The 288,358-nt window shown below is 40.9% G+C and overlaps 2 protein-coding genes across 2 annotated transcripts in view; both read right to left on the bottom strand.

The window, feature by feature from the left end:
- The window catches only part of FAM46C (family with sequence similarity 46 member C), a 24,256-nt gene extending 4,888 nt beyond the window's left edge, over positions 1-19,368 (bottom strand). The window contains exons 1-2 of the mRNA XM_018045973.1: positions 19,277-19,368; positions 1-625 (exon numbers count right to left, since the gene is read on the bottom strand). The exon at positions 1-625 is cut by the window's left edge and continues 4,888 nt beyond it. Coding sequence (XP_017901462.1) covers positions 1-599 — 599 coding nt within the window. The 5' untranslated portion in view covers positions 600-625; positions 19,277-19,368. The remainder of the gene's footprint in view (positions 626-19,276) is intronic.
- Positions 105,381-263,841, bottom strand: MAN1A2 (mannosidase alpha class 1A member 2). The gene is made up of 13 exons (XM_005677802.3): positions 263,019-263,841; positions 221,686-221,941; positions 208,365-208,461; positions 195,538-195,656; positions 186,852-186,932; positions 169,618-169,712; positions 162,213-162,336; positions 157,199-157,292; positions 146,035-146,150; positions 141,739-141,958; positions 135,857-136,029; positions 132,765-132,880; positions 105,381-111,247 (listed from the first exon to the last, which is right to left on the bottom strand). The coding sequence occupies exons 1-13, from the start codon at positions 263,318-263,320 to the stop codon at positions 111,115-111,117; spliced, it is 1,926 nt and encodes a 641-aa protein (XP_005677859.1). The 5' UTR covers positions 263,321-263,841; the 3' UTR covers positions 105,381-111,114.

Raw genomic sequence — 288,358 nt, 5'->3', positions numbered from 1 at the left:
TGGCCGGAGCAGTCGTAGAAGAAAAGCAGGGAGTCCAGAATGATCTGGAACGAGTCCACGCTGAACTCGAACTGGCGCCGGATGGAGTCAACGAACTTGAGCTCCACGTTGCGCCCGTTCTTGTTGGAGAGGGAGATGAGGCTCCAGCGGTCAGCGTCTGTGCACACCTTCACCAGCTTCTGGACGTAGGCCTCCTTCAGGGTCGTGGGGCTGATCTTGAGCTTGTTCACACCCTCCGGCAGGAAGTTCAGGAGAGAGCACAGCACCACATCCCTGACCAGCTGAAACTCGGCCTCTGTGGGAAGAGCCACGTGAAAGATGAGGTCCAGGTCTTTGCAACCCAACCCATTGTCTTTGACCAGGACATGGCCAGCCGCAGAGCCATTCAGCCGGACATCCTGCACTTTGATGCCTGCCTCCTCCAGCTGGCCACGGACAGTCTGCACGATGTCCTTGAGTGTGATCTCCAAGGTGGGGAAGTTGCCTCGGCCATGGATGGGCACCACCTCAGTCAGGACCTCGTGCAGACGGCTCACCTGGTCCCAGGTGAGCACGCTGAAGGACACGCAGTCCCTGGTACTGCTGCTCTCCTCTGCCATCTTGGGGGATGTTGTTGCCAGGGAAACTGAAAGGGAGGGGGAGAAACAAGAGTTAGGGTTCACTTCTCTGTGGCAAAGCAGCTCCGTGGACTCAGAAATTAGGCTGGTTTCTCTCTGAACATCTTCCTTACTGCCAAGTGGTAAAGTGTACCTACTGCCGGGTGCTGGGGTGAGGATTAAATGAGTTAAACACGTCTAGAACGGTGCCCGCGTGGAGTGAGGTCAAAATACACATCAGCTTACCCTGTACCAATCCGACAACTTGAGCATTTTGTTCTCCACGCGGTGTGTTTGTTTTGCCCGTTCTGTCTTCACGAAGGTAGGGTGGGGGTAGAATTTGTGTGTGAGGGCAAGCAGACAAACTTACTAAACCAAGTAACCAAAACACAGCATTATTCAACAGAGGGTCTATAGGTTTTGCTAATTTCGCCTCTCCTGCTTTTGGCTCCCTATCTACATCCTGGGCTGGCTGACACCCAGGCCACAATGCCAACACAGAACCCAGGACCCACAAAAGGAGATTTCTTCCTTCCATGAATAGATGGCTTCTCAACTTCAGGCTTAGTCCTGCTAGAACCAAGTATGTTGGTACCTTCTTCACTTTCAGGACCCGTCAGCCCTGTAACAAACACTCCTGTCATCCAGGGTTGGGTCAAGGAATTTATGAATGACAAAATTCCTGAGTAACAAAGGGTTAGGTCAGCTAAGTACTGGAACTGCTGACCCAGCAAGGAGGCCCCACCCGGGATGTGGAAAACCTCCTCAGGGAAGTGTGATTTTTCAACTCTATTTTGAAAAAGAATCCCTTCAACCTACCCAAGGAAAACAAAGTTAGCACTCAATATTAGGAGAAAAAGTTTTCCCAGGTGCCTCAGTGGTAAAGAATCCATCCACCCGCCAATGCAGGAGCCACAGGAGATGCAGGTTCAATCCCTGGGTGGGGAAGATGCCCTGGAGAAAGAAATGGCAACACACTCCAGGATTCTTGCCTAGGCAATCGCATGGACAGAAGAGCCTGGCAAGCTTCAGTCCACGGGGCTGCAGAGTTGGACACGACAGAGCACGTATGGACTAGGAGAAAAGCATGCTTCTCCAACATCGCCTGCTAGCCACAGAGTTACCCCGGCAACGTTCAACTAAGTTATACTGTTCAGAAAACAGAACAACAGATCCCTGGAAATTCTGATGTGGAAGGACAAAACCAGATACATTAGAAAGTCCAGGTACCGTGGCTCCACATGGGTCACGCATTAGCTAGATGGATGGAAGAGACTGAGGTGCTGTCCTCAGACTTCGCAGCAAACAGAGGTTTGCCCCCTGCTTCGCTTTTCTGACTTGCTAGACACACAAAAGCCATCCAAGGACCTGCAGCTTCACTGACTGGAAGCTGCTGCCTTTGCAAGCACACCCAGCATGCGTAGTCCTGGGCTTCCAACTTGGGTTTTCGGTCCTGTGCTGGTGGTGGCTTGGGCCCTTGCCTTATCTACAGAGCTCAGATTGATGGGATGGCTGTCGGTCTGTGTTGGGGGCACTAATGGACACACCAAGACAAACAGCTTTCCAGGAGCTGGCCAGCAAGGAGAATGAGAACGTGACATCTCAGTATGAGAAAGAAAATGCAATATGAAGGCAGAAGAAAGAAGTGCCAGTTGACTGGGGCAAACAGGAAGGTCACAGAAAAGCTCCTTATGGGGCAGGGATACAAGCCAGCAGAAAGGCCACAAGAGCGCTCCGCTGCGTTAGAAGGCAGCAGGCAGCTGAGAACCTGGTGACTTGTCCAATCTGGCCATCATGCGCCTCTCTCCTCAAGTCAGATCACAGGCTCCCTTTAGCAGGGAGGTCAGGGAACTGAATTTGCTGGCTGGCAATGGGAAGGTGGATGATCATGTGATCAAAGCAGACTCCGGGAAGACCGGTGGGGGATGGGTGCCCTGCTGCTTGTTGCTGACGCATACTTGCCCAGGGGAAGACGAAACTTTCCCTGCAAACCTGTTTGGACAGCGTTAGAAAGCCCTAGGCTATCTAGATTATCCTCTCAATGCCAACCGAAATTTGTGACGAAATACTTGACGTTTACTGTGGCTGGCCTTTGGCGTCAAGTCAAATTCGGGACAGTAGAGATCTCTCTGTAATGTGCTTATATACACTTGGCTCTTTGTGGCCCCTTTAATGATGACGGGCAGAGCATGAAGTACACTTGTGCCAACTGTGCAGGACACCGCACAATTAAGTCCGAATGATTAGAGAAAAGCAGGGCTCCAACTCTGCTTTGACACCCTGCTAAATTATGATTTGGTAACAGATTTCTGCCAGGTACGCTGACATACCTATAAAAATACAACTTGCTTTACACTGTGTATTAGATCTTAGTGTGTTTCCAAGGTTGGTGTTTAAGAAGACACAGCAACACAGGAGCTGCGATTCAATCAGTACTTGGAAAAGGAGGAACAATTAATTTTAAGAAAATCTCCAGGAAGAAACTCAAAAATGCTGTAAGGAATCACTTTTGTCCTCACTTTTAAGGACTTGTTTAAAAAAAAAAAAAAAGTCATCTAGAGTTAAAGTCAGGACTGTTCCCACCTCTAGAACAGTGACTCTTAACATTAGAAATAGGACATCTTAGACCTGGGAGAATATGAGGAAAGCTATCACTTGTTCTTGGTGGGGGGAGGGGCGGTGGGAAGGTGGGTGAGTACATATGCATGAAAATTTTCATATGTTTTTAAATCTCTGAACTTGCCATAGATTCAAAGTTAGAATCTATTTTAGACTGAAAATTTGTAAGGTTCTAATGGGAGGAGGGGCAGGAACAGTCAAAAAAGTTATGAAAAAATGGAAAGAGGTCTACTAGCCTGGTAGGAGATATTATGAAGCCACAAAAATTGAAACAGCATAGTACTGACACAAAAAGATGGACAAATTTAAAAGTCAGAAGGGAAATCTAGTACATAGGGGATTTACCGTAAAATAAAGAAGGCATTCAAAATAGAAAAGGGAAAATTGAGACATCTGGATAGTTATTTGGATTTTAAAAATAAGATGGCTCTTAGCTTGTGTCAATCTAAGATCCAGAAGATGAATCAAAGATTTCATCTTCTAGTGTAAAAAGATGAAGCTCTAAGAGTACTAGAAAAAACATGAAATTTGTTAATTTACACAGAATAGGTATTCCTTTCTAAATCACACAGCAGTCACAAAAATTGATGCATTTGCCTATATAAAAATTAAAATATCTATACGGTAAAAACACTATAAAGAAGTGAGAAGACAAAAGTAGGAAAATACTCATAATATTAGACAAAGTACTCACTTCCTTAACAAATAAGTAGCTCTCATGCATCAGAAATACTAGAACCCCAAGATAAAAGAAAGGGCAGAGGATATAACAGTGGCTCAGACATCTATAACATATTCAACCTTACCTTAAGGGATGGGCAAATTTAGACTTCATGTATCAGTTTTATCTATCAGACTAGCAAAGACCAATAAGCAGACACTTTTGGTACACTGCCCATGGGTTGTGAGGGAACAATGTGGGACTCTCAGTTTTAAGTGGACCTATTCTTCGGCATAGCAGTTCTACTTCTGGGAAGTCTACCCTGGATTTTATTCTATGAGTACACTTGCAAGTATGCACAAGGATATTCATTGAAGTATTATTTATAAAGCTACAAATGCTCATCAGTAAAGAAGGTTAAATGACTTGATGCATCTATACAACAGGATACAATGCATGCAGTTGTCCCTAAGAATGGTGGCAGCTCTATCTGTATGAATATGAAATGCTTATCAAGATTTAAAAAAAAAAAAAAAAAGCAAGTCTGAAACTGTGTGTGTAAAGGCACAAGTCTATGCTTATACAATCAAAAATCCCTGAAAGGATACATAAGCTCAGCTTACATCAAATACCACTTCCAGGCTAGGGTACAAAGAAAACTTGTTTTATTTCTTTTGAATTTGGAACTTACAAATATATTAATTGAAAAAAGTTAAAATCTTATCAGCCATGTTCCAAAATCTCTCCCCTATGAAACTTCTAATCTGCTATCTTATTTGCTCTCTTTAATTCCTTTCCTTGAAGCCCATCCCACCACCCCCATGCCCATTTATCAACATCAAATGCACTTAGAAGCTTCCCCCACTTTCAGCCTAAAAACTGATCTCTAGAGGGGCAGGATGAGGAGGGACAGTTCTGATCTGGAAGGGCTTTTATGCACTTTTCTACTTACGTGTTGTCTAAAAGAAGACATCCATTGCGGGTCTTTTACAAAAAAAAAAAAACTTTCAATGGGTAAGCCATCTCATTTAGTGTCATTCTATTTAGCATACAAAAATGTTTTCTGTAGTTTCACAAGAATTACTGTTTCCCATTTCAGATGTACTATAGCTATGTCTATATACATAGCTGTATGTCTATAGCTATATGTGAGAGTTGGACCATAAAGAAGGCTGAATGCTAAAGAATTGATGCTTTCAAACTGTGGTGCTGGAGAAGACTCGAGAATCTTTCGGACTGCAAGGAGATCAAGCCAGTCAATTTCTTAAAGAAAATCAACCTTAAATGCTGAAGCTAAAGCTCCAACACTTTGGCCACCTGGTGCAAAGAGCCGACTCATTGGAAAAGACCCTGACACTGGGAAAGATTGAGAGCAAGAGGAGAAGAGGGCGACAGAGGATGAGATCATTAGATAGCATCACCGACTCGGTGGACATGAATTTGAGCAAACTCCAGGAGAGAGTGAAGGACAGGGAAGCCTGGCATGCTGCAGTCTACAGGGTCGCAAAGAGCTGGACACAACTGACCGAGTGAACACCACCAACAGCTGTCCTCATGGTGCTGCTGATTATTGGCTGCAGTTGCAAGAACCTTAATAAATGCAATAAACACTTTTTCAGGAACCCAAGATGCCTATGGTTGGCATCTTCCATGTCAACAACTTCTGACACATATAGGAATAATGGAGTCAATCCTCAGAAAAAAACCAGTCTATATAAAAGCACAGTGTGGGACATATGCTAAATCCATGGTACAGTTTCATTGTTTTTTTGCTAACCTTGGTCTATACACATTTATCCATTTAGTTACTCTTTAGATTCAGTCGTGAAGCCTGAGGTTTCCCTGTTTGTTGAAAATAGACACACCATTTTTAAAAGAGCTTTAATTTATTTAATTATTTGGCCACGCTACCTGTTATGCAGGATCTCAGTTCCCCCACCAGGGATTGAATCCATGCCCCTTGCAGTGAAGCAGAGTCTTCACTACTGAAACGGTAGGAAAGTCCCCATGGTACAGTTTTTAATTCTCTCGATTTACCATGACTTAGATCTGGAGGAGCTCTTGAAGCTATTGAAAGTTTAAATTTAGGTTGTGTTTGTATTTGTGGTTTAGCTTATGAGAAGTGTCCCAAATAAGTTAACGATGCCTATTAGAAATAAACCCTTTGTTTTCCCTCATCCAGCCAAACAATTTCAAATACCAAAGTACATTTACAAGTTAGACAAATATGGGATTATTAGAATAAATCTAAGTCATAGGCCCCAGTGCTTAGATTACACACCAGAATTTGAGATCAACACTGATATAATCCCCATATAAGAGAATTACTTGAAACAGTCTCAACTCATGAAAGGCCCTGGTTAAAGGCAAATTCTAATTAGCAGAATTAACAAAATAGTAAACAGAACACAAAATAATTTGAAGCCTGGTAAATTCAAACTAAAGTACTTCTTACTGTTTTTTTTACTGTCTTTACTGTCTTTTTACTGCCCGAGGAGCAGGTTCATTGAATTTGCTCAACAGAAATTGGGAAAGGTGGGAACCATGATTTCTCATTGATTTGAAATTTTAGGCACCTTTTCAGGCACAAATGAGGATGAACAGTTGCCAGCTCAGTTTAAGCTACTTAATCTTCTAAAGTTTGGCTCATGATGAACAACTATTTTAGGCACCCTTAAATTCCCCTTTCTTTTAGCATCTGGCTGCAGCAGCAGGATAAAATACACACGAGTGGAAAACAGCTTTGCAGAGATAGCAGCACAAGGTAAGAGGAAAAGATGAACTAAAGCCCAAAGATGAGACCAAGCTCCCTGAGGACAAGAGGATGTCTAACTTATCTTTGTTTCCCACTGTCTGGCACACTCAAGGCAGTTGGATCTGAAAACCAGTCTGAGCCTTCATTGAAAAGAAGATAAAAAAGGCTATTTCCAGTCCTGGTGGTTCAGAGGGTAAAGCGTTTGTCTGCAATGCGGGAAACCCAGATTCGATCCCTGGGTCGAGAACATCCCCTGGAGAAGGAAATGGCAACCCACTCAGGTATTCTTGCCTGGAGAATCCAATGGACGGAGGAGCCTGGTGGGCTGCAGTCCACGGGGTCGCCAAGAGTCGGACACGACTGAGCGACTTCCCTTTCACTTTCAGTCCTGCTCCCTAGTTTATCTAGACCCCAGGAGTGACAGAGACTATGAAAGCATGAAGGGACTTCAGGCGAGCAAAAGGACAGGCAGGTGGACAGGTCGGAGGCAAGTGCTAAGAGCACTCGCAATGCTTTCAAGCCTTAGGGTCAAGGGCCAGTGTCGAATCAGCACTGACTCCTCTGTGTAGAGGTGCCCAGAGTCCTGGCACGTGTGGAGAGGTACATCCGTGAAGTTACGGAATGGTGTATATTTAAATCTAGGTCCCGACATTTGTCATGAAGTCCCAGAAGGTTCTATGGAAAAACTGCAGCGTGGAACAGAGTGCTCTCGGCTGTGGCAGCCTCTCCATCCAGCCCACAAGGCAACTAAGCGGCGCCTCTGCCCAGACCCTGCTGTGGGCTCAGGACACAAAGAAACTCGAACACAGGTCAGCATTCCTTTGACGACAACATGCCCTCGTACTGTTACCCGGGTGTTACCTCAACGGTCTGGATCTTCCTAGTGACCCTTTCCAGCTCAGGGTCAGAGACCCGGCTGTGGACACTGGACTAAGCCTGGTGTCAGGGTCCAAGGGAGGTGTGTGCAGATGGAACAAAGACCCTCACCACCCCTGATTCCTGGACCTGGGGGGACCCATGTATCCATGGCTGCCACGTTCCACATGAACTCTTCTCCTCCGTGGACAACCGAGGGCACTTTAAGCAAAAAGGAACTCAGTCAGTCAGTCAGTTCGGTCGCTCAGTCGTGTCCAACTCTTTGCCACCCCATGAACTGCAGCACACCAGGCCTCCCTGTCCATCACCAACTCCCGGAGTTCACTCAGACTCACGTCCATCGAGTCAGTGATGCCATCCAGCCATCTCATCCTCTGCCGTCCCCTTCTCCTCCTGCCCCCAATCCCTCCCAGCATCAGAGTCTTTTCCAATGAGTCAACTCTTCACATGAGGTGGCCAAAGTACTGGCGTTTCAGCGTTAGCATCATTCCTTCCAAGGAAATCCCAGGGCTGATCTCTAGAATGGACTGGTTGGATCTCCTTGAAGTCCAAGGGACTCTCAAGAATCTTCTCCAACACAGTTCAAAAGCATCAATTCTTTAGCACTCAGCTTTCATCACAGTCCAACTCTCACATCCATACATGACTACTGGAAAAACCATAGCCTTGACTAGACAGACCTTTGTTGACAAAGTAATGTCTCTGCTTTTCAATATGCTGTCTAGGTTGGTCATAACTTTCCTTCCAAGGAGGAAGTGTCTTTTAATTTCATGGCTGCAGTCACCATCTGCAGTGATTTTGGAGCCCAAAAAAATAAAGTCTGACACTGTTTCCACTATTTCCCCATCTATTTGCCATGAAGTGATGGGACCAGATGCCATGATCTTCGTTTTTTTGAATGTTGAGCTTTAAGCCAACTTTTTCACTCTCCTCTTTCACTTTCATCAAGAGGCTTTTTAGTTCCTCTTCACTTTCTGCCAAAGGGTGGTGTCATCTGCATATCTGAGGTTACTGATATTTCTCCGGGCAATCTTGATTCCATCTTGTGCTTCTTCCAGCCCAGCGTTTCTCATGATGTCAAAAGGAACTACCTCCTTGCTTATAAAATCCTAGCGAATTTAAACAGAAGTGAAAGTAGATCCCACCTCTTCCCTCATCTAGCTGAGTGAATGGAAACCATAGCTCTGGGCCTATTTCTTTTTTCCTATAAAATGAAGGAGTAGAGGTGTGCGGACAAGCAGACAGAAGAGCACTTAGTACAAGCCACTCCACGTCCAAACCCATTAATCCTTACAAGCACTCTACCTAACTGTGAAAGTCGTTCAGTTGTGTCTGACTCTTTGCATGGACCCCATGGACTGTAGCCCACCAGGCTCCTCTGTCCATGGAATTCTCCAGACAAAAATACAGGAGTGGGCTGTCATTTCCTCTTCCAGGGGATCTTCCTGACACAGGGATCCAACCCCAGTCTCCTGCATTGCAGGCAGGCAGATTCTTTACCATCTGAGCCACCAGGGAAGCCCACACAAAGAATAAGGATCAGGAAAGATTAAGTGAACTGACGCCAGGTCCTCAACTCTGGAGCTAATGTTCTGACTCTCAGAACTGGTGGCAAATTCCACCCGGGTCAAGTTCTGCCAGTAGTGAGTGGCAGGTGGGGAGAGGGCAGTAAGCTCATGCTACATACCCACATGTACACTGGGATGACCAGTTCTTGCTGCTACCAAAGTGATCCTTTCTGAAACAGAAATTTTATTGGTCTTATCCAAGTAAGCAAGAAAGCTGCCTTCTGCTAACTATGTAACCGTGACACCTTGTCTTCCCATCACCACCATATACCCTAAAGACAGCAAAGCTTCAGTCAACCAGCCTTCACTGCCAGGTTGAGTGCAGACTCCAGCTGAGCAAAAGATGTGAGTCAGGATTCGGTGGCTTAGAGGTGCCCCTCAGAGAGGCACCAGTGAACCGAAGCCCTTGCCAGGGTGCAGGAACCCAGCTCTCAAGGGGGGTGCCTGTACATCAGCTGTTTCAAAACAGAAACATTTAAGTAATTCTCAACCACATCCTTTCCTCACTGGGTTAATTTTACCATGTGCTCAGATGCTCTGGCCAGTACTAAGAGGTGCAGAGCCTTCCAGGGGCTCTTCCTATAGTGACGGCCACAGGCAGGTGCCCTGCTGCTGCTGCTGCTGCTGCTGCTGCTAAGTCACTTCAGTCGTGTCCGACTCTGTGCGACCCCGTAGACGGCAGCCCACCGGGCTCCCCCATCCCTGGGATTCTCTAGGCAAGAATACTGGCCTATGAGCCACTAGACCAAATATCTGACAATGTCCCAAACAGATGGCACCGTCTACTCAATAGACATGAGTTCAAACAAACTCTGCAAGACAGTGAAGGATAGGGAAGCCTGGCAAGCTGCAGCCCATGGGGTCACAAACAGTCAGACACAACTGAGCGACTGAAGAACAAACAGGCAGCGAAACAGTGCTCGGATCCCATCATCTGGGTCGACCTGTTTGATTCCTCAAACAGTCCTGCAAGGGAGATACTATTTCCTTACTTTTAAAGGTGCGGAAGCTAGGGAACAGAGAGACTACAGTGTTAACTGTCCAAGGACATACCACTCAGAAGAGACAGAAATGGGACTTAGGAGGCTTCCTGGGAGGCAGGTAGCTTTGGTGTACATGCTGGGGTCGCAGCACGGCTTTGAAGGTAAGCTGGTTGCTCAGGAAGTTGTAGGAAAAAGATGGCAATAAGAAGAAAAGAGAGAAGAAAGGTATAAAGCTTTGTTATAAGATGGTGGGAAAGAAGTTGGCCAGAAGTGCTAAGGCCCCCTAGGTGGAGTAACACCAGACAGCAACTGGCAAAGCAAGGCCTTTAGGACCAAAGTATCTAACAATTGTCAGCACAGAACTCTCGCCCTCAAAAGCATCACGGATGTGAGGGTGTATCCAGCCTGGTGGGAGCCACAAGAATTGAACGTAACTCAGTACAGACATGCTAAATAGTCATGAGAATGCGTGCTGTAAAGGAACAAAGGCTGAGAGGTGAAGGCCTGGGATCCTCCCTTCTGAGGAAGCGCCAGGATGCTGGCCAGGTCAGGAGTGGTGGTGATTTCAGAGAAAGCAAGTCAGGAAGGGAGAAGGAAGCCAAGAATGGAAGGAGCTGGGGCAGTCAGCTTGCTGAGCATTAAGAGAAAACAGTAATAGCGCAGGAGGGAGCTTTTAGGAATGAGCTGATCCAGGTCTGGATCTGCAGCTAAGGTGCATGCCCCGTGCACAGAATAAAGGAACAGCCTTTGGGAGTCACTCTGGTGGCTGGAAGATCAGGACCGTGAATCTGCTGATGAAGCAACAGAACAGGATTCTCCCTGCAGACAAGAGGGCGATTTGATGGGATCCGAGAACAGATAACCCCACTGGAGCTTCAGAGAGGAGGTAGACAAATTGGCAACAAGTGACCAGGACCCCAAGGGCTGACGCAGGGAGGAGAGCTGGAACACACCTGAAAACAGAAACAGCCTGGAATAGACTGACAAACGCCTGCACGGTGAACCTAGGGCTGCACACCTGCCTCTTTTCCCACCAGCATGTGGTCTGACCCCTGACAACCTTTTATCCTCGAAAGAGTCAGGCGCTTGGAATGACCATGGACTTGATATATGCTGCAGCAGATAAGTGGGCAGAAAGCAGAAAAACCAGGGTCAACAGGGATTCAGTCTTCTGCAATGAAATCCTCCTTCACTCCTTGAATTCCTAGGGTGGTGAAGGCTGAAGTTATCTAGGACCGGGGGCAGACTGAGGAAGCCTTCTGTCTGCCAGCTCCTTGGCAGGGGTCCGGGTGAGCCCAGCACCTGCAAGGCAGCCACATTCTGGAAGCTCTCCCACCACCCCAAAACACACTACAAAGTCACAGATAACCAAGACGCACACCTGTGGTTTATGTACGTGGAATACGAGTTTACATTAGTTGACAGCCCAGAGCAACAGAACCAGATACAATAATGCCCTGTTTATTGAAAGAATAAGAAAATACATTCTTTGTTGATTTTTTCCAAGAAATTATGTTTACAGCTGAAGTTATGATGTTGAAGCTGAAGCTCCAATACTTTGGCCACCTGATGTGAAGAGCCGACTCACTGGAAAAGACCCTGATGCTGGGAAAGAATGAGGGCAGGAGGAAAAGGGGAAAACAGAGGACGAGATGGCTGGATGGCATCACTGACTCGATGGACATGAGTTTGAGCAAACTGCGGAAGATGGTAAAGGACAGGGAAGCCTGGCATGCTGCAGTCCACGGGGTCGCAAAGAGTTGGACACAACTGAACTACAACAATAATGTTTACAGTTGCTTACTCAACCACCCGCAGACACACTCCCCCTCAGTCAGAAGAAACAATCGCCCCTTGCCTCAAAGCCATGCCCAGTTCTCAGGGCAGTGAGACAACAACTCAGCAGGTGGTCTTTTCTCATTCAGCTCTGGCACACTCAGCCAGAAGCCTCAATCTCTTTTCTCAGAGCTATCAGCCTCCTCCTGGCCATTTAGCTCTGATGTCTACTAGAGTCAAAAAATTTGGTTCAGTTCCCACAGTGACTGCAGTGCTGCCCGAGCCAAAGGCAAAGAGTGTCCCAGGTGGAAGCGGAGCAGGCACAGAAGCAAGTGTCCCCTCGCTCTGCCCAGGTTTTTCCAGAGAGAGGCACCTACAAGCCGCCCCTCCCCACTGATGCCAACATATAGTTCTCCCAGCTATCAGTGCCTGGGCCCCACCCACAGACACCCACCCTAAGATGACTCCAAACAGAAAGCTCGCTCCTGTCTTTCAAAATAGGACGCTTAAGCAAGTGTGGCTGGAGAGATAACGCTGGAAGAAGTCATGCTGTGGCAGCAAAACAGCAGGAGACAGAGTCAAAACACTGGCCCAGATGCTATAGCAGGAGCGCCACAGGAGTTCAAGTGCTCAAAGGAATACCCTGAATCGTGGCAGATGCAAATATTAACAAGATCAGAGCAGAGGTATCTTTGGAAGGGAGAGAGGCATAGAAGCCTTGATGTTTCCAAGGTGTCACCATGATTGAGAGCTACATACACAACTGGAACTGGAAATAATCCTTGCTGCTACTGGGTACCTCCCTCCCTCCTACCAAATGCCTCTTTCTGAAGCAGAGACGTTGCTGGTCTGAACTCATTTAAAGAGATCCCCAGAGCCAGTCCCACAGTTTCAGACATTGACTAGGCTGAGAAAATAGGACGATTCCCAGGAGACCTTACAGTAAAGATGAACAAGTTTACACACAATCCATAGGGTTTAAGGGCTGAGAGCTTCCAGGTTTTATCAAGGGTTATGTCCACAAGCTACTTTACCATCTAACTTTCTGGTTCAGAGCTTTGAACAGTTGTCAGTTGTCTAAAAGGACAACTCAGTCAGCTAAAAGCCCCATCTCATCACAAGCAGCGTACTTGGGCCTTATCAGCAAAGGGACAATCAACTCTCAGTTGTTCAAATGCAGCACAGCATTTCTCCGACTCTGAACATATACAACCCCCTTCACTGATACCTAGCAGGAGCTGCCTTCATTTCCATGAGGATGCTCATTACATATACAGTTCCATGCCAGATTTAGTTTTGCACAGATCCTTCCCTGCAGAGTTAACTCACATAGCAGGGATCTGACCTCCAGGTATTGAGCATGGCGGCAGCAAGAGTGAGGATCACCAGGCTCAGTGGTCCCTCTGATATCCCTCTGATACTGCTAAGAACAGAAATTTATTAGGTAGGAGGATGGGGAGGCGGGGAGGGAGTGAAGGTATAGGATTAAAGTGAAGGAATGAGACCACAGAGTGATGTCTATTTCTTGTCTTTGGTGTCCCCCATTGTGTGAGCCCGAACATGCATATGGCTCACTGGGATGCTTGTCATCAAATTAGCATTTACCAAGTAGCATCAAACAGCATTATGTGTTGCTGTTATCAGGCATCTTGCAGACACCTTTTACATAACAGCTATTTCTTCTCCCATTTTCAAGTTTTAATTGTTGACTAATTAAATTTTGGATTCCTGCCCCCCAGCCCACTCCAGTGTTCTTGCCTGGAGAATCCCAGGGACAGGGGAGCCTGGTGGGCTGCCGTCTATGGGGTTGCACAGAGTCGGGCACGACTGAAGCAACTTAGCAGCAGCAGCAGCTCCCCAGCCAGTTGAAATTCTATGTTATGATTATTCTCTAGGAAACTATAGAAAAACAAGAGAATGAGCACAGGACTAGGATTCAAACATCCTGTATTTCAGTGTCAGGTCTGACACACACAGCGAATGATCACCAGTAAACAGGCCACAATGACTGAGCTTCCCTTCGTTCTTTCGGATAGCAGAGTGCCTACAGCATTCCAAGCACTGCTCTAGGAGCTTACAATCCATGAGGAAGCAAGAGACCAAGATATCTGCCTTCACAGAGCTTAGATTCTAGCTCATACTCCTTCTCTAAAGCCTCCTGTTATTAACTCCTGACTCCTACACACAGAGAATCAGGATTTGAGAATGAAACAGTTTTTGCAGATGGCCTGGATATGTGCCACCTGATAATGCACCACAAGCTGTCGGGCACCTGAGATGGGACAAGTCCAAACTGAGATGTGCTGTCTACATAAAATATACACTGGATTTCAAGCACTGCGTACAAGGGGGAAAAGTAAAGTAACCCATTCATATTTTTATATTGATTACACAATGAAAAGATAATATTTGACATGATGGGTTAAATACGCATTTTTTTCACCTGTTTACTGTGACCACTAGGAATGTAATCGTGATTCATCTCTCTATTGTCCTTCTTACAATGAAGAAACTAAAGAGGTCAAATCTAAAGAGATACTGGTGCTTCCAGGCCCAGAACCCAGGTGTCCTCACAACTAAGGCCGCTTCAGAGGTGGGGGAGGGGTGGGGGGTGGAGGAGGATGAAGGTAACAAAGAGGCTGGGCAAGGGAGACAGCAGAAGTGCCCACGCCTCATCCAACACCCACAGGCTAGCACCTGGTCACACAGCAGGTGCCCAGTCAGCACCCATTTCATCTCTGTGTCTGGATCAGCACCCTTCCCAGGGCTGGCCAAGCCCACGCAGAGTCAGTTGGCTGCAGTGGTCCTGACACCCTTAACCATCACGAGCATGGGTCAGGGACAAACAGGGTATGTCTGGGGGAATGGGGTAGCATTCCAGGCAAGGATCACCCCTGCTCCCATTCTAGTAAGGACTACGCAGGGTGAGAAACACTTACGATGCCAATATGAGATGGCGGGAGCAGTTAGATCAAGGTTCATGGATAATTTTCTTCTCAAAATGCATTTACAGGAAGTGAATATAGAGACAGATGTGGAATTTTCTGTGCTCATCCAATGTTAAGATCAGGTTTGAAAAAAAAAAAACAAAACAGAAAATAAGCTACAAGGTAGAACTGTAAAGAAGTACTGATGAGGAGGGGATGGCGTATGGGCAAGCCCAGGTGGGGTAAGGACAGACGCTTCTGAGAAGGGTCCAGAACTAGGTCAAAAGAGAATATGGAGAAGGAGGAGGAGCATTAGCTTGTTCAAATATTTGTGTGTTCCATGAGGTAAGGGAGGGCAGTTAGGAAGGGGGGTCAGGAACGAATGGAAGGTGGGAAAGGTCCAGGTTCCAGAAGGAGCCAGTCTTCTAGAGGGAGGGGTGGTTCGTATGAGCTTGTGAAGGTGCTGGAGGTGCTGGGTGGAGAGCTGGCCGGAGGCAGGGAGAGGCTCTGGGCTGTCGCTCTCATGAAGCAGCTGTCTGCAGACCGAAACCAGGTCAGCAATGGCAGCGGGAAACAAAAAGTTCAAAAAGAGAAAGACTCAGCAGATCAAGCAGCTGAGTGAACATGGAGAGAGAAAGGCTGAGTGAGCACTGTGAGGCTGTGCTGGGTGGATGGGCAGAGGGGAAGAGCTTGAAGGGAGTGGGTTCTGGAGCTCGGCCTGAGGACTTCCAGCTGTCGGCCAATTAGTCGTCACTGCCCATGGGCTCCAAACCTACACCCTGGAAGCCTCTGTTTTTAAAGAGGCCCCGAAGCCACCCAGTTTTGGGCCTGCAGCTTTCTATCCAAAAATGTGTTCCAGCACCGTGGCCCACCAGGACACCATCCCCTGAAAGGTGCCTCCCTCTCTGGGAGGAATGGCAGTGGATCTAGTTAACAGGCGCACAGGCCCGGCATCTGGCATTCAGCAATGAGCACAGACTCCTGCCTTCCTGGGGCTCACATTCGAGTGGCTGCAGCAAATCAGCAAAATCCGAGTGCCCCGAGGACATTCTGAGGCTGACCCAGCTCCATTTGCATCCAGAGCATTTCCAAGGGCCTTTTCACATACCATTCCCTTGGCCTCCTTGGCACCTGGCACAAACGCCTGCCTCGGAAGCACTTAACCACTTACGAACTCAGTCACTGTTATCCAAGAAATAAACACTTTATACAGTTGGGTGACCAAGACTCCCAAAGGCTCCGAGACTAAAAAACATCCTACAGGGAGAGTTGCTTAACGTCAGCAATTATTTCTTCACATTTGTTTTCCCCTATTGTTCCAAGAGGTTCTGCAAACAGTTCTAGAACAGGCTACAGGGCCCAGCTGCACAAAACCTATGAATTCTAAACAGTTCATAAGGCTTCCTTACAAGTGGGCTATACAAAGATGCCATCCTCATTTAGAATTCCTCTAAACAATTTAAACTCCAAAACTGACTTCCTCATTAATCATGTAGTGAAAGGATAAAAAAGTTGGAGACCAGAAGCTCTGGAAGCATCACAGATCAGCACTACTGCTGTACCCAAATGGCTTTCAACACAGAAACGTTTCTTGAAACACAGAGGTGTTGGCTTCATTACAACACTGCTTATGCCAATTTATTTAACATGTTACAGTCAAAACACCAAGATGGCAGAAAGCATTTTTCTATGTTTCCTTGTTTACCTCAGTGACAACACACAAAAGCAATGGACCTTATCTAACCGGAGTAATGTTTTATCCCAAGAAGCACCTCAGATTCTGCGTTGCTTCCCTTTAAGCCCCACCCCCATCCCATAACAACAAGATGCAGCCCAGAGTCTGCGAAACCCAAACACAACATCACAGGTTTCACTTAACTCATGAAACTAGTCCTGGGGATCTACAAGATGTTTTCTTGGTAACACTGAAAGGGTTTACCACATCCGTTCACTGTTCTTGGCTTGTCATTCTTTAGGGACTGACACCATACACTAACATATCAAAGAGGAAATGCAGACAAGGGTGCTACATAATTGAGCAGCTGAAAAAATCATGTCATTTTCTAATTTTGTATCGAATGTGCCAAGTTTCTGGCACTGGGAGAACAAGGACAGCACAGTCCACAGGGAGTTATCTTTACTGCCGGGCAGTTTCTCAGACTCTCCTAAGTGTGAGGACTTCTCTGTTCTGATGGGCAGTGCTTAATGTGTACAAGCTGGCCTGGCCTTGAACAAGGCGACACAGGTTCAGTGGGGCACTGCTGGGGGTGGGGGTGGGGCCCTGCTGGGGGTGGGGGTGGGGCCGGCGAGCGGCTGCAACTCAAGATGTGATTCGGGTGGCTACTTGCACTCTCAGGAGAGCTGAGGATGCTAAGCAGGCAGAGCTGGGTGCTCGAGTAAATCATCGTCATTCTGACAAACAGGCCAAGTGCCAGCTAATCCTTTCCTTCAATTGCCCCAGCTTAATCTCTGGATACAAGGTAGGTATGGTGGAAGAAACTCAAAGAGTGCTGCTGCTTATTCCCTGCACATACAGTAACTTGGGAAATTTGGGACTGTTGTTTGGGTAACAATTTAGAGGCAGAAAAAAAAGTTGTTGTTGTTGTTGTTGCTTGATGTTAAAGTTATCCACAGCTACCTGAACAATTATATATAATATACCCAAATCTGCTTTTCAAAAACTTGAGAATAAGTGGACTCTAAAGGTGTGGGTATACCTTAAGACACAAGCTTCAAGTTATCTCAAGTAAAAGCTTGACTCCAGAGATACTAAATTTTCTATCTTCACAAACAAGAATGTCAAAGGGCAGAACTCCTGCTGGCTCACCTCCAAGCTTCCCTGAAAGGGAGAGAGTCAGCGTTTTCCAGTGTCCACCCCACCCCCTTGGATAGCAGGGTCTCAGGGTCTCCAGTTCGGGACTCAGTCCCTCCATAACACCACTACGGATTTAAGAAGGCGCAATTCCTGGTAAGCACTCCTACCACCCTGACGGCTCTGGCTCACTTGCCAGCTGGCTTCCCTGCCAAGTTACTCACGTTGAAAGGTTAGTGTAGCCAACAATGGCCACTCACATCCCACCCCCACCATCACCACCCGCTGCAGGCAGCTGGGCCAGGCCAGGAGGCTACTTCAGGAGGATTTAATAATCTTCACTTTACTTCCTGGGGAGCTTCAGGTTCCCAACCCACCTACCAAATCTCCTGAATACCAACTGTCACAATACAAATGATTACACAGGCTTTATAAAGGCTTCCTATAATAAGTGCCCTGCAACACTCCACGGTGTGCATGTTATAACTCCATTACAAACAAATGGACATTTAAATGACAGCAGGTCCCTACTTAAGGCAAAGATTTAGTCAACCCTTCAGAAGCCACCCTTCGGACCAAAAAGAAAAAAAAAAGGGGGGGGGTAGGGGGGCAAGGCAACTGAGTGGATCCTTCGCGCGGGGTCCAGCCCTAACAGTCGGTTCCAGTGAGCCCGGGTCATCTCGCATTCTCCAGAGAAACTCGCCAGGCATTTCCCCGGAAATCTTCCCTTTCCTTCAAGGTAGCTCCGTTCTGTTTTCTCCAGCAAGCGTTCTGCCTCTAGGTGTGCAGGTTACCAACCTGTATCTCTTCAGGTTCGTCCCCCTCGTCCGACTCCCTCCCACCGCCTCGATCTGGACTGCGACACCTCCCGGGCACCGTGCCTCTAAGCCGCCCGCGGCTCCGCTAGCCGAGTCCACTGACGGCAGTGGCTTTCAGTAGACAGGCTAAGCAAGTTTCACTCCTACAAGGGGAGGAACCAGATCACCGACGCAGTATTCCCGAGGAGTTTCCGAGAGAGGAGCAGCGCACCAGTCACTCGCTTGGATCGCTTTGCGGCTCTCGGTGTCCCCAGTCTAGTGAAAACCCAGGAAAAGTTAGGGATCTCCGCCCTCTCCTTCAAAACCTGGCTCGGGCTCCCAGGCCAGATACAGCCACCGACCGCTGCGTCCCTAACTGAGCCTTCCGAAACCGCCGCATTTGAATTCGCTCTTGGCCGGCTGGCCGTGGTATGCATGCCCGCCGGAGCGCCAGGGCGAGCTCGAATGACCGCAAGGGAGGCAGGGGTGGCGCGGGCGCCGTCGGACCTGGGGAAGGAGCCGAAGGCCCCCATTACACACTCTTCGGCCGTCAGGCCCGCGCCCGGCCACTGCGCAGTCAGCGGGACGCGCGCAGCAGGAACTCGCTGAAGTTTGCCAGCCCCAGCCGAAGTCTCTGGAAAGTTGTAGCTCCCTCTCGGAGCGTCTCGCCTGGCCCACGGGGTTGGTCCGTCTAGGGGGCGGGGGTGACGTCGCGGGAGCGGGAGGGAAAGGGAGCGTAGGGGCCCGGCACCTGTCCGCACCTCCCCCTTCGGCCCCCGCGCCCCCACCAGGCTCGGCGAAGACTAGGGCTCTGCTGGGCCGGGGTAGACCCCCGCGAAGGCAGAGCGCGCGGCTCTCCGGGACTGCGCATCCTCGCACCTTTAGAGGAGGGGGCCGTGGACTCACCTGGGCGGCGGCGGAGACCACAGAGGCAGGTCCTTGGCGTGGGCAGCCCCCCAGCAGGAGCGGCGCGGTCACTACAGCCCCCGGGCAGCGGCACTGAGTGAGCCGTCTTGCCGCCGCCCCCTCCGTTCTTATACGGCCTAACCACGCCCCCGCCCTCCGCCACCGCCCCCACCCCCGCCCCTTAGCCTGCCCTCCCGGGGGAGCAAGGGGCGGGGCGGGGCGGAGCCGGCGCCCACAGGATCCTTCCGCCTGGGAGCTGACGGCGAGGGCAGGGCAAAAGGTGCCCTCTGATTGGCTCCTCGAGTGAATGGTTGCTGAGAGACGAGTAAATCTTCGGCGGCGGGAAGGGGCCGGGGTGCCCAAGGAGGTAGCAGTGCGCAGGCGCAATAGACAGGGGCTGCGTCGACAACCCCATAACTTTGGTGTTAATGGGTCTCTTTTCTTTCTGCTTTTCGCTACCGTCTTTTCCTCCATTCCTATCATAACTTCTCACCCGTTTTTCCCATCTATATTCCGCTCCCTCGTGGGCCTGTTTTCCTTTTGCTTCTCTGTGGATTTTCGCTTTAGGTCTCTCTCCAGGAATGGGGAGTGAAACCCCTAAACCTACCTCCGACGTGTGTTTTGAAGTCGGAAAAAACTTCTGATTGCTGAGCAGGGCGAGCCTTCCTGATTCCCCACGCAAATTGCCTGGAGGTCGTTGGGGAAAGGACCGGCACAGTTGGTTCTCTGGCGCAGTTATCACCTGTGTGCAGTTAGAGGGACTCAGGCCCTGGAGGAATCCATCGCCAAGGCTGGCAACTGCGACAGCGTCAGTCCAACTCGGAATGTCACAGGGCTCAGCCGTGTATGTTATACAACATGCAGGCGGGGCTTGGACGCCGTCCAGGCGCTCCATAGCAAGTGGTTTCGAGTCCAGATTCTAAATTCAGATTAACTGACTCTCCATTCACCACCTAACTATCTGTAAGGCCCTGGGCAAGTAACTTAACCAACCCTCCATAAATCTCCGTTTCTTCACCTGTACGGTGGAACTAAAAATGAAACAGCTTTGTAGGGTTATATAAGTATTAAATAAGAAAATGGAAAGCTAGCAGTGCAGTGCCTGATATAAAGTGTTTGGTAAATGTTATTTATATCAAGTAGTAGCTGTTGTTATTTATCAATAAACATTTTTGGAGCTTGTACTAATCTGCTAGGTTGTGGGGAAAAGATTACTTCTACACGCAGTATTTCTCTACCTTGCCCCTTCCGTCCCTGCCTGATACAAGTGTGGTTCTCACAGTCTACCAGGATAGAGCTCTCAAATATATGCCTTCCCTGGGGAGTGGAAGGTCCCCTGGAACACTAAGGAAATAGGATATCAGTATGAATGCTTGTAGGGGAAGCCACAGTGACTATTATTGTACATGAAATCAGGATGGATGATCTAATTCTTTTTTCTTTTACTTTTTGTTTTTGAGGGTATAAATTTGGTTAAGTGCTTATGTGTACTGATAATGAATTTCTACGTATGTGTACCTCCTAATAACTGCCACCTAGATCAAGATATAGAGCATCTCCAGCTTCCTCGTGCCCCTTCCCATTCAGTGGCCCACAAAGGTAACCACTCTCTGATCTCTGTCACCAATATTTGAACTTGATTTGGGTGAATTACATAATATGTGCACTTTTGTGTCTAGCTTCTTTCACTCAACAGTGTCTGTGAAACTCATCTATGTTGTTGCATGTAACAATGGTTCATTCTTTCCCATTCCTGTGTATTGTTTTATTATGTAAATATTCAATAGTTTATGTACATATTCCACTGGTGGATGTTTGAGTTCCATCAAAGTTTTTAACCTATCATGAATGAAGCTGCTGCAACCCTTTTTTTCCCCAGCTTTAATGACGTATACAAAAATTGTATATATTTAAAGTATACTACACGTTATTTTGGACTTCCCTGGTGGCTCAGACAGTAAAGCGTCTGCCTACAATGCAGGAGACCCAGGTTCGATCCCTGGGTTGGGAAGATCCCCTGGAGAAGGAAATGGCAATCCACTCCAGTATTGCCTGGAAAATCCCACGGACAAAAGAGCCTGGTAGGCTACAGTCCGTGGGGTCGCAAAGAGTCGGACACGACTGAGCGACTTCACTTCACTTCACATGTTATTTTGGTATACACGTACATTGTGAAGCTAGTTAACAGCCAAAGTAATTAACTTATCCATCATTTCACATAGTTTGTGTGTGTGTGTGTGTGTGTGTGTGTGTGTGTGTGTGTGTTTAAACATAGGAAGAGGTGAGAATGATTAAGATCAAATTTCAAGTATATAGTACAGGATTATTAACTATAGTTGCCATGGTGTTCATTAGTTCCCCAAAACTTGTTTTGAACCTCTTTACCCTCTCAGCTACAAACATTCTTACATATGTCTTTTAGTGGACATAACATCCATTTATGTCGGGTTTACACTCAATGATTAGAACTGCAGGATCATATGAGGCTTTAAGTATATTGCCAAACATTTTTCCAACATGACTTAACAATTTATATATTTACATTTAGACCTATGATTCATCTTGAATTAATGTTTTATGTAGTCTGGAATCAAGATTTATTTTTCCCATATGGATATCCAATTAGTCCAACACTGCTGTCCAGTAGTTGTGTTGAATGGTTGAATGAGTGGATAGTTATTGAATGAAAAATTCAATTAAAAAAACAAAGTGACCAGTTACTTAAAGTTTAGAATGCCCAGAAAAATCCAGGATACATGATCACAATAAGGTGAATGCCAATTGTTATATTACATTGGCCCTAGAACGATTTCTACTTTTTTGATATGTCATGAATACCATTAGCACAAGTAACCTCAGAAATTGTAACCTAGAATTTGATCTAGCCTGATTTGGTTATACCTTTGCTTAGATCAAATTTTGTTCAACTCCCGGACCTTTAGTCAATTTTGTGGTAGGAAGGAGGGAAGAGCCAGAAGGGAAATTCCTTATTTGTATGTGTGCATGTATTTTTCTTTGAGCCCCCTTTTTTTCCTGGGGCATTTCTTGACTTTTATAGAATTTTATTTCCTTTTTAAAATTTGTTTGTTTTGTTTTTGAAAATATATACTATTCTTTCTACCCCATGCAGCATCCTGGAGCTGAAGGAGTCTTAAGAAGTCACCAGGTACCACCCGTTGGACACAGAACCAGGTATTGAAACTGTCGTTCCAAGACTCCTTCTTGCCAAATCAGAATGGTTTAAACATCTTTGCTTTCTGAGCAGCTCACTGATCTGTACCTAGAAAAGTTGAGAAGAGGAAAGAAAAAGGAGGAAATAGATTTTAAAATGCAGGCGTGACTCAACTGTGGCCATGACATTGGAAAAGTTGCATGTCCCAATAGGATTTAATTTAAATACTTAAGGAAACAAAGAGATTCTTTCATTAATCCTCTTTTTTAAGGCAAGAAGAACCTTTTGTATAGTGCCCAGTTATTCTCACTTAGCAGTTTTCTGAATTCTTGTGTATTTGTATTACTTTATCCCCAGATGGATCACCTCAATAAGCATTTAGTAAAATGCCCTTGTCTAAATATCTTATCTTAAAAGGATTCTTAAGTAAAGTTTTTGTTGATGTAAAGGGAAGCGCATAGAGAAGCACACAGATCGTAAGAGCACAGCTCAATAAGTTTTCACAAGCTGAACAAGCCTGTCACTAGCACACAGATCAAGAAACTCAGGAGCACCACAGCACTAACAGACCTGTTTTAAAACCACTAGAGGGAGAGGGAAAGGGTGGGAGGGAGAGGGAGAGGGTCAGGGTCGGATGATTTGGGAGAATGGCATTCTAACATGTATACTATCATGTAAGAATCGAATTGCCAGTCTATGTCTGACGCAGGATACAGCATGCTTGGGGCTGGTGCATGGTGATGACCCAGAGAGATGTTATGGGGAGGGAGGTGGGAGGGGGGTTCATGTTTGGGAACGCATGTAAGAATTAAAGATTTTAAAATTAAAAAAAAATTAAAAATAAAAAAAATAAAAATAAAAAAAAATAAAAATAAAACCACTAGAATGGCACTGTCTACATCCTTGCAAGTCTCTGGCGGAGCCAAGGCATGACTTAACTTTCCTCTTCCCACCTGGAACTCTCACCAGTAAACCCCCATTTCTTCTCAGGTTTCTTTAGGCCAATATTTTTCTTGGGTACTGCAGAATGAGTGCTAGGTTAGATTAGAAGGTGTGAGTTTTATTGGGAGCAAAGCACAGGAGGAAAGGACCTAGAATGTCAGATCTCATGGGGCAGGGAGGAGAGGATGGCTGCGTCTTTGGGCGCGGCTATGACAGCAGCCTGAAGTACGCATGGCAGGGGAAAGGCCGAGGCACAGAGGCAGCATGAAGCAAGAGAGGGGACCAGAAAGGGGAATGGAGTGATGGTGGCACTGCCAGAGAAATGAGCGTGCCCAGTATGAGCAGAGCTGACCTCATCTCTCTGAGCTGGTGTCTCTAGACACCCTTCCTGCTCAACACCCGAAAGGGATCACTGGGGAAAGGATGTAAGATGTATCCAGAGGGCTAGTATCTCTTTCAAATGGCTTAACCCCCCTGAGTCTCAGCTCCCTAATCCAAAAATGGGAAAGGTAACAAGCTTCCCAGCTTCGTGGAGCTCTCTGTGTGTGCTGATCCAGTGAGGTAGTGAATGCACGTGGCAGCGGTTGTCGTGTTCACAAAATCGATCTCTTTGCCAGCCTTGGACTCTTTTCTCCCTTTATTTAGAAGAGCTTGGCAAGCAAGTTGGATGAGAGCAGAGGGGGGTAAATTCTCAATGCCTTCCTGTGACTGCCCTTACTTCTAGGGCTCCAGATCTCTATCTAAGGATTAATGTTTTCAAATCTCCCTTCAAGGAAAAGGGATTCCATCAAAGTGTAAATTGTTAACTGACCATTTCATATCTGTTCTGAACCTGCCTTACATTTAGGCCCCAGATATCTGTCTCGCCAGCTGCCATAATGCCTGAACCTCCCAGGGCAGGAGTCTGTGTCTCTTGAAGAAGAGGCTCTTGCCATTCTGGTGCAGCTTGCCAGAGGAAGGTGATGCCCACTTGCTAATAATGTCTGCCTCACCTTCCAGGGGATCACAAATGTTGTCCTCCAGCCTACATATGAGTCTAGATTCTTAGCTGCAAGCAATCGCAAGTGACTCTGAATGATTTAAGAAAAATCAAATTTATTTTTAAGATTTGGGGGACCCCACAGAATCAACAGGATGGCTAGAGAACTTGACTGATTGGCTGTGCTACCAGGAACAAGGCTTAAAAATCATGCTGCAGGGAAGTAAAAATCATATTGTAGGTCCAGGGAAGATGCCATGATGCCACCATAGACGTATTCAATGCATGTTGCTGCTGGTGCCTCTGGAGATGATGTAACTGTCACTCTGAACATTGCTGCCACCCGCTGATGGATGGAATCTTTGTGTCCCATAGCTAGGTTCTGATGCCAAATCTGGGTGAGGGCAGCTGATCAGCAAAGCCAAGATCATGCGCCCAAGGCCTAGTCACAAAGAAGGCTCAAAACCTTCTGATTACTTGATATTTTCAGCTTTAGCTCTGAGAAGTGGGCTCTCCCTCTTCAGGCAGGGAATTCTCCAGACAGAGGAAGGAGGTCCAGATGCTGGATGGCCAGAACATGCGCCTCTTCCTCCCAGCCCTTACATCCATCTCTTGTGAGCATGTCTTGAATGAGTAAGCATCCTCTGATCCATCTAGCTCTGGGACACAGATCCAGACAAATTCGTGAAGTTCACAAGTTGGAGGACCAGGAAATGGATGAGTGGGAAGTTTTTGGGATGGAGGTCATCCAGCTGGCGCCACCTTGCTAATACTCTCTGCTCTTGGTCCAGTGATACTTTTCCTCTTCAAATTCCTTAAAATAGACCCTGAGTGGATGATGTTCATTAAAAGAAAGACAGAAGAAAGGAGGGAAGGGAGGAAAGAGAAAGAAGGAAAGAAAGAAAATAGGCAGGGAGGAAAGGAAGGAAGGAGCCTTGAACATATCACCCACCCTTCCCCAAGTCTCAGATTTCTTCCCTAGCTCTGCCTTGCTTTAACCACTGCTCTGGGCCTCAGTTTCCCCATATGGTAACAACAACAACAACAAAAAGGAACCCAGTTTGGCTCACGCCCAGCACCTCCAGCTCCAGCCTAATCATGAAGGAGGTGAACAGTGTGTGGCGTGGCTGCCCAGCACACCATGGGGTTGGCTGTGTATAATGACAGTGTCCCAGAGTTGGTGCTTGTGTAACAGGCGGATTTACCGAGAGGGTACGACTGTTTGCTCAGCAGCTGAGAAGTCTATAATTAGACTGTCACAACATCAGCAAAAGTACAGGATCAATGTAATCAGAGAAGAAATGGAAAAGAACACGGCATCAGTCAAAGTCTCCAGTGGGTCCCCGTGGTTTCCGGAGCACTAATCGCCCAGGCGGTTCAGTGTCCCACTTGTGGGTTTCCTTCTGGTGATGACCAGGTTGGTTTGGGCATGACTGCCTCTCACCACCACAAAGCTCTCCTCCTCTTCTTCCCCTTCTCCCTTCCTCTGCTCACTGAGTCTTAGGGATGAGAGTTCGAAGGAGGCAGAAACTGTGCCCCAAACTCAGTGGCTGGGGCACTTTTATTCCTTGTGATGTGTATGTGTGTGGGAGTGCAGGACAGCCAACTGTAGAATGCAGATGCCTCAACCCCATCTTGGCTCTACTGGGTAAGTGCCTTAGAATCTGCATTTAGCACATCCTCAGATGGTTCTATGGCCTTCCCCGGTGGCTCAGATGGTAAAGAATCTGCCTGCAATGCAGGAGACCCCAGTTCAATCCCTGGATCAGGAAGATCCCCTGGAGAAGGGAATGGCTACCCACTCTAGTGTACTTGCCTGGAGAATTCCATGTACAGAGGAGCCTGAAGAGCTACAGTCCCTGAGGTCGCAAAGAGTCAGACGTGACTGAGCATGCGTGCGCGCGTGCGCACGCACGCACACACACAAGCACACACACACAGTTCTCTGTGTGCTGAATCTTGTAGGCTACCAGGCTGAGCCATCCCCGCTGCCCCATGACAGGTCTGCCCTCTTCCTTCTACTCTGCACCTGGCTTGGTTATAACACCATCAGGATGGCAGCAAGATTCAGGGCAGCCAAGATTGAAGGGCCCTTCCAAAGCCAAAGAATGATAATGGGACTCTTATTTTTTTTTTAATCACATTAAGAATTCCAAGCTGCAGACATGTTTATCTCATTAATCCTCACGGCATCTGATCTACGGGGCAATGGCCAGTGTCTTTAGTTTCTTTCCATCAGAGTGGATCAGGGCTCAGCTCTGTCCCTGAAGGATCTGGACCTGATGGCTTCTGGTCTCCCCTGACTGAGCCCAGTCCTCCTAGATAGAAACCACTGGATCTCATAAATCTGTGAATCTTCATTTTTCATGCAAATTTTTAAAATATAAATAATGCATGTTGCCTTGTATAAAAATCAGCAAATGCAGAGAAGCAAAAGAAAGAAAGAAATCATGGCTAGTCCCACAGCAACAATTCTGTGAATATTCATGTGTTTATCTTTTCACACTAGTGTGTGTATGTACACACTCTCACACATGTATGCTGTCTCTGCTTTAGTCAGGTTCCCAGAGAAAACAGATGGCACACTCGATCATGGTTCTTGAGGAGAGCTTGATGAAGGGACCATTTACCTGGTCTTGGTCGAGGTCCAGGGAAATCTTAACAAGGGGTGGGGGGCCCTGAAGGACTAGCAATGAGCCATTTCCACACTACGCCTGAAGGGATGGGTAGAGGGAGGTAACCAGAACCCGGGGCAGCGAGTAGAGAGACACCTAACAGGAGCTGTACCCACTGGGTGAACAGCAGTCTGCTCCCAGGAGAGAGGGAGCCAGAGGAAAACCGCCTGACTGCTCTTTCCTCACACCCTCCACCCTCCTGCCTGAGCCTCCCTGTGTCCCGGCTCAACCAGAAGGCAGCACCCCCTCTACCCCGTGATGCAGAGTGGAGAGTTATTGATAGAAGAGTGGCCGGAGGGTCTGGATGGGCAAAAGGAGACTGTCCAACACACTCATAAGTGCACTTATGAGTGTGACGATTGGTCTTGAATTTCTACAATTCCAGATCTAGGAAATGCAGTGTTCTGAGTTAATTCTCTCTTTGACCATAGCCAAAGAGTGAACTGTTGGGCTTTTCCTGATGGTCCAGGGGTTAGGACCCCACGCTTTCACTGCAGTGGGCACAGGTTTGATCCCTGGTCAGGGAACTAAGATCCCACATGCCATACAGCCGAAAAAAAAGAAAAAAAAAGAAAATTTCTTAAACAGAATAAAAATACAATATATCAACTTAAAATTATATGGGAAAAGTGACAAATTTTTTTTAAAAAGTGAACTGTTGCTTTGTGGTATCTCTCTCAATACAGTGAGTTAGGAGCCTGGCAGCTGGCTCTGACTCCTCTATTTCTCATTTGAAGCAGAGTCAGTTATTGGCTTCTGCAGCAAGTGCGGCCTCCTCCATGATGTAAGACCCAGTACTGGAGACTAAGGTGGACTTTGAGCAGACTGGCCCCCATGAACCCACATGCTCACAGGGAGCTTAGGGTCCCAATAGCAGTATCATAAGCGAGGCAGAGGGACAAGTCCCATGGGGACAGCACAACCGTCTACACTAACAATAGCGAGATGGTGATAAAAGCTAATGTTTTCAACCAATAGCAACTAATATTTATTAATAATAGATAATGTTCACTATATACTAGTCTGTTCTAAAGTGCTTTATAGGTATTTGTATTATTTCATTTTCCCAGCAGCCCAAAAAGGCAGGTCATATTATTAGCCCAATTATTGAGCTGAAGAAACAAGTATGGAAAGGTTAACGAACTTACAGAGAAATTGAGGCATGCACAGCTTAAAGGGTGAAGCCAGAGGGTGAACGGATGTAGTCTGATTCAAAAAACCCACCCTCTCAAAATTGATATTCTATGTCAGTGAGTCTGGCACCAAAATGATGTTGACGATGATACTAAGTCATCATTTGCCTTTTGAACTCCCATCCTCTCATGAATGCCTAAGGAAAGCTTCCAGAAGCTGCATGATGTGATGACATTGGGATCATTGGGATGCTATTGGGATGTTCTTTGTTTTAAAACTTTCTCCATTTGAATTTCTGACACAGTCGATACCCATAGACAGAACTCACATAACCAAGCTCCTCCATGTCTTCAGGTGGGTCCTGCAGGGTCTTTCAAGGAGTCTTGAGACCAAAAAGCTTGAGAACTACTGCAGTACTATTTACCTGTGGGGTTCAGAGGAGGACATCCCGTTGCATTATGAGATCAAATTTATTATCACTAGTTTCCTTGCCTAGCTCACAGGACAGTATAAGATAGATTCTACGCTAGAAAATGATCGAACCTGAAAGGTCCCAGAGAGGTCAACAGTCCATTTTCTTGGTTTGGGAAGATGGCTCCAGCTGGGCTATGAGTTTCTCTGCCCCTGGTTGCCTTGGGGGCTTGCTGATAACAGAGAGTGCCTTGCTGGTATTAACCAGGAGCACTGGGCCAAGTCCAGATCATGTCAGGATTTGAAATTCTCCAGGAGAATTGAGAGCATCTGGTTTTAAGACCACACAAGTAGTATTTGTCATCTCATTTGTGAACAAAAGTGGAAGCTTAAGGCTTTGTGATTTTTCAGTTCAGTTCAGTTCAGTTACTCAGTCGTGTCCAACTCTTTGTAACCCCATGGACTGCAGCACACCAGGCTTCCCTGTCCATCACCCACTCCCAGAGCTTGCTCAAACTCATGTCCTTCGAGTCAGTGATGCCATCCAACCATCTCCTTCTCAGTCATCCCCTTCTTCTCCTGCCTTCAATCTTTCCCAGCATCGGGGCCTTTTCCAATGAGTCTTCAGTAGAAGAGTATAATTCTAATTATCTGTCAAAATGTATAAAACATGACTGCAAGCTACCCTATTTTTTTCAGTCTATGAAATGGGAGTACATAATAATAATAATTGCTTTTTAATTCGTTGTTTTTTTTGTTTAGTCATGAAGTTGTGTCCGACTCTTCTGTAACCCCACCAGGTTCCTCTGTCAATGGGATTTCCCAGGCAAGAACACTGGAGAGGGTTGTCACTTCCCTCTTCAGTGGATCTTCCCCACCCAGGGATTGAACCTGCGTTTCCTGCATTTGCAGGTGGGTTCTTTACCAATGAGCCACCAAGGAAGCCCTTTTAATTAGTAGATAATAAAAATTACAGCAAATGAAGTTTAACCAATCATGGGGAAAGACTAGAATCTAACACTCGGGATGGCATAAAGTAATTGATGTTCCTTACTTAAAAGTGAAGAGATAATACAAAAATGTGTATAGTAGGAATTCTACACTGGTGCCAAGCATCCATTTCTCCTTTCTCAGCTGGGAAGCTACTGTGTTGTTTGGGTTGAATTGATGTGGACATCCCAATGTCCTAATGATGGACCTATGGCCATCAGCATAATCCTACCCCTTGCCCTTGATGAGTCAGGGATGAGAAGTTATCTCAAGCTCATGTTCACCAAGCCACAAATTCTCATCTCTTTTTGGACAGGATGATGTGCAGATGAGTCCTAGAATTTTTTGCCATTTAGTTGCCATGAGGGAAGCCAATGTATGAGGAAGTTTATATGCCAGAAAGAGCAGAGCCAAAGAAAGACCCAAGGACTAGCAGCCAGAAGACCACACTGCCACTGAGCTCTTCGCTTCCAGAAGCCCATGATTCCCTGTGTTTTACCCAATTTAATTATTTTCTGATAGCAAACAAAGCATCTGATATAATTAAATACATTTTTTTCCAACTTAAATACTGTCAGAGAGAAAAAGTAGGACTATCATGTTGACCAGTGTCAGATCTGACAATTTAAGGACAATCAATCCTGATTTTTCTATCACCTTCACTCGAGACCACCTTCTAAACCTTCCACTGTCCCAAAGTGGCCTGGCCCCATCTTCCACATAAGCATTTCCTATTTCAGTCTTTCTTTCCAAATAAAACACTCCTCCCCTCTTTTACTGTGTAGTGACCAAGTATCAGATACTTAAGTCTCAACATTCAAAGCTTATCAAGTGCAATGGAACACGGGGGCCTAGAAGGACGGCACCGCATGTGTCACGAGCATCGTTTGAGCTGAATTCTCTGCAACAGGATCAATGTGGCAGGGCAAGGGGCAGACTCATCGGACAGTTGAAAGGCAGGGGGCAGGTGGTGGGGAGGCGGTTCCTGGATCAGACTTGCTGGCTTCAAGCTCTGCCTTCTGTCCTTCTGGGAGAATATTTGACCTTCAGACGGTAAAGCGTCTGCCTGCAATGCAGGAGACCTGGGTTCAATCCCTGGGTCAGGAAGATCCCCTGGAGAAGGAAATGGCAACCCACTCCAGTACTCTTGCCTGGAAAATTCCATGGATGGAGGAGCCTGGTAGGCTACAGTCCATGGGGTCGCAAAGGGTCGGACACAACTGAGCGACTTCACTCACTTAAGTAGTCTCAGCTTCCTTATCTCAGGATAACAAAGTTGGTAATAAAAAGAGGACCTCTCACCTCTAGATGTATCATGGATTAAATGAGATAATGGATGTACTATGCCTTTATGTGGCAACCAGGAATTTTTCCCAAAATGTCAGACACAATCCAAGAGACTTCCCCTCCCTGGGACTCAGGCTTGTCTCCTAGTGAAGGAAGAGGGATGTCCAGGGTCCCCTCCAGCTCAACGTGCTGCCCTTGGTAGAGACAAGAGCCAAGGGTTTTCTGGTTGGGCAGCAGGGGGCCTGAAGCAGATGGCTCTCCTGCAGGGAAGTACCCCTTTTGCCCTCAGAAATGACGCATGGGCCACCCGTCAGGTGACCTCCTGGGCCTCTGGAAAGACACTGATGTTTGTTTGGCTTTGGTTTTAAGTGTAGAGGCTGCAGCAGAAAAAACAGGGTCATCCATGCTGATCCTCATGTCCTTAGCACATCAACAGCAGGAGCAAGCATGCAGACAGCATGGGTTCAAAGGTCTAAAATACCCTCTCACGTCGTTCACCCATGTCTAAGGACACCCTTTCCGTCACTCAGAGGCACTGTGTGCATTACAGAAGATAAGCCACGCGATATGGGAAAAAGCCTGTCGCACTTTGGTGCTTTGGTGTCAACGCTCTCCCTCCCTCTCTCTGGAGCCCAAGGCCACCAGCTGCCACTTCAGAGGGGAAGAGAGCTGGAAAGTGCTCCCACTGGGGGTTCTGCTGAATAAGCCCTCTAAGCTTCAGGTGGAGAGTTGCTGGGATCCTGTGGAGGCAGGCATCTCACTGAGACCCCCACCAGGGAAGAGCTGAGTCTGAGTCCTCATGGCACCCAGGATCCAGTGTGGAGTCACACATGAAGGGGACATCTGGGACTCACATTCCTCATCACCCTCTCAGCAGTAGATTAATGATTCTGCTAGCTCGTGAGACTGGCGACCTTCTTTTGGCTAAGCTGGTAAAGAATCCGCCTGCAACACAGGAGACCTGAGTTCAATCCCTGCATTTGGACGATGCCCTGGAGAAGGGAAAGGCTACCCACTCCAGTATTCTGGCCTAGAGAATTCCATGGACTGTATATGGTCCATAGGGTCGCAAAGAGTTGGACACAACTGAGTGACTTTCACTCTCCCTCCATAAATCCCCAACTCCTATGCTATTTAAAATTCAAACTACCATAGACGGACATGTACACACTGCTATATCTAAAACAGATAACCAACAAGGACCTGCTCTATAGCACAGGGAACTCTGCTCAATGTTATGTGGCAGCCTAGATGGGAGGGGAATTTGGGGGAGAATTAGGTACATGTAAATGTATGACTGCAGATGGTGACTGCAGCCATGAAATTAAAAGATGCCTACTCCTTGGAAGGAAAGTTATGACCAACCTAGATAGCATATTCAAAAGCAGAGGCATTACTTTGCCAACAAAGGTCCGTCTAGTCAAGGCTATGGTTTTTCCAGTGGTCATGTATGGATGAGAGATTTGGACTGTGAAGAAAGCTGAGTGCCGAAGAATTGATGCTTTTGAACTGTGGTGTTGGAGAAGACTCTTGAGAGTCCCTTGGACTGCAAGGAGGTCCAACCAGTCTATTCTGGGGGAGATCAGTCCTAGGTGTTCATTGGAAGGACTGATGTTGAAGCTGAAACTCCAATACTTTGGCCACTTCATGCAAAGACTTGACTCATTGGAAAAGACCTTGATGCTGGGAGGGATTGAGGGCAGGAGGAGAAAGGGACGACAGAGGATGAGATGGCTGGATGGCATCACCGACTTGATGCACATGAGTTTGGGTGAACTCCGGGAGCTGGTGATGGACAGGGAGGCCTGGCGTGCTGCGATTCATGGGGTGGCAAAGAGTCGGACACGACTGAGCGATTGAACTGACCTGAACTGAACTGATAGGCATGACTGAGTCCCTTTGCTGTTCACCTGAAACTATCACAACACTGTTGATCAGCTATACCTCAATACAAGATCAAAAGTTTAAAAAAAAATAAAATTCAAACTCCCAGAGGGAGAACCTGAGGGGGAGGTCGGCATCAGCCATCACCACATGAGCGCCTTCCCTCTGGGGGCCTTCCTGGACCAGGCGCTCTCAGTCGAGGTCACAGGGGTGGGATCATAGGCACAGGTGATCAAGGGACAGCAGAGGGGGGCCAAGAGCCTGAGGCTGCACAGCTGAATGGGGCTGCAGGGATGGCAGAGTGACACAGCTGTCACCAGCGTGGGTGCCTTCCCAGGGCTGCTTCCTCCCTCCTTCCTCCTTGTCTTGTTTTGGGACAACTTCACTCCCGACCAAAGAGCCTTTCCTGTCAAGGTGGTGCCATAACCAGAGCTAAAGGGATCATGCTGCGAGAGCCTGGAAGCCGTCATAGCCTGTCTCCCAAAGGGCTTGTTTCTGTTTGAGTAATCACAGCCCTGGTGCTTGCAGACTGTGATGGTGATGATTTAGTCGCTAAGTTATGTCCGACTCTTCGCAACCTTTTGGGCTGTAGCCCACCAGGCTCCTCTGTCCACGGAATTCTCCAGGCAAGAATACTGGAGTGGGTTGCCATTCCCTTCTCCAGGGGGTCTTGCCAACTCAGGGAGTGAACCTGGGTCTCCTGCACTGCAGGCAGATTCTTTATCAACTGAGTCACCAGGGAAATCCGTTTGCAAATTATACCAATCTGTTGGCCCTGATCTGCACACAGTGGTAAATCGGAAGCTGAGATGCTGCTGTGGCCTGGCCTGTGGGGTGCAGGTTCCCTGCCCCAGGGTTTAGGAGTCTGTTTCTGAGCTGTTCGCAGTCATGCGCACAGGGTGAGGTGACCCCTCTCCCTTGTTCTTGCAGGTGGGGCTGGGGCAGCCTAGATAACGGAGCGGCACAGCACTAAGGGATGACCCCCCATAACCATACGGCAGAGAATGCTGTGGTCATTCTACTGAGCCAGCATGCAGAACCTACGACTGGGGACAAGCCTGCGCCCGGGAGGAGGGGTTGGCCACATAGCAGGGCGGGATAAGGAAGAGCTGTGTCTCTCAGGCTGGAAACAGCTGAGCTTCAGGGAGATAGCTCATCCCTGGCATCCGGACCTCAGTGCCTAGAGAGGGCATCCCATCTGTGGGCATCAACTTTGCTCCTTCAATTAGGAAACTGTTCATCAAACTTCGAGACCTACTGTTAGAACCCCTCAGGGTATCGTTAAAAAGGCACATTCCCGTGTTCCAATCCCGAGGCTCCTATACTATATAGCTCTGAGATGGGACCCAGAGGTCTTCAGTCTTGACAGACACCCCAGGAGGTCTGATCCAGATGACCATGGACCACAACTAAAAACACCTGGTCTAGGCACTTTCCTGGTGATCCAGTGGTTAAAAGCAATCTGCCTTCCAATGCAGGGGACATGTGTTCAGTCCCTGGTCAGGGAACTAAGACCCCACATGCTGCAGGGCAGCTAAGTCTCTACACCACAACTACTGAGCCCACTCGCTTCGTGAGCTGCGATGAAGAGCCCATGCCCAGTCAAAAATAAATATTTAAAAAGAAAGAAAGAAAGCTGGTCTAAGAGAAAGGTTTGGGTGTCAGGTGGGCTTGGATTCATAGTTTGGCTCTGCTGCTTGCTTACTGTGTGGCCTTTGGTGAGCTCTTTAATCTCTGTGCCTCACTTTCCTCTTCTGAGAAATGGGAACAATCATGTCAACCTCACTGAGGCAGTAGGGAGAATAAATAAAGTGAGGTGCTGCTCTCAGATTCTGGGGAAGGTGGGCAAGGATGATAGAGCCTGACTGCAAGCTCACTTGCAGAGCTGTACTTGTCAAGGGACACGGCGCAGGAATGAATGGTAATTCTAATGCCCTGAAGAAATGCCAGCCTGGAAATGCCAGTCTTCATTGATAAACAGGCAATCCTAACACACTCTCACCCCAGGCACAGTCACAGCCTCCTCTTTTCTCTCTCAGTTGGCCAAGCCCTCTCTCTAGAAGGCCAGTGCTCCACCGCCTAGTCCATGGTCTACTTTGTGACCCCCAAACAGACCACCTCTCAGCAGGGAGCCTGTCCTCTGTGCTGACCTCCCAACTGTACAGCCACCTTGCGTGCTCAAGTCTTGGACTTCTGGTTTTTTAGATAGTATTCCAGGAACGGGTATCCAGCTTTTGGATAAATAGGATATTCTGTGGTCAAATACCTGGGCACCTTGAAAGATGGTACAAGTCAGTTTTGGGGCTGATTCTATATACATTAATGTGTGAGAATAGACACTTTATACACACTTTGCTGACAAAGGTCCATACGGTCAAAGCTATAGTGCTTCCAGTGGTCATGTACAGATGTGACAGCTGGACCATAAAGAAGGCTGAGCATGGAAGAACCGATGCTTTCAAACTGTGGTGCTGGAGAAGACTCTTGAGAGTCCCTTGGACTGCAAGGAGATTAAGCCAGTTAAACTTAAAGGAAATCAACCTTGAATATTCACTGGAAGGATAGTCGCTGAAGCTTAAGCTCCAGTACTTTGGCCGCTTGATGCAGAGAGCCGACTCATTGGAAAAGACCCTAATGCTGGGAAAGATTGAAGGCAGGAGGAGCAAGGGGTGACAGCGGGTGAGACGTTTAGATAGCATCACCGACTCAATGGACATGAATTTGAGCTAACTCTGGGAGACAGTGGAGGACAGAGAAGCCTGGTGTGCTGCAGTCCATGGGGTCACAAAGAATCAGACATGACTTAGCGACTCAACAACAACAAAAACAACTATATATAGAGTATCTGGCAACTCCCAAACTCCTCTAAACAAATTGAATGTTCAAGTTAGAAAGTTAGATTAGAAAGTTACATTAAAATCTTCCAAAGTTCTGTTGTTCTTATTAGGAATATGATTATCATTGTATCAGAGAATCCTGAAATGGCATTTCTAATCATTAGAATTCAGGGAAAGCCAGCTTCTACCTCATTTGGCCTAAAGCCCTGGCAGACATCCAAGAATTGTATCAACCCCAGACAAACCAGCTAAGGACCTGGGTGGGGAGGTTTCAGAGACCTGGGTCCCCATTCTTGGCTCGCACCTTGCTGTGTGACCTTGGGCAAGTGTCTCTGAGCTTTGGGGGCTCCCATCCACACACTGAGGGGGTATCCCTCAGTCTCATGCCTTCTGACCTAGAGTCTGTGTGTCTGAATGAGCTGACCTTTGTGTTACTGTAGAATGACGCTTGGTCTTGGTTCTAGTTTAACAGGCCAGAGGGCAGTTAGACTCCATCCTTGCTGCCAATGATCCAATACAAAATGCATTTCTATTTGTTTTGCACTGAACCAATTCCCCAGGGCAGCCATCCAGGCGGAGCGGAGTTGGTGGTAATGGAGAAGGCCCAAGATGAGGACGTAGTTTCCAGCACTAAGGCCATTAGCCAAGTCTTCCTGACGCCAGGATGGTGAGAGGAAGGGTGGACCACTCCTCCAGGCACCCACTCTTTCAGCCTGACCTGTGCCTTTGGCACCTGTGCCGACAGTCCTGTGTCTCTGGCATTGTGCAGCAGGGACACAGCTCTGAGGGGGTGGCTGAGCAACCACAGGTCCATGCCACCCACCACGCTCCTGTCCTGCAGTGCATGTCCAGGAGAGCAAGGCCAGCTTCTTAATGACCATCATTTCCAAGATGGCACTTGGCAATGTCAGTCAGCGGGTGAGGGCTCAGTGTGGCCTGTCCCTTCATCTGGCCATCATTCCATGGGCCCTTGGTCACATGGATGACAGGGGAGGCTCTGTAGACTGCAGGGAGGACGCAAGGCAGATTACAGAGCGTTGGAGCAAAGCTGGCCCACCCCTTCTGCTGAATTTGCCTCTTCTCCACACTCATCCTTGCGCCGGTTTATTCCTGGCTGGGCCTGGCCGTGAGCTGTAAAGCGGTTGCAGCTGAGCAGGAGGAGAGGCTGCTGGGGTCGGTGGTAGCGATATTCTGAACAGTAGCTCACAGTTATTTAGCGCACCGGGAGCCGTACCAAGGGCTGTTTCCTAGAGGTAGGATCTTTTGTTTCACATGGAAAAACTGATGTGGGAGATTAAATGACATGTCAAACCCACAGGGCTAGTCAGCCGGGAAAAAAAGATTTGAATTCAGGCATCCAGCTCCAGCTCTGGCCTCTACTGAAGAGCAGTACCTTTCTCGAGTTTTCGAGGGCGGGACGGCCTCCAGACACCTCCTGGGCAGCTCTGGGCACACTCCTTCAGTCCCTTTTCTTGGAGCTTGATGCCATAGACAAGGGGAAAGCACACCTCTCCTTGGGAAGTTCTCACCATTTGCTCCTTCGTTCCCCTGTCAGAAGCTGCCAGCAGGGGGCACAACCTCTGCCGTCCTAGTCCCAGCTCTATAAATGCTCCCCAGGCCACCATCTGGGGGAACTCTTAGAGATTAACACCTCACAGCCACCTCACAGCTCTGAACCTTAAGCAGGCAGAGCGCCTCACTGGGGAGCAGCGCACCAGCTTCAAGGTGGAAAGACCTGGGCTTATGCGCCATCCAGCCGGCTCCAAAACCCTCTGAACCTTTGTTGCCTCTGAAAATATGGATAGTGATGACTGCAGCATGCCTACTGCAGCTTTATTTTAAGGGTGAAATGGGATGTGACAGCTTCTTCATGAACTTTGATAACCAGCTCACCTTGACTGAACTTTCAAACTAAGGACTCGACCATGAGTGCTGTGTTCATTTCGTTTAGACGCACAGAAGGAAACACAGAGACATTCAGGGATGGCCAGGAACCTGATGCTTAGAAGCCGTAGGCCCAGGCTTGCTCTTGGCTCTGAGTCAGAGCTGTCGCCTCCCTCCCCAAGCTCCAGTGTCCCACACATGCAACCTAATGGTGATTTGGGACCCACTGGGAAGTGAGCCTGGTGTTCCAGAAAACAGGGTGGAGTGGAGACGCTGTGTAGAAGTGTGAGAGCCATTCCAATCAAAAGCAAGCCTGAAAAACGTCTCCTGCTGATAGAATCTGCCACTTCAGTCACTGGGTGTGGCTGCGTCACTGCTCTGCCTGCAGACAGAGACAGCTGGCGACTAGCGCCTTCGGCCAACCCCAAGTCTACGCTCTGGGCAGTGCTTCACCCACTGCCTCCATCACCCCTTTTGTCGGAAGCACTGCCAAAGAGCAGGGGGACACTGAGTCAGAAGGGCATCCCCTCTGTCACCTCTGCCACCCAGCTCCTCATTGCTGAGTCCAATTCACCTCCAGCAGGCTTCTGCACCCCAGTCTTCCAGCCTCACTGGCCTGAGCTGCAGCCTTCATTGCCTCCGCCCCCACTGAGGAGCTTAGCAACCTTCCCGAGAACCCAGACACAGGTGTCTGTACTCTCTTGGGAAGCCCGGTCTGTAGCTGAGCTCTTGTGCCTGAATCTGCAAGCACCAGTCCTTCTAGGTCCCAGTGTGTGCAACGAACAAGTTATTATTTTATGATAATGTTGGTTACAAAGGAATTGTTGCTGTTTTCCAGAGGACTAAGGCCAGGTGGGCACTGTGCTATGCCCTTCGCTTGCATTTTCTTAGGGAATCGTCCCAACTAGGACACTCTTATTCCCATGGGATGGATCGGGAAACTGAGGTGCAGAGATCAGAAGTGATTAGTCAAGTTCAGCAAGCTAGTAAGTGATGGAGACAGGGAGCAAGCCAGGCTGATGGGCACCCAGGCCACACTGGCAGGGCCACCGTTCTTGCTCCTGGTCTGATCATCTGCCCGTATCCAGCCTCTGTCGCTCCTCTGCCCTCCTAGAGATTGGAGTATGGGACCCATGCAGAGACCCCCAGGGCTCGCAGGTCCCATCTTCTCGGACTTGGCTCCTTCTCTAGTCTCCCAGGCCTCCACACCATCCATTTGCCCAGGCTCTAGCTCTTAGCCAAGCCCAGCATCTTTCCAGAGCCTCCCATCCTGTCTTCAGGCTTCCAGGATTCTTATGCTTCAATCCATTCTCCAGTGGCTGCCAAAGGCCTCCTCCTGAATTACACATACCCCTTCCTCTGTGTGATGAACCTAGATGGCATATTAAAAAGCAGAAACATTACTTTGCAGACAAAGGTCCATATAGTCAAAGCTATGGCTTTGCCAGTAGTCATGTGTAGATGTGAGAGTTGGACCATAAAGAAGGCTGAGCACAGAAGAATTGATACTTTTGAACTGTGGTGTTGGAAAAGACTCTTGAGAGTCCCTTGGACAGCAAAGAGATCAAACCAGCCAATCCTAAAGAAAATCAGTCCTGAATATTCATTGGAAGGACTGATGCTGAAGCTGAAAATTGAATACTTTGGCCACCTAATGTGAACAGCCGAGTCATTAGAAAAGACCCTGATGCTAGGAAAGACTGAAGGCAGGAGGAGAAGGGGATGACAGAGGACGAGATGGTTGGATGGCATCACCGACTCAATGGACAACATGAGTCTGAGCAAGCTGAGGGAGACGGTGAAAGACAGGGAAGCGTGGTGTGCTGCAGTCCATGGGGTTGCAAAGAGTTGGACACGGCTGTGTGAACAACAACAACAACTTCCTCAGCGTGATGCTTCAGCCTCAGGCGCAGGTGACAGAGTCAGGTCCAGACTTTGGGCCCGGCATCTGAGGCCTCACGGTTTGACCTGAACTCCCTTCAGCCTGTCTCCCTCCCCGCCCCTGCTGCCTTCAGTCCGACCACGCCTGCCTTCCCCTGCTCCTCACTGGGTACCTACGATTTCTCCCTCCAGTCACATCAAGGCACAAGATCACTCACTTAGCCACTCAGGAATACTCATTGAGCATCTACACATGCTAGCATCATTTGGGCACTGTGGGGACCAGAATCCCAGCTCCTGTTGCCTGGAGCTAATAGATTTGCCAAGGAGACAGAGTTCGGTGTCTTTGAGGAGATGAGAAGCCAGGGTTGTGGTGCAAGGTGGGCTGGGGGGCCTCTTGGCAAGCTTGATGGCAGCCACACTGAGGTGGCTCCAGTCAGTAGAGTGCAGCAGAGCTGAGAGATACCGCAAGGCATGGCAGTGAGTGGAAGCCACAAAGCACTAGACAGCATGAGTGATCAGAAGCACAGGAGACAGAGAGGAGAGAAAGCTGGAGGGCAGGAGCCATGGAAGAAGCAGCAGCTGAGAAAGGCCGCGTTGCAAGGATGCTGAAGACACAGGAGCAGGGAAGAGATGCTGCAGCGTCTGAGGGACCAGAAGCCGCAGGGCTGAGTGCGGAGGAGCCCAGAGGCAGTACTCCACAAGCCCTGCCAAGCCAGCCAGAGCTTCATTCCTGCTCACAGACTCTGCCAGCGATGCAGGAGGTTGCCCAAGCATGCGTCTGGTCCTTGCGCCCCAAGAGCACCAAACACAGGCCAGAGCTGCCAGGAGCTAGCTACGGAGGCGGTTTCTTCAAGGCCTTCTGTGACAATTACCCGGACTGACCACAGTAGACCAAGATTCTGCCCGGAAAGTCTTCAGTGCAAGGAGCATTGGGTGGTAAATTGCAGGATTGGAGAGCACAGAAAGCCACAGGAAAATTCCCGTCAGGGCCAGGAGCAGACGCAAGGGGAGAGAGGCCATGAATGGCTCCCTGGCTGGGAGGGGATAGAAGCAGCCTGAGCCCAGCTAGATGGTATGGAGGAAAATAAGGAACTGATGGAACAAATGCCTGGAATCCCTGAGTGGAAAGGCTGGCAGGGAGGAAGGGAACTATGTGACCAGATGTTTGCTTTGCCTCCCGGATGGCAAGCACTCGAGATGGAAAGTTTTCCCGGACCAGTGAGGTCAGAATCTCTGAGCAGTCCCTCTTCCAAAAAGCAAGATGGCAGTGTGGTCCAGACCCTTGGGGCCCCTCAGGAAGGACGCAGGGGCCGGAGGGCAGGCAGCTCGGTTGAGACGTCAGCCCTCCCTGTCTTTGGTCCCCTCTGAGAAAAACCACTTCTGGACCGGAGGGAATGTAGCAACACACCATTTGCTCCCCAAGTTTACAGACCTGGCTCTGGAAGGAAGACCCACGGGAAGGGAATGGCATCCAACCGGAGGCCGGGAAATGTTTCCGTTGGTCTGCGGCGGGGGCTGGAGTTGGCGTGCCGCCTGCTCGTCCACAGCAGGATGGCATCAGTGAGGGCAAACAAAACGGGAGCCAGTGCAGACAGCTTCTTGGGCTTTCTAATGAGAATGACCCAGAAACCAAGGCCAGGAGCAAGGGAGGAGCCCCCAGGGCGGGGTGGGCGCGAGGAGACCCTGTGGGAAAGCTGGCCAACTCCAGGGACCTGCTGAGCAGTGCAGGGTCTTATGGAAATAGAGGGCAGACTCTGCTGAGGGTTTCCTTGTGTTTCGTGTGTGTGTGTGTGTGTGTGTGTACATGCATGCGTGGGCACACACCTGCATGTGTGTGTGTTTTGTCTACTTCAATCCCCTCCTTGACTTCAGCCTCCAAGAGCTGGCACCTCTCTTCTCAGTAGGTGGTGGGACATCTCCTTAGAGACCCTTCCCTCCTTCCCCTCCTCCACTTCCTCCTCCTTGTTCTTCTCCGCCTTCTTTCTTTTCCCCCAGCTTTAGTGAGATATAATTGACATCCAGCACAGTATAGGCTTCCCTGAAGTCTCAAACAGTAAAGAATCTGCCTGCAATGTGGGAGACCTGGGTTCGATCCCTGGGTAGGGAAGATCCCTTGGAGAAGGAAATGGCAACCCACTTCAATATTCTTGCCTTGGAGAATCCCATGGACAGAGGAGATTGTGGTCTACAGTCCATGGGGTCTCAGAGTCAGACACGACTGCGCGACTAACACAGCACTGTATAAGTTTAAGGGGTGTAACAATGATTCGACTTATAAGGATCATGAGACCATTACTACAATAGGTATAGTAAACATCCATCATCTCATACAAGACAGCACTTGAAATAGAAAAAAAATGTAGTTGTTCCTTGTGATAACTCGTCGAATGTATTCTCTAACAACTTTCATTTAAAACATACAGCAGTGTTAATTATCCTTATTGTGTTATGCTTCACATCCCTAGTATTTATTTACCTTATAACTGGAAGTTTGCACCGTTGACCACCTTCATTTTATTCCCCTTCCCCTGTCCCTCCTACCTCTGCCTTTGGTAGCCACAAATCTCATCTTTTTTTCTGTGAGTTTGTTTCAGGAGTATATTGACCTACAACACTATGTTAATTCCAGGTGTACAACATAATGATTTGATATTACTATACATTTCAAAATGATCACCACCATAAGTCTAGTTACAATACATCACCATACAAAGACATTACAGAATAATTGAGTATATTCCCCACACAGTGCATTTCATCCCTGTGACTCACTTATTTTGTAACTGAAAGTCTTTACCTCTTAATCTCCTCACCTTTCTCTCCTTTTCCCACACCTCTCTCCCCTCTCACAACCACCTGTTTTTCTCGGTATCTATGAGTCTGTTTCTGTTTGGTTATGTTTATTTAAGAAAGCTGAGAGCCAAAGAATTGATGCTTTTGAACTGTGGTATTGGAGAAGACTTGAGAGTCCCTTGGACTGCAGGGAGATCCAATCAGTCCATCCTAAAGGAAATCAGTCCTGGGTGTTCATTGGAAGGACTGATGTTGAAGCTGAAACTCCAATACTTTGGACACCTGATGTGAAGAGCTGACTCATTTGAAAAGACCCTGATGCTGGGAAAGATTGAGGGCAGGAGGAGAAGGGGACGACAGAAGATGAGATGGTTGGATGGCCTCACTGACTCAATGGACATGGATTTGGATGGACTCCAGGAGTTGGCGATGGACAGGGAGGCCTGGCGTGCTGCGGATCATGGGGTCACAGAGTCGAACACGACTGAGCGACTGAACTGAACTGATTTGTTCATTTTGCTTAGATTTCACATACAAGTGAAATCATAACAATATTTGTTTTTCTCTGTTTGACTTATTTCACTTGGCATAATACCCTCTAGGTCCATCCATGTTGTTGCAAATGGCAAGACTTCACTCCTTTTAAAGGCTGAGTAATATTCCAACCCTTCTTCTCCCTAACAAATGTGTCAGCTTGGCTGCAGTAATAAGCAACCACAGCATCTCAGGGCCTCACAATCATACACATTTCTTTTTCCCGCACATCACCTGCAGCAGCCTGTTGGCTCCTGTGGCTTGGCCCCAGGCCTCCTCACCCCAGGGCCCTGGCTGTAGGAGCTGCCCCAGGGTCAGCTCACTTTTCTGACACACTTCTGAAGCAAGTGCAATGATGAAACGCTCTTTAAACTTCTGCTGAGATGTGGAACACCTCATCACATGTATTCACAATCCATGTGCCGAATTGTGTTACATAGTCAAGCCCAAAGTCAGTGGGATAAGAATGTACATTTCTCTCACAAGGAAGGAGGGTGTTAATAAGTGCAAACTACTATGTTATGACAAACTGAATGTTAATACAGTCTCCCTCGCTTCCAGCAGATCTTTCCACAACTCAGCAGTCTCCTTTGAGCAAGCCTGTTCTGTTCCCCTAACAAGCTTACAAAATAATAGCAATGGCAAAAGCACACTTTCTTTGTGTCATTCTAAGTGCTTTATAGCATTCTTTGAGTTAAAACTCACCAGTCCCATGAGGTCAAGACCAGTGTTATCCCCGTTTCACATGGAAGAAAACTGAGGCTGAGAGGTTAAGTGACTGACCCAAAGTCACACAGCTGCTGAGGATCAGGTCTGGGATTCACTCTAAGGGCACCAAAGACTGGACTTTCAACCCCAACACTATACAGCTTCTTCCTATGAGGCTGTACTGGGGTAGCAGCCCCATATGACAGATGTGAAAACTGAGGCTCAGAAAGGTGGCTTGACCTGATCAAAGATACACACTGTAAACAGAACTAAAATAGAAATGACCTGGTGTCTTCTCTTCCTCAGCAACCCCTCCCCTATACCAGGATGGGGGCATTGTTGTCCAGCAATTTGGGGAGGCCAACTCCCTTCCTGACCTAGAGCCCTGCAGAGGGAGGGCCTGGTGATGGTGCCTGCCCAGTCGGTTGGCTTTTTCGCACCAGTCAACCCAGAGGCCATGTACTGATTTGACTGCTGAGGGCCTTGGCAGGTTCCTCAACCTCTTTGAGCTTCACCATCCTTGTCTACGACATGAGAGCCACAGAGTTCAGAGTGTGATGCCCACCTCTAGCGACTGGCCTCACTTTCACTTGTCAGCTCCTCCACGCTATGGTGGTGGTGGTTTAGTCGCTAAGTCTTATCCAACTCTTGCAACCCCATGGACTGTAGCCCACCAGGCTCCTCTGTCTGTGGAATTCTTCAGGCAAGAATACTGGAGTGGGTTGCCATTTCCTTCTCCAGGGGATCTTTCTGACACAAAGATTGAACCTGGGTTTCTTACATTGCAAGCAGATTTTTACCAACTGAGCCCCCAGGGAAGCCCCCTTCACTCTAAATCCTGCTGAACTTCTTTGGTTTAAACACTCTTGGCCCCTGCCTTCAGTTTCTAACCCACACTCAATCCCTTCTCTTTAGGTTCATGTCACCTCCACTGTCTGCTCAGATGGTTTTGAGAGGAGGTGTGTGACGAGGTTGGGACCACAGTTCCACTTGGGCTTCAAAGAAGGACGTAATGGGCTAGCTCTCTGCACTCTCCACCCGGATACACATATAGACGTCTGCACACACATGCACACATGCACACATCACATGCACAGGTATAAAATACACAAAATACATATATACCTGCACACAAACTTGCATGCACACATGTCTCTATATGCACACATGTGTCCACACATACTCATACATATACGCACACACAAAACACATGTATACATATACATAGACACAGGTACACATATACGGAGACACACAGAGGCACATGCACACAGATCTCCACACAAACACCACATACATGTACACATCGACACAAGACATTGGTGTATTTGTGTGCACACGTATCCACAAACACACACGTGCACATATCCATTAATAGACACAGGTACACACAAATATCACAGATATACTTACTCCACGCATGCACAGCCACTGGTGGGGTGTGGTTTGTGGAGTATATAATGCTGTCTGCCAGCTGCTCCTCCCTTGGAGGGCAAGTGCTCTTCTGGGGGTGAGCCCCTTTCATAGCCAGGGAACTGGACAGGACAGGAGGGCTTTTGGTGGTCAAGACCCTCCCACAGCTGCATCTTGCAGGTGAGGAAACTGAGACGCAGAGAATAATTACAGCTAGGACACAGTGCTTCAATGTGCCAGGCTTGGAAATGTCCCCGCTCTTCATAACCATTAAACCACTGAACACTCACAGTCCCCCATTATCTTGTTTTTCCAAACTGGGACACTCAGACCTAGAGAATTACAAGTTAGTGGCCTCCCAGTGCGCAGTGGAGTTGGGCTCAGGCCCTAGCCTCGGCACCCCTGCTCAGCTGAGCTGCCTCTCTGCCACCAGCTACCACTGAGTGAGCCCGCGCAGCAGAACTGTGACGCCGAGTCAGGAGTCAGGGTAGACCCTGCTTCTGACCCCTGCTGCCTCAGCCAGCCTTCCCGAGAGGCACCGTTTACCACGAGGTAATTTACCGGGACACAAGGACACACGCCAGACAGGCGGGGCTGAGGAGGGAGGTGCCCGGGCTGCGGGCGGTGCGTGCGCTATGTCTCTGCCCCTCCTGCTCTCGGGGCCTGGACGCCCCACCTCCCTGCCCTGAGAAGGAAGCCCAGTGTCCGAGCAGGCCACGTCTGGTTTCTTTGGCGACTCAGCTCACATTCTCCTGGCTGTGCTTCCTGGGGCTTGATTTAAATTTAATTCCAGCCGGAATGACTGGAAATACCAAGTATTTCACTAGGATTAGTGCTTGGCTGGAAGAGCGAACTGCCTCCACCGCAACCAGGTACCATGGACCTCAGAGGAGCGTTAATCCTGAGGAAATCTCTGTGACTCAGCCCCGGTGGCTTCTCAGCCCCAGGAGGGCCAACCCAATTTACAGACGCCCAGACTGGGGCTCTGCTGAGCCAGGGAAGGGCAGAGGCCGACAGGATCGCTTGCTGAGTTCAGAGCAGCCCAGCTCTCCCCCGCTCCCACCACAGGGACCCATCCTGGCCAGCCTCCACAGCACAGGCTGCGGGGAGAGTGGGGAGCAGCGGGCACGGGTCAGGCACACAGGATGGGCACTGGGGTTCCCAGTGCCCTGTTCCCTGAGGACGAGAAGGCACCATGCAGGGGTCTGGGGCACAGCTCCCAGTCTCACCAGCACTTACAGCTTCTCGACCTTGGCCACCGCATCTAACTGCCCTGAGCTGTGGTTTCTCATCTCTATGAGAGATGATAACAGCTCCTCCCACACAGAGCAGAGCGGATGAAGATTAAGTGAGGCAATGTTTTCAAAATGCATAGCACAGTGCCTGGCACACGGAAAGCCCCAGATAAACACTAGGCATTGGCGTGAAACCTTTAGTTGTCACATCTGCCAAGCCTTCAGCATTCTGTAAAGGAAACAGTCCAAAATGTGAAACACACCCCTTCTCAAAGGAATGGAGCTAGTTTTCCTTCCTACTTATCAGCTCCAGCCTGACGAAGTTCTCAGAGGAAGGTCTTCTAGCTGTGGACTCAGCCCCACCTGGCAGCTCCTGGCTCCCATGTAGCACTCGGAGCCTCCCTGTCACTGCCCAGGGCAAGGCATCCTTAACTGATTCCTCTGCCCTACCCCATTGACTTGGCTCCATCTTCTCTGCCCTGGTTCCCATGCCTGGCTCTGAGCAGACCCCTGCTGGTACCCCAGATGCCCTCCAAGGTGGAGCCCTGCTCTGAGCCCCATTTGGTGATCAGTGATCAGCTGGGAGGATTGACCTTCCTTCCATATGCTTAGCTTCACAGCTGGGGTCCTGTCACCCACAGATAGATCTCCACTAGTTCACTGGGCATTAGCTGCCCCCTGGAATCCTTGCTCTGCACCTGTTCTCTCCACAAGATGCTGGAGCACTTCCAGATCCTGCTGTGTGGCTGGGGGAGTCCTGCAGTGCCTTGCACCCAGGCCCAGACTATCATAGAAGGGGCAAACCCAGAAAGAGGCAGGCGCATTAGAGGGAGGAGAAGAGAAGGCCTTGGGAAAAGGATGGCAGATGCAGAATGCCAAGGAATGCTAATTAGGAATCTGAGGCTGAAAGCAGCCAGTGAATGATTGGCCACACTGCTCTCCAAGATGAATGTCTCCTTTCTCAGAATTTTCTGGTCACCCCAGTAACCCAGCAAGGACTTGATCAAAGATCATAGCTTTGTACCCATCATGGACCTTCAGTCCTCCAGGCCCTCCAAAACCTATTTTTCCTGCTGGCACCATGTGCAAACTCCTGTTTATCCTTCAAAATCCAGCTCAAATGTCACCTCCTCCAGGAGGCTTTCCCTGAATACTCCCTCCCGTGTTCAATCACACCCTCTTGAGGTGTCCCACAGTATGCTCTTTATCTACGTATCTCTCTGTGTTGTGGTTTATTAGTTCATATGTCATCTTCTCTGTTTATCTCAGGACAATGAGTGTGTCTTATCCATCTCCACGCCCTCAGCTCCTGTCACAAAGCTTAGCACTGACTGAAGGCTCAACTAAAATTTGCTGACAAGGAGGGCAACAAGAACAACATCCTTCACACACACACACACACACACACACACACACACACACACACACACATCCCAGCAAAGCAAATCTACAGATCCAGCTGAAAGCCTCTGAGGGGCTGGATGAACATCAAGACAAGTTCCAGACATCACACAGCCTCACAGAAGTATCAGGATGTGCCTGCCATCTGGAAGGGTGAGTCAGAAGGAAGCTTCCAGAATGGCTCAGAAGTCACCCACGGGTGTCCAGCAGTGAGAAAGCCATCCTGGCAGGTGGAGATCTGAAGCACAGGAAGAATGAAGAATAAAAAGGCGGGAGTTCCCTGGTGGTCCAGTGGATAAGACTCCACCTGCCAGTGCGGTGGACGTGGGTTTGATCCCTGGTCTGGGAAGATTCCACGTGCTGCGGGGCGACTCAGCCCATGCACCACAACTCGAGTCCACGCTCTGGAGCCTGTGCTCTGCAGCAAGAGACGCCAGCGCGATGGGAAACCTGCGCACCGCAGCGAGAGAGTACCCCGCTCGGTGGAGCTAGAGAGCCTGCACGCAGCAGCAGAGGCGAATTAGTTAATTAAAAGCAAAACAGTGAATTTGCTGTGTGACTCAGGGAACTCAAACCGGGGCTTCGCATCAGCCTTTCTAGGTGCGATGGGGAGGGAGATGGGAGGGAGGTTCAAGAGGGAGGGGACATATGTACACCCATGGCATGTTGAGGGTTGACAGAAAACAACAAAATTCTGTAAAGCAATTATCCTTCAATTAAAAAATTAATTAATCAATACAAAAATAAATAAAAGAATGAAAAGGCAGAGTGTGGCCAGAGCTGAGAGGCTGTACTTGCAGGTAAGAGCAGAGGAGGAGCCCTGCAGGAAAAACTGAGCAAGGTGTGACCTCTAGCCCAGGGGGCTCCAGGCAGAAGGACAGCCTGGTAATGTCAGTCAAGCCAGGCAACTTGTGGGGACTGAAACTGTCTCCTGAGAGCACTTTGCGATGCCAGCTCCAGGCCTGACTCCATCAAGACTATCCTGCCGAGGCCACGACCGGTAGGGGTTGGCGGCTCCAAGTCTGCCTCTTGGCCCCTAGAACATGCTGCTGCCATCTTATGGGGTCCTTTCCTCTCCCACCCACTGCCCAAATCCAATCTCAGTCACCATCGCCTCCCAGCTCCTAGCAGCCAGCCTCTGGGTCTGTCTCTCTTCCAGGCTTGCCCCCCATGATGCAGCCAGATAGTCCCTGTTAACATGTGGATCAGAGCCTATTTAAAGTTCTCCCATGTGGCCCCTCCTCTGGAGGAGGCTGCTTTGGGGAAAAAGGCAGGGGGTCTGATGCATGAGAAACTCCCTGCCCAGCAGACCTGATGCCCTCTGCTCACCTGTCCAACCACTTCTCATCAGCCCCACCAAATGACCTCTGAGGCTCAGATGACAAAGCTCCTTCCTCCTTTTTCCACCTGCTGCCCTCCAGGTCTATCCCCCCAACTAAAGAGACCCCCCAGTATTCCCCACCCCTCCACCCCTTGTCTGTTATCTGTCTCTCTGGACTGGGAATTCTGAGCTCCAATTCCTGAGCACCACCAGGAATACGACAGCAAACCAAACAGAAAAGTCGCGTACTGGATGGAGCCTACTTAAGATGCATATGTGAGTGTACATATGTACACAAGATATTTGGTGCTGGGCAGAAAATATAAGCAGGACGAAAGGGAGTAAATGCTGGTGGTGATTTAAACAGGATCTGAGGAGGGGAGGCACCAGTTGTTGGGAATCTCAGGGAACTTCGTGCTGTGGGGAAATGTTCTGTATCTTGACTGTAGCAGTGATTACACAGTTACATACATTTGTCCAAGTTCATCGAACTCTACACTTTAAAGCAATGAAACCTGCCTATGTAAATTTTATTCCTCAATGAGCCTGACATGGTAAAAGAGTGCCCCAGACAACAGAAACCCAGAGGCAGGAGTGTGCCCAGCAGATCGGCACAGGATTGGAGGAGCCACGAGCAGGCGCTGTGTCCAGTGTGGGTATGTATGTGGTGTGTATGTGTGTGTTTGGTGCTCTGGGTGGACCCGGGCATCAGTCTCCTTCCAGCTGTCTGCCCAGGGAGCACCACCCATGTAGGTGGTGCTTGTCAGCATCTATGCTGGCAGCCCCTGGAGGGCAGGGATTGTGCTCCGCTCATCTCTGCATCTCCAGGAGGAACCAAGGAGGTGCTCGGTACATGGTGGGTAGAGATTAAACGGTGCTGATTCCCACCAAACCACGCTGCAGGAATCCGAGGCTATCTGTGGCAGTGGATGCCACCTGCCCCCATCCCACCCCCTGCCTCCAAGCTGGAGGGGCAGGGCCCAGCAAAGTTCATTGTGGATTTGGCCTGGGACAACCCTGTCTCTGAGGCTCACCTGTCTCAAGAAGATGTGTAAGGAGGGGCCGGTCAAGTCGTGCTGTTTGTCAAGTGGATGCCAAGCTTGCTTCCCCTCTACCTGAGCCCGAAGGCTCCAGGTGGGGTGTGGGCTGGCAGCCCTAAACCTGGACTCTCTCATCCTCCTCTGTCTTCAGGGGAAAGAAGTAAAAGTGTTAATCTCTTAGTCGTGTCCTACTCTTTGCAACCCGTTGGACTGTAGACTGCCAGGCTCCTCTGTCCATGGGATTTCCCAGGCAAGAATACTGGAGTAGGTTGCCATGCCCTCCTCCAGGGAATCTTCTCGACCCAGGTATGAAACCTGGGTCTCTTGCATTGCAGGCGGATTCTTTACCATCTGAGCCATCAGGGAAGCCTAGAGGGTAGAAAAAGGCTGACAAGCAATTCAGACACCTCTCCTCCTCAGCTAGTCTCACATGAATGAGGTTGATGGCAGTGGCTTGTCTGTGTGCACACTTGAGGGGTAGGGGACTTCGCTTTGAAGACTGAGAGCTTACACTGGGAGAGGAGAGGAAATCCCACGTTTCTTGAGCAAATGCCATGTTTCAGGTACTGAGCCAGCACATCACACATGTCATTGCTTTCTCTACACTGCAACCTGCAGGGCGCTGGGGTCCTCACTTACAGACACAGGAAATGGGTCAGAGTGGTTGAGTCATTGTCCACAGTGAGCATGAAAGATGGAGGTCTTTCTTTTCCTAAGGTATGAGCCCCCTCTGAGGAGAAGGGAGGAAGGGGCTGCTGGGAGGAAGGCCACTTGCCAGGAGGAGCTGGGAGGGGTTGCGCTAAGGGGTCGGGGGCGGCAGTGGCAGCACATAGGCTGCTTTGGCCAGAAACCAAGGGATGTTCCTGGGTTCTGAACAGAGAGGCTCTGTTTTCCCCAGACTAATCGTGGTAAGTCTGGTAGTAGCCTGGGGTGGGAGTAGGGTCAGCTCGAGGCAAGGACAGTGGCCACAGCAGGGGTCTGAGCCAAGGGTGACTGGAGTACAAAACGGAGAGGAGTCTGGGAGACCTCACGTCCAGCCTGAGGACCACGAAACCTGATTCACTGGCTACATAACCGGAGTCACGGTTCCTGAGGTCTGCAAGGCATGTGGCACTTTCCACGAACCTTCCAAGTGTCCACATGTGACCACGTTCCATCTTGCTAGCAGCCTCCCAAGGGTGTCAGGGAGGTGAAGCAACAAGGGATGGAGGGGTTAAGTGGCTGCCAAGATCACACAGCAGTAAGTGGCAAATCAGGGCTAGAGCAGCCCCCTCAAAGGGCAGCATCCATCTCCCATCCATCCATCTGTATAATCATCTGTGTGCTTCTGGAAGGCCTGGATAACCAGACTGGATTGCCCTGGATAGAACTGGAAGAGTGCTATCCCCGAGTATGACCCCCGCCCCGCCCACCCAGATTCATATGTTAAAGCCTAACCCCCATTGTGGGTTTCCCTGGTGCCTCAGACAGTAAAGAATCTGCCTGCAATGCAGGAGACCCAAGTTCAGTCCCTGCGTTGGGAAGATCCCCTGGAGAAGGGAATGGCTACCCACTCCAGCATTCTTGCCAGGAGAATCCCATGTACAAAACATCCTAGCAGGCTACAGTCCATGGAATCTCAAAGAGTCAGACACAGCTGAGTGACTAACACACACACACAGCCCCCAACGTGATGGCATTTGGAGCTGGGGCCTTGGGGAGGAGACTGGTTCCTGAGGGAAGAGCCCTCAGCAGCAAGATTAGCGCTCTTGCAGAAGAAACCCCGGAGAGCTCCTTGCCCCTTGCATCACGTGAAGCCATGGCGAGAAGACAGCTGACTGTGAATAAGGAAGTGGGCCCCATTAGGCGGAGTCGGCCAGCACTTTGCTGTTGAACTTCCCCGCCTCCAGAACCATGAGAAGTGAATGTTTGTTGTTTAAGCCACCCAGTCTATAATGTTTTTGTTACAGCGGCCTGAACAGAGTTCAGTCAGGCCAAGGGTACCAGGACCTCAGAGTTTGGAGGAATAATGTCAGTCTCCCTGTCTGTGCTCCCTGGGACTCAGAGCTGAGCTGGCCAAAGCAAGTTGAGTCAGTGGTCATTTGGTTTGGGAGCTGCCAAGGAAACATCTATTTCCACACTGGGGCTGGCAGACACGCTGAGACTGAAAACCATCCATCCTTCCCTCTAGCCAGCCAACAGCCGACAACCAGAACTCCGGTGTTTGCATGTGTGTATGCTCCTGCTCCTGCTGCTAAGTCGCTTCAGTCGTGTCCGACTCTGTGCGACCCCATAGACGGCAGCCCACCAGGCTCCTCTGTCCCCGGGATTCTCCAAGCAAGAACACTGGAGTGGGTTGCCATTTTCTTCTCCAATGCATGAAAGTGAAAAGTGAAAGTGAAGTTGCTCAGTCGTGTCCGACTCTTCGTGACCTCGTGGACTGTGGCCTACCGGGCTCCTCCCTCCCTGGGAGTTTCCAGCCAAGAGTACTGGAGTGGGGTGCCATTGCATATGTATATGAGGAGACCTCTAACCCTGGGTCATCAGTTATTCATGACTTCTCATCAGTTACCCCTTTGGGAGTGGGGGGTGAGAGCCTGGAAGGAAAGGAAAGCCTGTCCTTCCCTGAACACAAATGCTAATGCCTCTGGAGCTCTGCTAGGAAATAAAAACTGCCTTCCACCCTCTCCCACCCCTCTAGGTGGTTACAGAGCCCCAGTTTGAGTTCCCTGAGTCATACAGCAAATTCCCATTGGCTGTCTATTGAACATGCGGTAGTGTATATGTTTCCATGCTACTCTCTCCTGGGAGGTAAGAGGAAGGTTCGAGAGGGAGGGGACACATGTACACCTCTGGTTAATTCATGTTGACATATGGCAGAAATCAAACCAATATTGTAAAGCAATTATCCTTCAGTTAAGATTAAATAAATTAAAAAAAACAAAAACTGCTTTCTGTCTGGTCCCCACATTTACCTTCTCCCAGGTTCCCAGACAGGTATCCAGCAGATGAACCTTGGGGCCAATAAGCTCAGGGTATGGTCGTCCAGGCCTGAGCGAGCTGCTCCCTGATCCAGGCTCAGAGACGCATCCTTTGTACAGGGACCAGCTGACACTTGGTCACTCTTGGGCTTCCCAAGCCTGTCATTTCCAGGTCACTGTTTTGGGTGTGCAGTACTCTTTAGCCTGGGACACCAGCTGCCACAGAACTCCCTGTATATCACCATGCCAGAAAAATTTCCTGCCTAAGGGCTTCCATTCCCCATTTTGGGTCAGCACTCGAGGGCTTTGCATGCACACCTGCAGGGCTCCCAGAATCAAAGTGCTTTTTTCATAAGAGGCATTTTTGAGTGTGCATCGCGGAGAGTAGCTTTTGTGTTCCCCTTTTCAACAAATATTTATTGAGCTCCTTTATTGCTTTTCCCTTTGTTAAACAATTGCTTCATATGTACTCTGCAGCTGGATCCACAGGAAGCAAGCATTTCTCACCAGGACTAACACATTCCTGAGCCCTAGGCCCTTCCCTTGCTGCTCTGTTCACAGGCTAGAGGAAAGCTCCAGATCAGGGGTCCTGGCCAAACACAGAACCAAGCCAGATCAAGCCTTCTGCCAGTGAGGTGTGTGGGAGAAGAGGGGAGGGCTGGGGTTTCAGAGATGCCAGAGAGCGGCCTTGCGGGGTGGGAGGTGATCATGGGGTGATCATGGAGACAGGCCCAGGGAGAAGCCAGAAAGCCTGGCAGAGCTGTGGCCTAACCAAAAGGCGAAGAAAGGGAGACTTCTTAGGCAGTCTAGTGGTTAAGGCTACACCTTCCAATGCGGAGGCTGCAGGTTCGACCCCTGGTCAGGGAGCTAAGATCCCACAGGCCTCGTGGTCAAAAAAATAAAACATGACAGAGAAGCAATATCGTAATAAATTCAATAAAGACTTTAAAAATAGTTCACATCAAAAACAGACCAAAAAAGGCAGAAAGAAAAGAATGCTTTCTCTCCAAGGGGCAAAAAGCCCCAGAACTCAGTCCAGAGTTTGGGGTCCCTTCCAGAGCTAAGGGCTAAGGAAGTAGAAGTGGTCTGGGGGAGGATGCAAAGGGCGGGGGTCCATGGGCCAGACCAGGACAGAAAACAGCAATGCCATGACAGTGGGGGCTAGGGGCCGGCACATTGAGCCACATAGCACTCACCAGCCAACACAGACTCTCGGAGCCTTTTACTGGTGACACCCAGGCTGAACCGTGCCAGATCTCAGCACTGTCTTAGGTGGAACTAGGAGAAGGCCTGGGATTCACATGGCAACCTGCTCCTGTATTCTTGCCTGGAAAATTCCATGGACAGAATTGCCTGGAGGGCTATAGTCCATGGGGTCGCAAAGAGTCAGATATGACTGATTGCACACACCCAGGAGAAGGCCTGGCAGAGATGAGCCTAACACAGGGGTTCTCAAAGTATGAATCACCCCAGAAATGGTTAGAAATGTAGACTCTCAGGCCCCACCCCAGACCCACTGAGTCAAAACCTCTGGGAGTGGGGCCTGTAGTCTGTTAACAACCCCTCCCCCACTGCCAGGTAGGTGCTTTTAAGTTTGAGAACCTCTGGTCTGAAGGAATCCCTGATTCTCTTTCCCTCCAGCATCCCAAGGCGAGGCTGCATCAGGGCAGACGGGGCCTGTAGACTCGAGTTCTTGAGAAACCCACACAAGAGCACAGGAAGCCTGTGGTTGGAGCGTGGTCGGAGTTCATGAGCCATGACCTCCCCTGGAGGGAAACCTGCCAGATCAAAGGCAGCATCTATCGTCCTGCTGCTCCACTGCTGGGTTTGCAGTCAGGCTCCCTGGGACTTGGGTCCATCTACCAACCTGCCACCCAGGAAGAGGCCTGGGCCAGATACCACATCCCATGCTGGGACTTCCCAGGCCCTGAACAAGACCAGTGAGGGCACCAAGAGTGCTCCACCTCCATTTCATCCCCTTTTCCCCTAACACCAACCCTATTGAATTGAATACTCTCGGTATCCTGGTTTTACAGATGCAGTTTCACAGTTTCAGAGAGTTCAGTACCACCTTAGTTGACACCGTTCACTCCTAAGCTGCAGGGGTGGGTCTTGAACCCCTTCTAGCTGCACACTGCTTCTCCTGATCTCAGCCCCCACTCCATAAGTCTTCACTCCAGCATTGCTTGCTGCCCATCCCCACAGCTTGGGGGTGCAGATCAGCATCTCAGTGACCCTCAGGTTCCCTCTTAGGGTGAGCATTTGACTTGGTTTTCTCATCCCAGAGCTTGTGAAAGTGTATTCTTTGTCCAGCATCTCTCAGGAGTTTGCTTATGGAAGGAGTCTATTTCCGAAGCTTCCTTTCCTGGCCCTTCTCCACCCAGCCCCCCACTGGCATCTGCAGCCATCTGCAGGCAGCATGGAGACCAGCAGAGGAAGCCCACCTTGTTTCTGGTGAGTCAGCCTGGTGGGGCCCCACTTTGACAGGACCCTGCTTTGTGGGGCTCTTGACATCTCATTTCCACTGTGTGCTCACACAAGGACCCTACTTGTGGAGGAAAACAGAGGTGACTGGTGGTACGTGGGCAGGACACCACAGGCCAGCCTCCCACCTCATCCGTCCCCATCACTGGAGGCAGCCCCTGTGCTACAGAGGGAAGCTCCCCGGTTTTGATGCTCCTGAGCTCCAGGCTCAGCCTGGGGGGCACGGTCAGGGTGTCCCAAGGCAGTGGGAAGGTGGATCTCAAAGCTGTGCAGCTGTCAGTCAGAATGGCTAGAAAGGCAGACTATTGGCCCAAACGCAGACCTACTGAAGCAGAGACTCCTTGGGTACAGCCGGGCAGCCTGTGATGAACCCTCCCGGCAACTGTGATGAACGCCGCAATGGGGGATTCTCAGACGGCCCCATCCGTGTTGCAACCTCTTCTCTCTCCACAGGCCCTCACCCTCACGCTGCCCTCTGGCTGTGCTCACGCTCCTCCTTCCACCAGCGGGTCCTCTTGGCTCTTCTCAGCAGGCCCGCTCTAGGTTACCGTTTGTCATCCCTGACCCCCACAGGCAGCATGTCACGTCACTTCCTTTCACAGCTGTTTCCTTCCACATCTGATGTTCCCTTCCTACGCTTTATGTCTATTTTTCTAACACCAAAAAATCAAAGCATTTGTTTGTAGCGCACCTGCCTCCGCCTAATGTTTGTCAACTATTTACCACTGTGGATGTAGCAGCAGGCAAGCTGTGGGACCCCAGCTCTCACAGAGCTGACAGTGCAGTGGGGACACCTGGAAAAGGTGGGCAAAGACCTTTGCTGAGCTGTCTGTTTACTCAAGAAGCAACAGTTAGAACCAGACATGGAACAACAGACTGGTTCAAAACTGGGAAAGGAGCATGACAACGCTGTGTTTTTCACCCTGTTTTTCTAACTTATATCAGAGTATATTGTGGCAAAATGCTGAGCTGGATGAAGCATAAGCTGGAATCAAGATTGCCAGGAGAAATGTCAACAACCTCAGATATGAGGATGATACCACTCTAGAGACAGAAAGTGAAGAGGAACTAAAGAGCCTCTTGAAAGTAAAAAGGAGAGTGAAAAAGCTGGCTTAAAACAACATCCAAAAAACTAAGATCATGACATCTGGTCCCATCACTTTATGGCAAATAGAAGGGGAAAAAGTGGAAGCAGTGACAGATTTTATTTTCTTGGACCCCAAAATCAGCCAAAATCATGGTGACTGCAGCCATGAAATTAGAAGATGCTTGCTCTTTGGAAGAAAAGCTATGACAAACCTAGAAAGTGTATTAAAAAGCGGAGGTATCACTTTGCCAACAAAGGTCAATAGAGTCAAAGCTATGGTTTTCCAGTAGTCATGTACGGATGTGAGAGCTGGGCTATAAGGAAGGTTGAGCACTGAAGAACTGATGCTTTCAAATTGTGGTGCTGGAGAAGACTCTTGAGAGTCCCTTGGACAGCAAGAAGATTAAACCGGGTCAGTCCTAAAGGAAATCAACACTAGATATTCATTGGAAGAACTGATTCCGAAGTTGAAGCTCCAATACTTTGGCCACTGGATGAAAGGAGCTGACTCGTTGGAAAGACCCTGATATTAGGAAAGACTGAAGGCCAAAGGAGAAGAGGGTGACAGAGGATGATATGGTTGGCATCACTGACTCAATGGACATGAATTTGAACAAACTCCACGAGATAGTGAAGAATAGGGGAGTCTGGCATGCTGTAGTCCATGGTTTCCCAAAGAGTCAGACACAACTTAGTGACTGAAGAAGAACAACTGGCCACTCTCAAGGCACCCATCAGGCCCTTTCTGGATATATCACCTCTGTGAGCACATGCTGCGCCCAACGTCACTCCAGGCCAACACAGTGCTTCCTCCCTAGGCCAGGCCCAGGGCTCAGTGCCACATCAGCAAACTACACACACCAACACAAGTGTGCCCACACACTCCTCACAGCCTTGCTGAGGAGGGGGCAGAATGCAGTGGGCATGGCTGGGCAGCAGCCCGGATACTCTTGGTGTCCACGTTCACCCTTAGTACTGATCACTGTTGGTACCGCAGGGAAGAGGTACGAGGAAACATCCCCCTTCACTGAACATAAAGGAAAATGGATAAAAGCCATTTTCCATCTATTTAAAAAAATTGTTTTTCTAAAATGCTTTTATTGTTTTTTAATTAAATTAATTAATTTTTAATTTTGGCTGCTCTGGGTCTTCGCTGCTGTGAGCAGGCTTTCTCTAGCTGCTGTGAGTAGGGGCTGCTCTTCATTGCAGTGCGTGGGTTTCTCCTTGCTGGGCTTCTCTTGATGGGATGCACCAGCTCTGGAGCTTCAGTTGTTGCAGCACGTAGGCAGCACCCAGGCTTATTCGCTCTACAGCAAGTGGAATCTTCCCAGACTAGGGACTGAACCCATGTCCCCTGCATTGGCAGGTGAATTCCTATCCACTGGACCACCAAAGAAGACTTCCATCTGTTTTTTATACCTTGCCTCCTCTGATGGAGGCCAACTCCTCATTAGGTTGTCGCAAGTGTTGCTGAATCTCCCTGTGAATGATATTCTCAAAGAGGCTGATCAGAGCTGGCCCCAGCCACGGGGTCTCAGGCTTTGCACCCCCCTGCCAATTCCAGATTGACTGACCAAGAGCACCTATTTCCCATTGCCAGACAGCACAGCAGCTGTAAAGTGTGGTAGGTGAGGGTGTGGCCCATAGAGTCAGATTATCTGGAATCAAATCCCTAATTCACCACCAACTTACTCACTGTGTGACCTTAGACGCAATTACTCAGCCTTCCTGTGTCTTCATTTCCTCATCATGCTGTTAAGATGGGCATAATAACAAAGTCAATGTCATGGGATTTTTATCAGGATTAGATTGATTCATGCACACAGTTTATTGAGTAAACATTCAATACATGTTAGGAATTGTGATGAATGGCTGGTTGGATGACTCAAAGTCTTGTATTTCTGAGGACTGGCATTTTCAAGCAGTGGATGTCACCTGAAATCTCAGCACAAATCTTCTGATAGGAGACTGTCTGCAGGATGGGTAACTCCCTCGTGATTGATTCTCTACCTTACCAATTAGGCTTCCACTGGAAGGTGCCCTGGGGGTTTTCACAAACCCATAGAAAAGATTCATGGAATTGAATATGTCCAGTTACTAGTTAAGATGAGCATTAACAAGTGGGAGGTAAGGTCAGTTTTCGGGGGATCATCCAAATCGACGAGCCAGACGGACGCCCAAGCTGGTTACTAATCTACCTCCACTGGCGTTGCCAGTACTGCTCACAGATGGGTTGATGTCTCAGCCTTTCTTTTCTGGAAGGGCGCTTGGCAACACACAAACAGTAAATGAGTTTCTACCTTTTCACCTAGTAATTCCTCTTCCAGGAATCCACCTCAGGGAAACAAGCAGAGAGGTACACAAAAATGTATGTGTAAGTTTTTCCATCATGGCATCATTTGCATTTTAAAATAAAATAGGAACAAATGTCAAGTACTAGAGAAGTTCACTCCATTCCCTGGTGCTCTAGTGGCCAGGATTCGGCACTTTCACCGCTGCGGCCCAGGTTTGAATCCCAGTCAGGGAAGGTGTGTTTGGGCTTCCCTAGTGGCTCAGAGGGTAAAGAGTCTCCCTGCAACGTGGGAGACAGGGGTTCAATCCCTGGATCGGGAAGATCCCCTGGAGAAGGACATGGCAACCCACTCCAGTATTCTTGGCTGGGGAATCCCCATGGACAGAGGAGCCTGGTGGGCAACAGTCCATAGGGTTGCGAAGAGTTGGACACGAAGGGAAATTAAAGGAGGTGCCTAGCCTTTAATAATCTCTTCACCCTGGAATAGGAAATGACAACCCACTTCAGTATCCTTGCCTGGAAAATTCCATGGACAAAGGAGCCTGGAGGGCTACAGTTCATGGGGTCGCAAAGAGTCGGACCTGACTGAGTGCACGCACTGAGTCTCTTGAAGGATGTTTAACAATGGCACACAGGCTGGTGGGCCTTCATTTGCTCTTCTGTGAAGGAGGGTGACCACACTCAATTCAAGGTCTCCCCCGAGCCTTCACCCAGCGAGGCCCTGAGCCCCATAGAGCACAGGCCACCTGTTAAGCGCTCAGTAGAGGGGCTGCCATGACTAGGAGCTCCCGGCAGCTCCTGGGAGGTAAGGGCCAGCCTTCCATTTCAAAAAGAAGGCGCACGAGAGGCTGCAGGCTGGGTAAGTGCCAGTCCAGGCTCAGAGGGAGTGGGTGCTGGTGCGACTCGGCCCAGCATGCCTTTCCCATCCTCTCTGGCTGGCGCCCCCGTCTGCGGAGCCCCTGTCGGCTCTCACAGCACACTCTGTGCCTTACTGCCTCAGATCAGTCTGCAACCCATGAGCCTGGCTGGAGCAACGTCACTCCAAATGCCCAGCCTGAGAAAACAGATTCAGATCCTGACACCAGGACTCAGTGGCTGTGTGAGCCTCGCAAGCCAGCCTCGCGGGGTCTCAGATTCTGTTTCTGTGGCTTCAGCCTGTTCTGTCACGGGGAGTAGATGGGAAGCATCTTTTCCTCTGGGAAGCACAGTGCCTTGCTCTGTGCCATGCTTTTCAAAGGAGGAAACTGAGGCTAGAAAAGGTTAAAAAAAATCCTGCTGGGGTTAGGTAGGGTTAGGTGGGGTTAGGTGGCCTGGGATTAGGTGGCCACACATTTGGGAAGCACCAGCTCTTCCACAGTCTTAACCTTTCTTTTCTTATTTTTTAAAGAGTTTTTTTTTTAATGTGGACTATTTTTAAAGTCTTCAGTTAATTTCTCACAACATCGCTTCTGTGTTGTGTTTTGGTTTTTTTGGCCACAAGGCATGTGGGGGTCTTAGCTCCCTGACCAGGGGTTAAACCAGCACCCTCTGCACTGGAAGGTGAAGTCTTAGCCACTGGACCATCAAGGAAATCCTTTATTTAAAAAAAAAATTCTTTTACAGTTTTATGAAACATATACCTATGCCATAAAACTTACTCCTCTAACCTGTACAGTGGTTTTTAGTGTATTCATAGTTGTATCCCCGTCAATACACTCTAACTTCAGAACATTCTTATCACTCCCCTCCAAACAAACTGTGTCCCCACCAGCAGTCATTACCCATTTCCCTCCAAGTCCCCCTGCGCAGGGCAACCAGTGATCTACTTCCTGTCTCTAGAGATTGTCCTAACCTGGATATTTTGTTTAACTGGAATTATGCTACATGGTCTTTCTGACTGGCTTCTTTCATTTGGCATAATGTTTTCAGGGTTTGTTTATGTTGAGCATGAATCAGCCCTTCATTCTTTTTTATGACTGAATAATATTCCATTGTGTGGATATGTTGGTTATTCATTCATCAGTTCCTGGACATAGGGTTGTATTCACTGCTTAATAATTATGAACAATCCCACGACGAACATTTGTGTACAAGTCCTGTGTGGACATGTTTTCAATTTTCCTGGGCATACACCCAGGAGAGTAACTGCTGGGTCACCCTCCTTTACTGTGCTGTTTCTCAGAACTTTTTGACATAATGGGCATTTTCCAAACTTACTTGTCCAGGAAATTTTTTTTTCCCAAAAAGGATCTCAGATGACTTTGGGTAAGTCTTATTTAGCTCAACCCCCTCATTTTGGGGAAACAGAAGCCCAGAAGGGTTCAGCACCCTATGAAGATCACACAGGAAGTGAGAGGTGCAGCCACTGCAGAAACAATAAGGACGCGTGACTATCTGAATAGGAAAGGCAAACCAGGAGGAACAAGAGTTACCCTTAAACGTGAAAGATACTGAAGAAATCAAAAAGGAAAAGAAAGATGAACGTGGTTCATACATTTAAGCTTCTGAACCTCAAGCTGTGCTGTGCGCTTAGTCATGGGCAACTCTTTGTGACCCCATAGACTGCAGCCCACCAGACTCCTCTGTCCATGGGATTTTCCAGACAAGAATACTGGAGTGGGTTGCCATATCTTTCTCCAGGGGGACCTTCCTGACCCAGGGATCGAACCTGCATTCTCTGCATCGGCAAGTGGATTCTTTACCACTGAGCAACTTGGGAATTGACTGAATCTCAACCTGCATGTAAACAAAATAAGCAAGCAGATGATGACATAAAAATAGACTACCAGTGTGGAGAAAAGGGAACCCTCTTACACTGTTGGTAAGCTACAGCTACTATGGAGAATAGTGTGGAGATTCCTTAAAAAACTGGAAATAGAACTGCCTTATGACCCAGCAATCCCACTGCTGGGCATACACACCGAGGAAACCAGAATTGAAAGAGACACGTGTACCCCAATGTTCATCACAGCACTGTTTACAATAGCTAGGATGTGGAAGCAACCTAGATGTCCATCAGCAGATGAATGGATAAGAAAGCTGTGGTACATATACACAAAGGAGTATTACTCAGCCATTAAAAAGAATACATTTGAATCAGTTCTAATCAGGTGGATGAAACTGGAGCCGATTATACAGAGTGAAATAAGCCAGAAAGGAAAACACCAATACAGTATACTAATGCATATATATGGAATTTAGAAAGATGGTAACGATAACCCTGTATGCGAGACAGCAAAAGAGACACAGATGTATAGCACAGTCTTTTGGATTCTGTGGGAGAGGGCAAGGGTGGGATGATTTGGGAGAATGGCATTGAAACATGTATAATATCATATATGAAATGAATCGCCAGTCCAGGTTCGATGCATGATACAGGATACTTGGGGCTGGTGCACTGGGATGACCCAGAGGGATGGTATGGGGAGGGAGGTGGGAGGGGAGTTCAGGATGGGGAACACATGTACACCCATGGTGGATTCATGTTGATGTATGGCAAAACCAATACAATATTGTAAAGTAATTAGCCTCCAATTAAAATAAATAAATTTAAATTAAAAAAAAATTGACTACCATAACCCAATCCTGGTTATATAGGCGAACGGCTCCAGGAAAGTGAACAATTCACAGGCCCAGAACCCACCCACAGAGAGGGATTTAAGTTTTAAAAGGTCATAGATTATGGGCATCTAGAATTAAATGTTAGAGGACCTAGTGTTCATGTAATTACAAGATCAGTAAGAAAAAGTCCTGTACTGCAGCAGAAATGTGGACTAATAGCAAACACATTATCTTCTCTTATCAGAGAAGAAAGATAAGAAATATGAAAATTCAACTCTACCTCTAGCCAAAGAAGTGGAGACAATATATTTATTCAGCATCTCCCATGTTCCATATAGCTTACATTAAGGTGTGTGTGAGTGTGTATTAGGTTCTCAGTCATGTCTGACTTTGAAATCCCCTCGACAGTAGCCTGCCAGGCTTCTCTCTCCATGGGCTTTTCCAAGCAAGAATACTGGAGTGGGTTGCCGTTTCCTACTCCAGGGGGTCTTCCTGATCCAGGGATTGAACCCAGGTCTCCTGCAATGCAGGCAGTTTCTTTGCCATCTGAGCCACCATGGAAGCCTCTCAGCAATTCCATGGTGTCGCCCCATCCTACAGATAAGGAAACCGAGAGCAGGGAGCATGGCCCGGCGGGAGCAGGCTTGTGCGGCACTGGAGGCAAAGCTGTGGCCGTGCCCACCAGTCTGCTCCTGGAACCTGAACTTAAACCAGCACAGCCTGGGGGATCGTGAGGCGCGGGGATGGCTTTACCCATCGCACTGAAAACATGCGGGAAAAGTCAACTTTCCTCGCTGAAGAGCACCCGGGCAAAGAAATGCTTTCATCCACTGCTGGTGGAATTTTCAACTCTGGATAATCTCTCTGGGTAACCATTTGGCAATACGTGGTGCCTGCCTTAACATGCAGATACTCTTTGATCCAGGACATCCACTGTTCTGAGGAATAAGTGCAGGTGAGGACGTAGGACATTCAAAACAAAGCGGAATCCTGACCCCATTTCACAAAATGAGGAAACAAGGGCTCAGGAAGATGAGGAATATGCCAAAGTGTCTTGGGTCATAGAAGACTAGGGGTTGCCATGTGGAGCCAGAGGCCCTGAGCCAAGTCTAGGGGTGCAGCTGGCACCTCTCGGAGTCCAGGACTGTGTAGCCATCCAGGGGCCATGTACGGTTCTTGCTGTAACAATCCAACCTTCCCAGAAGCAATGGACAGCCCTGGCTGAGCCAGGAGAGGGCTGGAGGCAGACATGACGGGGAGTAGGGTAGAGAGGGAGGGCCCACAAATGGAGTTTAACAAGTGTCTCCCTGTAAAACAGAGTGGAAACACTGTCAAGAGGAGAAGAGGGTGACAGAGGATGAGATTGTTGGATGGCATCACTGACTCAAGAGACGTGAGTTTGAGCAAATTGCAGGAGATAGTGAGGGACAGAGAAGCCTGGCATGCTGCAGTCCACAGGGTCTCAGAGTCACACACTACTGATCAGCTGGACAAAACCTCCTTGCATAATAGGGATAGGTATGCTTGATTATTCTTATTACCCAAGGCTTCCAGTGGAGCAATCCTGAGTCCATCTCTGCTCCAAAGTCCTGGAGGTCAGGGTCTGGGGCTTGCTCCTATCTTAATCCCAGCGCCTGGCCTGATGCTATCTGGATCACCAGAAGTCAGGGACAGAAAATGTTAAATATTTAATAATTGTTAGTTATCCTTCAGTGACCCTTGCCTGTCAGATCTGTTCTGCTGCAGGACAATGGCACCAAGGGCTGTTTGAAGCAGAAGTCCTCACAACAGAGGCTGGCTGGAAGGAGAGACCAGCCCTGTGCCTGGAGGTACCTGACCTGGATTCCAAACCATATGACCTTTGGAAGTCACTTAGCTTTACTTCTCAGGTTCCTTATCTATCAAATGGCTGCAATGGCAGACTGGGTAGCCCAAAGATATTAGGAAGAGGACCAGCGTCATTTTGATTCTGGCATCTCAGGCCCTGTCTCAGGCCGGAGGGTAGATGTATGGTTTTCCCAGGGCTTCCCAGTCCCCTAAGATCACACACTGCTTCCCCATGGACCCATGTTCTAAACTCAGATGGTGCTGCGTGTCTCTGAGCCAGGACTGGGAACTCGTCCTGAGCTGCCATGCCTCTGCCCCGTCTATGCGCTCTCCACGCAGCTTGACAGGGTCTCGTGAGGACAGCTGTGGTTGCTGTCCCACTCTGGCCCACCTGAAACCCACAGTCAGCACCTCTCAGGCTCCCCAGGCAGATGGCAGCTCTCCCTGACCCTTCCTTCCCCACACCTCCCCCGCCCATTCTCCATTCTATCACCAAGGTGATGCTGAGCGTGGTCTGTGAGCAGAAAGCAGGTGTCTTAGTTCTCCCAGATCCATTAGTCACTAAGCTGGAAGTGCCCTGGAGCCTGGAGCCTAAGGTGTAGGCAGACACTGCACCCCGGGGGCGGGGAGTAGGGCAGGTCTTGGAGGCCTGCATGTTTGCTGACCTCGTTCTAGCCCCACGTGCACTGGCTGCATCAGTTTGCTCAGAAGTGTCCAGTCAGCCCTGCAGGGGAGATCTGGCTGGGGAGACCCACCCTCAGCCCTGCAGGAGCTTCCAGAGGCAGGGAACATGGCCGTTGGTAAGGCAGTCCCATAGCCCACTGCCCTTCCCCAAACTTCTCCCCCGCTGTCGAGCCACAGGATCTAGAATTCATTTCTTCTTTTTTTTGTTTTTTTAGTTTTCTTCCTTTTTATTTAAAAAACAAATATTTTGTATTGGAGTAAAGCTAATTTACAATGTTGTGATCGTTTCAAGTGGACAGTGAAGGGACTCAGCAATACATATATGTGTATCCATTCTCCCCCACGGGCTTGCCTTGGGGCTCAGTGGTAAAGAATCTGCCTGGCAATGCAGGAAACCTGGGTTTGATCCCTGTGTGGGGAAGATCCCCTGGAGGAGGAAATGGCAACCCACTCCAGTATTCTTGCTGGGAAAACCTCATGGACAGAGGAGCCTGGTGGGCTATAGTCCGTGGGGTCACAAAGAGTCAGACACAACAGAAGTGACTGAGCATGCATGCATGTGCTCTTCCCCAAAACTTCCCTCCCATCCAGGCTGCCACACAGCACTGAGCAAGTTCCCTGTGCCATACGGTAGGCCCTTGTTGGTTTTCCATTTTATACATAGCATTGTGTACATGTCCATCCCAAACTCCCTAACTATCCCTTCCCTTCATCCTTCTCCCTTAACCCTAAGTTAGTTCTTTAAAGTCTGTGAGTCTCTTTCTGTTTTGTAAGTAATTTCATTTGCATCATTTCTTTTTAGATTCCACATATAAGGGACGTCATACAATATTCCTCCTTGTCTGTCTGATTTACTTCACTCAGTATGACAGTCTCTAGGACCATCCGTGTCGCTTGCTGTGCTGCGACATATGTCTGACCCTTTGCAACCCCACGGACTGTAGCCTGCCAGGGATTCACCGGGCAAGAACACTAGAGTGGGTTGCCATGCCTTCTTCCAGGGGCTTTTCCCCACCCAGGGATTGAACCTGTTTCTTTCCCATCTCCTGCATTACCAGGCAGATTCTTTAACACTAGCGCCACCTAGGAGGTCCATCCATGTTACTTAGAATTCATTTTTTAACAAATACAATGTTGCAGGTACTAGGCTAGCTGTTTGAGAGACCAATTTCAGCCCCTGCCTCATAGAACTCAAGTTTAATCCAGGCACCAACAGACAAAAAGAAAAATCACAACACAGTATAAGGAAAGCCTGCTTTGGGATTTTGGGGTGTGGGGTTGAAGCAGGAAGGCTTCCCCGAGGAGGGGACAGTATGCTGGATTGAATGGGGGCTGTGGAAGAGCTGCTTTGTGGAGCATGAGGCTGCATCCTGGCTTACGTAGGGAGCTTCTTGTTTGGTAGGTGATATCTGTTATGAAGAGAAGATAATGTCTTCTGCCAAATACTCACTGACTCTGTATTGGGCCTTAGCATGAACAAGGTCATCAGATTCGTTCTAAGGAACTGACAAGTGGAACTCAGATTGTCTTGATTATAGCAAACATTTATTGTTTCTTATATGTCAGGCATAACCCCAGATGATTTCGCAACAACCGTCTGAGGTAAGAACTATTTTTATTTCTATTTTCTAGATGAGGAAATTGAAACCTGGAGAGGTTAAATAACTTGCCCCAAACCACAGTCATCAAATATCAGTATTTAACCTCGGTGATCACTGGTTGAAACCCCTTCTTTTACAGAGGAGAAAAAGGAAGGTTGGAAGAGATGTGTTTTGCACCAGGTCATTCAGAACCAGATACGCAGATGACATCACTCTAATGGTGTCAAATCCATCCTGAATATTCATTGGAAGGACTGATGTTTATGCTGAAGTTCCAATACTTCGGCCACCTGATTCAAAGAGCTGACTTACTGGAAACGACCCTGATGTTGGGAAAGATTGAGGGCAGGAGAAGCGGGTGACAGAGGAAGAGATGGTTGGTTGTATCATCGACTCAATGGACATGAATCTGAGCAAACTCCAGGAGATAGTGAAGGACGAGGAAGCCTGGCCTGCTGCAGTCCATGGGGTCGCAAAGCATCCAAAAAGACTGAGCGACAGTGACAGATTCAGAGCTGGGAGGATGAGGAGTGGGACAGACCCAGCCAGCTCAGGGCTGGGCTGTGGGCCGCCAGGGCCTGTCGGGGCGTTGTTTAGAGCGGTACCCTGAGTGGATCACTAACTACCCCAAACATCTGTGTAACCGTGTAACCTCTTGTTATTCTTTTTTTGATGTGGACCATGTTAAAAGCTTTTTATTGAGTTTGTTACAATGCTGCTTCTGTTTTATGTTTTGTTTTTTTGGCCTCAAGTCACCTGGGATCTTGGGCTTCCCTTGTAGCTCAGCTGGCAAAGAATCTGCCCGCAATGCCGGAGACCTGGGTTCCATCCCTGGGTTGGGAAGATCCCTTGGAGAAGGGAAAGGCTACCCACTCCAGTATTCTGGCCTGGAGAATTCCATGGACTGTATAGTCCATGGGGTCTCTAAGAGTCGGACCCGACTGAGTGACTTTCACTTCACTTCACCTGGGATCTTAGCTCCCTGATGAGGCATCAAACCCACACCCCCGGCACTGGAAGGCGAAGTCTTAACCACTCAACCACCAGAGAGGTCCTGTGTCCCCTGCAGTCCACCCTGCTCCCACTGCCTCGTGCATTTTCCATTTGAATAATAAACCTTGCTTAGTTTTGGCTGGGGACAGGACTGCGGCAGTAGAAACAACTACATTTCCCAGGCACCTTTGTGGAATGCGTGGCCATGTGACAGTTTAGGCTGAGAGATGTCAACAAAAACAACTCAGGGTCACTTCCCTAAAGACCAGCTTCACACCCTTCTTGTCCCCTTCCGGCTGTCTAAAAAACAGTGACCTGAGGGGCACACCAGATGTGGAGGGTGGCAGGCTGCCCCAGCACTGCTCCCTGAATGGCCTCTGGGTCTCCTCAGGAGAAAACAGAGTCCTTGATGGTCTTGTACAGGTGATGTAATATGCATCCCAGCAGGAGTCAGTGTCACTTCAGCCCTAAACTAGCTCCACGCGTTCACCCAACCATAAGGCGCCTGGAAATCAAATCCTACCATGTGCCTGGAAGGTGGTGCGCCTGTGGTGAACAACAGCAGTGAGGACCACAGCTTACTGTACAGTTCTGCCTGGGCTGGCTCAGAGAAAGGCTGCCCTCGACTCCATGAAGTCCATACGCCACAGCCTCTAGAACCATGGCTCACAGACGGACTCCTAGATCAGTGTGGGAGAGTAAAGGCCTCCTGGGTTCCCTGGGCCACATACCCCGGAATGCCCAGAAGCGCCAGGTGAGGGCAGAGCTTGGTACCAGCCTCTTGGAGAGGACCCCCAGGACCCCCTTCCCCCAGCCCTCGCTCACTTTTGCCTTCTCAATACCCAATCAGGACCTGACAGAACAGATACTCAGCCCCAGGTGATGGGTGGGTGGATGAAGGGAAGGCTGAGTGGCATGGTGGCAAGTAAAGCTTAGGCCTCCCTCTTGCAGGGGCGCACGCCCAGGGCTTGTCTGCTTCCTTCTAGAGTCCAGACAGAGCTGCATTTGCTCCTCAGGTTTCTGAGTTGCATCTGAATCTTGGATTGATCTGATTCAATTCCACGGGCATGGATGGAGCCTCTGCCAGACGCCAGGCCCTTTCTGGGCCCTTTGGGGCCACAGGAATGGATCCTACACAACTCCTGCTCTTGGCCTGGAAGGGCTGAGAGACAGTGCCAAGGAAGTAGTCACCCAGGGTAAAACCGTCTGAGCAAGCAAGCGAGAGAGGATAGGACGCAAGCAAGGATCCGGGAGCACGGGGAAGAAGCAAACACATCTGCAGCCTGGAGGTGGGGGAGGGGGAGAGAGCTGGGAAGCTATCCTGAAGAGGTGACAGGTGAGCAAAGCCCTGCATGATGAGTGGTCCACTTGGGAAGGGAGGGGTGCAGGTCGAGGGAACTGCCTGAGTGAAGCAGGAGGGCAGGCTCCAGGTCACGCAGGCAGAGCCAGGAGGACAGAGGATGGCCTCTCCCTTCTAGCCTGGTGAAAGCTGACCCTCCTCACTGCTGTGAAGCGGAAGGCCTGGACAACCTTCACTGTTCTCTGGCTGTTTACCTTGGAGACCCATCTATCCCTCTGGGCCTCAGCTTCCTCCTGGTAAATGAGGGCCTTGAGCTGCATTAAGCTGCCACAGGAGGAAGCTCTGTGTTGGGAGGCATGTCCATTGTCCCTAGGGGCTCTGGTGCCAGGCTCTGCTCTGCCCCTGGGGACTCTGACACCTGTTGGGCTGGGCTGGTTGGCTGGTTCCCCAGGGTCCCGCCCTTGAGGCCTGGGACCTGGCGTTCTCTCTAAAGGTGAAGTGGTGACGTCAGCCAGGGCCCCACGCACCTTTCCCACTGGCTCTTCTTCCTCTTCGCAGGTGCTGATGACAGAAATGGATCCTAGCAGCGGCGGGGAGAAAGGGCCTTTGACGAAGCGGGGCTGGGAGGGGCTCAGCTTTATTTGTTGACTATAAAAATGTCAGCTCCTTTGGGCAGCTTCTTGAATCAATATTTGCTGTTCTGAGGCTGAATTCAAATGCTCAGTAATCCATCAGCCTGGCTTCTTCCTCCCTCACCTGGATGAGGACTCACCCACAAATATTTGGTAGGGCTCTTCACTGCCTGGAATGGGGAGCCTTCCCACCCCATCCCTCAGAGGGGGCTACCTTGAGAGCCCTGTGGGCCAAAGGTAGCTCCCAGAAAGGGTTCCAGGGAAAGGATTCCTGGGTGTCATTGGTTCATCTGAAAAATGGGTACAATAATAACTCCTCCTGCCCATGGTATTATAGGCTAAAAATCCAAGAAGGGCTGTGTGAGCCTTTCAGCAGCATAACAAGCATAATGACGATGCTGGTGATGCTGGTGATGGTGAAAGCCATCTGTCGAAGCTTTTCACATGTCGCTGTGGGGCCACGTTATCGTCTAATCCAGTCTCGTGGCAGTGATCTGAGAGCAGATTCTGGGACACTTTTCCTGGCGAACCTCCACACTAACTGGTAGTTCTCAGCCTCTAGAAGCTGCCCACCTCAGGCCTCTTTCTGATAAGGGGCCAGTGGAATGTTCGTGGTGAAACATGGGACTCTGAAGGTAGGTGGATCTTGATTCTCCACCGAGTGCTGTGTGCTTTTTGGCCGATTACTTAACCTCTCTGAACCTCAGATCCTCTCCTCCAAGATGGAACAGCAAGGCTAACCCTGAAGAGTTAAGGGGGCTTGGAGACAGTGCACATCCGACACCCAGCAGAGCACTGGGCATATAGTAGGTGCATCACAAGTATTCATGCTCCTGTTCCACCGTTGCTGGCTTGCAATCTAACATGACTCTCCCCCTCACAGACTGTCCTGGGCATCAGCCTGGACAACAGCCTCCTCAGAAACCATGAGGCTTCTTAGCTGGCACATGAGAGGCTATTACTGTAGAGACTGCTCCCAAGTTACTGTCCCCTGCCTTTGTTTAGCTTCTGAATTGGCTTGGCTGCCAGAGTTGGCAAGCAGTTTGCTACCTGCAAGGCACAGACATCCACTTGGGACAGGTCGAAGCCTGGAGTCTGATGCTAAGAGTAGCCTCGGAGGGAGGGGCATAGATTAGGTCTGACTCACATGGCACCAGCCTGGGGCTCATAGCATCGTTGCAGATGGACGCAGGGCCCCACAGACTTTCCCAACCCACTGCCATTTGCCACGAGGTTTCAATAAGAGGGCCATGCCTTTGCGGAGACAAGGGGAAGAATCTCATGAGCTGGAGGGAATTAAAAAATGATACAACTACTTCAACAAACAGGAAGCTTCTTTGAAAGCTAAACATACAGTTACTCTATTTTATGAGGAACCATAACAAAACTATACCCTTGCCTTTGGAATGTATTTAAAAATGTATCTGTTCAAATTGAAATTATAAAGGTAAATGGTTGAAGAGTCAAGTAACTCAGTAAGATAAAAATCTGAATCTATAGGGAGGAGGAAGGGGACACGTATGCCTATCGCTGATTCATGTTGGTGTATGGCAAAAACCATCACCGTATTGTAATTATGCTCCAATTAAAATAAATAAATAAATAAATAAAATATTTTTAAAAGAATTGTCAATTCCCCATTTCCTTTTCCCAAGAGGGTTATCATTTTCTCAATTCTATTTGTTGCTTCCTTTAGCTTTTTTTTTTTTCTTTTCATTTTTTCATATTTTTCATTCTAACTGACTTATCATGTTGGAAGATGAGAATTTAGGTCTCTCTAACCATCACTGCCACACATGGAGAAGGCAATGGCAACCCACTCCAGTATTCTTGCCTGGACAATCCCATGGACAGGGGAGCCTGGTGGGCTACTATCCACAGGGTCGCAAGAGTTGGGCATGACTTAGCGACTAAACTACTACTACTACTACCACACATACCAATATCTCTTCCCCTACCATCCTTCTGGGGCGGCTACATCTTGGTTTTTGTTGGATATTTAGTACTAATAATGCTATGAATAAATACCATTAATGGCTGAGCCGTGTACTGTGTACTAGTATTATTTTTCCTGTCTTGCACTGCTTTTAGTTTTTTGTTGAAGTTTCTCATTTAATCATTTGTTCAGCTTTAATCTCAGCCTAAGATCTTCCAAAAAGTAGAGTTGGAAGTAGGGATTTAAGTGCACAGACCTCCTTTGGGAGATGCAAATCCAGGTGTGTGAGGATGAGGAAGAAGGAAGGGAGACAAGGAAAGCGGGGGGCAATACAAAGTGGTGTGTTATCAGGCTTGGCAACACGAGAGCCACTAAGGGACAGAGTAGGTTGCTCAGCAGATATGTTCACCTGCACTTGCCATTTCTCTAGCTGAGCCATGCCCCGTGTCTTCTATTTAAAATAAGGGAGAATTTATCTGCCTGTCCCCTCCTCCTCTCTAGTTTCCCATTTGGGTAAAATTCACGCCATGTTAATTTAGTCCCTCATACTTCCAAATTCCTTAGTGGGCTGCCCACCTGGGGGATACTAGATCCCACACTCTGTGGTGTGGTGTTTCAACCAACACTGGAAGTGATGGGAGGAGACAAACTCTGGGGAGTGTCTAGCTGGCCCAGCTACAGGAATAGCCAGAAAAGGCTCACAGAGTTTGAGTCTGATACAGTTTTCCATATACTTATTACTAATGCAACCCCAGCTATTATCTGTCCACTTAGAACTCCCTTGATCATTCAAACCATCAGGTTTTCTGTAAGTTTCGACTTCCTGGACCTCTGTCTCTGGATGCTTTTGACCTGCTCTATTTGGGACTGCTGCTACTGCTGCTGCTAAGTCATTTCAGTCGTGTCCGACTCTGTGCGACCCCATAGACGTCAGCCCACCAGGCTCCCCCATCCCTGGGATTCTCCAAGCAAGAACACTGGAGTGGGTTGCCATTTCCTTCTCCATTGCATGAAGGTGAGAAGTGAAAGTGAAGTCGCTCAGTCATGTCCAACTCCCAGCAACCCCATGGACTGCAGCCCGCCAGGTTCCTCCATCCATGGGATTTTCCAGGCAAGAGTACTGGAGTGGGGAGCCATTGCCTTCTCCCTATTTGGGACTGATTGCTAGCTATACCTGTTGTACAATTACTGTCCTAAAATCTTTCACCATCATTTGGTGAATCTCTTCCTTCCTGTCTTAAGTTGGAACTCCTATTTCCTGAATCTCATTTTTCCTTCTTTCTTGGTTTACACCTCTGTTGTAGACAATCTCCTAAGAAACGGGGTATAGTAAGCAGAAGGTGCATACTAGTTCAATTTTGGCCTTGCTAAGAAGACTCAGCCTTAAAAAGACCAAAGAGCCAATTGCACACTTCAGCATAATTTCTTGCATTCATGAGTTTGTGATATCAATAATCACGTGACTTTGAGAGTAATTATGATATATAATTAGTGCAAAAATGTCAGTGATATGTCCTGGCATCCAAATTACTGGGTTTTTTTCTTGAGTCACAAGGCATGTGGGATCTTATTAACAGTTCCCCAACCAGAGAGTGAACCCAGGCCCCTTGAGTGGAAGCACGGAGTCCTCACCACTGGACTGCCAGGGAAGTCCCTAAGTTACTGCTAAAATTAAATTATTAATCTTCAGTTCAGTTCAGTTCAGTTGCTCAGTAGTGTCCGACTCTTTGCTATCCCACGAACCGCAGCACACCAGGCCTCCCTGTCCATCACCAGCTCCCAGAGTCCACCCAAACCCATGTCCATCGAGTCGTTGATGCCATCCAACCATCTCATCCTCTGTTGTCCCCTTCTCCTCCTGCCCTCAATCTTTCCCAACATCAGGATCTTTTCCCAGTGAGTCAGCTCTTTGCATCAAGTGGCCAAAGTATTGGAGTTTCAGCTTCAACATCAGTCCTACCAATGAACATCCAGGACTGATCTCCTTTAGGATGGACTGGTTGGATCTCCTTGTAGTCCAAGGGACTCTCAAGAGTCTTCTCCAACACCACAGTTCAAAAGCATCAATTGTTTGGCGCTCAGCTTTCTTTATAGTCCAACTCTCACATCCATACATGACCACTGGAAAAACCATAGCCTTGACTAGACAGACCTTTGTTGACAAAGTAATGTCTCTGCTTTTTAATATGCTGTCTATGTTGGTCATAACTTTCCTTCCAAGGAGTAAGCGTCTTTGAATTTCATGGCTACAATCACCATCAGCAGTGATTTTGGAGCCCAGAAAAATAAAGTCAGCTACTGTTTCCACAGTTTCCCCATCTATTTGCCATGAAGTGATGGGACAAGATGCCATGATCTTAGTTTTCTGAATGTTGAGCTTTAATCCAACTTTTTCACTCTCCTCTTTTACTTTCATCAAGAGGCTCTTTAGTTCTTCTTCGCTTTCTGCCATAAGGGTGGTGTCATCTGCATATCTGAAGTTATTTATATTTCTCCTGGCCATCTTGATTCCAGCTTGTGCTTCATCCACCCCAGCATTTCTCATGATGTACTCTGCATATAAGTTAAATAAGCAGGGTGACAATATACAGCCTTGACGTACTCCTTTTCCTATTTGGAACCAGTCTGTTGTTCCATGTCCAGTTCTAACTGTTGCTTCCTGACCTGCACACAGGTTTCTCAAGAGGCAGGTCAGGTGGTCTGGTATTCCCATCTCTTTCAGAATTTTCCACAGTTTATTGTGATCCACACAGTCAAAGGCTTTGGCATAGTCAATAAAGCAGAAACATTAATCTTCAGATATAAGCAATCCCTTGAGATGTATTTTGGAAAGAGAATCTCTTTCTGTTTTAATTCTAAAAATTATTTGAATATAAATATTATTCTAAAACTGAAATGCCACCATAATTAAAGAGTAATTTTGTGTATAGTAACAACAAGAGAAGCCCCTGCAGTGAGAAGCCCAGGTACCGCAACTAGAGAAAGCCCACATGCAGCAAAGAAGACCCAGCATAGCCAAAAATAAATAAGTAAATAAGAACTGAGTAAGCTGCCATTAATTTTCAGTAATTAGAGACGATGCATTTTTGAGACTTGGTCAAGCTATGAATTCCAGGTCAAAAAAAAAAAGCATATTATGATACTAGATCCTAATATCTGCTATTTAAAAAAGGACAATGTTAGTAATGCTTCTGATATTATATAATAACACAAACTTTCTTTTCATTACTATTTTCACAGTATACCTTTATCTATTTTATTGTTTATAACATTTATCATTGTATTTCAACTGAATTCCTTGACAGCATCATATAACTTAGCTTTTTTTTTTTTGGTTTTTGTTCCATTTTTTAATCCTGCTGCTGATAGCTGCTTTTAACTGCAGTATTTAGTTTGTTTATATTTAATGTTGAGGCATTTGGATTTAAATGTCACCTCACCGTTTGTGCTTTATTTGTCTTACCTTCTCTATGTAGCTTTTTCTCTCATAAATTTTTATTAATTATTTCTTCCTTCCATTCCATTAGCTTTTATTTTTCTTTTAATGATTACCCTTTGAACTTACAACAGGTGTCTTTGACTTATGAAAGTCTACCTATATTAACATATTTACTGCTTCCCAGATATGGTATAATATTGTGATATAATGAGAGATATAGTTTGATCTTCATCCTCAGTTCCTGGTTAGTGCTCCTAAAACTCTTTGTAATTTCCTAAGTAATAAAGGTGCTACGTACATCTTTGTCCCATCTATTACTTGGTCTTTGATTCTGGTTCCTGAAAGAGAGTTCCTAAACATCTTGGAATTTCCTGCAATAGGAGCATCTTTTGTTCCAATGAGATGATTCTTGGTGGGTTACTGGATAGCTTCAGGATAGGGGCTGGTCATCAGAAAGACCAACCAATGATTAGAAGGTTGGAACTTTCAGCCCCCAACTCCATCTGCTAGGGAGGAAAGAGGGACTGGAGACTGATTTTATAATCAATTATAGGAGAAGGCAATAGCACCCCACTCCAGTACTCTTGCCTGGAAAATCCCATGGATGGAGGAGCCTGGTAGGCTGCAGTCCATGGGGTCGCTACAAGTTGGACACGACTGAGCGACTTCACTTTCACTTTTCACTTTCATGCACTGGAGAAGGAAATGGCAACCCACTCCAGTGTTCTTGCCTGGAGAATCCCAGGGATGGGGGAGCCTGATGGGCTGCCGTCTCTGGGGTCGCACAGAGTCAGACACGACTGAAGCGACTTAGCAGCAGCAGCATGCTATATAGTCCATAGGGTCACAAAGAGTCAGACACAACTAAGCGACTTTCACTTTCACATGCCTACATGAAGTATCTATAGAAATCTCTGAACAACGTGGTTCAGAGGGCTTCCAGGTTGATGAAGACTTATTATGTGCTGAGATGGTGACACACTCCAACTCCACAGACAGAAGGTCCTGCTCTCAGGACCCTTCTGGATTTCTTCATGTATTTCTTCATTGGGCTGTTCATATGCTTCCTTTATTACATCCTTTATTATATAATAAACAGAATACACAAGTGTTCTCCTGAGTGCTATGAGCTCCTATAGCAAATTACTGAACCTGAGAAGGGGGTCATGGGAAATCCCCATTTGTGGCCAAGACAGAAATGTGGGTAAACAGGGGGACCCACAGTTGTGATTGGCGTATGCAATGGGGACAGTCTTGTGGGGCTGAGGCCTTAACCTGTGGGGTATGATGCTAACTCCAAGTAGATAGATTCAGAACAGAAACAAATTGTAGGATGCCCAGCTGGCACTGGAGAATTGGTTGGTGTCAAAGAAAATCCACACATTTGGTGATCAAGTATGTTGCGGGTTGTAGTGTTTTTCCTTTTCATCAGATAACATTTTAATTTCGTTTACCACCTCTTGCTTTCTGTGCCTTTAATTATGTATTTTAAACACATATACATATGTCTTTGACCCAGCCATAAATTATTGCTATTATTGTGTAATACAGTCAATATTCATTTAGATTTAGCTTCGTTGATATAGACTGATCATTAATCTCCATTCCTCTTGCATTCCCAGGTTTCCATATGAGATTTTTTTTTTCTTTTTCCTAAGGAAGTATTTGTTTTAGTGTAGCATCAAATTCTCCCAAGCTTTGTCCCCCATAAAATGTCTTTATTTCATCTTCATTTTTGAAGGATATTTTAAGTTTCCAGTTGTTTTCTCTTCAGCACTTTGCAAATATCATGCCAATATCTCCTATCCTCCATGGTCTCTATTGAAAAGAAAAGTCAGCTATGAGTATCTTTGTTGCTCCTTTGAAGATGTCTTTTTTTTTTTTTTTTTCCTCCTCTGACTGCTTTGGTCGCTGATTTTGGTCATTTTCATTCTGATGTGCCAAGATGTGACTTTCTTTATATCTCTGATATTTTGATTTCATAGAACTTTTAAATCTATTATCTGAATTTTAGAAAAATCTGACCAGTAACTCTTAAAATATTGCTTCTGTTCCATTCTCTTTTTTCTCTTCTTCTGTGACTCTAGTTGCATTTATATTAGACCTTCCAGTGTTTCACATATGTCTCATGTTCGTCTCTTGTTTTTCCTACTCTCTGTATTTCAGTATATATATTTTCTATTAGCCTGTCTTCCTAGTCATGGATTCTCTCATCTTCTATCTTAAGCTGCAGTTAATCTATGTAATGCTTGGTTTCAATTACTTTCTTTTTTCCATTTTGTAATTTCCATTTGACTCTTTCCATGGGTTCCAATTCGCTGGTGAAATTCTCCATCTTGTCACTTTTTCTTAAAAACGTTAAACAATTATTTTAAAAATCATGTCTGATAAACTCCAATACCTGGATCATCTGTGAGACTGTTTTCAAGGTTTTTTTTTTTTTCCTCTTGGATTTTAGTTATGTAGTTCTGTATCCTACCTAGCCTGGTATTGAATGGTAATTGGTAAGCATAAAAAATTGTAGAGAGAATTTGAGGCTCTGGATGATGTTATATTTCTCTGGAGGGGAGTTGTTAATACTTTTGCTTTCTGATAGAATTAGAGGGTGGACAGATTATATTAATCCAGTGGGAGAGGGTTGTACTTGGGTTTCAGTCATTTGTGAGCACCATCTATTTCTGGTTTACTCTTGTCCCAGAGTCAGGCTCTTGGGGGTCCTAACGGAAACCTAGGGTGTTTATTAGGGCCTATTCTTGGTGATCCCAGGACTTACTTTTTTCCCTCAGACTTTTTGGACTACAGAAAACTGTTTATCTCCCTAGCTTCCCAGCTCTGTGTGCTCCTAACTGGCGAACGGGCAAATGTTTCAAAGAAAAAGCACTGCAGAAGACTAGGTTCATCCCTCTGATGAACCTAGTCTTTGCATCTTTTTTCTCTCAGGGATCTGGCAACTCAAGTCCCAGTTACCTTCAGTCTAACTCTGTGATGCTGTCAAAAGGATGCATGTTTGCATTTTGTCTTGCTCTTATTTATTGATACTTTTTCTTGGTGGAAGAGTTGATATGCAATAAAACACCCCACCACTACTACTTAATGTAATTCAGTGTGCTCCTTCTGCGGCCTGTTCTTCAGTCATTTAGACAAGCAGAACCAAGAAGAAGATTTTTTTCTCAGTAATGGTCACCACGGTGGATTAATGATGAATGTTTGCCAAGGAGTGGGGGTAGGAAAAGGAAGACTCACCAAGAGAATGGTGAAACTGAGAGAAGACAGTCACTGAATAGAAAATCCGTCTTTAGAATGACACTGGGGAAACCATACAGAAGAAATTACAAGCAAAGAATTTTGTTCACATCCTTAAGTTGTGTATTTAGAGGTGTTAACACTATGTCTTAACAGAATTCCAAGCTGAGGCAAAAAGATAGTGGCCATTTTCACCATTTTCCTTTGTAAAGGAGAGTCTATCTGACTTTGAAATTGATCTGTCATTTACGGATATGAGATGGTCAACCAAGATGGAATTGCAGCTATTACATATTAAAAATGACTTGACTTTTTAAAATGACTTAATATTATATGTCAGGTAATAATAATACTAAGTTAGTGGGATTTGTTAACAACCCAAAAGTAAAAGTGTTAGTCATTCAGTCATGTCCTACTCTTTGCGACCCCGTGGACCATAGCCTATCACGCTCCTCTGTCTGTGGAATTTTCCAGGCAAGAATACTGGGGTGGATTGCCATTTCCTTTTACAGGGGATTTTCCCAACCCAAGGATTGAATACAGGTCTATCTGCATTGTGGGCAGATTCTTTACTGGCTGAGCCACCAGGGAACCCACTAACACTCAAAGGTTAGATGCAAAGAAATAATTCATTTGTTGGAATCTGCTGGAAAAAATAACCAAAATAATGAACCTCGACAAGGCAACCTTTTCTTAAATTGTACCTGTTGAAATTCCTTCATCTTTTTCTAGAGAAGATGCCAAAATTTGTAGGCATGCAATAAAATCTTAGACCCAGATGAAAAACAATTTTTTAACAACTTCAAAGCATCATGTTTATTTTTATTTTATTATTTTTAAATTTTTTGGCTGCACTGTGGGACGTTAGTTCTGTGACCATGGATTGAACCCAGGCCTCTGGCAATGAGAGTGTCAAGCTCTAACCACTGTACTACCAGGGAATTTCCCAGATGAAAATTTATAGAAGATTTTATTTATGAAAATTTATAGAAGAAACCCAGTTATGTTACTTCATTTCCACACTTGTTTATCCTCGGTTTAAAGAGATACAAATCTAAGTGAGAACAAAAATCTGAAGTTTTCTTATGAAAATGTAGCTACAATACAAAACTTCACTTTGCTTCAATCAGATGGCATCTTCATCAGCAACTAAATCTTCAAATAGGTCTTAAAATAAGCATTATCTTAGTTGCAACAGAGACAAGGAAAGATTAATATGTGGGGAGCATCATTACCATCAGAGGTACCTTGATGCTGGCAAGGAGACACCAAAAACAGCTGTTGTTCCACCCAACCTTAGTTGAAACTGAGCATCTGTTCACATGACATATATAATGATCATAGGAGTAATCGAGCATCTTGAGGAGCTGACAAATTTCATTTCTGCATTATAATGTCAAACTTTAAAAATTGACTTTTAATAATAAAATTATATTACTGGGACTTCCCTGGCAGTCCAGTGGTTAAGACTCCACATTTCCAATGCAGGGAGCCTGGGTTTGATATCTGGTCAGGGAACTAAGATCCCACATGCTGCATGCCGTGGCCAAAAAATAATAATAATTATTCAGTTCAGTTCAGTCACTCAGTCGTGTCCAACTCTTTGCGACCCCATGAATTGCAGCATGCCAGGCCTCCCTGTCCATCACCATTTCCTGGAGTTCACTCAAACTCATGCCCATCAAATCGGTGATGCCATCCAGCCATCTCATCCTCTGTTGCCCCTTTCTCCTCCTGCCCCCAATCCCTCCCAGCATCAGAGTCTTTTCCAATGAGTCAACCCTTCGCATGAGGTGGCCAAAGTACTGGAGTTTCAGCTTTAACATCAGTCCTTCCAAAGAACATCCAGGGTCTAAAAATAAAATTGCTGGTTTAGTCATGTGTCTCAGAAGTTCATTCAACAAATGGTGACTTATGGCTTCAGCCAATGGCCAATTTAGCTTGGCCATTCTTCAGCATCTCTTCTTAGGTGGTAAAATTTTAAGAGCTGGCTTGCCTGAAAAAATGTCTTTATTTTAGCCTCTTCCTTGATAGTTTGAGCAAATATAAAATTCTGGGTTGGAAATAATTTTCCCACCAGATACTTAAAGTAGTGCTCTAGATGTTCTTGTTTCTGGGGTTACTGTTGGGAAATCAAATCTATTCTGTTCCTGAACTTTTTATCTGACTTTTATACACTTGACCCTCTTCAGAAGCCCTTCAGATTTTCTTCTTTGTTCACACTGTTCAGAAATGTCAGTTTCACATATGTGGTCTATTTTCATCTCTTGTGATGGGCACTCAGAGTCCTCCCAATGTATTGATGCATGCTTTTTAGTTTGAGGCCTTTGTCTTTATCTCTTTGATGGCTTCCTCCTCTATTTTCTTTCACAGGAACCACTATTATTTGGATGTTGTCCTTCCCACGCCTCAGGAGCTGCCTTCCGCCTCTTAAATTGAGAAATCCGTTAAAGTCCAAATGAAAGGTTTTATATTTATCTAAAAATTTTCCTTATTTTGTTGGAAAAAAGCAAACCAAAGAAGAAAGACCAGTGGGTGGATGTGGATGGAAATATAGCTGGAGTTGGCCGGTTTCTCTTTCGCGGCTCCCTCCTGTCACCAAAACAAGCTCACACCTGACAACAGAAAGAGAAGCTGGCCCCCACACCAGACAACCTGGTTTCCATTCTCAGATTTACCACTTACTGGTGAGGCCAGCCACATCAATTTCTAGACTGGTGTCTCCTCATCAGTAAAAAGAAATGGGCAAAATAGCAACCCATCCAGCCTAGTAAAATAACATTGCCTCCCTTGGTGAAGGGTGAAGGACTTGTGACAGCTTAGTTTTGAAATCATCCAAGCTTTGTTCATGCGGGAGAAAAATTTATTGCAGTAGCATTAGAGCTGGTAGTTTCAGGATACTGTGTGTGTGTGTGTGTGTGTGTGTGTGTATGTGTGTGTGTGTGTGTTTCTCTCTCTCTGTTTTTCTAGTTAGTGAGAGAGCAGAGCCACAAATGACAATCCCAGAGACAGGGTTTCAACCTGACAATTTGACAACCATCTCCCTTGACAGCAGGCTTAGAAGGCCTGGACCGCTTAGAGTACTAATGATGTCAATTGTAAGGGAAAAAAGGTCAGCTTCTCGCAGTTCCAGAGGCCTTCACATGGAGCTCAGAATTCATGCCTGGTTTTGGTACAATGGCTTACATGTCCCTGCTTGAGATCACAGGCTTGAGGCTATCATTTTGACTTTATCTTAGGATAACCACTGGTGGCTCAGAAGGTAAAGAATCTGCCTGCAGCGCAGGAGACCTGGCTTGGATTCCTGAGCCAGGAAGAAGGAAATGGCAACCCACTCCAGTATTCTTGGCTGGGAAACCCTATGGACAGAGGAGCCTGGTGGGCTACAGTCCATGGGGTCGCACTGAGCAACCACCACTAGGATAACTGACGGTGTCTTTTACATCTCCACCCTGCCTGTCCCTGCTGTCCCTGCCACAGCCTCAGCTCAGACCTTCCTAGCCTAAACGATGGTGAAGCTTCCTAACAGTTATTCCTGCCCCCCATCTCATCCCTTAGTCCACACTCCACGGTACAGGCCCCTTCATCTTCCTAAAGCACAAGTCAGATGGGTCACACTCTCTTTATGTCAAACCCCTTCATCGGGGCGCTTAACTTCTCCCTGTCCTTATCCACTCACTCTTGCTTGTCATTAACAGCATATCACTGTTTGGTTTTTTTTTCAAGTGCAACAATTTCTGTCTTTCTCCATTTTTCCTTTTTTAAAACAATTTGTCAAGTTACTTTTTATATTTCTTTTTTTTCCCTTTCTTTACACATTTGAAATGTTCACATGCTGGTTTTGTTCTTTCAGTGGTTACCTTCAAAGTTTATCATACATCTTAATGACCCAAATAACCACAATAGTGTGATCACTTACCTAGAGCCAGACAGCCTGGAGTGTAAGGTCAAGTGGGCCTTAGGAAGCATCACTACGAACAAAGCTAGTGCAGGTGATGGAATTCCCGTGGAGCTATTTCAAATCCTAAAAGATGATGCTGTTAAAGTGCTGCAGTCAATATGCCAGCAAATTTGGAAAATTCCACAGTGGCCACAAGACTGGAAAATGTCAGTTTTCATTCCAGTCCCAGAGAAAGGCAATGCCAAAGAATGTTCAAACTACTGCACAATGCACCTCTGTCCATAGTGTCCATCTCACATGCTAGAAAAATGCTCAAAATTCTCCAAGAGAGGCTTCAACAATATGTGAACCATGAACTTCCAGATGTTCAAGCTGGATTTAGAAAAAGCAGAGGAATAAGAAGTCAAATTGCCAACATCCACTGGATCATAGACAAAGCAAGAGAATTACAGAAAAACATCTACTTCTGCCTCATTGACTACGCCAAAGCCTTTGACTGTGTGGATCACAACAAACTGTGGAAAATTCTGAAAGAGATGGGAATACCAGACCACCTGACCTGCCTCCTGAGCAACCTGTATGCAGGTCAGGAAGCAACAGTTAGAACTGGCCATGGAACAACAATTGGTTCCAAATTGGGAAAGGAGCACATCAAGGCTGTATACTGTCACTCTGCATATTTAATTTATATGCAAAGTACATCATGCAAAATGCCAAGATGGATGAAGCACAAGCTGGAATTAAGATTGCCGAGAGAAATATCAATAATCTCAGATATGCAGATGACACCACCCTTACGGCAGAAAGAGAAGAGAAACTAAAGAGCCTCTTGATGAAAGTGAAAGAGGAAAGTGAAAAAGCTGGCTTAAAACTCAGCATTCAAGAAACTAAGATCATGGTATCTGGTCCCATCACTTCATGGCAAATAGATGGGGAAACAATGGAAACATTGACAGACTTTATTTCCTTGGGTTCCAGAATCACTGTAGATGGTGACTGCAGCCATGAAATGAAAAAACACTTTTTCCTTGGAAGAAAAGCTATGACAAACCTAGAAAACATACTAAAAAGCAGAGACATTACTTTGCCAACAAAGGTCCATCTAGTCAAAGCTATGTGCAGTCATAGTCATGTGTGGATGTGAGAGTTGGACTATAAAGAAAGCTGAATGCTGATGCTTTTGAACTGTGGTGTTAGAGAAAATTCTTGAGAGTCCCTTGGACTGCAAGGAAGTCAAACCAGTCAATCCTAAAAGAAATCAGTCCTGAATATTTATTGGAAGGACAGATGCTGAAGCTGAAGCTCCAATACTTTGGCCACCTCATGCAAAGTACTGACTCATTTGAAAAGACCCTGATGCTGGGAAATATTGAAGGCAGGAGGAGAAGGGGGCAACAGAGGATGAGATGCTTGGATGGCATCACCAACTTAATGAACATGAGTTTGAGCAAACTCTGGGAGACAGTGGAGGACAGGGAAGCCTGGCATGCTGCAGTTCATGGGGTCACAGAGAGTCAGATATGACTGAGTGACTGAACTGAACTGAACTGATATTTTCCTTCTTCTAGAATTCAGGTCCCTTCCTTCCTCTCTGAACTCACATAGTGCTGTTTGAATATTTTTTAACTCAGCAAAGACATTTTTGAGTTTATTGATATTATTACCATTTATTTGCTTCCCATTTTCCTTTCCATTTTCTTCCTCAAAGTTTTTGTTAATGTTTATTTATCTTTATTCTTAGCTGTTCTCTAGCTGCGGTGAGCGGGGCCTGCTCTGTAGTTGTGGTGCATGAGCTTCTCACTGCCGTGGCTTCACCTGTTGTAAAGCACAGGTTCTAGGGTGCATGGGCTCAGTATTTGTGGTGCACAGGCTTAGTTGCTCTGCACAACTTTGGGATCTTCCCAGATCAGAGATCAAACCTGTGCCTCCTGCATTGGCAGGTGGATTCTTCACCACTGAGCCACGGGAGAAGCCCCTGAAATTTATTTTTTTTAAATAGTTCTCTTGGTGGTTAAATGTTCTCAATTTTGTTTGTTTCCTATAAATACTTGGCCCTATTCTTGAGCAATACTTTTGCAAAGTGTACAAGTCTAAGTTGACAGTTATTTTCACTCAGTCCTTCATGGTCCATCTTCTGGCTTCTATGGTTCTGCTGAGAAGTCTGATGAATCACTCTCATGTTAAATCCTTCCATGCTAGCATTATTCTGATTGTGCTTTTAAAGAGATCTGTCATCTCTTTCTGGCTGCTTTCAAGGTCTTCTCTCCATCTTTGATGTTTTCTCCTTTCTCTACAATGTGTCCAGACACAGACCTCTTTTTTATTTATCTTGTTCCCTGAAGTTCAGATGCAAGCATCCCAACTGCCTGCTCAGTATCTCCACTCGGCAATCTAATGGCATTTTACACATGCCACATTCAGACACGAGCCCCTGAAGTCCCCCGCCCCCAGCCTTGCTCCTGTTGCTATTTTCCTGTATCAGAAAGGTCAACTTATTTTTGTTTCTCAAATTGAAAATATTTCACAAGTCCTCCTTGCTTCACTTCTTGACCTTTTAAAGTTTATTCTAATCCACAGCCATAATCATCTCTGAAAAACACAAACTGGATCATCAGAGTCCCCGTCCAAATCCACCAGCGGCTTTCCATTCCCCTTAGGACATGACCCAAATTCCGAAGTTGGCTCTTCTAACCTGGCCTCTGCTTGCTTCCCAATTCCTTGTCCCCTCACCGCTCTTCTCCTCATTCATGACGCTCCTGCCACCTGGCCATCGAACATGTTTCCATCTCTGCCATTCTCTCTGCCTGGGGTACTCTTCCCCCAGAGCTCGCAAGTTCATCTGCCACTTCATTCAGGTCCTTGCTCAAAAGTCCTCACCTTAGAAAACCTTCTCTAACACTGTGTCTGATATGGAATACACATGCCGTCCCCACTGTGTCTGATATGGAATACACATGCCGTCCCCATCTGTACTATTGGTCTCCTCCACTTCTTTTAACTGACAGCACTCATCGCCACTGACATGGTGATATATTTATGCACTCATTTGTTGGCAGTTGCCACCCATCTCTTCCCTACTGGAATGTATGCAGACAGTTCGGCCTTTATCTGTGTTACTCACTGCTGCATTCCCGGTCTAGAACAGTGCCTGGGACATAAATATTTGGTGAATATCTGGATGAGTGATTCAGGGAATGAATAGACTTGGCTGGGAAAAGACAGAGAGGAGAGGAAACAGCAGAAGGTACAATATCGAGGAAGGCTGTTCTAACCCTCTAAGGCTACCTTCTTCAGAATGTCCAGCCATGTCGTTCTTATTCCCTGCCACCGCATGCCATGCTTTTTCATGGCATATAATCCACCTTGAGGTTTGGATATGTTTAGATGGTGATCTCCTTTAGAGCAAGGATTACATCTTATTCATTTCTACACCCCTGGTGCCTAGCCCAGTACCTGCCATATAACAGATGCTCACTCAATGCTGTTAAGTTGAATTAAAACCATATTGGCTAAACTTTAATTTAAAATGTCTTTATCCTAATTGTTAGCTGAGTCACTTTTGCCCAAAAAAAACCCAGATTTAAATTTTACTAACAAAAAGACTAGATGGAATGAAGCCCTTTCCGGGGCAATTTTCCTGATTCAAAGCATCCTGAGAACGAAGTTGAAATGACAATAGAGTCCTTGAGGCTAGATGCTAAATATAACTAATCTTTGTAAACACTCTAGCAGCTTGGTACTGATGATCACTGAATGTGCTTTGTAAATAAACAAAAGTTGCATGAATGAATTTTTAGAAAAGTCTCCTCTTTCTTTCACTTATTTTTTTTTTTTTCCTAATTTGCAAATTATCTCCAAGGGGAGTATCTAGGATCCCTTCAAGCTAGATTTTTAAAAAATTCTGACTTCTCTTTGACATGTATACACTATCATGTGTAAAATGCCAAATAAATAAAAATAAACATTAAAGAAATTCTAGATGGCACCCCACTCCAGTACTCTTGCCTGGAAAATCCCATGGACAGAGGAGCCTGGTAGGCTGCAGTCCATGGGGTCACAAAGAGTCGGACACGACTGAGTGACTTCACTTTCACTTTTCACTTCCATGCATTGGAGAAGGAAATGGCAACCCACTCCAGTGTTCTTGCCTGGAGAATCCCAGGGATGGCGGAGCCTGGTGGGCTGCCGTCTATGGGGTTACACAGAGTCGGACATGACTGAAGCGACTCAGCAGCAGCAGCAGCTTCTTCTAGGAGGAGGTTGATGGTTCTTAAGAAGGAGGAAGCTAAGGGAAGTTCAATGTGCGGGGGAGGTGCACTGGATTTGACCTTTGAATCCTCTTCTCTGCTAATGCTGCTGGGAAATCAGGAAACATGTTGACTGAGGTCCCTTCTGGCATCTCCTGGCTCCTGGAGAAGACAAGGAGGACTCTGCCTCCTTGCTCTTACTTTTTAAGAACCTTTGCTGGCCTAGGAGCTTATGATGCAAGCTCTGGGTGAATGTGGGGATTCTCCTCTCTGGTGGTCTCCCATGGTTTCCCCTTGCACCAAGGGGGCAAGGCCTTGTGAGCCAAGTGTGAACAGCCAATCTAAGCCCTCATCCTGAGCTGGGCTGACAGAGAGTGTGGGTGGAGGAAGAAGGAAAAGACTAGAGTGAGCGAGGTGTCACAGGGGCCTATAAATCACAGATGTTTGCCAAGTGGAAAAATACCCAACTCTCAGAATGTCTCATTTTGCATTTCTTAGAAACATTTCATGAAAGAGGTCAAATGAAACGCACCAACTCTGCTGGAGCCAGGTGTGAACTGCTTCCCTCTGTCCTCCACAAACAGGGCCCATTTCCCAGTATTTGGTCTGAAGCGTGCTGGGGCTGGAATGCCCAGAGGCAATGGCACGCACAGTGTCACTGCTCTTTTCAATAGAGTGTCTTCTCCATGCCCGGGAAGCTTCCTGCCGACTCTAGTCCTCTCTTCATTCCGGGGCTCTTCAGGGACTGCACCCTGGACAGCACAGCTCCCGTCAGCCACAGTCCAAGCAACGAGGAACCTCAGGGCTGCTCAGGCCACCCCTCGGAGCCCCTGAGGCTGGAGGCTGGCCAGGCTTCTGAGATCTCTTAGGTGCAGATCCCGGTGGGAAGCCCAGCACTCCAGCTAGACTCATCCAGGCCAAGCAACACGCCAGGACCACGATGTGGAAGAAGTGGCCACCTGGCTCTGACAGAGACTGCAGGGTCCCCGTACCTTTTCCAGGAGGACCTCAGGGAAGACTGGCTTCATGCTGTAAGCTAAGGTGGCCAGCACTGGGCCCGCAGGCGGACTCCATCTGTCCTCATCAGAGGCACTGCGGCTAGTGGTTAGGAGCATACTTGCTCGTTTCAAATGACCATGGGGAGGCTACTTAGTCTGTCTGAGGCTCCATTTCCTAATCTGTAAGTGGGAGTGATCATAGTCCCTACACTCCATGTTGCTAGGAAGATTATATGCGATAATATCTGGAGAAGGAAAGGGCAACTCACTCCAATATTCTTGTCTGGAAAATCCCATGGACAGAGGAGGCTGGGGGGGCTACAGTCCATGGGATCGCAAGAGTTGGTTTAGAGAGACTAAACCATCACCACCATGAGAGGATATCTGCAGTGTCCTAGCAAGTTACCTGGCATTTTAGAAGGACTTGGAATACAAGGACATGATTGCTAAGCTGAATGATGAGAGCCTGAATTATAGAGGGATTTACAGTCATTACAGGATGTACAGCAACCACCCTCTGCCCATAAAAGCCGTGTTAGTCTGAGTTGGTGAGCAAGGCTGAAGCCAAGCGGTGGGTCTGTGAGTGAAGCCCTGGCTCCTTGATCTGGGCTCCTGTCCAGAGCAGCTGTTCAGGAAGTAAGGCTGGTCTGAGCCTCAGCTGGTCTAGCCTGGTGGTGCCACATGGGACAAGCTATTTAATCCTCCCAACCACCCTGAGAGAGGTATATAATATCCCATTTTTCAGATGAGAAGATTGAGACCTAGAGATGTTGGATTTGTGGCTGGTGGTCACCAAGTGAATATGCCCCAGACCTGGGATTTGAACCTGTGATGTTTGACTTTATAGAATATCTGTCTTTTCTGTTGTTATTTCTTGCCAGTCCTAAGAACTTGAAAGTTTTGGGGAATCCCTTACTATGTGAGTTCAGTGGGAGGAAAGCTCCATGCCCTTGTCAGTGAGAGTGAGCAACTGGATCCAACTCCACTGTTCATCAGTCTTCCCTGGTGGCAATAGTGGTAAAGAACCCGCCTGCCAACGCAGGTAGATGTAAGAGACCCGGGTTCGATCCCTGGGTCGGGAAGATTCCCTGGAGGAGGGCATGGCAACCCACTCCAGTATTCTTGCCTGGAGAATACCATGGACAGGGGAGCCTGGTGGGCTACAGTCCATAGGGTTACACAGAGTCAGACACAACTGAAGCGACTTAGCACACATGCACCACTGTTCACCAAACACAAACTTCAAACCTTGCCCAAGGCTGCAAAGCAAGTGGCTACTAAGAATAGGTCTGTGACGGTTCCATGATGGAGGCTGTGTCTGACAGTGGCCTCCTGCCCAGGACTCTCTGTGTCCTGGCTTCCTGAGTCCCTGCCTCCCACCCCTTCTCTAAACCCATGCCTCAAGCTTTCTGCAGCTCTGCTTTCATAGGAATTGCAAAATTAGTGTGTTTAAGAACAAATTTCGAATTCAGCCTTCCTAAATCTTTAATCATTTCCATGCAGTAAATGGTAGCTTTATTCTGTTGGTTGTTCAGGTCAAGAACTCTGGAGTCAAACTTGCCTTCTCTCTCTCTCTCAGAGTCATATCCAACCCAGGGACAAATCATGTGAGGTTTAATCTTCAAATCATAGACCCAATCACTGTCATTGCCACTGATGTGAGTCACCACCTTTCTTCACCTGGATTATTTCAGCAGCCTCTAACTGGCCCTGAACAATCTGCTTTCCGCACAGAAGCCAGAGCGACCCTTTACAAGCACAGAGCAAACCACATTGCACCTCCCTTAGGCTTTCAGGGGCTTCTGTCTCAGTTATCATAAACGCCAGTGACTCCTCTTGGGTCCCCTCCCCTTCTGCGCAAACATGTCATGCAGCCCTGCTTGGAAGGACTGGTTGCTCTAAAGTATAATGTTCAACTTGCCCCCGCATCTTAAATATAATCATATTAAAGATCATATTTCTTTTCCTAGAATGACTAAGATTATCACTTATTGGTGGCATGTGTTCCCGGCTTCTTACTGCTGAATTGCTTCAAAATACTGTGCCCATGCTAATTCCTTTTGGAGTCATCCGAAGGTTGAATGAGTATTTTTAAAAGGTATTTTCAGGAGACTTCTTTAAACCTTTTCCTAAATAACATTCATTTTGTGTATCTCATGGGCTCTTTGGTATTAATAGATGACTAAACCCAGAATTTCAGAAGGGATAGCCACTCCTGGGATCTTGGTGAGTGCCCCTGCTTGCCTAGCCCAGACCATGGACAATGTGGTCTCAGGGCCTAAAAAGGTCTGCATGAGAGGACTGTTTTATGGGGCTCAGTGAAATGGGTGTCCTTTCTCAAGTTCAAGGCTAGTCTTCCTATTTGCGCTTTGGATCTCATATCCCCTCCTTTCTCAGGTACCCCTGCCTTATCAAATAGGCTCCTTTCCTCCTTACCTTCAACTTCTACTTCCTTGAAAAATTCAAATGTCAGGTTGTTAAAGAATCTTTCTTGATTATTTTCTCCCCTCCTAAACCTGTCCTAAGCTTGACTGAGATGCTCCTCCTACTCTCCCCTATAATATGAATGCATTCCCTCTATTAGAGCATTGGTCATAATATGAAGTGGGCCAATCCCTGTTTGGGAATAGAGATTTTATTTTGATTTCTACATACTTGAAGCTTATTAGAGCTTCTGGAAACAGAAGGTGAAAGTGCAATAAATGTCTGTGCAATATTATAACCATATTAACTATGTCATGAATCACATGCAAATTTTCTGGTCCAGGTTCCTCATTTTATAGAAAATACATGGAGAGCCAGAGAAGTTGAATAACTTGCATAAGATTTTACAATCATTCAGAGGAAGATAACAGACAACAATCTTGGACCCTTGACTAATCAGAGGTCTCTGCTTATCCCATTAGGCCTTCTGACATTCTTTGTACCATAGTGTCTTCCCCATATTTGCATAAAAAGGACACAATATATGACAAATCCCTTTTCTAATACCTAGACTTAGTGTATATGGTTTTGACAATGTTTTTATTGCTAGAAAAACTCCAAATCAAGATAAACTGACCCTAAACTGGGGCAGCCTGGCTTGATGGAGGGCAGTGAGGTCTAAGAGTTCAGTTCAGTCGCTCAGTTGTGTCCAACTCTTTGTGACCCCATGAATTGCAGCACGCCAGGCCTCCCTGTCCATCACCAACTCTCGGAGTTCACTCAGACTCACGTCCATCGCGTCAGTGATGTCATCTAGCCATCTCATCCTCTGTTGTCCCCTTCTCCTCCTGCCCCCAATCCCTCCCAGCATCAAAGTCTTTTCCAATGAGTCAACTCTTCTCATGAAGTGGCCAAATTACCGGAGTTTCAGCTTTAGCATCATTCCTTCCAAAGAAATCCCAGGGCTGATCTTCAGAATGGACTGGTTGGATCTCCTTGCAGTCCAAGGGACTCTCAAGAGTCTTCTCCAACACCACAGTTCAAACGCATCAATTCTTCAGCGCTCAGCCTTCTTTACAGTCCAACTCTCACATCCATACAACTGGGTATTTATTTGACAGATAAAGAAGTTGTTAAGTAGATTAAAAGATGATTACCATACTCTGTCCTTAAGTCTCTGTCAAGCTAGTTGGGGATTTAAAGGCATTTCCACAAATAAACATTAAGACAGAATATAATAAATCAAAAGAGAGTTAAGAATAAAAACAATGGATGTACAGTGTGGAAGAAATTACTCAGGAATGTCAGGGAAGATCCTGTAAAAGTTTCAGTGAGAACACAAAATGGGTAGAATTTTAATAGATGCGGATAAAGGCCTTTCAGCTGGGAAGAGTAAACTTCAAGGCTAAAATTTCTAGAGGAAGTTATAAAGAATATCAATAAAAACATCCATCCATCCTTTATTTATTTATTTCTGGAATAGCAGATGGCAGAGTGAGGGGCAACTCTTTTCTCACAAAAGGAATAAAATAGACAAACTTTTTAGAAATTGAGCAAGGGCATACAACAAATCAAGAAGCATTTATTCAAGAAAATATCACTGATCTTCAGGTAAGAACAGTGTGTCTGTAGTATTTCAGCCTAGGGCTTCACCCATCTCCTTAAACCTCCATCAGCATGGTAGGTCTCCCAGGCGGGACAAGCTGGGGTGGAGGGAGTGCATTAAAGCTCCATTCTTCTGGGCATTGTTAGAAATAGCAAGCTTAGTGGCAAAAGAACAGGAAAGATCAATGCAGCTAGCCTGAGATTTTGGTTCTGGTTGGGACAAGCAACAGATTGGGAGACTAGCCAGAAATTTAACAGGATGATAGATCCATGGAATGACACAACAATAGTGTACCTAGATATATCCCTGGTGGTTGGGAAGGCTGCAAGCAAGAGCAAGGCAGAATATATTCAGGGGAGACTAGAAAGAGCCTTGATGTTGTTCAGTTGCTAAGTTGTGTCTGACTCTTTGCGCCCCCATGGACTGCGGCACACCAGGCTTCCCTGTCCTTCACAGTCTCCTGGAGTTTGCTCAAACTCATGTCATGGAGTCAGTGATCCCATCCAAACATCTCATCCTCTGTGATCCCCTTCTCCTTCTGCCCTCAATCTTCCCCAGCATCAGGGTCTTTTCTGTTGAGTTGGCTCTTCACATCAGGTGGCCAAAGTATTGGAGCTTCAACTTCAGCATCCGTCCTTCCAGTGTTGACTTCCTTTAGGATTGACTGGTTTGATCTTCTTGCTATCCAAGGGGCTCTCAAGAATCTTCTCCAGAACCACAGTTCAAAAGAAAGAACCCTATCTATCTTACCTGGCATACATTCCTGGCTGAATGTGAGGCCTTGAACACAGGCAGCTCTCACCAATGAGGGCCCAAGGTAAAGTGAAAGAAACATGAGCTTGTAAGCTGCATGCAATTTGAATTGTTCCACAGCCTACACACTGATCCACTGGCAAAGGATGGGAGACCTTACTGGCTAAAGATATATTGGAGTAAAACTTCTGACAGATCACTGGCTGACCACTAAGCTATGCTGATGCAGGGATGACTCATAGGAAGTTCAAATTTAAAAATACAAATAAGTTTCAAAACATACAACACTGAGCAGAGACATCAGTGACCATGAAGCCCAGGAAAGATGGTCTCTGTAGAATTAGTCCAGACAAGACAAACGAAAGTCGCTCAGTCGGGTCTGGCTCTTTGTAACCCCATAGGCTATAGTCCATGGAATTCTCCAGGCCAGAATACTGGAGTGAGTAGCCTTTCCCTTCCCCAGGGGATCTTCCCAACCCAGGGATCAAACCCAGGTCTCCTGCATTGCAGGCAGATTCTTTACAAGCTGAGCCACAAAGGAAGCCCAAGAACACTGGAGTGGGTAGCCTATCCCTTCCCCAGTGGATCTTCCCAACCCAGAAGTCGAACAGGGGTCTCCTGCATTGCTGGCAGATTCTTTACCAACTGAGTTATAAGGGAATTAGTCCAGGGAAATCACTAAACAAACAGAAAAATGGCAGTAGCAGCAATCACCACCTTCCTGGTTGGAGGAGATCAGATCAGAATCCAGAGTTGGTATGATATTATCTAAAATGTCCAGTTTTCAATTAAAAAAATATATATAATATGCAAAGAAATAGGACAATGACTTAATTTCAGGAAAAAAAAAAGCAAATAAACATCCCTGGCTTTCACTCACTAGCTGTGGGTAGCACCGGCCCTCAATTTCCAGGTCATGACAATCAAAAATGTCTTCAGACATTGTCAAATGTGTCCTGGAGGCAGGGAAAAAATTACCCCTTTATTCAGAACCACTACTCTAAAACTATAAGTAATCAACATAATGTGGTATTGACATCAGTTTAGTCGCTCAGTCATGTCCGACTCTTTGAGACCCAATGGACGGCAGGATGCCAGGCCTCCCTGTCCATCACCAACTCCCAGAGTTTACTCAAACTCATGTCCATTGAGTGGTGACACCATCCAACCATCTCATCCTCTGTTGTCCCCTTCTCCTCCTGCCTTCAATCTTTCCCAGCATCAGGGTCTTTTCAAATGTGTCAGTTCTTCGCATCAGGTGCCCAGAGTACTGGAGTTTCAGCTTCAGCATCAGTCCTTCCAATGAATATTCAGGGCTGATCTCCATTGGGATGGACTGGTTGGATTTCCCTGCAGTCCAAGGGACTCTCAAGAGTCTTCTCCAACACCACAACAGTTCAAAAGCATCAGTTCTTTGGCACTCAGCTTTCTTTATAGTCCAACTCTCACATCCATACGTGACCACTGGAAAAACCATAGCTTTGTCTAGATGGACTTTTGTTGCCAAAGTAATGTCTCTGCTTTTAAAAATGCTGTCTAGGTTGGTCATAACTTTCTTCCAGGGAGCAAGTGTCTTTTAATTCCATGGCTGCAGTCAACATCTGCAGTGATTTGGGAGCCCACCATAATAAAGTCTATCGCTATTTCCACTGTTTCCCCATCTATTTGCCATAAAGTGATGGGACCAGATGCCATGATCTTTGTTTTCTGAATGATGGGTTTTAAGCCAACTTTTTCAGTCTCCTCTTTGACTTTCATCAAGAGGCTTCTTTACTTTCTGCCATAAGGTTGGTGTCATCTGCATATTTGAGATTGATATTTCTCTCAGCAATCTTGATTCCAGCTTGTGCTTCATCCACCCCAGCATTTCTCATGATGTACTCTGCATGTAAGTTAAATAAGCAGGGTGACAATATACAGCCTTGACGTACTCCTTTTCCTATTTGGAACCAGTCTGTTGTTCCATGTCCAGTTCTAACTGTTGCTTCCTGACCAGCATACAGGTTTCTCAAGAGGCAGGTCAGGTGGTCAGGTATTCCTATTCCTACCAGGCTTTGGCATGGTCAATAAAGCAGAAGTAGATGTTTTTCTGGAACTGTCTTGCTTTTTTGATGATCCACGGATGTTGATCCAACGGATGTTAGCAATTTGATCTCTGGTTTCTCTGCCTTTTCTAAATCCAGTATTGGCATAAGGAAAGACACAGATCAAGGGACAAACTTGAGAATCCAGAAATAAAACTTTACATTTATGATCAGTTAATATATTGCAAAGGAGCCAAAGCAATTTAATAGGGAAAGGATAGTATTTTCAATAAATACTACTGGGATAATTAGATACCAGCATGCACAAATGAGACCTTTATCATATATAAGGAATTAATTTGAAATAAATCATACACCTAAATTTAAGAGGTAAAACTATAAAACTTTTAGAAGAAAACACAGGTCTAAAGTCTTTGTGACCTTGGATTAGGCAAAAAAGGAAAATCCAGGAAAGAAAATATTGCTATATTATACTTTATCCAAATTAAAGTAGGTTGCATTCAAAATAGAGCATTAAAAAATAAAGACAAACCACAACCTTAGAGAAAATAGATACAGTATAAAGAACTCATACAACTCAATAAGAGACTCCAGTTTTCAAAATGGGAAAAATATTTGAATAGACATTTTACCAAAGACATCTGCACAGCTAATAGCACAGACTCAACATCATTAGTCATTAGGAAAATGCCAATGAATGCTGTAATCAGATACAACTTCACACCCACTAGAACTGCTGTAACAGACAATAACAAATGTTGGTGGGGATGTGGAGAAACTGGTACTCTTACCCTTATACATTGCTGGTGGGTATGTAAAAACAGTCACTTTGAAAGACTCTATGGTAATTTCTCTAAAAGTTATAGATAAATTTGCCATATTATCTAGCATTTCCAACCCCTAAGTACATACAGAAGAGAAACAAAAACAAATGTCCACACAAAAACTTGTATGCAAAGTTCATAACAGCACTGTTTATAATAGCCGAAAAGTGGAAACCAAAATGTCCATTAATTGATGAATGGATAAACAAAATATGGAATATCCATATAAATAAAATGTTTTCAGCTATAAAAAGGAACAAACTCTTGATACTTTGCTACAGTATAACTATAGCTTGAAAACCCTATGTTAGGTTAAAGAAGCCAACTGCAAAAGACAACACGAAATGCCCAGGAAAGGCAAATCTATAAAGACCAGGGCTTCCCTGGTGGCTCAGATGGTACAGAATCAGCCTGCGATGCAGGAGGACCCAGGTTCAATCCCCGGTTTGGGAAGATTCCCTGGAGAAGGAAATGGCAACCCATTCCAGTATTCTTGCTTGGAGAATTCCATGGACAGAGGAGCCTGGAAGGCTTGCAAAGAGTCTGACACAACTTAGAGACTTAGCAAGCAAACATAAAGACAAAAGGCAGATTAATGGTTCTCCAGGGCTGAGGTAGGAACAGAAACTGGCTGCAAATGGGCATGGAGTATCTTTGTGGCTTGTGGGAGGGTTGTACAATTCTATAAGCTTACTAAATATCACCAAACTTCCTATTTAAAATGGGAAAGCTTTATTTTGTGTAAATCATACCTCAATAAAGCTGTTAATTTTAAAAAGTTAAGAGGGTGGTCCTCAGATGGCAGAGGAATAGGACAGGGAGACCACTTTCTCCCCCACAAATTCATCGAAAGAACATTTGAACGCTGAGTAAATTCCACAAAACAACTTCTGAATGCTGGCAGAAGACATCAGGCGCCCAGAAAGGCAGCCCATTGTCTTCAAAAGGAGGTAGGAAAAAATATAAAAGATAAAAAGAGAGACAAAAGAGGTAGGGACGGAGATCTGTCCTGGGAAGGGAGTCTTAAAAAAGAAGTTTCCAAACACTAGGAAACACTCTCACTGGCGAGTCTGTTGTGAGCCTTGAAACCTCAGATGGCAATGTAACTGGGAGGAAAAATAAATAAATAATTAAAACCCACAGATTATGGGCCTAACGGCAACACCCAGCAGAAAAGCAGCAGATCTGGTTATCCACCACTAGCAAGCAGAGGCCGGACAGGGAGGCGCGGGCTACATTGCTTAGAGTGAGGACCGGGCCTGAATGCCCCAAGGGCAATCTGAGGGAACTAACTTGAGATAGCAAACCAGAAAAGCCCTAACCTAAGACACTGCCAGGCCCACTCACAGAACAAAGGACTGAGCAGAGCTAGCTGGCTGTGGACTGGCCCATCCCCTGCCAGAGACAGGCAGGCGGGGGGCAGCCAGAGCCAGAAGGGGTCAATTGCAGCCCTAGAGAGGCATCATCTACCAAACTGCAAGCAGGCTTCATTGCTAACCAAGACTTCTTGGGATTCTGGATGGTCGACATAGTCACAGCCAGAGATAGCTCCCCAGAAGAGACACACGGCACACCTGAGAAGGTGCGCCAGTTGTACACCCAGAAAACTGAGTGGCAGAGACGGGGAAGGCAATAAGTCACAGTGACCACACTCGCCAAGCACTTGGTCACCTGAGCTGCTCAGATCTGAGAAGGGCACAAAACACAGGCCCAACCAAGTCTGTGCCTCTGTGGAGTACCCAAGGACTTGAACCTGAGCAGCTTAGACCTGGGAAGCACATACAACTCAGGGCCTGCCTCAGACAGTTCCCAGCAGAGCAACCTAGAGCCTAAGCAGTGTAGACTGGGAAAGCACACACACCATGAGCGGGGGCAGGCCCAGTGTGGCCGAGACACTGCGAGCACACGCCTGTGATATTTGTTTGCAGCGTTCCTCCCTCCCCACAGCACGTCTGAACAAGTGAGCTTAAAAAAGTGTCCACCACCGCCCCCTTGTGTCAGGGCAGAAATTAGACACTGAAGAGACCAGCAAACAGAAAAAGCTAAAACAAAACAGAGGGAATGGTCTTGGAAGTGACAGGAGCAATAGATTAAAACCCTGTAGTTAGCACCAACTACATAGAAAGGGGCCTACAGATCCTGAGAAGTATAAGCCAGATGAAGGAACTATCTGAAAATGAACTAACCCCACACTGTCCACAACACCACCAGAGAAAGTCCTAGATATATTTTTACTATTATCATTTTTTTTAATTAAAAAATTATTTTGTTTAAAATTTTTAAGTCCTCTATTACTCCTTTAATTTTCACTTTTATAACCTATTACTTTGCAAAAAAAAGAGCCTATTTTTTAAAGCAAACTTCATATATATATTTTTTATAATTTTTGTGACTTTGTTTTTTTCTTTAATATTGTATTTTTGAGAATCCAACCTCTACCCTAGATTTTTAATCTTTGCTTTCTGGTATTTGTTATCAATTTTGTACCTTTAAGAACCCAATCTTCAGTACCCATTTTTACTTGGGAGGGAGATTACTGGCTTGACTACACTCCCTCTTTGGACTCTCCTTTCTCTCCACCAGGTCGCCTCTATCTCCTCCCTCCCCCTTCTCTTCTCTACCCAACTTTGTGAATTTGTGTGTTCCACGCTGTGGAGAACACTTAGGGAACTGATTACTGGCTGGATTTGTCTCTCTCCTTTTGATACCCTCCTTTATCCTCCTGGTCACCTCTGTCTCCTTCATCCCTCTTCTCTTCTCTATGTAACTTCATGAACATCTCTGAGGGGTCCAGACTGTGGAGAGCACATAAGGAAGTGATTACTGGCTAGCTTGCTCTCTCCCCTCTTGATTCCCCCTCTTCTCCTCCTGGTCACCTCTATCTCCCTCCTCCCTCTTCTCTTCTCCATGTAACTCTGTGAACCTCTCTGGGTGTCCCTCACTGTGGAGAAACTTTTCATCTTTAACCTAGATGTTTTATCAACGGTGCTGTATAGATGGAGAAGTCTTGAGGCTACTGTAAGAATAAGACTGAAAACCAGAGGCAGGAGGCTTAAATCCAAATCCTGAGAACACCGGAGAACTCCTAATCCAGAGAACATTAATAGACAGGAGCTCATCAAATGCCTCCATACCGACACTGAAACCAAGCACCACCCAAGGGCCAACAAGTTCCAGAGCAAGACATACCACACAAATTCTCCAGCAACACAGGAATATAGCCCTGAGCTTCAATTTACAGGCTACCCAAAGTCACACCAAACCCACTGACATCTCAAAACTCATTACTGGACACTTCATTGCACTCAAGAGAGAAATCCAGCTCCACCCACCAGAACACCGACACAAGCGTCCCTAACCAAGAGACCTTGACAAGCCACCTGTCCAACCCCACCCACAGTGAGGGAACTCCGCAATAAAGAGGAACCACAAACTGTCAGAATATGGAAAGACCACTCCAAACACAGCAATATAAACAAGATGAAAAGGCAGAGAAATATGCAGCAGGTAAAGGAACAGGATAAATGCCCACCAAACCAAAGAGGAAGAGATAGGGAATCTACCTGATAAAGAATTCCAAATAATGATAGTGAAAATGATCCAAAATCTTGAAAACAAAATGGAGTTACAGATATATAGCCTGGAGACAAGAATTGGGAAGATGCAAGAAAGGTTTAACAAGGACCTAGAAGAAACAAAAGAGTCAATAAATAATGAACAATGCAATAAATGAGATAAAAAACACTCTGGAGGGAACCAACAGTAGAAAATGGAGGCAGAAGATAGGATAAGTGAGGTGGAAGATAGAATGGTAGAAATAAATGAATCAGAGAAGAAAAAGGGAAAACGAATTAAAAGAAATGAGGACAACCTGAGAGACCTCTGGGACAAAGTTAAATGCCCCAACATTCGAATCATAGGCGTCCCAGAAGAAGACAAAAAGAAAGACCATGAGAAAATACTTAAGGAGATAATAGTTGAAAACTTCCCTAAAATGGGGAAGGAAATAATCACCCAAGTCCAAGAAACACAGAGAGTCCCAAACAGGATAAATGCAAGGCGAAACACCCTGAGACACATATTAATCAAACTAACAAAGGTCAAACACAAAGAACAAATATTAAAAGCAGCAAGGGAAAAACAACAAATAACAGACAAGGGAATTTCCATAACGATAACAGCTGATCTTTCAATAGAAACTCTTCAGGCCAGGAGAGAATGGCAGGACATACTTAAAGTGATGAAAGAAAATAACCTACAGCCCAGATTACTGTACCCAGCGAGGATCTCATTCAAATATGAAGGAGAAATCAAAAGCTTTACAGGCAAGCAAAAGCTGAGAGAATTCAGCATCACCAAATCAGCTCTCCAACAAATGCTAAAGGTTCTTCTCTAGACAGGAAACACAGAAAGGGTGTATAAACTCGAACCCAAAACAATAAAGTAAATGGCAAAGGGATCATACTTATTAATAATTACCTTAAATGTAAATGGGTTGAATACCCCAACCAAAAGAGAAAGGCTGGCTGAATGGATACAAAAACAAGATCCCTATATATGTTGTCTACAAGAGACCCACCTCAAAACAGGGGACACATACAGACTGAAAGTGAAGAGCTGGAAAAAGATGTTCCATGCAAACAGAGACCAAAAGAAAGCAGGAGTAGCAATACTCATATCAGATAAAACAGACCTTAAAACAAAGGCTGTGAAAAGAGACAAAGAAGGACACTACATAATGATCAAAGGATCAATCCAAGAAGATATAGCAATTATGAATATATATGTACCCAACATGGGAGCACCACAATATGTAAGACAAATGCTAACAAGTATGAAAGGGGAAATTAACAGTAACACAACAATAGTGAGAGACTTTAATACCCCACTCACACCTATGGACAAATCACCTAAACAGAAAATTAACAAGGAAACACAAACTTTAAGTGATACAATGGACCAGTTAGACCTAACTGATATCTATAGGACATTTCACCCCAAAACAATGAATTTCACCTTTTTCTCAAGCACACACAGAACCTTCTCCAGTATAGATCACATCCTGGGCCATAAATCTAGCCTTGGTAAATTCAAAAAAATTGAAATCATTCCAAGCATCTTTTCTGACCATATGCATTAAGATTAGATCTCAATTACAGGAGAAAAACTATTAATACTTCCACCATATGGAGGCTGAACAACACGCTGCTGAATAACCAACAGATCACAGAAGAAATCAAAAAAGAACCCAAAATATGCATAGAAACGAATGAAAATGAAAACACAACAACCCAAAACGTGTGGGACACTGTAAAAGCAGTGCTAGGGGGAAGGTTCATAGCAATACAGGCATACCTCAAGAAACAAGAAAAAAAAGTCAAATAAATAACCTAACTCTACACCTAAAGCAACTAGAAAAGGAAGAAATGGATAACCCCAGGGTCAGTAGAAGGAAAGAGATCTTAAAAATTAGGGCAGAAATAAATGCAAAAGAAACAAAAGAGACCATAGCAAAACTCAACAAAGCCAAAAGCTGGTTCTTTGAAAGGATAAATAAAACTGACAAACCATTAGCCAGACTCATCAAGAAACAAAGGGAGAAAAATCAAATCAATAAAATTAGAAATGAAAATGGAGACATCACAACAGACAACACAGAAATACAAAGGATCATAAGAGCCTACTATCAGCAACTATATGCCAGTAAAACGGACAACTTGGAAGAAATGGACAAATTCTTAGAAAAGTACAACTTTCCAAAACTGAACCAGGAAGAAATAGAAAATCTTAACAAACCCATCACAAGCACAGAATTGAAACTATAATCAGAAATCTTCCAGCAAACAAAAGCCCAGGACCAGACGGCTTCACAGCTGAATTCTACCAAAAATTTAGAGAAGAGCTAACACCTATTCTACTCAAACTCTTCCAGAAAATTGCAGAGGAAGGTAAACTTCCAAACTCATTCTATGAGGCCACCATTACCCTAATACCAAAACATGACAAAGATGCCACACACAAAAAGAAAACTACAGGCCAATATTACTGATGAACATAGATGCAAAAATCCTTCACAAAATTCTAGCAAACAGAATCCAACAACACATTAAAAAGATCATACACCATGACCAAGTGGGCTTTATCCCAGGGATGCAAGGATTCTTCAATATCTGCAAATCAATCAATGTAATATACCACATTAACAAATTAAAAAATAAAAGCCATATGATTATCTCAATAGATGCAGAGAAAGCCTTTGACAAAATTCAACATCCATTTATGATAAAAAACCCTCCAGAAAGCAGGAACAGAAGGAACATACCTCAACATAATAAAAGCTATATATGACAAACCCACAGCAAACATTACCCTCAATGGTGAAAAATTGAAAGCATTTCCCCTAAAGTCAGGAACAAGACAAGCGTGCCCACTCTCCCCACTACTATTCAACATAATTTTGGAAGTTTTGGCCACAGCAATCAGAGCAGAAAAAGAAATAAAAGGAATCCAAATAGGAAAAGAAGTAAAACTCTCACTGTTTGCAGATGACATGATCCTCTACATAGAAAACCCTAAAGACTCCACCAGAAAATTACTAGAGCTAATCAATGAATATAGCAAAGTTGCAGGATATAAAATCAACACACAGAAATCCCTTGCATTCCTATACACTAATGATGAGAAAATAGAGAAATTAAGGAATCAATTCCATTCACCATTGCCATGAAAAGAAGAAAATACTTAGGAATATATCTACCTAAAGAAACAAAAGACCTATATATAGAAAACTATAAAACACTGGTGAAAGAAATCAAAGAGGACACAAATAGGTGGAGAAATATACCACGTTCATGGATCAGAAGAATCAATATAGTGAAAGTGAGTATGCTACCCAAAGCAATCTACAGATTCAATGCAATCCCTATCAAGCTACCAATGGTATTTTTCACAGAGCTAGAACAAATAATTTCACAATTTGTTCAGAAATACAAAAAAACCTTGAATAGGCAAAGCAATCTTGAGGAAGAAGAATGGAACTGGAGGAATGAACCTGCTTGACTTCAGGCTCTACTACAACGCCACACTCATCAAGACAGTATAGTATGGTACTGGCACAAAGACAGAAATATAGATCAATGGAACAAAATAGAAAGCCCAGAGATAAATCCATGCACCTATAGACACCTTATCTTTGACAAAGGAGGCAAGAATATACAATGGAGAAAAGACAATCTCTTTAACTAGTAGTGCTGGGAAAACTGGTCAACCACTGGTAAAAGAATGAAACTAGAACACTTTCTAACACCATACACAAAAATAAACTCAAAATGGATTAAAGATCTAAACATAAGACCAGAAACTATAAAACTCCTAGAGGAGAACATAGGCAAAACACTCTCCAACATAAACCACAACAGGATCCTCTATGACCCACCTCCCAGAATATTGGAAATAAAAGCAAAAATAAACAAATGGGACCTAATTAAAATTAAACACTTCTGCACAACAAAGGAAACTATAAGCAAGGTGAAAAGACAGCCTTCAGAATGGGAGAAAATAACAGCAAACGAAGCAACTGACAAAGAATTAATCTGAAAAATATACAAGCAACTTATGCAGCTCAATTCCATAAAAATAAATGACCCAATCAAAAAATGGGCTAAAGAACTAAACAGACATTTCTCCAAAGAAGACATACGGATGGCTAACAAACACATGAAAAGATGCTCAACATCACTTATTATCAGTGAAATGCAAATCAAAACCACAATGAGGTACAATTTCACGCTAGTCAGAATGGCTGTGATCCAAAAGTCTACAAGCAATAAATGCTGGAGAGGGTGTGGAGAAAAGGGAACCCTCTTACACTGTTGATGGGAATGCAAACTAGTACCGCCACTGTGGAGAACAGTGTGGAGATTCCTTAAAAAACTGGAAAGAGAACTACCATATGACCCAGCAATCCCACTGCTGGGTATACACACTGAGGAAACCAGAATTGAAAGAGACACATGTACCCCGGTGTTCATCGCAGCATTGTTTATAATAGCCAGGACATGGAAGCAACCTAGATGTCCAGCAGCAGGTGAACGGATGAGAAAGCTGTGGTACATATACACAAAGGAGTATTACTCAGCCATTAAAAAGAATACATTTGAATCAGTTCTAATGAGGTGGATGAAACTGGAGCCAAGTATGGAGTGAAGTAAGCCAGAGTGAAGTAATACAGAGTGAAGTAAGCCAGAAAGAAAAACACCAATACAGTATAATAATGCATGTACATGGAATTTAGAAAGAGGGTAACGATAACTCTGTATGCGGGACAGCAAAAGAGACACAGATGTGTAGAACAGTCTTTAGGACTCTGTGGGAGAGGGTTCAGTTCAGTTTAGTTCAGTCGCTCAGTCATGTCCAACTCTTTGCGACCCCATGAATCAGAGCATGCCAGCATTGAAACTTGTATATTATCATATGTGAAACGAATCACCAGTCCAGGTTCAATGCATGATACAGGGTGCTCGGGGCTGGTGCACTGGGTTGACCCGGAGGGAGGGGATGGGGAGGGAGGTGGGAGGGGGGTTCAGGATGGGGAACACATGTACACCCATGGTGGATTCATGTCAAGGTATGGCAAAACCAATACAATATTGTAAAAATAAATAAAGTTAAACAAGCAAATGGCAAAGTAATTCTCTTATATCCTTGCCACAAAAAGATAACTGCTGTTAACTTTGTTTTTTTTTCCTCTGTGTTTTAACAAAATGTTCTACCATACAGTTTTAAAACTGATTGGTTCACATATATTAATATATTTGTGTGTCATTAATAACAAAACTGCATGGAACACTTCATGAAATGATACATGATGAAACTGAAAAACCACTTTGGGGATCATCCAATGCCTTAATTTTACCCCCTTTTGGTTTCATTTCCTTACATATAAAACAAGGAAGTTTTAGAACTAGTTTTCTTGGTTCTTTGCTGCCCTGAGCCTCTTTATTAAATTTTTTCTACTTCTTTTGGAATTATTACTCCAATCTGTTGCTAACATAATTTAAAAACAGCAACTAACATTGCAAACTTATTTCAGCCTGGATACATGGATTTTTCATATTTAATTCTCCTAAAAAATCTGTATTATCTTCCTTTTACAATAAAAAATTAAGATTTTCTTAGAGTTAAGAAATTCTCTTGAGGGAAGGAGAGAATGGGAAATTATTGCTCAATGATTACAGAGATTGGAGTGATGAAAAAATGTTGTAGATCGATACTGGTGATGGTTGAATAACACTGTCAATGTAATTATTAACACTACTGGGTTATACACAAATATGGCTAAAGTGGCAAACTTTATACTTAATTACAAAAAAACTTTTAAGACATTTGTTAAGTCAGCCAACAGGACGCTCTTTTTTTTTTAAACAGCCTTAATGAGGTACAATTGGCATAACATGCTGTGAATTGAAGCTGTATATGGTATGATATACGCATACACTGTGTAATGATTACAATAGTTAGTAACATATTCATCACCTCACATACATTTTTTGGTGTGAGATGGTGTTAAACCTTCTAGTAACTTTCAAGTATGTTTCCATGTTGTTAACAACTTCCCATGTTGTTAACTACAGCCATCATGCTATACATTACATCCTTTCAACCTACCTTACAAATGGAAGTTTGTACCATTTGACCAACATCTCCCCACCCCTCAGACTCTGGCAATCACCAATGTACTGTTTCTATGAATCCATACTCTTTAACATGAATGCTATTTGCACGGTGACAGTGTTTCATAACCCAATGAAATAATGGTGAAAATCTGATACCTGACAGAGGCTCAGATTTTATAAAATAGTCACTCAAGCTTCCGAAAAGGTAAGTCCACAATTAATTTTAATACATCTAATACTTCAAATTTCCTAAATTTTTGATCATTAAAAGCCACTGTGGCAGGAAGAAGACGACTTCAGGGATGTAAACTGGTTATTTTGGCTTTATACTACCCTATTTGATGATTCAGGGATACAGTTTTAAATATCCTTGGACTGCAAGGAGACCCAACCAGTCCATTCTAAAGGAGATCGGCCCTGGGATTTCTTTGGAAGGATGCTGAAGCTGAAACTCCAGTATTTTGGCCACCTCATGCAAAGAGTTGACTTATTGGAAAAGACTCTGATGCTGGGAGGGATTGGGGGCGGGAGGAGAAGGGGACGACAGAGGATGAGATGGCTGGATGGCATCACTGACTCGATGGACATGAGTCTGAGTGAACTCTGGGAGTTGGTGATGGCCAGGGAGGCCTGGCGTGCTGCGATTCATGGGGTCGCAAAGAGTCGGACACGACTGAGCGACTGAACTGAACTTTACAGTATTGATAGGTTAAACCATTATCTGTATTATAGCTGATTCTATTCCTCAAGTCCCATAGGCCTGTTTTTGCTCAAGAATCACTTAAGAGTCAGATAACAGAAAGTGATCCAGTGATTATATAATTTTTAAGCTTGATGGTCTCAGAGGTTGGAGTAGACTAGATAAAACAGTCACACAGGCCTATAGTTTTTCTTAAAATTAGATGGCACGAAAATTTCATCTGGCAAGCGCTCATCTTTTTGTAACATTGTAGAATATTAAGATTAGCTGAACCAAAACAAATAACTCTCTGAATGTTCCCAGTCTCCCAACTGAAAGTCCAAGTTGTTCTAGAAACAGAAGACTGAACTGTGCTGTCATCAGTGGGTACAAATAAAGGATAAACAGACTTTTCACTTAAAGAACGTCTTTATTTAATCTTTAATATACAATATTACCTTTAATTTATAAAAATTACGTATGGAGGACATAACTGGAAATCAGTTCAGGAGTGGCCGGTGGGTACCGATTTAGGAGGTTATACTTGCCCCACTTATTAGTTTAGGGAAAAATTATACCAGTGAATTTGAGACCAGTAAGATTGAGAAATGGCATTTCAACTTCTGAATCCAGTATTAAAACTGGGGATGCTTTACTCAACTTATCCAACAAAAACTAATTTCTAAATTTTCTAAAAAATAACTTTTCCCAAGAGGTGAGCTTATCTCCATGGATTTTTCTGATATATAATTTGCAGTAGAAGTCTGTAGCTTTCAAACAGCTGTAACACATTTTTAATTATTTAAAATCTTCTGCATATTAATATGTACGTATGTGGGTGTACATGTCTGTGTACTCACACTTACATTCACACTGATTCACATTGAGCCAAAGCCATCTGTATTGTATGCTGGACCTAGAAAGGTAATTCATTTATGGTGTGTGTCCCCCCTGTCATTCTGAGTACAGGCTTCCCCTCTTCTAGGATTTCCAAATATAGTGAAATATTTGGTAAACTTCTTTGTGAAAAAAGCTATCCTCAGGAAGCTCGGTGCACTGCAATGTACATACGTACCAGCAATGTGGTATCGTGTAATTCCATGAGTTCTGCTGGGCTCAAAGGTTAAAGTGGATTAGCTGTTAAGCAGTTAAAAGGCTGAGGATGCTTTAATTTAAATATAATGCACACTGACATTCTGAAATAATTTTGACTTGAAAAGGATTGAGCAGGGGCAAGAAGAGAAAGGAACTCTTCTTTTGGACATATCTTTTTCTCTGCATTTCTCAGATTTAGGCTGTTGCAGAGGCAACAAGGGCAACAGTACCTTTCTGCAGTCTAAAAAGGAATAGTAGTCGCCACATGGCAACTGAGCCATATAACCCATTTTCTGTTGCTTAAAATTTTTTCAGGAGATTGACTTCTGTAGCACAAAGGTCAGAAATATAATTTCACATTCTTGTCATAGGGCCCTAAGAGTATTCAAGTGGAGGAATTTTTGCAGCTCCTCCATCCAGAGTCCTGGTCCAAAGGTCAATGAGCAGGCAGAACCTGGAGCAAATATACTAATTTTGATACCACAGAGATCCTTCGTTTTACATGGAGACTCTGGAATTGTGGCATTAAATGACAAGAAAGGATAAGGGCTGACAGCATACCCCACAAACAAACAAAATGCCTCTTTCAAGACAGTTGTACCATACTGAAACCTGAATAGCCTCCAGAGTATAGCTGTTTGCAAGACAACAAATACATAGCTTTAGGTTACACAAATACACATGATCGTACATACACGACTATTTTTTTGCTTTAAAAATGAATTACGTATTCAAAACACAGATAAAAGATGCATATCAAAGATTATAGGGTCTTACACAAATTAAAATTGGGATCAGGGTTAACAACTATGATCCATGGGCCAAATCTAGTCCTCCATGTTCCAGAAAATAAAGTTTTATTGGAAAACAGCCACCGACACTCCTTCCTTTACATGTTGTCTATACTTGCTTTGATGGCTCAAAAGCAGAACTGAGTAGTAGAGATAGAGACTGTATGGCTCACAAAGCCTGAAATATTCACCGTCTGACTCTGTGGAGGAAAGCTTGCTAATCCATAGATCACAGAGAACATGACCTGAATGAGTTGAAGGAACAGAAAATCATCTTCATCAATGTTCCAGAACCAAGCACATTAAAATATCTCCAGATCATATTTGGTTACTCAAATACTCTGCTTAAAATCTGTGCAGCCAAAAGTAGTTAACAACAGTGTTCGTTAATTAACAGAGACAATACTAAAAATCTTTCTGTGTATCATTGTATTTATGTATATATCTACATAAAGAGTGGATTAAGATATGAGCTAGCCAATCTGAGTGTAAGGAAACCTAAAGAAACTCAAAATACCATTACTAGGAACTGTTATTAGGAACTTAGAAATATTTCAGTATATTCTTCTTTTATATTTAACAGCATGAGACCATTGCTAGGAACCACAGCAGAGCATAAACAATTTACAACTAACTGCAAATTTTACCCATTTAATTATGTGACAAAATTTTTTGAATATAAAATAACCAGCATTTCTATAAAACATTAACTTTTAATTATGTAATTAAAGTGATAATAGCAAAATAAGAATGTTTTTATTTCTAAAGTATATATTTTAGTCAAAGTTGCATCAGAAATCAAGTATTTCTTTTGACATTTTTCAAGAGACTTTAGTTATTAACTACAATTATAGCTGTTAGTAGTATATAGTAACACATTGTTTAAAATATATTATAAACCATTTCTTTTCTTCTTTAATTTAAAGGAAATATAAAATTAAGGATTTTGTAACATGAATCATACTGTAAAACACTTAAAATGGTATGAACAACTCTTATACAGAAAATGCCACTGGAATCACAAAGTGTTCTAACACTTGAGAGTGCCGAGCACAGTGCTTGGCACACATTAGGTATGCTGTGCTTGTTCACTCACTCACTCACTCACTCATTCATTCATCCACGCCTAAGGAGAAACTCCAAGGGAAAGCACAACAAATTTTACCAACAAACTTGAAGTTTTGACAAAGACTTTGGCAATGGAGAATGGGAGAGGAGACGTTAATGATCAAAATTTCAAACTGCTTGGTTAAAATCTACCAATTGAAGCCCTGGGTTGTCCTAGAGAACATCACAGAGAATCAGGGTCAATATTCCACAACAGAAATATATTCCTTCAATACCCAGGCTTTGCTTTTACACATAAACATCTGCTCAAAGACAAGAATAAGTTGGTGTCAGACGTAAGACAGCACATCTCTGCAACCCACCAGAAAGTACCCCTGACTAGGTACCTATTTTTCTGCACTGAGACTTCTTTTTGGTTGGGACCACATTGTCTTGGTTTTAACAACTTAATACTGGTTTGAACCAAAAACGTGATTCTAAAATTCTAAAAGAAAGAAAAATAAATATAGAAGGTAGAGAGGTGTTCAACATCTATTTTTTTCTCTTGTATACCAAATGATTTATCTACTCTGCACATCTGCGCCAAAGGCACAAAGTAATATGTCTGCTTTTGAGGAGGCACCTGGAAAGGAGCATTTCTAGGCTCTTTGCAGAAGGTCTTAAAAATGTAACGAATGTTTAACCTGAGTCATAAGGTCTACAAAATGCAAAGGACTGTAAAGGACAGAAAAAAGTAAAGAATAAGCTCAGAAACTAGCAGAATATGGGAATGATATAGGATAAAGATTGATCTTGGAGAAAAGAAAATTTTAAATCCTTAACAAAAATGAAACACAAAACTGGCAACTCGTAGCTGACTTAAATGTAATTGCCTTTGGTATTCAGAGAAGAAAAAAAAGAAAAAGGAAGCACTGTCATAAGCTCTAGTCTCACCATCACAAGGAAGATAAGGAGATGATGAAGACTCTTCCTCTGTCCCTCTCAAGAGTTTTTGCTTGTACTAGAACTAGCCATGCTCATACACCTCTGTCTTTTCTTGAGCTCCAGAAAGACAAACAGAGCACTTGGTGTGGGGGTTTTGTCTTCTCATTCCTTGAGAAGTTCCTGGGGAACCAAGAAGGTTCCTTTACTCTGCATTCTCCTAAACGAAGTGAGGAAGTGTTCACTGCCATCTACAAAGCTGTTCTGGGTCTTTTGCCAAGTCAAGTTATTCATTTTTTTAAAGTGACTCATAAGTGGGCTTGTGCTATTTTTAGGAGCAAAGCTAATGTTTTTTGAGAACCAAACACTTTTCCTTTCTCTTCTAAAGTTAGTCATCTACCCTTTTCATTTAAAATTTTTAGTTTTTCAACTAGTAAAAGATATTATAATTTCAAAATATGTACTAAAATTTAAGTTTCCTAAAGATTTAAATAATGCAACTGGCTCTACATCCTTACTTTCTATGTAGAGTGAAAATCTTGAGGTGGTTATCATTTATGGATCATTTTCTGAACTATGTGAACTGTTTTGACTATTTGTGGTATAAGATGAACACCCTGAAAATATTTAATCATATTAATTTACTACATCTTTTTCCAATATAAATCTACCACATGCTAATTAAAAAAATAAAAAAACTATCAAAATAAGACAATAAACCTTCAGAACTCTAAAGTGGGCTTCCTACACATTGTTTTATGAAATCTTCAGATTCATAGTAAATATTAGACTAATACTACTACTCCCAACTATTACTGCGAATGGAGGCTATTTGTATTAAGTATAAGGAAGAAAAAGCATCTTGTACTGTGACATAAATTTAAGGGGCAGAAAATTTATAAGCCTTATTTATCTTTTAGTTCCTGATAAAATTTAAGTTATTCCCCCACAAATATAAAGAAATGTTGCATAATCTATTGATGGTAAGAGAAAGCCCCTTAGATATATTTCAAATTTAGTGTAATATAATTAAATTATACCACATTTTAATTACTAAATATTACTTTGAAACTACTCGAATTCTTTGGATTTATATAAATATCCTTGGGGAAAAAACGTTGAATTTATTTTTTACATAAAATGTTTATGAAAAGCTCACTCATCTGATGGGATAATAAAGGATCCCCTATCCCAAAAACAGTTAAGGAAATTTCACTACATTTTGTTTTTGATTTAATAAATTGTTAAAGTAATCTGGTTCATCAAGGTAAATTCAGAACTGCATAACAGTGCAGTGAATTTTGCTAAGCCACACAAAGAGCTGAAAATTGAGGGAGTCTATTAAGGTCAAAGTGAACAAAATTTACTTGGTAGATTTGCTGGTTTGAAAAAATAATCTCCTACCAACAAAACCAAAGCTTTCTCTTAGAACAGGTTTCAAGGCAACAAACTGCAGCATTTTCCCCACTTTTTGTCATGCTACCAACACGAGACTGAACAACATGCACGGAATTCCAAACCCAGGCTCGTAAGTAGTGGTGATGATAAATAGTAGTTTCAGTGATTCCATATGGAGACAAAGACTTGAAGAGTATTCTTTGTGAATCATGTCCCCAGAGAAATCAAATTTAACCAAGAAATTTCAATGGACTAGACTGCGATTTGAAATGGCTGCCAGTATGCATCTAATGGGAACTTGAACCTTCAGAGAGGAATAGGTATTCTGTTTCTTTTTCCAGTCTTCTGTGGTCTATGCAGTTACATTGTTCTTTTGCTCTTGTTTATTTTAATCCATTCCATTATTAAAAATGGAGGGGAAAAGAGGACAAACAATGTGTAAATATTGTGACTTGAGAGCTGCTCCACTTTGGGAGGAAACAAATGTGTAATTGGTTCCAAAGGCCATCTCCAACTCCTGCAAGGTGCTCCACATTCTTTGCTTATTCTTAGGAAGTATAGCCTCCAGATTTCAGGACTCTAGAAACAACAGCAACAGGCATAATTTTTCAAGTGACCATCTCATTAAGAATCAAAGCACATCAGGTCTCTGTCCTACATACACCAGAATATGTTTTGGTCAGGTATAAAATGGAATCATTTCAAAGTTGAAATATCTACAAGTTGAAAAGTCTTGCAAGGAATAGTCATGTTTCACCCTGCCATGTTGACTTAAGAGGTCCAGGTTTCCAAAAGGCCCCTCTCCAGACTAATTTCTGTAGTGGTCCATGTAAACAAAACACAGGTGAGAATGGTCTTTCTGGAGCTGCATTCATCGAACAGCAGGATTTCTTGAAAGTGTGGTGTTGGCTAAATGCAACACGGGCAGAGGGTGAGCCTCTGTATTAAATACCCAGTGGTCTAAAGGTAAAAGGTCATCACCGGAGAACAGCAGATACAAATACCTGAAAATTTAAAGGAAAAGAAATGAGTTTCAACTAGAATTCAACAAGATCAGGTGATCTCAGTTATAATGGGAGAGTACACCAGTAACCTATTTTGAGCAACTTTGATGAAAAACGGGCTTCCCTAGTGGCTCAGACGGTAAAGCCCCCTGGAAAAGGAAATGGCAGCCCACTCCAGTATTCTTGCCTGGAAAATCCCATGGACCACGGAGCCTGGTAGGTTACCGTCCATGGCGTCGCAAAGAGTCGGACACAACTGAGCGACTTCACTTTCACTTTGATGAAAAACACACCAGAAAATGAACCTCAGTCATTCAAATGATTAAAAACAGAAAAGCAATGCATTCCAGAAAAATGCCTGATTAAATTCAATAAGATGAACAAGTAGACCTCTGAAAGAAGGCAGTTAAAAAGCAAATTCCACATACCTGTCTGAAGCACATAAAACAATAATGCTGTAAAATGGCATAAAACAAACCAAATCCATGGTTTTTTAGAGACATTCTTTTAAAATTCAGATGTACTATCAATCATATGTTTTGGCAACTTACAGAGATCACAATATAACTTCAAATTAATGTGTGTGTGTGTGTGTGTGTGTGTGTGTGTGTGTGTGTGTGTGTGTGTTAGTCGCTCAGTCTTGTCCGACTCTTTGGGACCTCATGGACTGCAGCCTGACAGACTCCTTTGTCCATGGGATTTCCTAGGCAAGGATATTGGAGTGGGTTGCCACTCCTTTCTCCAAGGTATCTTCCCAACCCAGGGATCAAACCCAGATTAATAAACACTAAAGAACGGAAGTGAAGCGTATTATTTGGACATAGCAATGACTTTATATACTCCTAATACATTAGTTTTTATAGTTCTTGGAGCAGATATTACAAACTGTTCAAAAAAATTTCTAGAAACATTATGGATTTACAGGAGGGTTAATCATTTATTAGTCTCTCTTAATAGGTAATAGCATTGTTTATATGAAGACATATATATTTACACCTCTCCATGAACACTGCAGGGCACAGGGGTAACTTAGAAATTTGAAACAGTTTACACAACAATTCTTACCGTTATAGGTAAAAATATCATATGTATATCACATTATATATTATAATTGGGCAAATTCCAATATGAATTCTATTAGGGGGTTATCAAAGTGAGCATAAAACAACTATACAGAGTTGGCAATCTGGGTTATAACTCTTGATCTTAGCAGTAAGTAGCTGGGCTTTACTCAAGGCTTTGGTGAAGAATTCCTTTACAGTATTTTAGCTAAACTTTCTTTATTTTAAAAATAGGCACATTAACATCTTTTCATTTTACTGTTACAGTTCTTGATGAGAGAGTAAAACCATACAGCACTGAGGTAAATGGAGGCTGCTTATCAACTGTATAACTGGTAAAGCTGGAAAGGAGAGTAACAGGGCCTCTAGTTTCACTCTTTGATCCCACACCTTGAGATCTGCTTGACTGACTTACCAGGTAACAGGCAGAGAAGCTGGAACTGAAAAAGGCTTGGATGGACACAGCAAGAGACTCTGCTGGGTCTGCTTACTGTATGGAGATGAGAAGCACAAGCTCTCTGTGTTCTGGGTGCAAACATGTCTAGGAAAGCTATGTTCTGTGCAGTTTCATGTCTTTTGGCTAAATGTGGGCTAATGTAGCAGGCTCCCTCTAATTGTAACACTTCTTGGGACAGGAGTAGGTTTAAGGAATAGAGAGAAAATGCAGTTTCTTGTAAAATTATTTCTTTACATTGGAAAGTGCTATAGAAGTACCTTATGTAAATACACAAAAAGCTTTAGATAACAGAAAGTGGTATTTTATTTTTAAACAATCATGAAACAATCTTAATAAAACTGTAGTGGGTTGAGTAGGCCCCTTATTCCTCAACTTATGTCCATCTGGTGCCTCAGAATATCACTTTATTTGGAAATAGGGTCTCTGGTATATAATTAGTCAAGGATCTGAAGAGGAACCCATCCTTGATTTTGTGTGGGCCCTAAAACCAATGGCTTCTATCTGTACAAGAGAAAGGAGAGCGAGTGATCTGGACCCAGAGACATGAAAATCGTGTGAAGGCAGAGGCAAAGAGTCAAGTTAAGCTGCCACCATCCAAGGAACACCTTCAGAGGAAAATTATTTCAGACTTCTGACCTGCAGAGCTGTGAGAGAAAAACTTCTGTAATGTCACCAAGTTTGTGGTGATTTGTTACTGCAGCTTCAGGAAATTAATACAACTTTCATGCCAAGCCTCCAGAGGATTCCTCTGGACCTTAACCTCTGGGTTTGAATGAACTAATTGGACAATCAAATAAGCCCTAGACAGCAGGAGGTAGACTATAGATACATATTTAAAAATTTATAGCAAAATAAATGTTTGAAATTAAAGTAAAATAGCTAAACAACTCATGTCAAGGCCATGGTACATTATTACTGACAGAGATTTTTAACTTGGATTTTAAATATAGAACAACCGGAGAGTGTGATCTTTGCTATGAAAGTTGAGAAAAATCTAATTCAAATAAGCTGTCAGACTACTAGATCCTCTAATAAGGATTTTTTATGACTACAGTTCAAAGTTGGAGATAACAGATGACAAACGGCATTGCCAAAGGCCTATAAGTATATAAAAAGGCTGCTATTAAGTACCTCGGTTTTACTGGATGTCTTGCTTGCTTTTTAGAACTATTTTAAAATGCTGTTCACGTATGTCTCTTTTATCTATAAAGACAAGACATTCAGAGGAGGTGATGGTACCAGAAGTAATCTCAACTAAGTGTCGGTAGCATTCACCAAATAGGAAAGTTCTGCAGTCAAACAGGAAAGAATAGTCAACCAAATCTGAGAAGAAACATTTAAGTGTCTATGGAGAAATGCTAAGGCTAAAAAAGAACCAACTACCAAGCTACTGTGTTCTTTACTTAATTCTTTATGTCTATCAAATGAGCGTAGCTGACTTATTTACTCTTCCACAACTACCAGGGGCAGTGTTCAGGGTATTGTGGATAGATGCTACAACCCTAAATGCTTGCATTAAGGATTACAACTAACTCACAAGAAAACCTCAGACTGTTTGAAAAATAATTTACTGAAATCTTCCATTTCATTTATACTCCTAATGTTTAAATAATGTCTTAGGATGGATAAACTGAAGACATGCAGTAGAAATTATATTCTAAAACAGGATAAATTGAAACATACAGTTATTAATCTCTCCAAAAGATCTGTCCCTCTCTGCCTTTCTTAAATCTTAAAGTTGTTTCCTGGTGGGGAAGGGTGGGGAAGAAAAAAACATTGAAACAAACATGGCAGTATTGTGGATTCAAATCCATTTTTTTGGAAAGATAAACTGGAAGTGGAACATTTGTGATATTGAGACACAAAGGGGCTGGGAAAAATTCATCTTCCTCTCCTTTAGGGGTCAAATAATTTAGGGTGACTTTCCTATAGGTCAGAGAACACTGAAACTACATAAACAGTTGGGATTATTTCTTATAACAAAAAGCCCAGAGGTAGGTGGTAATCTTGGTTAAAGATTAATGAAAAAATATTAATTTTTTTCCGGGTGCCAAAAGGCCTTGTCTCTTTTTCCCTTTTCTTAGGTCACTGCCTTGAGAAAACTTCTAACTGTCCCTTTGATACATATGTAAATCTTTTTTTAAAGCTTCATAAACCTCTTGCCAGTGTTACAATCCAGGAATGTTTTTCTTAAAAGGCCTGGGAACCATGCCTCTGAAATATAAACATCAAGGAAGATAGCACCCCAATCTCTCTGTCACTGTGAGGTTAGCTTAGGTAACTTCCTCTGACCTCTAATTAACCCCTTGTGATAAATACAGAAGTACTACTTTTCCTTTGGATAAAGAGAATTAACACACACGGCCTCCCCAGTTACCTTATGAATTCAGAATGAACTAAGTATAGCAAATGCTGCTGTCAAGAAAACTACCTGTTTCTCATTACACTGCCTTTGTACCTTTGTCAAAAATATGTCTTTCCACCACTTCCTAGATCCTGTTTCAAATATTTGTCCATCAATTATTACTATTTCACCAATACACACTGGTCTAATAATGATAGCTTTATAGTAAGTCTTGAAATCAGGCAGTATTAGGCTTTCAACTTTGCTTTTTTTTGAAACTTGTTTTGGTTATTCTAAGTTCTTTGTATTTCCATATGAAATTTAGGAACAGTTTATTGATTTCTACCCAAAAGAATCTCCAGGAATTTTGATTGGGATTATGTACTACAGAATAATTGAGGGAGAGTTGACAATACTGAATTCTCAGAACCATAAAGTGAATCTCTCCATTTATTTAGATCTTTAATTTCTCTTAGCAATGATTTTTAGTTTTCAGTGTACAGGTCTTTAATGTGTTTTGGCAAGATATCCCTAAAACTTCATATCATTTCATATGCTATTATAAGGGGAAGTTTTTTCAGTTTCAATTTCTTGATTGCTCACTGCTAGTATATATAATTGATTTTAATATATTAATCTTCTGTCCACAACCCTGCTAAATTAACTTACTAGTTCTAGTAACTTTCTGAGAAACTCCATAGGATTTTCAAAGATGACAATCGTCCTCTACAAAAAAAGTGTCTTTTCTTTTGTCTGGCTGCAGATAGAACCTCCATTACAAGGCTAAATAGAAGAGAAGAGAACAGACATCCTTGTCTTGTTCCTAATCTTACGAAGATCTTAGTTCTTCAGTATGATGTAACTATACATTCTTCATACATGCCATTTATCAAGTTAAGAAAGTTCCTTTCTATTTTTTGTTTGCTAAAAATTTTATCAGGAATGGATATTGGATTTTGTCAAGTGAGAAGCATACAGTTTTTGTTTTACAGTTCATTGACTGATTTTCAAATGTTAAATCAAGCCTCCATACTTGGAATAAACCCACTTGGGTCATGATGTGTTAACTATCTAATATGTTGTTAGACTTGATTTGCTAAAATCTTGTTTAGCTATTTTATAGTTAACTAAGTTCATGAGGGATATCAGTCTTGCTTTCAACGAGGACTCTGTCATTGTTATATTTGTTCCTTTTTGCTAATTTGTCTTTTCCCTCTGGTTGCTTTTAAGATTTTTCTCTTTATCACTATTTTTGAGCAATGTGATTACAACGTGCCTTGGATTAAGCATTTTTTATGTTCCTTTTCCTTGAAGTTTAGTCTGCGAGTATAGTATTTGCAGCAAGTTTGAAAAGATTGGGATCAGTTTTTCATCCATACCGCTGTCCTCTTTGCCAGAGACTCCACTTTCACATATTTTAAACCATGTGCAGTTGTTACACAGCTCACAATGTTCTTTTCATTTTTCTAAGATTCTTTCTTTCGTTGTTGTTCTTGTTTCACTTTGATTTCTATTCCTATGTTTTCAAATTCACTAACCTTTTTTTCCTGCAATGTCTAATGTGCTATTAATCCTATTTGGTATATTTATTTTTCAATCCAGACATTGTAGTTTTCATTTCTGGAAGTTTGATTTGGGTTTTAACATCTTCCACATCTATACTTAATGTTTTGAATACACAGAATACCGTTATAATAACTATTTTAATACTATCTGCTAATTCTAACATGTCTATGAGTTCCAAGTTAATTTCAATTGATAACCTCCGTGTTTGTTCCTGGATAGTTTTCTATCACTATAAATCTTAAGTTTTGTTCAGGAATATCATTAAGTTACTTGGAAACAGTTTGATCCTTTCAGGTCTTGTTTTTATGATTTGTTATGTAGATTCAAAGCTGTAGATTATTCCCCTCTACTGAGGCACAAGCTGGATTTAGAAAAGGCAGAGGAACCAGAGATAAAATTGCCAACATAGACAGGATCACAGAAAAAGCAAGGGAATTCCAAAAAAAATCTACTTCTGCTTCACTATGCTAAAGCCTTTGATTGGGTGGATCACAACAAACTGTGGAATATTCTTAATGAGATGAGAATACCAGACCATATTACCAGCCTCCTGAGAAACCTGTATGCAGGACAAGAAGCAACACTTAGAACTGGACATGGAAAAACAGACTGCTTCAAAATTGGTAAAGGAGGACGTCAAGGCTGTATACTATCACCCTGCTTATTTAACTTATATGCAGAGTACATCATGTGAAATGACGGGCTGAATGAATCACAAGCTGCAATCAAGATTGCCGGGAGAAGTATCAACCATCTCAGATACGCAGGTGATACAACTTTAATGGCAGAAAGTGAAGAGGAACTAAGAGCCTCTTTATGAAAGTGAAAGAGGAGAGTGAAAAAGCTGGCTTAAAACTCAACATTCAAAAACTATGATCATGGCATCTGGTCCTATCACTTCATGGCAAACAGATGGGGAAAATGTGGAAAGTGTCAGATTTCATTTTCTCGGGCTTCAAAATTACTGTGGACGGTGACTGCAGGCATGAAATTAAAAGACACTTGCTCCTTGGAAGAGTAGCTACGAGAAACCTAGACAGTGTATTAAAAAGCAGAGTCATCACTTTGCTGACAAAGGTCCATATAGTCAAATGTGGATTTTTGGTTTTTCCAGTAGTCATGTATGTATGGATGTGAGAGCTGGACCATAATATAGAAGGCTGAGGGCCGAAGAGTTAATGCTTTTGAACTATGGTGCTGGAGAAGACTCTTGAGAGTTCCTTGGACAGCAAGGAGATCAAACTAATCAATCCTAAAGGAAATCAACCCTGAATATTGATGCTGAAGCTGAAGCTCCAATACTTTGGCCACCTGATGTGAAGAGGTGACTCACTGGAAAAGAACCTGATGCTGGAAAGATTGAGGGCAAGGAGAGAAGGCGGTGACAGAGGATGAGATGGTTGGATGGCATCACTGACTCAATGGACATGAGCTTAAGCAAACTTCGGGAGATAGTGAAGGACAGGGAAGCCTGGCATGCTGCAGTTCATGCTCTTCATGATCACTGATTCTTCTCTAAAGACTTCATAACATGGCCTTCTAGAATTTTGTGAAAATGGACATTAAGTTCATCTATCTTCATTTTTCTCAATCCAACTTTTCCCTTCTTTAAAATTACATATCTATTCTGTTGCGCTTCTCTCCACCATTCCCGAAAGAACATTAATACTGATTACAAAATCATATTTGTAGTAGTACCTTGGTGTGCAATTTCTTTGGATAATTGCAATCATTTAAAATAACAAGTTACCTTTCTCCCTTTGGGCCTCTCTCTGTCGTATCTGTTTTCCTTTCATTACATTCCAGGGTAAGCTATAGGGAATGCAGTTAAAAGTACAGATGCTTTGGCTTTTTTTTAAAGTTCCCTTGGTAGCATGCCACTGATTCTCTAATTTTTCATTGGTGTAAAAACACACAACATAAAATTTACCATCTTAACCATTTTTAAGTTCAGTAGTATTATATATATTCACATTATTGTGAAACAGAGCTCCAAAACTTTTTCATCTTGTGAAACTGAAACTCTATACCCTTTAAACAACAACTTCTCTTTTCCTCCTCCTCTCCATCTTCTACTTTCTTTTTCTATGAAACTTATTACGGATATTTCAGGTAAGTGGAATCATAACACTATTTGTCTTTTTGTGACTGGATAATTTCACTTTATATAATGTCCTCAGCATTCATCCATATTCTTGCCTCCCTAATTTTGATTCTAGAATCTTAGCTTCCATTACTTCTAGTGAATATTCTTTAGTCAGGCTAGTATTCTTCCTGTATTTTTAAAGAAAGGTAGCATTTATTTCGCAAGCTGGATCCATGAAATGATGTTCTGCTTTACCTCACTTATTAATACCTTGGCATTTCAATCTTTTGTCATGACTACTCCAGCTCACACCAAAGTTCCTTTCTCTGAATTTCCAAAACATTTATATTCTCTTGAGCACTATACGTGCACATGCACACACACACATTTTATACTTTTACTGAGTTTGTCCATGACCAGAAGTAAGAGATTTCTTAACCAGATTGTAAGCTCATGGGTATAGTGTATGTTTCATATATTTAATTCTCAAATAGCACAATTCTGAGAGTGAAGCTGCTTAATAAATACTTTTGACTTGATTCAGTTTATAAATCAGCTTTCAAGGGTTAAGTGAGCAGAGAATAGCAGAAAACAGGAGATTTAAAGCTACTTTTCTCATCTAGCTGGAAAAATAGTTCTCTCATGTTAGAAAGCTAACTTTGAGATATAGTTACAGATAAGTTTATAAAAGATAAATGGAAGAGAATAGTGGCTTTGTTTTTTCAATCTTCCCTCTTGCACTATTTTTCCTGTGTAAGAATCCTCACCCCAATAATCTATCTCATTGATTCTTCCTCTCTCACAAATAAATGACTAAGACACTTCTGATAACAAACTTGAATACTATTCTTGATGCTTTGTTGACAAAACCACTATCAAAACTGTCTCTGAACCTACTTCAAAGACACTTTTAATAGTCTGATAGCTGGCTAACTATACATTCATTTATGTATATGGAGAATAACTTTATAGGCAAAGGAAGATAACAGTAGCTATAAAAAGAATTAACTGAAACTACTACAGGAAATGACAACAGTATCAGCAACAATATCTGGCTTCTGGATAACAATTTACTATCTTTTCCCTCCTCCCACCTCAATATTATAAAACTTTCAAACCTACAGAAATTTGGAAAGAATTTTACAGTGAAAACCATACACATTCCCTTTCTAGATATTACCATTAACATTCTGTAATCTCCTTATCACAAAGCTATTACTCTATTCAAGTATTACTAAAATAGTCCCCTAGAAAAAGCATCTAATTATTCAACTTAGCTAAGTATCAAGAAAAACATACTCAGTAAAAATGCTTGCAGGACTTCCTGATGGTACAGTGGATAGGAATCTGTCTGCCAATGCAGGGAGTAAGGGTTGGACTCTTGGTCTGGGAAGATTCCATATGTCATGGAGCAACTAACTCTCACCGTAACTACTGAGGCCCTGCACCAAAACTCCTGGAGCCTGTGTGACCTAGGGCCTGAGAGTCAGAACTACTGAGCCTGCGTGCTGCAACTACTGAAGCTGGAACGTGGCTAGAGCCCACATGGCCTAACTACAGAAGCCCGTGTACCTAGAACCTATGCTCTGCAACAAGGGAAGCCACTGCAATGAGAAGCCTGTGCTCCACAACCAGAGAAAGCCCACATGGAGCAACAAAGACCCAGTCAACCAAAAATAAATAAATTAATTTAATTTTTTAAAAAATTGCTTGCGAAGGGAGAAACAGAAGTCTCACTAGAGTTTGTTTGTTTTTTTAAACCAAAACAAACTTAGGACAAACTTCAGTCAACAATATTTACTGGAGTTTTGAGAAGATTGTTGCCACAAACTTTAACTCTCTGTCATCTCTGCTCTAAGAAGCACCAAGATTAAAACATTTAGAATTTTACTTAATAGCAAATTATTTGATAGTAGCAAAATAGATGACATTAGTTAGTTTTAAGGGAAGAATAAAACATTTCTAGATAGAAAAAACTAAGATTAAGACACTTATATGCAGTCAAACATAATTCCTTTTTTCTAGATTCCTTTCAAAAGTGTATGATTAACGGACCACCAGTAAGTGAATAAATAAATAAAATGTGGTTAGCCAGCCATATAACAGAATACTTATCGAGAGAAAGGAATATACTGATGCATGCAACACCAATTGATCTAAAAAAAAAATTTATGCTAAAAAGAATGTCAAACAAAGATAAGTGCATAATGCATGATTGCAATTATATGAAATTCCAGAATAAGCAACCTACAGTGACACAAAGCAGCTATGTGTTCAGGGACTCACTGGAAGATGAGGACAGAAATGTTCCATATTACCTGTGGTTGTAGTTACTCAGGCTTATATACTTGCCAAAATAAAATGAACTGTACACTTAGAATACTTTAATAAAGCCAATTTTTAAAGTTAAAAAAGATTGATGGAAAAGAAAAATAATCTTATTATGTGTTATTGCTACATAAGTACAATTTGAGTTGTAGCTCCCTCTACTGCAGGAAAAGAAAACTGGCAAGGACATTTCAAAATACAGTTTGGAAACTGAAAAAATACTCATATTAAGCAGTGAAGTGAAATCCATTTTGTGTGTTTGTGTGTCCCTTAGCGTCTAGTATTTAGATTGCACTGACATTGTAAGTCCTGCATGCTTAGTCACTTCAGTCATGTCTGACCCTCTGCGACCCTATGGACTGTAGCCTGCCATGCTTCTCTGTCCATGGGATTCTCCAGGCAAGGATTCTGGAGTGTGTTGTTATTTCCTTCTCCAGGGAATCTTCCCAACTCAGGGATCAAACCTGCATCTCTTATGTCTCCTGGACTGGCAAGCAGGTTATTTACCACTAGTACCACCTGGGAAGCCCCAGGTTAAGTCCTAAGAGGGATTAAAAAATATGGAGAACCATGGCTGTGGTCCTTCAGTATACCACTTCAGGAGACTGGACTACATAAATATAACACTTGAGCAATGATTCGCTCACCTGACCTCATGGTATACTAGCTATTCCTTGTCAGGATAGGTAATTCCTTGATCCCTAATTGCTTCCATTAAGTGGTTTCCTGAGTCACAGATATCAGTGGTTCCCGAAGTGTGATCCTCCAGACAGCAGCATCAGTGTCACCTGGTAACTTGTTACAAACGCAGATTCTCAGACTCCACTCTAACCTGCTAATCAGCAGCTCTGGCGAGGGAGTCCAGGATCTGTGTTTTAAGAAGCTTTCCAAGTGACTCTGATGCATGCTCAAGTTTAAGAACCACTGCCCTAGGTTTACCAATTTCTGTGACTTGTAACACCACTTAGTTTGTACTGTTTCTGCTTTTCTCCCTCATCTTGGCATCTGAATCTGTGACTCTCTACTGAAAACAGGTCAACTTTCTTGATTCCCTCACTTTTCACATCTTGCTTTTTTTTCTTGCTTTATCAGTTTCTTGACTTATTATTAGCTATATTATCTAGCACTAACTGAATTCACACACTGAGTCTCAAGCAGGAAATAAAATAGGTCTATTAGTCTCTTCTTCCCACTCCCATTTTGGCAAAATCTTATAAAATTGCTGTTTTTCCGCTCTCGCTCTCTTGGAATCAAATAATTCCAATGCTTTATCCCACAAATATTTAATACTGAAACAAGTATATATGACTTCACCATTGATGCTGGGGATACAACAATAACTAAAATACACAAAAACACTGTCCTTGTCAGTTCATATTCTAAGGCATATATTCTTATATCCCTAGGGAAATTTTATACTATGTTAGAATATAGATGCTATGGTGAAAATTAAAGTAACAGAAAATGAGAGAATAAGGGGACAATTTGAAATTTTACATAGGAAATCAGGAATGCTTTAAAAATTAGTTAGAAATGATAAAGTGATACAATTAAAAACTACTACTTAAGATTTGAAACTATAAGATGCCTAAAAGAAAACAGAGAAACAGCTTCTTGACAGGGTTTTGGCAATGAATTTTTTGGATATGACACCAAAAGCACAAGCAACAAAGGCAAAAATAAGTCTAACTATATCAAATTAAAAAGCTTCTGCAGTGCGAAACACTCCAAAAAATGAAAAGGCAACCTACAGAATGGGAGAAGATAATTGCAAGTCATGTATCTGGCAGGAGTTAACACCCAAAATATATAAAAAATACACCTCGATAGCTAAAAACTAAATAACCCAATCAAAAACAGGCAAAGGAATTGAGTAGACATTTTCCCCAAAATACACAGAAATGGCCAATAGCTATATATGCAAAGATGTGCAACATTATTAATCATTAGGAAAATGCAAACCAAAACCACAATGAGATATCACCTCACACCTGTTTCAATGACTGTTACCAAAAAGGCAAGAAATAACAAGTGCTGGTGAAGATGGGGAGAAAAAGAAACCCTTGTGAACTGTTGGTGGGAAGGTAGTACAAGTCTTGCACATAACGTTTCACACGAAGAATACTTAAATGATGATGACAATGACATAAGAACATCTCATTCCATACAGTTCTTGCTGCATAGTTACTAGGTTTCCACAGAGACAAGCACATGCACATGCAGGCAAGTTTAGTAACTAAACAGCATGATGACCTATTCATTAAGTGCAAGTGGATCATCATAAAGGTCTCCAGCCTCATCATCCTCATGCTGAGTAGGCTGAGGATGAAGAGGAAGAGGAGAGATTGGTCTTGATGTCTCAGAGGTGGAAAGGAAGGCAGGTACTCAGTAGAGCTTTATGGAAATACAGCATAAATTCTGACTTTTTTCCTTTTGCATTTCTCTAAAAATGTTTCTATGTGGTACCAATTACTCATATCATAGAAGGTCCATGTCATAAAAGAATTCAAAAGCTGTCTTAAATAATCAGAACACTCCTACGAGGTACTCTAGGGTCAATTTGTTTCCCGGAACTACTTCTTCCACATCATCTGCCACTGGTTTGGAAGGGCTCATCTTCTGTTAATTCTTCTGGTGTGGTGTCTAATAGCTCTTAAATTTCTGCAAGATCCATATCTTGAAACCCCTCACCTCTTTTTTTAATTTTTTTCCCCCCATATCCACAATTTCTCTCATGATTTCCTTGACTGGTTCTGTTGTAGATCCTGTGAAGTCATGCCTAACATCTGGACAGTTTTCTCCAGCAAGGATTTACTGTTTTGGGCTTGATGGCTTTCATGGCTTTTCTTTAACAATGATGGCATCTTTAAGGCTGTAATCCTTCCATTCATGATGTCTCTACTGGGGTTCTCAGTCACAGTATTAAGTCTTTTATATAAGTACCCTGTGTAATGAGCCTAAAACATCTGTATGACCCCCTGATCTAGAGGCTGACTTAGAGATGTTGTGTTTGGAGGCAAGTAGACCACTTTGATGCCTTTGGTGGTGAACTCTGGAGTTCTAGGTGGCCAGGGTCATTGACCAATAATGAAAGAATTCTAAAAAGCAGTCTCTTACTGGCAAGGTACTTTCTGACTTCAGGGACAAAGCAACGATGAAACAAATTCAGAAAAGGGTTCTCCTCCAGGCCTTCTTATTGTGCAACCAAAAGACGGTGTTTTTCTTTTTCCTTCAAGGCTCAAGAGTTATTAGCAGCTTTGTACATCAAGGCAGTTCTGATCAACCCAACTGCATTTGCACAAAATAGCAGAGTTAGCAGTTAACAGTAGAGCTATCTCTTCCTGCCTTAAATCCTGGTGCTTACTTGTCTTCTTTGCTAATAAAGGACCTCTGTAGCATTTTTTCCTCCTAGAATAGGGCTCTTTTGTCTGCATTAAAAACCTGTTTAGCCAGATATTCTTTCTCCTCAACGATTTTCTCAGTGGTGTCTGGGAACTCATCTGCTGCCTCTTGGTCCGCAGAAGCTGCTTCTCTTGTTATCTTGACATTTTTTAAAGCCAAAATCTCTTTCTAAAATTTAGTAAACCATCCTTTACTGGCATTAAATCCTCCAGCTTCAGATCCTTCACCTTCCTTTGCTTTGTCTTATACTCATTTTTTTTCCCTCAAATTATACTAGTCTATAGGAATGCCTTTCTTACAGCAATCCTGCATCCACATAAAAGGCTGCATTTTCAAGGCAAGATAAAAGGTATTTTGCAAAAAGTGCAAGGTTTTTGTGTCTGCTGATCTAGCTGCAGAGATGAATCCATGAATTTCTTTTTCTTTCCCACAATCATCCTTACACGGATTCATTTATCATGCAGTGAGAAACCCTAGCCACAGACCTCAATCTATAGTAAATGTCAAGCAATTCAATTTTCTCTTGCAATGTCAATGACTTTACTTCTTAGGAACATGTTCGGCATCACTAGTGGCACTGCAGGGGTGCCATGGTGTTATTTACAGTTCAGAATATTGCACTAAACATGATGAAAAATATTTAAAAACTACGAGACCACTTTTTCCTTGATAACACAATTTACTAGAGAGATGAACTGCTCCTATGGAGACGATTAGCATCACTCTTCATTTTAAGCATATACGCAAATCACTGGACTGCAAATATAGTGCCATGTATATAGTCTGTGTCAGTGTGAGTTTTGAGAAATTTTAATTTTAATAATAGATCTGTATATATTTCATGGTAGTCTATGATAAAATAGACTAGTATGTACATATACTTTATGAATTCATGATGTACCTGATTTTTTTCCCTTAATTTTTTCAATACATTTACAAGTTTTTTCAAATTGCCACCAAACTCCAAAAAACTTTCCAATATATTTATTAAAAATAACCTATATATAAGTGAATCTGCACAGCTGAACCTAAGTTTTTCTAGGGTCAACTATAACTATCTTTGGGAAGTAAAACTAGACGTGGCATACTGAAAAACTTTATTTTTCATTTTTTCTGTTCCATACTACTTAATTCATTTTGCTACATCCACAGACTATTTTTATACTTTAAAAATCTCAACATTCAAAAAACTAAGATTATGACATCTGGTCCCTTAACTTCACAGCAAATAGATAGGGAAAATGTAGAAACAGTGAAAAACTATTTTCTTGGGCTCCAAAATCACTGCAGACAGTGACTGTAGCCATGAAATTGAGACACTTGCTCCTTGGAAGAAAAGCTATGATAAACCTAGACAGCATTAAAAAGCAGAGACATCATTTTGTTGACAAAGGTCTGTCAACTCAAAGCTATGGTTTTTCCAGTAGTCATGTACATATGTGAGAGAAGGACCATAAAGAAGGCTGAGCACCAAAAAAGTGATGCTTTTGACCTTGGTCCTGGAGAATACGCTTGAGAATCCCTTGGACAATACGGAGATCGAACCAGTCAATCCTAAAAGAAATAAACCCTGAATATTCATTGGAAGGACTGATGCTAAAGCCGAAGCTCCAATATACTTTGGCCAGCTGATGCGAAGAGTCAACTCACTGAAAAAAACCCTGATTCTGGGAAAGATTGAGGGTAGGAGGAGAAGGGGGTGACAGAGGATAAGATGGTTTGATGGCATCACTAATCAATGGACATGAGGTGAGCAGACTCCAGGAGATGGCTAGGGACAGGGAAGCCTGGTGTGCTTCAGTCCCTGGGCTCACAAAGAGTCAGAGATGACTTGGTGACTGAAAAACAACAACAGACTAGTTTTATACTTTAAAAATATCTGTATTAAACAACCATATTAGCCTTGATTACTGAGGAGCTACACAAGACAAAGAAAACAGATGTTTATCTGACTAATTTTAATGTGACAAGTGCTATGCTCTTCATTCTGTATAATTCAACAAACGTTTGTGGAGTGTATGTACACTCTATCCCAAACATGAAGCAGTGATGATATTAATATTTGCAGACTATCAAAACAAACGAAGTACTATAAGTATACATAAAGATGGCTCAATTCTGTCTTAGTTTTGGAGAGGACTCCCAGAGACAGTGATATTTGAGCTAGACCTTGAAAAAGTAATAGAATTTTGTAAGGGATATAAAAAATAAATGATAAATTTCATGCACAAGTGAAAGCAAGAGTAAAGACACACACACTCAACAAATGTTTGTTGAAAGGTACAGAATGAACAGCATAGCACTTGTCACATTAAAATTAGTCAGATAAACATCTATTTCCTCTGCCTTGTGTAGCTCCTAAGAAATCAAGACTCATGTTAATTGTTTTTAATACAGATATCTCTAAAGCATAAAAATAGTATGCGGATATAGCAAAATGAATTAAATAGTATGAAACAGAAAACATACAGTGGGCAGGTATGGATCAAATAAATACAGGGGGAAAGTGGTGTAGTAGCAGATGTGACTAGAAAGGTACATGCAGAACTCACTCAATCTTAATCATTCAGTAAAACAGGAAGGAATATAAAAAACACAGAAACAAGGAACAAACTTTTTTGTCCATCCTTCTCACTTGTGCAAGTATACCTGTAGGATAATGTCTAGAAGTAGGATTACTGAGGCAAAAATAATATGCTGTTAATAGTTCGGCACGTTCTTTGTAAAAGATTTCCCCACCCACAACAAACAATGCACACTGTCGCTTCCAGTGCTTCTAAGTGACTAGATCCATACGTCCTTATTAACACCAGAATGCAAACTTTTAAAGTCTTAAGTAACTGACAGTGAAACGTGGTATTTAATTATTCATTTCATTTCTTTATGAGTGGGTCAAATCTGTATTTTTCATGTATTTATGGTATTTCCCATCTGTTTTCCAGTGAACTGCCTTAAGTTTTTCCTTATAAGAAAATTTACCCATTGGCAAGCAAAAGTATTGCAAATATATTTACACTATAAAAGACAGGGTATCAACTGTCTTTTACTTTGTCTGATGTTCTTCCCCACCATTCCCCTCTGCAACCCTTGCAGATGTTTATTTTTCTGCAGTTAAAAATTTAAACCTTTTCTTCCACGGTTTCTGGGTTGTGTGTCCTGCCATCTTCATCCCAACAGCTGGGGAGTAAAAAAATACTTTGAGTTGTTTTAGAATTTTACTTCATTTTTAATATTTAAAGCTATGTTTTATATAATTTCAGTTTTAGTATTTACAGGAATCCAGTTTTTTTTCTAATGGATAATTTTTCTAACTTCATTTATTAAATTATTTAACTTTTCCTTAATGATCTGAACTGCCTTTTTTCAAAGATGACATTTCCACATATAAGTGGACTTATTTTTGAAATCTATCCTATTCCACTGTTTATTCTTACATGACTTCTAAACCTTTTTAATTAGCATAGCTTTATAATACACTTTTAAAATGATCTATCTTATATACAAATATTGTATACTATATGATATGAAGTAGGTTGTATTTTTGATTATCTACAAGATTTGTCTCATGTGGTGATCATACTTTGTCAGCATAGCTAAGATGGAACTATATTTGTCAGAATTACTTTCTCTGTACAATTCTGAGTTAGGGTTTGCTACAAAAAACATACATATGATGTAGAGGAAGAAAAAGCATTAGCCATTATGCTCTCAGGGGCAGTGCAGGGTTGCCACATGCTGTTAAAGTTATGCATATTGTCAGTGATTACCTGGCTCACCTTGGAGGTGTGGGGCAGCTGCAAGACCTGTAGTTTCTACAGTTCCTACTGGAGCTCCTCATCAATTTCTCCAATTTCCAAGACAGGCTTGTATAGCCCCATGGCAGAAGGTGCCAAGTACTTCTGCAAGTCACCTGCTTATCAACACTGGAGGAAGTGAGACAGATGTGGGATCCCTTGTCCTTGTGAGTTCTCCAGCTTGTCCTCATTCTCCTTTGCTTCACATCTGCCTTTCTTTCCCCAGCTCCTAGCCACACTGTTCTATAGCCACTTTATACCTTCCACCTTGTATTTTGTGCCAGGTATAACTCTAAGGGCTGTGCTGTATTAATTCTCATAACAACCCTTTTAGGTGATACGATTATTAATTCCTCTTTTACAGATGATGAAACTGAGGTAGAGAAATGAAGTAATTTGTCCAAAGTCACACAACTATTAAGAAAAACAGTTGGGAAAAAAAAGATAAATATGAACTGGTTAAGAATACATGGTTAGATGTCTTTAATGTTTGATTAACTTGGGTATATACAGAAAAGACATACCTATTAAATCTGTGCATGACACAAAGCTGGAATAGATAATACACTAAAAGAAAAACTCAAGGGTTCAAAAAATTTTCAATAAATTAGAATATGTTAAATCTACCAAAATAAAATTTAATCATGAAGGAAGGGAAAAGGTAATTAAATTTCAGAAAAGCTAATCATACCAATGTAAGAGAGAAAATAATTATCTTAGTTCATATTTAAAAGAAAAAAGACCTACAGCAAAATTTCAAGATATATTATCATGGCTATCATAAAACAGAATACAATACTATCTTCATGTGTAAGTATGGCTGAGTCCCTTTGCTGTCCACCTGAAACTGTCAGAACATTGTCAATCAGCTATACTCCAATACAAAATAAAAAGTTTAAATAAATAAATATTTTTTTAAGAAAGAATATAATAGTATCTTGCACTAATGAAGGTATAATGAGCAACTTAGTGACTAGTACTCTGCACTGGTTTATTCACATCTTATACAGTGTTCAGTCTAGGAAACCATGGAATCATTCTCCAGAGAAACCAACCAAAATGGTATCAGAAACAAATAATTCAGAAACTTGTCATCTTTAGCCTAATATATGCAAATATTTTTAGTTAACATCCATGTAGAAGACTCCATATTTCCAAAGGGTAAAGCATGGAACATAGACTAGAACTCACAGTGAAGCAGATTTTTAACTCAATATAAGAAACATGCTTCTAGTAAAGAGAATTCAAATTGGAAAAGTTAACTGTCACTATTCGCAGATGACATGATACTATACACAGAAGATCCAAAGGATGTTATCAGAAAACTACCATCAGAGCTCAGAGCTCTGGAATGAATTATCAGAGCTCAGCAATGAATCTGGTAAAGTTCCAGGTTACAAAATTGATACACAGAAATCTGCTGCATTTCTATACATTAACAATGAAAGATCAGAGAGAGAAATTCAAGAAGCAATTCCATTTACCATCATTCTTTGCATCACAAAGAATAAAATATCTAGGAATAAACCTACCTAAGGAGACAAAAGACCTGTACCCTGAAAACCATTAGATACTGATGAAAGAAATCAAAGGAGATATAAACAGATTGAAAGGTATACCATGTTTGTGTTTTGGAAGAATCAATACTGTCAAAATGACTATACTACCCAAGGCAATCTGAGAGTCAATGAAACCCTTATTAAATTACCAGTAGCTTTTTTCACAGAACTAGAACAACAACAAAAAAAAGTCTCAAAATTTGTATGGAGACATGAAAGACCCTGAAGAGTCAAAGTAATCTTGAAAAAGAAAAATGGAGCTGGAGGAATCAGGTTCCCTGACTTCAGACTATACTATAAAGCTACAGTCATCAAAACAGTATGGTACCACATAAAACCAGAAATATAGATCAATGGAATAGGATAGAAAATCCAGAAATAAGGCCATGCACCCACAGTCAATTAATCTATGACAAAGGAGGCAAGATGATACAATGTTGGAAAGACAGTCTCTTCAACAAATGGTGCTGGGAAAAGTGGACAGCCACATGTAAAAAAAAAAAAAGAAATTAGATCATTCCTTAACTCCAAACACAAAAAGAAGCTCAAAATGGATTAAAGACCTAAATGTTAGACCAGACACTATAAAACTCTGAGGAAAACATAGGCAGAACACTCTCCAATATATATCACAGCAACATCTTTTTTAATCCATCTTCCAGAATAATGGAAATTAAAGCAAAAATAAACAAATGGGGTCTATTTAAACTCAAAAACTTGTACAGCAAAAGAAACAATAAACAAAATGAAAAGACAACCCACAGACTGACTGGGAGAAAATATTTGCAAATGATATGACTGATAAGGGATTAGTCTCCAAAATTTACAAACAACTTATTACATTTAATAGCATCACAATAAGAAACCCACTCAAAAAATGGGTAGAAGACCTGAATAGACATTTCTCTAAAGAGGACATACAGCCAAGAGGCACATGAAAAGATGTTCAACATTGCTAGTTATTAGCAAAATGCAAATCAAAACTATAATGAGATATCATCTCACACCAGTCAGAATGGCTATCATCAAAAAATCCACAAACAACAAATGTTGGAGAGAATGTGGAGAGATGGGAGCTCTCCTGCACTGCTGGTGGGAATGTAAATTGGTACACCCACTATAGAGAACAGTACAGAGGTTCCTTAAAAAACTAAAAACAAAACTACCATATGACCCTGCAATCCCATTCCTGGGCATACATCCAGAAAAAAACATGGCCCCAAAAGATACAAGCACTTCAAGGTTCCTGCAGCACTGTTTACAATAGCCAAGACATGGAAACAACCTCAATGTCCATCAACAGAGGAATGGATAAAGATGTAATACATATAGACAATGGAATATTTCTCAGCCACTAAAAAGAATGAAATAAGGTCATTTGCAGCAACATGCGTGGACCTAGAGAGTCATATTGTGTGAAGTAAGTAAGACAGAGAAGGAGAAATATCATATGACATCCTTTATATATGGGATCTAAGAAGAAATGATACAAATGAACTTACTTACAAAACAGGAAAAGACTCTCAGACTTAGAAAACAAATTCATAGTTGCCAGCGGGTTGGGGGTGAGGGGTGGGGTGGAGCGATTGGGGGTGAGGGGTGGGGTGGAGCGATAGCTAAGGAATTCAGGAAGGTCATGTACACATTGCTATATTTAAAATGGATAACCAACAAAAACCTACTGTATAGCACATGGACTCTGCTCAATGTTATGTGCCAGCCTGGATGGTAGGTTTAGGGGAGAATGGATACATATTATATATGGCTGAGTCCCTTTGCTGTTCACCTAAAACTATCACAACATTATTAATCAGCTATACCCCAATATAAAATGTTTTGGTGTTAAAAAAATAAAATTAAGAACATGAATGTGCTTCTAATATTAATGAGAAGCTTCTGAACAATGTAATGTTAGCCTTATAAGGCAGTGATGTGCTTTATCATCTAATGAGATTAACAAAACACCTTATGACATACTTTTCTTTATGTTGTAAAGAGATCTGTAGCATTGGGAATGTCCATATGTAGAGAGGAGGAATGGACTGCAATGCTGTTTGCTGGATCTCTAAATTTTTTGCAGCTCAAAAAATTTCTTTTGATTCTAGGCATAAAGACAGCAACTGAATTTGAGGCAGGGAAATAAGCAGTTTAATTTATTTTTACCTGATAACAAAAGCAAAACCAGAAAAGGATCTAAAAGAATAACACCAATTAAGGTACATCACAGTATACATTTTGATGTTGTTGAAATACATATTAAGATATTCATCTACATATGTATATGTATATATGTACTTAATAGCCTACTTAATATTATACTGTGAAGAGTCTGTAATATCCATTGTGGATGTGCAATAACTTATTTAACTTTCCAACTAATACTAACCCAACAGTAACTTTTTATAAACATTCAATAAACATTCATGTACATAAATCTTTTTCCATAGCCTTGACTATTTAAGAGTATTGATGTATTCTTATTTGGCTTTCCAAGAATTCTGCCATTATATTCAAATACTGAATTTTAAGATAGGGTGAAAAGGCACACAAGCAAGATACACAGGCACACATATGCAAAATAATTTCTGCCCCAGAGATTATGATACCAGTGAAAACAGACACACCATAGTCAGTTGGTCTTGATTTTATGCATTTCTTTTTTAACAGTAAATTTGTTAAGACAATGTTAATGCATAGTAAAGGGCTAAAGACAAAATAAAGGTACTCTTATCTGACAAAGTAAGAGTCTAAGTCATTCTTCCATAAGATGAAACTAAAAATTGAAGACTCAACTATATAAGACTTCACTATATACTTGGAATAAAATTTACTGGAATAAAACATAGTCACAATTGATCATGTACTGACCACAGAGCAAAACCAGCCTACAGTTTAAAAAAATTTTACAGCATCTACTTACTTTAATGTTTCAGCAAGAAAGAAGCTCTGCTGTACATCATCATGTGTAGGAGTAGAGGAGTACACATCCTTCACCCCAGAAAATCCGCCACTGACTCGGCAATACTTTTCAATAGCCTGTGAAAGAGATCAGACAAGAGTCAGTTCCACAGAATTTCAAGTTTTGAAGGACAAGTTAAGGAACTATAGTCAAAAGTTCAGAGAATCTCTATGAGAATTTTAGTTTCAGAATAAGACTTTTTAAATCAAATGGAAATAGCCTTGCACTAGAAAAATTAACTGAAGCATCCTGTTTGATGTATGTCTCTCTCTCCAAAACTCTTAAATCTTTTTAAGACATTTTATATTTTCCTAAATTAGGAGTCAAATTTAGTCTATTCACACTGAGTCAGAGATCTGTCTGGTACAATAAAACCTCATTAATTCTGACAAATCAAGAGGGAAGTCAGTTTGAATTAAAAATTTTAAACGCAATTTTATCACTTCCAAGGATAAACAACAATCCAAATCATACTAAAAAGTGTATTACTGAAGGAGCTCTCCACAGCAACAGCAATATGATATTTACTGTAAACATACTATATGCCAGACAGTGTATTATCATAATCTTATGAATTAAGCATTATAGTTGGTATAAACTGGCAGGAAGAGCCCACCCTCACACCTATTACAAGAATAATCACAAACATTGAGAGCTAACAATCATTAAGAATTTACTATATGCTGAAGGCTTAAGAGCTTTAAACCTATTAACAATTAAATTTCTAACAACCCTATGAGGCTATCTTAATAGCTTTACTATTCAGATGGGAAAACTGAGGCAAAGAGTAGTTTGCTCCACATTATTATTAACTACTATGTTCTACTGCCCAAAGGGGAGTTCATATTCTTAATTTGTCTTTCTTCATCTTTGAACATATCTGAATAAAATATTCTGAATTAAACAGAATCTATTCAAAACCCTGTTAACTCAAAACTATCAAACATTCTGCTTTTGTAGGTGTATTACACTTTACAATTAAGCCATACAGAGAAAGCTGAAAGCACATATGGTTCTTTTCTTTCTCTATTCCACCAAACCCACAGAAACTGAATGAAGGTATGGTTATTTAACTCATCATTTTGCTGTGGCTTACTGTTTCTAGCCTTGTTACTTTTCTTATGTGGTCTTCCTCCTTTCTGAAGAAGAGCTAATTAACATTTAAACTATTCATTTTTACATAATTCCTCTAAATAAGAAGCATTAAATGTTAGGGGACATTCAAGTCATATTCATTGCGGGATTACCTTACCTCTTTCCCCTATACTGGAGAACGGAATGGCAATCTACTCCAGTATTCTTGCCTGGAGAATCCCATGGACAGAGGAGCCTGGCGGGCTACAGTCCATGGGGTCGCAAAGAGTCAGACACAACTGAGCAACTAACACTCACTCACTTCTCCTATATATTGGTTTACCTCAGCACTAGTAAGCTGTTACTACACAACAGAAGTGTGTGTGTGTCCTATTCTCAAACCACTGTGCCAACACTGTGTCTCTTTCTCAACTGTGGCAGGACCCTCCTGCACAAAGTTCCCCTAACAGCTGTGGTCCCAATTTTGGACCCAGGCAGAGAAAAGCAGCAACAATAAATGCTTTGTCTGTTCCTGCTCTGTATTTGTAATCACCTTGCTTCTGTTAAAAAGTCTCTTAAACTCCATAAAGAACATCTACGTCTGAATGACAAATGACACGTAAGTGTCCTCACCTTAGTTCAAGTCTTTATCACATCATTTCTACATTATTGCAGTGGTCTCCAAAACCCACCAACTTGCAGATTACAATCAGATCCTTTTGTTGTGTTACTCTCCACTAAAACGTCTTCAACAGTTCCTTCCCCTTTCAAAAACCTTTAGAAGTCCCAGGATGGACTCTTAAAGATAAGGAGTTTTAGTGGGTAAGAGATGGAGAAGAAAAAGATCAGAGAGCTTGTGAGCTAGGCAAAGGACCTTCTACCCCTACTTTGCAAATGAGAAACACTTGCATAGTACATGAGAAAAGTGTGTGTGTATGATGTCTGAACACTGAGTAAAGCATTCATGCCTTGACCTGACATGCAAAACTATCTACATAATGGCTCCAAACTTTTGTTTGTCTAGTTGACCCGTGAAACCTTCTTTTTACATAAACTGGGCTATATTCTGATCTAAAATACATCTTACACATTCTTGTCTGCACAATTTATTAACACTATCTATCTCACCTAGAATGTCTTTGGTTCTATCTAGACTCCAAGTTTAAGGTAAATAATTTGAATATGACTATCCATTGTAATTAGTACTATTTATCATAATTAGTATCTCAGAGAATAAAACACTTCCTCACTTCCAGTGATAAGCTATACTTTCATGAAAAATCTTATTGATTTTTCTTTCTCCCAGGTACTGATGACAAGGGAATTCTCTGAAAGGCTAGCGTTTTATAAGTAAACCATTTGCTTACTTTACTTACTAACCATTAAAAATTCCTCATTTCCAATATATGTGTGTGAATAAACACACCCCGGTGGCACAGTGGTAGAGAATCTGCATGCCAATGCAGGAGACACAAGGGAGGTGGTGGGTCTGATCCCTAGGTCAGAAAGTAGGGAATGGCAACCCATTCCAGTATTCTTGCCTGGAAAATCCCATGGACAGAGGAGCCTAGGGGGCTACAGTCCACGGGGTTGCGGTCAGACATGACTGAGCATGCACACAACACACACACATATATGGAGAGATAGAGAGTATGTGCGTGTGTTGGCTTTATCTTTCAATGTAGAAAAATTTTAACAATTCAATAATCCTTGTAGTGCCACTAAGGAATTACTCTGAACACAAACTGAAGTGAATGGGGGTTAATCTACCTAAGCTGTGAATCTGGGCAATTTTACAATGATTTTACTTTACTCTAGAGGTTAATCGTTAATAGTCAAGTATAGAAATTTTATAATCATAGTGAAAAACTGCCATTTAAATGATTCTAAACATGAAGTAACATGGATGAGGACACATGGCACTGTAAGAGGCTTAATTTAACAGTCTTGCACATAAAATGAAATATTGGCTTATTTACCAGTGCTGCTTCCCAGCCCCACTCCCGGTATCTTGGATCGTGAGTGAATCGCCACAGGTACCAATAGGTTTCAATGACTTCTGGACGGAGGATGTAATACTTTTCAGCCTGCCGGACTGCCACAGCTTCTACTGCACCATCAAACTTGAATGATTCAGGACCAAGCTTTAATGCTGTAACATGACAGAAGAAATAAATGAGCACAATAAACCATTTTTGTTGGGTTTGCCAGAGATGTTTCCTCCCTTGAAATAATACAGTATGAAGTAATTTTAGAGCTGTTTTATTGTTGTTGTTTTGTAAAATCAGTGACTTTAAAAGCTCCACATTTTCTTATAAATATTTCTATTATTCTGACACGAAATATTTTTCATAAATAATATTTATCAACATACTGCTACATCTAACTAAAGTGACACAAGAGTCTAGTAATTCTTTAGAAACAAATGTAAGGCTAGACATAAGCACATTACATTTCTGTTTTGGTCCAAAATCAAATGAAACAGATAAATGACTGTATTGTGCAAAATTACTTTTTAGAAAGTCAAGACAATTTAAGTCTTTTTAACATAACACATACATGTAAAAAAACATTTCAGAGCTCAGATTTTGAGTTAGATTTAGTTGCAGATTATAATCTTTTAAAGTATACCATAGTACGTTAAGAAGCAATACATTTTAAAACTTAAGCTAGTTTTAAAAATCATCTCTCTTCTATAACCTCTGTATATACAGCTAGGAAGAGGTTCAAATCGCCCACCACTAAGAATTTCATCAGTAAACTGCCTATTTATCAGTCTGAATAAATACCTGAAACTAACAATACTGTAAATCAACTACAGTTAAAGAAAAAAGAAATATGGCCATTACACATATATAACATTACATAAAATACCTTAAATGATATGATTTCCATTCAGGCTGGAATATAGTACTACATGAAAGACTTTTAAAGAACCTCTTTCTAATCACACCCAGCACTCTAAACCAGGGCAATATAAAAATCAACCTCCACTGGGATGTTGGAGTCACACACAATTACCACTCTCAGCTCTCACCTTTCTTTCTTTTTACTAGTTTGTATCCATGCCAAATAATTTCAAGGTCTCTCACTTCTTTCAAGAAATGCTAGATACTTTTATATTTTCTCAGAAAAGGCAGCATAAGAACCATGCCAAAACAAAAGCATGCCACAGTTGTTAGCATGACGTTTGCAATGGCCAAATTTTAGCATTATAAGGGTGACATCATAAACTCCAAATAATCATAATTAAAATAAAGCATGTCATATCACTGCCCACACTGAAGAAAAAACACAAAACCAAAAAACAATGTAGTGATGGTAGCTCTATTAAAAGCAAACCATGATCCAGAAGAGAGCTAAAAACCAAGTTATTATTGCTAAGTCTTGGAGAACTAAAGTAGAACCTAAGCAGGCGTTTTTAACCTGAGGACATAACTCCATGGTAGGCTTTCGAAGAGGGAGATAATGTTGTGTCTGAGAAGCCTCTGAAATTGCATGCAAAACCTTATGTGTGCTCATATAGTTCTGACCACCTCCTCAATGGGATGTAAGGTAAGGACTAACCAAGAAATTATCAATATATTGCAAGAAAACTTCTACTCAGCTTACTGACAAGATCTGGCATACAATCAAATATTGTTTGTCATTTAAAAATGTTTTTAAAATAAGAAAAGTCAAACAAACATCATAGGCACCGAAATGAGAGTAATCCAATAAATAGGAACAAAAGTCATTTATTCTGGGTTTCATGTTTTCCTTTTCTCAAAGACCAGAACTGTTAAGTGATTGTATGGAGTTTTCAAATGTTAACCTTTTAAGGCTAACTTTAAATTAGATAATAATCCCATAATCATAATGATATCACTTGAATTAAAGTAGACATTGGCTGTGTGGAACTAATATTTTAGACTTCTTACTAAAATTTTTATTTCACTGATTAATCATTCATAACTTCATTCATGAGGAGTTGGTGAGTAAAAACATACAAGTCTAATACACATACCATATCCATTATTTTTGCCAAATCTTTGCTTTGATGTTTCTGAGGGCATTACTTCTCAGGTGCTCTTTTGCTTAAGCAATGTTGTAAAAAATAATTTCATAACATTCTACCTCTACTTAATTTCTATTCCTTACCTAAAATTTCCCACTTACAATTGATACATCATTTCTAAAGGGAAAATAACTAATCCAACAAGTAAAAACTGAGTCAAAATCATAAATAATTCAGTGCTTGAGTAAAAAGAACTCTAGAGGATGCAGAAATCATATAATGAAGGTGAAGGAAAGAGATACGCACAAATTTTAAAAATGAAAGTAAAATATCAATTGAAATAAAAAGTCAGTTGTAAGACAGTAAGAGATAATTTTAAAGCAGGCACAGGTTTGTAAAGTCATGGGAAATATTCATAGGTGTCCTTCAAGGCAGGTAGAATCTGTAGAGATGGAAGAATTTAAGTCAACAAAGGATATTTAACAAAAGCTAAAAAACACATGACAAAGAGGATGAGATAGTTGGATGGCATCACTGACTCAAAGGACTTGAGTCTGAGTAAACTCCAGGAGTTGGTGAGGGACAGGGAAGTCTGGCGTGCTGCAGTCCATGGGGTCGCAAAGAGTTGGACATGACTGAACGATTGAACTGAACTGAAAAAGCACAAAGAATATTCTTGGACGTGCAATCTTACTACAGTTTGAAAGGTCTAATAGCAAGAGAAGAATTTAAACTATTTTCCTGTATCCTTTCCCATTAACTTCTCTTAAGGAAACAATAGCTGTAAAAACTCTTAAAATATGTCCATTTCTCCATGTTCAATGGATGTTGTCCATTGGATGTGTTATATCTAAACAGATTAAATTCCCCCCCCCCGAGATGTGATAGCACATAGTCTAAGGAAGGTTTTATCCAATTCCAATGTGAAGTAAATTAAGTTATATAATGGTCATTTTTTAAATAATGTCCAGCAGTTGTCTGTCTTTTTAATCTAGAAACCCAGATAGAGAAAGTACTATATTCTGGAAGTCTTAAGATCTGCTTTGCCATTAATTTTGCATTATACCTCAGAATATGGGCTTCCCTGGTGGCTCAGATGGTAAAGAATCTGCCTGCAATGCAGGGAACCCGAGTTCAATCCCTGGGTCAGGAAGTTCTCTGGAGAAGGAATTTGCAACTCACTCCAGTATTCTTGCCTGGAAAATTCTATGCACAGTGGAACCAGCAGGCTTATAGTTTATGGGGCTGCAAAGAGTCGGACATCACTGAGTGACCAACACTTTCACTTTTCATACCTGAGGTATGAATAAACTAAAACAATGTATCAATCTAGCTTCCCATGTAGATATAATGTCTTCCCAGGTGGCACTAGTGGTAAAGAACCCACTGGCCAATGCAGGAGACATACAGGACATGGGTTTGATCCCTGGGTCGGGAAGATCCCCTGGAGGAGGGCATGGCAACCCACTCCAGTATTTTTGCCTGAAGAATTCACAAGGACAGAGGAGCCTGGTGGACTACAGTCCATGCGTTCACAAAGAGTCAGACACAACTGAAGCAACCTAGCACACAACACTAAATTACTGCTCTGTTTCATGAAGATTCAGCAGTGTTTCCTACAAACCTAGCTAAATATTAAGCAGTAGGCCATGTTTATCAGTAAGCGGAATATATGAAGAATACCAGATTTTGAAATAATGTTAATTCTAATTCCAACAAACTGAAGTGAAATCCCAAGGCAGTAATTACTGCATGAAATTAACTCAAATAACTACTAAGAAGTGGATATATTTTTAAACAAGTTAGCCAAAAATTATAGCACAGCTATAAGAAAATACAGCAGAAGATGTAATAACCTGGAGGGAAGTAAGCAAAACTAGGACTGTACTTTTTAATTAAAAGATCTAAGCTGGAGATTAAAGATAAGTAAAAACCGTGAAAGACTTGAAAATACAGGATACAAATCAAATAGTAATCTTTTGGGGCATACCATGGGAAAGAGAGCCACAGGTTCATTGACCGGCAATATGAAAACGACATCAGAACAAGCATGACAGCAACAACCATAGACTGCATTTTCAAAAATCGTATTTAAACTCAAAACATTCTGTAGAAGACAGGTTGGATATTATTATTCCAATATTTTGCAGATGGAGCAACTGAGGCTTAGGAAGGTTAAATGATTTGCCTAAGACTCAGATAACAAATAGTGGAACATGGGACTTTTCAACCTAGCTCACACGTTCTTTTCATAGTATCAGTGTTTCAAATCAGCACTGGCAATATCATTATGAAATGTGAAAGTCAGAACTGTACAGTAATATGACGAATCCTTTCATAACGCTGGTATTCTATGAATTTTTCAAAGGCAAGGAAGACATCTGTTCACACTTTAACCCATAAGAATCCAGCATAATGCTCAGCACAAAATATGTGCTTCATGTTTAATGGAATGAATGATTAATTATAATAACCATAATAGACTACATTTTAATGTGTTTGTTGCATGAAATCCTACTATTTTAGATCCAGTATTTGATTTGTGGTCAAAATTTGCATAACAAGTACTACTATCATGGGTCCTAGTACAAACACTTAATATCCATTCTGTTCTTCTATGTCATACTAATTTCAGCTATATTTTAAGTATGTATTTGATATTCTACAATATACTTTAACTTCCATTTCTAACTCAGGTCACTGAATTCAGATGCATTATGTACTAAGTTAAATCACCACAAAACGATCTCTGCTTCAATGTCCTTTTGACTTAGTTATATTTTGTCAAGAAATGGAATCTTCACTTAGTTACTGAGATAAAACGAAAGGTCAATTTCATAGTAAGTTCAATTCCTTATTATATAAAAATATGACATTAATAAACTAGGATAAATTTTAAACCAATCATATCAGTGTCATAGTACCTGATGATATGTTAACTCTGAAACACAAATTCAGTTATTTAACTAAAGCAACAATTCAATTTCTGAAATCACAATAGAAATTCCTAGCTTTCAGTTTTTCAGGGAGCCCATTATCCATTATTTCACGCACATTCATTTTTAAAGCCAGAGGAAAAACTTGGAAGACCTTGCTCAGTGTTTCTCAATGCTATTCTTCAGGCTTTTATTTAAATCTAATTGCCTTCTCCTTCAATGAAATTCTATATTTAACAAATAGATATATACTGTTTACCTATCTATGACTAAATGCATGAATGCATATGTGCGTGTGCACAGGCGCACATACAACAATGTTTTTCACCCTCAGGAACCAACTGTTGTCACCTGTAAAACTGAGAATCATTCCATTTTTTTAGGTGAGGACACTGAAGTCCAGAAATATCACCTATTTCCCTAAAGCAACATGAAAACTTCTTTTTAAAGGCACTAACAACTTAAAAATTATTGGTGAACTAAGAGACAAACTACCAGTTATCTAGATACCAATTATATATTCAATTTAACTAATATCTTTTGGCTATTCCTATTTTTACAAGATAGGCAAGGCATGTAACCTAAATCAATTCTATATTCTTTTAAGCAACTCATTTTATAGAAGTGAAATAAACTAATTTTTCTATATTAAAATAATGTTATCCCACACATTAAGCCCTACCTATTGTCTTTAAAACAACTTCTTCAAAATCTTTATTTAAAAAAACAGAATTCAGAATAATAATTTAAAAAAATATTCAGGAACACATATTTAGAATTAAACTTCAAGTTTAAAAAAATAATTTACTATGTTAGAATAAATTATTTTGAAGTGAAAAATGCCTATTTATTTTCCTTCTAATTTCTGGACATATTTTTATCTTAAGATTATTTTAAACTAAACAATTAGCATTATTAATATCCTTACCAGTTCTGTCATAGGACTCATGACATGTACGTGCAATTTCCGCCCCTAGCTCTAAATAATGTCCAGCTTTATCCATTCTGGAACCATCTGCTCCTAGTACAAACATTCCCCCAGCAAAGCAGGCCAAATGTCCCATCTTCTTTTCCAAGTGCCCATTCTTCCATTCTCCAATAAAGGTAAGACCTCCACGAGACTTCCTAATAAGATGTTTTTCTATAGCCTATAAGAAAGAGTAGATATTCAAAATTTTAGAGGCAAAGTGTTAGTATTCAGATTTACTACATCCTTCTGGCACAAAACCTTGGTAAGATGATATTCTACAAAGCAGTAACTATCCTGAACTGAAAGACTTAATTTACAATAATTAAGTTTGGGAATGAACAATCAAGTTACATATAATCTTTTTTTTTTTTTTTAACATATAATCTTAAACAAGCATTTCAATCACTACTATGAGACAAGGTGGGAGAGAGGAGACTGGTCTGAAGATTACCTTTCAACCTAACATTACTCATATTACTGTTTTTCTTCTTGCTCTAAATGAAATGCATAATAATCAGTCAGTTGAGGTCAGGATGACAAGTTATAACTCAGAGACCCTGCTAACTTATTTTCTATTTCATACAACAAAATGGGAATAGAAAGAGCAACACTCAGGTTAAACAGAAAAATATGATTTTGATAATTAGTTAAAATGGCTTCTTTTTCATATAATTGTCCAAGTATTTTAAGAAGGTTTAGTAGGTGAAATATCTTAATGTTATAAAATTTAGAAAAATAAACTGAAAGTTCAAACATAACTCCTTAGTCCCTTACTTCAAAAACTCAGGCGTTTGTTTTGGAGGCTGTGCCATGGTTAAGAGAGGCCATGAGATAATATCAATTTTATCCATTCTCCTAAAATGCCAATTTTACTTCTTCCGAAATGTCAACTTTACTTAAAGGAATGGGAATGATGAAAGAAATCTTTATTAAATCTGAATATAACACAAAGTAGAGTTCAACAATCATGCTTAATTTTAAAAACGAAAAATTGTAAGAGCTTTGTTCCTTTGGACCATGTTCTTAGATTTTGTTGAGAGGGGCTAAAGATTAATTCTTCACCTTCTTTGTAAAACTATAAGGAACTGCATTAATTTAATTCTCTTTAGTAGAAATTATTATACATGATTAAATATTATACTTTTCTGATAATAAAAGGTACTAAGACTCAACTCATATTTATTATGGGCTGTTCTCTGACAAGCTCAATAACGATCAGCTTTCAAATGTTTTTTCTATATTCTTTGTCACAATAATGTTTGTTTTACAGAAACATAAGGACTATGCCTTACTCGTCATCTTACACTCCACAAGCCCTGCAGGATGCCTTCAACGATAATGTTTAAGTCATTTTATAAATAAATAGTACTCTTTGATAATTTTATGTAGCCTGTTGAGCAAAGAGGGGTAGCTGATAATCATAATGATAATAAACATTCATTGTTGCTTTAACTGTAATACTCAAGCACAAATGAAAAATTAGTTTTTATAATGAAAAGATTACTTCCTTTTGAATACAGGACAATGTTTTTTTTTTTTTAATCTTTCTGGACCTCATGGTATCCAGCATGTTTTCCATATATAAGGTGAAAGTGAAAGTCGCTCAGTTGTATCCAACTCCAAAGAGCCCATGGACTATACAGTCCACGGAATTCCCCAGGCCAGAATACTGGAGTGGATAGCCTATTCCTTCTCCAGTGGATCTTCCCAACCCAGGAATTGAACTGGGTTCTCCTGCATTGCAGGCGATTCTTTACCAACTGAGCTACGAGGGAAGCCTATATATATGTGTGTATATATATATATATGGCACCCAATAAATGCCTAAAGGACAATATCCATAGTTTAGATTCTAAATCTTTGTGTGATATTTGTATCACTTTGTTACTTCTGCTCATCACAGTAATATAGTATAGTAGATTTATAGTAATATAAATATATTTATAGTAATTTTTATAGTAATTTATAGTTAATTACTATTTATAGTAATATAAATCTTACTATGTTATGAGTAAAAGATATCTAAACATATCCCCATTGGCCTACTGGGGTTAAAGTAGAAGGCGGGTAAAGACAGGACTTTGTACCAACAATTCTCTTACAGACTCCTAAAATTTCTTGCACAGCTCCCTTGTCTCTAAAAATGAGACAAAAGCCTAAGAGTTCAATTTAAGAGTAACTGCCATTCAGAAGTTTGACATTTTTTGAACAAGTGTGAGCAAGAAAGTAATGCTCCAAAAGGACCGAATAAAAGGTATAGTTTTTGTTATTTCAAATAAGGACTAAATATAAACTTGATCAGAATATAAAATCCATAACTACACAATTTTTAAAAAGAAAGCTAACATGTAAGAACCACGGATGTGGATACCTGTAAGTATAGAGGAAGGCCAGACGAGGATGGAATAATTTAAATACACTAGTTTAGAAAGACAAATTTACAAATGATTTATCTTAAATTAGAATGAATCTTAAAATTCGTAATCATTCCTATCTCCTCCATGCATATAACATGTCATTAATTTTACTATCTGTATATACTCTATCTTCTAACATAATTGTTATCAAAGATAATTAACATTACAAAAACTGCATACACGTCTCAAAATGAAAGTTAGCTAACTGGTTATTTAATAGGTGCCCATTTTCGACCTAAGGACTAATAAAAACAGGATACAGAAAACAAATATAGAAAGAAAATTAGGACATACAACTTATATAGCAGATGATTCACGGAAAATAAATTTTAATTTATGAGATTAACTTTCAAAACAGGCATCATGCTTTTAAAAGTATTAATATATATAATTTTAAAACAAGGACAAATATGTTCTTTTCCCTGTAGGAAAAATTATTTAAAATAAAAGAGAAAATGTTTTCAGATTTAAATTATTACAAGAAAGCAGCAAACTATGAAGGAAAAAATGACTACACAATATATGACATGTAACACTTTATCAAAAATAAAAATATTAAATACACTCATTTATCAAATACTTACTGAATACCTATTGTTTCAGGTCATGCAAGACAATAAGAAATAAATTAGTCTGTCTTCAAAGAAGCCACAATCTAGTAGGGTTGATATGGGTGGCTATTTTCAACACTGTGATACTAAAAATACTACATTCTTCCCAGATAGTAACTTTATACCTGCATCATAAAAATTTCTAGGTTTAAAGTTTAATAACAGAATAAAATTCTTCAACTTTTCAAAATGTAAGTCTTCATAAAGAATTTTAGAAGTCATCTACTAAAGTACAGATTCCTGATTATAATTTAGTTCATTTTCTTAGTCAACACACTCCTTCAAGAAACATTTATACCTATGGTAGGCAAACCAGTACAATGCAACATATCAGTTCAACTCCTGTGCATTTTTATAAAACTACAGAGATTAGTTCCTTAAAAAGTGAGGATATATATGGGTAATAAGATCCTTGGTTTAACTTAAAGACAAAAGAACTATAACTCTGAGTATGGGTCATTGACTAGAGTCAGAATGGTGTTGCTGTGTATAAAATATACAACTTTTAAAAGTGGTTAAATGATTAAAGGAATATGGGTTTATACTAGATCAGAAGCAAATAATTTATAAAGTGACTAACACTTGGAAATGCCACATATAAGTGTTTCCAAGAATGAAATCTGTCCCGATTTTAAATTACCACAACACTGTAGCACAAGGTTACATAAATATAAAATATAGAAGAGGGGTTAAGAGTACAGGCTCTGGACCTAGACTGTTCAGATATGGGTTCCATCACTAACTAAGCTATGCAAACTTTACTTCTCTGCACCTTGAGGTCTCATGAGTAAAACGGTAGAGAAGATTAAATGATTTCACATATGTAAAAGGAATCAGAACAGTGCAAATACTATAAAATGTAAAAAATACTATAAGAGTTTTGTCCTCACATTTCACCTATAAGGCTCTCGATGTGTAGGTTTAATTGGTCATTTCAAAATAGAAATGTTTATGGAAAAGTATGTTAAGTCAGAAGTTTTTCCAGGCTCTGCAGAAAATAGCTACAAATAACTGAAATAAATTTTCATACATAAATATCCTACACTAAATTCTCCAACAATTAAAGTGCTACAATAAAGGAAAATAATATATGACTATTATATTGAAATACTAACAAACTCTAAGTGAATGTAAATAATAAAATATGTACAGGATGTTCATCAATTTCTATCAAATACATAATATATTTGAGATGTTAAGCAGGTAAATGTTCCGATAATAATTACCTCAACAGCATCATCATACATTTTTCTGGCTTCATGGTCTGTTTTATCTGACATCAACCATGCTTTTAGTAAGTACTCATAAAAACTGTCTCCTAGCCCGCCAACTGATGTATGATCTGCAACAGAAAAAGGATGGAGGTGGAAGAAAGAGAAGATAGAGGACAAAAAATATTTTTTAATTATAATGACTATATTATGTATCAATAATTTAAACATTATTTTGACAGCCCTATTGCCAACATACTTCAAATTTAATCCAGTAGGAGGGTACCATAATCACTTTTCTCTACATCTGAACCCAATTTTCTAGAAAATCTTTTTCTGCTGGATGTGATATTTTACACTGTTAGTAGTCTTTTTCAAGTATTGATGAGTACGTGGAAGAACACCACTGACAGGAATGTAAAATGGTACATCCACTTTGGAAAACAATTTGGCAGTTTCTTTAAAAGATAAACATATATATCTATCATAAAATACAAATATTCCACTCTTGGATTTTTACTCATGAGAAAAAAAAGGACATACATCCACTAGAAGGCTTGTGTGTTCACAGCACTTTATCTGTAACAGCCCCAAAGTGAAAATAACCCAAATGTCCATCAACAGGTGAATGGATAAACAAATTCCACAAAGTGGGATTACATTCAGAACTACTGATACACACAACATGGATGCAGCTCAAAATAATTATGCTGAGTTAAAGAAGCCAGAAAAAATATAAGTACATACAAAGGATTGCATTTATAGAAGATTCTAAAAAATACAAACCTATCTATAATGATAGAAAGCAGATCACTGGTTGCTTGAGAAAGGAGTGAGAAGAGGAGTAAGAGAAAAAATCACAAAGGCGTATGAGGAAGTCTTTTGGGGTGAACATATGTTCATTATTTTGATTGGAGTGACAGTTTTCTTAAGTATATACTTATTTTAAAGCTTATTGAAACGTATACTTCAAACACATACAGCTTATTGTATGTCAATTTTACCTTAATAAAACTGTTTTTACAAAAGCAAGTAAACAAAATAAAAAGGATATTTGGAATCAGTAACATCAACAATTTGTTTTAATTCATCTTTTAAAATAAACTGAGACTCACTCTGGAATTTTTTTTTAATTCTATCTTCTTAATCTATATAAATACTTTTTACTAAAGACATACATAAATACTAAAATTGTGCAGGAAATTAAAAAGAAATGGTGAAAAGACAGATGAAGATGGATAGAAGTTTTATACAGAAGATTTAAAGAGAGCAAAGAAAAAGAAAGTAAACTGATCAAAGTTAGAGCTGTCAGGGGTACTGGTAATCCAGTTAGAATTGCAAATTATAAATTTGTAGTCATCTTAGTCGCTCAGTTGTGTCTGACTTTTTGCAAGCCCACCAGGTTCCTCTGTACGTGGGATTTTCCAGGCAAGAATACTGGAGTGGGTTGCCATTTCCTTTTCCAGAGGTTCTTCCTGACCCAGGGATCGAACCCAGGTCTCCTGCATTGCAGGCAGATTCTTTACTGTCCAAGACACTAGGACCCAGTTTTGTTATAAATTTGTAGTGACTTTAACCTTTATTATTGATGATTTTCACGAGCAATGCTCAGCTGACTATAGATGAATGAAAAAGGTACACAGCTGAGTTGATACAAGCATTGGATTTGTAGGACAGATAACACAAAAGACTAAAGGTATTCTCACATTGGTTCAGATACTATATAGTCTAGGCTGGATAGGAAAGGAAGCAACAGGTGATCTTTACTCCACTGTTTACCTATTGCACCCAGCCAGTAAAATATCAGCCCACCTGAGAGTCTACTTTGCTATTATCCTCAAATTCACAATTTTCACCATCAATGAGAACCTCTGCACTGCTTGTCAAGTTTTCTATGACCCCTTAATTTGTGATATTTCCCATTCCCTAAAGCAGAGATTTTAAATCTCTTTTTCAAAAGACCCATGTGCCACGGAGCAACTAGGCCCGTGTGCTGCAACTACTGAGCCTGTGTGTTCCAGAGCTCATGTGCCACAACTAGAGAGTCCGTGCTCTGGAACGAAGATCCTGCGTGCTGCAGCTAAGACCCAACATGGGAAATTAAATAAAGAATAATAATAATAAAGACCTCTACAGCTCTACCTCTTCCTCATCTCAGCAGACAAACAAAACTTCAAATTCACAGAAAAAATACAGATCACTGACCCCAAAAATGCATCTTTCAACTATCTGTACCCCCATCTATTAATTTATCTGTTTCTCTTGCCTGTTAAAGAGGAAAAAATGTTCCTTCTCAACTGTATACACTCTGCCTAGCTCTGAACACTAACCACTTCTCTTTCCTTTTCAGGAATCTCTCTCTTGGTTTATCTCTAACTTCTACCTGTCAACTGAAACTACCTCTTATTATTAACACCTTAAAATAATCTATCTTTCCTGACTCTACCATAGTCTTTTGGTTTGATATCTATCAAGCATTTACTGAAAGCATGAAGAAAGAGAAGTCATGGATGAAGTCTAGATTTCTTGCTGAGGCAAATGACTGAATGAACAGCAGCGCTCTTCCCTGAAATTGGGAATACTAGAGGGGGAAATGACTTAAAGTGGAAGGAGTCTGAATCCTGGGCATGATGAATCTGAGGGACTAAATGGATATCTAAATGGGTATAAAATACATGGAAATCCAGAGAGATAAGTTAGCGGTATACCTTTGGGAGTTATAAAATTGGGATTTATAAAAATATATCTGAGCCATCGTGGAGTTCACTCAGACAGCATGTAAGACATGATCAAAGGACACAAATGGTCCTTTGGAACGTAAGAGTTATAAAAGTAATTAAAATATGTAGGGCATTTAAAAATTTTGCACTTTGGCCTCACATATATTTCTCAATATAATGTAGATCTAAGGATTAACAAATGAGCAGGAGAAGAAAACAAAAAATTAAAGTAGATGAACTAATGAGAAAAACCTTGGAAAGGTAAATGTCTTGTCATCACCGTTTGGAGGCAATGATTTTTAGATATGTGAATTATTGCCAGGGTTTACAGATTTAGTTACAGGTTACTTAGGTTATAGGCTGCAGTCCCAGTCCTGCCTAACAGGTTCTCATCAGCTCTTCTAGAATGTTATTTCAGTAGATGTTTATATATTCAATAAATAAATTCACAGCAGAAGCCTGAGATCTTTAGCTAACTATGGAATTTATCGCCCAGTAGTCTGACTTTATTTGAACCACTAATCCATGCCTGCCTTGGTGTCAAATTTGATGTACCATGTCACTCCCTGATCCTTTTGAAATTCAGAAACTGATAACACATTAGAAAGTACTACTAAATACCAATGGTTACATTTTCTGCCTTAACATGTCATAAAGTTAATGAGGTTCTAAGAAGCTAATTCTTAAAGCGTTCTTATAGGAAATTCTAGAATAAACATGATCTCTGTTCGTTTCCAAGGCAAACCATTCAACATCACAGTAATCCAAGTCTATGCCCCAACCACTAACGCTGAAGAAGCTGAAGCTGAACGGTTCTATGAAGACCTACAAGACCTTGTAGAACTAACACCCAAAAAAGATGTCCTTTTCATTATAGGGGACTGGAATGCAAAAGTAGGAAGTCAAGAAACACCTGGAGTAACAGGCAAATTTGGCCTTGGAATGTGGAATGAAGCAGGGCAAAGACTAATAAGAGTTTTGCCAAGAAAATGCACTGGTCATAGCAAACACCCTCTTCCAACAACACAAGAGAAGACTCTACACATGGACATCACCAGATGGTCAACACTGAAATCGGACTGATTATATTTTCTGCAGCAAAAGATGGAGAAGCTCTATACAGTCAACAAAAACAAGACCAGGAGCTGGCTGTGGCTCAGATCATGAACTCCTTATTGCCAAATTCAGACTGAAATTAAAGAAAGTAGGGGAAAGCACTAGACCATTCAGGTATGACCTAAAACAAATCCCTTATGATTATACAGTGGAAGTGAGAAATAGATTTAAGGGCCTAGATCTGATAGATAGAGTGCCTGATGAACTCTGGAATGAGGTTCATGACATTGTACAGGAGACAGGGATCAAGACCATCCCCATGGAAAAGAAATGCAAAAAAGCAAAATGGCTGTCTAGGGAAGCCTTACAAATATCTGTGAAAAGAAGAGAAGCAAAAGGCCAAGGAGAAAAGGAAATATATAAGCATCTGAACGCAGAGTTCCAGAGACTAGCAAGAAGAGATAAGAAAGCCTTCTTCAGTGATCAATGCAAAGAAATCGAGGAAAACAACAGAATGGGAAAGACTAGAGATCTCTTCAAGAGAATTAGAGATACCAAGGGAACATTTCATGCAAAGATGGGCTTGATAAAGGACAAAAATGGTATGGACCTAACAGAAGCAGAAGATATTAAGAAGAGGTAGCAAGAATACACAGAAGAACTGTACAAAAAATATCTTCACAACCTGGATAATCACGATGGTATGATCATTTATCTAGAGCCAGACATCCTGGAATGTGAAGTCAAGTGGGCCTTAGAAAGCATCACTACGAACAAAGCTAGTGGAGGTGATGGAATTCCAGTTGAGCTATTTCAAATCCTGAAAGATGATGCTGTGAAAAGTGCTGCACTCAATATGCCAACAAATTTGGAAAACTCAGCAGTGGCCACAGGACTGGAAAAGGTCAGATTTCATTCCAATCCCAAAGAAAGGCAATGCCAAAGAATGCTTAAACTACCGCACAATTGCACTCATCTCACACACTAGTAAAGTAATGCTCAAAATTCTCCAAGCCAGGCTTCAGCAATACGTGAACTGTGAACTTCCTGATGTTCAAGCTGGTTTTAGAAAAGGCAGAGCAACCAGAGATCAAATTGCCCACATCCGCTGGATCATCGAAAAAGCAAGAGTTCCAGAAAAACATCTATTTCTGCTTTATTGACTATGCCAAAGCCTTTGACTGTGTGGATCACAATAAACTGTGGAAAATTCTGAAAGAGATGGGAATACCAGACCACCTGACCTGCCTCTTGAGAAACCTGTATGCAGGCCAGGAAGCAACAGTTAGAACTGGACATGGAACAACAGACTGGTTCCAAATAGGAAAAGGAGTACGTCAAGGCTGTATATTGTCACCCTGCTTATTCAACTTATATGCAGAGTACATCATGAGAAATGCTGGACTGGAAGAAACACAAGCTGGAATCAAGATTGCCGGGAGAAATATCAATAACCTCAGATATGCAGATGACACCACCCTTATGGCAGAAAGTGAAGAGGAACTCAAAAGCCTCTTGTTGAAAGTAAAAGAGGAGAGTGAAAAAGTTGGCTTAAAGCTCAACATTCAGAAAACGAAGATCGTGGCATCCGGTTCCATCACTTCATGGGAAATAGATGGGGAGACAGTGGAAACAATGTCAGACTTTATTTTTGGGGGCTCCAAAATCACTGCAGATGGTGATTGCAGCCATGAAATTAAAAGATGCTTACTCCTTGGAAGAAAAGTTATGAGCAACCTAGATAGCATATTCAAAAGCAGAGACATTACTTTGCCAACTAAGGTCCGCCTAGTCAAGGCTATGGTTTTTCCAGTGGTCATGTATGGATGTGAGAGTTGGACCATGAAGAAGGCTGAGCGCCGAAGAATTGATGCCTTTGAACTGCGGTGGTGGTGAAGACTCTTGAGAGTCCCTTGGACTGCAAGGAGATCCAACCAGTCCATTCTGAAGGAGATCAACCCTGGGATTTCTTTGGAAGGAATGATGCTAAAGCCGAAGCTCCAGTACTTTGGTCACCTCATGCGAAGAGCTGACTCATTGGAAAAGACTCTGATGCTGGGAGGGATTGGGGGCAGGAGGAGAAGGGGACGACAGAGGATGATGGCCTGATGGCATCACCTATTCGATGGACGCAAGTCTGAGTGAACTCCGGGAGTTGGTGATGGACAGGGAGGCCTGGTGTACTGCGATACATGGAGTCGCAAAGAGTTGGACACGACTGAGAGACTGAACTGAACTGAACTGAATAAACATATCTGTATCATATGCTTCACAGTTTATGAAGTATTTTTTAAATATATTCATTATCTCATAAATATGAGTCACATAACTGTCTTAATAAAATAAGTACAAATAACAGATGAAGGAACAAAGGCATGAGGTTAATTAAGCTACCTAAATTATTAGGCAGAAAAACCTGGATTAGTCTTTCAACTCCAAGTATTATACCCATTCTTACTTTTTTCACCTTTTAAATCAGTAGTATGAAATTTAATCAATCAGTAATGATAAGTTTCCTATATCTTTTTCACTTAAGTCATTAAATGGCATAGGTTAAGTACTGTATTTAGAAAACTAGTGAAAAAATGAAGCCAAAAAAAAAAAAAGATATTAATGATGTGCCTTTAAATCTAGGTTGCTTACTACATTCTTTTATATCTGTTGCTAAGTACTTTTCCTGAAGGTAATTACCATAATTCTTCTGTGATTGCTATGTGCATGTCACAGACATTATCATTACTCTAATTATAATACAGTTAGCCAAAGCTGAATTGTTAAATTTCAGTTCAATTCAGTTTGTTTTGCAGACTATTTATAGTTATGACAGATGCCTACTGCTCAAAGATAATAATGGAATTTGATATACTTTTCAGAAGCTGATATGAAATATACAGAAACACCAAAAGGAACAAACTGAACAATTTAATAAGGACTGCAGCTGCTAAAGGGATATCAGGGTAGCTCCTCTAAAATTGTAAAGACCTCTTGCCAAAACAACCAGTTAATAGTTCTTTTTGCAAGATTCTCAAAATTAATAACTGCTGCGGGTGAAGAAATTCTAAAGAAGTAATCTGGATTCATTTTGTGGGAAAAAAACAAGGATGAATAAAAGAATTGTTTTTACTGTAAGTTTTACTGTGGTAAATATACGCATATAACATGAATGTTGCCATTTTACCATTTTTTAAGTGTACTATTCAGTAGCATTAATTACATTTACAATGTGGTACAAACATTGTTATTATTTCCAAAACTTTCTCATCACCCCAAACAGAAATGCCGTACCTATTAAGCAATAACTCCATTCTCCTCTCAGCCAAGCCCCTGATAACCCCCAATACACTTTCTGTCTCTCTAAATTTGACTACTCTAGCTGTTTGATATAACTGGAATTATATAATATTTGTCATTTTGCAACTGGCTTTCATTTTAGAATAATATTTTCAAGGTTCATCTATATTGTAGCATTTATAAGAACTTCATTCATTTTTATAATTAAAAAACATACCACTGTATGTATATACCACATTTTATTTATCCATTTGAAGGACACTAGTATATGGTAAAATGGTGTAGCCACTGTGAAAAACAGTTTGGTGGTTTCACAAAAAGTTAAGCATAAAATCCATATGATCGAGCAATTAAACTGCTAGATAGATACCCAAAAGATTTGAAAGCAAAGACACAGAGAGATATTTGCATGCCAGTGTTCACAGCAACATTATTCACAATACCGGTGGAATCAAGAAGTAAGTAAGTAAAGTCACTCAGTCGTGTCCGACTCTTTGCGACCCCGTGGTGGGCTGCAGTCCGACTCTTTGCGACCCCGTGGTGGGCTGCAGTCCGACTCTTTGCGACCCCGTGGTGGGCTGCAGTCCGACTCTGCGACCCCGTGGTGGGCTGCAGTCCACGGGGTCACAAAGAGTCGGACACGACTGAGTGACTTTACTTACTTACTTCTTGATTCCACCGGTATTGTGAATAATGTTGCTGTGAACACTGGCATGCAAATATCTGTGTCTTTGCTTTCAAATCTTTTGGGTATCTATCTAGCAGTTGAATTGCTTGATCATATGGAATTTTATGCTTAACTTTTTGTGAAACCACCAAACTGTTTTTCACAATGGCTACACCATTTTACATTTACTAGTAGTATGAGAGGGTCCCAATTTTTCCACATCCTCACCCACACTTATCTGTCCTTTTGATTACAATCTTCCTAGTAGGTGTGAAGTGACATCTCATTATGCTTTGATTTGCATTTTCCTAATGAATAATGATGTTGAGCATTTTTTTCATGTGTTTATTTTCCATTTGAATATCTTCTTTGGAGAAAACTCTATTCAAGTTCTTCATCCACTTTTTAATTGAGCATTTGTCTTTTTGCTGTTGAGTTTCAACATGAGTTTGAGAAGTTCTTTATACATTCTGGATATTAAACCCTTATCAGATATATGGTTTGCAAGTATTATTTCTTTACAAATAAACTCTCATTCTGTGGGTTGTCTTTCAATCTCATAATAATATCCTTTGATGCACAAATGTTTCTAACTTTAATGAAATCCAGTTTATTTTTTCTATTGTTGCCTGTACTTTTGAAGAAGTCACTGCGAAATCCAAGGTCATGAAGATTTGTCCTTCTAAGAGTTTTATAGTTTTGGTTCTTAAATTTAGGGTCTTTGATGCATTTTGACTTAACTTTTGAATGTGGTATAAGGTAAGGACCCAACTTCATTCCTTTTCATGTGGCTATCCAGTTTTCACAATACCATTTGACAAAGAGAAAGAGTTATAATTTTAATTAAGATGCCATCAATGAGATACTGTTGGTCATTTGAAAGGCTGGTAATTCTCAAACAGTGGTTTATTTTTCAGTATTCTAAGATTTTGGTGTGCAAGATAGCATCTTCATCTTATTTAAAAATGCTTTTACTTCAAGAGTAACAGATATCCATTATGAGACTAGGTTAATAGAGGTAAACAAAATTAGAAAATAAAAACAAACATTCAGAAAAAAAAAACACAGGGAACACTCTGGTTCCTATTCTTGTGGTGTTTGTTTTCTCTTTTTTCCTAAATATCTTTCTGCCGCTGCTGCTGCTAAGTCGCCTCAGTCGTGTCCGACTCTGTGCAACCCCACAGACGTCAGCCCACCAGGATCCCCTGTCCACACAATTCTCCAGGCAAGAATACTGGAGTGGGTTGCCAGTTCCTTCTCCAATGCATGTGTGCACGCTAAGTCGCTTCAGTTGTGTCCGACTCTGTGCTACCCCATAGACGGCAGCCTACTAGGCTCCCCTGCCCATGGGATTCTCCAGGCAAGAATACTGGAGTGGGTTGCCATTTCCTTCTCCCAAATATCTTTCTAGATACTTCATATTTATCTATGTCAAGTATTCTAATAACATAACTTTTAATATCTATATAGTATATCACATCTGGAGGGATATAACCTAACCAAATCTCTTTCACAAGAAGTTTAAAAACTGCACTGTCCAATGTGGTAGGCTTTAGTCACAAATAGCTAATTAAACAGAACATTTTCTTCATCACAGGAAGTTCCAATGAACAGGAGTGCTTTAGAATGTTTCCAAATTATCCCTATTTTATATATATGTGTATACATACACACACACATACACACACACACACACACAGGTCTGAAAATTTTTTGGAATAAATGTCTAGAAATGAGTCACTGCTTCAAAGGTCATACAAATTTTCATATTTTCTGAAGCACTAGATATACTGGGATGTGCCCATTCTGTTTATCAATTTAATAGAAAAAGAACAGTATCTTCTGTTTAAAAGCTTCACTGATTTGCTTAGGGACACAGGAAAGTGGAAAGACAGCAACAAAGGTCTCTGATGACCAAACTATAGTACTAAACATAGCAGTCTTTTGTACATTCTACTGAAGTAGCACAGAAGGAGTGCATTGTCTCTGTGTCACTTATCTTCGTTAGCACCACTCTTAGGATTAAATAGGAACGTCTGTATACTGTCCATTTGTGTTTTGCTTTTTCATAAACTAACTACAAGAGATTAGTTTCATGTTTTTCATGAAAACTTTGTTTAATGTTTCTGAAAAATCACTTCCTTCAAAGATCAGTTCTAAAACTCTAATGAGATATCATCACCCCCTTCCCAAACAAAACACAGTCTCCCGAGACAGAGGAAATCACTTCTACCACAGTCTCACCTAACAACTGGTACATTTCCTCTACTACAACATTTATTTCATTATATAAAGTCTGCTTGCTAGCCTGAGAGCTGCCTGAACTCAAAGCCCTATATATTCTTTCCCAATCTCCAGTCTCATCCAAAAGCCTAGTAAATAACAGACACTGACGCTGTTGTTCACTCAGTCATGTCCGACTCTTTGTGACCGCATGGACTGTAGCACGCCAGGCTTCCCTGTCCTTCACCATTTCCCAGAGCTTGCTCAAACTCATGTCCATTGAGTTGGTGATGCCATCCAACCATCTCATCCTTTGTCGCCCCCTTCTCCTCCTGCCTTCAATCTTTCCAGCATCAGGGTCTTTTCTAACGAGTTGACTTATTGCATTAGGTAGCCAAAGTCCTGGGGCTTCAGCTTCAGCATCAGTCCTTCCAATGAATATTCAGGACTGATTTCCTTTAGGATGGACTGATTTGATCTCCTTGCAGTCCAAGGGACTCTCAAGAGTCTTCTTTAACACCACAGTTCAAAAGCATCAGTTCTTCAGCACTCAGCCTTCTTTATGGCCCATGTCTCACATCCACACAGGACTACCAGAAAAACCATAGCTTTGAATACACGGACCTTTGTTGGCAAAGAAATGTCTCTGCTTTGTAATATGCTGTCTAGGTTTGTCATAGACGCTTGCTTTTCTTTCAAGGAGCAAGTGTCTTGTAATTTCATGGCTGCAGTCACCATCTGCAGTGATTTTGGAGCCCAAGAAAATAGTCTGTCACTGTTACCTTTTAAAACGAATGATCAGATGTGGCTGGTCTAAGAGCAAGCACACTATTTTCTAGTCATTTAACACACACAACTCTTCTTCATATTACTTAACTAAATACTTATCTCAAGCAATGCTCTTATTTATACCAAGATATAGTTTACAAATAAGGGCTTAAAAGTATAACCCTTTGCAAACGTCACACTATATTTTAGCAAAGTACCTACACATACATGAAATAAAATACTCTCGTGAAATGGGTTATTACTATTTCCATTTTAAAAATATAAAAACTGAAACTACAAGAGATGAGTAACTTGCCAAAGGTTACAGGACAGATCATAGGGTTATATACAATCTGGGGTTTCTAATACTACATGTAGTGTACTTATCACTACATCAAGCACAAGTTTTCAGACTATCTTTCAACAGAGCATCAGTTGTAATAGAAATACTTACATTGACCCCAGCGACCTGTTCTTGGGTTCAAATAATTTGGATAAAGACCATTTGGACGATCCATTTTCTGAAGTAGTTTCCGAATGTGCATGACCTAAGCAAAATAAAGAATGCAATCATGAAGAAAAAAACACTAAAGTTTTATATTAATCTGGGTTTTGGTTTTTTTTCCCCCTCACTCAGAACCTATACTCCTACCCCCCGACTGTGTGTGTGTGAGATAGACAATAAGTCTTCTCTTTTTTAAATGACTCATTATTTTTATAAGATAGAATATGCGGAGAAGGCAATGGCATACCACTCCAGTACTCTTGCCTGGAAAATCCCATGGATGGAGAAGCCTGAGCATTATTTAAAAATAATAAATAAGCAACAGTAAAGCACAAAGAAAAGGGCATAGAAACCAATTTAAATTTCAACATTCTACTCTCCAGAAATAGTCATCAGAAACATCATTGGTAAACATTATTCTAGACATATTCAATATGTACATAACTAAATGTTAAGAACAGAAACAATTTCATAAAAATATAATCATAATAGAATATTTGTAATAAAAAGTATGAAACCACTCTGAAGTTAATAGATGAAAAAGTAAAACTAAATTGCTGAACTTTAAATATTGATCCCATAATAGACATCCCTAAATTCCTAGAATTCCTAAACTTCCAAATCCTAAAAGGCATTCCTTAAGTTAAGGGGGGGGAATCATGAAATATATTAAGAAGCTGGAGACCTTTCCAGGGACTTCATTTTGATTCATCTCTAGATTGGATGATGGATTTTTTAAGTGCTTAAAAAAATTTTTTTTAAAGCACAAACGTGTTCTTTCTTGTATTCTTGTTTTAGAATGTTATCATCACATCTGAATGATAACCTAGTTGGCATAAATGACTTGAGGAAACATTTTTTTATTCACAGGGCCTTATATATACACTTCACTATTTTCTGGACTTGAGCACAGCACTAACCCTTTTAACTCACAGTTTCCAATCTTCTTTTATTCAACTGGATTCTGTCATCACGGAGTTCTAGGAATTGGCTCAGGGATGCTTACTACTTGTGTTCTAACAAATTTATGTACAACAATCTCAACCTGAATAATCCATGAACCAGGTTTAGTCAGTTCTCTCGTCTTCTGAAAATTATGCATACATTGAATCCCCTCTGCTTCTTTTCCACATCTATCATTCCCTTTGCAAACCTTTTTACCTATCTTTTAATTTCCATGTTCACTAGCTTATCTCCATTTTGCCTTCCAAGTCTCTCACTATGTTTTGAATGCGTTCTTTGTATTGTTTCCATTTTGTCCTTCATTTTGACTATAATTTGATTTTTTCTTACACTCTATTACTGATATGGTATCTTATTATCTCTGCGTACCTGTATCTCTGTTTATATTCTGGTTTCACATAAATGAGAGCTTCATTATCTTCTCTCTCATAGTGATGTTTGGTCAGGTCTTTAATTGCTGTTTTCTGATAAATATCTTTTGGCCATCATTTATTTTTCACATTCCATCCCTTTTTTTCTGGTAATATTTTTGTATAAATTCTATGTGTTCTTTTTTGATGACTTATTACTATTTTTCTTGAGTCAGCAATTCACAAGAGCTCTGACATAAAAGGGTAGGTAAAGTCCAGATGTGAATGTGGTTCCTTAAGCCTTTGTTTCTCATTAGGCAACTGAAACCAGGAATGCAGCACTAGAGAATCATGTCATTCATTGCTCTTCTGTCACTAAAGTATACAAGTGCAAATACAGCTTGTCAGTGAGATCCTTAACTGAGTCATTTTTCTAGCTTCTCAACGCATCATATTTAGTGGGGTTCAAAGAAGAGTCTACCATCAGTCTGTAGCCTGTTCCCACTGCTGCTAATGAGGATTTGGTTCTGTACCTCAAGATGTACCACTTAAAGAACTGCTCTACGAGCTTTTATTTTTGAAAGCTACAGCCACCAATATCCTCTCCTCAGTTACCCAAACTGCGCTCTGACCTTGATTGCTTATGCCAACCTTTCTTCCAATTTATTACATGAAATATCAAGTATCTCAATTTTGTTAAAAACAAGTTAATAGTTCCATTTCTCCTTTTGTTGTTTTCAGGTGATTTCTATGCATTAGGTTAAGATTTCTCCACTTGAGAAATATCATATGCTAGATTATTTCTATTTTACAAATTTATCGTTTTTAAAAGTCCCTTTATGTTTTTCCTTATTTTCACAATGGTTATCTCTTGGCCTTTATTTCATGCCAATAATTCAGTTTTCAACTATGTTCAGGTTACTTGATATTGTTCATTTGTTTTACGGAAGCATATAAGGTCTCAATTTGCTTTGTAGCTCTACTGTCTTCCTGTACGATTTTATTTTTGGCTTTGTAGCGTCTACACTGGGCTCTTCATCAGTCTCTTGTGATCTACCAGCCTGCTCTTGTCTCCTACAGCATGTCTGCATAATTGCCATGCTTTCTCTTTCACCTCGCTCATGTTCAACTAGGTCAGCACTGACCTGAACTTCAGATGACACAGTGGAGCTGAGCTGTCCTCAAATTCCTTCCTGTTGTGTGCATGTGGTGGGGGGTAGGGTGGGGCAGGGGGAGGTGTATCTCCCCTCCAGGATACACCAAGATTTGGAATACTAGTGTACTAGCTCATTTCCTGAGGCCTAAGTGCTCATGGAGGACGGAAGGTGAGAACACATTTGGAGCTGTGGGCAGTTGTATACTATGGCACTGGTCTCCCTTGTAAGATTAATCGGGAATACCAGGAATTTATAGACTTTCTTTCTCTGCCCAGTAAGGATTCAGGATAGGGCAAGAGACAGACTTAAGATACCACAGCCGAAATCTTCTATTTTTTATGGCTATCACATGTTTATGACATAAGGTTTCAGCCTTTCCTTCTTTCATTGTTACTGATTAATTTTTGCTGGTCTTTATTATTTTTCTTGTTATTGCTAATTTAATCAAGAAAGGGAAAATTCTGTGATTTGGCTCCCTTTTGCTATCTTTACCTGAAAATTCTTCTGACTGATAAAATATTTCATACACAGAAAGGATTATATAGAGAGATTCTAGTCATACTCATTTTAAGAAATACAACACGACATAACCTTTGCTATTCTGTTTACCATTACACATTCACATATCACTGACTGTTTCCGAGATGTGGTCACAGTCTTGAATTTTACGTTCGTTATTATCTTGATTCTATTAAAATCACTTTTGAATCCCTAAACAATATTTTCTTCAGCTCTGCTTCAACTTTTTAAGAATTGTATTATATATACTCTTTTGATTAATTAATGTGACCATAATTAATTTTCACTGCTGTATTGAATCTTATCATATAAACTGCTAATACAAACAATGATTTTATATGTATGATGTAAAGGTACATACCAAAGACTGGGCCATAGAGTATATGTATTTTCAGCTTTACTAGATTTTGTATTTTAAATTTACGTCTTTAATGCTCCTAGAATCGTTATCATCTACAAAGGTACCATTGTCACACTTCCACATATATGTGGGGCTCTTTGAGGGCTATTTATTCTGTTTATCAGTTTTACTTGTCTCTATGCACCAACACTAATATTGGTAGTGTTGATAATTGAGTAATACAAATCCATCCATCCTGTTTTTCTTCAGAAGTATTTTGAATGTTTCTCTCCTGTTTAAATTCTAGAAATGTCCAGTCAAGTTTCATTTAAAAAAAAAAAAAAGGCACCGGGAAACTGACTGGCATTGAATTGAGGCTACAGATAAATCTGGAGGTAACTGACATTTGCATGTTTCCCTATATATGAATATAATGCATCTCTCCATTTATTTAGGGCCAACTCAGTGTCATTTAGCAGTTTTGAACTTTGCTTCTCTGTTGTTAGATTTACTTGTGGAAAACTTACACTTTTGTTCCTACTACATAAGACATACAGTGATACATTATAAGTGATACATTTTTGCCTGCTGCAGCTGGTATAGAGAAATACTACTGACTTTTAATATGTATATTGATCTTTTGGCTTCCCAGGTGGCGCTAGTGATAAAGGAACCGCCTGCCAATGAAAGTCATATAAGAAAAGTGAAGTGAAAGTTGCTCAGTCATGTCTAACTCTGAGACTGCATGGGCTATACAGTCCATGGAATTCTCCAGGCCAGAATACTGGGGAGGGTAGCCTTTCCCTTCTCCAGGGGAATCTTCCCAACTCAAACCAGGGATCAAACCCAGCTTTCCCGCATTGCAGGTGGATTCTTTACCAGCTGAGCCAGAAGGGAAGCCCAAGAATACTGGAGTAGCAGCCTATCCCTTCACCAGGGGACCTTCCCAACCCAGGAATTGAATCAGGGTCTCCTGCATTGCAGGTGGATTCTTTACCAACTGAGCTATCAGGGGGAGATATAGGAGACACAGGTTTAATCCCTGGGTTGGGAAGATCCCCTGGAGGAGGAAATGGCAACCCATTCCACTGTTCTTGCCTGGAGAATCCCATGGACACAGGAACCTGGCGGGGTACAATCCATAGAGTCACAAAGAGTAGGACACGACTGAAGCGACTGAGCAGAGCACATCATGTTCATCTTTTATTCAAAATATAAATTAAGCTCTTGTTTAATAATTTAAGTGTGAAAGTGAAAGTCTCAGTTGCTCAGCTGTAACCCGCAAGGTTCCTCTGATTATCTTAATATTTTAGGTAATCATTTAATCTGTGAGTAATTACTGTTTTCTTTCTTCCTTTTCAATCTACCTTTTTGTTCACTTTGTCTTATTTTACCATACTGACTAGGAACTTCAGCACAATGCTAAATAGAGACTATAATGTAATTTCTTGAAAACCTACTAGTGATTATATCTTCTCAGATAAGAGAAAATATATCAAATCTGTTCTAAATATACGATACCTTTCTTTATATAATTTTTTAAAAGGCAAATATTTTCTAAGCATTAATTAAATCTCTGGAGTAAAACCTAAAGGATTCTCTTATAACAAAGAAAAGAAAGCAAGACTACTAACCTTTTTGTAGTAAATTGGGTTTCCTGTCAAGTAGCTGAGGTGGACAAACTCCATATGTAGTGTGCCAAATTCAGCAAGAATGCTGCTACCTGCAGATGCCCAGCCCCAGTTTCGTCCTACTCCACTGAATGAAAGAAAAGGTAAAAGGAGACAGAATTAGGAAAAGACCAAAACATTTTTTCAATCAGTATATAACGTTTAAATAACTCTCTCAGAAATTATCGCAACACAATAGATTACTGTACCTAAAAATCTTACTATTTTAAATTATTTTGAATAGAATATTCACATGTCCTAAAAATCAAAACAATGTAAAACGTATATGTTAAGTATTTCACCCCACTCTCATCTCTCTTCCCGTTACAAGCCCACAATATAATCATTCATTAGCTTCTTATATGTTAGCATAGAAATTTCTATGCATAAATAAGCAGTCCAAATACATATTCTTCTTTTCCCTCCTTTCTTAAAATACAGCAAAGTATATTTACTGCTCTGTATGTTAGATTTTAAGTAACATTTTAATGAGGTAAGATGTACCTCATTAGGCTTTCCAAAGTTTATAAACAACTTTCTTATATTTTTTACTTACAAATGCATAGAATTCCATGACATTAACGATTTTCAACTGAAATGTCTCATTCACACAAAAATGTGTGAGGGCATTCTAAGTAGTTTCAAACCTTGAAAGTACAACTCACATTTATTATGCTGGGACCACTGATGTTACAGGACAGTATCATGAGAAAGAACTGTCTTGCCTCCACTGCTGATAGTGTATGAAAACTACTATATTATACAAATAGATATACTTCAATCAATCCTCTATGACTGGTCCTCTGGCACATTTCTAGTATTTTGCTATTATGAAAACTTTTATAGTGAATAATCTTGTGTGCACTTCATTTGTGCAGATGTATTTCTAGGATATCTTTTTTTTTTTCCCCAGGGTGCCTTATAAATTTTTTACTGGAAGCCAAACTATAGAAATGAAAAGTACAGACTCTTTGGATGTTATCCTCTATCCCAGAGGGTTAAGCTTCCTCTGAAACATAGATTGAGTACAGGCAGATAACCTTGGCTCTGAGCTTTGTTAAGGGTTAAAACTATTCTAGTTTTACCTATACTTCCAGGAAGTGGCCCTATGGGATCTCAGCTGAAAGCCTGGGGTGTTTACCAAGGGCCCTTCACCATGGCAGCTTCAAATACTAACTCTGTCTCCTCAGTACCACGTTGTTGTTAAACTTTCTTCTTTATATCTACTTGTATACTGGCAATTCAATACACTATGTTGTATTTATCCGTGTGGAGAAGACACTGAAATAGGTATCAGGATACCACTACCTTAAAGTTCTTTAATTTTTTTGGTGCTATTTTTGTACTGTTTTTGAAAGTATGAAAGGCAAATACCACTAACAGATTTTTTTTAAGCCAGACATGAGAATCAAAGAAGAAATATGGATATAGTAACTATGTAGGACAGTCATTCATTTCACAAATATAAAGTACCTACTCATATCTGGGAAATGTAACAGTGAACTCAGAGGGTAAACCGTCTGTCTGCAATGTGGGAGACCTGGGTTTGATCCCTGGGTCAGGAAGATTCCCTGGAGATGGAAATGGCAACCCACTCCAATATTCTTGCCTGGAAAATCCCATGGATGTAGGAGCCTGGTAGGCTACAGCCCATGGGGTCACAAAGAGTCGGATACAAATAAGCAACTTCTCTCTTCTCTAACATATAACATTACTGTTCCCATAACAAACGATAATTGTTATGAAGAAAATTAAACATAGAATACTGAGTTGAATAGAATACTGAGTACTAGTGATAAAGGATGAGTTTAAAGACTTTATGTATAATGTTCAAAGAGTTTCTAAAATGACACAATTTAAACTGAGAACTGAATGATTAGGAGGAGCCAGTGATGAGTAGATCTGGAAGAAGAGAATTCTCAGTAGAGGAAAGAGCAGTTGGAATGGCCCTGAGGAAAAAAGTTGGTTAGTGTGGCTAGATTATTCAATGAAAAGTCTATTGTTGAAACTGAAGCTCCAATACTTTGGCCACCTAATGCAAAGAGCCAACTCACTGGAAAAGACCCTGATTCTGGTAAATATTTAAAGCAAAAGGAGAAGTGGGTGGCAGAGGTTGAAATAGTTAGATAGCATCACCAACTCAATGGGCATGAATTTAAGCAAATTCCAGAAGATAATAAAGGACAGAGGAGCCTGGCGTGCTACACTGCATGAGGTCGCGAAGAGCTGGCTGAACAACAATTACGATGTAGTTTGGCTGGAGCTCAGGAAGGAGAAATGATGATATAGGATGAGGTTAGAGGGCTGGGTATAATCTAGACTGTGTAGAAATTCTGTTGGCTATGGTGAAATTTAAGTATGAAGGAATATCATATAGAATTTTAATGAATGTAACATAATATTTAAACGATAAAGCATACCATTTGGAAAGAATACCTAGGCATCAGCAATGTGAATGGATTATAGTGGAGTCAAGTACAAATACAAAATCTCATTTCCATGTAAAAACTTTCTACCTCAAAGTTTCATTCATAGTGCATATAAGCACTATCAAAACTCTAAGTTCTAAAAACATTTTTTCATATTTTTACATACAACTTCACAGGGCCCTTCACCTTGGCAGCCTTAGACATTAAGGCAGCCTTAGACAATACAGGTTCAGTTCAGTTCAGTTGCTCAGTTGTGTCCAATTCTTTGCGACCCCATGAATTGCGATTCACGCCAGGCCTCCCTGTCCATCACCAACTCCCGGAGTTCACCCAAACTCATATCCATCAAGTCGGCGATGCCATCCAGCCATCTCATCCTCTGTCGTCCCCTTCTCCTCCTGCCCCCAGTCCCTCCCAGCATCAGAGCCTTTTCCAATGAGTCAACTCTTCGCATGAGGTGGCCAAAATATTGGAGTTTCAGCCTCAGCATCAGTCCTTCCAATGAACACTCAGGACTGATCTCCTTTAGGATGGACTGGTTGGATCTCCTTGCAGTCCAAGGGACTCTCAAGAGTCTTCTCCAGCACCACAGTTCAAAAGCATCAATTCTTCGGTGCTCAGCTTTCTTCACAGTCCAACTCTCAAATCCATACATGACCACTGGAAAAATCATAGCCTTGACTAGACGGATGTTTGTTGGCAAAGTAATATCTCTGCTTTTGAATATACTATCTAGGTTGGTCATAACTTTCCTTCCAAGGAGTAAGCGTCTTTTAATTTCATGGCTGCAGTCACCATCTGCAGTGATTTTGGAGCCCCCAAAGCCCCCAAAAATAAAGTCTGACACTGTTTCCACTGTTTCCCCATCATTTCCCATGAAGTGATGGGACCAGATGCCATGATCTTAGTTTTCTGAATGTTGAGCTTTAACCCAACTTTCCCAATACCCAGTAGCTGTTAAATTTTCTCCTTTGCCCTTCAGCCTCCAAATGCAGTTTTCTAGTTTATTTCTTTGTCCCATGCATGTGCAGGTACACAATCAGCCAACAACAGGAGGAAAATCTGTAGATAAATTTTGGGGCTTTTCCTCTGCAATTCCTTCCTGATTTGAGATACTCATCCCTTGTATCTCAGCCCTTTTGGCAGTTCCAAGACCTGATCACAGTCTTCTTTGCTCTACATGAATACTGTTTTAGGGTTGGCCTCAATCACACTCAATTTAGAATATACCCTTAGGGGAAAAGCCAGCTTTCTACAGTGATGAGCTTCAAGTAGGCCCTTTGGGTTCGCCCTTAGGTATTGCTCTCCAATCCCTTCAAACCATTTTGTTGGGCTTTTGTGATTACTTTTGATGGGAGAGTTAACCTGATATAAGTTACCTCAGGGCTGGAACTGGAAGTCTAGATTCATTTTTCAAGAAAGTCATGGTTATTCCCACTAGAACTCTAAAACCATTCTCTAGGGTCTTTTCTATTTTTAGGAGGAAATGAAAAATATAAATCTTTCTCTCATAGAAAGATGGACACTTTTGGTTTCAGCTTTTCTAGCACTAGTGAAAGTGAAAGTGAAATTGCTCAGTCGTGTCTGACTCTTTCCGACCCCATGGACTATAGCCTACCAGGCTCCTCTGTCCATGGGATCTTCTAGGCAACAGTACTGGAGTGGACTGCCATTTCCTTCTCCAGGAGATCTTCCCGACCCAGGGATCGAACCCGGGTCTCCTGCATTGTAGACAGAAGCTTTACTGTCTGAGCCACCAGGGAACTAGGTGATTTTAATTTAAACTCTGTATCACCTAGAATAATATTAAATTAGGCAAGTCGAATGACAAATACAGAATAAATATGAGCTTTTCAGAGACAAGAATCTTAAAATTACCACTAAAATGTAAGCAGAAAAGAGTAATACATGACTTGGTAGAGAAGCTGAAGTACATGTAGAAGGTGAGGACACAACCGTAATACTGATGTAGCACATAGGCTCCTACTCCTGCCGTTAATGAACCGAAAGACCTTGAGCAAGATTTCCTTCTCTGAGACTCAGTTTCCTCATCCATAATATAAGGTTTTATGATAACTAGTTCACATGACTGTTAGGAAAATTAAAGACATTTAAGATTGTGAAAACACCTCACAAAGAGCCTAGCAAGAATAGTATCTAATGAGTTTTTGAATAATTTTATTCTAAGTTATTTTAAGTTTATCTAGAGGAAAAAAAATTTCCTGAATCTGCTAAAGGCAACTGATAAAAAAAAAAGCTACAGCCAACATGATATTGATAATTTAAAAAAATATATATTATAAAAACATTTTACAGAAATCCAGGAGACTATAAAATACAGGTGAAGATAATCTTTTTAACCAACATTGAAAACCTCAAAGTTATAAAAGACATATTTGAATATATAAAAAATCAAAACTTAAGGATGACAAATTATTATAAAAACAACAAACAAGTAGTAGAACAGGAGGGAAAAGTAACTCTATAATCTGTAAGGCTCTTTTATAAGCTAACTGGAAAAACACAACTCAATCAACACTTGCTGCTGCTGCTGCTGCTGCTAAGTTGCTTCAGTCGTGTCCGACTCTGCGCGACCCCATAGATGGCAGCCCACCAGGCTCCCCAGTCCCTGGGATTCTCCAGGCAAGAACACTGGAGTGGGTTGCCATTTCCTTCTCCGATGCATGAAAGAGTAAAGTGAAAAGTGAAAATGAAGTCGCTCAGTCATGTCTGACTCTTAGCGACCCCATGGACTGCAGCCTACCAGGCTCCTCCGTCCATGGGATTTTCCAGGCAAGAGTACTGGAGTGGGTTGCCATTGCCTTCTCCACAATCAACACTTAGGAATAGACAATTCACAAAAAGATATCTAGATGTCCAATAAATTTCTGAAAAGGTGCTTGAACTCACTAAACAGAAAATACGAATGAAAATAACAATAGTAACATTTCATAGCCATTATTCTCTTGAAAATTAAACAGAACGTATAGACATTTTGGTACTCTCACATACTGCTGGTGGAAATATGATGAATTACATCCTTTTGGAAAATATGTGGGGAGTAACTACTAAACTCAAAAATACATATAGCCTTTGATCCAGCAATTCCACACTTGGGAAATCTATCCTACAAAAAAAAAAAAAAAAAAGACATATGCCCTTTGATATAGCAATCATATTCTTAAGAATCATTTTCAGAAAAACCTCCTCACTCTACAAGGACATATATGGTGGTGGTTTAGTCACTAAGTCATGTCCGACTCTGTGACCCCATGGACTATAGCCTGCCAGACTCCTCTGTCCATGGGATTCTCCAGGCAAGAATACCGGAGTGGGTTGCCATTTCCTTCTCCAGGGGATCTTTCCGACCGAGGGATCAAACCCAGGGTCTCCTGCATTGCAGGCAGATCTTTTATTGAGTGAGCTACAAGGGAAGGAAGTATATAACAGGATGCTACTGTAACTTTTATGGTAGCAAAATAATGGAAATAAACAAATACCACTGATATGGAATAATTAAGTAAATCATGGTATAACCTATGTATTTACAGTATATCCTATCTTCTACTCTGTAGTTATCACAAAGTTTGATTTAAAGCTCTGTGGCATGACCTGGATGAGTATTTCCGTGAGATTTTGCTGAGTGAGAAAAATAAGAAGTAGAAAGAAAATAAGAATAAGAAAAAAAAAAAGTATCCAAACAAATCATATAAAATTTTAAAAGCTCCACCAGTATGTATGTATGTATGTGCTTCTGTGTGCTAATCATATTGCAAGAGATAAATAATGCTAGATTATTAACATAGGCTGGATTTCAGACATCAAGACTGGAATAAAGTCTATGTGAGAGATATGTATAATTCAATCAAAACACAAAAGCAAAAACCTTTAAAAATAGGTAAATACATCTATGCTCTATAAGCTCAAGTAAAATATGTATTTTGTATGAATATATAAAGATACAGTATGAAAATTAAGCATGTTCAAGACATGGTCCTTGAAAACTCTTCTACTTTTTTGTCTCAATCTAAATTTGAAGTTTTGCAATGCTGGACTTTTGGTTACTGTTTATCTAGATAATAATAATATCCTGCATATTTCTTCATCTCAAAGTTAAACTGTAACTTAATTAAAATTCTAATCATATAAGAAAGTTATATGACTGACAATGCTACTGAAGGAAACACCAGAAAATCTGGAATGAAACTAAGAACAAAAGAGAACAGGTATGTACTTAACACCTTTGGCCATATCCTTTTGTGGAGGCTGGTATGGAACTCTAGCTAGCTTTTTCCTCACAAAGAGTTAGTTTACATTATATATAGTGTATGACAGCAAAGAACAGTAAAGTTAGATTTCATGGTATAAAATAATGCTTTCTTGATGAAAATCAAAACTTCATCAAGTTCTCCATTAAAAAAAAAATGACTAAAATACATTCATTTTCCCAAATAAAGCTGTCAGAGAATCATGCTTCACTTTGAACTTCAATAATTTGGATATCATAAAAAGGACCCTACAGTCAATGTCATGAGTTATGTCTTCCCTTATCATTAGTAAGACATTCAGCCACAGGAAGCCCTGATTTTAAGGTATGTTGTGTTCTATTCTGACTTAGAAAAAAAATAAGTAGTATACAAAAAAGGAAGAGAGGGAAAGCACTTTGAATCCATTCCAGCACTAAGTAGACATAAATAAGCAATAAGGTGTGGGAGAGAAATCTAGACTTACAGAAACAAGCAGTAGAAGTCAAATAATAGTTTTACTGTTTCAAAGCAAAGAATGTATTTTAAAAATCAGGCAATGCTTTAAAGAAATATGCTTCTGTATACACACAGAGAAAAACAGTTTTAAGTCTTAAAAAGGATGGTGAAGGCTCAAAAAAATCAGTTAATCTAATATATTTAGAACAAGAATAACCATATAAAAATAGAATTTACCTTTTCAGATTCACCATTGCCCAAGGAATTCCCGTAGGTGTGTTAAAGGCAGGAAGGAGTTTCTCAGCCAACTGGACTGCTTTAATCTTGAATATCTGGGACAAAAACAAAAACATTCATAAATTATGAAATTACTGCTGTCAAAATTTCCTGATCTCTTCTACAATGCATACCACAACATACTGGATATATGAAAGTACTGAGGGAAAAATGGCATCTCTTGGTACCATGGAGTATCCAGCAATCAGAGAAAATTGTTGTAAAGTGGATGGATAGTGAAGAAAAAGCTGAAAGTGAAATGGCCTGAAACTATAATTAAGTGAAAAGGAAGGACTGGTTTTGGTGTTAATATCTGTATTTTCAGCTGGCAAAAAATCTGAGAGAAAACACTAGGCTATGAAATTAACCCATGGTATCAAGCTCAGAACAAATATTAAAACAAAAGAAAGAGATGCAATTGAATTTCATAAATGCCCTTGAATTACTATAATCATGTTTCAATCTTACACATTTATATCTTGACATTCTCCATGAAGGTTCACCCATAATTATTAAATTAAAAGAAAATATTTATGTTCACATTCCAAGCTTATTTTATGAGTTATAAATGCTTCACCTCTTGGTCCCAATTACTGCTTTTTTTGGTATACAAAACAATAAGCTGCCGAAATATCAATGGTTCTCAAACGTTTAAAATCAAGGTACTATTACCAATACATTTATAGTATAATTTCTAATATTCTTAACATGTATCTCATTTTAGAGATTACTGACTTAGAGACTCAAAACACCCTGCTAAGAAAAGCAGCATATTCTTCTACACGCCTCAAGGCTACCCTCTCAAAATCATCCAACACGCAAGGCTCCATCTTTTCACTGTGGCCAAGTACTGTTAAAATATTATTGGATTTTTCAAATAAGTAAGTAGTTGAAAGCATGGTTTAGATCAAATTCCTAAGTTGAGATGATATTAAAACACACCTACATTACTGGGGGTATAAACTAGGGAGGAGTATGTGCAAGTATACAAAGCAATATGACATTAATATATTTTGAAAAGTTTCTTAAATGATAAGAAATTTTTAGCAGAATTTCAAACTAGATATTCTTATACATCCACAATTTACCACTTCCTTGAATACCTACATAAATACTACTAACAGTTATATGTTAGTAAAGAGAAATTGAGGGTTTCCCTTGTGGCTCAGATGGTGAAGAAACTGCCTGCAATGAGAGACATCCTGGTTGGATCCCTGGGTTTCGGAAGATCCCCTGGAGAAGGGAATGGCTACCCACTCCAATATTTTGCCTGGAAAATTCCACAGAGAAACCTGGCAGGCTACAGTCCATGGGGTCGCAGAGTCGGACACGACTAAGTGACTAACATGCACAAAGAGACATTACGTTATTATTGACTAGCACTTTTTCTTCATCTCACACTTTAGCAGCGGGGCAAAGGGACCAAGTTCTTAACTAAGAACTAATAACACTAATGACATGTGTTTGCTGATCTTTTACACGTAAAACTAATATTCCAAACAGTAAAATAATTTACAAACGTAAGCTTTTTTCTAAACAGAAAGTATTCTTATTTCACTTCAAGAAGTTATTAGTAACATAGTAACATATTTTCTAATTTTCAATTACCTATGTCAGTTAACTTACATAGTACCAATAATAATAATACACAACTCAATGAAAGCACCATCCCAATGTCATTGAGGAAAAAAATTCCTTACCTAGAAGGCTTAATACAAAATCTTTAATGATAAATATACCACAGCCTTACAGTTCCTATACTGGCACCATTTTGGCAGACAACAGCAACAGCTAATTTAAAACAAATTAGCTAGTATGCAATGCAAGAGAATAATACAAATCTAAAATGTATCAAAGTAAAGGTAAGTCTCTTTTCTAGTCCTAACTCTTGATCACACAATTCCTTCTACAATGCAAATAGATATTAATTTCTTAAGTATCTAGTAAATATTCTGTGCTAAAATCAGTTCCAAGGGGTACATGACTCCTAGCATGTCACACCAAATCCTCATTTTCCATTTCTCAGAACAGAAATTCTATTACAGTTTTCACACACACAGTCTTCTGCCTCTGTTTCTCTCTCTCTCAAACAAAGAATATCATATACACTATTCTTAACTTGCTTCTTTCACTTATTGTATATTGGAGATCTTTCCATATCATTCCACCTCTTTCTCTCTAGTGGCTATCGAATTTATCCTTGGATAGATAATACTGTAATTTACTTAATCAGTCTTCTATCCATAGACATATGTTTCCAAAACTATGTACCTCTATAAGATAAATTGTAAGAGTGGAATTACTGAAACCATGGTTACATTCATTTGTAATTTCGATAATTAATGCCAACTTGTTCACATATTTCACATATTTACATTTCTATCAGAATTTATGACCTGCTGTTTCTCTGTATTTTTGTGAACATAAGAGTTGTCAAACTTTTGACTGCTGCTAACCTGAGAGTTGAAAAAGACTACTTCACTGTCAATTTTATTTTCATTTCTTTTAATATGATGTGGTAATATTCAGTTCAGTTCAGTTCAGTCGCTCAGTCGCGTCCGACTCTTTGTGACCCCATGAATCGCAGCATGCCAGGCCTCTCTGTCCATCATCAACTCCCGGAGTCTACTCAAACTCATGTCCATCGAGTCGGTGATGCCATCCAGCCATCTCATCCTCTGTCGTCCCCTTCTCCTCCTGCCCCCAATCCCTCCCAGCATCAGAGCCTTTTCTAATGAGTCAACTTCTCGCATGAGGTGGCCAAAGTATTGGAGTTTCAGCCTCAGCATCAGTCCTTCCAATGAACACTCAGGACTGATCTCCTTTAGGATGGACTCGGTGGATCTCCTTGCAGTCCAAGGGACTCTCGAGTTTTCTCCAACACCACAACTCAAAAGCATCAATTCTTTGGCGCTCAGCTTTCTTCACAGTCCAACTCTCACATCCATACATGACCACTGGAAAAACCATAGCCTTACCTTTGTTGGCAAAGTAATGTCTCTTCTTTTAAATATGCTATCTAGGTTGGTCATAACTTTCCTTCCAAGAAGTAATATTCAACACTCACTCAAATATCTTTTCAAACAAAATTCATACACTGCAGAGGATGGAAAACTATACATAACATTTCCCAGATTTCACCCCACCTAAACTTCAAGATAAGGCCTAGGCATTGGTAAGTATACATAAATAAGCAATATCTGGATGGAAGAAGTAAACAACTTGAAGCAGTGGTCTTTCATGCACAGATGCCTGATTCTGATATGGTAGCTCTGACAGAAGTTCTAATGACTAGTCCCAAGTTTCAAAGATAACATGTGGGCAACGGAGGGAATAAGTCTGGATCATACCATAAAAGCCACAAGATATGCTTAAGCATCCAAGTACTGCATTTCAGACTCTTTTGTTGACTATGATGGCTACTGCATTTCCTCTAAGGGATTCTTGCCCACAGTAATAGATATAATGGTCATCTTAGTTAAATTCATTCATTCTAGTCCATTTTAGTTCGTTGATTCCTAAAATGTTGATGTTCACTCTTGCCATCTCATGTTTGACTACTTTCAATTCGTCATGATTCATGTACCTAACATTCCAGGTTCCTATGCAATATTGCTCTTCACGGCATCGGACTTTACTTTCAACACCATTCACATCCACAAGTGGGTGCTGTTTTTGCTTTGGCTCCGTCTCTTCATTCTTTGTGGAGTTATTTCTCCACTGATCTTCAGTAGCATATTGGGCACCTACTGACTCTGGAAGGAATGATGCTAAAGCTGAAACTTAGGTACTTTGGCCACCTCATGAGAAGAGTTGACTCATTGGAAAAGACTGATGCTGGGAGGGACTGGGGGCAGGAGGAAAAGGGAACGACAGAGGATGAGATGGCTGGATGGCATCACTGACTTGATGGACGTGAGTCTGAGTGAACTCTGGGAGTTGGTGATGGACAGGGAGGCCTGGAGTGCTGTGATTCATGGGGCCGCAAAGAGTCGGACACGACTGAGCAACTGAACTGAACTGAACTGAACTGACCTGGTGAGTTCATCTTTCAGTGTTCTGTTACTTCCTTTTCATACTGTTCATGGGGTTCTCAAGGCAAGAATACTGAAGTGGTTTGCCATTCCTTTCTCCAGTGGACCACGTTTTGTCAGAACTCTCCACCATGACCCATCTGTCTTAGGTGGCCCTACAAGGCATGGCTCATAGTTTCATGAGATAGACAATGCTGCGGTCCATGTGATCAGATTGGTTAGTTTTCTGTGACTGGTTTTCAATCTGTCTGCCCTCTGATGGAGAAGGATAAGAGGCTTAAGGAAGCTTCCAGATGGGAGAGACTGAGGGGAAAATTGGGTCTTGTTCTGGTGGGCAGGGCCATGCTCAGGAAAACTTTAATACAATTTTCTATTGATGGGTGGGTCTGTGTTCCTTCCCTGTTATTTACCTGGGGGCAAACTATAAGGCAATGCCAAAGAATGCTCAAACTACCACACAACTGCACTCATCTCACATGTTCATTTCAGTTCAGTCGCTCAGTCGTGTCAGAATCTTTGCGACGCCATGAACTGCAGCACACCAGGCCTTCCTCTCCATCACCAACTCCTGGAGTTCACTCAGATTCACGTTCATCGAGTCAGTGATGCCATCCAGCCATCCAGCCATCTCATCCTCTGTCGTCCCCTTCTCCTCCTGCCCCCAATCCCTCCCAGCATCAGAGTCTTTTCCAATGAGTCAACTCTTCCCATGAGGTGGCCACAGCACTGGAGTCTCAGCTTTAGCATCATTCCTTCCAAAGAAATCCCAGGGCCGATCTCCTTCAGAATGGACTGGTTGGATCTCCTTGCAGTCCAGGGGACTCTCAAGAGTCTTCTCCAACACCACAGTTCAAAAGCATCACTTCTTCGGCACTCAGCCTTCTTCACAGTCCAACTCTCACATGCATACATGACCACAGGAAAAACCACAGCCTTGACTAGATGGACCTTACTCAGCAAAGTAATGTCTCTGCTTTTCAATATGCTATCTAGGTTTATCATAACTTTTCTTCCAAGGAGTAAGCGTCTTTTAATTTCATGGCTGCAATCACCATCTGCAGTGATTTTGGAGCCCCCAAAATTAAAGTCTGACACTGTTTCCACTGTTTCCCCATCTATTTCCCATGAAGTGATGGGACCGGATGCCATGATCTTCGTTTTCTGAATGTTGAGCTTTAAGCCAACTTTTTCACTCTCCTCTTTCACTTTCATCAAGAGGCTTTTGAGTTCCTCTTCAATTTCTGCCATAAGGGTGGTGTCATCTGCATATCTGAGGTCATTGATATTTCTCCCGGCAACCTTGATTCCAGCTTGTGTTTCTTCCAGTCCAGCATTTCTCATGATGTACTCTGCATAAAAGTGAAATAAACAGGGTGACAATATACAGCCTTGACGTACTCCTTTTGCTATTTGGAACCAGTCTGCTGTTCCATGTCCAGTTCTAACTATTGCTTCCTGGCCTGCATACAGATTTCTCAAGAGGCAGGTCAAGTGGTCTGGTATTCCCATCTCTTAGAGAATTTTCCACAGTTTATTGTGATCCACACAGTCAAAGGCTTTGGCATAGTCAATAAAGCAGAAGTAGATGTTTTTCTGGAATTCTCTTGCTTTTTCCATGATCCAGCAGATATTGGCAATTTGATCTCTGGTTCCTCTGCCTTTTCTAGAACCAGCTTGAACATCTGGAAGTTCACGGTTCAAATATTGTTGAAGCCTGGCTTGGAGAATTTTGAGCATTACTTTACTATCATGTCAGATGAGTGCAATTGTGTGGTAGTTTGAGTATTCTCTGGCATTGCCTTTCTCTGGGATTGGAATGAAATCTGACCTTTTCCAGTCCTGTGGCCACTGCTGAGTTTTCCAAATTTGTTGGCATATTGAGTGCAGCACTTTCACAGCATCATCTTTCAGGATTTGAAATAGCTCTACTGGAATTCCATCACCTCCACTAGCTTTGTTCGTAGTGATGCTTTCTAAGGCCCACTTGACTTCACATTCCAGGATGTCTGGCTCCTGATCCCACCATCGTGATTATCCGGGTCGTGAAGATCTTTTTTGTACAGTTCTTCTGTGTATTCTTGCCACCTCTTCTTAATATCTTCCGCTTCTGTTAGGTCCACACCATTTCTGTCCTTTATCAAGCCCATCTTTGCATGAAATGTTCCCTTGGTGTCTCTAATTTAAATGAAGAGATCTCTAGTCTTTCCCATTCTGTTGTTTTTCTTGATTTCTTTGCACTGATTGCTGAAGAAGGCTTTCTTATCTCTTCTTGCTGTTCTTTGGAACTCTGCATTCAGATGCTCATATCTTTCCTTTTCTCCTTTGCTTTTCACTTCTCTTCTTTTCACAGATATTTGTAAGTTCTCCTCAGACAGCGATTTTGCTTTTTTGCATTTCTTTTCCATGGGGATGGTCTTGATCCCTGTCTCCTGTACAACGTCACGAACCTCATTCCGTAGTTCATTAGGCACTCTATCGATCAGATCTAGGCCCTGAAATCTATTTCTCACTTCCACTGTATAATCATAAGGGATTTGATTTAGGTCATACCTGAATGGCCTAGCGGTTTTCCCTACTTTCTTCAATTTCAGTCTGAATTTGGCAATAAGGAGTTCATGATCTGAGCCACAGTCAGCTCCTGGTCTTGTTTTTGCTGCCTGTATAGAGCTTCTCCATCTTTGGCTGCAAAGAATAAAATCAATCTGATTTCGGTGTTGACCATCTGGTGATGTCCATGTGTAGAGTCTTTTCTTGTGTTGTTGGAAAAGGGTGTTTGCTATGACCAGTGCATTTTCTTGGCAAAACTCTTATTGGTCTTTGCCCTGCTTCATTCCACATTCCAAGGCCAAATTTGCCTGTTAGTCCAGGTGTTTCCTGACTTCTTACTTTTGCATTCCAGTCCCCTATAATGAAAAGGACATCTTTTTTGGGTGTTAGTTCTACAAGGTCTTGTAGGTCTTCATAGAACCATTCAACTTCAGCTTCTTCAGCATTACTGGCTGGGGCATAGACTTGGATTACGGTGATACTGAATGGTCTGCCTTGGAAACGAACAGAGATCATTCTGTCATTTTTGAGACTGCATCCAAGTACTGCATTTTGGAATCTGACAGAATGTGGTCCACTGGAGAAGGGAATGGCAAACCACTTCAGTATTCTTGCCTTGAGAATCCCATGAACAGTATGAAAAGGCAAAATAATAGGATACTGAATGAGGAACTCCCCAGGTCAGTAGGTGCCCAATATGCTACTGGAGATCAGTGGAGAAATAACTCCAGAAAGAATGAAGGGATGGAGCCAAAGCAAAAACAATACTCAGCTGTTGATGTGACTGGTGATAGAAACAAAGTCCTATGCTGTAAAGAACAATATTGCATAGGAACCTGGAATGTCAGTTCCATGAATCAAGGCAAATTGGAAGTGGTCAAACAGAGATGGCAAGAGTGAACGTCAATATTCTAGGAATCAGCAAACTAAAATGGACTGGAATGGGTGAGTTTAACTCAGATGACCATCATATCTACTACTGTGGGCAGGAATCCCTCAGAAGAAATCTCACATGTTAGTAAAGTGAAAGAAAGTGAAAGTGAAGTCCCTCAGTCATGTCCGACTCTTTGCGACCCCATGGACTGTAGCCTACCAGGCTCCTCCCTCCATGGGATTCCTCAGGCAAGAATACTGGAGTGGGTTGCCATTTCCTTCTCCAGGGTATCTTCCCGACCCAGGGATCAAACCCGGGTCTCCCGCATTCCAGGCAGATGCTTTAACCACATGTTAGTAAAGTAATGCTCAAAATTCTTCAAGCCAGGCTTCAACAGTACATGAACTGTGAACTTCCAGATGTTCAATCTGGTTTGAGAAAAGGCTGAGAAACCAGAAATCAAACTGCCAACATCCACTGGACTATCAAAAGAGCAAGAGAATTTCAAAAACAATATCTACTTCTGCTTTATTGACTATGCCAAAGCCTTTCACTGTGTGGATCGCCATAAACTGGAAAATTCTTGAAGAGTTGAGAATACCAAACCACCTGACCTGCCTCCTGAGAAATCTGTATGCGGATCAGGAAGCAACAATTAGAACTGGACATGGAACAGCAGACTGGTTCCAAATAGCAAAAGGAGTACATCAAGACTGTGTATTGTCACCCTGCTTATTTAACCTCTATGCAGAGTACATCATGAGAAATGCTGGGGTGGATGAAGCACAAGCTGGAATCAAGATTGCCGGGAGAAATATCAATCTCAGATATGCAGATGACACCACCCTTATGGCAGAAAGCGAAGAAGAATTAAAAAGCCTCTTGATCAAAGTCAAAGAGGAGAGTGAAAAAGTTGGCTTAAAACCCAATATTCAGAAAACGAAGATCATGGCATCTGGTCCCATCACTCCATGGCAAATAGATGGGGAAACAGTGGAAATAGCAACAGTATTTTCAAGGGCTCCAAAGTCACTGCAGATGGTGACTGTAGCCATGAAATTAAGAAACGCTTGCTCCTTTGAAAAAGCCCAACCTAGACAGCATATTAAAAGCAGAGACATAACTTTGCCAACATATGTCTGTCTAGTCAAAGCTATGGTTTTTCCAGTAGTCACGTATGGATTTGAGAGTTGGACTATAAAGAAAGCTGAGCACCAAAGAGTTTATGCTTTTGAACTGTGGTGTTGAGAAGACTCTTGAGAGTCCCTTGGACTGCAAGGAGATCCAACCAGTCCATCCTAAAGGAAATCAGTCCCAAATATTCATTGGAAGGACTGATGCTGAAGCTGAAACTCCAACATTTTGTCCACTTGATGTGAAGAACTGACTCGTTTGAAAAGACCCCGATTTGGGAAAGATTGAAGGTGGGAGGAGAAGGGGGCGACAGAGGATGAAAATGGTTAGATGGCATCACAGACTCAATGGACATGAGCTTGACTAAACTCCAGGAGTTGGTGATGGACTGTGAGGCCTGGTGTGCTACAGTCCATGGGGTCACAAAGAGTTGGACATGACTGAGCAACTGAACTGAACTGAACTGATGTTTGAGCATTTCTCCTGGCTGCATGTTTTCAAGCTATAAGTAGATGATTTTGTGACCCTCCCAAAGATTCTGTTAGCTGGTCAGTACCTTCTAATAAATCACTAGATAAAATACATTGTTTTCTGCAACTACAACTCTTGACTAATAAGATGATGAAAATGTTTAAGAGTTTCAACATTTAAATGAAGAGTTCCAAAACATTTATTTATAGAAAAAACTTTTATGTATTCATCATCCATTATATAAAATCTCCTAGTTATTTTTACTGGAACAATTTGTAAGGAACATTAATGCTGTGAAAGAATGCTTCTGAGTCCACCTTATGTATCCATGTTGTTACTTTCAGATAATAAGATTCCTAAAGTGCTTTATTGGGACACAGAATTTTAAACGTTTAACAGAAGCTTAATTATTTTTCAAAAAGTTTGTATCATTTGTATTCCCTCCAAAAGTATATCAGACATTTGTCAAAATTTAAATATAATTATATACTATACTTTTAAACTGGATGCATTTTGTTGTATATAAATTAACTTCAATAGAACTGTTTAACATAAACAAATTTGTTAAGTTTAAGCTCGCAAGCTTTTTTAAGTGCTTTACCAGGCAGAGAATGTGGAAGGTTAAAGTCTTTTTCAGGCAAAAAATTAAGGTATAGCTCTAAAACCACATAGGGAAATAAAACAATGTGGTCTAAACACACAGTATAGTGCATGCAGAATTTGGGGCTTCTCTGTGGCTCTCTTCTGTCCTGGATTTTATGCCTAAATTTCTGGTAGCTCTAAACTCTGTCTTATGACAAGATTTTAAACAGGATTTTTAACTTTCTGATATTTCACTGTTAGTGTGAAGAAATGCAACAGATTTCTTTACATTAATCATGTATCCTGATACCTTGCTGAGTTCATTTATTAGTTCCAATAGTCTTTGTGTGGATACTTTAAGGTTCTCTATATAGAGCATCATGCCATCTGCATATAATGACAATTTTACTACTTCTTCCCTTCCAATTTAGACACCTTTTATTTCTTTTTCTTGTCTGACTGCTATAGCTAGGACTTGCAATACAATGTGGAACAGAGGTGGTAAGAGTGGGCATCCTTGTCTTGTGTCAGAATTTAGTAGGAAAACTTACAGTTTTTTTCACTGAGTACTATGTTGCCTGCAGATCTGCCATAAATGGCTTTTATTATGTTGAGGTATGCTCCCTCTATGTTCATTCTGGTGAGAGTTTCTATCATGAATGGATGCTGAATTTCACCAACTGCTTTTTCTGCATCTACTGGATGATCATATGGTAAACTCTATCTTCTGATCAAACCGGTAATCGTAACGGTAATCAATTGTGAATTGGTATTACTACTGTGACTTTCAACATGTAAGAATGTATACAAACATGTAGATGAAGTCACACATATAAGCGGAAATGTTGGAGAGTGTATTTAAAATGGGATACCAAAGCTTGGTGGAATGTTTTGTCCAACTACCAACACATCTAGAGAAAATGCAGAGGTCAAATTTTGAATGGAAATTGCAGTAGCTTCTAAAGCAAAAATAAAATGAAAATTAGTGCAGTAAGGACAATGATGGCTAACATTTAAACCAAGAAAAATTAACACTCTAATGTTTCTCTTTTTTTATTTAGAACTTAAGGGCAAAAAAAGGGACCTCTTTGTGTCTTAGAAAATTTCCCTGAACTTTTTCAGAAATGACAACATTTCAGACAACAAAGTACACATTTTTGTTTTAATAAAGAAAAATTTGGCTGTTGATGCTGTTTATTTTGTTTTTATATTCTGTGAAACATGTATTAAACTCTACATAACCATTTCTCTATTTTATCCGACAGATTTCAGACGTTGTTATCCACATAAATTACATTATTATCTTACTCAGGAAAGGATGCCACTTTGATAACCATTAAAAAATGAGAAGAGACAATACTGTTAAAGAAATGTCATACATTTGAGGCACATCAAGTAAACATAATAAATCATCAAGATTTTTAAACTTGTGAATATTTAAAATAAAGTCTTGTTCTGAGAAAATAAAATGATAAAGTTTCACATTTATAATATTAATAAATCATAGGACAGAGGAACACTTTGTTAGGATAGCATATAACCCTCATTTGGTTCACTATACAAGAACATATTAATAGAATGTATGCAAAATGTTCTTTATTCTAGTTACACTCTTCCTAAATATAATAAAGGTACTTTGGCATGTTATAAATTACAGTTAATTTTCTGTCTTATTTGAGATATAGGGATTTATTATCTATCCAGTATTAGAATAATCTTATATTCAATGTTTTATTTATTATTAACAGATCTCAAGGATTTACTGTTTGTCTCCTGGAACAGACATGGATCACAGCTTTCAATGTAAACTGATGAAGTAGAAAAGTTAATCCACTGTCTAGAGACAAAGCAACTGACAATCCAGACTCAATGAGGTTGAAATAATCATAAATAATTTTAAATGACTATAATTACTATGTTAAAAGACCTAGTAGATAAGGTAGAAAACATGCATAAAAACAATGAGGAATTTTAGCAGAGAAATGAAAACTGTAAAGGTCAAATGAAGTATTAGAAATAATAATTTTAAAAATCAAGATAAAATAGTGATGAAAAATGCCTCCAACACACTCATAGGTTAGAAGATATATCACGTGACATTACCTGAAAGAAACAGTAACTATAACAGAATCAGACAAACTAAAGATAGAGAGAATATGAACAGGGATAAAAACTAAAACAATAAAAAAACCAGATTCACCAAGGAGACAACAATCCTATATATGTACACACTTAAGAACAGATCTCCAAAATAAAGTAAAAACTGATAGGACTGAATGAGAAACAAACAAATTCATAATTTTAGTCAGAGACTTCAAGACTCCTCAACTTAGTATTCAACAGAACAAGCAACCAGAAAATTAGTAAATTTACAGAAGTTCTGAGCAACATAATTATCTAGTTTGACCTAACTGAAGTTTTAACCCAACCACGAGAGAATAAACTTCTTTTCAAGCACATATTTTTTTTGATAGACCATATTTTGGCTCACGAAACAAGCTTTAACAAACTCAATAGATTTTTTCTCTATTCATTGCCCATTAAACAAACTAGAAATCAATAACAAAGATATGTTGAAAATTCTCGAATACCTGGAAATTTAACAATATACTTCTAAATAACTCACCAATAATAAGGAAATGAGAAAATATTTTGAATAAAAGGAAAACAAAAACATATCAAAATTCATAGGCTGCAACTAAAGCAAGGCTGAGAAGCAAATCTTTGATTATTAATGCTTATAGACTATTAGGAAAAAATTAAGTTACAAGGATTTAATGTATAGCACAGGGAACATAGTCAATATCTTAAAATAACTTTGATGAAGTATATGCTATAAAAATGTTGTATTACTATGTGTACATTTGAAACTAACAGAATATTGTAAGTGAACACTACTTCAGTAAAAAGATAAAAACAAAATAAAAAAAGGTATCAGATTAATGATCTTACAAGCTTCAACCATAAGAAACTGGGGGCGGCGGGGAGAATAGGGAAAAAGGTGCAACTTAACCCCAAAGAAAGCAGAAGTAAAGATATAAGAAAAATTAATAAAACTGAACACACAAAAGTAGAGAAAAATCAATGAAAGAAAAACTAATTCTCTGAAATAATAATATTAATACACTTGTAGCCAGACTGACAGCCAAAGAGAAAATGAGAACCCCATAGACTATAGCCCACCAGGCTCCTCTGTCCATGAAATTTTCCAGGCAAGAATACTGGAGTGGGTAGCCATTCCCTTCTCCAGGGGATCTTCCCAACCCAGAGACTGAACCCTGGTCTCCTGCATTGCAGGCAGATTCTTTACTGCCTGAGCCACCAGGGAAGCCTGAAATAATATTAATATACTTTGTAGCCAGACTGACAACCAAAGAGAAAATGAAACAGGGAACATTACTAAAGACCCTACAGATATGAGAAGGGTAATAACAAATTATGTCCACAATTTAGCGGAAATACATTCCCTGAAATAAACAACAAAAGCCACACAAACTTACAAAAGCCACCTAAGAAGAAAAAACATGAATAGTACTGTATCTACTGAAGAAACTGAATACATACATTGTAAAACTTAGTGGGAAAAAAACAAAAAACTCCAACCTCACCTGGTTTCACTGGGAAGTTCTACCAAACACTGCAGCAGGAAATGGAAACCCCCTCTAGTATTCTCGCCTGGGAACCACCCTGGACAAAGGAGCCTGGTGGGCTACAGTCCATGAGACTAAGAGACTAACTGAGAGACAAACTAAAAGACTAACCAACAACAATACACAAACTTCTCCAGTAGAAAGAAACACCTGAACTCATTTCACATCATCACCATTACTCCTACACGAAACACAAACATACACAAAAAGATATGTAAACTATAGATCAATATCTCATACCAACATATACGTAAAAAATTCTCAACAATGCATCATCAAATCAATTCCAACAATATTTAAAGAGGATAATACAACATGACCAAATGGAATTTCTCCCACAAAATGCAAGGTGATTTCAAAAATCAACTAGTATAATTCACATTATCAGCAAATAAAGAAGAAACATCATATAATCATCTAATTAAAAGCCAAAAACATTTGACAACATTCGATACCTATTCATGAGTTTTAAAATCTCAGCAAAAAGGAATGGCAGGGTATTTCTTCAAGATGATGAAGGGCATCTACCAAAAAACCCATTATGCTTAATGGTGAAAAACTAAATGCTCTTCCCCTCATATCAGGAACCAGACAAGGAATACACTCTCATCACTCCCATTTAGCTTTGTATTTAGTGTAGGTTCTAGGCAATGAAAAGAAAAAAGAACTATACAAATAAAACAGTTTTCTATATAGAGAAATAAAACACCTCTGTTCCCTGATGACATGATTCTTTAAAAAGAAATTCCCAAAGAATCTATTGAAAGGAAGGAAGGAAAAGATCACTAAGTTTTGTCCAACTCTTTGCGACACCATGGACTGTAGGTTCCTCTGTCCACAGGATTTCCCAGGCAAGAATACTGGAGTGGGTTGCCACTTACTCAGGGAGCAAACCCAAGTCTCCTGCATTGGCAATCAGATTCTTTACTGCTGAGCCACCAAGGAAGCCCCAAAGAACCTATTAAAAATCCATTTAAAAGTGACTAGAATTAACTAGTAAATATAGGATAATCTCAGGCCACAAGATCAATGTAAAAATCAACTGCACAGTGCACAACAATGTGAATGCTATTTTATTATATTACATACATTTTAGCACTTAAAAAAAAAAATGATAGCATCAGAAAAGTTATCCAGAGAAGAAAAAAATGTCCTGAGCCAGCTGCAAACTTAAACTTTTATTAAAAGCTGTTTTAAATCAATTGTAATTATATATACTGACATGGTACAATCAGCAATTAAAATTTAAAAATGAAGTACCACTTTTAACAGCATCAAGAAACATGAAATATAAACCCATCAAAATATATATAAGATCTATAAAATCTAGGCACACCAACAAACAAAATTAAAGAACTAAATAAATGTAGAGATATGTTACGTTCATGCATTGGAAGATATCAATTTTCCTTAAACTTACTGACAAACTCAATATAATCCCAATCAAAATTCCAGCAAGATTATTCTGTGGCAATCAGGAAACTGATTCTAAAGTTTATATAGAAAATAAAACTAAAATAGCCAAAATAATACTGAAAAGGAACAAAGTTGTAGGATTCATACAACCTAATTATGAGACCATAAAGACCATGATTTCAATTCCATAAATTCATAATTACGAACACAGAATGGTAATGACAAAAGGACAGACATACAGATCAACAGAGCAGAGTCTAGAAGTACATCCACACTTGGTCAATAGATTTCATATATGGTCAATTAATTTCGAAAAAGGTGCAAAGTCAATTAAATAGAGAAAGGCTAGTCTTTTCAACAATGGCTGGATTTTCAAATTCTAGCAATGGATATCTATATGGAAAGAGATGAATCTCAATCTCTACCCAACAGCATGTAAAATTTAACTCAAAATGGACTATAGATTTAAAAGTATAATAAAGTAAAACTATAATGTATTTAGAAGAAAATTAGAGAAAATTTTTGTGACCTTGAATTAGGCAAACATTTCTTGAACAAAGTATCAAATACTTTGTACCAAATACAAAGTATCAAATGAACCACAAAAGATAAAACTGATAAACTGGACTAATTCAAGATGTGACAACTTCGGTTCTTCAAAAGATACTGTTAAGTCACAGAAAAGCCACAGAGAGAAAATACTTGAAAACACACAGGTTATAAAGTCCTAAATCCAGAATATACAGAATATAAAATTAAAAAAACCAAAAAACTCTGACCATTCAAAAATAATAAAACAAAATTTAATGGCCAAAGACTGAACAATTAAAAAAGATATATGAATGACAAGCACATGAAAAGGTGCTCAACATGATCTGTCATTAGAAAAAAGGAAAATAAGACCATAATGAGATACTACTACACACCTAAAGCTAAAAACAATAAAGAAACTGTCAATAGCAAGTACCAGTCATGATAGAAGACAATTGTTGGAAAAAGAATCTGGTGAGTTCTTCCAAAGTTTACTAACCATTTGATCCAGCAATCCCACTTCTACATATTTACCCAAGAGACATAAAAATTTATGATCCCACATAAACCTAATGCAAATATTTATAGCGGCTCTATTCATAAATTCCAAAACTAAAAACAAATCCACTGGTGAATGGATAAACTACCTTACAGTTACACAACGCAATACTATATACAGCAGTAAAAAAAAAAAAAAAGGCTACTAAATACATGAATAAATCTCAAATGCATTGTACTACAGAAAGAAGCCAGTATTCCCCCCTGTAGGAATGGAAAACCTATCAATTGTTACCAGCGGCTGGTGGTAATGGTAAAAGGGAATTTCATGGGATGATAAATTCCTCTATATCTTACTTGCACTTACTAGATTGTATGCACTGTCAAAATTCATATAAGTATACACTAAAGTGGATGAATTTTACTGTCTATGTAACACTTCAATAAGTCTGACCAAAAAATCCTATCTATTAACTTACTATGATTTTATTGATGAAAGTGAGGTGTACTTGTTAAGTATTTTTCAAGTACTCCTTGTTAAAGGTGATTTTTGAAAATGATGGTTCTGTACTTTGAGAAACTCTAAACTCTAAAAGCTGGGTCAGAATTTCTCAAAGTACAGAACCATCATTTCCAAAAATCACCTTTAACAAGGAGTACTTGAAACATACTTAATAAGTAAATACAACCTTTAACAAGGAGTACTTAAAAACATAAATAATGGTCTCTATTTCAAACCAACTGAATTTCAGTCCAAGACTTCCAAAAAGGAGAATTTAGAGTTGTGGGTGTTTTATTTTTTTAATTTACAGCAATAAATTGCATTCAATTTCCAAAGTGAAGTGAAGTGAAGTCGCTCAGTCGTGTCCGACTCTTTGCGACCCCATGGACTGTAGCCTACCAGGCTCCTCTGCCCATGGGATTTTCCAGGCAATATTCCTGGAGTAGATTGCCATTTCCTTCTCCAGGGGATCTTCCCAACCCAGGGATCGAACCCGGGTCTCCTGCATTGTAGACAGACGCTTTACCGTCTGAGCCACCAGGGAAGTCAATTTCCAAACAGACACTTTTAACAAAATTTTTGGACTAAGGAGGATCATTCATTCTTACTGATTCATTCCTTAATTCTAATCTTACTGATTCATTTTCTCCTTTTGTTTCAACCATGTAATTAACTGCAATGGCAAATTCTAGAGGATTACTCCTACAGAGGAGACATAGTGTACATAATGTTAGGATCTGTGATAAATTTGTCTTACTAATATTCTCAAAATGAAGAAATCATTATCCCCAAGGAACAGAGCTCTATCTGAAGATCTACTTATTTCAGCAAACCTGTAGATTCGTTCAATATTAGACAATTTTAAAAGATGACATGCTGCTAGGGAAATCTTTCATTTTACTAAATTTCATTCACAACCTTTTCCCCAAAACAATTTATTACTTGACTTTGCTTACCTCCTCTCCTGAAAGGTAGTACGCTGCAAGCAAGCCTCCAATAAATCGAATGTTGACTTCAAACACAGACACTTCTGAATTCTGTGAAAACATATTGAAAATGCTAACATATACATAAAGCTGTAAAGGTTTCAAAATATCTTCAATACTTCATATGTTTCTCACAAACACACTGGGGAGAATTTTTTTTTCCACTTTCTACATCTTCATTTCTCATGCAACTGAAATCTCACCTCCGATTTGTTAATGCTACTGAAACTCCTCTACACCTATCAGCACAGCTTCTAGTTGCCATAACCAATGGGCCATTTTCATGTGCCTTACATATGATTATGAAATTAGCAAGATATTTGATGACTTGACTATTCTCCCTCATGAAAGCCTCCATTTCTTAAATTTTGAAATAGTGTTCTATCTACCGGCCCCTTTCTGTTCTATACTATATTCACTACACTACAATATATATTCAGTAAACTATATGTCCATTTTTACTTCTATCTCTTCTCATGAATTTTAAACACTTTTCTAGTATGTATAAGTTAATCAATGTTAAAGGAGGTACCAAAAAGTAATGACAAGATGATAGATTTTTCAATTAATAATGTTGAAAAACTGACTCCTAGATGAGAAATTTGACTCTCATATATGATATATACGTATTTATCAAAATGAAACCAAAATAATTTAGAAGTAAACACAGAAGTACAAAAAAAAAAGTAGGAGAAAATGTGACAATATATCTATACTCCCTTGAGAAAGCAGGTACTTTATAAGCATATAATCAATGGCACTGATAACAAATAATGATAGAAAGACTTGAATTTCCTCATAATGAAAATTACCTAAAACAAAAAATTCATGAACAAAATTAAAAGGCAAGAAACAAACAGAAGGGTATCCACCACAAATATAGAATAGCTTACCACATACAGTCTACAGGTTTGTATTTAGATATGGATAAAGATATTGCTGAGAAAGATTCTAATGCATGGAAAGAAAATTGAAGAAGTGGCGAAGAACATGACGAAAGAATCCACAGAATATACAAAATTGACTAAAATAGAAAAATAATATTTCTAATTAACTTTTAAATAAAAATTAAAAGGAAATATGTATTACCCTGAAGTCTTTCCAATATTCACAGGGAGAAGACATCATTTGCTAACACAAGCATAATTCTCTAATATATAACTTTCACAATATAATTATAACATAAACTGTTATCCCATCCTCAAAAGCAAAGCATTTATATTACTTCATATATTCCCAATATAAAGCATACTGCAGGATATATAGTAGACATTCACTAAATATAGAGAGGAAGTGAAAGAGGGAGAGAGGGCCTCTGCCACTTGCTTGAACAATAATACCTTCTAACCAGTTTCCCTGATTTCATCCTTTCCAGCACTCTATTTGTTCAGTGCTGTACAGCTACAGCGTAATTTAACTTTTCAATCTTAAGTCAGCATAGATTACCACTCTGTGCAAACTTTTACAATGATTTCTGGTTACACTTGTGATAAAATGACCTATTAGACCCAACATAATCAGATTCCCCACAACCTCTCTGACATTATCTCCTAGCAAACATCCCTCTGACTCACTTTACAATTGCACCAAATGGGCCTATCTGTCGTTTGAGAATTGTCGAATTCACTTCTGTGTCAGTCTTTACACAACTTGCACATCCCTATGAGCAAATTTCACTTAGAAAGTTTTTCTGACCACACAATATAAAATAGTGAAGAAGATTTATCTCTGGGCTTTCTATTTTGCTCCACTGATCTATATTTCTCACTTTGCGCCAGTACCATACTGTCTTGATGACTGTGGCTTTGTAGTAGAGCCTGAAGTCAGGCAGGTTGATTCCTCCAGTTCCATTCTTATTTCTCAAGATTGCTTTGGCTATTCAAGGGTTTTTGTATTTCCATACAAACTGTGAAATTATTTGTTCTAGCTCTGTGAAAAATACCATTGGTAGCTTGATAGGGATTGCATTGCATCTATAGATTGCTTTGGGTAGTATACTCATTTTCACTATATTGATTCTTCTGATCCATGAACATGGTATATTTCTCCACCTATTAGTGTCCTCTTTGATTTCTTTCACCAGTGTTTTATAGTTTTCTATATATAGGTCTTTTGTTTCTTTAGATAGATGTATTCCTAAGTATTTAATTCTTTTCATTGCAATGGGGAATGGAATTGTTTCCTTAATTTCTCTATTTTCTCATTATTAGTATATAGGAATGCAAGGGATTTCTGTGTGTTGATTTTATATCCTGCCACTTTACTATATTCATTGATTAGCTCTAGTAATTTTCTGGTGGAGTCTTTAGGGTTTTCCATGTACAGGATCATGTCATCTGCAAACAGTGAGAGTTTTACTTCTTCTTTTCCAATTTGGATTCCTTTTATTTCTTTTTCTGCTCTGACTGCTGTGGCCAAAACTTCCAAAACTATGCTGAATAGAAGCAGTGAGAGTGGGCACCCTTGTCTTATTCCTGACCTTAGGGGAAATGCTTTCAATTTTTTACCATTGAGGGTAATGTTTGCTGTGGGTTTGTCATATATAGCCTTTATTATGTTGAGGTATGTTCCTTCTATTCCTGCTTTCTGGAGAGATTTTATCATAAATGGATGTTGAATTTTGTCAAAGGCTTTCTCTGCATCTATTGAGATAATCATATGGCTTTTATTTTTCAATTTGTTAATGCAGTGTATTACATTGATTGATTTGCAGATATTGAAGAATCCTTGCATCCCTGGGATAAAGCCCACTTGGTCATGGTGTATGACCTTTTTAATGTGTTGTTGGATTCTGTTTGCTACAATTTTGTTAAGGATTTTTGCATCTATGTTCATCAGTGATATTGGCCTGTAGTTTTCTCTTTTTGTGGCATCTTTGTCAGGTTTTGGTATTAGGGTGATAGTGGCCTCATAAAATGCGTTTGGAAGTTTACCTTCCTCTGCAATTTTCTGGAAGAGTTTGAGTAGGACAATCTCTTTAACAAGCGGTGCTGGGAAAACCGGTCAACCACTTGTAAAAGAATGAAACTAGAACACTTTCTAACACCATACACAAACTCAAAATGGATTAAAGATCTAAACGTAAGACCAGAAACTATAAAACTCCTAGAGGAGAACATAGGCAAAACACTCTCCGACATATATCATAGCAGGATCCTCTATGACCCACCTCCCAGAATACTGGCAATAAAAGCAAAAATAAACAAATGGGACCTAATTAAAATTAAAAGCTTCTGCACAACAAAGGAAACTGTAAGCAAGGTGAAAGACAGTCTTTGGAATGGGAGAAAATAATAGCAAATGAAGCAACTGACAAACAACTAATCTCAAAAATATACAAGCAACTCCTGCAGCTCAATTCCAGAAAAATAAACGACCCAATCAAAAAATGGGCCAAAGAACTAAATAGACATTTCTCCAAAGAAGACATACAGATGGCTAACAAAAAGATGAAAAGATGCTCAACATCACTTATTATCAGTGAAATGCAAATCAAAACCACAATGAGGTACCATTTCACGCCAGTCAGAACGGCTGTGATCCAAAAGTCTACAAGCAATAAATGCTGGAGAGGGTGTGGAGAAAACTGTTTGTGGGAATGCAAACTAGTATAGCCACTATGGAGAACAGTGTGGAGATTCCTTTAAAAACTACAAATAGAACTGCCTTATGACCCAGCAATCCCACTGCTAGGCATACACCGAGGAAACCAGAATTGAAAGAGACACATGTACCCCAATGTTCATCGCAGCACTGTTTATAATAGCCAGGACATGGAAGCAACCTAGATGTCCAGCAGCAGATGAATGGATAAGAAAGCTGTGGTACATATACACAAAGGAGTTATTACTCAGCCATTAAAAAGAATACATTTGAATCAGTTCTAATGAGGTAGATGAAACTGGAGCCTATTATAGAGTAAAGTAAGCCAGAAAGAAAAACACCAATACAGTATACTAACGCATATATATGGAATTTAGAAAGATGGTAACGATAACCCTGTATTTGAGACAGCAAAAGAGACACCGATGTATAGAACAGTCTTTTGGACTCTGTGGGAGAGAGAGAGGGTAGGATGACTTGGGGGAATGGCATGGAAACATGTATAATATCATATAAGAAACGAATCACCAGTCCAGGTTCAATACAGGATCCTTGGGGCTGGTGCATTGGGATGGTACAGGGAGGGTGGTGGGAGAGGGATTCAGGATCAGGAACACGTGTATGCCCATGGCGGATTCATGTTGATGTGTGGCAGAACAAATACAATATTGTAAAATAATTAGCCTCCAATTAAAATAAATAAATTTAAATTTAAAAAAAATAGTGAAGTAATCCCTCATCACTAATATTCTTTATTCTGTACTATTTCCCCAGTTAACACTTATCATCATCTTAATATGATATAATTCTTTATTTGTAAAATTCAAACCTTTCCTTACAAGAAACAGAAGAGGAAGTCTAGAGAACAGATCAGAGAGGATGAGGAAGAAACATTATTTACAGGAATAAAGAGAGAATCTTCCTAAAGTGCTGAAAACAAAAGTCCTCAGACTAAAGAATATTATGAGTCCTTTACAGAATGATCTAAATACAGAATGGTAAAGAAACTGTAGAAAAACAAAGCAAACAAAGAAAGTATTAACAAGGGGAGAAAAGACAGATTACTTTTTAAAAATTAAACTGACAGCATACTTTTCAACAGCATATTAGAAAGACAGTGAGACTGTATGTTTAAAAGGTTAAGAGAAAATAATCATCAACCTCTAATTTTATACTCAACTATAATATCTATTAGGAGAAAGTTTGGCTCTTATATCCACATGGCTCCCCTTGGGTATCTTCTTAGAAATGTTATTACCTTCAATAGTCATCAGATATAAAAACAGCAACTTCTCACCACTGCTTACTCCTGTTTACTCACCAATTTACTCACCAATCTAATTTATTTACTCTTCTTTAAGAGTAAGAACTTATCATTACCTGATATGTTATATATAACTTGAATATGCAGTTACTATTTTTCTCCCATACTAGAATATAAACTAGTATAAACTAGGGATAAAACTCTGTTTTGCTCATTCCTATATCCATAGATCCAGAACAGTGTCTGTCACAGAGGAAGCACTCAATAAATATGTTTATTTTTCTAATCATTACCTAATTTTTCTATTCATTACTTTAAACGAAAGCTGGGATCAACTAGACAACAATTACACATAAGACAAGAAGGAGATCAGCTAAATTATATTTTTCAGAAGAAAGAGAAACTGATTTATTTTAAACTTTGGTAAGTATACTTCCTAAAATTTCAAGAGTAACCCCAAAATAAACAGAAATGGAAAGTATATAATCAAACTAGTAGAGGTAAAAAGAGATACAAACTAAAAAATAATAGAGGAAAAAACAGACATGAAGTAATTTAATCTAAAATAAGAAAGAGCGAAAGTAAAGGCAAATGAGAAGCACAATAATAATATAGGTAACAAAATAATGATGGAAGATCCAACTCCAAAAATATGTTACCATACTAAATGTAAATATTTCAAATTTAACAGTTAAAAGATTGCAAGACTGGACAAAAGCAACAAAATCTAAGTACACATCATATGTAAAATATACACCTAAAACAAATGACACAGAAAGGCTAAAAGTAAAAGAATGAAAAATAACTGTGCTGATTATTAAGCTATTTTTTCCTCAGCTTCAAATCCATCCTTTAACATTCTACTTTGGTATACAGAAACTAGAACTCTTCAAATGCATTTCTCATTTGCCAATGGGCTCCCTAAGAGGCCCTGCCAATGACAAGAAGTGCTATAAAGATAATACAAGGATGAAGGAAGGAAAAGGAACTTATTCCTTCTAGTTTACTTCTGGTTTCTGACAGTGTCTAACCAGCCATGGTTCTTCACCCTGGCATTTGCTTCCAGGTTACAGTTCCCCTGTCACATACACATTCCCCAAATCGGCCTCTATGCCCTTTTGAGATACCAAGCTCTAGCTAGGCACCTCTTCTTCATATGTCTGAGCCCTAGCTCCAAGAGGATCCTTTTAAGAACTCCTATATTATCAAAAACAGAGCCCCAAGCTACTAAATTTTAATGATCTCAACCTCTTTTGATTGTTCTCAGAGTTCCAGGGATGGCAGCTATTTATTGCCGTTATTAATACTACCTCTTGTAATACAATAATGTTCTAATTGTCTTTTCAGTGCCCCATTACTTGGTTAACAATTCTAAACAATAAATCCTCTCATTTAAAAAACTGTACAGTTTTGGTTCTTGATTTAGCCAACTGATACAAGACACCAACAAATTATCAGGCATAATAAAACTGCCATGTTAACAAACAGGAGTGTCTGAGAGTCACAAATGCCAATTCTCTCCAAATTAATCTATAAACTGAATGCAATCCTCATCAAAATTTCAACAGGGTTTTCCAGAGCTTAAAAGAACAAAGAACTGAGAACCGCTAAGATAATTTCCTAGTAGAATAACATCAATAATACCAAGATTCAAATATAGATATCAAATTGTCTTATAAAAATATTATAGCTAAGAGTACAATAAATATTTAGACTGCTAAAATATTCATTTAGGGATAAAGAGGAGAGCCAGTAGAAAACAACAGACTATAACTAATACATGACTAATGTGGCATGTATAAATAGCAGGGAAATATTAATAAACAAAATCAACTATTTGCTGATCAACTGATAATTGCCTATCATATTCTACCTACAAATTCAATTATATAAGGACTAAAGACCCAAATGCAGAAGTTTAGAATTAAACATTGGAATATATCTTCATGACCATGAAGTAAGGATATCTTAAATAAGATTAAAAAAAGCATAATCTCTAAAGGCTACATAACTATACGGGGTGGGGAGGTGGGGTGGTGTGGAGAAGGGTGGATGGACTACATTTCTCAATCCCCTATATAGTAAGATGGGGCCACATGAGTAAGATTCACTCACTAATACACAAGCAAAAATGGGGTAACCGACTTCTGAACAGTCACGTATCTTTTCTCTATCCCTTCCTTCCTCCTTACTGCCACTGAGCACTTATCCACCTTATCTTGAGGAATCATCTATGAAGATGAAGCTTTATACTGCAGTTGACAGAGCAGTAAGACAAAGGATCCTAAATCACTGAAAGTGAAAGTGAAGTCGCTCAGTCATGTCCGACTCTTTGCAACCCCATGGACTGTAGCCTGCCAGGCTTCTTCGTTTTTGAGATTCTCCAGGCAAGAATACTGGAGTGGGTTGCCATTTCCTTCTTCAAGGGATCTTGCCGACCCAGGGATCAAACCCGGGTCTCCCTCATTGTAGACAGATGCTTTACCATCTGAGCCACCAGGGAAGCTACCCAAATCAGTCCTAAACTGTTTATCTCTGCACTTGATTTCAGGAAACAGAGATAAATTCTCTCTTGCTTAAGCTGTTTCATACTAGATTTTCTGTTCTGCACAGCCAAACCAAAACCTGATAATAAAAACTGTTGTGATATATGCTCAAAATGCTAAAATAATACAAAAGAAGGTAATCAGTTTTTGTCTAATTAGCATCAGGAAAGGCATCAGAAAAGAAATAATTACAGATTTAAATCATAATTTGAATGATACAGAGTCTGTCAAAGAGAAAAACACATAAAGGAGTGGTTTCTCACTACAGTCAAGAGGAACAGCAAGTACAAATATCATGAAAGATAATAATGAATATGACAAAATAGCCCACACATCTTTTAGGTGAACACTGGTAGCAATGAAAATAACTGCTATCATTTACTGAACACTGAAAATGTAGCAGATTATCTCAAATAATCCTCACAATACTGTGAAAGGATACAAATTTTATGACAAGTTTAGAAAGTAGCACTTACTTGCAGGTAGATTTCCCACGGAGTACTAGAATGTAGCTGTGCTGGGCTTCAAACCTAAGTAGTACCACTTAACAACTATGCCAAAATTCCAGGATGATGAGCACATGCCTATGAAGACTCATCAAAACTGTGCCATATTCACAACACTTCAACTATCAGTCAGTCAGTTCAGTTGTTCAGTCGTGTCTGACTCTTTGTGACCCTATGAATCACAGCACGCCAGGCCTCCCTGTCCATCACCAACTCCCGGAGTTCACTCAGACTCACGTCCATCGAGTCAGTGATGCCATCCAGCCATCTCATCCTCTGTTGCCCCCTTCTCTTCCTGCCCCCAATCCCTCCCAGCATCAGAGTCTTTTCCAATGAGTCAACTCTTCGCATGAGGTGAGATTCAGCTGATTCAACTACACTTCAATTTAAAAAATAACATTTTTAAAAGACGTTAAAAAAAAAAAAACTGTGCCAAATCACTGTATCTTTTAAAGTTAATTTATGATTTTCCTATATTTGCAGTTCAATGTGCTTTTTCCCCCTAACTCTTGCTTTTAACACACTCAACATGTTACCTTAAATGATAAGAGCAAGAAAAGTAAAAGGGAAATGCTGAGAAAAGGTGTCTATTTTATGCAAAAACTAAACAACTGACAACTGCAAAAGAAGAAAGGAGACTTGGGATTTCCTTAAACTCAGTATAATACTCAAAACTATTGCTAGAGACTGTGTTTTTCTTTATAGTCAACTGAGTAAATTATGAACTGTATACTCACCACACTGAAATCAAGGTTGTTTTCAATCCATTTTTGCCCATCTCGGAATTCATCATGAAGTCCCATGATATAAAGGGTATCCAAAGCATCTACTATAGTAGCACCCATCTGTGAAGTTCCTATATTTAGAGAAAAATGTCATTAAAAAGATACCCCTTGTACAAGACTTATTTTCATTTTTCATATATATAGAAAGTAAACCAAAGTAGGAATATACGGATTAAAAAAATATCCAACATCGTCTACATTTCCATTAGAATAGACAATATACATTGTTTAAAACATTCTTCTAAAGAGACACATTGATAACTAATAGGAAGATAAAGGAAAACTAAAACTGTAATTCTTCTTAATTTTCTTCCTGGTTCAGAAAATGAAATCTCTCTGTTTAACTGAGATAGATCAAAAAAAAAAAAAAGATTAATTTAAGAAATGGTGAGGGTGGTTCAAGATGGTAAGCTAAGTCATAAGACAACTATGAACCATGCTCTTTTGATCCAAATTCATAGAAAGGGCAAAAAATATACTTAAAATAATAATAAAAGTAAAACAAGGCTATATAACTGTAGTGGAACTATAAAGTATAATAATCCTTAACAATCAAAAAGCAGATAGAACATATTTTAAAAGAAGGAAGTCATAAAATTTGAGTAGAGAAAATCAAAGTACTAAGATCTGCCTATCTTCAAAAAGAGATCATCTTGATCTTCAAGAAAATGTTTCAGGGAGGGAGGAATTAATTGAACAAAACTAGCCTAACTGATACCAAAACCAGATACTGGACACACAAGAAAATAGAACAGGCCCATTTTACTAATAAATATAACTGCAAAAACCCTGAATAAGATACTAGTAAGACAAATCTAGTAGCACAGTAAAAGAATAAATAACAGGAGCAACTGGGTCCTACCTAGCCCCAGGAATGAAATTATTATTTCTACCTTCTGAGAATGAAAATCACCCACACAGCTTACTGCCTATATTAACATAACTTTATTATTACACTGTCTTCATTAATGAGTTTATTCTTACAGGAAACATACTCAGAAAGACAGAAGTTACAAAATGAGTTTATTGTTCATTCCAGAAACTTCTTCAAAGATCCATCAACTCTTTAACAGAAAGTATCAAATGATGGCTAACACTTCAAAACTCCAAACCTCTTTCCTTTAAATTCTCTGATCATGTTATTGTTGTTTAGTTGCTAAGTCATGTCTGACTCTTTTGGAATTCTATGAATGGTAGCCCACCAGGCTCCTCTATCCATGGAGTTTCCCAGGCAAGAAATACTGAAGTGGATTGCCATCTCCATCTCCACGGGATCTTCCAGGGATCGAACTCACATCTCCTGAATTAGCAGGTGGATTCTTTCACATTGAGCTACTAGGTAAGCGCATAACATAATGATCCTTTCACAATCATAACCAAGATATAATCAACCATAATCCACCAATTGAAGGGCCCTTACTAAGCAAGACTTAAAATCTCAATATATATCTCAACTTTGTCCTTCCCTGTCTAACAGGCTACTAAGGTTCTGCTGAGGGAGGGATCTCCCTTACCATGGTAAACATTATCCTCAGCTAGGGCTTCTCTGATAGTTCAGTTGGTAAAGAATCTGCCTGCAATGCAGGAGACTCTGGTTTGATTCCTGTGTCAGGAAGATCGGCTGGAGAAGGCTACCCACTCCAGTATTCTTGGGCTTCCCTTGTGGCTAAGCTGGTAAAGAATCCGCCTGCAATGCAGGAGACCTGGGTTCAGTCCCTGAGTTGGGAAGATCCCCTGGAGAAGGGAAAGGCTACCCACTCCAGTATTCTGGCCTAGAGGATTCCATGGGCTGTATAGTTCATGGTATCACAAAGAGTCAGACACAACTGAGCAACTTTCACTTTGTCTTATCAACAAGTTACCTTGGTGATATTTTAGGAATCTATATTCAATACTACTTAGGTTCACTGTTGTTACTGTTTAATCATTCATCATGTCTTAACTCTTTTGTAACCCCATGGAATGTAGCCTGTCAGGCTTGTCTATCCACAGGATTTTACAGGCAGATTCTAGAATGGGTTGCTATTTCCTTCTCCAGAGGATCTTCCAGATCCAAAGATCAAATTCGCATCTCCTTCGTTGGCAGACAGATTATTTAACACTGAGCCACTAGGTTCAGGCAGATTCATTACCACTGAAGACTATTTAGGTTCACATCTTCCATTTAATATTCCTTCTATCTGTTTATTTATTTTGGCCACACGGCACTGCATGTGAAACTTCTCTAAATAGGAATCGAACCCATGCCCCCTGTAGCAGAAGCTCAAACTCTTAGCCACTGGACTACCAGGGAAGCCCTTTATTTTCCTTCTTAATTCCATACTTTTTTCCCCAAATGTTTTCTTATGATGGTTTAAAGCTATACAAGTTTTTCTTATAATGCTTGTTTTTAACTTACATCACACTTTCTTGCTCATGTGCTCCTAATTATTTCTTCAACTTACCAAGAAGGATATCTTTCTACTAACAAAATGAGTATTCCACCACACTCTTGATAAATTCCTTGGTCTGCTCCCCACTCAGTTCCCTTCATGTTAATATCAACTATAACATTTGTTCTGGGTTATTACATACATACTTTCCATTTCTTTTTTGTTCCTCAGTTTCCTATTAAGATAACAAAAATGTTATCAAGCCATTTAATCACCCATATATCACTCTCTCTTACATAATCTTTGGCCACCTGATGCGTAGAACTGACTCATTGGAAAAGACCCTGATGCTGGGAAAGATTGAAGGTGGGAGGAGAAAGGGATGACAGAGGATGAGATGGTTGGATGGCATCACCAACTTGATGGACATGAGTTTGAGCAGGTTCCAGGAGTTGGTGACAGACAGGGAAGCCTGGTGTGCTGCAATCCATGGGGTCGCAAAGAGATGAACACGACTGAGCAACTGAACTGACTTGCATAATCACTTGAATCAAATATGTCTCTTTTTAGTATTTTGTCCACAATATATATCATGCATATTTTAAATCTTAGGAATCTCTGTTTTTGTTCTTATTTCAACTTTTATAGGTAGCTATGCTCAGTTCTCTCGTTATTTATTTAGTCCTGTAAGTACATGTTCCTCTAAGGTGTTGACTATTCTGAAATGGAAAAAGGCCTGATCCACATATCTGTACTGATTTTGGTTGGTTCCACAAGGAGAGGTTTGTGCCACAGGCTAAGCAACACAAAAAAGTGAAAGGCAAAATTGAAATTACTGGCTATCACTATGACTGTTCACCTAGACAACTGAAGATTTCAATTGGAAAAAATTAAAGGGTCTAAAACTACTCGGGTTAAATAAAAATTAAAGTATGACACTACAGAAGATATAAAACATTAATAAAGATTTATTATGAGAACATAGGAATCAATCAGTTCTGAGGAAAACTCATAACTTGAAAATTTTGTACTATTTCATAAGAACAAATGAAAACAACTGCACTCTGTTCTACTAACAAAATAAGAAAAAGAACGATAAACGTGAGCAACAAAGCAGAAGAATCAGAAAAGCTAAAGGCAGAAGTAAATGAATTATATGCTTATACATGTACCACAAATATTTTCTCCAATTCTGGGGCTTGCCTTTTCATTTCCTTAATGTCTTTTGGAGAACAGAGATTTTTAATTTTTAATTTTCATGAAGTCCAATTTATCAATTTTTTTTCTTTAATGGTTTACTCCTTTTGTATTCTTAAAACTCTTCAGTTCAGTTCAGTTCAGTCGCTCAGTCGTGTCCAACTCTTTGCGACCCCATGAGTTGCAGCACGCCAGGCCTCCTTGTCCATCACCAACTCCCGGAGTTCACTCAGATTCACGTCCATCGAGTCAGTGATGCCACCCAGCCATCTCATCCTCTGTTGTCCCCTTCTCCTCCTGCCCCCAATCCCTCCCAGCATCAGTGTCTTTTCCAATGAGTCAACTCTTCACATGAGGTGGCCAAAGTACTGGAGTTTCAGCTTTAGCATCATTCCTTCCAAAGAAAACCCAGGGCTGACCTCCTTCAGAATGGACTGGTTGGATCTCCTTGCAGTCCAAGAGACTCTCAAGAGTCTTCTCCAACACCACAGTTCAAAAGCATCAGTTCTTCAGCGCTCAGCCTTCTTCACAGTCCAACTCTCACATCCATACATGACCACTGGAAAAACCATAGCCTTGACTTAAAACTCTTAGCTCACCTCAAAGTCACAAAGATTTTCTCAAATGGTTTTTACTGGAAATTTTATACTTTTAGTTTTTATGTTTAGATTTATGATCCATTTCAAGTTCATTTTTGTACAGTGTTGAAGAGTCAATGTTTTTGTTTTTTTCTGTAGACGTATATTACTGACCCAGCACCACTTATTACAAAGACTTTCCTGTAACCCATTGAAAGCATCTTTGTTGAAAATCAATTAAAAATGTATGTGTAGCTCTATTTCTATTCTTTTACAGTGATTTTGATGTCTATCTTTACACTAACAATTGTACTGTCCTCATTACTGAAGCTCCACAGTAAATCTAGAATCAAGTAGCATAAGTCCTTCAACTTTGTTCTTTTTGAAAACTATTTTGATTGTTGTACATGCTTTGAGTTTTCATACAGATTTTAGAATCAGCCTATCAATTTTTATGGAGAAGTCATTTTTACTTGGATTCCTTTAAATCTAAAGACGGATTTCAAGGGAACTGACATCTCAACAATATTGAGTATTCCAACTCATAAACATGACACGTCTCTCATTTAAGTTATTTCAATTTCTCTCAACAATCAGTTTTCAGTGTACAGACTGTGCACATAGTATGTTAAATTCATCCACATGCATTTCATGTTTTTATGCTACTGCAAATGATAGTATTTTTATTTTATTTATAACTGTTTACTGCTAGTATCGAGAAATATAATTTACTTTGTATATTCAACTCCTATCCAATGGCCTCACTACTAAATTTGTTTTCATTCTAGTATTTTATTGTTATTGCTTGACAGATTCCCTAGTATTTTCTTCGTGAGCAATCATATTGACTACAAATAAAGACAGTTGTACTTCTTCGTTAATAACCTTTGTACTTGTCTGTCTTTTGCTTACTTTAGTGCACTGGCCAGGGCTCCTTGCATAACGTTACATAGAAGCTGGAGAGCAGAGACATCTTTGCCTAGCTCACAGTTTTCAGAGAGAGTATCTAGTCTCTCAACATTAAGTATGTGGGGATTCTTTTTCTATTTGTTTGGTTTTGAGTATGTGTCAGGGGAGCGAGGGTACGTGTGTTTTAATGCTGTTTATCAGGCTAAGAAAGTTCCCGTATAGTTCAAGTTTGCTGAGAGTTTTTATTATGCTTTTATTATGGATGGATGTTGAGTGTTGTTAAATGCTTTTTTAATACCCACTGAGATGATCACATAATTTTCCTCTTTTAGTTTCTTAATATCTTTAATTATATTGACTAAGTTCCAAATGTTAAACCAACCATGCATTCCTAGGATAAACCCCATTTGGTCATGAGGTGTTACTCTTTTTACATATTGCTGAGTAAGATTTACTAAAATAAATCTACTCTGGTCAAAGATTTTTATGTCCATGTTCATAAAGGAACCATGGTTTATGAACATGGTTCATAAAGGAACCATGAGGAACACTGGTTTATAAGTTTCTTTTTACTGTAATACCACTGTCTGGTTTTGGTATTAAGAGATTTGGTGGTGGCACCAAGTAAATACATACATTAGGTGTAAATACCTAACAAGAGCACTTCAAAATATATAAAGTAAAAGCTGACAGAACTGAAAGGAACATGAAACAAATCCAATACAGAGTTGGGAACTTCAACACCCCTCACCTAGTAATTAATAAAACTACTAGATAAAAAATCAGCAAGGACAGAGGAAGCCTGAACAAACCCATAAACCAATGAGATCCAACTGACATTAACAGGACATTCTACACCCAATAACAGTCACTACATATGTACACATTCTATTCAAGCATAAATGGAACATTCACCAAGACAGGCCATATTCTGAGTCAAAAGGTAATTCTTAAATAACTTAAAAGACTTAAAGAATTGTAATCACACAAAGTATATTCTCTGACTATGAGTACGTGTGTGCTCAGACTCTCAATCACTTCTGACATTTTGCAACCCCATGGACTATATATAGCCTGTCAGGCTCCTCTGTCCGTGGAATTTTCCCAGCAAGAATACCAGAGTGGGTTGTCATTTCCTTCTCCAGGGGATCTTCTTGACCCAGGGATTGAGCCTGTGTCTCGTGCATTGGCAGGTGGATTCTTTACCACTGCACCATTTGGGAAGTCCATTCTTTGACCATGATGGAATTAAATTAGAAATCAATAACCGAAAGACAAAAGAAGAATCTCTAAGCATTTAGAAATTAAACAACTTAAGGTAAGTTTTTAAACATACTGAATTGAGTAAAAATGAAAATACAATATATCAAAATCTTTCAGATGCAACTAAAGCAGCACTTAGCAGAAAACTATTTGGCACTAAATGCTTACATTGGAAAAGAGGATCTCAAATCTATAATCTAGGGTTCTAGTTCAAGAAACCAGAAAAGCAAGAACAAAAGCAACCCAAATCATGCAGAAGAGTAGAAATAACAAAGAACAGAAATCAAAGAAAATTAAAACATAAAGGAAACATAAGAAGATCAATGAAACCGAAAGCTACTTCTTTGAAAATATCGAAATTGATAAACCTTTTAGCAAGACTGACGAAGGAAAAAAAAAACATAAATTACTAATATTAGGAATAAAAGGGGATTGTAACTACAGCTACCATAGATATCAAAAAGATAGTATTACTCCAAACAACTCTATGCACATAAAATCAATGGCTTAGATGAAACAGACCAATTCCTCAAAACCATCAATTACCAAAACTAACCTAAGGCGAAACAGATATTGAATGGCCCTTATAGTGATGTGAAATAAGAAACTGAAATTGTAGAAGTTGTAGTTGAAAATCTCCCAGAAAAAAAAGCTCCACATGCAGATGGTTTCACTGGCAAAGTATATTCAAAACTTAAGAAAGACTATCAAATCAACAGTATAGAAAAATGAAGAGCAGAGAAAACTTCCAAATTCATTTGATTACACTGATACCAAAACAGAACAAAGATAGTACAAGAAAAATCCAAAACAATATCCTTCCCTAAATGTGAATGCAAAATCCCCAACAAAATATTATAAATAATTAGCAAGTTAGAAATAAAAAGAATTTATACATACCTGGAAGATAAAAGGCACATTTCAAAAAAGCACTGTAAAAACAAACAATATTCTTTTCCAAATCAAAATTCTTTCAAATGTAAGAAGAATTATCCCTAACAAAAATCTTTCAATTCTCCAAAGTATCTAAGTAAACCTAATTCATCCTGACTGTTAATCACTGTTGGAAGAATTATTATCAGTGATAACCTGTGTCCAGCAACATTTTCCTCTTCCCTACTCACAAGGTCCAGCACTGAGCCCTAACTAGACAAAATCAAACCAAACTATCTAAGATGTCAATCTGAAGATATAAACACACAGAGGAAAACAGAGGAAAGAGATAAAGAAAAAAGCTTAACTGGAATCAGATCTACTCTAGAACATCACTGATCTCATTTAATTTCTTTTTTAGTTTAAGCCATTATGAAACGAATTTTCTGTTATCTGGACAAAAAGAAACCTTGATGCCAACCAAGTACAAATGAGGCAGAAGTCATGATTTCAGTTACCATAAAAAAGAATGTTTTAATAATCAAGGCTAAGAAAAAGAAAATGGACACATTTTAAACTTCCTTATAATCTAGAATATCATGAAAAGTGAAAAGGAAAAGTGTTGGTCACACTCGTGTCCGACTCTTCACAGCCCCATGGACAGTAGCCCATCAGGCTTTTCTGTTGATGGAATTCTCCAGGCAAGAATACTGGAGCAAGTAGCCATTTCCTTCTCCAGGGGACCTTCCCAACCCAGGGATCAAACACACATCTCCTGCACTGCAGGCAGATTCTTTACCATCTAAGCCACCAAGACGGTTCAATTCCTGCCTATATGCTCCTATAGTAATAGGTTAAGATTTTTAAAGTTTCTTCCAACTTTTACAATTCTAATTTTATAAAAGCATATGGAATCTGGGATGTCAAGTGAGACACTATGATCCTTCCCTTAGAAGGATCTTCAACAAAAAAGCTAAAAACAGAGTAAAAAAAAAAAATCCCAAATAATACTCACTAGCAAAAAATGAGAATTAGAAAAAGAACAAAGAAGAAAAAAGTCAAACTCTTTTTAATCCTTTAGTAAACCAAATTCATAACTAAAACTATCAGACAAAACAAACAATAAAGGATTCATTCCGACTTAGTTTATTCCACTGGAAGAAAAATGTAACCCCTCAAATATTTTTCTAAAAGTATCACTATAAGCACCTACTTTTGACTACTGAAAATAATATAGATTGCATTTTCATTTTTTCTACCTTTTCAGTACAATTTTGTCATAACAGATTTTCCCATGTGCTAGTATTTTTTTTGTCTTTAAAGTTAGCTGAAGCAGAATTAGTCAGCATGAAGTTGCCTATAATCAAAATCTGGCTCCATTATTTACTAGCTGTACAACCTTAAGTTAGTTAACCCTAATTGTGCTTCAGTTTCCTCCTCTGTAGAATGGGAATAATAATAATAGTACCTGCCTCATAGTGTTCTGAGTACTAAATAAGCCCACTCACATAAATCACTTGTATCAGTCCTTGGTATATAGTATGTTTATTATTCTGCTCAGCTTACCATAACAAAACACCATCCACTTTGGGGCTTAAACAACAAAAATTTCTTTTCTCACAGTTCTGGAGGTTAGAAACCAAGAGAAAGCTTCCAGTCTTTAGAGGAACAACTTCCTCTTGGCTTGATGTTCACCTTCTTGCTATATCATACCCACTTAGCCTTTTCTTAGGAGAAGGCAATGGCACCCCACTTCAGTACTCTTGCCTGGAAAATCCTATGGATGGAGGAGCCTGGTAGGCTGCAGTCCATGGGGTCACTAAGAGTCGGACATGACTGAGCAACTTCACTTTCACCTTTCACTTTCATGCACTGGAGAAGGAAATGGCAACCCACTCCAGTGTTCTTGCCTGGAGAATCCCAAGGACCGGGGAGCCTGGTGGGCTGCCGTCTATGGGGTTGCACAGAGTCGGACACGACTGAAGTGACTTAGCAGTAGCAGCCTTTTCTTAGTGTATGTGCAGTGGGAGAAAAGAGCTTGGGTGCTTCTTCATATTCTTTAAGGGTTCCATCCCTTTCTGATTAAGGCCCCTAGTTTAATCTTAATTACCTCCTAAACACTCTATCTCCAAATACAGTCACATTGGGAGGTAGAGCTGCAATATGTGAATTTATGGGGCACAAGATTCAGCCTACAGGAGTATGCACTGTATAAATACTGTTGATGCTGCCACTAGTAATGTGTATGTAACTATTGTTACTAGTAATGTGTATGTAACATACACATATACAAAAGAAAATACAGTTTTATTCACAAACCCAATTACAGAATCTCTAAAGCAAATAACTGACCTCATACCTCAATGAAAAGGTAAAAAATTTATTGGAAAACACTTAACTGATACTCATTACAAGATGATCCCTCAGAAATAGCAAACCAAAACTGACAAAATCTTCCTTCTGTACCAAGTGAAAAGACTAATTTTGTAAAGTCACCCTTTTCAACTCTCCTCTGTTCATGGGATTTTCCAGGCAAGAATACTGGAGTGGGTTGCCATTTCTTTCTTCATTTCCAACTCTAGGCTCCTTTAATTTCTATGATCTCACAAATAACTTTGTTTATCCAGTAAACCAGTTTAAGTGCTCCTAATGACCAGTCAGTAAGAACTCACCTGACAATAATCTGAATCTGTCATTGCCCTGGTCATCATTTACCAACCTAACCAAACAGTGACTACAAAGGTCACTTGTGAAGAAGTCTGACAAAAAGTACCACAAATTAAAACCACTTTTCATAAGGGAATTCCCTGTTGGCCTAGTAGTTAGGACTCCAAACTTTCACTGACATGGGCCTGGGTTCTATCCTTGGTCAGGGGACTAAAATCCTCCAAGCCACGTGGCGTGCAGCACAGCCATAAATAAATAAATAGCAAAACCTCTTTCATAAAAATGCTATTTTTAAAAATAGAAAACATTAAGTCAAAACTTACCCATTAGGATTTTAACAAAATCACATTCACTTAAGAAGGAAATGGGCTTGTCTGCTGGCTCAGATGGTAAAGAATCTGCCTGAAATGCGGGAGACCTGGGTTCGATCCATGGCTCAGGAAGATTGCCTGGAGAAGGGCATGGCTACCCACTCCAGTATTCTTGCCTGAAGAATTCCATGGACAGAGGAGACCGGCAAACTATATAGTCCATGAGATCGCAAAGAGTTTGACACAACAGAGCAACTAACACTTTCAGACTTTAAAAAAGAGACAACCATTTTGCTCACTAAATGAATTATACTGACATAAGGAATAAAATTTTAAGAAGTTACCTGAAAGCTCATTTATCTTTAAATTTGGCAAACAATCATACCTTACAGTAACTGATTAAGTAAATTAAGTTATTGATTACAGTCATGATTAAGTAAAACAAATATATGTTTTTTACCTACTACATTGCCTAGAACCATACTATTTGATTAAGTCTTACTTACTATATTAGATGTTCTGAGAAATACAATTTAAAAAACTAAACAGAAAATTAACATCCAACTCATTTTCAAAGGGCTCAGAGTTTACCACTGAGTTTAATACAAATGCATGGTTAGTTGCAGAGAGGATCTAATTTTAATTAATCATTAAATATCTTCTACTGCGCTAATGTCTCACTGTTGCCTCCACAAAGCAATAGTAACTCTTAATTCTGTAACCTCTACTAAGGAAATAAACTATACTTCATTAAGTGATAGATGCTAAATTAAATGTCATATGTGAGATCTCTGGTGTCTTTCATTACCTAAAGAAAAATTTTTTCCATTATTCCTCCATCCCAACATCTCTCAAACCCAGGAGAAATTATCTTTTTTAGTCATTTTCTTTTTTGACAGGAAACAATCAAGCATTGAAAAAAATATGAGATATCACTGCACAGGAAAAATTCTTCCACAGTCACAATAAAAAAATAGTTATTACTGTGGTGTTGCATTACAATTAGTGAAGATGACTGTACTGCATGTGACTGACAAATGTGCTTTCTGATTCCATTAGTATTTTCTTGCCTTCACCTACTGCTATTTAAAAGATACCCATCACATCAAGAAGCACCTATAATGAGAGAAAGATGTGAAGACTCTAAAGAACAACTTGGTAATTTTTGAGACTTATTCTTGGGTTAAGTAAAAGTTGTTAAAGTAGTGAACACTTTTTTAAACTGAGAAATTTAACAAGTGAACTGAACTCAAGTGAGGTAGAAAGTTACTAAATTCAAGTTAAATAAAAAGCTCTTCCCCAAACCTTCATCCACACACACACTATCAATTTCTCCCTTGGAACTGTGAATATACTGCACATTTATTCAATTTACCAACTGAATCACCTTGGGCATGTTACTTTTTTTTTTTAAACATACATAGCTAACACTACTGGAATTTCCTATCCTTTTCCTCCTCTGTAATGTGTGAGTATCAGAATTGGGACTATGTTGGAGAAAAAGAATTACACATAGGTAAGTACATTTCTTATACTAAAGAAAAACAATGCAGAAAATGCTTCAAAATACAAATAAATGACTAAAACATCTGTATGCAAATACAAAATTTATCACGTATCTGCGATAACTAAATCTTGAGTGAAACTTGCAAAAAACTACACCTTGCTTCAAATTACAGTTCCATAGAAATATAGTTGTTACTGTTGTTTAGTCACTTAAATTGTGTCTGACTCTTTTGTGACCCCATGGACTGACGCCCATGAGAAATAAAGAAGTCCTCCCCTTATCTCAAGGTGCCCAGATACCTGGAACCCTGGAGAGTACCAAACTCTACGTGTTTTTTTCCTATACATACATATGTATAATCAAGTTTAATTTATAAATTAGGCACAGTATGAGATTGATAATAACTAATAATAAAATAGAATAATTATAATAATTTACTGCAATAAACATGTAGATGTGGTCTCTCTCTCTTCCTTAAAAAGATCTTACTGTACAAACGTAAAGGCTTTTCCATCTTAACTAAGCACTTAATTGCACTACAGCCATAACCTGTGCAGTCTGAAGCACAATACTAAAACTAGCACAAATTTCCTTCCTCACAATTTCATGATTAGAATATTTATTCTTATCTGAGATCTTAACCTCAGCATACGGTCCTTATTAAGTGAAGAACTTTCATCTTTTCACTTAAAGAAAGTACTTTACAGTTTCTCTTTGGCAAATCCAAATTGCAGGCATCACTACTCTTGTGTTGTGGGCCTATTATTAAGTAAAATAAGGACTACCTGAACACAAGCACTGTGCTATCTCCATAGCTGATCTGATAACCCAGACAGATGGCTAACTAAGAGGATACACTGGACAAAGAGATGGCTCATACCATAGGCTGGAAAAGGCACAACATTTAAATTTATGAATTATTTCTGAAAATTTCCATTTAATATTTTCAGACTGAGATTGACTATAAGTAAATAAAATAGAAAGAAAACAAAAGCTTAGATAAGCAGGGACTACTGTACTCAGGTTTTGGAAAGTAACTAAAAAGTTAGAACCTATTTTTAAAATGAAGGTAGAAAATGAAAACAGTAAAAAGTAACCTTACCAAATATATTAGTGGAGTGTCCTTTCCTTGCAATAGGTCTGAGTTCATTATGCCCCCATCCATATATCCTGTAATTATCCCAGGCATGTTTCATCATCTGAGAACAGAAAAATTATAACCCATCAATTTACATTTTTCACAGACTGTTATCCTCATAGTTCATGCAATTTAAAGATTCTATTACTATATCCTTACACATTCTCCTGTATCTCCTACATTAGTATATTATTCTGTTAACATTGGTATCAATGTGAAAACATATATAATCATGTTTAACTTAAGTCTACACAACAGAACAAAAAATTAGGTGTAATAAAGAAGCTTTTTATCAAGGAGTAAAGTGTCTATTTGGCATTCTTTCCTTTTAGGAACTGCCAATCCTTTCAGAAACAGCTCCCCTTCCCTCGCTGTGACCATCACAGAGGTGTCAAAAATGGGCTCTGATTCCACAATCAATGAACACAGCCTGGCTAGAGTATCCCTAATCTTTAGACCAAAGATCAGCAAACTCTTCCTATAAAGTAAGCATTTTAGACTTTGAAGTCTATATGGTATATAAGCTAACCACTAAACTCAGCTATTGCAGCAAAAAGCAGCCCTGGACAATATGTAAACAAATGAGCATGACTAGTAAAAACAGGAAGCAGGCAGAATTTGGCCAGCAGGTTGTAGCCTGCCAATCCTTGACCTACACTAAGTGACTGGGTACATGAGATTCAGTGAAGACAATCAAGTCCTTTCACACATATTGCTATAGATACCATGAGACAAAGGACTCTCTTGTTTTGCAATCTCAAGACCTTTGCAATATATAATCCTGGAGCTGATGGGGGCTAACTCTCCCAATATGGAGAAACGAAGTAACAAAAGAAAACAGACAGAGATATACATATCTGTTGACAATAACACCTACAGGGTTGGACTGAGCCAAATTTGAAGCCCTGGGTTACAGCCCCTAAACTAATAAATATTTTTATATCAATTAGTTTGAACTGAGTTTCTTACAACCCAGTGAGTACTAACCTATACAAGAGCAGAGTATTTAAATATCAGTTGAATTATGTAATAGTAGCTTGTGGTGTATCAAACGTAATACTCATTAAAACATTTCTCAGCTTTTTTTTGCAGCCTGCATTACTAAGACATGAAAACTAGGCAAAAATATTTCAAGGAAATTAAAAATCAATATATCTTAAAAACAAAGATGCAAAATTCCTTAACAAAAATTAACAATACATAAAAAGGATACTACACAATGACCACGTGCAATTTAAGTCAGGAATATAAGTGGAATTTAACATTCAAAAACCCATCAATATATTTCACCATGTCAACAAATAAAAGGGAAAAAAAATACAATCATCTTTTAGATGTAGACAAAGCATCTGTAAAATTCAACACCCAGTCATGATTAAAAGAAAATAAACCTCTCAGAAAACTACAAGGCAACATCCTCAACTTACTAAAGGGCATCTTCAAAACAAAACCCTACAGCAGCCATCATACGTAATGGCAGAAGACCCTACTTCTAAGGTTGAGAACAAATCAAATACATGCATGCTCACCACTTCTTTTCAATAATGTACTGAAAGTCCTAGCCAGTACAAAAAGAAAAAGAACAAAAGGCATAAAAATCAAAAAAGAAAAAGTACCTCTATTCACAAAGCATATGACTATGTACAAGGAAAACCCTAAGCAATCTTTAAAAGCCAATAAAACTAAAAGATGACTTCAGTAAAAAAAAATTCAGGTTCAGCAAACTAAAATCAAATACATTTCTACATGCTAGTCATGATCAGAAATGGATATTCGAAAACAATTACATCTATAAAACATCAAAAAACATGAAATAGAATATGTGCAAGAAGTATACAGTAAGACCTACAAAACACCGCTGCTAAGCGAAATTAAAGAAAACCAACAAGGGTCACGTGTTGAACAGTCACTGAACACTTTCTCACTCAGTACATTTGTAGGACTTTTCTCCGATATGAGTTCGCTGGTGTTTTCTGAGGTGCATTCTGGCTGAAGGCTCTACCACATTCACTGCATTTATAAGGTTTCACTCCGGTATGAATCCTCTGGTGCTAAATAAGAGATAAGCTGAACGCACTGGTCACAGCAAACACCCTCTTCCAACAACACAAGAGAAGACTCTACACATGGACATCACCAGATGGTCAATACCAAAATCAGATTGATTATATTCTTTGCAGGCAAAGCTGCAGAAGCTCTATACAGTCAGCAAAAACAAGACAGGGGAGCTGACTGTGGCTCAGATCATGAACTTCTTATTGCAAAATTCAGACTTAAATTGAAAAAAAAGGGAAAAAAAACTAGACCATTCAGGTATGACCTAAATCAAATATCTTATGATTATATAGTGAAAGAGACAAATAGATTCAGAGGATTAGATCTGATAGACAGAGTGCCTGTAGAACTACAGATAGAGGCTCGTGACATTGTACAGGAAGCAGTGATCAAGACCATCCCCAAGAAAAAGAAATGCAAAAGGGCAAAATGGTTGTCTTATGAGGCCTTACAAATAGCTGAGAAAAGAAGAGAAGCTGAAGGAAAAGGAGAATAGGAAAGATAAACCCATCTGAATGCAGAGTTCCAAAGAATAGCAAGGAGATATAATAAAGCCTTCCTCCATGATTAATGCAAAGAAACAGAGGAAAACAATAGAATGAGGAAGACTAGAGATCTCTTCAAGAAAATCAGAGATACCAAGGGAACTTTTCATGCAAAGATGGGCACCATTAAGAACAGAAATGGTATGGACTTAACAGAAGCAGAAGACATTAAGAAGAGGTGGCAAGAATACACAGCAGAACTATCCAAAAACTATCTTCATGACCCAGATAATCATGGTGGTGTGATCACTCACCTAGAGCAAGACATCCTGGAATGTGAAGTCAAGTGAGCCATAGGAAGCATCACCACAAACAAAGTTTGTGAAGGTGATAGAATTCCAATTGAGCTATTTCAAATTCTAAAAGATGATGCTGTGAAAGTGGTGCACTCAATATGCCAGCAAACTTGGAAAACTCAGCAGTGGCCACAGGACTGGAAAACGTTCATCCCAATCCCAAAGAAAGGCAATGCCAAAGAATGTTCAAACTACCACACAATTGCACTCATCTCACATGCTAGCAAAGTAATGCTCAAAATTCTCCAAGTCAGACTTCAACAGTATGTGAACTGTGAACTTCCAGATGTTCAAGATGGATTTAGAAAAGACAGAGATTAAATTGCTGAAATTTGTTGGATCATCAAAAAAAGCCCAAGAGTTCCAGAAAAACATCTACTTCTGCTTTACTGACTACACCAAAGCTGACTGGGTGGATCACAATAAACTGGAAAATTCTTCAAGAGATAGGAATACCAGACCACCTGACCTACCTCCTGATAAATCTGTATGCAGCTCAAGAAGCAACAGTTAGAACTGGGCATGGAACAATAGACTGGTTTGAAATAGGAAAAGGAGCATGTCAAGGCTATATACTGTCACTCTGCTTATTTAACTTATATGCAGAGTACATCATACGAAATGCCAGGCTGGAAGAAGCACAAGCTGGAATCAAGATTGCTGGGAGAAATATCAATAACCTCAGATATGCAGATGATTCCACCCTTATGGCAGAAAGTGAAGAAGAACTAAAGAGCCTGTTGATGAAAGTGGAAGAAGAGAGTGAAAAAGCTGGCTTAAAACTCAACATTCAGAAAACTAAGATCATGGTATCTGGTCCCATCACTTCATGGCAAATAGATGGGGAAATAATGGAAACAGTGAGAAACTTTATTTTTTAGGGCTCCAAAATCACAGTAGATGGTGACTGCAGCCATGAAATTAAAAGATACTTGCTCCTTGTAAGAAAAGCTATGACCAACCTAGACAGCATATTAAAAAGCAGAGACATTTGCCAACAAAAGTCCATTCAGTCAAAGCTATGGTTTTTCCAGTAGTCATGTATGGATGTGATAGCTGGACTATAAAGAAAGCTGAGTACCAAAAAATTGATGCTTTTGAACTGTGGTGTTGGAGAAGACTCTTTAGAGTCCCTCGGACTGGAAGGAGATTCAACCAGTCCATCCTAAAGGAAATCAGTCCTGAATATTCATTTGAAGCTGAACCTCCAAAACTCTGGCCACCTGATTTGAAGAACTGACTCATCTGAAAAGACCCTGATGTTGGGAAAGAGTGATGGCAGGAGGAGAAGGGAATGACAGAGGATGAGATAGTTGGATGGCGTTACTGACTCAATGGACATTAGTTTGAGTAAGTTCCAGGAGTTGGTGATGGACAGGAAGCCTGGTGTGCTGCAGTTCATGGGGTTGCAAAGAGTTGGACACAACTAAGAGAGTGAACTGAACTGAACTAAGTGGATTGATATAACATGCTCAGGTAATGAAAGACTCAGTGTTGCTTTCTTTTTCTTTAATGTTGTCGATGAATTTCAATCAAAATTACAGCAACCTTTTATTTTCACAGAAAAGTTAATTCTATAAAGGCAAAGGACTTAGAATGATGAAACAAATTAAAAAAAAAAAAACAAAGTTGGAGGACCTGATTTCAAAACTTACTATATATAAAAGTTATAGTAATCAACACAGTGTCATATTCTCATTAAGAACAGGCATACAGATTATTGAGTAGAAAGAATAACATCTGATTCTGTCAACCAATTTTGAACAAAACAGTCAAGGTAATTCAATCAAAAAAGGATAATCTTTCAAGAATAATGTTAGAACACTAAAATGTCCACCCTATGAGGAAAAATGAAATACAATCTCTACTTCACATAATAAACAAAAAAAATTAACTCACAATGTATCACAGACTGAAATATCAAAACTAAAACACGCCCATACAAAGACTTATATACAAACGTACATAGCAATTTTATCCCTAAGAGCCAAAAACTGGGCCAAATTTTGAACAAATAAATGGTCAATAGGTGAATAAATAAAACAAATCATGGTAAATCTATACAGTGGAATAATACTGTATCATTTGAGATTCATGGAACGAATTTCAAAAACATGCTGAACAAAAGCGCAGAAATAAAATATCACATCCTTATGATTCCATTTGATTGAAACTCTATCAAAGACAAATCTAATCTTAAATGACTAAAAGCAGATCAGTAGTTGCCTGGGGCCAAGGAATCGGGTGAACTGACTAAAGAGGGACACAAACGATTTCGAGATGATGGATGTATTCACAGCTACTGCAATTGTTACACTGGTGTGTAAAACTGTCCAAACTCATCAAGCTGAACTCTTAAAATAGACACATTTTACGGTACATAAAATATGTCTCAATAATGTTGAATTTTTAAAAAATCTAATAGCCTGTCCTATCTTCCTCATTTTCTTAACTTTCCCTTTTCCTAAGCCAATTACTTAAACTCTTCCACCTGTTTTTCTATTTACCACTGTATAGTTTACCAGGAGATTTCTTGATTTAAAAGAAAGTTTTAGCTATTTACTACATTCCCCTGTAGTTAATTTAGCTTTCTTATAAACTATTAACCCACCCCTATACATACTTTTCCATTTATATTCCCTGTCTCACTCTTTCAATATAGTTAACAGTTTTTTTCTTATATTACTACTGACATATTAATTTGTTCAACTTTTGTTTTCCATGCTGTTAACTACTGGTCTGAAGTTTGGTGGGGTTTATTGTTGATGTAGTTTTAGTAAAATTATTAATTTACTTCTAAATTAAACTTGACTTTCAAAACCTCTCTCAAAATAATCAAACACATCAGAAAACTGTCAGTTTCACTTTTTTCTCTGATAAATCCTTTCTGAGGCTCTTTCCTCCTACTCTAAAGGGGAGTTCCACTCTCTCTACCTGAAGCACAGCCAACATCCTACATTCCAACATCCACATCCAACATTCTGATTCCCATTTCCACAATCCTGACAGTGCCCCTGCTTTCTCTAGTGACAGATCACCTGTTTCCAAAATCACTTTATATCCCTACTTTTATGCTGAAGCATATTTTCTAGTAGCAATCTGACAAAATGCCTAAAAATATCTTTCCCTCAGATCTGAGTCATAATTTGGCTGAATACATAATTCTTTCTAAGCCTTAGCTCCACACTCTTTCAGTTTCTAATATTACTGTTGAAGAATCTAATGTGCCATTATACACAATCCGAATCTTTTGGGTGGAACTATTTTTTTTCTCTATAAACTTTTAGGATCTGTTATGCCACTTTTTCTAAAATTTTCTGAAACTTCATTTTCTTTTCTAAAATTTCAGTAGGAACCTTTGAACTGTGTCTCTGAATTCTTCCCCTCTATTTTCCATGTTCTCTTTTCAAAACCACTAATCAATCATTTATTAGATGTTGCAGACTGATCTTTTCATTTTTCTTATTTTCTCAACCTTTTGTGACACGACTGAGCGACTGAACTGAACTGAAATTTGTCCTTCTGAGAAAGATGCTCAATTTTATCTTCCAATTCTTCTCTTGAATTTTAAAACTATCACATTTTTATTTTCCAAGAACTCTTTCTTATTCTGTAAATGTTCCTTTTTATAACTAATTCGCATTTTATAAATTTAATTTTTTGGCACTCTAAAGATGTTAATTCTTTTTAGGTATATGTATTCTGGTCCCTGCATTGTTTCTATATCCTCTAAATTCTTTTCCTCCATTTCTCTCATGTAACAAACTTTCTTTACATGTCAGGTGTTCTTTGGTTTGCTCTTCACATATGAGTAAAGCACTTATAAAACAATCAAAGGCCATCAATGAACAGGCCAGACATGTTGACTGAGTTTCATCTTAGGGAGATCAGGTGAAATGCAGGTGGCATTTTACTGAAGAACAGAGTAGTTCTCTCCTCTTGTGCCAGTCATAGTCAGGTCTCCCCAGAGAAAAATCCTTCATTTTCCTGCTTACTGAAAATAAATTTGATTAGCAGAATTTTAAAAGTCTAGCAGAATAAAGCTGTCTCAATATTCAGAATCCATTTTTCACTTAATGTTCTCCACCTCCAACACTCTTCATTTTTTTATAATAACTTCTGCCCTTTCCCCTCAGCCACACCATACCTGCTGCTAAGTCACTTCAGTCGTGTCCGACTCTGACCCCATACACGGCAGCCCACCAGCCTCCCCCATCCCTGGGATTCTCCAGGCAAGAACACTGGAGTGGGTTGCCATTTCCTTCTCCAATGCATGAAAGTGAAAAGTGAAAGTGAAGTCGCTCAGTCGTGTCCAACTCTTAGCGACCCCATGGACTGCAGCCCACCAGGCTCCTCTGTCCATGGGATTTTCCAGGCAAGAGTACTGGAGTGGGGTGCCATTGCCTTCTCCCTGGCATTTCCCAAATCTAGATCTTCTCTAATTCATCCATCCAAAAGTAAACTTTTAGTTTTCTTTTGAGAAAGGGAGGACAGTATCCAGGATGCTTAGGCTAGAGAATTGGAGATTTAGGGGTTAAAAGCTCCTTTTAAAACTTTCAAACAATGCTTTTCCAGCTGTATTTTAGACCCCTGTCTTCAGAAGTAAATAGTCCTTTAATTCTTGAAACTTTCAGATATTCTGGAGGTAATGCACATCACCTTGCCTCTTATTCGCATCTTCCCCTGCAGGTTAGGTCTCAACTTTCTCTCCTTGTTAAGACATCAACCATAATCTTTAACACGACCCTACACAGGGATTCTTAACAAGTTTTATGTTAATCTACAAGAACACTAGATAACGCAATGTTATCTAAAGGATTCACTCAGCAGGTCTGGGTTGTCCAAACCCTGCACATCTTCAGAAAAGATTTGGCCTAAGCCAGCCTCCTGGAAAATAACCTCTAAACCTTTATTATTCTGCCAGTTAAGAGCATTTTTGTTTACCTAAAGCCTTGAGTCATGTCAGATAGTTTATGCTAATAATGTGATTTATGGTGAGGACCTTGAGCCACATGGAATCAGCCTGATCTCTGGAGGGATTGGAGAATTAACACTACATGGGCTTAATTAAGACTACATGGGCCAAGCCTACATGGGCTTCCCTGGTGGCTCAGATGGTAAAGAATCTGCCTTCAATTAGGGAGACCTGGGTTTGATCCTTGGGTTGGGAAGATCCCCTGGAGGGGGGCATGACAACCCACTCCAGTATTCTTACCAAGAGAATCCCCATGAACAAAGGAGCCTGGTGGGCTACAGTCCATGGGGTCACAAAGAGTTGGACACGACTGAGCGACTAAGCACAGCACCAGCAATGGATTTCCCAACCTGGGGATCTGGCAAAGGGACTGAGAACCCCCAGGAAATCTGACTTTGGAGGCCAGTGGGATTTGATTATAGAATTTCTGCAGGACTGGGGAAACAAACTCTTAGAGGGCACAAACAAACCTTTAGCGGACCAGGAGCCAAAACAAAGAAACGGAGTCTCCACAAGGAGCAAACTTGCCTGTGAGTGTCCAGCAGTCTCCAGCAGATGCGTGGATCAACAGTGGCCTGCTGTGGGGTCAGAGACACTGAATACAACAATGTGTGCACAAGCCCTTTTGAAGGAGGCCACCATTACCATCATTACCTCTACCACAGTTTCGTCTCAGGCCAAACAAAAGGGAGGGAACAGAGCCCAGGCCATCAACAGGAAATTGGATTAAACATTTACTGAGCAAGGCCCCACCAATCAGACGCAATTTCACCCCTAGTCAATCTCTCCCATCAAGAAGCTTCCATAAGTCTCTTGTCCTTATCCATCAGAGGGCAGAGAGAATGAAAACCACAATCACAGAAAACTAACCAAACTGATCACATGGATCACAGCCTTGTCTAACTCAATGAAACTATAAGCCATGCCATGTAGGGCCACCCAACACGGACAAGTCATGGTGAAGAGTTCTGACAAAACATGGTCCACCGGAGAAGGGAATGGAAAACCACTTCAGTATTCTTGCCTTGAGAATCCCATGAACAGTATGAAAATGCAAAAAGAAATGACACTGAAAGGTGAACTCCCCAGACTGATAGGTGCTCAATATGCAACTAGAAAAGAGTGAGAAATAACTCCAGAAAGAATGAAGAGACAAAGTAAGAGCAAAAACAATGCCCAGTAGTGGATGTGACTGGTGATGGAAGTTAAGTCTGATGCTGTAAAGAACAATATTCCATTGAAACCTGGAATGTAGTCCAGGAATCAAGGTAAACTGGAAGTGGTCCAACAGGAGATGGCAAGAGTGAGCACCGACATTTTAGGAATCAGTGAACTAAAATGGACCAGAATGGGCAAATTAAATTCAGATGATCATTATATCTACTACTGTGGGCAAGAATCCCTTAAAAGCAATGGAGTAGCCCTAACAGTCAAGAGTCTGAAATGCAGTACTGGGTACAATCTCAAATATGAAAGAATGATCTCTGTTCGTTTCCAAGGCTAATCATTCAATATCATAGTAATCCAAGCCTATGACCCAAACACTAATGCCAAAGAAGCTAAAGCAGAACAGCTCTATGATGACATACAAGACCTTTTAGAACTAACATCCAGAAAAGATGTCCTTTTCATCATAGGGGACTGGAATGCAAAAGTAGGAAGTCAAGAGATACCTGGAGTAATGGGAAAATTTGGCCTTGGAGTACAAAATGAAGCAGGGCAAAGGCAAACAGAGTTTTGCCAAAAGAATGCACTGATCATAGCAAACATCCTCCTCCAAAAACACATGAGACTACTCTACACATGGACATCACGAGGTGGCCAAGACCAAAATCACATTAAATATATTCTCTGCAGCTGAAGATGGAGAAGCTCTATACAGTCAGCAAAAAAAAACACCAGAGGTGACTATAGCTCAGATCATGATCTCCTTACTGTAAAATTCAAGACTTAAAGTGAAAAAAGTAGGGAAAATCACCAGATCATTCAAGTATGACTTAAACAAAATCCCTTATGATTATATAGGAGAAGTGACAAATAGATTCAAGGGATTAGAACTGATAAGAGTGCCTGAAGAACTATGGACAGAGGTTCATGACCTTGTACAGGAAGCAGTGATCAAGACCATCCCCAAGAAAAAGAAATGCAAAAAGGCAAAATGGTTTTCTGAGGAGGCCTTAAAAGATCTGAGAAAAGAAGAGAAGCTAAAGGCAAAGGAGAAAAGGAAAGATATACCCATCTGAATGCAGAGTTCCAAAAAATAGCTAAGAGAGATAAGAAAGCCTTCCTCCATGATCAATGCAAATAAATAGAGGAAAACAATAGAATGGGAAAGACTACAGATCTCTTCAAGAGAATTAGAGATACCAAGGGAACATTTCATGCAAAGATGGGCTCAATAAAGGACAGAAATGGTATGGACCTAACAGAAGCAGAAAGATCTTCATGATCCAGATAACCACGATGGTGTGATCAGTCACCTAGAATCATACATCCTAGAGTGCAAAGTTAAGTGGGCCTTAGGAAGTAACACTACAAACAAAGCTAGTGGAGGTGACGGAATTCCAGTTGAGTTACTTCAAGTCCTAAAAGATGATGCTGTGAAAGTGCTGCACTCAATATGCCAGCAAATTTGGAAGTCAGCAGCAGCCACAGGACTGGAAAAGGTCAGTTTTCATTCCAATCCCAAAGAAGAACAATGCCAAAGAATGCTCAAACTACCGCACAACTGCACTCATCCCACATGCTAGCAAAGTAATGCTCAAAATTCTGCAAGCCAGGCTTCAATGGTATGTGAACTGTGAACTTCCTGATGTTCAAGCTGGATTTAGAACATGCAGAGGAACCAGAGATCAAATTGCCAATTTCCACTGGATCATAGAAAGAAGCAAGAGAGTTCTAGAAAAACACCTACTTCTGCTTTATTGACTGTGCCAAAGCCTTTGACTGTGTGGATCAAAACAAACTGTGGAAAATTCTTCAAGAGATAGGAATACCAGACCACCTGACCTGCCTCTTAAGAAATCTGTATGCAGGTCAGGAAGCAACAGTTAGAACTGGACATGGAACAACAGACTGGTTTCAAATAGGAAAAGGAGTACGTCAAGACTGTATATTGTCACCCTGCTTATTTAACTTACATGCAGAGTACATCATGAGAAACACTGGGCTGGAAGAAACACTGGAATCAAGATTGCCGGGAGAAGTATCAATAACCTCAGATATGCAGATGACACCACCCTTATGGCAGGAAGTGAAGAAGAACTGAAGAGCCTCTTGATGAAAGTGAAAGAGAAGAGTGAAAAAGCTGGCTTAAAACTCATCATTCAAAAAATGAAGATCATGGCATACGGTCCCAGCACATCATGGCTAATAGATGGGGAAACAATGGAAACAGTGACAGATTTTATTTTTCAGTGACAGGGCTCCAGAATCACTGCAGATGGTGACTGCAGCCATGAAATTAAAAGACGCTCGCTCCCTGAAGACAAGTTATCACCAACCTAGACTGCATATTAATGAGCAGAGACATTACTTAGCCAACAAAGGTCCGTCTAGTCAAAGCTATGTTTTTTCCAGTAGTCATGTATGGATGTGAGATTTGGACTATAAAGAAAGCTGAGCACCAAAGAATTGATGCTCTTGAACTCTGGTGCTGGAGAAGACTCTTCAGAGAGTCCCTTGGACTGCAAGGAGATCAAATAATCAGTCCTCAAGGAAATCAGTCCTGAGTATTTATTTGAGGGACTGATAATGAAGCTGAAACTCCAATACTTTGGCCACCTGATGCGAAGAACTGACTCACTGGAAAAGACGCTGACACTGGGAAAGATTGAAGGCAGAAAGAGAAGGGGATGACAGAGGATGAGATGGCGGGATGACATCACTGACTCGATGGGCATGAGCCTGAGCAAGCTTCAGGAGTTGGTGATGGACAGGGAAGCCTGGCATGCTGCAATCCACGGGGTCAAAAAGAGTCAGACACAACTAAGTGACTGAACTGAATAAAAAATGATTATTAAAAAAACCAAAAACCTGGACACCAAGGCTCAGGTTTACTTCTCTGGTTGGTAATACATCACACACACTGCCACATATCACTTCTGGGAGAATTAAGCACTGTCCATTTCACTCCACTGTGATGAGACAATGAGAAGCTTTTGCCTGGTCTCTACTGGACTTTGTCCTATATGCCTTTTCTATTTATTTTAACCTGTATGATTTCAATGAATAAACCATAAATACAACAGTTTGCTAAGTTCTGTGAATACTCTCAGTGAATCACTGAACCTGTGAGTGGTACTGGGTCCCCAGGGAATCCTGACATGCTGCAGTCCATGGGGTTGCAAAGAGTCGGACACGACTGAGCGACTGAATTGAACTGAAACACACAGTATTATCTATGTGAATTATTATGTACATCAGAAAGTATTTCAATAAATTCTCATGGCATTAAAAAAAAATTATCAAAGTTTCCTCAACACTGCCCCAAGAAAGTGCCACAAGCACCCTGAGCACAAAACATAGAATCCAGAGTAAGGCAAAATCAAAGTACATATCTTATACTAATTCATAAAGGAATGCTTAAAATACCTGCAAATCTTCCATATGCATTACTAGAATATATCCTAACAGATATCTATTTGAACTAAACTTATGTTTAGTTCTTATGTTATGATAAATAATCAATTCAAAATCTGTTTCTTCACAACAGTAAAACTAAAACTCTACCCAGCATTAGCAGGATTTCTAATTAACAAAGTTCTGCTAAAACATTCCCTAGATTTTTTCTCATTCTGGTATTTTATCTCCAAAGAACCCCTAGAATAACAAAACAAAGACTCCTGAGACCAAACAAATTTCAAAAATGTTGAAATCAATCCTTCCCCATTCAATCCACTGAGACTCTTTGGAAAGATGTGTTCCTAATCTGCAGTATGGGTAAGTGGTATCACAACAGGTTCATTGGAAGATGGTACGTATAAAGCTAGCTCTTTAGAAACTTGCTAACTTTTCAGAAACTAGTAACTAGCACAGGTCCTTGAAAACGGATACTTATGAAATTTCTTATTAAATGATAAACTGTTTATGGGTCTATTCTAATTATTTATAAAATATTAAGTATCAAAAGTTCTCTGAACACAAGATAAGCAGCATAACTGTCCAAACAACATCATATCAAAAATTGTAAGTATCCTATAATTATGTTATGATTGATATTAAGAGAGAGTTTTAGCACTTGATGCCATCTTTCAAACTGAACTACAATTCTGACCTCAAAACAAACAATTTGATCAAAGTATGGCAAAGTCTGTACCACAGATGGCATAAATACAGATACAGATAAACTCACACCCAGTCAAATGCATACCTATATCCCTAACCACCCCATATCACAAATCTCAGCTTATTACCTCTTTAATTTTTTCCCTTTTCTCTCTTAGATCATTATCTTCTGGGTCTCCACCATGTGTTCCTATAAGGTTTGGTATAGGAACTGCTGGCAGTGGCTTTTTCTCTCTTATCTTCATTTCTTGGACTACCTTATTTTTCTCTGTCTGTATTTCTGCTCGGATTTCCTCTCTTGACTTTTTTAATTTTTCTTTTGCTTCTTCTAGAGCCTTCTCGTGATCAGCTCGAATTTTATTTCTCAAACGTTCTTCTTCTTCCCTGTAAGAAGAGGAGAAAAATAAATACAAAACTTAAAGCTTCCTTCACCAAACCTTGATAGTTGTTTTCTACTCCTGCCATCAAAAAGAAGGAACAACCCATGAGACAGACTTGGATCCAACTACACAAGTGAAAGTCGCTCAGTCGTGTCTGACTCTTTGAGTCCCCATGAACTATATAGTTGGAGAAGGAAATGGTAACCCACTCCAGTATTCTGGCCTAGAGTATCCCGTGGACAGAGGAGCCTGGTGGGCTGCTATCAATGGGGTCGCACAGAGTCGGACACAACTGAAGTGACTTAGCATGCATGCATGCATTGGAGAAGGAAATGGCAACCCACTCCAGTATTCTCGACTGGAGAATCCCAGGGACAGAGGAGCCTGGTGGGCTGCTGTCTTTGGGGTCACACAGGGTCGGACACGACTGAAGTGACTTAGCAGCAGCAGAACTCTACAGTCCATGGAATTCTCCAGGGCAGAATACTGGAGTGAGTACCCTTTCCCTTCTCCAGGGGATCTTTCCAACTCAGGGATCAAACCCAGGTCTCCTGCATTGCAGGCAGATTCTTTACCAGCTGAGCCACAAAGGAAGCCCAAGAATACTGGAGAGGGTAGCCTATCCTTTCTCCAGCGTATCTTCCTGACTCAGGAATCAAACGGGGGTCTCCTGCATTGCAGGTGGATTCTTTACCAACTGAGCTATGAGGGAAGCCCCAAGAATAGGATAAATATATCTTTGTATGAGAAAGAAAATAAGCCCCAGATGCTGAGCAGCAAACACTTTCCACAGTAGGAAGAGGGAACCTAAAGTTACAATTTAAGGGCCAAGTGAAAACAGAGAAAGTAGCAATCAATAACCTATTAGACACATTGGGGAAAAAAAAAAACAGACCAGTGAAAAACTAGATGGGGAAGAGAAAATAAATTATAGAATCAAGCTTTGCACAGTGGTAGTAACACAGCCAATTAGGTTTATCCAAGGTGAGACTATTTGTAACTGAAAAAATAGAATTAAGTATCAGAGGGGACCATACAATAAACAACAAGGTCCTATTGTATAGTACAGGGAATTATATTCAATTGTTGCTGCTGTTCAGTCACCAGGTGGTATCTGACTCTTCGAAACCCAATGGACTGCAGCATACCAGGCCTCCCAATACTCAACACCCTATAATAAACCATAGTGGAAAAGAATACGAAAAAATACATATGTGTATAACTGAAACACTTTGCTGTACACTGGAAATTAACAGAACACTATACATCAATGTTACTTCAATTTTTAAAAAATTTTAACTACATAAGCTCACTTCATAAACTGATGTGAAAAAGAGACAAGGAGATATAAACATAAGGTCAAAGAAAGATAAGGAAAAAATAATAAGAGGGTTAGAAATTTTTTATTTGTTAAATATACCTTACGTTGTTGTTGTTTAGTCACCAAGTCATGTTCAACTCTTTGTGACCCCATGGACTGCTATAGCCCACTAGGCTCCTCTGTCCATGGAATTTTCCAGGCAAGAATACTGGACTGAGTTGCTATTTCCTCTTCAGGTGATCTTCCCAACCCAGGGATCAAACACACGTCTCCTGAACTAGCAGGTCGATTCTTCACCACTGAGCCACCAGGGAAGCCCCATATGCGTCTGAAATTTTTACATTTTGTAAATTCCATAGACCTTATAACACAATGGACAAACTACCGTGGGCATGATCACTTAATATTTGCTTTAGCCCTTGTTAAAAATACAGATTCCAATTTAGCATGTCTGTATGAGATCCATGAATTTGAATTATAAAGAGTTCCCCTGATGATTCTGGTATGCATACAAGTTTAGAAATTACTACTGCAGTAGATACCTACCGGGTTTTTACCCAGTCCTGAATCTTTTCTCCACCTCCACCACAGTCCACATGGATGAATACAGGAGTGTTAGTTACTGTTTTCCAAATCATCCAATGATGACTACTCTAAGGGGTTACCAGAGTTACTTCTCTAGAAATTTAATTCAAACCCTAGACTTACAACATTGCTAGTGAGAAAGTAAAATGAATGGTACAGCCACTTTGAAAAACTTAAGCAGTTTCTTTAAAAACTAAACATGTAACTATCATAGAATCCTGCAATTCCCTGGGCATTTAACCCAGAGAAATAAAGGCTTATGTTCATACAGAAACCTATACACAGCCAGTCACAAAAAGAAAAATATCGTTTAATTCCACTTATGTGAGAGTCTTAGGGTAGGTTAAAATCAGAAAAACAGCAGAATGATGGTTAGGAGAGGCTTGGGGAAAGGAAAAATGGGAAGTTATTGTTTAATTGATAAGCAGTTTCAGTTCTGCAAGATGAAAAGATTTCCGGAGATGGATGGTGGTGATGGTTGCACAGTAATATGAATGTATTTAATACCACTGCACTGTACATGTGAAAATAGTCAAAGATGGTAAACTTTATGTTATGCATATGTGTGTATGTGCCAAATCACTTCAGCTGTGTCTGATTCTTTGCAACCCGATGGACTGTAGCCCATCAGATTCCTCTGTCCATGAGATTCTCCAGGCAAGAATACTAGACTGGGTTGCCATGCCCTCCTCCAGGGGATCTTTCCAACCCAGGATTGAACCTGCATCTCTTATGTCTCCTGCATTGGCAAGGGGGTTCTTTACCACTAATGCCACCTGTGAAGCCCCTATGTTATGCATATTTTACCACAATTTCAAAAATTGGGGGGAGGGTGGAATCGTATACACAAATGTTTACAGCAGCTTTATTTGTAACAGGCAAAAACTGGAAATCACCCTCATGTCTTTCAAAAAGTAAATGGTTAAACAAACCACTATTTATACTGTTGTACATTCACACTATGGGAATACTGCTGCTGCTGCTGCTGCTGCTGCTAAATCACTTGAGTTGTGTCCGACTCTAAGCGACCCCATAGACGGCAGCCCACCAGGCTCCGCCATCCCTGGGATTCTCCAGGCTAGAACACTGGAGTGGGTTGCCATTTCCTTCTCTAATGCATGAAAGTAAAAAGCCAAAGTGAAGTTGCTCAGTGGTGTCCGACTCTTAACGACCCCATGGACTGCAGCCTACCAGGCTCCTCCATCCACGGGATTTTCCAGGCAAGAGTACTGGAGTGGGTTGCCACTGGAATACTACTCAGCAATAAAAAAAATAAACTATTCAAACATACAACTTGAATGAATTTCAAAGGTAGTATGTGAATGAAAGAAGCCAGTATCTAAAGTTATATTCTATATGATTGCTTTTACATGACATTCTCAAAAAGACAAAAACAGAGGAATAATGAATATATACATTTTTATATATATCAGTGGATGACAGGAGTTATGGAAAGGGGAGAGGTTAACTATAAAGGAATAATACAAGACAGTTTTTCTGGATTGTAGCACTGTTACATAAATTAATTTCTGTGCTTACACAAACGTGAACATGTGTTGAAAACCACAGAATTATATATTGAGAGAGAGAAAAAAAACAATTCACAGCCTAGTATTAAAAATAAAATGTTAAACATTTAGAGAAAAATAAAATTGGATAGCTCACTATGAAAAGGGGCTAATGAGAAAAACAGAGAAAAAAGGAGGAATCACAGCCCAGCCAGACAACTGGGAACAAACAAGGTCCTTTGGGTAGCAAGAAAACATTCCATCTGCAGAAAAGTATGGCAGAGAAGAAACAAGGTTAGCCCCAGTATGCATACAAGGATAATTCTGGGCTGATCTGTTCAGGAGACTCAGGCAGATGAGGGCATCAGCAGCAAATAAGCACTGAATGAAATCTTAGATAAGATAGTGATAGTTGCTCCAGTCTGTCTGACTGTTGGGACCTCATGGACTGTAGCCCACCAGGCTCTTCTGTCCATGGGATTTCCCAGGCAGGAATCCTGGAGTGAGTTGCCATTCTCTTCTCCAAAGACAAGATAACTACGGTAAATATGCATGTACCACCAAACTGCCTTCCAATCCCTCTCCCCCTCCTTACCAACAGAAGACATTGTGCCTAGGCCTAGAGAACATATCCAAGAAGAATCATTTTGCAGTTCGAAAAAAGGTTACTTGCAGTAAAAGTAATTAAGCAAAAAGTCAGGAGACAAGGATTCTGGTTCCACCTTTGCCCTCAACTTACTGTGTAACCTAATACACATCACTCAAAAACCTCCAAGACCAGTACTTTCCTCAATAAAGATAGCAAGACAGGTAATACTATCCTAATACACTTGGCAAAAAGTGAAGAACTAAAGGGCCTCTTGATGAAAGTGAAGGAGGAGAGTGAAAAAGTTGGCTGAAAGCTCAACGTTCAGAAAACTAAGATCATGGCATCTGGTTCCATCACTTCATGGCAAATAGATAGGCAAACAGTGGAAACAGTGGCTGACTTTATTTTTCTGGGCTCCAAAATCACTCCAGATGGTGATTGCAGCCAGGAAATTAAAAGATGCTTGCTTACTCCTTGGAAGGAAAGCTATGACCAACCTAGACAGCATATTAAAAAGCAGAGACATTACTTTGTCAACAAAGGTCCATCTAGTCAAGGCTATGGTTTTCCCCTCGCATACTGGGGCTAACCTTGTTTCTTCTCTGCCATACTTTTCCGCAGATGGAATGTTTTTTTGCTACCCATGGATGTGAGAGTTGGACTGTGAAGAAAGCTAAGCACCGAAGAATTGATGCTTTTGAACTGTGGTGTTGGAGAAGACTGTTGACAGTCCCCTGGACTGCAAGGAAATCCAACCAGTCCATCCTAAAGGGTGTTCATGGGAAGGACTGATGTTGAAGCTGAAACTCCAATACTTTGGCCACCTGATGGAAAAGCTGACTCTTTTGAAAAGACCCTGATGCTGGGAAAGATTGAGGGCAGGAGGAGAAGGGGACGACAGAGGATGAGATGGTTGGATGGCATCACCAACTCAATGGACATGAGTTTGGGTAGACTCTGGGAGTTGGTGATGGACAGGGAGGCCTGGCATACTGCAGTTCATGGGGTCACAAAGAGTCAGAGATGACTGAGCAACTGAACTAAACTGAACTGAACACTTGGCTAGTGATATCCAAAGTAAGTAAAAGGACTTAGTAAATTGTAATTTTCTATACAAATGTAAGCCACTAATTATACTAATTCTTTTCATCTCTGTTTTTGTGTATATATAGTTTTTGGGTTTGCTGTTTATGTGAGATTTTGATATAGCAATCTATATATGTAGCACGAGGCTGTTTTAAGTTGCTGATCTCTTTCCTGCTAAAGAGTTCCTTTAGCATTTGCAGCAAAGGTGATTTTGTTGGTGGTGAGCTACCTCATCTCCTGTTGTCTGAAAGTTTTTGATTTCTATATCAAATCTGGATGAGAGCCTTGCTGGGTAGAGTATTCTTGATTATAGGTTCTTTACTTTCATCATTTAAATACATTGAGCCACTTCCTTCTGGCCTGCAGAGTTTCAGCAGAGAAATCAACTGATAAGCTTACGGGAGTTCCTTTGTATGTTGTTGTTTTTCCTTCCTTGCTTTTGTTATTTTAAATTTGTCTTTAATTTTTGTCAGTGTGATTACTATGTGTTTCTCGGCATGTTCCTCCTTAGGTTTATCCTACCTGGGACTCTCTGCACCTTCTGAACTTAGATGGTTGTTTCCTTTGAAATGTTGTGCTGTACTTAGTCACTCAATCATGTGCGACTCTTCACAACTCCATGGACTATAGCCCACCAGGCTCCTCTGTCCATGAGGATTCTATAAGCAAGAATACTGGACTGGGTTGCCATGCCCTCCTCCAGGGGGTCTTCCCAACCTAGGGATCAAATCCAAGTCTCCCGCATTGCAGGCGAATTCTTTACCATCTGAGCCACCAGAGAAGCCCAAGAATACTGGAGTGGGTAGCCTATCTCTTCTCCAGGGGATCTTCCTAACCCAAGAATTGAACCAGGGTCTCCTGCATTGGAGGCGGATTATTTACCGGCTGAACTACCAGGGAAGAGCTTGTGAGGGAAGTGAATTTTCAGCTATTTTCTCTTCAAGTATTTTCTTAGATCCTTTCTCTCCTCACCTTCTGGGACTCCTATAATGCAAATGGTAGGTAGTACATTTAATGTTGTCCCAGAGGTCACTTATACTGTCTTCATATCTTTTCATTCTTTCTGTTATTCTGTTCCTCAGCCATGATTTCCAACATTGTCTTCCAGGTCAATTATCTGTTCTTTTGCTTAAGTTATTCTACTGTTGATTCCTTCTAGTGTATTTTCCATTTCAATTACTGTATTGTTTATCTCTGTTCGTTCTTTAGTTCTTCTTCAGTTCAGTCATTCAGTCGTGTCCAACTCTGTGACCCCAAAGACTGCAGCACGCCTGGCTTCCCTGTCCATCACCAACTCCCAAAGCTTGCTCAAACTCATGTCCATCAAGTCAACGATACCATCCAACCGTCTCATCCTCTGTCATCCCCTTCTCTTCCTGCCTTCAATAGTTCCCAGCAACAGGGTCTTGTCAAATTAGTCAATTCGGATCAGGTGACCAAAGTATGGGAGTTTCAGCTTCAGTATCAGTCCCTCAAATGAATATTCAGGACTGATTTCCTTGAGGACTGACTGGTTTGATCTCCTTGTGGTCCAAGGGACTCTAAATTTAGAGTCTTCTCCAACACCACAGTGGTTCAAGAGCAACAATTCTTCAGTGTTCAGCTTTCTTTAGAGTCCAACTCTCACCTCAATAGATGACTACTGGAAAAACCATAGCTTTGACTAGATGGACTTTTGTTGGCCAAGTAACGTCTCTGCCTTTTAATATGCTGTCTAGGTTGGTCATAGCTTTTCTTCCAAGGAGCAAGTGTCTTTTAATTTCGTGACTACAGTCATCATCTGCAGTGATTTTGGAGCCCCAAATAATAAAGTCTGTCAGTGTTTCCACTGTCTCCCTATCTATTTGCCATGAAGTGATGTGACCAGATGCCATGATCTTCATTTTGTGAATGCTGAGTTTTAAGCCAGCTCTTTGACTCTCCTCTTTAACTTTCATCAAGAGGCTCTTTAGATCTTTTCTTTTTGACAAATGGTAATGTCATCTGCATACATGAGGTTATTGATATTTCCCCCAGCAATCTTCATTCCAGCTTGTGCTTCATCCAGCCTGGCATTTCACATGATGTACTCTGCATATAAATTAAATAAACAGAGTGACAATATTATTTTCCCAATTTGGAACCAGTCTGTTGTTCCATGTCCAGTTCTAACTGTTGCTTCTTGAGCTGCATAGATTTCTCAGGAGGCAGGTTGGATGGTCTGGTATTTCCATCTCTTGAAGAATTTTCCCCAGTTTGTTGTGATCCACACAGTCAAAGGCTTTGGCGTAATCAATAAAGCAGAAGTAGATGTTTTTCTGGAACTTTCGTGCTTTTCTGATGATCCAACAGATGTTGGCAATTTGATCTCTGGTTCCTCTGTCTTTTCTAAATCCAGCTTGAATATCTGGAAGTTCACGGTTCACATACTTTGAGGCCCAGCTTGGAGAATTTTGAGCATTATTTTGCTAGCGCGTGGGATGAGTGCAATTGTGTGGTAGGTTGAACGTTTTTTGGCATAGCCTTTCCTTGGGGTTGGAATGAAAACTCACCCTTTCTTAGTTTTTCTAGGTCTCTGTTAAACATTTCTTACATCTTCTCAATCCTTGACTCCATTCTTTGTCCGAGACTGGATCGTCTTCCCTATCATTATTCTGAATGCTTTTTCTGAAAGGTTGCCTATCTCCACTTCACTTGGTTGTTTTTCTGGGCTATTATCTTATTCCTTCAACTGGGACATAATCCTCTACCATTACATTTTGTCTTAAGTTTCTGTGATTGTGGTTTCTGTTTCACAAGACGGTACTTCTCCTTGCTTCTATTGTTTGCCCTCTGGTAGATGAGGCTATCTAGTAGGCTTGTACCGGAGAAGGCAATGGCACACCATTCCAGTACTCTTGCCTGGAAAATCCCATGGACAGAGGAGCCTGGTAGGCTGCACTCCATGGGGTCGCTAAGAGTCAGACATGACTGAGGGACTTCACTTTGGCTTTTTACTTTCATGCACTGGAGAAGGAAATGGCAACCCACTCCAGTGTTCTTGCCTGGAGAATCCCAGGGATGGCAGAGCCTGGTGGGCTGCTGTCTATGGGGTCGCAGAGAGTTGGACACGGAAGTGACTTAGTAGTAGTAGTAGTAATAGGCTTGTACAAGCTTCCTAATGGGTGGGACTAGAGATTGGTCCTATCCCTCTGGTGGGCATGGCTGGCCTAAGTAAAACTTTAATGTGCTTATCTGTTGATGAATGGGGCAGTGTTTCCTCCCTGTTCATTGTTTGTCCTGAGGAGTCCCAGCACTGGAGCCTACAGGCTGTTTGGTGAGGCTGACGTTGGCCTCTAGAGGGATCACATGAGTGAGTAATTCCCAGAACTGCTGCTGCCAGTGTATTTGTCCCAGCAATGAGCCACCAGATACCCCTCACCTCCGAGGTGAGGTAAGTCTGGCTCAGTCTTTAATGGAGTCACAGCTTTTTTCCCCCTGGGTCCTGGTGCACACATGACTTTGTGTGTGCCCTCCAAGAGCAGAGTTTCTGTCTCCCGCCCCCCACCCTCTGTCCTGAGGAAGTCTTGCAATTAAACTTCAAAGCCAGATTCTCTAGGGACTCTTCCTCCTGTTGCCAGATACCCCCATGCTGGATAGCCTAGCACAGGGCTCAGAACTTTTATTCCAGTAGGAGAACTTCTGTGCTGCAATTGTTCCCCAGTTTGTAGGTTGCTTATCCAGTGGGTATATGATTTGATTTTATCACAATTATGCCCCTCCAACTGTCATATTGTGATTTCTCCTTTGACTTTGGGTGTAGGGTATTTTTTTTGCCAGGTTCCAGAGTTGACTTTGTTGATGATTGTCCAGCAGTTAGTTGTGATTCTAGTGTTCTTACAAGAAGGAGTGAGCGCATGTCCTTTTACTCCACCATCCTGAGCTAATCTGTCCTCATTTCAATCTCACTTTCAAGAGGCTCCTCAAATTTTGCTTTAGCGCCCAAATTTCTAGATTTTAAATTCCATCAGTTGGATCAAATTTCTAGATGTTTATTTTCACCTGAATGACCTTACTTTTACTTACATCTTTTTAAGATTTGTTTTTGTAACTTTGATATCTTCAACAGATAATCATGGTGAACTTCCATTTCTCTCTTGCTTTTCATCAGTGCCTTGTATCTTTCCATGTAGTAAAGAACTTTGCATTGTCCAAAGGCAAATCTGGCCTTGTTGTCACTTTATGGGAGGTAATCTGTCTACTTCATAGATGTGTCCTTGTTTATTTATGGTGGGTGCTGGCCACACCAGCTTTTAGGGTGGGGTTGGCCACATCCAACCGTCTCAGGGTGGGGGCTAGCCATACTAAAAAAATAAATAAATAAATCCAACAAAACAACTTAGGGTGAGGTTCTGGGTCATAAAGTATCAGCCAACATGGAGACTAAGTTGCTCATTCATGGAGGCACTCAGGGTTACTCATTCCTGGAAAACTCTAGAAACCAAGGCTCACATGAGCTTACCTGGGTGACAATACACACTGTCACAACGTGATGTCCTGACTTTATCAGAGGACATGAGAAGCTCTACATCTGGAACCTTCCTGGAATATATGCTATGTGCTTCTTTCCCTTGGCTGATTTTAAACTCTATCCCTTCACTATAATCTGTAACCCTTTCATGAGTGGGTAACTTTTAGTGAGTTTTGGGAGTCCTAGCAAATTATCAAACCTGAGGGTGGCTTTGGAGTCCCCTGAAATTTCAGGTGGTGTCAGAAGTAAGGGTAGTCTTGTGCAGGACTGTGCCATCAAACTTTGCAGAATGGCTAACTATGGGTACCTTCCAAGATTTCCAAAAAATATCTAATCTTATATCTGAAAATTTGCATGAGATTTGAAATTACTTTTTCAAAATAAATAAAAAGGAAATTACTTTTTCAATTATATCCTATGTGTAAGAGTTAAATCACTTTTTAATATCCCATAAATAATATTAGGTTTGCATTTTAACTTGTTGTCTCGTTTTGTTTTTATTTTTTCTTTCCAGACACTCTTGTCCTTGAAAATCAAAGGCAAAGGACAACAAAACTAATGATTGTTGTTGGCTTAGATGTACCAGGCAGTGACTTAGTCAAATACAAGATTACCTTATTTAGTCCTCACACCAATTTATGAGGCACCCTATACTTAACACTGTTCTCCATCTTATTAGGAAAACACTATGACACAAAGGTAAAAAGGAAACTGTTCAGGGTCATGTATGGATGTGAGAGTTAGACTATAAAGAATGCTGAGCACCAAAGAATTGATGCTCTTGAACTCTGGTGCTGGAGAAGACTCTTCAGAGAGTCCCTTGGACTGCAAGGAGATCAAATAATCAGTCCTCAAGGAAATCAGTCCTGAGTATTTGAGGGACTGATAATGAAGCTGAAACTCCAATACTTTGGCCACCTGATGCGAAGAACTGACTCACTGGAAAAGACCCTGACACTGGGAAAGATTGAAGGCAGAAAGAGAACGGGATGACAGAGGATGAGGTGGCTGGATGACATCACTGACTCGATGGGCATGAGCCTGAGCAAGCTTCAGAAGTTGGTGATGGACAGGGAAGCCTGCATGCTGCAATCCATGGGGTCAAAAAGAGTCAGACACAACTAAGTGACTGAACTGAATAAAAAATGATTATTAAAAAAACCAAAAACCTGGACACCAAGGCTCAGGTTTACTTCTCTGGTTAGTAATACATCAAACACACTGCCACATATCACTTCTGGGAGAATTAAGCACTGTCCATATCACTCCACTGTGAGAAGACAATGAGAAGCTTTTGCCTGGTCTCTACTGGACTTTGTCCTATATGCCTTTTCTATTTATTTTAACCTGTATGATTTCAATGAATAAACCATAAATACAACAGTTTGCTAAGTTCTGTGAATACTCCCAGTGAATCACTGAATCTGTGGGTGGTATTGGGTCCCCAGGGAATCCTGACATGCTGCAGTCCATGGGGTTGCAAAGAGTCAGACACGACTGAGCAACTGAATTGAACTGAAACACACACTCCTTCGAAGGAAAGTTACGACCAACCTAGATAGCATATTCAAAAGCAGAGGCATTACTCTGCCAACAAAGGTCTGTCTAGTTAAGGCTATGGTTTTTCCAGTAGTCATGTATGGATGTGAGAGTTGGACTGTGAAGAAAGCTGAGCACCGAAGAATTGATGCTTTTGAACTGTGGTGTTGGAGAAGACTCTTGAGAGACCCTTGGACTAGAGGAAGATCCAACCAGTCCATCCTGCTGCTGCTAAGCTGCTACGTCTCTTCAGTTGTGTCCAACTCTGTGTGACCCCAGAGACAAGGCTGCCCTGTCCCTGGGATTCTCCAGGCAAGAACACTGGAGTGGGTTGCCATTTCCTTCTCCAATCCATGAAAGTGAAAAGTGAAAGTGAAGTCGCTCAGTCATGTTCGACTCCTAGCGACCCCATGGACTGCAGCCTACCAGGCTCCTCCGCCCATGGGATTTACCAGGCAAGAGTACTGGAGTGGGTTGCCACTGCCTTCTCCGAACCAGTCCATCCTAAAGGAGACCAACCCTGGGTGTTCACTGGAAGGACTGATGTTGAAGCTGAAACTCCAATACTTTGGCCACCTGATGTGAAGAGCTGACTCAATGGAAAAGACCCTGATGCTGGGAAAGACTGAGGGCAGGAGGAGAAGGGGACGACAGAGGATAAGATGGTTGGACAGCATCACAGACTCATGGACATGGGTCTGGGTGGACTCCGGGAGTTGGTGATGGACAGGAAGGCCTGGTGTGCTGAGGTTCATGGGGTCGCAAAGAGTCAGACATGACTAAGCAACTGAACTGAACTGAACACATTTCAAACTACTGTACAAATGTGCTCATTTACATGCCAACAAGGTTATGCTTAAAATCCTTCAAACAAGGCTTCAGCAGTACATGAACTAAGAACTTCCAGATGTACAAGCTGGGTTTAGAGGAGGCAGAGAAACCAGAGATCAAATTGCCAATGTTTGTTGGATCATTGAGAAAGCAAGGGAATTCCAGAAAAACATCTATGTCTGCTTCACTGAGTACCCTAAAGCCTTTGACTGTGTGGATCATAACAAACTGGAAAATTCTTCAAGAGATGGGACTACCAAACCACCTTATCTATCACCTGAGAAACCTGTATGTGGGTCAAGAAGCAACAGCTAAAACCAGACATGGAACAACTGACTGGTTCAAATCTGAGAAAGGAGTAAGACAAAGCTGTATATTGTCACCTTGCTTATTTAAATTATATGCAGAGTACATTATGCAAAATGCCAGGCTGGATGAATCACAAGTAGGAATCAAGATTGCCAGGAGAAATATCAACAACCTAAGGTGTGAAGAAAGTGAAGAAGAACTAAAGAGCCTCTTGAGGAGGGTGAAAAGGAGAGTGAAAAAGCTGGCTTAAAACTCAACATTCAAGACACGAAGATCATGTCATCTGGTTCCATCACTTCATGGCAAATAGAAGGGTAAAAGGTGAAAGCAGCAACAGATTTTAACATCTTGAACTCCAAAATCACTGTGGACAGGGGCTGCAGCCATAAAATTAAAAGATGCTTGCTCCTTGGAAGAAAAGCTATGACAAACATAGACAGTGTATTAAAAACAGAGACATCACTTTGCCAATAAAGGTCCATATAGTCAAAACTATGGTCCAGTAGTCATGCACAGATGTGAGAGTTGGATCATAAAGAAGGCTGAGCACCAAAGAATTGATGCTTTCAAATCGTGGTGCTGGAGAAGATTCTTGAGAGTCCCCTGGATTGCAAGGAGATCAAATCAAGTCAATCCTGAAGGAAATCAATCCTGAATATTCATTGGAAGAGCTACTGCCAAAGATCCAATACTTTGGCCACCTGATGCAAAGAGCCAACTCACTGGAAAACACTCTGACGCCAGGAAAGATTGAAGTAAAGGGAGAAGGGAGCAGCAGAGGATGAGATGGTTAGATAGCATCACCAACTCAATGGACATGAATTTGAACAAACTCCAGGAGATAGTGGAGGACAGAGGAGCCTGGGGTGCTGCAGTCCATGGGGTCACAAAGAGTCAGACATGACTGAGCAACTGAACAACAACAAAAGCATGACTTGAATACAGATTTACATAGGAAACTAGCATTAGAAAGGCATACTCTTCAAATAGAAATTAAAAGGGAAAAAAAAAAAAAAAAAACAAATTTGCCAGGCAGATCAAGAAAATAAGGGCATAAGGAAATGGCAACCCACTCCTGTACTCTTGCCTGGACAATTCCATGGACGGAGGAGCCTTATAGGCTACAGTCCATGGGGTCACAGTCGGACACGACTGAGTGACTTCACTTCACTTTAGGACTAAGTTTAAAACAAAGCTAATTAAGTTTACCTTTTAAGTAAAGTAAGCTGGTGCAAACACTTGAATTTAGCTTCTCTCTCTGTTAAGAGGAAACCTTTTCCTCAGATATCGAACTGCCTTTGATGATAGATTAACGTTTCTTTATCTCTTAAATGATCTGTTCTGAAATCCCTTATTGTTACCTTGGCTAAGTGAATAGTATTGTTTCACAATGACCTATAATCCTATCTGACTGAGTGTTCTAAACTTTTTTGATATTTGTTGACAAAGCTTCCTAAATCATTCTAATGAAGATTTCTAGCTAACTTTGGGATGTTTCAGAGGGTCCCTGAAACATCCCAAAGAGAGATATTACACTAATTAGGTTCATTTTGTATACAGATAACATGGGAGTATTGTCAAGTGAGTAATAAGTCTCGGGTTATATTGTATGGTAAATGTTACTAATATCGGAGAAGGCAATGGCAACCCACTCCAGTACTCTTGCCTGGAAAATCCCATGGACGGAGGAGCCCGGTAGGCTGCAGTCCGTGGGGTCGCTAAGAGTCCAGCATGACTGAGTGACTTTACTTTCACTTTTCACTTTCATGGACTGGAGAAGGAAATGGCAACCCACTCCAGTATTCTTGCCTGGAGAACCCCAGAAACAGAGGAGCCCGGTGAGCTGCCGTCTATGGGGTCGCACAGAGTCGGACACAACTGAAGCGACTTAGCAGCAGCAGATAGAAGTGATAGTGTACAAAGAAGAAGCAACACAATATACCAGTTAGGAAATAAGTTGGTATGGCCACGGGAGTATAGTGTGCAGAGTGGAGAAGGTGCAGTAGAGTAGAACAGACTGGGCATGGTAAGAAAGCCAGAGAAGAAAAGTTCAACCATGAATAAAGTTTGTTTTGCAACTGAAGGACAAAACAAGCCATTAAAGAATTGTTAATTGAAAAGAGAATACCTGATGTAAACACAGAAGACTCCTAATACCCAAAGCATTCTTGAGATGAAAAACAGAGCTGCAGGAATCAATCTTTCTGACTTCAGGGTATACTGAAGCTACAGTCATCAAGACAATATTGTATTTTAACACAGAAACAGAAATATAGACCAAAGGAACAAGACTTAAAGCCCAGAGATAAGCCCACATACCTATGGGCACCTTATCTTTGACAAAAGAGGCAAGAATACACAATGGAGCAAAGGCAGCCTCTTAAATGCAGTCCCCAATCTTTTTGGCATCAGGGACCAGTTACATGGAAGACAATTTTTCCATGGACTGGGGCGGTACAGGGGTGAAGGGGAAGGATGGTTCAGGTGGTAATGCAAAAAGCAATAGGGAGTCCCAGATGAAGCTTCACTTGCTCGCCAGCTCCTTACCTCCTGCTATGCAGTCAGGTTGGTTTCTATTATTTAAACAGTATGCTATGCTAGTTAAACAAATATAGAGAAGGACATAGAGAAACCAGAAACAAAGATAATAATATGAAAAATTATTATCAATGAGATGGTTGGATGGCATCATTGACTCAATGGACATGAGTTTGAGCAAGCTCTGGGAGATGATGAAGGACAGGGAAGCCTGGCATGCTGCAGTCCATGGGGTCACAAAGAGTTGGACATGACTGAGCAACACCAACTACATAAAAATCCAAAAAGCAAAATATCATAAAGGAAAATATTATCAATTGCATTAAAATTTAAAACTTTTATAAAACTGGAGTATAAAAATAAACAAAGCATGAAAATCAGGCATCCACTGCAAGAATTTATCTTTAATGCATATAAGTAATGAAGAATCCATCTAGAATATATAAATAATTCCTAAAAATGAATAAGAAAAAGAACAAGCTCGAAGAAAAATTGGCCAAAAAAGTGAACAAGCAACTCAAAGACTAGGAAACTCAAGCAACCAATAAATAGGTTTTTTAAAAATTCCGTCTTACTAGTAATCAAGAAATAAAAACTAAAATTTGTATCAAATTGCTAAAGATTTCTAAAATTTAACAAAGCCATGGTTTACAAAGATGCAAGTGGGAGGTAAATTGGTACAAGCCCTTTAGAGACTAACATGCAGTCAACGATGCATATAAATTACAACTGGAGTGAACTCCAGGAGATGGTAATGGACAGGGAGGCCTGGCGTGCTGCGATTCATGGGGTCACAGAGTCAGACACGACTGAGCAACTGAACGGAAGCTTTTACCTTGGGGAAAAAAACACATGTGCCCAAGTACACATGGACAAGAATGCTTTTGCAGTTAGAATATGGAATTAACATAAAAAAGATTTCTCAACAGGAACATATATAAATAATCTGAGGTTTAATCATACAATAGAATATCTAGGTGAATAACTGAACCAGAGTCCAATATGATAATATATCTGATATGATAATACATATAAATCATTTTTAAAATGTTGAATTAAAAAAATTTGCTGAAGGAAATATACAATGTTTAAGAGCATGCAGAATATAATTATATATTTTACAATTGTTTGTATATATAACATATCAATATATATGGAGCATAAGTATAAAACCATGTATTGAGACAGACAGTATCAAACTCAGAATAGAGGTTTACCTCAAGAAGGGTAATCTTCAGCTAAAACAGAAAAATCTTAAGATCTGAAACAGTGGATACAGTGACAATGTTAGCTGTTAAAAGACTTTTATGTATGCTTATAACAAACAAAAAAGAATGAGGACTTATACCTGATATCAAAACATACTATGAGACTTCAAATGGTGGTTACTTTGGGGAGTAATCAGAAAGATCCATGGGGGTTTAAAGAAAAAAAGAACTCTGTATACTCTGGGATACATCATCTTTTATTATATTTTTAATTTTTTTTAGTATTTGTTTATTTGCTTATTGGGGTTGCTGGATCTTATTTGCAGCACTCAGAATTTTTTAGTTGTAGCATGTGAACTCTTAACTACAGCAAGTGGGATCTATTAGTTCCCTGACCAGGGATGAAACCCTGGGCCTCCACACTGGGAGCACAGAGTCCCAGTCACCAGACCACCAGAGAAATCCTTGGGATATATGATTTTTTTATTTAATCAATTCCCTGAGGACAGACGTTTGGATCATTCACATATGTCCTGTTACAGTTTCCAGGGACATTCTTAAACATTTCTTTGTGCACTGATGTAAAGATTTACTAGGATAAGTTCTTAGAACTTTCTAACTCAAAGAATATGTACTTTAAATTGGTTGGTATTTAGTAAATTAATTGATTACTAAATTGTTCATTACAAAAATTCTATTACGTTACACCTTCACCAACAGTGTAAGTGCACCTGGAACCACCCTGCTCAATATACACTGCCCCTCGATATAAACAATCTTTTTAAGTAGAGGAAAAAAACCTAGCTCATGAAAAGGTAAATGTTGATTAACAGTATCACAAATTAATAGAAAAATAATTTATATTTATTATACACACCAAAAAGATATAAACTTTATATCAGATGCCACCTTACTGCAAAGTAATGGAAGAAGTCATGTACATACAGAAACATTTTAAATAAACTTATGAATATAACTCTATACAGCTAATATAAATAGTTTTAGATATCTGAAGATGTATAATTGTGTGACAGCCCAATTTAGCACAATGATTGGCATATTTTTTAGATGACAGGGTCTGGTTCCTTACTGAAAAAAGCTTCAGAACACTGCACCTCACTTCCAGATAAACCAGTGCATATGCCATAAATGCATAAATCAATGACACAAATGTTTATTAGGAGAAAAAAGAAAGGAAAAAAGACAACAACTTATCTAAACTTTCAAAAAATACCAATGACCTAAATGCATACTTGAGCCTCACCTAGGTGAAAAAGCATCCTAAGATCCCTAGAATCTGATTCCAGAGATAATTTATGCTTGAAGACAATGTTAAGATTTCAATCTCAGGTTGAACATTTTCAATAGTGTCCAACTAAAACTTTATCTTCTATAATATTCTCCAATAACCCCAATACTTCTGCTTTATTGACTATGCCAAAGCCTTTGACTGTGTGGATCACAACAAACTGGGGAAAATTCTTCAAGAGATGGGAATACCAGACCAGCTGACCTGCCTCTTGAGAAATCTGTATGCAGGTCAGGAAGCAACAGTTAGAACTGGACATGGAACAACAGACTAGTTCCAAATAGGAAAAGGAGTACATCAAGGCTGTATACTGTCACTCTGTCTATTTAACTTCTATGCAGAGTACATCATGAGAAACACTGGGCTGGAAGAAACACAAGCTGGAATCAAGATTGCCGGGAGAAATATCAATAACCTCAGATATGCAGATGACACCACTCTTATGGCAGAAAGTGAAGAGGAACTCAAAAGCCTCTTGATGAAAGTGAAAGAGGAGAGTGAAAAAGTAGGCTTAAAGCTCAACATTCAGAAAACGAAGATCATGGCATCCAGTCCCATCACTTCATGGGAAATAGATGGGGAAACTGTGGAAACAGTGTCAGACTTTATTTTGGGGGGCTCCCAAATCACTGCAGATGGTGACTGCAGCCAGGAAATTAAAAGACGCTTACTCCTTCGAAGGAAAGTTATGACCAACCTAGATAGCATATTCAAAAGCAGAGACATTACTTTGCCAACAAAGGTCCATCTAGTCAAGGCTATGGTTTTTCCAGTAGTCATGTATGGATGTGAGAGTTGGACTGTGAAGAAGGCTGAGTGCCAAAGAATTGATGCTTTTGAACTGTGGTGTTGGAGAAGACTCTTGAGAGTCCCTTGGACTGCAAGGAGATCCAACCAGTCCATTCTAAAGGAGATCAGCCCTGGGATTTCTTTGGAAGGAATGATGCTAAAGCTGAAACCCCAGTATTTTGGCCACCTCATGCGAAGAGTTGACTCATTGGAAAAGACTCTGATGCTGGGAAGGATTGGGGGCAGGAGGAGAAGGGGATGACAGAGGATGAGATGGCTGGATGGCATCACTGACTCGATAGACGTGAATCTGAGTGAACTCCAGGAGTTGGTGATGGAGAGGGAGGGCTGGCATGCTGCAATTCATGGGGTCGCACAGAGTCAGACACGACTGAGCAACTGAACTGAACTGAACCCCAATACTTAGTATAATACTTGCTGCTGCTGCTAAGTCGCTTCAGTCGTGTCTGACTCTGTGCGACCCCATATACAGCAGCCCACCAGGCTCCCCCATCCCTGGGATTCTCAAGGCAAGAACACTGGAGTGGGTTGCCATTTCCTTCTCCAATACATGAAAGTGAAGAGTGAAAGTGAAATCGCTCAGTCGTGTCCGACTCTCAGCGACCCCATGGACTGCAGCCCACCAGGCTCCTGTGTCCATGGGATTTTCCAGGCAAGAGTACTGGAGTGGGGTGCAATTGCCTTCTCCAAGTATAATGTTTAGTGCATCCTAAATACTCAAGAAAAACCACTTGATGAATAAATGAATGTGTTATCACTATGGAGAGGCCAAGAGATCTGCACAAGTAATATAGGTTGTTATCATGAATGTGTAAATGTCAGAAAGTAAAAAGAAAAACGAGACACACGTTCTTTGCACCAGATGTTCTTTGCACCAGATGTTCTTTGCACCAGATTACATCATATCCTTTCTTTTTTAAAACTATATAACTTATCTCTAAAGTTCCTACTGATACGGAAGACAAATGAATGGACACTTTCAATGGCATCTTTCCAATTTAAGGTTAGGAAATTATTATCTTAAAGATAATTCTGTATTGGGGTAATAAGAGCCCTACAGAGTCTGAGGCCTGAATTTTCAAGAACTCTTGTTTTCCACAGAATCTATCCTAAAGTTTTATGTAACAAATTAAACAGTTATATAAAACTTTATATGTAACTGTTAACTGAGCTCAAAAATGACAACTGGAAATACTTTTGTAAATATACCTATTACCTTCAGGCTGGTGTAAAAAAACGTACAGTAAGTTATACTTTTAAACTTATGTGAGTGAGTTAGTTAAGTCACTTGCTCAGTCATGTCCGACTCTTTGCGACCCCATGGACTGTAGCCCACCAGGCTCCTCTGTCCATGGGATTTTCCAGGCAAGAATACTGGAGTGGGTTGCCATTTCCTTCTCCAGGGGATCTTCCCCACCCAGGGATCGAACCCAGGTCTCCCACATTGCAGGCAGACGCTTTAACCTCTGAGCCACCAGGGAAGCTAGAAACTTATGTGAAATAATGCATAAAAACACCATTTCAGTCATTTACACTCTTTAAACTGGCACCATATTTCATTATAAAAATAACCATAATATCTATAAATGAATAGACATTTACAAAATTATTTTTCAAACCTTAATTTTTATATGACTCTAATTCCTACTTAGAATGCACTTTATTTGCAAAGTATCTGTCATGCCTTGAACTAATTTACTACACATTCTTCCATCCCCACTTCATGCAATTACTGGTATTTCATATGCATGAGCTGGAAGAAATCTTTGAAGGTTCAATCAATTCCTTCATTTCATAAACAAGGCACAAAGAAGTTAAATGGCTCAAAGAAATACATCCAATAAGTAAGGACAACACTGAAACTAGAGCCCCTACCTGTTAACACTGAGCCCAATGCCCTTTTAAATATACAATGATGTCTTCTTTCTGGACTACATAAAATTCCAAGATAGATATTGGAATGAATGCTTTTAAAGGAGATTTTCCCTTTATAATAAATCCTATAAGCCAATCTGTATATAAATCTCCATCCATGCTTCATTTTAACTGAGTTCTAAAAGGAAAAAATTCCAGCAAAAATTTAATGGTAATCTAAATAAACTTTTCTGACAGAATATGCACAGTTATGAAAAATAAAAGAGCAAAATGATTTACCTAGCCAGCCTAAACCATAATTTAAATACCTTTCATAACTTTCAAACAATAGTAAACATAACATTTGCCCAGTTAATCAATTAAATTAATGTTTACCATGCACTATAGATTTCATATAGATGTTTAGCTTCTGTGATACCAACTTTCCAACACTGTCATGATCATTATATCTGTAAAAATAAGGTTAGTAATACCTAACTTGCAGGTCTAATGTAAAGAATAAATGCTAAATATGTGAAAATATTCATCACATACTCTCTATTATTTTCTCTTTTTTTCCTAAAGAAGGAAAAAATCAATGTAAGGGCATGCAAAATAATTTAGATACATGTTTATGGATAAGTATTTTCTGGAGAGGGTCAAAGTGAATAATTTGCAAGATTTTTAAAATTATTTTTAATAAAGGGCCTTTATTAAACACTGTCCTCACTTTAAGACATTATTCATCCTACTTTTGCATCTTATCTCTCAATACTGTCTTACATTCTTTATATCTCCTTTTGCAGAATTTGTCACCTCGCCATGGACATCATTTATTTAAGAAACATACTATTCTAGATGGCTTCAATGGGGAATTCTACCAAACATACAAAGAAGAACTTATACTGATCCTTCTCTACTTCTTGACTGAAGAGAAGGAAACACTCCCAAAGTCATTCTATGTGGCCACCATCATCACCCTGATACCAAAACCTGACAAAGCAACACCAAAAAAAACTACTACAGGACAATACCTTTGATGAACATAGATGCAAAAATTCTCAACAAAATATTAGCAAACCAAATTCAGTAAGACATAAAAAAGATCATACCCCATACACTGGATTCATCCCAGGGTCACGAGGATGGTTCAAAATACACAAATCAAACAATGTGATACACCACATCAATAAAAGAAAAGACAAAAATCACATGGTCATCTCAACAGATGCAGAAGAAGCATTTGTTAAATTCAACATCCATTTATGAATAAAAAATCTTACCAAAATGAGTATAAAGAGAATGTATCTCGATTTCTGGGGGGGCGGTCCTAAAATGGCAGAGGAATAGAACGGGGAGACCACTTTCTCCCCCACAAATTCATCAAAAGAACCTTTAAACGCTGAGTAAATTCCACGAAACAACTTCTGGATGCTGGCAGAGAACATCAGGCACCCAGAAAAGCAGCCCATTGTCTTTGAAAGGAGGTAGGAAAAAATATAAAAGACAAAAAAAGAGACAAAAGAGGTAGGAACGGAGCTCAGTCCCGGAAAGGAAGTCTTAAAGTTTCCAAACACCAGAAACACTCTCACTGCCGAGTCTGTGGTGAGCCCTGGAAGCACAGAGGGCAACAAAACAGGGAGGAAAAATAAATAAATAATTAAAACCCACAGATTTACGAGCCCAACAGTAACTCCCCCAGTGGAGAAGCAACACAGACGCCTGCACCCGCCACTAGCAAGGCGCGGGCTGCAGTGCTTACAGTAAGGATCTGGCCTGAATGCCCTGAGGGCAAACTGAGCCAACTAACTTGGGCTAGCAAACAAGACTGGGTGATAACTACCACGTGAAAACCCAGCCCTAACCTAAGACACTGCCAGGCCCGCACACAGAACAAAGGACTGAACAGAGATAGCCGGCTGCAGACCATCCCCCTCCGGTGACAGGCAGCCAGAGCCTGAAGGGGGCAATCGTAGCCCCAGAGAGACATTATCTACAAACCTGTAAGCAGGCTTCTTTGCTAACTAAGACTTCTTGGGGTTCTGGACGGTTAACATCCGCCTGAGAAGGTGCGCCGGTTGTACACCCAAAAAACCGAGTGGCAGGATCACGGGAGGCAATAAGTTGCAGCGACCACACTCGCCAAACACCTCATCACCTGAGCTGCTCGGACGTGGGAAGGGCACAAAACGCAGGCCCAACCGAGTCTGTGCCTCTGAGGACTACCCTAGTGCCTCAACCTGAGCGGCTTAGACCTGGGAGGTGCATGCAGCCCAGGGCCGACCTCAGACGGTTCCCAGTGGAGCAGCCTATAGCCTGAGCAGTGTGGGCAGGGAGGGTACACGCGCTGTAAGCAGGGGCAGGCCCAGTGTGGCTGAGGCACTGTGAGCACACGCCAGTGTTATTTGTTTGCAGCGTCCCTCCCTCCCCACAGCGCGACTGAACAAGTGAGCCTAAAAAAAAGTGTCCACCACCGTCCCCTTTGTATCAGGGCAGAAATCAGACACTGAAGAGACCAGCAAACAGAAGAAGCTAAAACAGAGGGAACCGCCTTGAAAGTGACAGGTACAATAGATTAAAATCCTGTCATTAGTACCGACTACATAGGAAGGGACCTATAGATCTTGAGAAATATAAGCCGGACCTAGGAACTATCCGAAAATGAACTGACCCCACAATACCCACAACAACACCAGAGAAAGTTCTAGATATATTTTTACTATTTTTAGGATCATTCTTTTTTTAATTTAAAAAAATTTTTAAGTCCTCTATTACTCCTTTAATTTTCACTTTTATAACCTACTATTACTTTGCAAAAAAAGACACTATTTTTTAATAGCAAACTTCATATATATATATTTTATAATTTTTGTGACCTTGTTTTTCTTTCTTTTTTTTTCTTCTTTTCTTTAATATTGCATTTTTGAAATTCCAAACTCTACTCTAGATTTTTAATCTTTGCTTTTTGGTATTTGTTATCAATTCTGTACCGTTAAGAACCCAATCTTCAGTACCCATTTTAACTTGGGAGCAAGATTACTGGCTTGACTGCTCTCTCCCCCTTTGGACTCTCCTTTTCCTCCACCAGGTTACCTGTGTCTCCTCCCTACCCCTTCTCTTCTCTACCCAACTCTGTGAATTTCTGTGTGTTCCAAACGGTGGAGAACACTTAGGGAACTGATTACTGGCTGGATCTGTCTCGCTCCTTTTGATTCCCCCCTTTTATCCTCCTGGCCACCTCTGTCTCCTTCCTCCCTCTTCTCTTTCCTGTATAACTCCATGAACATCTCTGAGTGGTCCAGACTGTGGAGAGCACATAAGGAAGTGATTACTGGCTAGCTTGCTCTCTCCTTTTGATTCCCCCCTTTTATCCTCCTGGCCACCTCTGTCTCCTTCCTCCCTCTTCTCTTTCCTGTATAACTCCATGAACATCTCTGAGTGGTCCAGACTGTGGAGAGCACATAAGGAAGTGATTACTGGCTAGCTTGCTCTCTCCTCTATTGATTCCACCTTATCTCATTCGGGTCACCTCTAACTCCCTCCTCCCTCTTCTCTTCTCCATGTAACTTTATGAACCTCTCTGGGTGTCCCTCACTGTGGAGAAACTTTTCATCTTTAACCTAGATGTTTTTATTAACGGTGCTGTATAGAAGGAGAAGGGTTGAGACTATTGTAAAAATAAGACTGAAAACCAGAAGCAGTAGGCTTAAGTCCAAACCCTGAGAACACCAGAGAACTCCTGACACCAGGGAACATTAATTGACAGGAGCTCATTAAACCCTCCATACCTAACCAAGCACCACCCAAGGGCCAACAAGTTCCAGAGCAAGACATACCACGCAAATTCTCCAGCAACACAAGAACACAACCCCTGAGCTCCAATATACAGGCTGCCGAAAGTTACTCCAAAACGACTGACATCTCATAACTAATTACTGGACACTTCATTGCACTCCAGAGAGAAGAAATCCAGCTCCACCCACCAGAACACCAACACAAGCTTCCCTAACCAAGAAACCTTTACAAGCCATTTGTACAACCCGACCCACAGCAAGGAAACTCCACAATAAAGAGAATTCCACAAACTCAGAATACCAAAATGCCACCACAAACACAGCAATATAAACCAGATGAAGAGACAGAGGAATACCCAGCAGGTAAAGGAACAGGATAAATGCCCACCAAACCAAACAAAAGAGGAAGAGATAGGGAGGTGAAGTCACTCAGTCGTGTCCGACTCTTTGCGACCTCGTGGACTGTAACCTACTAGGCTTCTCCGTCCAAGGGATTCTCCAGGCAAGAATACTGGAGTGGATTGCCATTTCCTTCTCCAGGGGATCTTCCTGACCCAGGGATCGAACCCAGATCTCCCGCGTTGGAGGCAGACGCTTTAACCTCTGAGCCACCATCAGGAAGCCCGAATCTACCTGATAAAGAATTCCAAACAATGATAGTGAAAATGATCCAAAATCTTGAAATCAAAATGGAATCACAGATAAATAGCCTGGAGACAAGGATTGAGAAGATGCAAGAAAGGTTTAACAAGAACCTAGAAGAAATAAAAGAGAGTCAATATATAATGAATAATGCAATGAAAGAGATCAAAAACACTCTGGAGGGAACCAACAGTAGAATAAAGGAGGCAGAAGATAGGATTAGTGAAGTAGAAGATAGAATGGTAGAAACAAATGAATCAGAGAGGAAAAAAGAAAAACGAATTAAAAGAAATGAGGACAATCTCAGAGACCTACAGGACAATATGAAATGCTCCAACATTCGAATTATAGGAGTCCTAGAAGAAGACAAAAAGGAAGACCATGAGAAAATACTTGAGGAGATAATAGTTGAAAACTTCCCTAAAATGGGGAAGGAAATAATCACTCAAGTCCAAGAAACCCAGAGAGTCCCAAACAGGATGAACCCAAGGCGAAACACCATGAGACACATATTAATCAAATCAACAAAGGTCAAATACAAAGAACAAATATTAAAAGCAGCAAGGGAAAAACAACAAATAACACACAAGGGAATTCCCACAACGATAACAGCTGATCTTTCAATAGAAACTCTTCAAGCCAGGAGGGAATGGCAAGACATAAAGTGATGAAAGAAAATAACCTACAGCCCAGATTTCTGTACCCAGCAAGGATCTCATTCAAATATGAAGGAGAAATCAAAAGCTTTACAGACAAGCAAAAGCTGAGAGAATTCAGCACCACCAAACCAGCTCTCCAATAAATGCTAAAGGATATTCTCTAGACAGGAAACACAAAAAGGGTGTATAAACTCGAACCCAAAACAATAAAGTAAATAGCAAAGGGATCATACTTATTAATAATTACCTTAAATGTAAATGGGTTGAATGCCCCAACCAAAAGAGAAAGACTGGCTGAATGGATACAAAAACAAGACCCCTATATATGTTGTCTGCAAGAGACCCACCTCAAAACGGGACACATACAGACTGAAAGTGAAGAGCTGGAAAAAGATGTTCCATGCAAACAGAGACCAAAAGAAAGCAGGAGTAGCAATACTCATATCCGATAAAATAGACTTTAAAACAAAGGCTGTGAAAAGAGACAAAGAAGGACACTACATAAGGATCAAAGGATCAATCCAAGAAGAAGATATAACAATTATAAATATATATGCACCCAACATAGGAGCACTGCAATATGTAAGACAAATGCTAACAAGTATGAAAGGGGAAATAAGAACACAATAATAGTGGGAGACTTTAATACCCCACTCACAACTATGGACAGATCAACTAAACAGAAAATTAACAAGGAAACACAAACTTTAAATGATACAATAGACCAGTTAGACCTAATTGATATCTATAGGACATTTCACCCCAAAACAATGAATTTCACCTTTTTCTCAAGCACACACAGAACCTTCTCCAGGATAGATCACATCCTGGGCCATAAATCTAGCCTTGGTAAATTCAAAAAATTGAAATAATTCCAAGCATCTTTTCTGACCACAATGCAGTAAGATTAGATCTCAATTACAGCAGAAAAACTATTGCAAATTCCAGCATATGGAGGCTGAAAAACACGCTGCTGAATAACCAACAAATCACAGAAGAAATCAAAAGGAAACCAAAATATGCATAGAAACGAATGAAAATGAAAACACAAAAACCCAAAACCTGTGGGACACTGTAAACGCAGTGCTGAGGGGAAAGTTCATAGCAATACAGGCATACCTCAAGAAACAAGAAAAAAGTCAAATAAATAACCTAACTCTACACCTAAAGCAACTAGAAAAGGAAGAAATGGAGAACACCAGGGTTAGTAGAAGGAAAGAAATCTTAAAAATTAGGGCAGAAATAAATGCAAAAGAAACAAAAGAGACCATAGCAAAACTCAACAAAGCCAAAAGCTGGTTCTTGGAAAGGATAAATAAATTTGACAAACTATTAGCCAGACTCATCAAGAAACAAAGGGAGAAAAATCAAATCAATAAAATTAGAAATGAAAAAGGAGAGATCACAACAGACAGCACAGAAATATGAAGGATCATAAGAGACTATTATCAGCAATTATATGCCAATAAAATGGACAATGTGGAAGAAATGGACAAGTTCTTAGAAAACTACAACTTTCCAAAACTGAACCAGGAAGAAATAGAAAATCTTAACAGACCCATCACAAGCACAGAAATTGAAACTGTAATCAGCAATCTTCCAGCAAACAAAAGCCCAGGTCCAGACGGCTTCACAGCCGAAGTCCACCAAAAATTTAGAGAAGAGCTAACACCTATCCTACACAAACTCTTCCAGAAAATTGCAGAGGAAGGTAAACTTCCAAACTCATTCTATGAGGCCACCATCACCCTAATACCAAAACCTGACAAAGATGCCACAAAAAAGAAAGCTACAGGCCAATATCACTGATGAACATAGATGCAAAAATCCTTAACAAAATTCTAGCAATCAGAATCCAACAACACATTAAAAAGATCATACACCATGACCAAGTGGGCTTTATCCCAGGGATGGAAGGATTCTTCAATAGCCACAAATCGATCAATGTAATTCACCACATTAACAAATTGAAAAATAAAAGCCATATGATTATCTCAATAGATGCAGAGAAGGCCTTTGACAAAATTCAACATCCATTTATGATAAAAACTCTCCAGAAAGCAGGAATAGAAGGAACATACCTCAACATAATAAAAGCTATATATGACAAACCGACAGCAAACATTATCCTCAATGGTGAAAAATTGAAAGCATTTCCCCCAAAGTCAGGAACAAGACAAGGGCGCCCACTCTCACCGCTACTATTCAATATAGTTTTGGAAGTTTTGGCCACAGCAATCAGAGCAGAAAAAGAAATAAAAGGAATCCAAGTTGGAAAGAAGAAGTAAAACTCTCACTGTTTGCAGATAACATGATCCTCTACATAGAAAACCCTAAAGACTCCACCAGAAAATTACTAGAGCTAATCAATGAATATAGTGAAGTGGCAGGATATAAAATCAACACACAGAAATCCCTTGCATTCCTATACACTAGTAATGAGAAAACAGAAAGAGAAATTAAGGAAACAATTCCATTCACCATTGCAACGAAAAGAATAAAATACTTAGGAATATATCTACCTAAAGAAGCTAAAGACCTATATATAGAAAACTATAAAACACTGGTGAAAGAAATCAAAGAGGACACTAATAGATGGAGAAATATACCATGTTCATAGATCAGAAGAATCAATATAGTGAAAATGAGTATACCACCCAAAGCAGTATATAGATTCAATGCAATCCCTATCAAGCTACCAATGGTATTTTTCACAGAACTAGGACAAATAATTTCAAGATTTGTATGGAAATACAAAAAACCTCGAATAGCCAAAGCAATTTTGAGAAAGAAGAATGGAACTGGAGGAATCAACCTGCCTGACTTCAGGCTCTACTACAAAGCCACAGTCATCAAGACAGTATGGTACTGGCACAAAAACAGAAATATAGATCAATGGAACAAAATAGAAAGCCCGGAGATAAATCCAGGCACCTCTGGACACCTTATCTTTGACAAAGGAGGCAAGAATATACAATGGAGAAAAGACATTCTCTTTAACAAGTGGTGCTGGGAAAACCGGTCAACCACTTGTAAAAGAATGAACCTAGAACACTTTCTAACACCATACACAAAAATAAACTCAAAATGGATTAAAGATCTAAACATAAGACCAGAAACTATAAAACTCCTAGAGGAGAACATAGGCAAAACACTCTCCAACATACATCACAGCAGGATCCTCTATGACCCACCTCCCAGAATATTGGAAATCAAAGCAAAGTAAACAAATCGGACCTAATTAAACTTAAAAGCTTCTGCACAACAAAGGAAACTATAAGCAAGGTGAAAGACAGCCTTCCAAATGGGAGAAAATGATAGCAAATGAAGCAACTGACAAACAACTAATCTCAAAAATATACAAGCAACTCCTGCAGCTCAATTCCAGAAAAATAAACGACCCAATCAAAAAATGGGCCAAAGAACTAAATAGACATTTCTCTAAAGAAGACTACAGATGGCTAACAAACCCATGAAAAGATGCTCAACATCACTCATTATCAGTGAAATGCAAATCAAAACCACAATGAGGTACCATTTCACACCAGTCAGAATGGCTGTGATCCAAAAGACTACAAGCAATAAATGCTGGAGAGGGTGTGGAGAAAAGGGAACCCTCTTACACTGTTGGTGGGAATGCAAACTAGTATAGCCACTATGGAGAACAGTGTGGAAGTTCCTTAAAACACTGGAAATAGAAATGCCTTATGACCCAGCAATCCCACTTCTGGCCATACACACCGAGGAAACCAGAATTGAAAGAGACACATGTACCCCAATGTTCATCGCATCACTGTTTATAATAGCCAGGATATGGAAGCAACCTAGATGTCTATCAGCAGATGAATGGATAAGAAAGCTGTGGTACATATACACAATGGAGTATTACTCAGCCATTAAAAAGAATACATTTGAATCAGTTCTAGTGAGGTGGATGAAACTGGAGCCGATTATACAGAGTGAAGCAAGCCAGAAAGAAAAACACCAATACAGTATACTAACACATATATATGGAATTTAGAAAGATGGTAACGATAACCCTGTATGCAAGGCAGCAAAAGAGACACCGATGTATAGAACAGTCTTTTGGACTCTGTGGGAGAGGGAGAGGGTGGGATGATTTGGGAGAATGGCATTGAAACATGTATAATATCATACATGAAACGAATAGCCAGTCCAGGTTTGATGCATGATACTGGATGCTTGGGGCTGGTGCACTGAGATGACCCAGAGGGATGGTATGAGGAGGGAGGAGGGAGGAGGGAGGTAGGTTCAGGATGGGGAACACGTGTATACCTGTGGTGGATTCATGTTGATATATGGCAAAACCAATACAATATTGTAAAGTAATTAACCTCCAATTAAAATAAATAAATTTATTTTTTTTAAAACAGAATGTATCTCAACATAATAAATGCTATTTATGACAAATTTAAATAGCATTTATTATGTTAAGATACATTCTCAACATTCTCAATATATTTATGACAAATCTAGACTTCCCTGGTGGCTCAGATGGTAAAGAATCTGCTTGCAGTGCAGGAGACCTGGGTTTGATCCCCGGGTCAGGAAGATCCCCTGGAGAAGGAAATGGCAACTCACTCCAGTATTCTTGTCTGGAGAATTCCATGGATAGACCATGGGGCCACAAAGAGTCAGACATGACCGAGTTACTAACTCTTTCTTCTATGACAAATCTACAGTTAATATTCAAGTGAAAAGCTGAAAGCCTTCCTGCTAAAATCCAGGGTAAAACAAAGATGCCCACTTCTAGTATCAGAAGTCCTAGTCATAGCAATCAGACAATAAAAACAAAGGTATCCCTTGGAAGAGAACAGGTAAAATTCTCATCATATGCAGATGAGATGATACTATATACAGAAAATCTTAAAGACTCAACAATAAAACTACTGGCACTAATAAATTCAGCAAGGGAACAGGATGCAACATTAATATATAGAAATCAGTTTCTTTAAACTAACAATGAAATATCAGAAAAGAAAAGTAAAAAGCAATACCTTTTAAAATTGCATATATATATATATATATATACACTTAGGAATAAGCCTGACCAAACTGGAGAAAGATTTATATGCTGAGAACTATAAAACATTGATAAAGGAAACTGAAGATGATTTAAAAAAATGGAAAACTATCCCATGCTTTTGGATTGGAAGAATTAGTACTGTTAAAATGGCCATACAACCCAAAGCAATCTACAGATTTAATACGGTCCCTATCAAATTATCCATGACTTTTTCATGGAACTAGAACAAAGAATCCTAAAATCTATATGGAACCATAGAAAACTCAGAATTACCAAGGCAATCCTGAGGAAAAAGAATAAAGCTGGAGGCATTAAGTCTCCTAGACTTCCGACAATACTACAAAACCACAGCAATCAAACAGTGTGGTATTGAAAATTTCCTGGCAGTCCAGTGGTTAGGACTCAGTGCTTTTACTGCCGTGACAGGGTTCAATCCCTGATTGGGGAACTAAGATCCCACATGCCAGGTGGTACGGCCAAAAAGGTGGGAAAAAGCATGGTATCGGCACAAAAAACCGACAATATGGATCAATGGAACAAAACAGAAAGCCCAGAAATAAATCCACACACCTCTGATCAATTAATTTTCAACAAAGGAGACAAGAAAATACAACAGAGATGATAGTCTCTTCAGGAAGCGATACTGGAAAAGATGTACAACTGCATGTAAATCAATGAAATTTGAACACATCTTCACACCGTACAAACTCAAAATGGCTTAAAGACTTAAACATAACACATAACACCATAAAACTCCTATAAAAGGACACAGGCAAAGCATTTTCTGACATAAATTGTACCAAAGTTTTCTTAAGTCAGTCTCCCAAGGAGATCGAAATAAAAGCAAAAATAAGTGGGACTCAATCAAACTAACTTTTGCAGAGCAAAGGAAACCTTCAACAAAACAAAAAGACTACCTAATGACTAGGGAAAATTATTTGCTTATGATGCAATGGACAAGGGCTTCAATCTCAAAATAGACATATAACTCAGAATCTAACAACCCAATCAAAAAATGGGTTGATGACCTAAACAGACATTTCTCCAAAAGACATACAGATGCCAACAGACATGAAAAAACGCCCAACATCACTAATTATTAGAGAAATGCAAATCAAAACTACAATGATGTACCACTTCAAACTGCTCAGAATGGCCATCATTTAAAAATCTACAAATAACAAATGTTGTAAAGAGAGAAAAGGGAAACTTCCCACCCTGTCAGTGGGTATGTAAACTGATGCAGCCATTATGAAGAACAGTTTGGACGTTCCTTAAAAAACTAGAGGGGCCGTATGACTCAGCAATCCCATTCCTAGGCATATATGAAACTCCAACTTGAAAAGATACATGCACTCCTATGTTCACAATAACACTGTTTACAACAGCCAAACATGGAACCAACCTAAACTGTCCATCAAAAGATGAATGGATAAAAAAGATGTGGTATATTTACATAGTGGAGTATTCAGTTCAGCTCAGTCGCTCAGTCGTGTCCGACTCTTTGCAACCCCATGAATCCCAGCACGCCAGGCCTCCCTGTCCATCACCAACTCCCGGAGTTCACTCAGACTCACGTCCATTGAGTCAGTGATGCCATCCAGCCATCTCATCCTCTGTCGTCCCCTTCTCCTCCTGCCCCCAGCTGATGCTTTTGAACTGTGGTGTTGGAGAAGACTCTTGAGAGTCCCTTGGACTGCAAGGAGATCCAACCAGTCCATTCTGAAGGAGATCAGCCCTGGGATTTCTTTGGAAGGAATGATGCTAAAGCTGAAACTCCAGTACTTTGGCCACCTCATGAGAAGAGTTGACTCATTGGAAAAGTGGAGTATTACCAAACCATAAAATACAGAGTGAAATAATGCCATTTGCAGCAATATGGATGGACCTAGAGATTATCATACCAAGTGAAGTAAGTCAGAAAGAGAAAGATATGATATTACTTATATGTGGAATCTAAAATATGATACAAATGAACTTACGTATCAAACAGACTCACAGACATGGTTTTCCAAACTTACCGTTACCAAAGGGGAAAGTAGGTGAGGAAGGGATAAATTAGAAGTTTGGGATTAGCAGATACAAACTACTATATATATAAAGTAGATAAACAAAATGGCCCTACTGTCTAGCACAGGGACCTATGTTCAATATACTGTAATAAACCATAGTAGAAAAGAATATATAAAAAACTGAGTCACTTTGCTCTACACCAGAAACTAACACAACACTGTAAATCAACTATAATTCAATTTTTTAAATATATATATACTTTCATTAAGGGTCAAACGAACATTAAGCATTGGAGAGACAAAAATAATTAAAAGACAATCATCTGTTCACAAGGAATCCATGTTCTGTTGGGAGCAACAAGTAAGCAAATGATGTCAATATGCAATCAAGACAATATATGAGAAACATAAAAGTACATGGGAAAAAGACTATCCAAAGGCAGGAAAAGTAAAGGAATAAATCTGTCTGTGAAAGTGCAAGTCACTCATTCTTGGGTATTGGCAATCTAAGATGTTAATGGGTAAATTAATGTTAACCAAAAACCTATAGATCAGAGAGCACTATTACAAAATAAGATTAAATGCAAATCAAAGTAATTCAAGCACAGATTTATAATACTAAATAATGATGACAAAATCAAATCTTAGACTACATATTAAATAAGCTACATAAGTCTATGTAAATATTCATAATATGGAAGGAATATTCTGAGATTATATGTTTGATCCATTAGTAAGAAAAATCAAAAGAAATATTAATAAATAAGGGTAAATAAACATTTTATAACCCTAAAACACTTGTTATAAAACCCAAAAGAAATTTTGGAATGATCATTACAGCTTAAGGCAAATAAACTATATTTGAACAAATTTTATTTCCTTAAAACATTTAACTTCATCTAATAAATAATCCTTACTTATTAACATTCAACTTCTGGGGCACTGAACAGCAAGCAATTTCTAGTACATGCTGACCAACATGAAAATCAGGACTTACACCTTGGCATTCTGCATTTTAATCATACCATACTAGTTCTTTTTTCATTTCTCAGAAAAATGAAAAACATACTGATTTTATAGCAGTGATTTTATAATGTAAAAGCAAAGTCACTGTCACTTTGCTTAAGATCAAAATTAGACTCTACATAAGAGTACACAAATGTCATCTGGTAAGCAGCCCTAAAATAGTCTCTTCCAAATTACTATTAATACTTATGAAAGATGTAGAAAAGAATAAAACTCAGGCTATCAAAGAAATAAGAGCCATTATGTCAGAATCTGGAAGAATTCTTTAGTAACTTATAACCATATCTTACTCATTAAACAAAAAATGTCCAAACTACACTGCCCCAACTGTAACTTATCTCAGAGACCTAATCATAAAATGGGATAGAAACCTTCATGTCGTCAGAGCACTGTTCAACTTGCCTTCCCCACAGTATCTTCCCGATTCTTTCCTTATTATCTAACTAGCTAGGCTATATCAGAGAACTCCTGGAGAATAGGGGAAGCAGAATGAAACACTATATTCTAACTGGTAAGAGAATCTCCGTAGCTGTCTATGATGTCAACTGTACCCAAAATTGTAAAATCTACTCTAGTGCTACAAGTTGAGAGGACTAAAGATACTAGAACAGAATAAAATAGATTGAAAGCTATATAAATCACTCTGTCCTCCAACTATGGAGCTCAAACAGGTATTCACTTAATATATAAGCAGATCCAAAAAAAAAAAAGCATCAAAGACATATACACCACAGATTATTGATAAATGTCAGGTATAATCTGATCTTACTTTATTCACATCTGAGTAAAGGGAAGTGGGCCTTAGGAAGCATCACTACAAAGCTAGTGGAGGTGATGGAATTCCAGCTGAGCTACTTTAAATCCTAAGAGATGATGCTGGATGCTGTTGAAGTGCTACATTCAATATGCCAGCAAATATAGAAAACTCAGCCACTGGCCACAGGACTGGGAAAGGTCAGAATTCACTGCAATCCCAAAGAAAGGCACTGCCAAAGAATGTTCAAATTACCGCACAATTGCATTCATCTCACACGCTAGTAAAGTAATGCTCAAAATTATCCAAGACAGGGTTCAACAGTACGTGACCATGAACTTCCACACGTTCAAGTTGGAATTAGGAAAGACAGAAGAACCAGAGATCAAATTTCCAACATCTGTTGGATCACAGAAAAACCAAGAGAATTCCATAAGAACATCTACTTCTGCTTCATTGACTATGCTAAAGCCTTTGACTGTGTGGATCACAACAAACTGTGGAAAATTCTTCAAGAGATGGGAATACCAGACCACCTGACCTGCCTCCTGAGAAACCCGTATGCAGCTCAAGAAGCAACAGTAAGAACAGGACACGGAACAACGGACTGGTTCCATAGTGGGAAAAGAATATGTCAAGGCTATATATTGTCACCTTGCTTATTTAACGTATATGCAGAGCACATCATGTGAAATGCCAGGCTGGATAAAGCAGAAGCTGGAATTAAGACTGCTGAGAGAAATATCAATAACCTTAGATATGCAGATACGCCACCCCTTATGACAGAAAGCAAAGAGGAACTAAAGAGCCTCTTGATGAAAGTGAAAGAGAAAAATGAAAAAGCTGGCTTATAACTCAACAATTAAAAAATGAAGATCATGGCACCCAGTCCCATCATTTCATGGCAAATACATGGGGAAACAATGGAAACAGTGACAGACTATTTTCTTGGGCTCCAAAATCACTGCAGATGGTGACTGCAGCCATGAAATTGAAAGACCTTTGCTCCTTGAAAGCAAAGCTATGTCAAACCTAGACAGCATATTAAAAAGCAGAGACATTACTTTGCCAACAAAGGTTCAAATAGTCAAAGCTAAAGTTTTTCCAGTAGTCACGTATGGATGTGAGAGTTGGACCATAAAGAAGGTGAACGCTGAAGAATTGCTGCTTTTGAACTGCAGTGTTGGAGAAGATTCTTGAGAGTCCCTTGGACTGCAAGGAGGTTCAACCAGTCAATCCTATAGAAAATCAGTCCTGAATACTCACTGGAAGGACTGATGCTGAAGCTCCAATACTTTGGCCACCTGATGTGAAGAGCCGATTCATTAGAGAAGACCCTAATGCTGGGAAAGATTGAAGGCAGAAGAAGGAGACCAGATGGTTGGATGGCATCACCAATTCAATGGACATTAAGTCTGAGCAAGATCAGGGATTTGGTGATGGACAGGGAAGCCTGGCATGCTGCAGTCCACGGGGTCGCGAAAAGTCAGACACAACTGAGTGACCGAACAACAGCCAAAAAAAAGGGAAGTAGGAAAAATAACCACAAGACAATTAGGGAAATATATTACAAGGAAAAACCCAGCGGACTTACAGGATAAAATAAATGTGCAACCTCTCTAAAACAGAAGCACTACACCCTAAATAAAGAACAGGATGCAGGGAGAGGAGGCATGGGAGACGAGATGAGGAAAGGCAATAAGAAAGCTACACTCATAATAGTGGGATATAAAATCTCTACTCCTGCAACAGAAAAGTGAATCAAGCCAAAAATACAAACATAACATGAAAAACTTGAGGAACTCTCACTACAGCATGCTACAATCTGGACTAGCCGTATGTCATGTTCAAAAGCCACATGACACTAGTGACTACGATATTGTGCAACACAGGTTTAAAGTGACGCTAGTACAATGTCACATAGATAGTTAGTAAAACCAAGATGCAACTTTAAGTCCTTCTGATTCCAGATCTTTCCTTTTGAGTAAACTATCACAAGTTAACATACACTCAACCCCAAGAATTCAATTTATACTTGCAAAATTTTGACTGGAGGATGAAATTTATTGGTAGTTCAAATAAACATTTCAAAAAACAAAAACACAAAGTCCATTTATTAATGACAACATATAAAACAAGTCAGCGTCAAATGTGAAAATTAATAAGTAAAATTCTTATTAGATAGGCCTGTTATGTACACAAATTATGAACATGATACTTTATGTATATCCATGTATATTTATAATACTTCATGTATACTATAACCACTAGCTAAATGTTTTGGTTACTTTAAAATCACAGATGCTAAACATGTATCATGAACATCAAATGATACATTCTATGTCATTATCATCTGGAAAGTATATATTGTTTGAAAACTCTGTATTATTTATGAACCATTTAATGGGAGGGAACACATAGGTTTTCTCAGGAAAACACTTTATCTTAAATTCATGTAATATCAATTACATAAACTATTAGTTAAATATAGTGTATATTTCTTAGCAATCCATAACCATGTCACTTAGAAACAGTTATGCGAGACTACCTCCTCCTCCTCCTCCTTTAGACTCCATATTCAACCAACCACCAATTTCCATGTAATTTAACAGTTTGAATGTCTCTTGAATCAAGTAGTTTTCTCCACTAATTTCTCTCCTCCACTTTCACCACTGTGGTCTAAGCCAATATTCTCTGTGATCTGTGCTCTCCTAACTGATTTCCTCCTGTTCCCCTCCAACCCAGTGTTTACACTGCAACCAAAGTGATTGTTTATATTGTTTAAATACTAAATGATCATGACAGTTCCTTGCTTCAAAGAAAACTCTTCAATGACTTCCCACAGTACTTAAGATCAAAATAGTTGACTAAAAACTCTACAGAATTCTGCCTAGGGATTCTGAACTCAACAACAACCAGGTTAAATATTGATTCATTAAATTTACTTATCTGGCAACTTAACTGTGGCACAAAATGAGGAGCCAATGCCCCTCTAGAGGGAGCAGCAGCTGCCTGGATCCAGCTGAGCACTACCATCTGAAAATACAGACTTGGATGTTGCTATATCCTCTACTTTTTCAAGAGAAATTCAAAATCCAGACTTTGTGTGAAATTTCCCTCATATGTCAATGCTGGCAACTCATTCAAACTTTTCAAACAATGAGGAAGCCGAATATGACTCCTCACCTAGTCTCTTTACCTAGCCCCACACCACTAATCTCTGTATGAGCCATACTAGCCACATAGAGTATTTCTCAGATCCTCAACAATGCTGAAACCAACCACGATCCTGCACAGCCCTCCAGGGCATAAAACCCTTTTCTGTGTCCCATTCCTTGTTTGTAGGAAAAAGGCTTTCCACTTCCGTGACCTTTCCTAAGTCCACAGGGCAGATTCAGTTACTAACCAGGGAAGTGAGCGAACAGCAGAAAGAAACAACACAGCAGTGATCAGGGAGGTGCCTAACAATATAACACATATCTCCCAGTTCTGACAGGAACTAGGGCCTCCATCCAGGTGGAAGACAGTATCTTCAGGCTGAACACAAGCATATTCTGGCTCCAACCCTAATTGGTTGGAATCAGAAGGCTGATGACAGATTCCTAGAACACCACCCTGTTATCTCACCACCAACAGGTTAAGAGGAAGTCACACACCCTGCAGCCCTCTCTCCAGAACTTTTGCCTATAAGAACTCTTCCCTGAAAATTACCGGGCGGTTTGAGTCTTTGGAACATGAGTTGTCCCATCCTCTTTGCTTGGCCCTTGCAGTAAACTTTTCTCCACTCTAAACTCTTAACGTTTGTTCGGCCTCATTGCGCATCAGGCATATGAACTTGGGTTCGACAATAATACTACTTAGGGCTTTCACACGTGGCATATTCTCTGCTTCGATCTTTTTTTCCCCACAACTCTACCTGACTTAGCAACCTCCTACTTGTAAGCTTCTGAACAGCTGTTTCCTCAAAAAGCCTTCCCTGTTCCCATTGCCTGTCCCCCACTCCACAGGCTAACTCACGTCATTATGTGCTCTGACAACACTGAATGTATCTTGTAACACTCATCACACCCAAAAAATAAACTTGTTCATTTAATGTCTGTCATCCCTTCCCACCCCTCCCCCTAGGTGGGAAGTGCCATAAAAGCAGGGCCCAATATACAGCAGACATGCGATACACATTTATTGCTAAATAATTTGATGATAAAATATTCCTTTAGATAATAAGGTTCTGGTGCACCTTTAAAAATTAATCAGCACCCAACTTGTCAGAAACATGTACAATATTTAAAGGTACATGTAAGTAGACTCAGAATTAAAATACTCAAAATATAATTATTAATAATAATTGTTAATATTTACTGAGCATTTACTAAATGCTAGGAACTACACTGAGCACTCTGCATGCACTATATCTCGTTCAATATAACAATCTGTAATCCAGAGGAAGCAACTAAGACACAGAATTTGAAAATCTGTTCCAAATCACATATCTAATCAATGACAAAGTAGGGTATGAATCCATGCAGTCTGACTCCAGAGCTTAAGCACCAAACTACTACACTAAGTAATTAAGAAAAGCCAATTCAACAAGTATCCGTAAAATACTGTGAATAAGAAATAATGGCCAAGATTTATTTTCCATTACTTCTCCATTAAAGTAAGGCTCCTCATCCCTCTATCCTACACTCTTCTCCACACACACAAAATTAAGATAAATCATTTGTACTTTCTCAACTAAGATGATCCTATGACCACATCCAAAACAGGCATGAACTTAGTTACCATATGTATCTGTTAAAATGACATCTTCCTGAATTACTTTTAAATATGTTAATGTTAATTCAGAAAGACAGCATTTTAACAGACAGAGGATGAGATGGTTGGATGGCATCATCAACTCAATGGACATGAGTTTGAGCAAACTGTGGGAGACAGTGAAGGACAGAAAAGCCTGGTGCTGTAGTCCATGGGGTGGCAAAGAGTTAGACACAACCAAGTCACTGAACAACAACACTAATGTTTATACATTAATGTTTCATATTTTACATTGAAATTTGATTATTTGAATGATATATTATTTGGAATGTATTTAGTTGCTCAAATTAGAAAAATTACTTATAACTATACACTGGTTTCAGATATGGTGACAATCAATATAAAAATAAACTGATTTACCACATAAAATATGCTCAGAGATAATAAATGGCAATCCACTCCAGTACTATTGCCTAGAAAATCCCATGGACAGAGGAGCCTGGCAGGCTGCAGTCTATGGGGTCGCAAAGAGTCAGACACGACTCAGTGACTTCACTCAAGACCTGAACTCTATTCCAATTCGTGCTTTCCAAAACTCAAGAACCAAACAGATTTGAATAAGCGTCTCACGTAAATGATTTGTTGTCCAGATTCTTACTACCCAAAACCTCAGATATGGCTCACTCGCCATACCTTGTTAAGAGAATTCAATAACCAATCTCTCACTGCAAACTCAGAAATCCAACAGTTTTGTACAACAAAACAAAAAGCATATGTATTCTAGGGCTATATAAATTTAAGAGTTCTTGTTTTAAGAAATTTAAATAGATTTTTAAAATGTGGAAAAAATGCACATATTGCACATATATGTATTTTCATTCAAATTTGAAATTTAAACTCCACTTAACAGAATTTTTCTATGTGAACATTTTTAAACTAGAATGTGCCACATTTCTTAACTTTTAAACCAATTTAAAATATAAAGGAAACTATTAAGTATATGACAAATAAGTATAAGAGAGTTAAATAATGTTAATTTGTGGCTTCAAAGAACTCTGAAGTCAGTCTTAGCATCTTTAAAAACAAAATACTTATCATTATAAATACCATGGGAAATAAGGTTTTCAAGGAAAGCAGTACTTTCAGTGTTAATTTTTCAGCGACGTATTTCACAGATCACATCAGATTTTTCTCAAAGTCACAAACAGCAAAGGAGAAAATAAAAGAAACAAATGAAAAGAGTACAAAAGTTGAAGATGACGGCAAAATTTTCAAATTAATTTGGTTACAGACGAATGGTATGAAATAATTTTAGAAGTAACTACCCCATAGGGTTCAGCCAAAATGTCAAAGAAACAGCAAGCAAAGAACTAGACTGAGAAACAGGAAAAATCAGCTCTCATTACAACAGTCCATATTCCTAAAGTATTTAACTTTGGACAACATTTGAACACAAGGTTTTTCAAAAACTTTGTGCTTGAGGAAAAGTTAAAATTAACATCAATTGAGAACAGAATATAAGCCTTTTTTTTTTTTAACATACTCAAAAATTAATTTAAGAAATACAGCAAAAGATGGAGCACGGGAAAAAAGAACAAAACCAAACTGTAGGTTTGAAGAAAGCAAACTACTTTCCCAGATTCTTCTTTTGATATAATAAAAGATTTAAAGAGCGTTAGAGCTCCCATTTTACCCTAATTTGGATACATTCTTTCAAGAGCTCACTTCAGATTTAGTGACTGGAAAGAATGTGAACCCTTTAATTAGGCAAATTTCAAGAGTTACTTGACACACACTACCTTCCACATGGGAAAAAAAAAAGGTCAGAACAAAATTATATTTAAAAACATAACCAAATCTTGTCTACAAGACTCACAAAGTGAGTGACTTAAGATTCAGTGAGATCTTTAACTTAACTGATTGCACAGAGAGCACCAAAATACATCTACTGTGCCTGTCCTACTAAAATGCTTAAGCTTCACTACTGAGGTTAACTACCAGCCAGAGAACGAGGGCCCTTTGAGAGACAACAAATTCACAGAATGTCAGGATTCCATGGATCTATTTCACAGGGTGGCACAATGACACAAAGCAACACCTTCTTAATAAATGAAGGCATGGCCTATTTCACTATTTCTTCAAGTTAAGTTTTCATACCTCCAATCCCAACTGTTCACATCAGACCGAACATCCCTGAACACATATGTTCCTCCTATATAAAAGGAGCTGGACGTTGGATGGGGCTCTGGAGTCCTTCCAGTTTGTGGTTCTCTATTTAACTAGTTGTGAAATCACAATTCAGCTCTCACAACTCAGGGAAAGTTACATTTTACTGCCAAAAAATAACAGATCTGATGCAATAAAGCATACCTCGCTCTGCCAAACGTTAATACCAGAACTTCTGAAATAAACAAACCTGTGTCTATGCTCATCTGGTCCATGGATCAGGAAGATTCCAGGGTGTTTCGCCCCTTTGCCGGCATCTACATGAGGAATTAACACATCTTCCAAACCCAGATCAAAGCGTTTGTGTTTTGAAGAGTCTGGAAGAAAGAAGAATGCCCCAAAACACAGGGTGATGAAGGCACTTAGAATAAGGAGGAGGATAAACTTCTCAGAAAGTCTCAAGGTAGCCCTGTGATGCGGGAAGGAAGGCGGCCCCAGGTTCAGCGGTGGTATCCTTCGTCCAGAGAGGGGTAGGAGCGCTGGGGTAGTCATCGTTTAAGCTCTTGGGCAAAATATTTCATAAAGTTCTCATCTTATATCAAACGTACGATACATTGAACAGTCTTCGGAATCTTGGCAAAAATGGGGAAATTCAATTTTTCTCCTCTTAAAGGACTGTTGTGCTTTTCAATAGGGTACCTCTTTCACGCTCATTCAATTACATGCAGAAACGCGTGTGGCCCCAAAACGATCACTAGTTTAAGTCCTGTGATATTTTCTTTTGCCATCTGGCTTTCGGTACCTCACCGGGTGATTACAAGTCTCTTCATTCCCAAGGGTAGATCGGCCAAGCAACACCGCAGAAAGGATACAAGGTGGGCTCTTCCATTCCTGCACCTCAGGGAGATGCTCCAGCGTGGTCTCCCGCCCCCAAAGGGTGACTGACGTGATCCCAGAGTTGTAGAAGGTTCACTTGGGCTCCTCTGATGCTTCGATTGGAGAATTTCTTAATCTCAGTGGTTGAAAAACAAGGGGCTCTTCCGAAGTCGGCCAACCGAGAGGAGGGGTCTCCCGCCTCAGCACGAAGCCAAAAGAGCGACGCTGGGTGAAAAGCAGGAAAGAGGGCTCCAACGCCCGCGCCTCCGGACCCTGTCCCCCGGCTCCGAGGGCAGGCTCCGACGCTGCCCCCTCGACAGTCGGCGCGAAGGGCATTCGCGTCCAAAATACCTGCGCCCTCCCAGCCGCGGCCGCTGTTGCTACCGCTCGGGTCTGTCAGAGAGCGGAACTTCCTCCTCCGCGGCCTCTGAGAAGCCCCGGCGTGTGCTGGGGGAGGGGAGGTGCGTCGACCGCCCCCGCCCGGCTCCTCCTCCTCTCGGCGGCCGGTTAAGTTAACCCCGGCGCCGACTCCCCGAGAGAGGCCGCCGCTGACCCCGCCGCACCCGGGCCCGGCCACCGAGCCTCCGCAGCCCGGAGACGTAAGAAGCAGCCGAGCCGCGGCCCTCAGGTCCGAGAGCCCGGGGCAGGCGCCTGCTCATTCCTCCCTCAGCCCGGGGGCGGCGCCGGCCCCGGGCGCGCGGCAGCAGCCGCGCCTCAGGCGGGCAGAGGTCAGTTCCGTCTCCTTCCTCCCCGGCCGCCAGCCGCCTTGGGGGCCTCCGCCGCGCAGCCTCGGGTCGTTCGCAGCTGCTCTCTCTGGCGGTGGCGGCGGCTGCGGGAGAGGCAGCGCGTCCACGCGGTGCGGGGCTGCGGCCCGGTCCTCGCCCTGTGGCACTCTAGGCCCCGAGGGCGCGGAGCAGCCGGGGGCCTTCACCGTTGGGCACACGCCTGAGAGGAGCCGGCGTGTGGGGGTGGGACGGATGGCGCGGGCCGGCCTTCGGCCCCGACTCGCGAGTGGGCGTCCCCGGGCGGCGGAGTGTGAGGTGCGCGCGCACGCTCCCGGCCCCGCCGCCGCCCCTCCCCCGCCCCGCCCGGCCCGCGCTCCGGCCTCGCGCCGCTGCGGGCTCCAGCGCCGCCCTCCCGCCAGCCGCCGGCGCGCCCCCCGGAAGCGTCCTGCCGCAGCCGTCTGGGCGCTTAGTGGGAGAAGGTTTCCCGTCCGCGTTTCAGTGATAACTTCATCCGTTCCGGGCTTTGCCATCGTCACTCGTGGGACTGACCTAGTGCTTGGGGCGGGGGTGGGGAGTGTTCAGGTCACCAAGGCTTCGCTGCAGTCAAGTTGCTGGGACTCAAAGGATCTGATGGCCAAGGTTAACGTTTAATCTTGCTCTGTGGAAGTCATGTCTTCAATTGTGGACCGTTGACCCCTTAGGGCTAAAGAATGGGTCTCCAACTTCTTTGCAGCCCCTATGCACGTCGTTGGGCACCCGAGGCTCGAGTCATCTCTGTTGAGCATTAACCAAGTGCCTGGCTCTGTGTTTAAAATGGCGACCTTTCGTTTAGGTGTCCTGGCTGAGGAGTCTCCAGCAGTGGTCCATATGACCCCACAGGACAGCAGCCTCGTCGTCGTCCAGTTTCTGGAAGACATTCTCCCGTCATCTTCACACTCCTCACCACCACCGCTCCTACAAAAGAGATAAGAAGTATGAACGAGGAGGTGCTAGAACCCCAAAAGACAACAATATTGCTTAAACTAAGCCTGAAAAGCAACCTGAGTTGATTTCTGTTATCCATAGTGTGAAGAACCATGTTGTGCTTGGTGATGTTGGTATAGTCGATAAGTCGTGTCTGACTTGTGACCCCGTGGCCTATAGCCTGCCAGGCTTCTCTGTACATGAGATTGTCCAGGCAAGAATACTGGAGTGGGTTGCCAGTTCCAGGGGGTTCTTCCCGACCCAGAAATTGAACCTGGGTCACCTGCATTGCAGGCGGATACTTTACCAACTGAGCTCTGAGGGAAGACCCCATGTTGTGATTAAGAACAAAAAATTTCTGATACACAAATACTCTTACTTCCAACTTTGAGATTGTGTTTGATATTAAAATGTCGTTCCCTCTACACATCCTTAGTGATAACTGGGATTTGGAAAGGAGTCCCTTAAGTGGCAGGGACAAAAGGTCAGCCTTAGCTAAAAATCAAACAAAAAATCCTCATTCATTGGCACAATTCAAAGTACATTCCAGTCTGCACTATTTCCAGAAGTTCTGCATATCTGACTACCTACCATATGACAAAAGGAGTCATTGTCATTGATTCACCAAATGAAACAAAGACATAAAAATGTTATGTGCCACCTCTCACCCATTCAGGCTGGCAGCCCAATCCAAAGTGAGATTTGTGTTGGACACTTGTGAAAAGTAGATGTAAGAAATTCCCTGCCTTCCCAATGTGTCTTTATAAAGTCTGTCAATTTTAAGAATAAGTTTCTAATGCTGAGCCTCTCTGTAAGCCAAAGGAAAAGAAACATTTGGTTTTCCAACTGTTGAAGTTATTACTTTCCATGGAAAGATCGGGGGAAATAAATTTGATTTCTTAATGAAATAGCAAGTTATATGAACCTTGAAGGATAACTATTATCTATACCAGAGAAAGCAATGGCACCCCACTCCAGTACTCTTGCCTGGAAAATCCCATGGATGGAGGAGCCTGGTAGGCTGCAGTCTATGGGGTTGCACAGAGTCGGGCATGACTGAAGCGGCTTAGCAGCAGCAGCAGCAGCAGATCAACACCAAATTGTTAACCACAGACATATCAATCATGAAACCTGCTTTAACCTAGTAGACAAGTATGACTCATAACTGGTGGAGACTTATCTGTGTCCCTCTCTCTTGCCCTTGGCTGTTTTGCAAAATTCACTTTTCCTTCAGGACAGTAAAAGCATCGTTACTTAAGTTTGAGGTTATTGCAAATACAGTCTGCAATTGTAAGGCCATTGATGATGCTGTTGATTATCTTACTGTAATCCTGCACAAGCATCCAAAGGTGTGTGTGTGTTCATTCCAGAGACTAGTCCCTGAAATGATTTTTAAAAGAATCAGTCTTGTTTTGTTTTGTTGATCTTTAAAAGCAAGTCAAAAATATATTCATAAATTATGACTACAAGTATATAAAATTATGTGTATAAAAAATTTAAAGGGAATATTTGAAAAAGACTATAGCTATTGTGTTAAGATGGTATTATGTATGGTTTTTCCACATATGCTCTGTTTATGTTACTTTTATAATTAAATAAAAAATTTTAAATAGACTGATATTTGAGAAAGTTAAGGTCAAATTTCAAATAAGTGGACACAGTTGTATCAAGATGAACACACATCTGAGGGCAATCAACAGGAAGCAGAGCCTACGTGAGATATATATATATATATATATATATATATATATGTTTCCCAGGTGGCATTTCCCTATAGCTCAGATGGTTAAAGAATCTGCCTATAATGCAGGAGACTCGGGTTCAATCCCTGGGTCAGGAAGATCCCCTGGAGAAAGAAAGAAAGAAAAAGTGAAGTTGCTCAGCCATGTCTGACTCTTTGCGAACCCATGGACTGTAGCCTACCAGGTTCTTCCACCCATGGGATTTTCCAGGCAAGAATACTGGAGTGGGTTGCCATTTCCTTCTGCAGGAGATCTTCCCAACCCAGGGATTGAACCCCAGTCTCCCAGGGTAGGCAGGTGCTTTACTGTCTGAGCCACCAGGGAATCTCTGGAGATGGCAACCCACTCCAGTATTCTTGCCTGGGAAATCCCATGGACAGAGGAGCCTGGCGGACTATACAGTTCATGGGGTCAAAAAAAGTCAGACATGACTGAGCACGCACCCAGCCATAGACAAGATTCCAAAATGGCAGACGAATAATATCTTAGGAAATAGGAATTATTAAGTTCATAATAAAATTTATCTCAACGGTTCAGATTTATAAGACCATTACTGAGATCCACTTACATATTACAGTGTAACAGCTATTTGTTTAATCATCTTTTCCATCATTGAAACAATTTAACATCTATTAACGCATATCTATTAGCACACACATATATATACACCATGTAGCTCTGTTTTCAGTGAAACTGAAGTCACATACTAGAGAAACTATAGCTGGAATGCAGAAAGAGGCTTTTGATTTACTTATATAACCTGTTTCTTCTTAGTTTCAACTGGTTCTCAAGGAAAATGCTATAGCAGAAATTACGACATCACCATTAAATGTGTAGAAAAATTACCAAGTTTTGGTCAGCTCTTTCCACTCTCATTCTTCTGTAAAGTTTTTTCCCTAGAGGTCAGGGATAAGCTGAAGTTCAAGGTTATGAAACTCTCAAGTTAGCTCTCTGTAACTAAAGGATAAAGGATCCTTTACCACTGAGCCAGCAAGGAAGCCCCTAACCCATAGGCCCTTGAGGCTTTAGTTTGTCAGGTACTTGTCAGTGCTCACCTATCTCCCCACACCAGACTGTGTGCTCGTTGAGACAGGGATTCCAACTCATTTCTGCAAACCTCTAGCACCTAGTAGAGACGATAGTACATGGTAGTCCTTCAACAAATGTGTCTTTCATAAGCAAATGTGCCTCAAGTATTTTGGCTCAGACAGACAGGCAAAGTTTTTTGGACTCTCCTGACTTGTTGATATCCTTTACCTTGATAAAGGTAAAGGAGCAGGTTAGGGGCTTCCCTGCTGGCTCAGTGGTAAAGGATCCGCCTGCCAATACAGGAGATGTGGATTGGATTCCATCCCTAGGTTGGGAAGATTCCCTGGAGAAGGAAATGTCAACCCACTCCCATTCTTGCTTGAGAAATCCCACAGACAAAAGAGCCTGGTGGGTTATAGTCCATGGGGTCACAGATGAGTTGGGCACAACTTCGTGACTAAACAAGTCAGGAGAGTCCAAAAAACACCTGTCTGTCTGAGCCAAAATACTTGAGGCACATTTGCTTATGAAAGACACATTTGTTGAAGGACTACCATGTACTATAGCCTCTACTAGGTGCTAGAGGTTTGGAGAAATAAGTTAGAACCCCTGTCTCAATAAGCACACAGTCCGGTGTGGGGAGATAGGTGAACATTGACAATTACCTGACAAACTAAAGCCTCTAGGCCCCATGGGTTCACTGAAAGGGCACCAAAGTGAGGGGAGGGAGACTGGAAGTATGTCAAGGATGGCTTCTCGATCAAATGTTTGAACTGAGCCTTTAACCAGCAGGGAAGAAGGCTAGTGTTCCAACATAGGGAGCAGAACATGCAACAGGCAACCAGAGTTACTTGTCACTACCACTTAACCAGAAACTTCCCTGCTTTATTACAGTAAATATGTTGCTTGACCTAAACTCTCAATACTCTTAAACCATACATACTTGCTCCATCACTTCAGTCATGTCCAACTCTTTGCAACCCCATGAACTATAGCCCGCTGGGCTCCTCTGTCCATGGGATTTCCCAGGCAAGAATACTGGAGTGGGTTGCTTCTCCAGGGCATCTTCCTGACCCAGGGATTGAACCTGTGTCTCCTGCATTGGCAGGTAGATTCTTTACCACTGAGCCTCCTGGGAAGCCCAATACTCTTGAAGAGGGAAAATGAAATTTTCAAATTTTAGAAAAACATGTGACTCTGTAAACACATGACTAGGGCCTCTACTGGTGCCTAAATCAGGGCCAAGCAATGAGGAAGCCAGACGCTTCAGCATGACTGGCCACATAGTAAATCTGCTTCTTCTGTGAACCCAGCTATACCTAAAGCTAGTTCATCCTTTAAACTTCTGAGTTACACAAGCCTGTAAATGTCTTTTTACAGTCATAATTAGTTTCTATGATGCACAATGTAAAGAATACCCAGGATATCTTTGCATGGAGGTGCTGTGGCTCTCTCTAGTATATGACGCATCAATAGTTCCACAGGTATAAAAGGATAAGGGACCAGAAGGAACTCTTGCATGCAACCATCAGACTTGGATTAGTGATGAAAGTGGGGAGAAGGCCTAACATGGAAAGGGCTGAACACAAGTGACAGCGAAGGTATCTCAAACCTAGCAGCCCCTATTGTTGTTTAGTCACTAAGTTGTGTCTGACTCTTTCTCAGCCCCATGGACTGTAACCCGCCAGGCTCCGCTATCCATGGGATTTCCCAGGCAAGAGTACTGCAGGGTGTTGTACACCAGGGAGTTGTATTCTAATGAAACACTCCTACCCGCCCTTCCTCTACCATGGGAAAAGTGGGGCCAAAGGAAAGGAGTTGACCCTAGCACCTGCCATGTTCTTTCTCCTTCCTCCAACCTTCTCACAGGTTCTTCCCACTTTTTTGCACCTGCCAACTCTACTCATCCTGATGCCTATAGTAAAAACTATCACTCATATTTATTGAATCCCAGCTATGGGGGAAGCACTATCAGATACATGATCTCATTTAATTCTCATAACAACCCTATGAGGTATGTATTTTTATTTTAATCTTATGGATGAAGAAATAAGAATAAAGAACTTCTCCAATGTTTCCAGGTTCACACAGGTCAGTGGCAAAGGTGGGATTAGGTCCAAGATTCTCCAGTTGCAGAGCCTGGATTTTTTTCATTATATGCAGTTGCTTCCATATTTCCTTTATCTTTTGATATCTAGAACGTAGTATATCACTGACAATGGATGCACAATACTATTTAATGAATGAATATATAAATCAGTCACATATATTGTCAAGATAACTGCCTTGAGTGGATTCAAAACTGCTTTAATATGAGGCTTTACAAAGAACGCTTAACCTCCTTTGGCATCAGATTGCTCTTTATAAAGGTGGATGGGAGTATCCAATTTTGAAGAGTTCCATAGGGGCTCCTGAGTTTCCTTGGTGCTTGTTAGAGAAATTAAATAGTCTTATTTAGGCTTCAAAAACGAAGCAGAGTAGGCCTCTGACCTTGCTTCTAACCTGCCTGGACATTGCCCCAACTGTGAGTGACTGTGGGTGACTGCCTGTTGTGAGTTTAAGACTGGCAGCACCATAGAGAAGATAGGGAACTAATTCTGAGATTGTTTAGCCCCTGGACGGGGTCTGGTCAAGCAAGCCCCAGGCTTAGCAACATTCCAAGTTTTACAAGACAAGTGACAGTTGCTCAGTCTTGTCTGACTTTTGTGACCCCATGGACTGTATAGTCCATGGAATTCCCCAGGCCAGAATACTGGAGAATTTCCTTCTCCAAGGGATCTTCCAGCCCAAGGATCAAAACCAGGTCTCCCCCATTGCAGGCGAATTGTTTACCATCTGAGCCACCAGGGAAGACCCTTGTTTTTACAACACAGAGCAAACATCATTAACATGAAACCAGGCTTGCAATTTGCTCGCAGACTGATTATTATATTAACTTGTGGGATTATAAGTGGGAACCCCAAACTGCAAACCTTGAAGTCTCACCGAGGGAGTGGATGTGCTGCCTGGGACCTTTTCCCAATTGGACTCTGGATGTGCTGTGACTTGGGACTTCCCAGTGCTGTTTAAGTCTGGATGTTGGTCAAAACCTGATTTGGTGATGTATCCTCTGCTCTTTCTACTTCTCTTTTAATGTTAGTATATTGAAAGTAAGCTAGATAATTCTCTAATAAGTATTTGGATTATTTAAATATATGTAATGAGTGGCTTGGTCTTCCCTCATAGCTCAGTCAGTAAACAGTCTAACTGCAATGCAGGAGACCCAGGTTCGATTCCTGGGTCAGGAAATCCAGTGGAGAAGGAAATGGCAACCTACTCCAGTATTCTTACCTGGAGAATCCAATGGACAGAGAAGCCTGGCAGGCTTCTATGGGATCACAAGTGTCACACATGACTGAGCAGTGACTAAGCACACAGCATACAATGAGGGGCATATTTTGTTAACAAAATCTTTGAACCTGAGACAAAAGTGAAAACTTTCAGCATAACTGTGGTTCAGTGGTAAAGAATCCACCTGCCAACACAGGAGATGCAGGAGCCATGGGTTTGATCCCTGGGTCAGGAAGATCCCCTGGAGAAGGAAATAGCAACCCACTCCAGTATTCTTGCCTGGGAAATCCCATGGACAGAGGACTCTGACAGGCTACAGTCCATGGGGTCACAAGAGTCAGACACAACTTAGTGACAAAACCACCGCCACCACTTGGGTACTTATATCACACCCCTTCACACTCAGGAGTGAGCTACCTGATTGGGGAGTACTCTTACATTCATTGGCTCATAGGCCTTGATTGAATGGAGCTAATCTATCGAAAAGTCCCAATTACTGATGATTCATTCTTTTGTTCCCTTTCTGCCCCGGAACTAGTGCAATCATCTTTTGTGAACATGTCTGCTTGGCAGAACCATCATTCCCCTTTAGTGGGCTGTCCTGAGGCCAAGTTTTGTGGGAGTGAGCAGTCAGCTGAGAGTGTCTGAAGCTTTTTTGGATTACAGATCTAGAACCTTGTTCTTTATTAGCTTATCTGTAATAGAGCTGACATTTAAAAAAAAAAAAAAACCTCCACTTTACTATCCTGTATGTCTTCACTCAAACTCTGTGGGGGAAAGGGGTGGACATGCAATTTACTGATCCTTTAAAATAATTAATTATGGCTATAACATAGATGATAGAGGGAGAGTTGGTGAGAGAAAAAGCCACAGATAAAAGTATTATATCTACTACTGAGGGCAAGAATCCTTAGAAGAAATGGAGTAGCCCTCACAATCAACAAAAGTCTGAAATGCACTTGGGTGCAATCTCAAAAATGACAGAATGATCTCTGTTCATTTCCAAGGCAAATAATTCAATATCACAGTAATGCAAGTCTATGCTCCCACCAGTAATGCTGAAGTAGCTGAAGTTGAACAGATCTATGAAGATCTACAAGACCTTCTAGAACTAACACCCAAAAAAGATGTCCTTTTCATCATAAGGGACTGGAATGCAAAAGTAAGAAGTCAAGAGATACCTGGAGTAACAGGAAAATTTGGCCTTGAAGTACAAAATGAAGCGGGGCAAAGGCTAACAGTTTTGCCAAGAGCACACACTGGTCATAGCAAACACCCTCTTCCAACAACACAAGAGACTATTCTACACATGGACATCACCAGATGGCCAATACCAAAATCAGATTACTTATATTCTTTCCAGCTGAAGATGCAGAGGCTCTATACAGTGAGCAAAAACAAGACTGGGAGCTGATTGTGGCTCAGATCATGATCTCCTTATTGCAAAACTCAGACATACTGAAAAATTAAGGAAAACCACCAGACCATTCAGGTATGACCTAAATGAAATCCCTTATGATTATATAGAGGAAGTGAGAAATAGATTCAAGGGATTAGATCTGACAGAGTGCATGAAGAACTATGGGCAGAAGTTGCTGATGTTATCAAGACCATTTCTAAGAAAAAGAAAGGCAAAATGGTTGTCTAAGGAGGCCTTACAAAGAGCTGAGAAAAGAAGAGAAGCTAAAGGCAAAGGAGAAAAGGAAAGATACACCCATCTGAATGCAGAGTTCCAAAGAATAGCAAAAAGAGATAAGAAAGCCTTCCTCAGTGATCAATGCAAAGAAATAGAGAGAACAATAGTATGGGAAAGACTAGAGATCTCTTCAAGAAAATTAGAGATACCAAGGGAACATTTCATGCAAAGATGGGCACAATAAAGGAAAGATATGATATGGCTCTAACAGAAGCAGAAGATACTAAGAAGAGATGGCAAGATACACTGAAGAACTATACAAAAAAAAGATCTTAATGACCTAGATAACCACAATGGTCTGATCACTCACCTAGAGCCAGATATCCTAGAATGCAAAGTCATGTGGGCCTTAGGAAGCATCACTACGAACAAAGCTAGTGGAGGTGATAGAATTCCAGTTGAGCTATTTCAAATCCTAAAAAATGATGCTGTTAAAGTGCTGCACTCAATATGCCAGCAAATTTAGAAAAGTCATCAGCAGACACAGGACTGGAAAAGGTCAGTTTTCATTCCAATCCCAAAAAAAGGTAATGCCAAAGATTATTCAAACTACTGCACAATTGCACTCATCTCACACACTAGCAAAGTAATGCTCAAAATCCTCCAAGCCAGGCTTCAACAGTATGTGAACCATGAACTTCCAGATGTTCAAGCTGGATTTAGAAAAGACAGAGAAACCAGAGATCAAATTGCCAACATCCGTCGGATCACAGAAAAAGCAAGAGAGTTTCAGAAAAACATCTGCTTTATTGAATTCCCTGGTGGCTCAGATGGTAAAAGCATCTGCCTACAACACAGAACACCAGGGTTCGATTCCTGAGTCAGGAAGATCCCCTGGAGAAGGAAATTGCAACCCATTCCAGTACTCTTGCCTGGAAAATCCCATGGATGGAGGAGCCTGATAGGCTACAGTCCATGGGGTTGCAAAGAGCTGGACACGACTGAATTACTTCACTTTCTTTCTTTCTTTCTTTCTTTCTTTTCTGCTTTACTGACTACACCAAAGCCTTTGACTGTTTCAGTTTCAGTTCAGTCGCTCAGTCATATCCGACTCTTTGTGACCCCATGAACCGCAGCACACCAGGCCTCCCTGTCCATCACCAACTCCCAGAGTTCACCCAAACCCCTTGTCCATTGAGTTGGTGATGCCATCCAACCATCTCATCCTCTGTCGTCCCCTTCTCCTCCTGCCCTCAATCTTTCCCAGCATCAGGGCCTTTTCAAATGAGTCAACTCTTTGCATCAGGTGGCCAAAGTATTGGAGCTTCAGCTTCAGCATCAGTCTTTCCAATGAACACCCAGGACTGATTTCCTTTAGGATGGACTGATTGGATCTCCTTGCTGACCAAGGGACTCTCAGGAGTCTTCTCCAACACCACAGTTCAAAAGCATCAATTCTTCAGCGCTCAGCTTTCTTTATAGTCCAACTCTCACATCCATACATGACCACTGGAAAAACCATAGCCTTGACTAGACAGACCTTTGTTCACAAAGTAATGTCTCTGCTTTTTAATATGCTGTCTAGGTTGGTCATAACTTTCCTTCCAAAGAGTGTCTGTTAGTTTCATGGCTGCAGTCACCATCTGCAGTGATCTTGGAGTCCAGAGAAATAAAGCAAGCCACTGTTTCCACTGTTTCCCCATTTATTTGCCATGAAGTGATGGGACCAGATGCCACGATCTTAGTTTTCTGAATGTTGAGGTTTAAACCAACTTTTTCACTCTCCTCTTTCATGTTCATCAAGAGGCTCTTTAGTTCTTCTTCACTTTCTGCCATAAGGGTGGTGTCATCTGCATATCTGAGGTTATTGATATTTCTCCTGGCAATCTTGACTATGTGGATTACAGCAAACTGTGGAAAATTCTTCGAGAGATGGGAATACCACACCACCTTATGTACCTCCTAAGAAATCTGTATGCAGGTCAAGAAGCGATAGTTAGAACCGGACATGAAACAGCAGACTGGTTCCAAGTTGGGAAAGGAGTACGTCAAGGTTGTATATTGTCATCCTGCTTATTTAACTTATATGCAGAGTACATCATGAGAAATGTCAGGCTGGATGAAGCACAAGCTGGAATCGAGATTGCCAGAAGAAATATCAATATCCTCAGATACGCAGATGATACCACCCTTATGGCAGAATGTGAAGAAGAGCTAAATAGCCTCTTGATGAATGTGAAAGTGGAGACTGAAAAAGTTGGCTTAAAACTCAACACTAAAAACACTAAGATGATGGCATCCAGTCCCATCACTTCATGGCAAATAGATGGGGAAACAATGGAAACAGTGACAGATTTTATTTTCTTGGGCACCAAAATCACTGCAGATGGTGACTGCAGCCATGAAATTAAAAGACACTTGCTCCTTGGAAGAAAAGCTATGACCAACATAGACAGCATATTGAAAAACAGAAACATTACTTTGCCGACCAAGGTTCATCTAGTCAAAGCTATTTATTTTCCAGTAGTCATGTATGGATGGGAGAGTTGGATTATAAAGAAATCTGAGCACCAAAGAATTGATGCTTTTGAACTGTGGTGTTGGAGAAGACTTTTGAGAGTCCCTTGGTCTGCAAGGAGATCCAACTAGTCAATCTTCAAGGAAATCAGTCCTGAACATTCATTGGAAGGAATGATGCTGAAGCTGAAACTCCAATATGTTGGCCACCTGATGTGACCAATTGACTCATTAGAAAAGACCCTGATGCTAGAAAGACTGAAGGCAGGAGGAGAAGGGGACAACAGAAGATTAAATGGTTGGATGGCATCACTGACTGGATGGATATGAGTTTGAGCAAGCTCTGGGAGTTGGTGATGGACAGGAAAGCCTGGCAGTCCATGGGGTCACAAAGAGTCAGACATGACTGAACTAAGCTGGACTGAACTGAAAGCCAGAAGGTTAAACGTTAGAATGATTTCTGCTCAAGTTGGTACAGTAAGGTCATGCTTTGATCTACAAACTTTGTTTCACACAAATGGTAATGCTAGTGAAAATATAGAAAGAGAAAGCCAAAATGGTGTAACCAAGCTCCATAACAAAATAACTCTTTTCTTAGATCAGAAATGGAACTGAAACAGAAAGCACTTAGCACGTCTGAGGCTACAGACCCACTGAGGTAGAAAGTTTGAAACCCAAAATTTGTGTCTCTGGTGAAGTGACAGCAACTAAATAGGCTCCAAACAAGGTGCAGGACAGTCTTAGTTGTTGAAGTCAGGAACTTGTGAGAGGATATTGAAAATGAACTGCTGCCAGCCCACTGCCTGGGGAAGCAGAAGGACAAAAAGTCACAGCCTTGGAATCAGGAGCTAAGCCAAGTAGGTGGCCAAGTGACTAGTTCTGCAATATCCCCAACACCACTGTGGAGTAGGAGTACAAAATGCCAACAGTAATCCTGATTCCAGGACAAAAGTTCAAGAAGGCATCTGGAAGCAAAAGCACTGACTGAACAGAAAGTGAAGAGGAACTAAAAAGCCTCTTGATGAAAGTGAAAGAGGAGAGTGAAAAAGTTGGCTTAAAGCTCGACATTCAGAAAACGAAGATCATGGCATCTGGTCCCATCACTTCATGGGAATTAGATGGGGAAACAGTGGAAACAGTGTCAGACTTTATTTTTCTGGGCTCCAAAATCACTGCAGATGGTGACTGCAGCCATGAAATTAAAAGACGTTTACTCCTTGGAAGGAAAGCTATGATCAATCTAGATAGCATATTCAAAAGCAGAGACATTACTTTGCCAGCTAAGGTCCATCTAGTCACGGCTATGGTTTTTCCAGTAGTCATGTGTGGATGTGAGAGTTGGACTGTGAAGAAGGCTGAGCGCCGAAGAATTGATGCTTTTGAACTGTGGTGTTGGAGAAGAATCTTGAGAGTCCCTTGGACTGCAAGGTGATCCAACCAGTCCATTCTGAAGGAGATCAGCCCTGGGATTTCTTTGGAAGGAATGATGCTAAAGCTGAAACTCCAGTACTTTGGCCACCTCACGCGAAGAGTTGACCCATTGGAAAAGACTCTGATGCTGGGAGGGATTGAGGGCAGGAGGAGAAGGGGACGGCAGAGGATGAGATGGCTGGATGGCATCACTGACTCGATAAATGTGAATCTGAGTGGACTCCGGGAGTTGGTGATGGACAGGGAGGCCTGGCATGCTGTGATTCATGGGGTTGCAAAGAGTCGGACACAACTGAGTGACTGAACTGAACTGAACTGAGCCTGAAGGGGTGAGCACATGGGGCAGGGGAGGGGAGAGCATACTAAATTAAAATAAGACAGAAAAAAGAAAATTAAAACTTCACTCAAAATGAGCCTGACCACCAAATTCCAAAGATATACAGAAGTCTCATACTAAGAAAGATGGCCAACAAAATGAACACTCAGAATATGAACTTACTCCAAACAAAACTACACTATGATATTATGAGGCAAAGATTTTTTAAATTAATGTTTCACATTATCAAAGTGATAAATGAAGGCCCAGCACTCATTTTAAAAGGAAAAGAAATTAGGAAACAGATACAAGCTGCATGAAGAACAGGTAAATGAGGTAAATATAGGGGAAAAAGACAATATAAATCTTGAAAATAAGTATATGGTCATTGAGATTTTTTTTTTTTTAATCAATGGACAGGATAACCCTGGAGCTGGCCAAAGTTGAAGAGAGAAAGTAATTCACCCAGAACATAGTAGAGAAGAATTCACCCAGAATATAATATAGAAAAATAAAGTTATTTTAAAATGTGAAAAAAAATTGGTATTCATGGGATTATATTGAATGGCTTCCACATACGTCTCTTAAGAATTCCAGAAGGAAATACTAAAAACTGAAGGGAAGAGTGGACAAGTTATACTTTAAAAATGAAGAAATGACTGAAGGTTTCCTAATCAAAGCATCAGAACACCATGTGTACTGAGCAAGATAAATAAAACTAAATGACCACTTCTGTCACACTGTGGTGAAACTACAGAGAAATAAGGATAAAGATAAGATCTTAAGTTACCAAGAGGAAAATACTGATTACCTTCAAAGAGTCTGTCAGTTCAGTTCAGTCGCTCAGTCGTGTCTGACTCTTTGTGACCCCATGAATCACAGCACTCCAGGCCTCCCTGTCCATCACCAACTCCTGGAGTTCACCCAATCTCATGTCCATCGAGTCGGTGATGCTATCTAGCCATCTCATCCTCTGTCGTCCCCTTCTCCTCCTGCCCCCAATCCCTCCCAGCATCAGAGCCTTTTCCAACGAGTCACCTCTTCGCATGAGGTGGCCAAAGTATTGGAGTTTCAGCTTTAGCATCAGTCCTTCCAATGAACACCCAGGACTGGTCTCCTTCAGAATGAACTGGTTGGATCTCCTTGCAGTCCAAGGGACTCTCAAGAGTCTTTTCCAACACCACAGTTCAAAAGCATCAATTCTTCAGCGCTCAGCTTTCTTCACAGTCCAACCTCACATCCAAAGAGACTATAGAGTTCTCCAAAGCAACAACAGAAAAAAGAAAACAATTGAGTGTCTTAGAAGTATTGAATGGAACATCATCAACCAAGAATTTGATTTCCAGATAAACTACCATTTCAGGAGAGGGCAGAACAAAGACTAGGGAGTCTCCCACTCACAGACCTAAAGTAAAAGAACTACTAAAGAATGTACCTTCCCCAGGGAGAAAATTAAGCCCAGAGGGAAAGCATAGGATACAGAAGATTCTAGTGAGGGGAGAAATTAATAAAAGGTGATGGTAGAATTGAAAATAACTACTTTAGGAGTATGGTATTAACAGACACAGACTATTATACATAAAATAGATAAGCAACAAGAATTTACTATATAACACAGGGAACTATATTCAATATCTTATAAAAACCAATAATGGAAAATAACCTGAAAAAATACATATGTGTAACTGAATCACTTTGCTGAAACTAACACAATATTGTGAATCAGCTATACTTTAATTAAAAAAATAATACTTTAGTATTGAAAAAGGAAAGAAATGTTTTCAATGGGTAGTTAAAACATGCTAAGTCCTTTGTTATGTTTGGAAGAGGAATATAAATGATTGAATACTTTGCAAGATATTTTCTATTAATAAAAAACTGATCTAGAGCTTCTAAACTTGCAAAGAAAAAAGAGTAGCAAGGGATGGGGAGATCTGATATGGAAAACTGATCATTCTATAGAAGGCAGAAAAGAAGAAAAAAGCATGTCAAACAAAACCCCAAATTAAATAGAATAGTAGAATTAAATCCTATTATCAGCAAGTACAATAATTAAACAGATTTAAGTTACTTATTAAAAGACTGATTATCAGATTGTTTGGAATAATATTCAGACAGATAACATTAGTGAAAAAACATAAAAGTAAACCACAGAAATATTACATAAAAAGAGATTTTAAAAAAGAAGCTATCAAAATACTGACAAAAAAGTTGATGAAGCATTATTAATATGAGACAAAAAAGTATTTTGAATCAAATGTACTAATTAAGAGTATCAGTACCAAGAAGTTAAATGTACCTAATAACATAGTTTTCAGTTAAGAAAGCAAAACCACCAGAATTACAAAGAGAAATTGACAAGCCCACTGTCTGAGTGGGAGATTTTAATCTATCAGACACAACTGTTATGTTAGTGCAAACATAATTGCAATTTTGGACTGTGAATTTTAAATCAACTAGACTTAAATACATCTTTATTAATCAAAATAGGAACCGTTATAATCAACACATTTTTGCCAACAAGAAATTAAGTTTGCTTATTCCTGTAGCATAAAAATCCATGCTACAGGATTCCATGAACTCTTGGAAAGTATTTTTTGCCTTCTGATTGTTGTGAAAGCATTTTCCCTGCACAAAGTTGGCAAGATGCTTGCAGAAGTGGTAGTCAGTTGGTGAGAGGTCAGGTGAATATGGAAGATGAGGCCAAACTTCACAGCCCAATTTGTAAAACTTTTGAAGCATTGGTGTGTGATGTGTAGTCTGGCATTGTCATGGAGAAGAATCGGGTCCTTTCTGTTGACCAATGCCAGCTGCAGGTGTTGGAGTTTTTGCTGCACCTCATCAATTTGCTGAGCACACTTCTCAAATGAAATGGTTTCACTGTGATTCAGAAAGCTGTAGTGGAACAGACCAGCAGCAGAGCACCAAACAGTGACCATGATCTTTTTCGGTGCAACACTGGCTTTGGAAAGTGCTTTGGAGCTTCTTCTCGGTCCAACCACTGAGCTGGACATACCGGCTGTCATATAAAATCCACTTTTCATTGCGCAAACTGATTGAGAAATGGTTCGTTGTTGTAAGCAATAAGAAAAAATGACACTTCAACAATTTTCTTGATTTGGATCAGCACATGAGGCACCCACTTATTGAGCTTTTTCACCTTTCCAATTTGCTTCAAATGCCAAACAACCATAGAATGGTCAACGTTGAGTTATTCAGCAACTTCTCATGTTGTTGTAAGAGGATCAGCTTCAATGAGCCTCTCAGTTTGTTGTTGTCAACTTCTGATGACCAGCCATGGTACTCCTTATCTTCAAGAGTCTCGTCTCCTTTGCAAAACTTATTGAACCACCAGCGCACTGAATGTTTGTTAGCAGTTCCTGGGCCAAATGCATTGTTGATGTTGCAAGTCATCTCTGCTACTTTACGATCTATTTTAAATTTGAATAAGAAAATTACTCAAATTTGCTTTTGCCCAACATCATTTCTGTAGTGTAAAATAAATATAAAATAAACAGTAAGTAGTGTCATTAGCAAAAAAAAGTGAGAAATGTGCATTAAAATTATGTCTAACATAAGCACATTTATTTAAGAATGTATTCCAATATGAAATGCCAAAGTTCAACAATGCAAAACTGCAATTACTTTTGCACCAACCTAATAGATTAAGCGGACCAAAAAAAAAAAAAAAAAAAGACAGAGGTAATAGGGATTGAATCATGAAGGGCCTCTAAGAGGCTGCATTAAGGAGTTGGGTTTTATTCTGAGAGCAATAGGAAGCCATTAAAGGATTTTAAACAGAGTAATGATTACATCAGATGTCCTTTTTTAGAAGGATCACTCTGGCTATAAAATGGAGAATGGACTTCAGGATGATCAGACTCATTAAGACAAGAGGACTATTTTAGAAAACTCTTTCTACCCTCTAGCCAAGAGATATTAACCTGAACTAGTAATAGAGTCATTGATGAAGGAAAACGTCATTGGTGAAATGTCCCAGACATTTCAAGAGACATTCAGATAGCATTGTTGATCAAATGGCAGAGGAGGAGGATCAAAGACAATATCTGTATCTGTGTTCTACAAAACCTGATACATAGCAAAGAAGAGGAGGAGCAGGGTTTTGCCAGGGGAAGGGAGAGGAAATGGGGGTAGTAGGGAAAGGTGGAGATATTGTGTCCTTGTTTTTGATTATGCTGTTTAACTCTCAGTCTGTCAGTTTTGACATTCAAACTGGTTCATCAAAAAGTTAAATTTTAGGGACTTCCCTGGTGGACCAGAGGTTAAGAATCCACCTGCCAGTGCAGGGGACACAGGTTCGATCCCTGGTCTGGGAAGATTCCACATGCCACAGGGCAACTAAGCCCCTGCACTGCCCGAATACCCTAGAGCCTTTGCTCTGCAACAAGAGAACCCTGAGCACCGCAACTAGAGAGTAGCGCCCCCATCTCTGCCACTAGAGAAAAGCCCTGTGCAGCAACAAAGACCCAGCACAGCTAAAAATAAACAAAATAAATACATTTTTTAAAAAGTTAAATTATGGATTTCCCTGGCTGTCTAGTGGTTAAGACTCTGCACTGTCAATGCCGGGGCCGCAGGTTTGATCCCTGGTTGGGGAAGATTCTGCATGTTGCATGGGGACAAAAATAAAGGGGGGTAAATTATATTCACTATACAAGTGGTATACAAGTCAATTTTAAAAGATATCTACCAAAAATATACTATTTTAAATTATTGGTGCTTATGGAATATTTCAATAATTTGGGCAAAACTTATACTTTAACAATATCAGAAAGCTATGTGTATATTTGAAATAATCATTTTTCATATAATAATAGTCCTTTAAGATTACTTATATTTTTATTGCAGATTTTCATGCTTTTCTGTACATAATAGACTTTAATTTGCCCAACTATTGCAGTATTATACAGTTGGTAGGGCTTTCCTTAGTGTGCAGCTGGTATTATGAACAAGGAGTTCCAATCTACTGACCTGTGAATTTTTACAGAGTCATAGATTTCATGGCACATAACTCCTTCTCTTTTCCTGGTTGTTCTTAATTATCTTAAGCTAATTCCAAGTTTACAGTGTGTGTTTATCTTTCAGAGAACAATGATTCTGCACTGACTGAAGCTGGGAAGGGTGTTTATATTATACAGCCAAACTGAGGTTACTTACAAATGCTGGAAATTAAGGAGCTATTTTTCCTAAGGCACTTTATTCAGTATCTACAAGCATGAAAAAGTTTAAAGAACTTACAGATTTCCAATTATCAATTTTAAGGTTTTGTGTTTCTTTTATAGTCATTCCAAATGCGAATGAGGTTCAGAGTTCCAAATGTGCTATGCAATTTCAGCCTAGTATTCTAATGCATGGAGTGGAGTGTGAGCCTATAATACAGAAACAGGACTATTTGAACTGTCGAGAAACCCTTTGGATCCTTACGGGAAGTCTGCCTGAAAGTCTGCAGACTGGAAGATTCCTGGTAGGAATAGAGCCATAAGGAGATATGTGATTCCAGTATTGCTTCTTAAGTGATGGCAAGGATGTGGTTTGAAAAGACAAAACACTTTTTGTGTCTGGTTTTTAAAGTTAACACTTATTTGAGCTAATTAATGCTAATATTGAATTAAATTTCACACACAGATTCTGCTGTTTATTATGAGCCATTATCATTTTAGTTTCAGTTCAGACCTCATTGCTTCTTCAGTTGCAGCACCCTGCATTCAGGAGTAGCGCAAGCAAAATAGTGAACTGGGCTCTTCTCCTTTTGGGCCAGTTGCTGTATCACTCTACTTAAAACATAATTTGGTTGCCATCATGCTGTATAGACATCTCTGTCTTGATGGAGAAATGCTATAATCAGAGATTCCACTATCAAGATGTTGTAGGGTTCTTCCCTATCATGGAAGTTGAAAGAATGGATGTATTATGCTTTCCTAATATTATTTAAAATTATAGTAACTTGTTAGTTTTAAACACTATAAAAAAATTAGGCCACATCAATAAAATTATAATTCTTTATATTTCTAGATGAGCCAGATATGTATTAAAATTAAAGGAAGTTTTCATTTCTTTTCTTGTGTTAGGTAATTTTTTTAACCTTTATACTTCCTGGAAATACATATGCAAGGAAGGAGAGAGGGAAAGAATTGATGCACCAGAAGATGTGAATAACGCTGAAGATTTAAACATGGTACACAGAAATTACTGAGGTACCCAAGGACTAAAGAGTAGATAAAACCAAGGAGGGTCTTGGAATGCAGGAACGGAAAAACCAGACCCTTATCATCTTTCCCTCCCCCCATGTTGTAACTATTAACCGATTTCAGGTCCTCCTGAGCAGTATAACCTGTCTCCCCTCCTACCCCATCAGTCAGTTCACTTCAGTCACTCAGTCATGTCCGACTCTTTATGACCCCATGGACTGCAGCACACCAGGCCTCCCTGTCCATCACCGACTCCAGGAGTTTACTCAAACTCATGTCTATCGAGTTGGTGATGCCATCCAACCATCTTACCCTCTGTCGTCTCCTCCTTCTCCCACCATCAATCTTTCCCAGCATGAGGGTCTTTTCAAATGAGTCAGTTCTTCAAATCAGGTGGCCAAAGTATTAGAGATTCGGCTTCAACATCAGTCCTTCCAATGAATATTCAGGACTGATTTCCTTTAGGATGGACTGGTTGGATCTCCATGCAGACCAAGGGACTCTCAAGAGTCTTCTCCAACACCACAGTCCAAAAGCATCAATTCTTCGGTGCTCAGCTTTCTTCATAGTCCAACTCTCACATCCATACATGAATACTGGAAAAACAATAGCCTTGACTACCCCATAGGGAAAAGGTATTTGCCTTACTCTTCCTCCACCTAGTATATGTGCCTCATCCAATCAGCAGATGACCCACAAGACCCCTACTCCTTGTACTCTGGGTATAAAAGTGGACTAAGGACCCTGTTCAAGGTCGGTTCTTCCTTGAGCTGGCCTGCTGTTCTAACAGCATTTCCCACTCTAATAAACTTTATTTCCCTCTCATTCTGTCTCATGTCTGGAATCCTCTTCCAACCCTTGCCTGGACCATGACATTTTTGGTGGCCTGTACAGGGACCTTGGGGTCTCTTCCCCCACCTCTTCACTTGTCCTTTTTCACAGGGACCCTCTGCTAACAGGCAAGTGCTGTGGAAGCAACTGAGGAACTCTGGCCAAGGTCACCCTCTGTTGTGTTCTAAAGGCCCCACTGCTCACCAGTAGCTGCTGTCTGAATGGGTGAGGGTCTTGCCTTTCAACTTCTTTCCAACTGAGGACTAGGCCAACCAATATTGTGTGGGCACAGGTCAGGCACTGAAAATCCATTAGGGCGCCTGCCACATGAAGACTCCCGTGTGAGGATGAGGGGGACACGGAATGGATCAGGCCGCAAGGACATCTGCCCCTAGCAAGACAACTTCTGAACACTTTTCGAAGCAAAACAGACCATTTTCCCCTGGCCACTGCCTCCCCAATAGGATTGTAAGGCAGATTCCTCAGCCTTCTTCCTTGTCCCTTTCACTTCTTTCCCTTTCCATCCAGATTGATTTACAGGAGCCTAGGTGTTGCCTCTGAGCCATCCCAAGAGTGCCTTCCATGTTTCAGGGAATCCCAGAATGGTGAGTCACCCGGTTGCTCCCAGGAATCTCTGTCTTTCTCTGCCCAGTCACACGATGCCTTAGTCACATGGTTCTCAGAGGTCACCTCTCACTGTTGGATGCGACTGTTGGGACGGTCGCCCATTTTTGTGCCATTAGTAGCACAGAGATGTCACTGAGACAAAAAGGGTTGCCTTTGTGCCAGTAGGTGACTCTCAGTACCCCCATTCTATGGCATGTAAGCTAAGGATGGGTTCTGTTATGTCTCAGGAGACTCAGACCCACTCCTTGGCTACATTCTCAGAAACTGGAAAATTTTGACCCTGCAAAAGGCTTGGCCCCAATGCAAACTGGGGGACCCAAACAACATGGCCTCTCAATGGCACACTAGCTTTTGCCAAAAGCAGGGAAAGGACTCAGAATTTCCTTATATTCAGTCCTTCATGGCCCTCAGTCAGAATCCGGATTTCAGGAACTCATGCCTCATGTGTCTTTCTGTTGCCTCCCTATCTCCTGTCCCCCTCTGCCTCTCTCCATCAGATTTCCCAGATGACCTGTACTTGACCTTTCATATTCACATGACCTCTAGGAAAGAATTATGAGGTTCCCTTTGGTCCAGGTCCTTCTCCTATTTTCAAAAGCCTGAGGGATCAAAAAACTCTCCTAACATTCTAAAGAATTCCCTTCTAACTACTCCTATTTCTCAGTGGAGAAGGACCAAGCTTCCCCAACTCCTGCAAATTCCCTTAACCCTTCCATCTTCTGATGGGACAAAAACATCACTTCTCAACCAGAGGGACAATCCAAGATTTTATCAGCTGATCTGCCCCTGATATCAGAGTCAATTTGAGCACTATTTGGTCTATATTTTAGCTGTGAAACTATGACTACAGAAAAGAAAGATGACTTTTTGACACAGGATGGCCATGATATTCTTTAGACTCTGGAGAAAACTGCTTAAAATGAAATTTTTTTCTTGGAATCTGCAAAACCAGTTCTTTTTGCATATGCAATTAAAAACTAGCTTTTAACTAGCTTGTTAAAAGCCCTGCCTAGGGAAATGTTTGAAGTTAACCCTTTCCATGTCCTTGTAATACACAGCCCACTTTGCCTGAGACCTCAGCCTTGGACAAATTAGAACCTCAAAAAAAAGGAGGGGGAGATCAAAAAGACATTTTAAATCTCAAGCGGAAAACTGTGAAATCTCTGCCTGTCTGTCTGGATTTATATATGTCTCAGTGTGTATCTTTTTTTTTATATATATAATATGGCTGAAGTTGTAGAAGAGTTCTAATTTAATTGGCCTAAAGAAAAGTAAGCACTTACAAATCAGACAATTCTAAATACAAGAGAAATTAACCTAGATGAATTTCAAATTATGTAAACTGGGAAATATTCAATATTAAATATCTAGTATTAATGTTTGTTTGCTAATCTAATATAGACATGTCTAAGAGTCATTAACATTAAGCATAATATTTTCATTATGCCTAGGTTTATCATAAGTTAAATATTGTTAAACTGTTACATCTGTTACAAGTTTGTCAGCAAGGAAAGTAACTCTAGTGAAGAAACTTTAAAAAAATATATCAGACAAGAAATTTTAGATAAACTATTAAGAATAATTATATTTTAGAAAAATCTATCTAAAACAGTCTATCTAGATATTGGTAATCTGAATTTCAAAGGTTGTGCTAAACTAAGCGATGGAAGTTTATTGAATAGCTAGGTCATTTCCAAATAAAATAAGATTCTGAAACATTCATTACTGAACACTAACTTCCTCTTACAGAGAAACTAGGGATTTTGGACTATTAATGAATAATGTTTGATGTCTTCCTGAGACGTTCTCTAGAATTTTTTTTAGAAATTATCACTGGTAATTATGTTTACCAATCTATAGAATGCTAATATAAAGTTCAGTTCTTGGTTGCTTAAGGAAAGTAGGATGTGTGTTTTCAGTAAAGAAGCTATGAGGAATGAAATTACATTTTATGAAGGGAAAAGGAAGTAGGTCTGACATACAGGTGACTGTTTCAGGATGGGAGAATGAAGTAATGGGTACAGAAAGTGAGAAGAAGATTTTATGGAAAGTCAACCCCAAGAGAAGAGTTTTGTGCATAAATACAAGTTTTCTTGAGATGTTGAACTGAGGGTTTATTTTTTGTAGAAGCAGAGTCACTCAGTCGTGTCTGACTCTTTGCAACCCCATGAATCGCAGCACGCCAGGCCTTCCTGTCCATCACCAGCTCCCGGAGTTCACTCAGACTCACGTCCATCGAGTCAGTGATGCCATCCAGCCATCTCATCCTCTGTCGTCCCCTTCTCCTCCTGCCCCCAATCCCTCCCAGCATCAGAGTCTTTTCCAATGAGTCAACTCTTCACATGAGGTGGCCTAAGTACTGGAGTTTCAGCTTTAGCATTATTCCTTCCAAAGAAATCCCAGGGCTAATCTCCTTCAGAATGGGCTGGTTGGATCTCCTTGCAGTCCAAGGGACTCTTAAGAGTCTTCTCCAACACCACAGCTCAAAAGCATCAATTCTTCGGTGCTCAGCCTTCTTCACAGTCCAACTCTCACATCCATACATGACCACAGGAAAAACCATAGCCTTGACTAGACGGACCTTAGTTGGCAAAATAATGTCTCTGCTTTTGAATATGCTATCTAGGTTGGTCATAACTTTTCCTCCAAGAAGTAAGCGTCTTTTAATTTCATGGCTGCAATCACCATCTGCAGTGATTTTGGAGCCCAGAAAAATAAAGTCTGACACTGTTTCTACTGTTTCCCCATCTATTTCCCATGAAGTGATGGGACCGGATGCCATGATCTTTGTTTTCTGAATGTTGACCCTGCTGACTGGAATTGACACTTGCCAGCTGTCTCTATAAATATTACATCATGAACACTGCAAGCTGCTGAGCTTCAACACCCCCTGAAAGGTGTTCAGGGTGGAGATCAGAAATAAGGCACTCTGCTCTGGGAAAAACCCAGAAGAATTGGCCTTCAGATAGTCAGATATTTTCAGGTAAAGATTTTATGAGCCCAAATTCTTGCATCTTCTTACACCTAGAGAAACGCTAACATCACAAACCACTGTCTGGTCCTGGCTCTCCTGGCTAGCCCCTGAGCAGCTTTTCTGCTTCTATTAATCTTTGGGCCACGTACACATTCTGTTGTTTTTGAGACTGCATCTTAGTACTGTATTTCGGACTCTTTTGTTGACTATGATGGCTACTCCATTTTTTCTCAGGGATTCTTGCCCACAGTAGTACATATAATGGTCATCTGAGTAAGATTCACCCATTTCAGTCCATTTTAGTTTGCTGATTCCCTGCCAAGGGATGAGGGCTCTCTGGATACAGCCAACTTGGGTGTGGCATAAGCCCTCTTGGAGGAGGTT

This window comes from Capra hircus, chromosome 3 (genome assembly GCF_001704415.2).
Source record: "Capra hircus breed San Clemente chromosome 3, ASM170441v1, whole genome shotgun sequence".
Taxonomy (NCBI): Eukaryota; Metazoa; Chordata; class Mammalia; order Artiodactyla; family Bovidae; genus Capra; species Capra hircus.
The sequence above is the reverse complement of the archived record's forward strand: the minus strand, read 5'-3'. Positions and strand labels throughout refer to the sequence as shown.

Coding starts and splice junctions, on each gene's coding strand:
- MAN1A2 (XM_005677802.3), bottom strand. CDS start 263,320: ATGACTACCCCAGCGCTCCTACCCCTCTCTGGACGAAGGATACCACCG. Junction 208,462..221,685: donor AAAGGGAAAAAATTAAAGAG/GTAATAAGCTGA, acceptor TTCTGTTCTCAG/ATGATGAAACATGCCTGGGA. Junction 195,657..208,364: donor ACACTCCACTAATATATTTG/GTAAGGTTACTT, acceptor CTCTAAATATAG/GAACTTCACAGATGGGTGCT.